The sequence below is a fragment of the Eptesicus fuscus genome, chromosome 22 (assembly GCF_027574615.1).
Source record: "Eptesicus fuscus isolate TK198812 chromosome 22, DD_ASM_mEF_20220401, whole genome shotgun sequence".
NCBI classification, from domain to species: domain Eukaryota; kingdom Metazoa; phylum Chordata; class Mammalia; order Chiroptera; family Vespertilionidae; genus Eptesicus; species Eptesicus fuscus.
Window position 1 is genome coordinate 15,293,801 of NC_072494.1, and position 216,663 is coordinate 15,510,463.

General features: G+C 54.5%; 1 protein-coding gene and 1 long non-coding RNA gene across 3 annotated transcripts; one reads left to right on the top strand and one right to left on the bottom strand.

Annotated features, from left to right (window-relative positions):
- Positions 1–43,477: 43,477 nt before the first annotated feature.
- KCNN3 (potassium calcium-activated channel subfamily N member 3) lies at positions 43,478–181,553 on the bottom strand. 2 transcript variants are annotated; one of them, XM_054712075.1, is made up of 10 exons: positions 180,618–181,553; positions 139,765–139,860; positions 96,304–96,722; position 96,002; positions 69,733–69,776; positions 65,460–65,601; positions 58,204–58,314; positions 49,084–49,211; positions 47,803–47,872; positions 43,478–43,801 (listed from the first exon to the last, which is right to left on the bottom strand). In XM_054712075.1, the coding sequence occupies exons 1-10, from the start codon at positions 181,551–181,553 to the stop codon at positions 43,505–43,507; spliced, it is 2,244 nt and encodes a 747-aa protein (XP_054568050.1). In that variant the 3' UTR covers positions 43,478–43,504. The 2 variants fall into 2 exon arrangements, with proteins under 2 accessions (XP_054568050.1, XP_008153965.2); XM_008155743.3 differs by lacking the exons at positions 69,733–69,776; position 96,002.
- On the top strand, positions 54,056–55,853 carry LOC114227818 (uncharacterized). The gene is made up of 2 exons (XR_003613915.2): positions 54,056–54,201; positions 55,355–55,853. It is a non-coding gene; the product is annotated as an uncharacterized LOC114227818 (long non-coding RNA).
- Positions 181,554–216,663: the final 35,110 nt, after the last annotated feature.

Here is a 216,663-nt window from a genome sequence, read left to right on the forward strand (position 1 = left end):
CATGATCATGCTTATGCACCTGCTCTCTTTTGTTCCAGGTTCTATAGCTCAATTCTAGTGCTCAGCAAACCCTCACCTGTGAAACATTTCTTTTTCTGTTTAATTTTATCCCCACTACTTTTGAGATTTACAAGGCAGTCCCTTTACAGCATTATCACCAGCAAATGCCCTTCTCCACTGTCCTCTTTTTAAGAAATATATAAATTTTTATTGATTTCAGAGAGGAAGGGAGAGGAAGAGAAAGAAACATCAAGGATGAGAGAGAATCATTGATCGGCTGTCTCCTCCATGCTCCCTCCTAGGGATCGAGCCCACACCGGGATCGAACTGTGACGCCTGGTTCATAAGTTGAGGCTCCCTCCTGAGTCACGCCGGCCAGGCTATATATTTGCCTTTGGAGCTATGTAGTCTTTTCTGGGCAGGGAATGTGTGTTACATCCCCATATCCCTGGCATGTGACTTTCTAAATAAACTTCTTCTTATAATTTGAGTTTCTTGGTTCTGAATTCTTTCTTTGCTGAACTCAAGTACCGAGGTCTGGTACCATTCTGGTGTCATTTCACCACTAACAGCAACTGAAATGTCTATCAACAAAATGCATAAATGGTGGCAAATGTCTATGATGGAATCCTACATAATAAAAGGCTAATATGCAAATAGACCAAACAGCGGAAAAACTGAACTGATCTCTATGACTTGTGCTGACCACCAAGGGGCATGTGCGGAACATGGCGGGCAGTGGCCGCAGTGGGATGGTGGAGCAGGTGAGCGGGGGCACCAGACCAAGGCGGGGCGCTGATGGCTGTCATCGGGTGGGCCTCTGGTGGTTACTGCAAATTCTTTGCTCTCACACGCTGTGTTCTCACCCAGCACAGGAGCTGCCACTCACACCCGCTGCCGATGCCCAGTGCTGGCCCTGATTGCTCGGTGCCACAGCGGGTGCAAGCGGCGGCTGCTGGCCCCAATCATCCCTCAGCGTTTCTCCACCTCCCCCTGCTCCTGAGGGGCAATCAGGGCTGGCAGCTGCCGCTCGCACCCACAGCCAGTGCCAGACCACCAGTTGCACCTGCTGCCAGGTGCCAGCCCTGATTGCCCCTGAGGGCTTCTCTACCCCCCCCCCCCCCCCCCCCCGCTCCTGAGGGGTGATTGGGGCAGCAGCTGCTGCTTGCACCCGCTGATGGGAGCGATTGGGGTCGGCACCAGCAGTGGGTGTGACTGGGGCTGGCGCCATCAGTGCGTGGGAGTGGCAGTGGCGGGAGAGGGCGGGAGGGGCTGAGTGGGGGTGTGGAGGATGGGCCGAGACCCACCCCTGTGTCCACTGCAGCCTCGTGGCCCACAGTTCCTGTCAAGGTGCACGAATTTGTGCACTGGGCCCCTAGTATTATATAGCAACAAAAATGGAAGAACTAGAACCACATGCAACACAATGAGTAATCATCTAAACATGATATGGAGAGAAACCATAGACATATTATATGGTTCCATTTACATAAAAGTCCCAAACCAGGCAAAATTAAACTACAGTCTGCACTGCATAAAAGACAGGATGGTGGTTACCTGGAGGGAGGAAGGGGCGGGGGTGTGACTGGGAAGGAATGTGCTGGGTGCTGGTGATGTTTTAGCTCTTGAATTGGGTGGTGATTACATCCATGGTTGCTTTCCAGTAGTTCATTAAGATATACACTTATGCTCTAAGCTGTACGTCACAATTTTAAAAGGCGAAAAACAAGAACAAACCCTCACCACAACCATTCCAGCCTCTGTTCCCACATTCTATTTTCCATTTAAGTCAAATGAGTTATGTCTTACCTCTCCTTCCTTGCCTCCGGACTAAACAATTCCACAGCCCTTAATCCTCCTACAAGAATGTTCCAGAAAAGTCTTAATCACTGCTGTTGTGCAGGGGAAAGTGCACTGCTGCTGCCTCCATCCCTTTTCAGCAGATGGAAAATTGTTTCCTAAGCAGAGGGTCAGATTGTTCCTTGAAAGAACAACTACTCTTGTCATTTAATCTTAGCAGCTCAAGTAACTGTGGACAGTCTTATTCATACACATTTCATCCACCCCACCCCCCAGTAATTGTTCCAGCTCCCACAGGGTGGGGAGGTAGTGACATAAACCTTTGTGCTATTCTACTGTAGGGACTTGATGCATCGGGTGAAGCTCTTTACACCACAAGTAACAGGATGATTAGAGAAAATTTCAGAAAATACAGACAAGCAGTCAAAATGATCCCTACTCCTTCCCTGTTGCTCATCAGGCCCTTCCCTTCCTGTGTTCCCCGTGCATAGCGGCACCAGGTGCACGCCGGTCTCCTCTCCTGATGCGGGGGCTCACCTCCCAGGGGGTGAGTGCCTGCCGCCCCGCTGCGAAGGAACCGAGGGCTATTTATTAACCACCACCCAAATGGCTGAGCATTCCCATCTAAAGTGAGGTGTGCATAAAAAGCCCCTCACTGGCGAGCAAGGCTTTCCCATAGCACTGCGCTCCGGCTCCGTATGAGCGAGCCTTCCGGGCCCTGGACTCCCCCGTTACGGAGAAGGACGGTTTCATCTGGCTACTGAGCTGGTTTTAGTTTCCAATTCCTGCTATTCTTGCTTCTTCGCTATAAATAACTGCTGGTCTGGCTGGTGGTGGCTCTTCTGTTTAATCGCACTGTGCGCAGGGATGAGGATCTACAAGTCTTTTCAGGCTACAGTTTCCTATAACCAGACTCCTGCACATATGGGCTACATCCAACTGGATCCTCTCTCTCCCTATGGTACCGCAGATGTCTGCAAACTCCTTCCACATTTGCTCGTACAGTGATCCTGCAACAGAAATGTATTGCCTGCGAATGCGTGCTACTAAACTTGCAACATATTATCAAAACAAGTAATAAATAACTGTTATTTTTAATTACTGGGCCATTGTTTTAGAAAGGGTATGCACATAAATGAACTCATGTTCTTATCTTGAGTCCTAGGAAATACATAATAAGCAATTGGTAGAGTTGCGAGGACAAATTTAATGGCTTCCTTTTTTTGTTGTTTCTTTTCGCTTCTTTATCATTGGGTTTTTATTCCACTGCAACAGTTACTGCTACATCAACATAATTTCAAAATCTCAGGGCCTCCCACAGTAACCCCATCTGCTTTGATAGACTGTGAGGCTTTCTGCAGACAGACTAGTGAGTTGCCTAATTGGCTGAGTAAGGCTCCACAGCTGTATTTATGCTGATATATATACTCTATTGATGGTAATGATTAGACCGGCGGTTTTTTTTTTTAGACTGGCTTTTGAAGTTACAAGAAACAAGAGATGCCTCAGGTATCCCCAGAAGAAACATGTCTCCCAAAGTGGATAAGTGCCTGTACCCCAAGTTATCTGGTAAATGAAAAAAGGAAAGTGGTATTTTATAATTACCTATAAGCACCAGGCCTTGTGATAGTAGGTATCTATAATAATAAAAGCGTAATATGCTAATTAGACTGGACGACCTTCTGGACAAAGCCGGGGCTGCGAGGGAAGCCTGGGTCCTGGGTGCCTGCCGGCAGCAGGGAGAAGGAAGGCCTACTCTTCACGAATTTCGTGCATTGGGCCTCTAGTTATCATATATTAAGGCTATCATGTTAGTAATAGTGTCAAAACAATACTACTAACAATGGCTAACAGGCCTCTGCTGAATATTTTACATGTAAGTTTAAACAGTTAATGTTCACTTAGCCTCATGATAACCCCACAAGATGACCCTGCAACTTGTGGTTTTATGCCTTAAGCCCTGACACCTTTCACCGCCCTCCTATGCTAGGTTGGTCTGGCATATACCACCTGACTGCCCTCTAGTTTGGCTCTGACCAGCACAGAGGTTCTGCTACGGGCCCACATTTGAATGCTGCTGAGTCAGGGTCCAAAGGGGGGCCTCCCACTCACATCTGCCTTCTCCCCCTCTTCGCTCTGACCCAGCCTGTGGGCGGCTGGGCCGAGTCCCACCTCCGGCCAGGGCAATGCTCCCGTCCGTGCCCGCAGGAAGCAGCAGGGCCGCGTGCAGTCCTGTTGCCGGCAGGCCTGCAGGCAGCCGCGGCCCGGGTTCTGCAGTGCTTTCTAGGGAAACGGGCTGCTTTTACCAACAGCTAACTGCAGAAAGCCAATTTGCCAAATGGCCAATTCTCTAAATAACCAATTTACTAAGCAACCAACATGCTGAATTAACTTTTTCTCACAGCTCTCGTCTTTGTCTTCCTTAAGAAAAAAAAAAAAAAGGCATTTTAGGATTTAAAAAATTTTCCCCTTTATTGATTTTTAGAGAGAGAGGAAGGAAGAGGATAGATAGAAACATCATTGAGAGAGAAACATCATCGATTGGCTACCTCCTGCACGGCCCCCAATGTGGATCGAGCCTAAAACCCAGGCATGAGCCCTGATCAGGAATCGGGGAATGGAACCAGGGACCTTCTGGTTCAACCGCTGAGCCACACCAGCCAGGCTCACCTTCCTTTTTTCAATTCTGCCATCATAATAGTATTAGAGGAAATGTACGCTGCCCGTCTCCCTATTGCTGTAGAGCTGGACACTGAAGTGGAGACTAGGGGACAGAAGAAGGGGGGAGGTTGAGGGGCTCTTGTAGAACTGATTCTCTGGGAACTGACCGAGAGCCATTTCCAGGGGTCTACAGTCTTCTTTCCAAAGGGAATGAACAAGGCTTTGCTATTCCTAACATCAATCTTTTTTTTTTGTTAATCCTCACCCAAGGACATTTTTTTCCATTGATACTTTTAGAGAGTGGGAGGTAGGGCGGGGGCGCGGGGAGGGAGGGAGGGAGGAACAGAGAGAGAGAGAGAGAGAGAGAGAGAGAGAGAGAGAGAGAGAGAGAGAGAAACATTGATGTGCGAGAGACACATCCATTGGTTGCCTCCTGCATGTGCCCCAACGGGGGCCGGGGATGAAACCGGCAACCCTTTGGTGCTCGGGTCAGCGCTCTAACCACTCAGGAACACTGGCCAGGGCGGAACACTGGCCAGGGCCGAACACATATCTTTAAAAGCATTGCCTTCAGCATTGACAAGTTCACAAAAACTTGCATCTACACACATAGAGGAGAAGGCGTGTGAAGACAGTGCAGAGAGAGATCTGAAGATACTTCCCTTGAAGACTGGAGTGATGTGGCCACAAGCCAAGTAATGCAGGCAGCAGCAGAAGCTGGAAGAGGCAAGGAATGGATCTTCCCTAGACAGAGCCTCTGGAAGGAACGCAATCCTGTGACACCTCAATTTTGGCCCAGTGATACTGACTTCTGGCCTCCAGAATGTGACGGAATAAATTTCTGTTGTTTTAAGCCACCAAATTTGTCACTGCCGCTGTATGAAACTAATACACCATCCTTGACAGGCAGTGTGACCAGGGAGCTCTGAAGGCAGGGCTAGGCTAGCATAGGCCGTGCTCTGCAGCCAGGCAGTCCTGTATTTGAGGGTTTCAAAGGGAAAGGGCTGAAACAAACCAGTTGTCCTAGATCAGTGGTCGGCAAACCGTGGCTCGTGAGCCACATGCGGCTCTCTGGCCCCTTGAGTGTGGCTCTTCCACAAAATACCACGTGCGGGCATGCACGTACAGTGAGATTAAAACTTCATGGCCCATGCGCAGAAGTCGGTTTTTGGCCTGGGCGAGTCTATTTTGAAGAAGTGGCGTTAGAACACTCAAGGGGCAAAGAGCCGCATGTGGCTCGCGAGCTGCGGTTTGCCGACCACTGATCTAGATGACATAAGCGCAGCTACAATTTCCACTTTTCAGTTAAGTCAAATAGTACGGCCTTCTCACTATGGCCAGCAAAATTAGAGTTTTTATTTGAAAAAATAAAAAGGGATATTCTTAAATACAACAGACTATCATAAACCAATAGCCAATGCCAAATTTAAAAGGGAATAGTTAGGCATTCACACTAAAGTAACTCACCATTACCACTATTCTATTATTTCCTTAATTCTGAGATGTCCTCCAAACATTTATGATACTGGGGTGTGAAATCATACATTTCATATATTAGTCCCCAAAAGCTATTACTAAATCCATAGCATGTTCTCACGCTCAATGGTCTTAGAATCAAAGAAATATGGCATTTAACATTGTTTTGGAAAGTCTTGCATATTCTGTAACACAAAACAAATAAAAGATAAACTATTAAAGGGAAAAAAAATCCAGATTATTTGCAGATCATAACCGTAATTAATACAAGATTATCTAAAAAACTCTTAAAACCAACATTAATCAAGGAATATGGCTGGATATAAGAGAAATATACAAAACAAAACAACTTCCTTATATGAAAAATACCATATTCTTAATAGCAAATAAAACATTTTAAGAAAGAGAGAAACATCTATGTAAATCTTAAGAACTGTGAAGAGCCTATAGGAAAAGCATGAAACTGCTGAGAAATAATGTCTTAAATAGGATAGACCAGCCCCAAATGTGATAGCCAAATAGTTTATAAAGCCAATTAGTGCCAAATTAAATAACAGTTTACTGCAAACTCTAGTAAGGGTAAAGGAAGTAAGGAGCGGACACCTAACAAAAATGATTAATCTAAAGTTCAAGTGCAAAAACAAACTGGCAAGAATGGCCAAAATATTCTGTTAAAAAGAGGACAGCTATGCTGATTAAGTCAAGGCAGGACTGACATAACACAGGAATGGAGGTACAGACTAACAGAGCAGCAACACATTCCCCAAAATAGACCCTAGTGTGTGTACGGATCTAACGCCTGGTACGTAGGAACCAACCGCAGTAGGGAGGGAAAGAAAGGTCAGTCAATACAGAGAGCTAACTGGTTGGCTTTTTGGGATAAAATCTATTTAGAGCCTTGCCTTATATTAATAAACCAATATAAATTATAAATGGATTAAAGGATTATTTGTAAAGTGTTTTAAATAAAAACACTAATAAACAAAGCCAGCGTGCAAGACTTGATCTGTTTCACAGCAATGGAAGACATCACAAAAGAGAAAACTGACATTGTTCGTTGCAGTTAATGGCCAGATAGCTCAGTTGGTTAGGGCATCATCCCAATACACCAAAGGTAGTAGGTTCGATTCCCGGTCAGGGCACATACAAGAAGCAACCAATGAATGCATAGGTAAGTGGAACAACAAAAATGATGTTTCTTTCTCTCTCTCAAATGAATAAATTTAAAAAAAATTTAATTGTGTACTTCAAAAAAGTGATGTAGAGTTTGGCCATGGCACTGAGCCCCCCACTAAAAGTGCAGTCAGCAAAAGGCAATCCACAAAAAAGGAAGCACAGATGCCCATCAACATGTGGTGAGATGTCCAATCACACTAATAATTAAGGACATGAAAATGTGATACTATTACATTTTCATTCATAAAATCAGCAATTAAAGAAATGCAATTTCTCAGCGCTGGCTGGGGGTTCCATGGCTGCTTTCACAATCGAATCTTGAACTCTAGGAACCCACCTGGCCCCCTCCAAAATGTTCTCACATACGATCAGGTTACCTCCCATCTACTTTCTTTAAAGTGGCTACCCACTGCTCTTTGGATAAAGGCCCAAGTCCATAGCAAGGTCTGCAGTGTGCCCCCACTCCATGGCCACGCCTACCCTAATCACACTTCACAAAAGGCATCGTCCACCCTGTTTGCCCACTCCTGCAGCCTTGTAGGAAGCTTTCTTCATAATCCTTAGCACTAGTTGTAGTTACACATTTGTATGATCATTTAAGTTGTAATGTCTTTCTTTCCTGAGCAGAACAAGTCTTGTAACCCCATGACCCAGCGCAGTGCTTTGGCTGTCAGCCCAGCCGGCGTGGCTCAATGGTTGAGCGTGGACCTATGGACCAGGTCACTATTCGATTCCCAGGCAGGGCACATGCCTGGGTTTTGGGCTTGATCCCCAGTAGGGGGCATGCAGGAGGCAGCCAATCAATGATTCTGTCTCATCACTGATATTTCTATCTCCCTCTCCCTCTCTTAAATAAAAAAATATATATTTTTAAAAATATAAATACATATTGCATAAAACTTGCCCTTCAGAAGCTCAGTATGGTAATAGAAACAGTCATGTAAACAAATTAAAATACGATGTGATAAAACCACAAGATACCACTTCACAACTATCAGAACGGCTAAAATAAAAACTCGAGATAGCTAATATTGGTCAGAATATGGAGCAACTAGAACTCTTGCACACTGTCGGTGGGAAAGTAAAATGGTACAAGCAACTGGAAAACCGCTGGGCAGTTTCTTCTAAGGTTAAATACATAACTACCCTACGACCCAGCACCTGATACAGAAAAATGAAAAGAAATGGCATAAAAAGACATACAAGAATTGCCATAGAACCAGGGCTAGGAGAAAGGGAATGGGGAGTTGCTGTTTAATAGGTACAGAGTTTCAGATTTGCAAGATGAAAAAGTTCTGGAGATGTGTCACAATGTGAATAAATGTAACACTACTGAATTGTACCTTAAACATGGTTATGATGGTAACAATAATAATGCTCATAGACCTTTATTCTTAACTAGTGACCCGGCGTGCGAAACCGCACGAGACCTGGGACCCTGGGGCTCCTTGATGGAGTGCCCCAAAGAGGTAGGCCAGAGCTGGGGGCCCCACCTCTGCGGTGCTCGCAGCCGGGGGACCCCCAGGCCCCGCCCACCCGCTGCGCACGCAGCCTCCTGTGACCGCGTGACAACCACCTAGGCCAGTGATGGGCAACCTTTTGAGCTTGGTGTGTCAAACTTCGCCAAAAAACTGAGCATCACTCGGGTAGTGTGTCACTTTGAGGAAAAAACTAACTCCAAGGCTCTAGTCGCAAATGTTTCATCCTCAGGAGCAGCAAATGTTTCATCCTCAGCATGAGGCCACGTGTCATCAGAAATGGCTACGCGTGTCAGTGCTGACACGCGTGTCATAGGTTCGCCATCACTGACCTAGGCTATTATTGGTATAGATCAGTGGTTCTCAACCTTTCTAATTAAAGGGCCGCGGCCCTTTAATACAGTTCCTCACGTTGTGGTGACCCCCAACCATAAAATTATTTTCGCTGCTACTTCATAACTGTAATTTTGCTACTGTTAATGAACCGTAATGTAAATATCTGTGTTTTCCGATGGTCTTAGGCGACCCTGCTAGTGATTCTCATGTTGTCATGACCCACAGGTTGAGAACCGCTGCTGTAGAGCCTAAGACCATTGGAAAACACAGATATTTACATTACGATTCAGTAACAGTAGCAAAATTACAGTTATGAAGTAGCAACGAAAATAATTTTATGGTTCGGGGTCACCACAACATGAGGAACCGTATTAAAGGGCCGCGGCATTAGGAAGGTTGAGAACCACTGGTATAGAGAGATAGCCTCAAACTGGAAACAAACCAAATGTCCATCAACTAACTGGAGAATGAACAAACTATTGAGGTATAGTCATACAGAAGATATTGACACATGCAACATGGTTTAACCTCGCTGGAAGAAGCCACGCACAAAAGTACAATTCCATTTACTTTAAATTTTAGAACAGGCAAAACTAAAATACAACGATTGACATTAGAACAGTAGTGGCCCCAGGGGATGGTGGGGACTAGAAAGGAACGTGAGGGAACTTTCTGGGGTGATGGAGATGTTTTATTCTCTTGATCTGAATAGTGATTAAATGGATAGACTATATATTTGTCAAAACTCACTGAATGGCACACATAAATGATGTGCTACTTATTGCAAAAAGAGTTAGGGAAACAATGGGGTAAGGGCACCGGAAGAGGCTAAATTCACCATCTTGGCTACCACTCATCATCTGGGCCACACACACGTTCAGCAGAACAAGAATACTTCCTTAGCCCTGACCGGTTTGGCTCAGTGGATAGAGCGTTGGCCTGCGGACTGAAGGGTCCCAGGTTCGATTCCAGTCAAGGGCATGTACCTTGGTTGCGGGCATATCCCCAGTGGGGGGTGTGCGGGAGGCAGCTGATTGATGTTTCTCTCTCATCCATGTTTCTAACTCTCTATTCCTCTCCCTTCCTCTCTGTAAAAAAAAAAAAAAAAGAATACTTCCTTAAACCAGATCAACAGACACAGATAAACACTTTCATGCAGCAATTTATGGAAATGCTAAGAACATTAAGATCATCATGAGAAGTATACATGTATCTGAATCTCAGTTTTGTGGAGCAAGCTTTGATATTTTGATCAATTATTTTTTAAAATATATTTTTATTGATTTCAGAGAGGAAGGGAGAGTGAGAGAGAAACATCAACAATGAGAGAGAATCATTGATTGGCTGCCTCCTGCATGCCCTCTCCTGGGGATCGAGCCCACAACCCGGGCATGTGCCCTTGACTGGAATCAAACCTTCAGTTCTCTGCTCTATCCACTGAGCCAAAATGGCTAGGGCCTGATCAATTATTTTAAAAATGAAAAATATGTCATGTAGCACTAATGCAAGGATCTTTAAAAGGAAACACAGACCTTTATCTAATTCAAACTGATTTTATGTAAACATTACATAATATTTTCATCAAATATCTTGTCATAATCTGAAACAAAACTGAAAATTAGCTTTTTAAAGTAATAGGTCAAAAAGCAAACTATAAAAGACTAGAATACAGAATGAGGAAAAAACATTTTAAAGCTTACAAGCAAAGGAAGAAAAATTTAAAAACACACAAAATATGTCTACATAAAAATGAAAAATATGCCGAAACCGGTTTGGCTCAGTGGATAGAGTGTCGGCCTGCGGACTCAAGGGTCCCAGGTTCGATTCCCGTCAAGGGCATGTACCTTGGTTGCCGGCACATCCCCAGTAGGGGGTGTGCAAGAGGCAGCTGATCGATGTTTCTCTCTCATCGATGTTTCTAACTCTCTATCCCTCTCTCTTCCTCTCTGTAAAAAGTCAATAAAATATATATTTAAAAAAAATGAAAAATATGTATGTTTGATGATAAAGCCAAAATTATATGGCAAACACCAAACTGGAAAAATATTCACAGCAAATAAAGTTTTTTATAATGAGCATATACTCATGTGTTTTAGAAAATTTGTGTAATTTATAAAAATAACACAAGGGACCAGACAAAAATTTTAAACACAAAAATTAAAAAAAAAAGATAAAATGGTTAATAGGCATATGCAAAGAGTTCAAACTTAAACATATAACAAAAATGCAAATTAAAATGAGATGCCATTTTTCAATTGATGAACATCAAAAAGATGTTCCTTTTTTAGTTAAAATACCCAGTCCTGGAGAGGGCAGGGGGGGAGAGGGCCAGGGGAATGGGTGGGCATTGCGGTGTATACGGGCATTCACTTTAGGGAAGCCAACCAGGACTAAGCACTACGAGAGGGTGGGGGTAAATGGCAGCGTGCCACCTCAAGTCTACAGTATTTCCATGAGAACTTTTCTTCTGTGTTAAAAGAAACAAATGGGAATTCCCCACCTCCTTTTGTTGTTGTTGTTGGTGGTGAGCATGACACGAATGGCATTCAGCAAGGCACCACAATAACCAGGGAGATGGAGGTGAGTGGGAGATAAGGTTTTGGACCTCCCTGGGAGAGCGTGAAGGGCAGCTGAAGGACAGAGTTCACTCTGGGCCACTGCCCCTCTCCCATACAGCTCTGCACCCCCAAGCAGGGCGGCTTTGCCCCGGGGAGCAGTGGTGGGAGCAGCGGAAGCACCCCGAGGCAGCTTTGGAAAAGGCAAAGTGCAGATCAGCATGCAGAACGTGGCTGCATTTGGAAACGAAGCAACAACCAAATTACATAGATAATATTTTACTTTATCAGTAGCTATAACTGTACAATCCCAAGGAAAGGTCAGGAATAGCCACACATCGACCTATTACCAGGAGCTCTACCTCTGGAGGACGAGGTGAGCTGGATGGAGAGAGGTCTCCTTCCTTTTATACTTTTCTAACCTGAAATTATTATTACTATTATTATTTTATTTAGCCTTTCTTGAGTGTTCTGGTACTTAAAAAGAACAATGTTTGGAAGTGCACAAGCTTTGATCCCAAAACTCTGGTCAAAGAATGAGTTGTTACTTATAAAGGGTTTAGAACAGTGTCTGGCATACTGTAAGTGCTCAAGAAAATGTTTTAAAAACATAAATAAGGAAAAAGACCCAAACTATAGAAAAAGCCTTCATATACAACCCATCGTAGTTTGGAAAGGTTTGAGGGAGTCCAACATCTGAAAGGGAGGAATTTCCTGGTGGCCTCTCCTGGGGCCTGACCCTCGGCCTCTGCAGGTATGCACCTGGGGGAGAGGTTCTGGCCTCCCAGGATGGGCCGCGTGGTACCCGAGTTCACGGACATTTACAGGATGGACCGCGTGGTACCCGGGTTCACGGACATTTACAGGATTGGCCGTGTGGTACCCGAGTTCACGGACATTTACAGGATGGACCGCGTGGTACCCGGGTTCACGGACATTTACAGGATTGGCCGCGTGGTACCCGGGTTCACGGACATTTACAGGACGGACCGCGTGGTACCCGAGTTCACGGACATTTACAGGATGGACCATGTGGTACCCGAGTTCACGGACATTTACAGGACGGACCGCGTGGTACCCGAGTTCACGGACATTTACAGGATGGACCCCGTGGTACCCGAGTTCACGGACATTTACAGGACGGACCCCGTGGTACCCGGGTTCACGGACATTTACAGGATGGACCGCGTGGTACCCGGGTTCACGGACATTTACAGGACGGACCCCGTGGTACCCGGGTTCACGGACATTTACAGGATGGACCCCGTGGTACCCGGGTTCACGGACATTTACAGGATGGACCCCGTGGTACCCGAGTTCACGGACATTTACAGGATGGACCGCGTGGTACCCGAGTTCACGGACATTTATAGGATGGACCGCGTGGTACCCGAGTTCACGGACATTTACAGGACGGACCCCGTGGTACCCGAGCTCACAGACTTTTACAGGGAGAGCGGTATCAGGTAGATCGGCATCCTCATCACCACCACGCCAGCATTTTCTCGCTGTGGGCAGATTTTCATTCGTTTAGTAACATTCATTAAGCACATACTATGTGCCTGGCACTGTCCTAGGCCTTAGAGATACAGCAGTAAACAAAATGAAAAGTCTTCTCCTATTATTTTCATGAAGCTGATGTTCTTGTGAGAAGACAGGCAATAAGCAAATAAATATGTCCTGTCAACTGGGTGCCGTGCTCTGAAGAAAAAGCATGCCGGCTAAGCCTGGGGGGGGGGGGGGACACAAAGCAAAGAGCACCCCTGTCCTTGAGGGCTCTCAGGCTAGAGAACTGACCAGTTCAGACAATGAACAAACAAATCAAACGGCTGACTTGTGTTGAGGTGTTTACGGGAGCACAGAGAAGTGAGGGGCGCCTAACTCACTGCTGGAGGCCAAGGGAGGCTTCTGGAAGGAGAGGCCTCACCTGAAACCAAAAGGAAGACAGCCATTGGCATCTGGGGGGAGGGCAGCCTGAAGGGCAGATGCAAAGGCCTGGAAGGGATAGAGAACACAGTCGATGCCACAACAGGACAAGTGTGTGATGGACAAACAGCAGCAGGTGGATTCCTTTCAGCTGGAAGGCTCTGGAAGGGCCTCAAAGAAGTGGAAGCACATACAAACACACGTATGCCTGTAGACACACATGCTCAGTGTAGTCATCTGCTGTTTTCGCCTGCTGAGGACTTCTGTACTTCCCCATGCCATGTGGTTATAGAGGCAGTTTATTCCTTCGTCCCAGGAGTGGGCCTGTGACACAGACCTGTCCCATCAGTCACAGATCTTTCCCAAGTATTTAATTTTGCAACAAACTAGTATCTACTTGTCCACAGTGATTAGTTCACAATGCTAGCAGACAGCGCTGAGGTCACAGGCTGGGGGCTGCCAGGAGTCAGACTTTGCAGTACGTGTAGCGAAAACAGCAGGAGAGACTGAGGCTAGTAAACCAAGAGGAGGAGAGAAAGGCAGGGCCAAGAGAGTCCTCATGATTTCATTTCAGCCTCATGACCCAGCCAGGCCTGAAGCTCATCTTCGGATTTCCTAGTTAAATGCTCCGAGGGGGGAAAATAGCCCGGCCGGCCTGGCTCAGTGGTTGAGCGTCAACCTATGAACCAGGAGGTCATGGTTTGATTCCCAGCCAGGGCACATGCCCAGGTTTCGGACTCAATCCCCAGTGGGGGGCGTGCAGGAGGCAGCCAAGCAGTGATTCTCTCCATCATAGATGTTTCTATTTCTCTTTCCCTTTCTCTTCCTCTCTGAAATCAATAATACATACACACACACACACACATATTTATATGAGGGGAAAACCCATTTTTGCTTGTTAGTTTACAATGGTTTTCTGCCATTTGCAACTAGATTAATATACCCCCTTTTGGGGAAAGTACTTCACTGTGCATGTGGTAGTGGGGTACAGAAAAAAGGGAGAAGGGAGGATGGGTTATGTCAGAGGATTTCTCCCATCAAGCTTGATGAAGATGGCGAAACAGGTAGCTTCCAGGCATCTGAGAGGACCTAGAAGCAGCAACAAAAGCTCTTTGGTGTGTAAGTCGCAGTTCATGTGGATGGGTTCTGTAAACCTTGTGAGTTCCTAATAATTCACCGTACAGCCACTTTGCCATTCCCACATTAATGTACCATCAGTCACAGATCTTGCCCAAATATTTAATTTTGCAACCAACTAGTATTTTGAACTCTTTACCCCTGATACCAAACATTCATCCAGTGTTCTCCAGCTTAACTCGAGCAGCTGTAGCCACCATGGTCCAAGTCTAACAGATGTTACAGCGAAATAAACGACTGTATCTCAAGAGATCACCACAGAAGCCCAAAAGCTTAGGTCCTGTTGTTCACACATCTTAAAACTCTAATCAGTTGGTCACAGATAACAAGATCAATCTTGGTCTCAAACACAGCTTCAAATCTTTAAACCCAGGAATCAGAAAGATGCTCATATTACATATAGCTGGGCTTAAGGCAGCCTTTGTGTATTAAGGAATGGGTCTCCTTCTGGCAGAAAGAACACCTTAAGATTTTCTTCTTCTTTCCACGGGCATTTACCAACTACCTGTTGTGTGCCCGTGATCCCAGCACTGTGTGCCCACAGGCCTTTCCTTTTTTTTCTGGGTGAAAAGGCCAAATCTGGTTTCACATCTGGACAACGCTGGGCAAAATAAAAGATAATTTATCACTGGACAATTTGAGATGTTATTCTTGCGGCAAATACGGGCCCTCTACTCTGCTTATGCCTCCCTTCCCCCGCTACACAGGTCCACATTTCCAGGGCTCTGGCCACTGAAAAATAACAAGACCCAAACTACAAGCCTGAGGGCCTGGGTGCAAGTTCCAGTTCTGCCATTAGCTAGTATTAAGAGTCTTGGCCAAGACTCACCTTTTCCATCTGTAAAATGGGGATAAAAATTATTGCTCTGGATTGCTGTTGGGATTAAATTAATCAGCACCTGGAACGTGCCTGGTACAGTGTAAGGCACCTAACAAGTGCTCAATGAAAAGAAGCTATAATTAATAAGAATAAAGTGAGGCCTCTTTCCACTTCTAAAATGTTGCGGTCTATAGTAGAGAGATTATGTGTTTTGAGATTCACCCTTCCACCTACCCGCACCTGTCCCCCCCCCAGCCTGCCGAGTCTGCTTTATCATATCTAGCGGAATAGCAAACATCCAAAATAGCAAAAAGTCCCCCCGTTTCTCAAGCAGCTGTAACAATGGGAAACCTTCGGAGGGAGGGAGCAAGTTCAAGTGCCTGGGGGCTGTGCCCTTACTAATAATAGCTAGACACTTCAACTTCTGACAACAACCCTGCAAGGTAGATATAATTATCCTCCTTTTGTAGATAAGACCACGTAGGAGAAGAGTGGCTCACTCAATGTCACTCAGCTGGTAAAGGGCGGGCCCACTCCAAAGTTCAGGCCCCTTTCCGCGGTGTCCGGGCACCCCCTCCCCCAGCAAGCCCTCAACTTTGTCAAATAATGAAAAAGTGAAAAGGATATTCCAGGACCTTTGAAACGATGGGAACAAGCCTTCTTTGGTAAAGAAAGAAGTTGGCATCATCACTCACATTTGCTCGACAATTTAATGCTCCTGTGTTCTCTGCTTCCAAGGACCTATCCCAGCAAAACCGGCCTCCCTCGCCGGCCACGGCCACGGCCACGGCCACGGCCACGGCGCAGGCCTGTATCCTCCTTTAGCTGCCCAGACGCTGCTCCCTCAGCTAACCACCCACCGTGTTTAAAATCCAACGACAGGTGTCTCCTTTTGAAAGGCAAGTTCCCGCAACTCTGACACCAACTCGCAACACCTGAGGCAGGCTTCCCTTCTCATGGGCGCCAGAATCCAGCCCAGCAGATGAAGGAAGGGGAGGTGACGCAACGAGGCCTCCTGCATCAGGGCCAGACCCAAGCGGAGCGCGGCGGCCGTGACCCCGCAGTGGGCTCCCGCGGCGGCCGCCTACGCCATCCCTGCGTCAGGCCGGGCAAGGGCGGCCGAGGCGATCCCAGGGGCGCGCGGCGCGGGCCTCTGCAGCGAGGGCGCCTCGGCACAGGAAGGCGCGCACCGGGACCGGTCCCGGGCGCCTCGCAATCCAGTCGCTCCTCGCCTCGGGGAAGCCAGGGCCTGTGGTACCCAACTGTTGGGCACAACCTGGCACGCGCGCCCGAGCATCCGTGCGCAGCCTCTGCTGCCCACAGCCGCGCACACACGGGCGCGCACACGGCACACGCCACCCGGGCCCAGGCGCCCGCCTCCCCGCCAAGGCTGCAAGCCCAGCCGTCGCCCCCAGGCCCCGCATCCCGACCCGGCCCCGCGACCACCCTCGGAGCCCACGCGGGAGTCCACGCGGGAGCCTCCGCGCCACCCCTCCCATCAGAGTCCGAGCCCGGACAGGCGGCGCGAGCCGGGCGCCCGGCCCGGGGAGGTGATGGCGAAGGAGGGAAACAAGCCTCTTACCGGGTCTGGTCAGTCTCCGGACGCAGCCCACGGCGGAGGCTGCCACGGCCGCCCGGCGCTCCCCCCGCCCGCCCCCACCACGTCGCTCTCCGCCGTCCGACGGGAATCAAAGGCCCGGGCGCGGCTTGGTGACATCACCGGCGCGCCGCGCGTGGGAGGCGCACCACGTGATTCCTCCCTCTTTTGTTTGCGTCCTACTTAAGCTGGGATGGTGTCGCTCTGTCTTCCTTGGGTTTTTACCGATCCGTTAATGGCATTGTGGGCACGACGGGGAGCAGGTGGTACCTGGGTGCATTTTTGCTCAGGGCCTTGATTCAGCTCCTCAGTCATTTATAACGTAGTTGGGCCAGAAGGCCTGGGGGGTCTGTGGGTACCATACACGTTATATAGGTTCTATAGAGGGCCCTCAAGTACACGGAATCAGTTAATAATGCACTATAACCAGCAGTCCTTGGAAGCCCGTTTATATTAATTTATTTTTAAAATGATGTGGTGAACACACCCCCTTAACTCTCCCCTTCATCACCCCAACCCAAGAACTAAAATATTAACCGGTAACTTTCATCTACTTATAAGTTTGTCCCATCCTTTATCACTGCCTCCCCCTCAGAAGTAATCTCCATGATTTGCGTTTACACAAAACTTAGTCAACTCAACATTAATTTCGTTTCACATTTATGTGCATTATTATTTTTATTATTGTTAATCCTCACCCGAAAATATTTTTTTCCCATTGATTTTTAGAGAAATGGGAGGGAGGGAGGGGGCCAAAGAGAGAAACATCGTTTGGGATCCAACTTGCAACCCGGGTATATGCTCTTGATTAGGCATCAAACCCGTGACTCTTCAGTGCTCCGGCCGAGGCTCTAACCACTGAGAACACCGTCCAGGGCTGATTTTCTTCCTTGAGCTCAAAGCACTTATCCATGCTGTTGTTATTTAGATAAACTTTAGAAGTGTGGAACTGGACGTCTGCTTTGGTTTGTCCCATGTGGTTTCTGTCCCTCTCGTTGTAGCAGAACCCCCTCTTCCTTGTGAGGAATCTATGTGATTGGTCAGTTCAGGTGACCCTCCCCTCTTCAAGGTGGTCTTATGACCTAGATCTAGCCAATCAGAATCCTCCTCCACTCTTCTGCCACACAGATTAGTTGATGGCTGGGCATGCAACTGAACATGCAGGGAACCAATTAGAGTCCTAGTTTTGCAGGTGGAGCCAATGAGGAAGAGGGCTTTTTCTTCCAGGGCAGTGGTGGGCAAACTGCGGCTCTCGAGCCACCGTGCGGCTCTTTGGCCCCTTGAGTGTGGCTATTCCACAAAATACCATGTGCGGGCGCGCACGTACAGTGTGATTGAAACTTCATGGCCCATGCACAGAAGTTGGTTTTCGGCTCTCAAAAGAAATTTCAATCGTTTTACTGTTCATATTTGGCTCTGTTGATTAATGAGTTTGCAGACCACTGTTCCGGGGTAACCTAGGATGGTATGGGAGGAGGCCTTCCTGAGGCCATCTCACCACCCTGTGGGGAGTTACTGCCTGGAGAATGAAGCCAAGGAGGGATAAATAAGACTGACAGATGAAGTGAGCAGAATCCTAGGACATCTCTGATCCACACCCAGCTCCATTAGAACCCAGAGGCATCCTTGGCCTTCTCTCAATTTTGGGAGTCAGCAGTTTCCCTTTTACTGCTTAAGTTTCTGTCATATATATTCAAAAGAATCTTGTCTAATACAAGTATTATATTGACCTTTATCTGAATTTAAAACAAACAAGGCACAATAGAAGTGAAATGAAAGTGGAAGAAATGCTGAATTTGAGATAAAGCTTTTTTGGGGAAAACAACAGAAAATTTCTAAAAGCTCTTTTTTAAGTTAAACAAAACATGAATACATTTCAAGGTTGAGGTAATTGTGTTTTATAGTTTAACTTGAGGTTTCTTAATAAACACAAGTTTAAGTTTCTAGAACAACTTAGTAAATTGTCTCAAGAAGGAAAAGCCACCTCTGATGTCTAACCCAGTGGTTGGCAAACCGCGGCTCGCGAGCCACATGCAGCTCTTTGGCCCCTTGAGTGTGGCTCTTCCACAAAATACCACAGCCTGGGCGAGTCTGTTTTGAAGAAGTGGCGTTAGAAGAAGTTTAAGTTTAAAAAATTTGGCTCTCAAAAGAAATTTCAATCATTGTACTGATGATATTTGGCTCGGTTGACTAATGAGTTTGCCGACCACTGAGCTAGACTGAGGTCTCACACTTCCAGATCAGCTGTGTGACCTGAGGTGTGTCACAGGACTTCTCTGAGCCTGTTTCCACATCTCCATCACGGGACTATTGACCATGACCCTGCTCACTCATGGGATTAGCAGTAGAATCCAACATCACAGATAATAAGAGGGAGTGTGCTTTACCAACCACTCTAAAAACAATTCCTTCATTTGTTAGAACTTATACACCGAAGTACCAAAATACGTACACAAGGCTGTCACTTCTATGCAGATTCAACAGAGCAGCTAGTTTTCCTAAAGAAACCATCACCACAACAAACCTCGTTAGTGGAAGGTAAAAAGGCACAGTTTTAGCCATCCACAGGTAACGTGTTCCCCTTATGCCTTTGGGACGAGGTGTAAGCCAGAGGCCTTCCTCAGTGCCTGATGCTAATGAGCTACCTGGTAGCAAAGAGCCCTCCTTTCTGGAGAGAAGTCTCACAGAGAGCTGCTCTTTTCCTCGTGTTGGCAGTTCTTCTCACCCACCTTGGAGGTTGTGATGAGAGCTCCCCCTGCAGTTGACTACAGCTCTGGCACCTGCTGCGGGCTGCTGCGGTGCCCGGCTGTCTCTGAGGACGTATTTGGCCACTAGATTGCCTCTCTGGATCATGGGGGTCTTTTTCTTTAAATGCTGGCCTCCCAAAGTGGCTGAGCATTTGGCCCAACTGTAAAACAGGTCATTTTGCTAATAGCTGCCTTCCCCCGCTTCAGCTTGGGAAGAAGAATTGAGGCTTTAAGATACCATTTAAAATACCAAGACTTGTGTTAATATATAGGAATAAACAAAAGAAATGCAAGCCCTCTATGAAGAAAGTGGTAAAATATTACTGAATGACAATAAAAATAAAACAAATAAAACATTCATGGATAGGATGACGCACTATCATGTCAGTTGCAGTTGGAATACATTTCCCCGCTCCCTCTCTTTGGATACTCAAAGCACTGATCCCGTGAGTGCTGCTTCCTTCTCTTCCATCTGCCCACCTCTCTCTCTCACCAATTCCAATTTATTCCAAGCCCCTCTTATTTCTCTCCTGGATTTATGAAACCACCTCTTAACCGCTGCTCCTTTCCAAAACGTCTTTCCGCAGCTGCAGCGAAGTTTAGCTTGTCTAACGTTGAAAAAAGCGATAGAGGAAGACACAAACAAGTGGAGGAAGCATATGCCGTGTTCCTGGATCGGAAGAATGAACATCCTTAAAATGTTCGCACTGCCCAAAGCCACCTATGGATGCCATGTAATCCCTATTAAAATACTAACAGCACTTAGAAGAAATATTCCAAAAATCTATATGGAACCCAAAAAGTCCCCGAATGGCCTCAGCAATCTTGAGGAAGAAGAACAAAGTTGGAGGGAATCACAACACTGGATATCAAACCATACGGCAAAGCATTGTGTTCAACCACGAAAAGGAGTGAAATCTTGGCATTTACCACAACATGGATGGCCCCTGAGGGCACTATGCTAAGTAAAATAAGTTTTACAGGAAGAAGAATACCATATCATTGTCCTTAATTAGAATAAAAAAGAACAAACACTCCAAACTCACAGATACCGAGAACAGGTTGGTGATTGCCAGAGGCAGGGTGTGAGTGTGGGTGGGGACGAAATGGGTTAAGGGAATCAAAAGGTACAAACCTGTAGTTATAAAATCAATCAATCATGAAGATATAATGTACAGTGTTTCATCTATTGTTAATAACATCGTGTTGCGTATTTGATTGCTGCTAACAAAGTCTTTAAAGTTCTCATCACAAGAAAAAAAAATCCTATAATTATGTATGGTGACAGATGTTAACTAGACTTATGGGTAATGATCATTTTGCAGTATATAAATTATTGAATCATAATGTTGTACACCCGAAACCAATATAATGTGGTATGTTGATTATACCTCAATAAAAATAAGTTATTTAAAAAATATCCTATTTTTTAATATATTTTTTTTATTGATTTCAGAGAGGAAGGGAGAGGGAGAGAGAGATAGAAACATCAATGATGAGAGAGAATCATTGATTGGCTGCTTCCTGCCCACCCCCTACTGGGGATCCAGCCTGCTACCCGGGCATGTGCCCTTGATCAGAATCGAACCTAGGACCCTTCAGTCCACAGGCCGATGCTCTATCCACTGAGCCAAACTGGCCAGGGCAAAAATATCCTATTCTTCATCAACCTTTCTATTTATTTAATTTATTTAGATCAGTCTAGACTCAGGTTTCCTATTTTATTCAATGAGTTGTTATCATTATTTTGATGTCTTAATTGTTGTTAGATTTGCCCACTGGGAGTGCCTGCAAGCTGCCTTTCAAACCTTTTAACATGCTCCACCATTCTTTTAGCCAATTTCTCGTTCTGGTAGACAGATGAGTCTTTTTTATTTTTCTGAAAGACTGAATTAGGTATATACAGAATTCAAGTTAGTTATATTCGCTCTAAGGACGGCATTGTGAGTTAAAATGAAACATCCTCCCAGAATTTTAAATCATGCGGCGTGAACAGATACAAATGAGAGTGCCAGTTGATCCATGAGAGCGTCTGTTATATCAGGAGAAATGAACCCGTTTCCCATGTTCTCCATCAGGAGACTATCATTAGAAGGAGCCTTTGAATTATATATTTTTTAGTGACTCAATTTTCAGGTTCTCATTAAAAAAGAAAATCTGTGTATTTATTGTTCGGTGAAAAGTTATGAATAGTTCTGCAAATACTCTGCTGCCCTCAGCGGACAGATTGTGTGTGTAAAGCGTCTACTCAGGCACTTGAGAACGAGCACCTCCCTCCACGGGGCACAGACCTGTCTCTTTAAGAGCTGCCCAGGCCAGGCGCTGCCATGGCGACACCCTGTACCTGCCCGATCCCAGACTGGAGCCTGGTATGCGATAGGCGCTCAGCATCCCCGGTTGGATGACCAGGTGGTCACGCACTGTGTCTTGCTTCTGCCCACAGGATGGCAGCATTTAGTCGAGGCTTCCGCCCCACCAGTGGCCCAGCTGTCTGGGAATTGGAAAGTACCCGGTTTCCTCCTGAAGTGAAGAAACCTCCTCCTAGGAGGGAAATACAGGCAATCATGCCCCCTGTTACCTGCCCACCCCTTTCTTCAATGTGCTTCCTGGAAGATGACTTCCTGGAAGTGAATTTCGTGAAGTTTTGGGACCCAGGGCATCCATCCTGGAAGGACTGTCTATATTGAGTTTGTGTTAGCTGAAAGCGATCAAGGAGGCTGGAATCACCAGCTCATTTCACCTACGAGTCCTTAGGTGCCAAGGATTGTGGTTGCTGTTTAAAGAGAAAGGGGGAAAGCGAAACTATTGAGCACGTGCAGCATGTCACGTTCTTTGAACCAGCCACTCTCCGATGGGGGTGGGCATAGGAATCCCCCGGGGGGCTGGTTAAAACAGGCAGCGGCCCCGCCCACAGGGCTTCTGATTCAGTAGGTCTGGGGTGGGGGCCTGAGGTTTTGCATTTCACAAGTTCCCAGGTGTTGCTGATGCTGTCCAGGGAACCAGTGCTTTAAAACAACCACATTGCCGGGCCAGTGTGGCTCAGTGGTTGAGCGTAGACCCGTGAACCAAGAGGGCACCGGTTTGATTCCCGGCCAGGGCACATGCCCTGGTTGCTGGGCTCGATCCCCAGTAAGGGGGCATGCAGGAGGCAGCTGATCGGTGATGTTTCTCTCTCTCTATCCTTTTCCCTTCCTCTCTCTAAAAATCAATTAAAAAGCATATCTAAAAACTGTTTAAAAAAACAATCACTTTGAACCCTCAGCAGCCCTTTCACGTATTATTGTCTTCATTTGCAGGTGAGAAAACTGAGCTTCAGAAGCTTGAATAACTCGCCTAATGATACACCTAGTACAGTGGTCGGCAAACTGCGGCTCTTTGGCCCCTGAGTGTGGCTCTTCCACAAAATACCACGTGCGGGCACGCACGTCCAGTGCGATTGAAACTTTGTGGCCCATGCGCAGAAGTCGGTTTTCGGCTCTCAAAAGAAATTTCAATCGTCGTACTGTTGATATTTGGCTCTGTTGACTAATGAGTTTGCCGACCTCTGGCCTAGTAGATGGAAGACTGGAATGTGAACCCCCGTCAGTCTGACTCCAAACCCGGGCTCTTCCGCTGCATGGTTCTGTAAGGAAAAGGGAATGAACCTGAACTATTGCGGGGAGGGGGGGGGGGCGGTTTTCTGTAAATCGTGTGACTCCAAAAATATGCAACAATGTCCAATGGCAGTGTGATGCTTTAACTGTTTAGAGTATAGCAACAACGATTCGTCCGTGCAATCCTCTGGGATGAAAGCAATGAAGGAACCTGCCCAACTGGGATGAACAGGTGCACTGAGTCTGAAGGGACACAGCACTTTGCACTGTTCATTTAAAATCAAAATGTCCTCGGAAACGCAATATTGATGTGATAGGTATTTTAAGCACCAAACCCCAGCTTTGAAACTAGGATAGGATGTGAAAATGAGGCAGAAGTAAGTGGTTATAGAACCCATCAGCTCGCCCGTGGGGAGGACGGACACCGTTTGTCTGTGGAAATAAACGAGGAAGTCAAAGCTGGTGGGCCTGCTCTGGGAGCGCATCAGCAGATGAGTGAGCTGTCCCTGATGTGTCCGCCTAGGATGTGCTGAGGATCTGTTCTGCATTTATTACTCGGGCACCAATTGCCTCCAACGCTCTTCCCCCAATTTTATATAAAACATTAAACCTGATATCTCGGGTTTTATTCTAAATATTTGTGGAGAAGGAGTGGGACGTGGAGGAAAAGGATATAAAGAGAGAGAGAGAGAGAGATGACTTCGGCTAAAGCTGAGGCTGCCAGTCTGGCTGAATCAAGTGGTCCCCTCCCTTTGGTGGCTCCTATTTCTCCTCTGCAGTCAGGTCTCACCTGTCTGGTCCAAACAAAACAGGTATGCTCATGCTGGGCTTTCTAAAAAATATATATATATTTGTATTGATTTCAGAGAGGAAGGGAGAGGGAGAGAGACAGAGAGAGAAACATCAATGAATCATTAATCGGCCGCCTCCTGCACGCCCCCTACTGGGGATCGAGTCTGCAACCTGGGCATGTGCCTTGATCGGGAATGGAACCGTGACCTCCTGGTTCACAGGTTGATGCTCAACCACTGAGCCACGCTGGCCAGGCATGCTGGGCTTTTAAATGCAGCCAAAGAAGACTTAGTAGTGGCCCGTGGAGGGGCAGAGGTGGGCAAGCTGGGGGCCTTTACACTTAGAGAGGATTCGGCCATGCTGCCCACCCCCAGCTGCCTCCAGGTGAGTCTGGCCTGCTCCCTGAAGCAGTGGTCTCTCAGGGAAAACTCATTTGTATCATCTGTTGGATCTGAACTCCCAGAGCCTGCCCCACACCTGAGGGCTCCGGAATGTTTCCTCCTCCTTCCTTCCCCAAAGGGTTACAAGCAAACACCCCCAGGAGAGAAGTGCCTCTGTTTGGGGGCAGGCAGGGGCAGGGTGGTTCTCTGAGAAGTGGGGTCACCCGCAGGGTGCTGGGAACAGGGAGTGAGGAGAGAGCCCGTGTGCCCCGGGGAGCATCACCGACCCTCCCAGCCTGCCCCACGGCCCCCGAGGGTCCCAGGTCAAGGGCTGGGGTTCAGTCCCTTCACCCTCACACCAGGCACTTCCCAGGGAATCTGAGCTCCCCAGGAAACCTAGAGGCTTCTGGGGAGCAGAATGCTGTCAAAGAGAGACGATGAACTGGAAAGCTTACACCAGACAAAGCAAAAGTAGTACGTGAATATATCACTTGACACCAGAAGGTTGTGGGTTCGATTCCCAGTCAGGGCACCTACCTAGTCTGAAGGAAAGGAACATAAGCAGGAAAAGGAAGGTGGAAATGTATAACCCCTTGAGCCAGAAGCATCCTAGCGCTTTTGGTGAGAGAAGAGGGGAGACTGTTGAAGACGGAGTGCACTGTGAAGCGGCTGTGTCACGGACTGACCTCGTTTGGGGAGAAAGAGGAGGGAGAAGGAGTCTTTTCACAGCACAGGGCATGGAGGCACCACTGGGAGGAAACCCATCTCCGTGCCTGGCCCGCCCCTGCCGAAGCGGGCAAAGCGCCCTCACGAAGGGGGCGGCCCACGAGCCGGACCTCAGCGGGGAGCTCCGAGCTGCGGCCTGAGGACCAGCGGGTGTGGTGGCTGCAGGGGGCGGGGTGCCAGGGCACCAGACGCAGCAGGAAGGAGGGGCTGCTGCTTCCCCGGGACCCCCTGGTTTTCCCGAATGTTCTGTGCCTCCCTTTGAATGCTCTTAAGAGATGCAGGCCTCTGTGAAATTAGATTGGGAGGAGGTATTTGTCCATGCGCATGGCTTGTTGATTGGGAGGATTGTCACGAATGTGCTTTTGAGGCTGTAAAGCCTCTTTTTAATCACATGGCGTGATGTGCTTTAGACCCGGGAGTGAGATGAGCCACGTGAGCTGCATTCTTGATTTGCAGCCCCCGGGACAGGGTGTGGGATTTCCAGCGCTCGTTATGTGATGCCGATAGACTCCGCTGCAGCCAGGCATGGCAGCGACTGGAAAGACCTGCATCCCATGGAAAGAAGCGACGGCTGGGCGAGCCCGCTCCCGCGGTAAAGCACAGAGCTTGGAAAGAAGCCACCGCACCCGCAGCTGAGCCCACCCCCCGGGTTCTGTGGGAGGTGACCCCGGGTGCAACTGCATGTTGTCTTCACAGCAACCCTCCGGCAGGAGAGCTGTTGGTGTTCCCATCTTGCAGATGAGGAAACCGAGGCTCAGAGTTCTTTCTCAGAGAAGGTAACTAGCTAGCAGGAACCTAGGTCAGCGTAAGAACCGGGTCTGGCTGACTACACCCAGGCGTTGGTACTTAGGTGGTTCTTGATGCAATAGGACATCCTTGTCCTCTGTGAAACCCTGCAAGGATTGCTCTCTGCTCTCCCGTCTCAGCTGTCAGGAGGGTCTGCCATGTGCTCAAGGTTACAGTTCTCTGGAGCTGAAAGCTCTGCTCCTAACTGAAGATGTGCATGTGGGCTCTGGCTGGGTGGCTCGGTTGGTCAGAGTGTCGTGGTGATAGGCCACGGTGCCAGGTTCAATTCCTGGTCAGGGCACATGCAAGAAGCAACCGATGAACGCATAAATAAGTGAAGCAACAAAGCTTTGTTTCTCTCTCCCTCTCTTTTACCCTCTCTCTAAAATCTACACTAATAAAAGAGAAATATGAAAATTGACTGTACCTCAGTGACACCCATAGCCATCAATCAGGAGTGAGCATGCAAATTAACCCAACAAAGATGGCGGGTTAATTTGCATACACAGGCACGGAGCAAAGACTGAAGGCTCTGGCCCGAGCGAAGACTGAAGACTGAAGACTGAAGAGGCTTGGCTTCTCCGCTGCGGCTGGAGCGAAGGCCTGGGTCCCGGGTGCCGGAGGAAAACCGGTGCTGGCAGCCAGGGGAAGGAAGGCCTATTGCACGAATCTTTGTGCAATGGGCCTCTAGTCAATAAATAAAATATAAAGACATGGACATCGTTTGTGGGCGTCTCTGTGGTTTTTTAAAGTCCAAATCAGCATGGGCCTTCCAGTGTTTGTGCTTCAGCTTTGTTCTGCTTTCCAGGATGTTGGGTCTGACCTGAGGGCTCCTGAATGTTCCCCTACTTACCTTGGATGCTATGCTGCTCTTCCTGCCAACCAGTTGGACCAGAGGGAAAACCGTGCATATTTTGGGTACTGCTTTATTAACAACTTTTTTTTTAAAAAACAACACTATGAAGTATAGCAGATATACAGAAGAATGTATGCATACATCTTTCTACGGGTTAAAGAATAATAAGAAAATGAATGTCTGTGTCTTATCCATGCAGATGGAAATCTAGAGGATGTTCAGGAGCTTAGAAGTCCCCCAATATCCCTTCCTAATCTATCCCCTTCCCTTCCCCATGACACACCAATGTCTGTATCGTTCAGCAGGATATTGTTCAGTTCTGCCTGGTTCTGAACATCATATCACAGGCACATACAACGTGCATTCTTCCTTGGCTTGCTTCTTTCCTCAGTGTTATGTGACTGGGAGTCATTCTGCTGAGGTACCTGGCTGAACTTCATGGCTTCATCTTCACGGCTGCATCATCTCCTACTCCGTGACTATCCATAATGTACCTACTCATTCTATTCTTGATTTGTGTTGATTCAACTGCCATTTTGTTTATTTCTTTGTTTCACAAATAATACTGGGTCACTGGATATGCACATGCTCAGCTTTTCTAAATAATGCCTAATTGTTGCCCAGCTGGTGTGGCTCAGGGATTGAGCATTGACCTATGAGCCAGGAGGTCACGGTTCCATTCCTGGTCAGGGCACATGCCCCTGTTGCAGGCTGGATTCCCAGTGTAGGGCGTGCAGGAGGCAGCAGATCAATGATTCTCTTTCATCATTGATGTTTCTCTCTCTCTCCCCTTCTCTCTTCTTCTCTGAAATAAAAATATATTTTAAAAATGCCAAGTTGTTTTCCAAAGTGGTTGCGCCAATTTATACTTCCACTAGCAGTGGGTGAGCGTTCCAGTAGCTCCACATACTCACAGCACTTGGCATTATCTGATTTTCAGATTCTTTTCTGTCACTCTAGTGGGTGCGAAATAGTAACTTGTGATTTGCTTGCATTTCCTTGATTACTTATGAAGTTGACCACCTTTTCATGTTCGTGGACATTTGTGGCTCCTTTTCTGTGAACTTCCTGTTCCTGTCTTTTGCCTGTTTCTGCCTCCCCCTTCCCCACTTGGCTTGCTTGACTTTGTAAGTATAGGAGTTGTAACTCACGTTCCACTTGCAAAAAAAAAAAAAAAAATGGAATAAAAGGTCTTCATTTTAATAGACTCAAATTTGTCAATCACGGTTTGAGCTTTTGGAGTCTTGTTTAAGAATAATTTTCTATTGTCTTCTGGAAATGTCGCACTTTTTCTTTACATTTATGTTTTGAATCCAATCAGGATTAATTTTGTGTATCATTGTTTTAGTGCTATTCATTGAATGGTCCATTTTTTTTTCCAACTTGATTTGCAAGGCCAGCTCTATAATAAATCAAGTTTCTGTAAATGTATGAGCCTGTCAGCTCTCTGTTGTGTTCCATTGTTCAATTGTCTACCTCTCCCTGCACAAGAGTGCATTGTCTTAGTTACTAGTTTTCTGACAAACATTTTTTATTTATGGTAAATAAAATATTCCACCTTTTTCTGCTTCAGAAGTGTCAAGGCCTCTTTTTGTTTCTTTTTAAAAATCAGTTTTACAGTCAGTGTGTCAATTTCCACACAAAAAACCTATTTGGATTTTGATTGGCATTGATTAAATTTGTAGATTAGCTCGAGGGAGAAGAAACATATTTACAATCCTGAACATGAATGTTTCCCCATTTTATTTATTGTCCTTTAACAATATTTTATCATTTTCTCTGTAAAGCTTTAATATGCCTTTTGTGAGTTTATTGCTAGATTTTAATATTTTTTTGCATGCTATAATAAATGGTTTTACTTTTTAGCTTCTTATTGATAGAGTATAGAAATGTAATTAATTTTTAATCTATTGAATTTGTATCCAGTAACTATAGTCTCATTAATTCTAATAATTTATCTTCAGATGCTTTTGGGTAAACAAGCAGACAATCATATCAGTTGCAAATAATGACAAAATTTTCTTCCTTTTTGGTCCTTTGCCTCCTGTTTTCCTACCCATATTGCACTGTGAGGGCCTCCACTGCAGAGGTGGTAATAGCAGGCATCTGGATTTCCCCATTAAGGATGTTTTAGGAAGATAATATTTTGTAGATGCCACTTATTGGGTTCAGGAAGTTCCCTTTTGCATTAATTTTCTATTACTGCATCACAATTACCACAAATTTAACGGCGAAAAACAACACACATCTATTATCTTGATTTCCATGGGTCAGAAATGTGGGCACAGCTCAGCAGGGTCATTGGCTCAGTCTCACAAGGGTGCGTGGAGGCTCCATTAGAGAAGGGTCTTTTTCCCCAAGGCCATTCATTGTTGACAGAATTCATTTCCTTGCAGCTGTGCGACTCAGGGCCCTGACTTCTTACTGGCTTCCCTCAGCCCCTAGAGGCTGCCCGAAATTCCCTGTGCCACGACCCTCTCCAAAGGCAATTCACAACGTGTCTGTTCGCCTTTTTTTTTTTTTTTTGGTTAACACTCACCCTTTTCCACTGATTTGTAGAGGGAGTGGGAGGGGGGTGGGTGGGGGGAGACAGAGAGAGAGAGAGAAACATTGGTTGCTCCCATACTTTCCCCGCCTGGAATTGAGCCTGCAACCAAGGTATCTGAGTTACATGCCCTTGATGGGAATGAATCTGGGACCCTTCAGTCCATGGGCTGATGTTCTATCCACTGAGCAAAACTGGCTAGGGCTCCGTTTGCTTCTTCAAAGTCGGCAAGAGACTCCGGTCCACTAAGAGAATCTTCTATAACAAAACCGAACTATGACAATGGTGTCTCCTCACCTTTGCCTTACCCTATTGGCTAGAAGCAAGTTGCAGGTTCTGCCCCCACTCAAGGGAGAGCAGTATACAAAGTCCGAATTTTTGGGTGATTCCATCCCACCTTCTATGCCTAGTTTGCTCAGCTTTCTTAAAAAAAAAAAAAATTAGCCAATGTTGAATTAATTAATCTTTTAAAAATCTATTATTAAATGAATTTTCTCCTTTGAGAAAATGTTAATTCATCCTTTGTTTTCTAACTTCCCAAGGAATTTTTGTTACAATTTTTTTGTTTTACTGATTTTTAGGATACTAATATATTGCGTTGTAGTCAGAGAATGTTGTTTGTACGGCACCAGTCCTTTAAAATTTGCTGAACTGGCTTCGTGGCCCATTAAGTGGTCAATTTTTATTAATGTTCTGTGTACTGGGGGAAAAAAAAGAACGTGTGCTATACATTTTGTGATGATGAATTATGTTATTCCAATTTTTGTCCTTTTGTGTTTTTTTGGCCTGCTTTATCTTAATCAGAAAGGTGGGTTCACATTGCCCACTACGCTCGTGGGTTTGTCTGTGCTTCCTTGTGGTTCCATGGATGCTGTTGTGTTTTGAACTTTTAAAGGTCAGAACTACCGAGTGGGGCTTAATGTTCACGCCGGCTGCGCCTCTAGGACAGCACCCGTGGGCACGGAAGCTTGCTCCCTCTCCTTCGGGACTCTTTATGTGGCAGGTGGCGGAAAGCCCACCTCCAAATGGCTGAACTAGAAAGCGAAGTGACTGGCTCAGGTCATTAGATGCAGCGGCTCCAAGGATGTCACCAAGATCCCCATTTCTTTCTTCCTCCCCCCTCTGTGTCCTGTGGTCTTGGCTTCAACCTCATGTGCTGCATGGTGGCCCCCAGTCCACTCCACCCTCTCCCCTCATGAAACAAAACGGTCCCACCAGGTCCTGACAAAATCCTTACACCATAGCTTCCTGGGGAAGACCGTCCTTTCTGGTAGCTGCTGCCCAAGCTCTGGGCTCTGGGATCCATTTGGTCCTGTTGGCCCGATGGGGGCCCCGTGTCCACGGTTGAGGGTGACAGGGCTCTCTCCGTGGCTTAAGCCTGCCGTGAACCACCCTAGGCCTGCACGTAGGATCAGTCCTACCCAAATGCAGAGTGGAGGCGGGGGATCGGGAACTCACCAAATTAAAACCCGCGCACTGTTGCCTGGGAATTGGAGGAGTGGGTGCTGTGCAGGTCATAACGAAATGTCCTCCGTAGCTTTCTCTCACTAGAGTCTCAAAGCGAGCACTGAGGGTGTCAGACGTCCAGACAAAGCTGGGTGGTCATTTTCTCATTCAGACCCAAACTAAGCAGGCTCCCAGGCTCCCAGATGTGTGAGTCAAGTAAACATGGCGTTGTCATTCTTAGAAAAAAATCCTCCAGGAAATCCTACGTGTAAATCAGCACCCCTGCCTTCCACCGTTCTGACTGAGCCCTGGATCTACCTTCCCGTTCCAAGAGGTGGGAGGTGGAGAGGGTGTTGGAAGAAAGGGCAACTGAATCACGGGCACAGGAGCGCACAGAAGGCCTGACATCTCCCCTGATGAGTGAGTGGGGTGTGGGTGCCCCGTGGCTGAACGTGTTCTTTCTTGAGAAATACTTGATTGCTCTCAGCGATACCCCACTGCTGGATGTGGGAGGCAGAGCTGGTTTGGAAAGCAGCTTTTACCTAAGGGGAGAGGAAATGGCCTGTAGGCAGCGCTAACATTTGTGTTTTCCACCTTTGCTTCTCCAGGAGACAGGATTGCATCTTAAGAAATGCTATTGAGTGTGACTTGTCCCCAGAAAAAATAAAGGGAACTTTTCAAATTCATGCTACAGAAAAAAAAAAAAAAAAAGATTAAGCTAATTTGGGCGAATCTTTATGTACTATTTTCAGTAGTGACTGAAATAAAGATTAATAACCTTGACCACCATTAGCATAATCCACTGTAATGCTGGCTATAAAATTGCATTATTTTAATAATGTGATTTAATGTTTCCTAACCAGTGTTTTTTTTGTGTGTGTGTGTGTTTTTTTTTTTTTTTTGGTAGATTTGCAAGCTCTAAATTCTTGAAACTAAAGGCAGGTAAATTTGAAAATGATCAATGCCTCTGGAATATAAAATACATGACACATTAATTTAGCCTTTTACAAATATGCATATCTTTGTTTTCAGTGAGAGACTGATGAGGTGTGTGTGTGTGTGTGTGTGTGTGTGTGTGTACCTGTGTGTATGTGCAGGGCGGGGGGAAGCAGGGGCCTTTATTTTTATCTAACATTTGCAAAAATCTATGAATCTAGGAAGAACATGGCGAGGCTCTGGGCAGGCCTCAGCTTCCGCACCAGCCCAGAAGGATTCTCAACACGGCGTGGCAACACTCCGTCCACTTTCTGCTCCAATTCTCTCCTTGGTTTTGGGGAAATCCCTTCCCTTGGCCTTCCATGGCCTGTGTGTAAAAGTAAGGGACATGACCTACAAAAGGGCGTTTCCCCAGGGGCTGGAGAAGGTTCATGCCCCCGGAGTGGCTGGATTTCTGTCTGAACTGCAGGGGGTGGTCTCACTCAGGGGGCCCTGCACTTAGCAGAATGGTTCCGTTCGGAGGACCGGGCCCGCCTTGGAGTTCTAAGGTCCCGCTTTGCCAGCGAGCCCCGCCATGCGTAATGCAACAATGGGCCCAGTGTTCCTGAAGACTGAAGGCGACGTTTCATTTCACCGTTAAATACAGTTAGGAAAAGATCAGCGCGAGGAGCCTGGCCGGCCACCCTAACTACTTCTGTGTTAGGTTCAGGGAGACACCTGCCAGCAAGGACGTGTCTGATCGTCACGTGGGCTGCCTGATGGGAAAGGTCGGGCTGGCCCACCCCGTCCTTGCCCAGAGCGGAGGCCACGGAAGGACACGGAGCCCAGACGGAGCGCCTGCCAGGCGAAGGCAGGAGGCAGCGAGCAGAGAGACGCCGAATGAATAATGACCGGGCAGCGTTGTTTGCCAATAAGCGTGGAGCCTGAATGCAAATCAGCACAGGTTCCTGGGGCCAGAAGGGAAGAGGAACGAGGGCAAGATGAAAAGGAACGGAGCTTCAGGCAAATCGCCATCTTTAGAAAAACCTTGCTTCCCGCCCCTCAACTCTCCCTTCTCTCACCACCAACTCAGGGGAGGGTAAACCTTTTGGGGAGCACTGGCCAGGCTGGGAGCTGGGGGTGGGGGGTCTCAGCTCAGCAAGCTCTGGATCAGTGCTCAGCTCTGGGTGCCCGGAGAACTCCCTGGGGGGCTTCAGGACCATGCCCAGGAGCCACCTCGCCTCTCCTGCCGAGTCTGCGGGGGTCGAGGGCACTGGCTTGGGTGTTTTCAAGAGCTTCTGAGCTGATTCTAGGGTGAAGCAAAGGCTGAGCGCCTCCGCCCAGATGAATGAGACGACTGTGGGGTTCAACCGCCTGATCCTCGATGCGAACATGGCTGCGAGTCTGCCTGCGCACACATCGGCGTGTCTGTACATCCTTGCTGAGGAGCAGCTGCTCATCTTAGGAACCGTTCTCACTTTCTCTCTCGGTTGTCAAAACTGAGCTCGGGATTAAACCCGATCATGTGTCTGTGTGTGGACAGGGCCAGTCTCCCGCGCCGGCTGCCTCGGCTCCAGGGCGTTCTGGCCTGGTAAGGAGGTCACTGTCCCCAGGGGCCTCTGCCTCCAGCCTCAGTGGAGATTTCCTCCTTTAAAGTTCCTGTTTGCACAGCTGTAGACACAGAGAGGGAAGGCGATCGGAGCCGCTTGCATCTTTGGTGTTGGGTTTGAGTCCGTTCCCTTCTTGGATGCCAACCTATCGCATCAGCATCGGCTAGAACCGTGGTCGGCAGACTGCGGCTCGCGAGCCACCGGCGGCTCTTTGAGTGTGGCTCTTCCACAAAATACTACAGCCTGGGCGAGTCTATTTTGAAGGAGTGGCGTTAGAAGAAGTTTGAGTTTAAAAAATCTGGCTCTCGAAAGAAATTTCCATCGTTGTCCTGTTGATATTGGGCTCTGTGGACTAATGAGTTTGCCGACCACGGGGCTAGAACATGTTTTCAACGCCCTTTCTCTCTAGCTGCAGTTCAAGAAGGAGGGGCGAAGGCCCGAGACTCAGCCCATCCTCGATGGCACCTCCCACACTTTTCACAGAGAAGATGCCGTCTCCCACCCAGACCTCAGAGCCAGCCAGCCAGCCAGCCAGCCCACCACCCACATTCCCAACACCCCAAGCCTGGGTCCCGACCACACGTGGTCAACACAGTCTCGGCCGTACTCACCCAAAGGTGACCGACCAGCAATAGAAGTTGAGCCACCAAGTTTCTGTTCACCCTTGAGATGTGCTGAGAACATAGGTTGAATTTTCTCCAGCTCAGTTCTCCCATCTGAATAATGGGAATAACACTGCCACTCAGCTCATAGGGTGACAACTAACGTATTGACCGTGGAGGTCCTTGGATGAAAGGTATAGTTTGTAAGTACTAAGTATTATTATTTGGCAATCACTGAGTTGGTAAATATATCCGTTCATAAGAGATCTTTTGGAAGAGAGCTTAAAGGAATGAGCAGCAGCAGACATATAGCTAGATATATTTTCGAAAATATTTTTGGGCCTACTAACTTAGAAAATGTCCCAAATATTAGGTATTGTTTATGAAAGCACCTAAATAGCATTCTTCTTCAAATTATTATTATTATTATTATTTTATTATTATTATTATTTCTAGAGCTACAGAAAAATTCTTCAGGAAAAGGGAGGGTATGGGGATTTTAATTCTAATCAGGGGACTTGATTTCCCTCCCCTTGGCCAGGAATGTGGCCGCAGCCACGGGGACAGCTGGAGAGACCTGCTGACCTTCTGGTCCCCTCTGACATCTTGCAGTGTCTTTTCTGATTGACACTGTGAACGGCCATTGCCCCTTGGGCAGGGAGCTAGAGAGAAGACTGAGTTGGTTCAAAGCATGCCTCTTGGAGCTCCTGAGCAGAGCCATGGGAGCCTGGTAATGCCCCCTGGAGTCCTGAGGGCTTCTAACCAGAGGGGTTGGTCCCTTACAGGCTGTCACCACAGAAAGAGAAGACCTTTGGCTAACAGAGAGCGGATTGATACAGGTGATTGTATTGCTGCGGAAAGGCAGCTTGCAAGAGCCTAGCAAGCTCACCGGGGCCCCCTGCTGGTCTGGTAAGACAGGTTCCCACCTGGTCCAGGGAAGGAACGCCCCACTTGTCCTCCTGGGTGCGCTACTGGGAAGAAGCGATGCTTACAGCTGATGGAAACCCCATTCCCTTGAATCGAGTCTGCCTCATGCTGACAAAACCATGCACAGCATGGAAGGGGAAGGCCCTTCTGATGCTGAGGTGTGACAGCAATCAGCCACGAGACTGAACAAAATTGCTGCTGTGGCGTTACGGGGACCGCAAAAATGAATTATAATGAAATTACCAAGCCACTCTGACCACTTTTGTTTACCCGCCAAGGGGAATCAAAGTTGCCGAAACAGAAAAAAAGTGTCCCAAAGGAAAAACCAGTTTCCTCTTTGTTGACCTGAGAAAGTGTACCACAACTCCATTCAAAACCTTCAGGCACTTGACTTTTTTTTTTTTTTTTTAATATCCTTTACCTTTTTAATAAAAAGTAAAAAACAAACAAAAGAGTACATCGATGTCCTGAATAGAACCCCTCTATGTAAAGGTCTCACTAGACAAATAAACATAGAACCAGACAAAAGAAATGGAGCTGCAAATAGCAATAGACTATATTATGAAGCGCTTATATATGTATGTATATGTCATATATGAATGTGCGGGTATATGTGTGTGCACCTAGGTATGTACACATATGTAAATATTTGCCTACATACGTCACACACACATATTTATACTGACCTCTTTAGATTGAAGTCCAAGGCACTTTTTACAATGAACAGGTTAAAGCCATTAACTTAGAACATAACTGTTTCTGGGTACATATCGACTTATGGCGCCAATATCACAGTTCCCAGTATCTCCTCGCTCACCTCGGAGGGTCTCCGGTCGGTGTCAAGGGTACGAGCATTGGCTTAAGAAGAGATTAGGAATGTTTCTAGATGCTTAGACTAACTCCTCTTGCTAGTTTCCTCTAGGGAGGCGGGTTCCCGCTCCTGGGATGCTGGTCCCCAGGGAAGGAGCACTATGTCTGTGCTGTGAGGGGCAGACCTTCTCGGACCTGCGCTGAGGGGCCAGCGATATTCTGATGGCCCGGCCAGCACTGGCTAAAACCCTGAAAGAGGACTGTGAGGGGGCTCAAGGCTATGAAGTGAGCACTTAAAAAACTAAACTGGAGGAAGACCTGCTCTCTGTGTCCACCACCTGACCTATACGACCGCAAGTGGAATTTTAAGGTGCATTTGTTTTTTATCCTTATGATCACACGGGACCTTAACATCATCAAATCATTCTGCAAAAGGAAGGAACCGTTTGATTTTCTGACGGTTAGCGATGTTGGTTGCCATTGCTGTGTGTAAGGCCAGTGCTTCTCAATATTTAAAGTGTATATGGATCACCGGGGGATCCTGTTCAAAGGCCGAATTGGATTAAGTGGGGCTGGCGTGGGGCCTGAGATTCTGCATTTCTCACAAGTTCCCGGATGAGGCTACTACTGCTGGCCTGTGGACCACACTTTGAGGAGCAATGGTTAGCATACAGCCATATACCTGAATTCTCGTCGGGGGTGTGTGTGGGGGTCTGCTTTCCCCAAATCAGGAATTGGTGTTGGTTTCCTTGGTCTAGATGGAATAATAACGTTGAGGGGGAAAGATCAGAATATAGTCACTTACTATGCATGCAAAAGTCTTGGTCTGAGGAGCGCTAGAAGAGAAAGCAAAAAAAAAAAAAAAAAAAAAAAAGACATTTCAGTTCTATTTAGTAGCAGAAAAATAGAAAGAGACAAGTCAATTACCCCCAGTACATTCATCAGTCAATTATGAAACAGAATAAACTAATCCCCATTACCCAGTGAGCGAGTAACCGGCTAAAAACAGGTGCCCTGGAGTTCTGATGGCTTTGATGGAGCTCAGCCTGACGTGTGACCGAGAAGCAGCGCAGAGGCTGCGGGACTGTGGTCCAACCGGAACAAAACGCGTGTTAAGTGAGGTCTCAGCTGCACACGCAGGTGGACGCTGGGCAGTTAGAGATGTGCCCGTCAGGTGACACGGAGAACTGACATCAGGGAGGCCCCAGCCTTAGCTACACTTAAGCTCAAACACGGGGAGCTCTGAGAGGACCCCAGGAGAAAGCCTGCTGCCTGGCACGATCCGTACATCCGTGTGGGTTTGCGGAACTTGGGAAAGGAAGAGATAAGCACCGCCAGGTAAGTCTGCCCTGGCGCTCCTTGGTTTGCAAGGGTATCCCAAAGGGGTGCTAACACATAGGGGTCCCCCGTGGAGGGAGGCCCATTGCTTCGGGAAACCTTCGTTCTGTCGCCCACACGCCGTACTTCCACCGAGTCCCCCCGTCATTCAAAGGCGGGACGCGAGAAATTCTCTGTGAGTCTCAACGGCCATGTCAGAGGAGGAGGGCAATGGACTTCGTAGTTGCTGAAGTCGAGACTTCCCCCCAATTTTCCCCATAAAGGAAAACATCTGGATGGAACTCTCTTTCCTCCCAGCTGGGGTCCCACGAGTCTCGGAAAGGAAGCCTGGCTCCTGGCTGATCTTGCTGAGCAGGTCCTACCCCCTCCCTCGTTCCCCGAGGAGCTGCGCTCCACATTGTGGATAAACAGTGGGGACCTCACTCCCTCCAAAGGTGCCCCTAAGTCAGGAAAGCACATCGGCACATGGGGCTCCGAGGGAGCCCCGTGGAGGCGGGACTCCCATCCAGCTTTCACTCGGACATAGAGAAACCCATGGTGCCTAGGATTGTGAGTCTCTTGTGTCACAGGAGAACACGACTCTTCCCGATGCCCGGTTCTGACACAGCCAAAGGAAACACGGAGTGTGAGGCATAGCCTCCAGGTCATGGGGCCTTTGCATTGACACAGAAAGAGCCTGCCCTTGTCTGAAACGGGCTTTGCACAGCTACGAAAGGAGTAATGGCTTTTAAAAAATCTCTTCTGGAATGGCTTGGTAGAATTTAGGGTAGGATTATTCTGTCTAAGCCTGCAATAATGTTCTCTGGTTTCTAACAGTCAGGTCTCAGAGGATTAGACCATGGCAGCTCTGTAGGCGGAGGGCCTTGCTCTGGGGTTCGGGCAATCGCTCGCAGTGATGTATACTCAGAAACAGTCATGGGGAGCGCAGGCTGACACTGGACCTGCCAAAGACTAGTTTGATACAAAAGGTTAATGGAAAGTTACAATATATTTTGTAATATAGCAATATATTTCATATTTAAAATAAACGGATATGCTTTCTCCTATCATTAAAAAATAGCAAGCAGTACAGAGAGGCAAAGATGCAAATTCATATCGAAGCTCATCTGATTCTGAATATAAACACTTCAGTTTCTGAGTTTGCCATGAAAATGTTTCCTCCCCGAACATCCTGTCATTCTCTTCTGGTCAGTGCAGGAGGAGAGTCTGGGACCAAAACCGAGTTGCCGTGCCATCAAACGCGGTGTCCGATGAAGGTGAATCGGTCCTGGTTGAGATTCAAACACTGAAATAACGGGACACGGTTAGAGAATGTCACTCCCTGTCCTTCTGTGAATCTGGATGTGGGCTGCTCCAATCAGATTCATATTTGATTTGTCATTGATTTTCTCTTTTTTGGCTATAAATCCAGCATCTCTTTGGGATCCTCACTTCAGGTTGATATTAAATTTTGTGCTTTTCCTCCATCCTCTTGGTTGGTCCCAAACGTCTCTTTTGTTTGTTTCGACACACGGGCCGGGTCCGAGATGACAGCTTCCAGAATGCGACTCTCAGGTGTGTCCATCCGTGTCTCAGGGCACGTGGCACCTAGATTGGAGGTCATACGTTGAAGATTGGATAATGGTTTTTGTTCAGAGGGAACTCCAGTTCGTGTTTGGGCGCTTCCAGTAACGGTGTAAGAAAAGAAAGATCACAGTTATTTCCCCCGAGTCTCTATGAGAATACACCATCGCACCGAACACTTTTTAATACGCTTCGGTCTATGCCAGTAAATATCTACATCCTACTTGTCTGACAGGAGTTGAGTGCTAATTTCTACTCGCGCAACCTGGCACAAGCCTTCGGGACGAAGAGGGCTCACCTATGTTCTATGCCAGAGGCCGACAGTGACTATTGCTATCCTGGAATACTCCTTTCTTAGGGGGACCAACAGCCGCGTTCCCATGATTCCTTTGGTGGCAGTAGAGAAGGAAGGGAGATTGTCCAGAGCGTCCTCAAGCTGTCTGACTGCAGGGGGAGGGAAGGGGCTGTTTTGTGCCTACCCGGGGACCACCAGGTAGCTGTCTAAGGTACTGAAACCATAGGGACTGCAAAAAACAAAACAAAACAAAACAAAACAAAAAAACGACCACTCACGATCCTTCATCTGCTTCCCAGCAACTTCCAGGGAAGTAGACAGACTGGATGGAACTGGGGACGTAGTTTAGGATTTAAAAGCAGTAACTTACAAAGAGTAGTAACCTACTGGTAGTGCAAGGCTTTCATCGTGTCCCAGTGGTGGTGCTGTGATGGTGGTGCAACACTGACTCTTAATTGGGGCGCCCTGCTTGTTGGGGGGTGCACTCTGAAGAGCAGAGAGGTCCTGGAGCTGTGTGCTCCCCCTCTGTTTCTCCCTGCCTCGTGGATAGATAATAATTACTTTTTGGTAACTACTGGTTGCCTTCAGATGTAACATCAAAGTGTGGACCAGAGAGATTTGGTCTGGCTTGCTGTTGATGGCCATAGTGATTCCATTTAAAAAAAAAAATCGATTGAATACCTGGTACTTATTAACTAGTATCTTCATTTTAAGTACATATAAGCTGAGGTATGATATGGTTATATTAATTGGCCAAAGATGGGGATCCAGTGTTGGAATTTTATTCTGATTCGGAATCTCTAGTTTTCTTCCTTTCCAGGATCACTCATTTACAAGGAAATGACTGAAATCTAAGGGGGGGGGGGGGAGAATCCTCAAATATATGGAAGTCTTCATTTTTCCATGCGGTTCCTTCTTATCCTTAAATAACCAATAGCTTGCAGTTGCTCAGCACTTTGGGATTTACTTGCACATACATTTCCTCCACCTCCTAAGTTATGCGATAGTTGTGACACCACTGGTCCTTGCTGAGGTCACTAGTGAGTGGTGACTCAGGGCCGTACGCCTCTTGCTCACGTGGATTATATTAAGCATTTCTGGAGGTATGAACTCATGAAGTTACATATTATGAGGCTTGCAAGAGCAGTTCATAGATACCTTATGACAATTTATTCATGATGATTCATGTGGCCTCTGAGCCACAGGTGATTTTTATTTGGACTTCAATCTAAGGAGGCGCGAGCCCCTCGTCTGGTATGATTTACCAACTGATGCTATATCCTGAAGTTCCACTGAGATTCGTGGTCTTAGAGTATCACAGTACATCCCTGACTTTACAGTACGTGAGGCTATAATATGGCTTAAGCGATGGGGAGGGGGGTGGCCCTGTGTTTTTTTTTGTTTTTCAAGTGTCTAGATATTTTAGGGAACATTAGGGTACTTTGACCTGTCACTAAGTTATTACGAAGGTTATCGTAGGGACTCTGCACTGGGTCAGCCTTCCGGGAGTGGGCAGAACTCAACCAGTCCAGCATTGGAGGTTATCGGAATGCAGTTTTTACGTAGAGCCAATTCTTAAGCAGATATTAAATCTCCTCCACCATCAAACTTGAAAATAAGGAACATGAGGGTGTGGCATGAGAGTCCGCCTGCCCTCTTTCCCCCCTCTGACGGCGATGCTGAAGCACAGTGGGATCAGCCAAAGGGTTGGCTGTAAGAGGAACCCCTGGGTACCCTACCCTGGGTCATCCACACCTAAGTCATCGGGGGTTGATTGTACTTGCAGGAGAATGGGTAACTTCCCACATAAAGCTGAATTATAGCACAGGAAGCAGCCTTCCGTTTACCACTGCAGGATCAACATGCAGATTTGATCACTTTTTTTTTGGGGGGGGGGGGAGAGGATATTAAGTATTCTTTTGCCAACAATAAAATCCATACATAGCGATTGCACTACCAATAGGTCCAGGCATGCTCCAAAGGCCCCTGTGTTTCTAGAATGCCAGTGGCTACTGCTACTGGAAATAACTCCAACCACACCCTCTGGTTGCTAGCTTGGTCTTCAGCACTTCACTAAGTGTACAACATTCATGATGGATTCTAGAAGATTCATCCACAGACTGGGATGGGTCAATGATAGTCTGTGCATACTTTTGGGCGGGGGGAATGGCAGTGGAATCTTGCACATCATTTATTTGAAATGAAGAATAAATTGCTATTTGTGTGCACGTGCGTGCGTGCACACACACACACACACACACACATCACAGCACTGAGCAGAGTGGGAAGGGCGAATAGGAGTGAAGAGTTGAGGGCTGTAGGTTCAATGACCAGAGTTGGCACCCTCAGCTTGACCTGTCAGTGGTCTTCACTTCGTGAAATGGAACTGATGCTTTAGAGGGACTGCATGGGCATCTCATCTGTTTACACGCTGGGTTATCTGTTCAGCGGAACCATCACTGGACGCAGGAGCACCATTCTTGGGGCACAAAAACGGAGAGAGATCTTTCAGAGAGTCAAGAGTTAAAACACAAAAAGCCAACAGCAAGGGCGGCATCTGTGCTGTGCAAAACCACCAATGAAAATGTTCAAATGGATCACCAGAATAAACACGAGACCGTTAAAGGAACAGCAACACCAATTAAAATAGGTAAAAAAAAAAAAAAAAAAAAAAGTTTAGCAAGGGTGGCCTTAGTTTGCCCTGGCCGGGTGGCTCAGTGAATTGGAGTGTCATCCCGTACATCAAAAAGGTTGTGGGCTCACTCCCTGGTCCGGGCTCATATGGGAGGCAATTGATCAATGCCTCTCTCTCACATCGATGTTCTTCTCTCTCTCTCTCTCATTCTCTCTCTCTCTCTCATTCTCTCTCTAAAAATCAATAAAAACATCCTCAGGTGAGGATTAAAAAAAAAAATAGAGTGGCCTTAGTTCTAGAGTCATCTACCTTTTACTGGTTCCTTTGTCCTTAGGAGACCGGGCCAGCATGGCCACCACCATACTCCAGGACACCCTTTTGCTTTACCCTAAACAGATGAAATACTCCATGCAGCACCACCTAGCTCCCCACAAGCAGAAGTCAAAGACCTCAGAATGAGAACGTGATGAGTGACACAACGGCTTCCACATGACACATGTGATGTGTGGTCAGGTCACGGAGCACTGGGAAGACTTGGCTTCCCGCAGGCCCCCTCCTCACAATGCCTGTCCCTGCCCTGGATGGTAATGTCTCTGAAGTCTCTTGGAGCTGGCGCGATATGAGACTAGTTTTTGCACCAAGGTTAACATGGCACAGCCGGAACAGGCTCCTGACAAATCCACGTCACCCCACCTGACCCACGAGGTTCCCTAAGGGCTCCCTTTATTCTCCTAATTTCATGTGGAGGTGATTTCGGGTCAGGTGGAAGGGACCCCATGGGGCGCTGGACCCCTCTGTACGTCTAACATCTGGACCTGGAGACCCGTCGCAGGATAAACCTCACTGAGCGAATCCCCAGACCATACGTCTGTTTACTCAGGTGTCACTGGGTGGCACCTGCCTGTGCCTGTGTAGACCCCAGCCCCCAGCCCCCACATGCACACCCCTGGTCACGTGCTCCATAGGAACAGGACTCGTGTGCATCTAAGAAGGAAACTCTGCAAAGCTTGGCATCACCTCAAACCCAGCAACCTGCTGCACTTCCAGGATGAAGCAACCTGTGTCGTGGCTGAAGGGACCTGCCTCTTCTGTGAAGCTCAGCACGTGGCCAACGCCAGCAAGCTCCCTGAACGGAACGCACCCACACTGGGACCCGGACCAACTCCACACACATGTAGAGAGTGCCTACTGTGTGCAGGGGAAGGTACCAGGCCCCCTTTTCATTTGGGTCAAGTTCAAACAAGAAAATACCTGGGTTGAATGGTGTGTGTGTGTGCGTGTGTGTGTGTGTGCGTGTGTGTGTGTGTGTGTGTGTACGCTCTTGCAGACACACAGGTTTATATGGGTATTGATACTGGATGGAAAATCTGGCTTTTTCTTTTCCTGGGTGTTTTTTTTTTTTTCTTTCTTTTTCCATCTCAATTGGGCTTTCTGGTTGTATAAGCTATGGGCGGGAAGAATGACTGTTTTGGCAAGTCGTGGGCAGCTCTCTCTTCCTTTTGCCATCCAGCGGCTTCCTCAGACAAAAGGAAAAGAGAGAGGTGTGCTCGAGGACCCCAGTGGTGAGGAGCCCACTCCCCAAGCCTCGCACGCCCCCTCCCCCAGCGGGACCCTCTTCTGGGCGGTCCGCGGTTGGCCGCCTCAGCGCATGGGACTCCCACTCCCGCTGTGAACACCTGAGATTGAGCGTGGATTTCTGTTCTCCACCAGCTCTGCGGCAAGGGCCCTGCCAGAGGTGTCGCTTCCTGTCATCTCAGCTTCCTGCTTCCAAGTAGAGGCACCTAAACAGAGATTAGATTTCTGGTTTCAAGGCATATCGAACCAAGCACGCCGAACGAGCATGAGTTAGTTAAGTAGCTCGGACTCTCTTCTTGACATTCCCCGGTCTCCGTGCTCCTGGACGGCCAAGGGACCAGGGGAGAGTTGATTTGCATCTTAAGACCTATGGGTAATGCTTCTGGAGTGGGGAGGTTTATTTAGCAACTGCTTGAACTCGTGTACGGGGTCGGGAAGGAGGTGGAGCTGACCCCGATCGGGCTGTCGGAGAGTGGGGTGTGGGTGGTGCCCACGGCCACGCTGACGCCCCGGGCCTCCATGATGGCCGAGAGCAGCTGCTGCTGCTGCTGGCGCAGCGTGTCCGCGATGAGCACGGGCAGGGAGTTGAAGCTGGCGGCGAGGTGCTCCAGCTTGGACTCCAGGCTCCCGATCTGCTTCTCCAGGTCCTCGCTCCGATCGTTGAGCTCTGTGATTAGGTCATACATGACGTTCTGCATCTGGGGGAGAGGCAGAGGGACGAGAGACAGGAGACGACAGGTCATCACAGAGCAATCTGCAGTGGCAAACGTGGAGAACTCCTCCAGATTCCAACAGGAGTAACTTCCACCCCGGCCACGCCCGCCGTGGCCAAGGCAGCGGCAGCTTACTTTCCTGGAGACACAGAGACTCGAGGGGAATGCTGGGTTCCCCTCCCCCCATTACAAAAGGAATGCATATCCAAATAATTAAAGGGTAATATGCAAATTGACCCTAACGGTGGAACGGCCAGAATGACCGCTCGACCAGTCACTATGGGACACACTGACCCCTTCTTGGTCTCTTTCCCCAGCCGGCAGGCTCCCATCGCCCAATGGCGAATGGGGAACTGGGGGTGAGTGGCGGGAGATGTGGGTGGTGCCAGGCCAAGGCCCCTGCCCCACCAGTTGCCCCCACACACAGAGGGTGACCTGCGGCGGGGGCGGGGCCGGCGAGCAGGTGGGAACGGCCGACTTCTTGGTTCTTCCCCCTGGCCGGCAGGCTCCGATCGTCTGATGGTGAACGGGGAACCGGGGGTGGGTGGTGGCAGGGGGCGGGGCCGGCTGCTGGCAGCCAGGGAAGATGGCCCTGATCACAGGCCAGGCCCAGGGACCGTATCTGTGCATGAATTTCGTGCACTGGGCCTCTAGTTCATTATAAAAAGACTAGAGGCCCGATGCACGAAATTCGTGCAAGAGTAGGCCTTCCTTCCCTGAGCTGCCGGCACCGGCTTCCCTCTCGCACCCGGAACCCAGGCTTCCCTCGCAGCCCCAGCTTCGTCACATTACGCTTTTATTATTATAGATATTAGGGAATATGTATAAGGGGAAAGAAGCAGCACTTCTTTCTTAAATGGAGAGTTCTCATGTTATCACACCCAACCTTTTAGTTCCTATGGTGCTGGCCCCTGGTGATGAAAGCGATGCCACTGGTGGGGAGCGGACAGTGCAAGCCTTGGGAGCAAGGTTCCTGGGTGTCTCCACACTCCCAGGTGCTCCTGAGGGGGCAAGGGCCGAGGGCCAGCTTGCCGGTCGCTCTGTGTCCCTCCCGCCAGGAACCGCAGCTCTCGGGGCTCCTGGTCATCAGCCAGTGACACCCTGATCCTATTTCATCAGAAATTTCAAATTTCTCTGAAAGACGCAGAAGCACTGGTGCCCTCAGGGGCCCAGGGAGGAGGAGATAAGGTGAGAGAGAGAGAAAAGGAGGAGAGGAAGGTGGCAACTATGAGAAACCAGAGAGAAGATGGGGGAAAGGGAGACTGAAAGCATAACACCTTCCCAGCCGGCGACATGCCCACAGGAACCGACTGGCGCCCAGAGGGAGCCATGGGGGGGGGGAGGGGGGAGGAAGGCAGGGCTGCCCTCGCAAGCAGGACCCTGTCCGGGACGCCCTCGGAGGAGAGGGCGGCAAAGCACCTCCTCAGGTGCCCGCCTTCCCGGAAGGTGCAAAACCACAGACACGTGTGACCGCGGGGCCCCCCCGAGGAGCTGGGCTGCGTCCGGCCCTGGGTCTCCGCCCCGGCGCTGCCCGGCGCCGACTGCCTGACCTTGGGAGCGTCGGTCGCTTTGTTCCTTTGGATCTTGGGTTCCTCATTCACGCTCCCCATCAGAACTACCGTCCGCAAACCCTTTCCTAGGAGCGTTTACAAGGCATTTTCACGTACGCCTCCGAGGTCAGGACTCGTGTTTCCATCCCAGCTGAGGGAATGGAAGGTAGCGGAAGAGCCCCAGGCCTCCCAGCCCTGCCTCCCTGCATTCAACAACACAGCCACCTGACGCTTCCTCCGCTGGAGGGGACCACAGGGCAGGGCTGGGCGCTGGGGAGCTGGGAGGGAGGAGAAGCACAGAAAGGAGAGAGAGAACACAGCACCGTCCTCTCCCCTGTGCATCGCCTGGTGACTGGAGGCCAGGGAGGGTGGACAAATGGGGAACATGCTGAGCTGCTGCCAGGACCTGGGGGGTGTGTGTGGGGGAGGGGGAGTCCCCCGGGGAAAAGACACAGCCTGGATGGCCGCCAGCATTCTCCTCTCCAGGTCCCACAGGGCGCCTGCCCTGCAGCCGTTCCCCTCGACCCTCTCCTCCACACCCCTTCCTTCCAGGTAACTCACTTCCAGATTAGTCACGGTTACTTCCCCACCCCATGCACAGGAGCCTCTTTCCGGATCACCGAGGGCTTGCTTCACCCCCGTCTGTTCCGCGTTGGCCCCACCTCCGTGAGAGGCTGCGGGTGGCGCTGAGGAAAGCAGGCTGGAAAGCCCCATTTGCCTGATGGTCCCGGGAGAACTCCTCTACCATCGCTGCTTCTAGAAGAAATATCCTGGGGCCCGAGGTTGGGCCATCCCTGCACCTCACAGGGTGGGCCCCACGCCCTGTTAAGCCCTACAAGACCCTCTTCCTGGCCACAGCGGATTGGTCCCAGGGTGGACACACGGCCCAAACCAGCCAGCCATCTCAGCTCCGGGAGAGTTTAGCAGGAAGACCCACAGGCAGCCGACTGCCTTTGCCTGTGGCTAGAACCGGAAGACTGACTCTCTGGTCAGGGGCCGGCCACGGTCCGCTGGGGAGACGGGGGGCAGAGAAAGCGGTCAGGGGCGAGGGGCGGGCGAGAAAAAGAGAGAGAACGGAAGCGGGCACGTGGACAGGAGAGAGCAGAAAGGGCAGGAGGGCTTTCCAGGGCGGCTCCAGTTGGCTCCTTCCTCCAGTCTGACCACGTGCCTGCCTTGAGGTTGTGCCTGGAACGAGCCTTCCTTGCGTCTTTATAACAAATGCCTCCATTTGAAAACTGAGTCCTCGTGGGGTTCTGGTACGGGACACACCCAAGGCCCCAGGGAGCTCCCTCCATCCCTCCACATGCCCCCTCCTCCAGGCTCTCGGGAGCCCTGCACGCCACCTCTGCACCCTCCAGAGGCACACAGGCCTGCGGCTTCTCCCTGCACAAGCCACGCATTCCCTGGTCGGAGCCCCCCACGCCCCTGGGGCTTGGGCGGCCCTTTCTCCGGCCGGATCCCTTCTTTGAACGAGGCGCCTGCACGGGGCGCAGCAGCCTGCCGTTTCTCTGATTGCACCCTCTTTTCAAAGGGTGTTTAATCTGCCGGAGGGAGTTTCTCTTGCCTACCCGGGGAACATGTGCCATTATGGTAATTGACATCTGCTGGAATATCCTGCTAGTCTGGCCCTGGGCTGTACACTTAATGTATAATTTCTGTCAGGAGTCAGTGAGAGGGCCTGCAAGGGGCGGGGGTGGGGGGGCGGGAGAGGGGGGATTAGAGAGGGGGGCGCGAGGGGGCGGACGGAGGTGGGGAGGCCCTCTGTTCAGTGGCCCTGTACCCAGCTGCACCAGTGATTTGCAAGAGGAGCGAGTTTCTCTACAGAATTTACAGCAGTTCAGGGCCAGAAACGCATCTAGCCCTGGGGTTCTCAAGGGCGGATCTCGTTTTTAGCATCATAGCATTCATCCTAGGCTATTTGCCTCTTGGGAAGTAAAATGCACTCCACCCCCAACTTGGGGCGAGCACAGCTGGGCTAGAAGGACCGAAGGATGCAAGAACCTGCCTGTCCAACGATACCAGCACACCGGAAGGATTTTCCCAGGGGGCCTCGGCAGCATCGTGGCCATCACCACCCGTCGGTTCTCATGGGTGTGCTGGGCCCTGTGCACACTCGAGCTCATCTTAGGAGCCCTCAGCGTACAGCTGATAAAGCAACGCACTGCAGAGATGGAGAGGTCGGCTAATCGATTCCAAGCCAAGACAAACCTGAGAGACGGCACTTAAGAAACAAATGCCAGGGTTTAAAAGGCATCAAGACGCGCGACTGGACTGCAGACGTGAAGGGCTTGAACCCAGACGGTTTCTCACCGGAGGAGGCGCTGCCCTTTGCCCCCCTTGCCCTGCACTCTGCAGTGCGGACGTCGGCCACGCCGGAGAAGTCCAAACGCCAGCGTCCGAGGACGCTTTAGGACGGCTCCAGGTTTTGCCACTCACCTTGGAAAGGTCCACCAGGGTGTTGGCTTGGTCGCTCAGCTTCCTCTGCTCCATCTTGACACTCCGCAGTCTGCGGAAAAGAGTTGGAACGGCCGCGGTCTTCAAGTGCACGTGCAGGTTGAGCCCCCCACGCAGGTCCCCCTTCCCCACCGGCTCATCTGGCTTTGGAACCCAGCATGGGAACCTCGCACGTGGGTGACAACTGGCCAGAATCAAGGGCTTGTCAGGTCCCCAGAAAGCAGATTCTTGTCTCCATGCATGCTTGCCTTTCGTCACGTTGGCTTCTCACTACGCCCAGATCATTTTCTGGCATCTGTGCCTTTGTCTACCCAGCGGTGGAGAACCGTTATTTCTGCCAAGGGCCATTTGGATATTTATAACATCGTTCTTGGGCCATACAAAATGATCCACTTAAAATTAGCCTGCTCTGTTTGGTTAAACATTTAACCAACTCACCCCTCGTGCCTTGGCAGGGCCAGACCAAGTGATTTCGCTGCCTTATGCGGCCCGAGGGCCGGATGTCCCCCACCCCTGGTCTAGGCTATGCCTTCCACCTTGAACGCCCTACTCTCGGCCTTTCAGGGTTTCCCCAGAGCTTCTAGGTCAGAATAACTGTTTTCACCCTCTATTTTATCACCATGCTTTAAAAACACATGTATCTTGCCGAAACCGGTTTGGCTCAGTGGATAGAGCGCCGGCCTGCGGACTCAGGGGTCCCAGGTTTGATTCCGGTCAAGGGCATGTGCCTTGGTTGCGGGCACATCCCCAGTGGGGGGTGTGCAGGAGGCAGCTGATCGATGTTTCTCTCTCATCGATGTTTCTAGCTCTCTATCCCTCTCCCTTCCTCTCTGTAAAACATCAATAAAAATATATTAAAAAAAAATAAAAATAAAAACACATGTCTCTTATAGGAAGCACTGACCACCATTTGTTCTGCTTCGAGTTGCAATGTATGTGTGTATGTGTGTGTATGTGTGTATGTGTGTGTATGTGTGTGTGTGTGTGTGTGTGTGTGTGTGAACCGTGAGAACCCTTCGAGCCTCTAACTCTAATTTCCACCTTCCATGGCAGCCTGCCCAATGTCTGGCAGTGGCAGGTGCACCAAAGGAATAAACAGACTGGCCTGGGTCCCCTTGATCGCCCCCAGGGCTCACGGAGTGGGACAGAGTGGATCTCTCCTATCCTCTGAGCGTACAAGGAGGGACTGACCGAGCTGGGGGGGGCCCCACCCCTCCTAATTTGGCCGTCCCGCCCGATGGCCCAGCCTCCCCGCACACTCACTGGTGGATAGCCTGGAGGAACTTCCTCTGGTGCTTCCGGACTTTGGCGTGGTCAATCTTCTTTAGCAGCTTCGTGTGTTTGTAGATGAGCCACGTTTCCCGGAGGACATTGGCCGCCGCATTCTTGATCTAAGGGAAAGGAAACAAAGCAGGCTGCTCATTTTCCTAATTTCGCACAACGTTTTCCTGTGTGCTGACGTAGTCTATCCTATAAGGAAACGACTCCGCCATGATCTAATTCCTTAATCAAATCATGACCTCTTAGGGTGGGTGATGAACATTCATCTCTTACTAATCCTGTGCTGGATGCAGTACACGGGAGCCTGGAGTTGGGCGGTGTTTCTTGCTCTTTCTTAATTATTTCGGGGCTGCCTCCGACTGTTGGTGCTGGTGCTATATTCAGACAAGCTGTGTTAACAAGACCCGGGGGCCCGGGGCACCTTTTGAGCAGATAAACATATACCGTTGCTGCTCTCGCACGCGGAGTTCCAGTACATGAGACTCCCATGGTGCATTGCTCGCATTCGGAGCGTAAACAGAGTTCCTATCAGCTGGAGATTTTTAAGGGCCTTTGAGGAAAAGTCTCCCCCACCAAATGGAGCCATAGGTGTCAGCAAACCCATTGCCTCCTCTCCCCAGACGGCCAGAAACATTTACACCGCAATTTTACATGGGCCCGTAATTGGCACGAAACGGAACGAGTTGAAAGCCGCATCTGAACATTGGTGAGGACATTCAGGCGTGAAAACAGAGCTGCCTCTTTCCCTACCCTGGCTCCTTCCCTGGGCACTGCGATCACACGTTTCAACATACGACGCTGTCATCGACTGACGTGGAAACCGCTGATGTCACCCGGCCCGAGACTGGGCTGAGACATATCGATGGCACCCAGATGGCTGGGGACGAAGTTTTAGTGCAAACACAGACACCCTCAGCCATCAGTAACAAGAGCAAGAGGAAACATCTCTTAGGAAGCACCAGCTCGACAGATTTCTGGTTCACCATTCCCATTTCTGACAGCCCCGCACACTGGCACAGGCCCGGGGCCCGGGGCCCGGGACGAGCCGGCCAGCCCAGGAGCAATCAGGTTACTAGCCAGAAAGGGTTTTAATGAAACTGGCGAGTCCAGGCTCGCTTCTGCAGACTGACATCAACAGATGGGACGTTGTTAAAATGCTGGGCCATGGGGGAAGGCCCAGGGAACATTGTTTTGCAGGCTGAAAAGTTTTGTGTGTATGTGTTTTAAAAATTTATTACTAAGGCTGGATTACATTTTTCATTGGCGCAGAAGTGATGTTCTTAAAAGAACAGCTACGTCTTCTCAGAAATGTCTCAGTGACATAAACATGGCTTTCTTTCGTTCAGTAAAAATCCACTATGACAACAGTTTTAATGACTTAATTGCCCAACTTTGGTAAGTTCTTGCTCGGAAGGAAGCAGGTCGTGGTGAGTATAAGCTGGAAAGTGAGTGTCCAGGTGAGGGGCGGGGGGGCGTGGAAGAGGGGTGGTCTCTGTCCAGGCCGCAGAGAAGGGAACCCCTTCTCTCTGCATAGAGCAGTCTTCTGTAGGAAGAGGCCATTGACACGTGATCGCCTCAGTTCCCCTGGGTGCTGAGCCTCCCAGGAAAACCCTGCCGTGGCATTGAGGAAACCAGCAGAGTCTTAGCACCAAGTCTCCTCCTCCCATGGAGTTAAGGAAGAAAGGTGCCATGGGCCTCTAACAATGGTCTCCGTGTCCATGTGGAACGATCAGGTACATTTGAAAAGCCTGCAGGTGGACTCTGGTTCCAGCAGTTAGTCAGCAGGTGAGGAGTAAATGCTTAAATACCTGTAAGAGGGGAAAAAGAAGTCCTTTCTTTAAGGTTGATAGGAGGCCGGGAGGAGGCCACGATGGTGGTGCTGATGGCCGGAGGCTATACGGCACCAGGCACAGGTCTGAGTACCTCATGTGCGTGAACCCAGTTAATCCTCACAACCACCCCATCAGGCAGGTACTAATGTTATCCCCATTTTACAGATGAGGAAACGGAGACACAGACCGAGACCATGAAGCTCTAAACGGCAAACTGAGTCAAAATGGATTTGTGTTACATACACAAACTGATATCAGTTCTTGTCATCTAGCCCAAACCCCTATTTAAAAGGAAACCGCTTCGGCCCAGTGGGTGTGGCTCAGCGGTTGAGTGTTGTTGACTCAGGAACCAAGAGGTCACCAGTTCGATGCCTGGTCAGGGCACACGCCTGGGTTAAGGGTTCGAGCCCCAGTACGGGGTGTGCAGGAGGCAGCTGATCAATGATTCTCTCTCAGCGTTAATGTGTCTATCCCCCTCTCCCTTCCCCTCTCTCTCTCTAAAAAAACTCAATAAAACATATTTCAAAAAAAAAAAAAAAAATGAAAGGAAACGGCTTCAGAGATAGGCTTTGAGGGCCAGAATCCCACAGCTAGCAAATGGCAAAGTCAAAACAAGAGCCAGGCCCAAGAGGAGCAGAAGGTTTTCATGTGGTCTGAAGAAAGACCTGACTAGCTTTTATCTCTACACAAACAAGATTATTTCCTGTTTTCCAGGACCAAGGAATTGGAAAGGACATTAGAAGATTTTTTAATCATCTTGGCCTCCACTTCGCAAGATGACAGAACAGGGAGTCCGTGTCCTACACTTAACTTCAGCCCAAATGTGAGGGACTGGAGTCACAGCGCAGCCCCGGGCGGCGGAGAGAAGCAAGTGCACCATCTTTATGGGTCTGAACAGGAGGCCCCTGTGTACTCGGGAAACTGATGCTAACGCAAGCTTTGGTGCTGGCTCTGAAATGAATTGCCAGCAACCAGCCTGGCACAGAGCTAAGTAGATCAATATCTGCAAGAGAAAAAGAAATAGGCTTTTAACTGCTCTGTGCGTCCCCAGGTTGACAGTAACTGCTGCTGTGACCAGGGTCTCCCTTCAATTCACCTGGCAGGTGAGTATCGTTAGGATGGGGAGCAGCTGAGGGCGTGTGCCTTTCTTGAGGTTCGCTGAGCCCCTGGTGGGGCTTTGGGGTGCCTTCTGAGCTCTCTGAGCTCTCCTGGTAGATGGGGGCACCAGGGCCAGAAGGTGCTCCTGGGGGTGGGATGGGTCAGGGCACTGGGAGAACCTGAGCAAGGTCGGCCACGGTCAGATGGGGTCAGGAATGGTTGGAAGAGGGCCTTTGTGTGGGGGCTGTTCTGTTCCCCCAATCCATAAGCCTACGAGCTGATGGTTTTCTCTCCATAGGTTCTCCACCCAAAAAAAATGTATGCTTTCATTCCGATGAATGCCAGATGGGCTCAGGGACCTACACGCTTTAGGAAGAGCTTTAAGACTAATGGGATTGAGCAGGGAAATCATCCAAAGGAGATCTTGCAAGGAACAGTGACAGCAACACTTCCCGAGCGCGTCCTGTGTGCCGGGCTCCGTGCGGAACACTTCGTGTCTGCGGTGTTTCATTCGCTCTCAGGAAAGCCTCACAAGTGGGTGCAATCATGATCTCCTCCTTGGACCTGTTACTGAGTCTCTCTGAGACTCCGTTTTCTCATTCCTTCCTTCAAAAACCCTTTGCCAAGACACTGTCCTAGGAAGTGAGACTACCAAGACGCACAGCCCCGTAACATGCAAAAGCCCTCGTGGAGTGTGTCATCTGGTGGAGACAGCATGCAGTTTGTAATGGAATAGCAGAGAACAATACAGCAGGGAGCTGTCTAGAGAGGATGCAAGTGCGACAGATCTGCAAAATGGGGTTGTCGTGTTGATTAGATGAGAGGACACTCCAAACGCGTAGCACAGAGCCTGGCCAGAGCGCTCTCCAATGTAGCTTCCTGAGTACCCCCTTCCCTGCAAGGAAAGGTCAGCTGCTTTCCCTCCACTCCCTCCTAACAAGAGAGAACATTAAACAGAACACAGAACTCTGCCCTCGAGCCCTTGGCCATATCGTCCAAGTCCATGGCTGGCTCTGGCCACCCCTCTGCCAGGGTCACCTGCCACTCGGTGTTACAGGCGGACTGTAGGTTGCAGAAGGAACACGAGACAGGGATGAGGGAGGCACCTTGTTGGACTCCCCACGCCTCCAGCAGCCACAGGCAGACCTGGGCGCTCCCCTGGGGGACATCTTTAGCATGCCCGCTATGCTGCCAGGAATCCTGTAGGGGGGGGTGGGGGGGGGGGAGGGAGGGGGGAGTTGGTGTTCACGGGGATGCCAGAGAAGAGGAAGGGAGGTGGGAAGGTCAGGCTTAACTTTAAGAAGTACTCAAGTCACATTTCGATGAACTGAGGGCTGATGAACCTCACAATCTGAGAACCTAAAAAAGCCAGCTCCATTGGACACATGGCTGGGGAGCAAGGCCCGCCCCTCTTCCCCCTCTGCGAACCCCTCCCCCTTCCCCCTCAGCCACACTGACTTCCTGCAGCTGCCATCTCTTTCATCTCCCTCCTCTTCCCTCTCTCCGTCCTTCCCCATCCCTTCTCAGGCCTCCCTGTCCATCTCACCTGGAAGCGGGCCTGAACTGGGGCTCCCCCCCCCCATGGCGGGCAGGAAATTGGGGCAGGAGCGAGAAGAGATGTATTTCTGTGGTTCAAAGCTGGAGTCTGAAGCTCCCACAGCCGCATGGTAACGAGTGGCGGCTGTTTCTCTAATGCTATTCATGCGACGCTCAGTGAGTTTGGAGGTAAACCGGCTTTTCTCGCCAGCAGGCCCGGAACCCTGACCACCGTGCTGAGTCCCAAGGAGCTGACTGTTCTGGAAAATCCACCGGGTGATGGCTGGAGAGCTGCCCACAGGCCTGAGGACAAACTGCAGCCCCGGCTGGGACCCGGCTAGCTGTGACGGCCGGGCCACCCTTGCCCTCACTGGGCCGGGGAGGCAGGTTCCTAAGGACGCTCCCAGCTCAGAAGCTGTTTCTATGACTACTGTCCCACCCTTGTCGGGGGCAGACCCCTTGTGGGTAAGAGAACGTACAGCCCCCTTCTGAGGAGAATCAGCATTCCTGACAACTGCTCCATCGGTTCTCGGATAGATTTTAAAGAGATTAAGACCTGTTATGGGAATCCACTCTTGGGAACAACCAGTTGTCAGCCACGAATCTAGTCCCTGAACCAGACTCTCTGCACCCGGTACGACAATGACGACTTGTCTTTTCCTACAAAAGACCTGACCATGAGTAAACCTTTGAATCAGGAAAAAAGAAATAAATTCTGCTTTTCCCAGCAGGCTTGTGATAACACTTTGACCTATGCTCATAATTAAAAGTTTTCTTTCGCCCTGTTCGGTAGGTCTGCAGGGATTACTAGAGGTGTCTGAGCAGAGCTAAGCCGTAGAGTCTGAGGAGATCCACGGGGAGGCAACGTAGAGGGTGACTGGGTTAGAGCGGTGATGGTGCCGGACCGAGGCGATGGTGGCGTTAGGTGTGGCGGGGCAGAGGGCCCGGAGAGGCCGGCGGGCATGAACAGCCGTGGCCATGGCAAGGTCAAATCAGGCTCGGAAACGGCTGGCAGCCCTGTGGGTCCAGATGGTACTAGGTTTTCAGGCATGGGGAACAGTGACGTCATTAGCTGACCCCGGAAGTCAGCAGAAGGAACTAAATAGGGAAGAGGTGGGTATGGTTTCACGGGGGAAAGGTACTTGGATGGAGTATTGGGAGCAAGAACCCCTTGTGGCAAGGATAAAGGGACACAATCCTCAGCCAGGGGCACACGCCGGAGCCGTGAAGAGAAGGTGTGGCAAACAGAACGGCTCCTGTCCATGGTGCCTCGTGAGCCAAGTGTGTGTCCCTGGGCAGCGTACCTTGCCGTTAGCAAGGAGAGGTGCTCTGTGAGGGCGGGCAGTAAGGATGAGGGCAGGGACCGTCCCCCCCAGAACCCGAAGTGTGGCGGCCAGCAGGTGACCTGTGATGGAGGTGTTTAGTTACATAACAGAGAGATGGGGGCTGTGTGTCATTGACACGCATGGTATCTAATGGCCTAGCGGTTGGCAATACTGTCTAATTACAGAATAGCCATGGCAGTAACCTGCCAAGTCCGTGTGAGAAGACCTGAGGGCATAAAGACAGACAGGATGCTGCATCAGGGCGACAGGTTATACAAGTGGAAGAAGAAGAGCCGTGGGATTCGGGAGAACCAGAAACGGAGTTCTTCCTCCCCACCAACAAACACAAAAATCGTGGGACGCTAATGGCAAAGACAGGATGATCAAACCCTGGGACAAGCTGAGTATTTTTATGATTAATAGGTTACAGTCCTTTTTTTTTTTTTGTTTTGTTTTGTTTAGGTGTTTGAGGAATGAAGGTTGCATGCACTTGTAAGAGGTGGCTTTTAACTGTGAAACTGAACTGTCCACTCCTCAGAGTCACAGCTGGTTCCTCCCACAACCGGATGCTTCTCTGAGATCTTATGAACAGACGGAGCCTAGCATCGCTTTGACCCATGAGCCACTCCGGCTGGACACGCTGGGCCATTTGGAGGGGACAGAGGACAGACGAGGTGACCCCCCAGGGAGAGGAAGGTGGGCTTCTCGGAGCAGGCCAGGCGTGCAGCCAGTCTCCTCACTCAAGGTCGTCACAGAGCCTTTGGGAGTCCCAGTCCCTCCAGCTTTGCAAATAGCTCTCTGTCAGACCATTGCTTTTGTGTGGCTTGGTTCCCTGGGGAAGAAGATACTGGACATGAAAGGGACATCTCAACAGATTAAGCGTTTTCAGAGAAGCGAGACGTTATTCGATTAAAACGGTGCCTTGCGCTCATGAACGAGCAATAAATATTTGTTGGTTTGATTCTCAGGCCTACCTTTCAAGGGGAAAGGGGGCTGACTCTGAGGAGGATGGCAGAGAATTGTTTCTGAAAGGTTGAAATTAGCCACCCTAATCTCATCTCCTTTGCAATTGGGCTGCAGAAGAATTGTTTATTTTCCCGTCATGGGAGGGAGCTGGCTTTCCTCGGCTTTATTTTCCTCTAGAGTCTGATATACGGAGTGAAAAACGGAGGCCAGAGGGATAACATGAAGTACAGAGTCTACCCTTGGCTTCCAAAAGCAAACCAGAGCGGAGAGCCTGCCTCAGCTTCTGAGGAGGTTTTAGAGGCAAAGCTCCTTGGCAGTGGCTCCTGCACTAAATTGTTTCGGGGAAATAGATGCAATATATTTGAGTAGAGGTGTCCCGATCTCCTTTGTGATTTGCTCAGTGCCAGGCATGGCTTCTGCTTGTGTTACTGTCACGGGGCTGAACGAGAGCAGCCGGGTCCCAGGGCTGCGGGGGAGACCCGGATGGCCTCCCCTTGGGTACCATCCTGCCATCTCGATGTCATGAGTTACGTTTCCTTTTGTACAGTGGACCGCTCAGGCCCACCATGTGCCACATACAGGAAACCCTCACTTAACATTGTCGACAGGTTCTTAGAAATGCGACAACATGACGTGTAACAAAATCCATGTGCTTGGCCGGCGTGGCTCAGCGGTTGAGCATCGACCTAGGAACCAGGAGGTCACGGTTTGATTCCTGGTCAGGGGCACATGCCTGGGTTGTGGGCTCCATCCCCAGCAGGGGGCGTGCAGGAGGTAGCCAATCAATGATTCTCTCTCATCATTGATGCTTCTCTCTCTTTCTCCCCCTCCCTTCCTCTCTGAAACCAATAAAATATATTAAAAAAACAACAACACCAAAATCAATGTTACCTTAGCACAAACAAGAATTAAGTCCCTATGACATTACAGCAACCTTATAACAAAGCATCATTATCCAAGGACCTGCTGTACAGCCCTCTGTATGTCACCAACATAAGACTATTTGCCTGTACCCGTTCCTTTTAACATCTGTGGAGGCTCTTAGAGAATCCGATACATGTAATCAAAGACCAAACCATCATGCACCATAAATAATTCTGCCGAGAAACTGGAGAGGCCTTGGCAACAGCCCACCCTCCCCTGCCTTCCCCGGGAGCTTGCTCATCCTCGGCCATCCTCCTCTCTCTCTGTTCTCCCCTCCCGCCTTTGTCTCTATTTCTAACACGTCTTCACTGTGCCGCGACATTGGTCACTGACGTTTTTCTCTAGCTTTCAAAAACCCAAATCAGCCTGGCCGGCAGTGGCTCAGTGGTTGAGGGTCAACCTACGAACCAGGAGGTCACAGTTCGATTCCCGGTCAGGGCCCATGCCCGGGTTGCAGGCTTGATCCCCAGCGTGAGGCGTGCGGGAGGCAGCCGAGCAAAGCTTCTCTCTCATCATTGATGTTTCTACCTCCCTCTCCCTCTTCCTTCCTTTCTGAAACTAATAAAATTTATTTAAAAAAAAAAATCAAAATTCGGTTGGGCCTTCTAACCCACTTCGGTCCCAAATGAGAAGCACTTGCTATGGCGGCCACGGCCGCACAAAGGGTCTGGCTTCTCGCTCGTCTCAGGAAGAGGAGCTGGTGCGGGGACTCCTCGTTCTGCCGGCAGCGCTACGGAATGCTCCGTCAGCGCTGTCACGACACGAACGGCTCCCGCCTGCCTGCTTCTGTCTCTTCTAAACGGGCCTTTTCTTTCCTGACGAGGCAGCGGGGCGTCAGCCTCGGTGCGCTCCCGCTTCCCGCACGTTCCCAGCGTTCATCCTTCTAAGCCGCCCGCACAGGGCACAGGTGAGAAACGTCAGCCGGACAACCCTCAAGGGGAGAGCCGGACACTGACGGTGTTCGGGAATGGGAGCGCCACAGCCGTGATCATCTTTAGTGACATTTTAAAAAAGGACTGGATGTAGATACAGTTCCAATTCCGTGTTTAAGACTCTCGGCTGCCCTTCCTAATGAGGCTCCTGAAAATATTTGAGCATAAACAAAACCGTTGCCTCACGCTGGGTGATTTATTCAATTACCACGAGGCAAGGGAGCGGGTGGCACCACTGCGTGCTTTGCATGTAACTCCCGGGAAGCGGTTTGGTTGCCTGAACCACGCGCAGCCGTGGAACAGACGCCGGGACCCGGAGTGCTGAGCGTTGGCCCGTTTGGTGGAGGCTGTTCGCAGGGGCCTGGGGCTCCCTCCGGCCTCCACTGCAAGGAGTCACCCCCGTCTACGCCACGTGACGACTGCCTTCCCGGATCGGCTTCCGCGTGGGCCCCGCGTCCCCCCAGGGAGGCGCGAACAGCGCTGCTTTACCCGTTTGGTGAGCTGAGTGTCCATCATGAAGTTGTGCACGTGCTTCTCTGCTTTGGTGAGCTCCAGCTTCCGGGCCACCACGGCCACCACCAGGGCGGTGCAGCCCGCACCCTGTGGGGGGACAGCAAGAGGGCCGGGGAGAGAGCACATCGTTACGAGGCAAGGCTCAGGCGGGAGACGCAGCGTGCCCCCGACACCGCTGTGGGGTCCGGGAGCGGAGCGGGGACCTGAGCTCTGTGGCCGGCCAAAGCCGCCCAGCCTGCCCGCCCCGCTTCCTGCACCGCGAGCAGCTCCGAGACGGAGTCCTCAGAAAACTGCCAGTTCCTAACGGAGCGGGACTCCCTCTGGGGCTGAAGCTCTTGGGGAACCTAACGTCCGATCACCCGGCCACCGCCGGGCTGTGCCGGGAACGCGGCGGGGCTGGCGCACGCAGGCCCCTCTCCCTCCTGCGTGTCCCAATCCGGCTGCCACTTCCAGACCAGGGGGCCCCGGGGAGAGGCCACACCCACGCTGGAGCATGGCTGCTGCTGGCAAAGCGTGCTTTCCTGAAAATAATCTAAGGGAGAGGGAACACATCCCCCCTAGATCGCCTCCCAGGGGAACACCGGTTGGCCGCAGTCTGTTCCCTCCATGCTGCTTGCTCCTCAGGTGGGGCTTTTTACCTGAAGGTCTAGGCCAGTGGTCGGCAAACTCATTCGTCCACAGAGCCAAATATCAACAGGACAACGATTGACATTTCTTTTGAGAGCCAGATTTTTTAAACTTAAACTTCCTTCTAACGCCGCTTCTTCAAAATAGACTCGCCCAGGCCGTGGTGTTTTGTGGAAGAGCCACACTCAAGGGGCCAAAGAGCCGCAGTTTGCCGACCACGGGTCTAGGCTCTTACTCAGCACAAGTAAGTGATTCTTTCTTGCTTTCCCCAGGCGGCTCGTGAATCCACCGTCACGAGGAGGTTTTTAAAGATGCCTCTTGCCTCCAGCCAGGCTTTTAAGGGAACTCACGGGGGGGGGGGGGGGGGGGGGCTCAGTATTTCCCAGAGCAGCTTTCCTATTCTGCCCAGGTAGGTCCATGGCAGGGGTAGAGGGAAGGGAGAGTAAAAGAAGCAGGTTCCCCAGGACTCATGCTCGCTCCTAACCCTCTGGGCACATGCTTGCCTGTCTGAGCTCACTCCTCCCTTGCAGCCACCACCCTCTTCCTGCACACCGGCCCGGCCCGGCCTGACCTCCACGCATGGAAGGAGATGGATGACACGCTCAGCAAAGCCAACAGTCTAATCCTCGGCTGCAGCAATAGAGTTGCCACAGAGCCCAGCTTAGCAGCTGAGGTTCAAGGATTGAAGGACTCAATCAATGACAGTTCTGGCTCATTGGTCTAACTACAGACTGTGTGAGAAATGGTGAAGAATGTTCTCCAAGGCACATGGTCTGTGCCCGAGTCGGGAGGAATGGGTACGGGTAGATCCGTGCCTACTGTCTCCATTGCCGTCTCTCTTCCCTTTTCTACAGGTTGGCAAAGGCCAGGGTAAGTTTTTGGCATGGCTGAGGTTGGCAAGGCCTCCCCGTAGCTTTGCACCAGGTTCCCATGAAAACAATCTCTTGTTTCTCGGTACATCTGGTCATTTGGTCAGCCACCCAGTGGCCACCCATTTATAGCACAACACACGGAGCCTTTCTTCTCTGACCTCAATTTCCTCTCTTGTTCAGGGACGGCCGTGTTTCCTTGGCATCTGTAACTTAGGAGAGACTCGGTGCCCATTTTTCAAAGGATACGTATGGGCAGTTGGACAGTCTGGTCTGTAGCTGTAATCAAGTTAGCCAGGCCTCCAAACGCAAAAAAGAAAAAAAGAAAAAAAAAAAAAGCTTAAAAGCAGCTGTCCTAGAGGGCATAGATGTGCTCCGTTCCGCTCAACCAGATCAAGTATAACCACTCTCCTTTAGATGGAGTTCCAAAGGTACTTTGGGCTGAAGGCCCCAAACGAGGGGTATACTAGCATCATGGTGGTAAAGATGGAACATCAGATGGAGAGGGCTCTCCCAGGCTCCATCCTCCCTCCTCTCCCTGGGTCCAGGCAAAACTCGACTTAAGTCACCCCTGAGAGCTGGGGGCAGAACCAGCCTGAAGGCGTTGCCCTGCTCACCGTGCCACTTAGGGAATTTCATCAAAGCCATCTCTCCTCCCGCTTCCCGAATCCCCAGGGTCAGGGTGGAGTGCTCCGTGGTCTTGACACAGCTCACAGTACAGCAGCTTGAATGCCGGGGGCTTCGAATGAGAAGCACGAGTGTTTTCACCCAGGAAACGGCCGCTGTATATGATTGAGATGAATTCCTGCGTGGAGGCGGGAGGGTGGACTAGATGATGCTTCCCAGTTTCTTTCTGTTTAAAAATGTCAAGACTCCCTTATAGATGTCTCTCTGGAGGATGCCGGGCTCTTAACCCCTAATTCTAACTTGAATAGAGAGCAGTGGCGATTCCCAGCTTTATTTTTCTTTCAGAAAATCCATCATCTGGATGTAATTAAGGAAGTAGCCAATAAGGAAGCCTGATTTGGTCATTTCCATTAAGAAGCAGCCTTGTAAAGATGGGGCCAGACATCTGCAGCCTTCCGAAGGTGGTGGGCAGTGAGCTGAAATCCACATTGTAGTCTGAGACAGAGAGAGACAGAGAGAGAGAGAGAGAGAGAGAGAGAGAGAGATGAGGGGGAAGGGAAGGGGAAGTGAAGGAAAGAGAGGGGATGAAGAGAGAGAGAGAGAGAGAGAGAGAGAGAGAGAGAGAGAGAGAGAGAGAGCTGGAGTAGAGACCGAGATGGGAAGAAGTTGTGCTCCATCCTAACCAGCATGGGACAGAAGAGGGAAGGAGGAAAGGAAGAAGTAGAGGCATCCTGGGCCCCTGGGTCTGAGAAAGGCTGGAAGAACAAGGAGCTTAAGGCTTGAGTACAGTTAATGGCCAACTTCGGCTCTTCCGAGGAAATAAAGGAATCGTTAGGGGACCCCCTCCCTGCTGTTGCGCTCACCTCTAAGTGGTATAATGATCACCTGTGTTCCTCTGGGGATCATGAGCCTTTTTACTGACAGCTTTTTCCGTTACAGCTTAGCAGTCCGATGTCCGCACAGCGGCGGCCTGGGAACCCTTGTGGGATGCGGCAGCGAGGTGGGTTGGTATTAAGAGACAAATTGCCAAGGACTTGGCTGATTCTGGGGTGTGACAGTGCACGCTGTCCCAGCGTGGAATCTCAGAAATGGCGGGCGGACAGCGGGGGCGTGTGAGGAGAGGATGGACGGGGGCAGACAGAAAAGGGCCAGCAGCTGCTGGTATGACTTCCATGGGGTCAGACTGTGGAGATAATCCATGACTCAGCCCGTTGCCTTCAGATGCGCCAAGCCCCGGATCCCAGTTGACACCAGCTGGATCCCCTGGGCCGTCTCTGACTCCTATTTCCACGGGAGGGTGGGAGGAGGAGGTAGGGTCCACCTCTAATGAGATCACACTGTCCCAGGGTACATGATGAGAGGAGCACAGGAGTGAGCGAGCAGAGAGAGAGAGAGAGTGGCTGGCAGGGGGTGAACAGGCCTAACTCATCCACGGAGTTGGACCCAAATCAGAGACCCGGGCTCCTCTACACGGCTCCTCCCTCTTCTTGTTTCCAAGACACATTTTCCAGCTGGAAAACCTTAGGCTCTGGAAAAACAAGTATCCCCAGGGGGAAAGGATGAGGTGTTCCTCACTGAAGGAGCAGAAAAGAAAAGAAAACATAAATGAAAGTGACAAATGGGGGAGGGAAGCCTGGAGGATGTGCAGTTGGAGTCTATTTCTGCCACAGATTCCATGTAACAACTAAAATAACATCAATTGGTTTGAAACCAAGGTGTTTCAGGGAGAGGCTCGTCTAAAACTGACATTAAGCAGATGTCTCGCTGAGCCCTCTCTTCCCTCCTCCCGCAATGACTCAATTTGTTCTACCTTGTGCTTCATCACCGCTTTCCTCGGCAGTTCAAAGAAGCGTCCCTCACGCAGCCTGGGGGCGGGCGGGGGGGAAGCTCAGGGTCCCCGGGGGAAGCTCAGGGTCCCCCGCGGACGCCCCGGGAGCTTCCGTCTATTTGTCCAGAACGTGTGGAAGGCCCACAGAGCGAGTCCGGTGTTAGAAAACGGCTCCATTGAAACAGGGCTCCTACCAAGCAGTCTTGGGGGGCCCCAAAGGTTTCCCCGATGCCTGCAGAGCCGCCCGGCCTCCGAGGGCCTCGCTGTAAGGCGTGCTGTGATTTCCAGGTCTGGAGGCTAAAGCACGGGGAGCTTTCGGTCTGCGTGGGACCGGTCACCGTACCATTCTTGGTGGACTCCGATAAACCTGCGTTTGCAGTTGAAGTCTTTCAAGCACACGAGGGCTGTGCCAACAACGTCAAGTTGCTCAGACAATTATACACCCTGCTTAATGGTTGATAATTACCCCGTTACTGGGATTGCCAAGAGAAAACAATGATTAGGACTATTTACAGCCCGCACACACAAATCTTTCCTTTCCCTTCCCAAGCAGGCCTTGCCTTGGCCTGCATGGTGTCCATGGTAACCAAACAGGAAGCCGTACCTTTCGTTAAGGCACTTGCAATAATAATCCCGAGATGCACACAATGCTGGGAGGTGGGGAGCGGGGAGGGGGCGAGAGGACTTTCAGCAACCAGAAGCCCTGGAAAGGAGTGACTCCGCCAGAAAGGTCACATTTGTTAGAAAAGTGACCCTGGGGCTCCACACAGTGGCTGACCCCCCGAGTGAGGCCACGGACTTTAATTTGGGTAAAAACCCTGAGATGAATGGAGGACGCCTCCCCGCTCCTGTGTAGAGAGAGGTGTAGGATTGTGCATCAGGGTCCATGCAGAAGGAGAAGGTGGAAGTTGTGTTGTGTTTTTAATGTGGGAGGTGCTATCAGTTCCTTCTCGTCGGTTTGTTCTTCCCACTTTGATCACAACTCTCTCCGCAAGGAGCACACGCTCCCTTCCAGGGGCTGCTGCGGAGCGAACTGGAGCAAACCGGGTGCTGAAGGCCACCCTCGAAGGAGAAGGCCGCGAGGGGCCAGGGCCCGCCTGCCACTCCGCTTTGTCAGAGTGGAAGCCCGAGGTGCCTGCCAGAGGAGAGGAAGCAGGGATATGGCGGCGAGGGGGCTGCTTCTTGGATGGGGCGCAGCTCCTCGCCGAGAGGGAGAATGGCTGGCATTTAAAAATAACAGAGGCTCCCAGCAGGTCCCTCCACCTCCGGCCACCCACCCCTCCGCCTGCCTGCCTGCTCCGTGCGCCCTGGCTCAGCGCCGGTGCCGAGGCACAGAGCCCACAGCCCAGGAGGGGCTCTGAGACAGGGGAGCGCTGGCCTCCAGTCCTTTATGGAAGAACGGATCGCTCCCTGGTTTCCTGGTGACAGCTGGCGCCGCGCCAGGCAGACTCCTACTACCAACGGCAGGGACTCGTTCCAAGGCCTCGCGCTCAGCCAGGACTTACCCGGCCCCGGGCTAGACCTCTGCCGCTCACTGCCTGCTGGTGCGCACCTGGCCTGGATTTCGGTGGCAAAGGGAGAGGGCTGTGCCCAGTGGTGACATGGTGGCCCTGTGCCCTCCCGCTCACAGGGCCACTGCCAGGCCTCTCTCTGCGCTCCACTGCCCTGACACGTGATCAGTCCCAGGAGGCCCCCAGGCCGCGGTGGGTGGGAGTGGGCAGCCCCCGCCTCTGGCGAGGAGTTAATCCCTTCCCACTGCAGAAAGAAAGCCCTTTTCATTTCCGAAGGTGGGCCGTTTTTCCTCCTGGGAGAATGAATGGAACCTGAGGGGCTCTGAAAGGAAGGCTCTCCCCAGGGGGGATAATGGGGCTGCAGAGAAGGCTCCCCAGGGGAGGGCTGGGCAGCCACCCACGGAGGCCTAGGACAGCTACGGGCATCCTGTCCTCCCTCACCCCCCACCGCAACCCCCACGGTGCCCAGGCTGACCCGAGCTTTCTTCTCTGGAGCCTGTGTCTGCGATTCTAGGAAGGTGGCCCAGGAACAGTGGCTGCCTGGCCTGGACCTAAAGCTCAGCAAGGCCAAGGAGCCGCATCCCCGGGCCAGGGAAGGCCGGGTGGACCCCGATGGCGTGTGCAGCTCCTCATGCTGACAAAGCACGTTCACCTAGAGCCGTGGTCGGCAACCTGTTGCAGCTCGCGAGCCACATGCGGCTCTTTAGCCCCTTGAGTGTGGCTCTTCCACAAAATACCACGGCCTGGGCGAGTCTATTTTGAAGAAGTGGCGTTAGAAGAAGTTTACGTTTAAAAAATTGGGCTCTCAAAAGAAATTTCAATCGTTGTCCTGTTGATGTTTGGCTCTGTTGACGAATGAGTTTGCCGACCACTGGCCTAGAGCATCGCCATCCCTGGGGCGGGCAGGGTGGGGCCGGCCTTCCATCCTCGCTCTGCACTCGGGAATGCTGAGGCCCAGCAGGCTGAGTGCCCTGCCCAGAGCCCACGGTGAGGACCAAAGTGGGAATTCAGACTCTGAGTCTGACTCCCCCTCCAGGTCCTCCCACACGCGGTGCTTCGAGGGCCCTGTGATGGGCAAGGGTGTGTGTTGGGTGGAGGTGGCAGGGCGATGGATGCAGCCCGGCTGCTGGGCACCTGCAGGGGGATGGGGATGGAGTCACAGTCTCGCTGATGCCAGAGCTGGGAGAGACCTGGCACTGGGAGCCCAGCGCCCCAACAGGCAGAGGTGGACACCAACGTCTGGAGAAGTCGAGGGCTTCTCCCCACCCGTGGCACCCAGTCCCATGCAGGCCCCGTGTGGCCTCTCAGCACTCGCCCCATCCCTGCCTCCCTGAGCTCAGCTACGTTTAGCAGATGCCAGGCCAGGTCTGGGGGCAGGAAGGACAATGAGCTGCATGTCTTGATGCTCACTGGCGGGGGGGTGGGGGAGGGAGCACCCTGGGCTGTCCGGTGGTGGAATGTAAGAAGGGGGGTCAGACCCATGGTCAGCTTCACCCAGCCCGTTTTTGGGGGAGGGGGGTGGACGGAAGGGGGGACAGTGAAGAGACCATCAATTGTCAGGAACCAGGACCTGTCCCTGCCTTGGAAAAGGAAACACGCGCGTGAGAAACCATTGCGGAGTCACATCTGCCTCTGTGTGCACAGACATGCACGCTGGTCTGTGAGCGAGCAGCCGCCCCGCACCCCGACCGGAAAGGCCCCTCTGTGCTCGCAAAGAAGGGCCCTCGCTCGGAGGGCGGGGAGGGGGGACGGGCGGAGGCAGGTACTCACCATGATGCCGGTGAGGAGGCACACGCCTTTCCCACAGTATGTGTGGGGTACCATGTCCCCATAACCAATGGAAAGGAATGTGATGGAGATGAGCCACATGGCACCCAGGAAGTTACTAGTTACGTCCTGCTGGTCATGGTACCTGCCAAGGGGAAGACAGGAGTTAGTTGAAGGAACTGCCATGGCCGAGAGCACGGGCTGTGGGCAAGTCCTCGCGGGGAAGGAGGCGAGGCTGTGGGCTGGGGCGGAAGCGGCGGCGATGGCGACACGGAGATCTCTTTAGGCGACTGCAGGTGCCAGGACGCTCCCCGCCCAGGTCCTGCCTGCGGCTCCCGCTCCCCCAGCCCCCATGGGCTTGTCCCAGAGGTAGATGCTGGGTCACGGTTTGTACCGGATGGGAGACGTCCCTTTGGTGCTGGTAACTTAGCTTTGGGTGAAATCATGAGGCAATAAAATTTAGATTTTTCCCCTTTCAACCGACAGTCTAAATGCATGTGGATGTGATTAATTTGAAAGCACAAGCTCCTGAACAGGGAAAATGTAAAATAAATAAATAAATAAAAATCACCAAACATAGTTAGCAATTTCCTGAAGGTTGATGGATCCCCAAGACTGGCACCTCCCGGCATCTGAAGGGGGGCCCTGGTGGGTTCTCAAGAGCTGTTTTCCGGGGTGCTGGGCTCTCTGCTGAGGGCTGGCTATCCCTCCAGGGCCTCCAACTGGAAACATATCACACCATTCCCTCCGCCCGGTGCCCAGTCCACCATCCTTTCCCTCCCTCCCTCCACCCCAAACACCAAGGCGCTCTGTAGTCAGGCTCTGTGCCAAGCGCTGAAATACAGGGACCAACAGGACGCGGCCTCTGCCTCGGGGCCCTCAGCCCAGGGGAGGGTCTGTGGGGATGCAGACGTTTGCAGGAAGGTCAGTGAGTGACTAGAGGAGGTGCCTGGAGACAGGAGGGAAAGGCCAACGACCTTGGTCCCAAACACAGGAGGGTTAGCCTAAGGCTTCTGCCCCCCGGGCAGGCCGGGGAGGGTTCCAGGCGGACGGAAGGCCTTCGGAAAGCCCAGGGGCTGGCTTGAGTGCGGGGCTGGCTTTCTCAAAATGCTCTCCAACCGGATCCGCCTGAGCGACACACCAGGGGCCCTGCATTTCATCCGGCAGGGACATCGCTCCTCGGTGAAACCTCCCCACCAGGCTCGGGGGCCGGGGGGGGGGGGGGGGGCACCGGATGGGAAAGTTGAGGTGGGTCGGGGAGTCCACACCAACCCGGCTGGAGAGAGCGGAAAGCCACTTAGGAACTCTGACCCGCAGGCTGAGTCACCAAGGCGCGTACACGGGTCAATGCACGTGGCGTGCTGGGGACGGGGTCCGGCGGAGGGAGGCCTCCAGAGAGGGTTAGCTACGGGGGCCCGTGCTCTCCCCGCCCCCTGCAGGGCCTGGGGCCAGGTGGGTCGTTGGCCAATGTTGCTCTTCCTCCCTCTCCCCTCGGTCGGGTGTGCAGGGAAGGCTGCGGGCACAGGTGCACCTGGAGATGGCCTGGAGGAGGCAGAGCTCTGCTGGTCGGAAGGAAGATGGTGGGCACGAGAGTCGGGAACCCAAAGGGACAGAGTGACCGACGCCATTTCTCAGCTCCTACTGTCCTAGTGGGAGTCAGACAGCACAGCCTACCGTGTGACTGGCACTGTGTATATAAACACTCTCATTCTCACAACATCCGGTAAAATATTTAAAAAAAAAAAAAAAAAAGGTTTTTCTTGCCCTGACCGGTTTGGCTCAGTGGATAGAGCGTCGGCCTGCGGACTCAAGGGTCCCAGGTTCGATTCAGGTCAAGGGCATGTACCTTGGTTGCAGGCACATTCCCAGTAGGCGGTGTGCAGGAGGCAGCTGATCGATGTTTCTCTCTCATCGATGTTCTAACTGTCCCTCTCCCTTCCTCTCTATAAAAAAAAATCAATAAAATATATTTTTAAAAAATCGGTTTTTCTTGATTTCAGAGAGAGGAAGGGAGAGGGAGAGAGAGAAACATCAGTGATGAGAGAGAACCATCGACCAGCTGCCTCCTGCACGCCCCCTACTGGGGATTGAGCCTGCAACCCGGGCATGTGACCTGACCGGGACTCCAACCGTGACCTCCTGGCTCACAGGTCGATGCTCATCCACCGAGCCACACCGGCAGGGCCTGTGTATTTTCCCGGGTAAGTAACCGGGAGCACAGAAACTCTGGGTGACTTGTCGGAGGACACACAGGAAATAAGCAAAGCGAAGCGCAGGCTCTTTGCCCCGCTCCACCCCGCATGAGAGCGGCGGGAGCAGCTGCTGAGCGCCTTGGGGAAGGGCGAGGCGGTTTTAGCAAGAAGAGGACGCGGGGTGCCAGGAGCAGGCGATGAGGGGGCTTTGGAGACCAGGGGTCCGCGTTTGGAAGGCCTCGAATTCCAGGAGGAGAGGTTGGGATTGTGTCTTAGAGATTTGGCTCCCGAGCAGATGAATGACAAAACGGCACAGCCTGCTGGGGAGAGCGGTCTGCAGGTGGTGAGCGGGATGTTTGAAAAGGTGGGACACAGAGGGGGGGTAGCCAGGGCGAAGCAGGAGCGCGGCGCCAGGAGGGAGGTGCAGGTGCAGCCTTCCTCGCCCTCCGGAGCCTGGCCCCGGCAGCTCCCCGTGAGCGCATGGGGTGGAGGGGGGCTGTTCAGCCCTAACTTGAGTCACCACCAGCCCCAGAGAGCGGGGCATTAGCCTTTCCAGAGCTGCCCTCACAGGACAGGCAAGCCTGGAACCCCAGGGACCTCTGGAGAGCAGACATCCCCCCCCCCCGCCCCCAAAGCTCACTGGTGAGACCCCTTCCCTGCCCTCTCCTACCTGCTTCACTCGCTGCCCAGCGAGGTTCTGTGGCTACCCTGAGGGCACCCTGCTCCTGCCAGTTGCCTCATTTCCCTGGGATGGGGCCTTCCCCTACTCATCTGGTCACACTGGAGCAATGTAGACAGGTGATACCAGACTTTTAAATATATATAATATTTTTTATTGATTTCAGAGAAGAAGGGAGAGGGAGAGAGAGATAGAAGCATCGATGATGAGAGAGAATCAATGATCAGCTGCCTCCTGCAGGCCCCACACTGGGGATCGAGCCCACTACCCGAGCATGTGCCCTGACCAGGCCTCGAACTGTGACCTCCTGGTTCATAGGTCCGATGCTCAACCACTGAGCCACGCTGGCTGGGCGGTACCTGACTTTGATCCCCAAGATGGAGTGCGCCCTTCCCCTGACGTAAGGTGCCAGCCCTATCCCGCTCTGACGTGGTTTTGGAGGGGCAGCTGCCCTGCTCATCCCCTTCCCTACAGCTCAGGGCTCTGCCAGGCCCTCAGGCCACCACAGTCCCCGCCACTCCCAGCATGCTCTGGGCTGGGAGGGATGGTAGCCGACCCTGGCTTGCAGGGCCTGTGCTGAGGTGTGATGGGACATCCTTCCCTGGAGGGGTGGACTTCGGAGCCTGTGAGACCACCAGACGCGGTGACAGCTGAGTGTGGGGGCCCAGAAGGGGGGAGACTTAAAGGTAGCTCCGTGCCACAAGCCAGCAGCACATGAACACATGTTGCAGAGTCAGAGGCGGGCATCAGTGCATCAGACGCATTTCTTGGAAGAAGTCTTGGGTCAGGATGGCGAGGTGGGGATGGTGGGTAGGGAGGAGGTGAGCAGCTGGTCTAGGGCTCGGCTCGCCTGCCTTCAAGCCCCAGCTCCGCCTTAAGTAATTCCATGGCTGTGAGCAAAGGGACGTAACCTTTCTGTGCCCGGTTTCCTTATCTGCCGATGGGAGGATTAAGGAACATAATCCACAGTGCTCAGCCCAGAGGAGGGGCACTAAATGTCAGCAGAGCCCAGAGTGGAATTAAGCATACGGCAGCAAGTCACCTGTCTCTTTCTAAGGCTGATGTTTGATTTACTGCTTCATTTTTCTCTAAATTCCCTTTCAGTCCTTCTGGGTTTCCTTTTCGTTCACCATATAAAATCCGACTGGTGCTAACTCTGTGTGCTGAGGAGAGAAGAAGTAGATCTTGAGGATGTCACTCATTCATTGTAACACTTCACCAATCTCTGTCCTCGGGAGGGGGCTCTAGAACAGCGGTCACCAACCCGTGGTCCGCAGACCACTGGGGGTCCGTGAGGTCCGGAAGGTTGGCGACCGCTGCTCTAGAAGATGCCGAGTCAGACAGACACCCTACACTCCCGTGACCTGGGGCATCGTCATAGATGTAAGACTCACATGTGACTCGCCAAGCAGGAAGTGATGAGTGAGAGAGCAGGCCTGGTGATTCATACTGTGGGAGTGGGGAGGAGGTAGAAATTATATCCAAACCTATTCACAATTTTAGAGTGGTTTACACTTGTCACAAATTCACATACAAATTTCATGCTATTTTTTTTTTTTTACAATCGAGAATTTTTGGGGAAAAATAGTTCCTTGTTTTTCATTAGGGGCTAAGAAGGAAAAGGCGTCGTTTTTTTTTTTTGGGGGGGGGTCGGTTATTATGCTTATTCACTTATCATTAGGGTGTAGACTATGGTTTTTCACTTTTTAATATTATAAAAAAATGTATGATGGTATAAAGGTGACAGATTAAACACACATGCTGCTTTTGCCCCTTCTCAAATCCCTTGTTAGTTTCCTGCTTTTAAAAATCAGCAGAGACCCTGGAATCCCCGGACAGCTGAGTAACGTCTCTAGCATTCAAGACACACGCCAAATCAGCAATTAAACAAAGAAACAGAACTCTGGATCAGATACAGATCATTCGCAGAGAAATCCTATAATTAACATTGTAAGAGAGATAAAACAAGATATTGGACCCGTGAGACAAGCATGGCATGCTATACCAAAAATTCTTCCTGAAGGGCTGGAAGATAAATTGAGGAAGGCTCCCAAAAGATAGAGACAGAAATGAAAAGAGGAGAGAAAATAGAAAATTAGTCTACCAACTCAAATATTAATAGCGTCAGAAAGAGAGAACCGGACAAAAAGGAGAAGGAAAAGGAGACAGAGAATGAAGGAGAAGAAAAGAAGTAAATACATAATTTTAAAAAAATTTTCCATAAGCGAAAGACACAAGTTTCTAGATCAAGAGCCCACCATCCCTAGCAAAGTGGATGAAAATAGAGTCACACCAAGACACATTATTGTGAAATTTCAGAACACCAGGGAGAGGAGGTGATTCTATGGAGCTTCTACGGAGAGGGAAAGGGAGAGGGAGAGGGAGAGGGAGAGGGAGAGAGAAAGGGAGAGGGAGAGGGAGAGGGAGAGAGAGAGGGAAAAGTCAAATACAAAGAATCAGAAATCTGAGTGACTTTGGACTTTTTTACAGCAACACTGGAAGCTAGAGGGCCATGGAACAGCCTTCAAAATTCTGAAGAAAAATGATCTCCAAACACGAATTCTACACCATGGAGGCCAGAATCCCAAACCAGCCAAAGGGATCAGTTAAGTCTGAGAGTGGAATGAAGACACGTTCAGACGTGCAAGGCTCTCCAAGATTTGCCTCCTCTGTCCCCTTCCTCAGAAGCCACAGGCGGGAGGGCGTCACCCAAACAAAGGAGTGAGCCCCAGAGAAGGAAGCCCCGGGGTGGAGGGCACAGGAGACAGGCGGTGGGAAGAGGCCCAGGGTGAAGGCCATGCACCAGGCACAGAGGGCCACCAGTCCAGACGGGAGCAAGTCCGCAGCTCGGGAGACATTTCTCCGAGAAGATGAATGGCTAGAAAGCCTGATGCGCCTAAACATCTGGAGAAGAGAGTTAGACAACCGCCAGCGTTTGGAGTTAAACGAGGGATCAGTACACAGAAAAGTGAGCAAATGAACAAACATGGTGATTAACCAGAATAAAATGAAACTTCTGCAGGAAAAAGAGAAGTTACCGTCCTTGACGACGAAGGCTCAGCTATGAATAGAGTCAAATTCGTGTTGAACGAGTAATGCAAACAGTGATTACTGATTTAACCAAAATTATAATATAATGATGAAAAGGAGAATGGGGGACAGGACGAGTTCAAGGGGCGGAAGGGAAGCCACCTCCTCATCTTCCCGGGAGGGGTGGGAATAGGTAATGCCAAAACTCACGCATCAAAAGGTAGCAATACAAGCCCGTTATCCAGAGATAGGGAGGTAAACAATTAGCAAAAGGAGGTAAAAAGATTAGTTATCTATGGCTGTACAACAAGTTGCCCCAGGACTTAGCAGCTTAAATATCATTTGCCATTTCACCGTGGCGTTGGGTCAGGAACGCAGGGGCAGCCTGCATGGGTACCTCCGGCTCAAGGTCTCTCAGGAGATTGTAGTCAAGCTCCGGAGAAGGGTAAGTGGGAAGGACAACTGACTCTAAAGCGCACGCATGTCTGTAACTTCCGTAACACAAACATAAAACCAAGCCTGAGAGAAAGAAACCAAAAACACACGTCATGTGACGCGAAGCGAGGAAGCACGAGAATAAAAGAAGCACGCACTACCCAACCCTGCCCTGTTGAATCTCCTCATGTGTTCTCTCCACCCAAAGCCCTCCCCTCCCCCCCCAGAGATCACCCATATCCTTAATTTTACGCTTTTCATGACCTTGTTTTTCTTCAGATAGCAGTGTTTCCACACGGGTGTGTACCCCTCAGCCACAACCACGTGAGTGAGCTTGGACACAGGAACCCTTTACGTTGAGCCCTGAGGTGAGGCCACACCCCTGTGTGACAGCTTAACGACCGTCCCCTGGAGACCTTGAGCTAGAGATCCCCGTGCACGATGCCCCTGAGCTCTTGACCCTTAGCAACAGTGAGATAGCAAAGGTTTTTTGGCTGTTTGTTTTATCGATCTTAGAGAGAGGAAGGGAGGGAGCGAGAAAGAGAGAGAGAGAGAAACTCCGGATGTGAGAGAGAAACATCGATTGGTTGCCTCCTGCACACACCCTGACTGGGGACCGAACCACAACCTGGGTACGTGCCCCCCTGACTAGGAATCAAACCTGCCACCTTTTGCTGTACCCAATGATGCTCCAACCCACGGAGCCACCCAGCCAGGGCTATTAGAGTCCTCTTTGCAACCTGTTCTAAGTACCAGCTCAGAGCTTAGCACATAATGGCTGCTCAGTAAATACTCTCTGGAATGACTATGGCCTGATGCTGCTTTCCCTGCCTCCCCGGGAGAGGGATGCGAGCTTCAGGAACTCAGTGAAGCCTGTTAAGATCTCTTCGCAGATAAACTTCTGTCCAAGTGGCTGCCAGCTCTCACGGGCTGGGAGTCAGTTCTCGCTATTCAGAGGAACTCGGCTTCTTGACAGTAGCTGCGACCTAACGCTTTTCCCATGAATCTCCGCGATGGGAGGTCTCTGGCCACTTGTTCTCGGGCTGGGTTGTTTGTTGGAAGTTTTCCGGAATCCAGCCAGGCCTTCTGCAGGACTCTAGCCAAGTGGACAGCTTGGTCTTCACCCTCCAGTCACCCCCCAGCGCCACACAGTCACACCCGTGCCCCTGCGAAGGCGGGGTATTGCCCCGGAGTCCTGGGCGTTACGCCGACTCCCACCAACTCCTAATGATCAAGTGCCCACCGTGCACCAGGGCAGGTGAGGCCGGCTCCGGGGAGAAATGGACATTCCTTAAGGGCATAATAAAGGTTAGTTTAGGATTTCAGACATTTTTGAAGCGTGTGAAGGAGTACCACTGGCATTCAAAGTTAGCTGAGGAGTAAATGGCTATGGTGACTTCAGAGCTACGACTGCGTGTTTCGGCTAATCAAGACAAATAAAAAAGTCCTTTCTTTTATTAAAAACAATTTCCTGTATAAACGACTTAGAATGTGAGAAACATGGCTCTGAGGACTCAGGACTGACCGCATGTGGACTCAGGCGTGGCCCGCATGCCCACGGTGGACTCAGGCGTGGCCCGCCTGCCCACGGTGAGACAGGCGTAGAGACAGCCACTCCTCGCCACTTCGTTCCGATGGCTGCGTCCTCTATTTGGTGTTGGCTTTGGATTTAGGAACATAAGGACGTCTCCTTCTACTAGGCCAGTGGTCGGCAAACTCATTAGCCAACAGAGCCAAATATCAACAGTACAACGATTGAAATTTCTTTTGAGAGCCAAATTTTTTAAACTTAAACTTATTCTAACGCCACTTCTTCAAAATAGACTCGCCCAGGCCGTGGTATGTTGTGGAAGAGCCACACTCAAGGGGGCCAAAGAGCCGCCTGTGGCTCTTGAGCCGCAGTTTGCCGACCACTGTACTAGGCAGTTCAAGGCAATAGCCCTGGGTCTTGCTTCCCAAGGCCAATCTAAGTCCAGTCTTTTCTATCCGGCCCCAGAGCTAACAGCCTGGGTGCGAGGCCTCAGCAACTTTTAAAAGGGCGGGGGGTGGTGGCGGGGTGGTGGTGGTGGGGGAACCGCCATCACCAAAACACGACTGTTCTGAAAGACAGGCTGCACCTCGCCCCAGGCAGACATGGGGTTCGCTTCCCGCGAGCACGGCTGGCGTCGGCTTCTCGCACGGAGGCGGTGGCACGCGTGCCTGGTCAGAGGTGGGAGAGTCGGGACATCTGGCGGCTGTCACACATCTGGACGCCATGTCTCACAGCCGTTGGTGCGAAGTCTAAACAAGACACCAGCTCAGCCTTTTTTTCTGTTTTTTTAAGTGTGTGTCTCCCTTCTCTCGTTTAGCGAAGATGTTTTGTCCTAAGCCTCCACTTCACAAACGGACACGCCACGAGAGGGGAGCCAGCTGCCGCTGCTCCCACAGCCGTGCTCTTCAGCGAGGGGCGCGCTGCCAGCCCCTTCGAGGGGTTATTCAGTTAAAAGCCAGATGGCTCATCTGGCAAACCCTCCGGAGTCCGTCTCTCCCTCCGCAATGTTTCCTTTCTACTTATTAAAAATATTTCCATGTTTCCCGATTTGGAAACGATTAATAAAAACGCATGAGCATGGAGAACAACAATATGTTTGGAAGAAACACTGCTCCCCTGGGAAGCGTGTCTCCCACGGGACTGGGAGGTGGCGTGGCGGAGGGAGGGGCGGGTTCAGACCCCCGTCCCGCCGCTGCCCCGCGTGGCCTCCGTCGGGGGCTTACCGCTCCACGCCCTGGGCTTTCCGTCTGTGAAACCTCTCCTGGGATCGCGCTGATGGTTAAATGAGGTGACACACACAAGACCGGGCATAGCACCTAGCGCATATTTGGGGTTTAATAAGTGAGATTATTCAGTTAACAACTACACATGAGGCCCTACTATGCGTGAGACTTCATGGGCCTTACAGTACAGTGAAGGAGGCCTACACTAAGCAACACGAAAGAATAAGAATAAGAATAAAAGAATAAGAATAAGAAGAAGAAGAAGAAGAAGAAGAAAAAAGGAAGAAAGAAAAGGAAAGAAGGCTGAGATGAGTGCCCAGGAGGGGCGGGGGTGCACTCAGCAGGGACCTCCTCTGGGGTGCGCCACTTACACCACCCAGGACTAAAGGGGTGGGCTGGGGCGGAGGACTCCGGGTGGAGGGACTAGCTTGGGAGAAGGAGGCCAGGGGGAGTGGAACGCCCGTGGAGGCAGAGGGACCACGGAGGGTGAGGGGGGAGGGTAAGGAGGTGCTTCTCAAAGCCCCAGCACTGGGCTTCCATGAGGGGAGCGGAGTGAGCACCCCGGCTGTTGGCCTGCACTGTCGCCTGCACCCCTGGGCCCTCGCTTTCCCTCCCCCCCTCCTCTATGTTTCTTCCCTTCCCCTCTCTGTCTGTCTTCTCCGCGGCCTTCTTTGGACGCTGCCCTCGCCTCTCCTCTCTCCTCTCCAACTTCCCTCTCCCCGGCTCAGCCTCTGCTCCTTCCCTCCCGTGAGGCCCACAGTGGGAGCCCCACCGGCGGGGCTGACAGTCCCGGTGGGGACCCCCGTCTTTGCTTCAGGGTGGTTTTGCTTAGCCAGCACGCTTGTACATGGCACCTACCAGGGGCCAGCCGTCAGCGGCACGAGATGGAGCCCCGCGGGAAGGCAGCACCTACGATGTGCAGTGGGAGGGCTGCGCGGAGTAGGAACACACATCCTCGTCCTCCCGGGGCCACAGACCACAGCACCCTGCTCTTCTGGTGACCACGTGCCCCTCGGGGTTTCACTGTCACCACCAGACTCTGAAATAGGCCCGACCTCCCCTCTGAGCTCCAGGCCCGCGCAGCTGTCCGCCCGCGTGGAACATCGCCGGGGGGGATAGCAGGCCAGTGACGCTCAACTTATCCTACAGCTGAACCCTGCTCCTTAACTGCCCCTTCCCAGGCCCCCTCCACACCCGCCCCTCTTCTTCCTGCATCTCCTTTGTGGGGACCAGACCACCCTCTAGCCAGGTCAGGACACTGGGCATTTTCCTCCAACTCCCTCCACCCATCACCCCCCATCCCATGAGGCAGGCCTGTCAATCTGGGCTCCTCCAGCTCTTTCTACCCTGTCCCCAGCGGAAGCGGCATTCGGTCCCCTGCACATCACTACAGCAGTGTTCCCTTGTCACATGGTCCTCACAGTGTCCCCCTCAAACCCCACCCCCCACATTGCAGCCAGGGGAATCTTTCCAAAACACAAGACCCTCCCCTGCTCAAAGCCCACCCGTGGCTCCCACTAGCCTGGGGTGGGGCGGGCGGGGTGCCCCCAGCCTCAGTGGGGAGACAGTGCGGTACACAAACCCTCTCTGCAGGACGGACGGCAGTGGAAATGAACATTTGTGAACGATCACTGTTCGTGTCAGGGAGTTTCCGGGCTGCCCCGTGATGACATGGCTCTCACCCTCCTGCGAGCTGATTTGCTTTCTGGGTGGCAAGGAGGGGTGGCACGCCAGCTGGCCCGGTGGAAACGATTTATAACCTGGGCACACCCGCTGCGCAAGCCAGGCGTCTGAGTGCCACCTCGCCTGCATCGCCGGATGAAAAGAAACACGTCAACAAATAAGGCCGGGGACGGTTGGCTCGATGGACGGATACGTCAAAACTCTTTCAGCTGGTGCAAGAGGCCTGGCCCCTGCCTGCCCTTCTGACCCGAGTGTAGCTGACCCCGTGGCAAACAACTGCCGATCCTCTCTCCCACCCCGTTCTTCTCCCACCGCTGAACTCTGCTCATGCCGGCCCCTCGGCCTCCAGTCTCCTCTGGCCCCCCAATCACCTCCTCCAGAAAGTCTTCTAGATCACGCATGTCAAACTCAAAGGCCAACACGGGCCAAATAAACGAGGCATGTGGCCTGTGGGCCGCGAGTTTGACATGCTTGTTCTAGGTCAAGTGCTCTTTGCAGAGTTCCCTGAGCCCCCGTTCCTCCCTGTCCCCTCCCACCATGAGGACTGATCCTGCGCGTATTCCCGGGGCTCGCACTTCTGCACGACAGGAGCCAGCCCAGGTGGCCGGGCGCTCGGAGGAGGCTCTGCAGATGTGCTGGAGGAGGCAGGGTGGGGAGGGTTTAAGCCTGGTCCTTTCTCACGCTCCTCTTAGGGCCTCTGCTCTCCCTCACGGCGGCTGTCTCTGATGTTCATTCCGCTCCACCCGACAGCGGCCTCCGTCTGCCGCTGGTGAGCCTTTCCCTCCCGACCGAGGCTTTTCCAACATCCGTCAGCAGCCACGGAGTGTGACTCAGAAGCAACGGGGCATCCCAGTTCCCAGTTTTTCAGATCCAGAGACAAGAATAACTGGTTGGAACTCTTGCAAAATATTTCCTCAGAGGCCTGAGAGGTGATCTCTTTCTCGTCTCACTTTACTTCTGGGGCGGCTTCCGGGAGGCAGGTAGGACTAGAGCCATGTAGGCCTGTTTGACGAGACAGCGACCATCATCCTTTGTCAAGCATCAGCCAAGCGCCACGTGGACCACGGCTGCTGCGCACGATCTCATCTCATCCTCACAATAACGAGAACAGGGCTGTCCTTTCCCATTTTCTTGAGGGGGAAGCACAGGCTCGGCCAGATTAGGGAACTTGCACAGAATGAAACATCCACCCAGGGAGAGAGCCCGTGTGCATGTGAGCTGGGGCCTGGCTGACTGCACATCCCCGTCCCCGACCATAGGACACCCTTGAGGAGGTGCCGGCTCAGCAAGGCCGAGTGGAGAGAGGGCTGGGGCACTGCCCTTCCTCGTGTATCTGATCCCGGATCGGTATGCGATCCCGGATCTGTATGTGATCCTGGATCTGTATGTGATCCTGGATCTGTATGCGATCCCGGATCTGTATGTGATCCTGGATCTGTATCTGATCCCGGATCTGTATGTGATCCTGGATCTGTATGTGATCCTGGATCTGCACTGCAGCGAGCCAGCCTCACAGGGAGTCAGCCAGAGCGAGGGCTGCCCTGAGCAGCACATTCATTGTGCGCAGTGCAACTCCAGGAGTGCCCTTCACCGCAACTTCCGTGTGAATGGCGCCCCCTGGAGGGCAGTGCTGCACAGCGGTGGTCCTGGCTGTGCTTGGAGGGGAGGGAGGGTGTTGTCCTCCTCTGGGCCATGCTTTCTAAAGGGAATTAAAGGCAGGCAGCTCCCCGGGGGAGCCAATGTTGAAGGGGGCACAGAGCTCCGGTCCCACCCAGGGCAGCGTTAGTGTGGGAGGTGGGTGGGGGCCGTCCTGTGACCAAGAACAAAGAGAAAGAGGCTGGAAGAAGTAGTGGGCGCTCTGGTGGGATGGCTTCCCCTGCCCCTGAGAAGAGCGGGAGCCCAGGAGGAGTCCGGCCGGACTCAGGGTGAGGGGGAAGAATTCCGACTCAGCCGAGGCAGCCACCGGATCTGGGGACGTGGCTGCAGGGCTCCGGGGGGCACTGCTGGGTGCTCCCTGGCCCCGAGCCGCCTGCACGTGGCGTGCACTTGCCTCTAACCTCTAACCTTCCCACAGGCCTGGGCGTCCAGGCGGCACACTTCCCTGGACTTGCGGAGTGGCCTTTGGCCGTGTGGAGGGTGACAAAGTCTGGGGCAGGCAGGGTCTCAGGGGCCGGTCCAGGCCCACCGCTCACACAGCCAAACCACCCAGACCTTGGTGTCTCTGATTAACTGGGAAGTCCTGGTACACATCCCAAATCATGCTAATTCTGAAGCTCGGTACCGGACGGGGAAAAGAACGGAGCCAGCCAGCACACACCCAGCTTTCCGCCCCAGGGGGCTTCGCGCCCAAGGACCTTCGGAGCCTCCAGAGCTGGCATGCCCCGAGGTCTCGGAGCAGCAGCTGGAAGGAAAGGCCGCGTATGGGGGCTCAGGCTGGGGGGCCTCCGCACCCCTCCCTGCTCATCTCCACAGCCCAGAGCGGAAGGAAGGGGTGCAGCTGGGGCCAGACCGCCCCCAGCATCAACATCACTTTTTTTCCGCCTCTTGAACGGAGAGATTCTTACGGGAGGGAAAGAAGGAGCAAGACAAAGAAGAGATGACCCATCTGGAGAGCTCTGCTTGTCTGCAGGGCCTGCAGAGAGGGCAGGAAGTCCCTAGTGTCAGCCGCCCCCTCAGAGCTCTGGGCCACAGGAGCTTCGGGCCCTGCCCGCGCTGAGGGCCGTGACTCTCCAGCACTTGTCCTTCCCCGTTGCCCACCCAGGACGGAGAGCAGGCAGGTGGGGAGCGGCAGCCCCACCCTGAGGCTCTCAGGGGCCTCAATGGAAGGCCATGATGTCCCGGAGGCTTGGCCCGTGAGAAGGGGGTTCTTCCAGGGAGCATCAGCCCAGAGGCCGGGACTCCCCGCCACCTCTGGGCCTTTCTGGGGAGGGAGAGGCCAGCACGGACACAGGTCCAAGGCCTGGGCGGGAGGCGCTCTGCCTGTTGGGCCAGCTTTGTCCCTGGGAGTCCCTGAGTCCTGGGCTGCCTCTACCTGACAAACCTCCTTCTTTCAGGTAAGGGAACGGAGGCCGGGAGGGGCACCCCGGGCCCAAGGTCACGGTGCGTCTCACCCTGTGCTGCCTCTGTATACCCCGAGAGGCACCAGCCACGTCGGCCCGGCCGGGACGGTGGCCCCAGGAGAAAGACCCTCCCCTGGGAGCTCAGACTCTCCCACTTGCTATGTGACTCTGGACAAGTTGCTTCCCTTCTCTGGGCCTTGGTTTCCTCATCTGTAAAACGTGAGGATTTGGTGACATGAGCTCTAGCGCCCCTTCCAGTTCTAAGGTCAGTGTTTCTCTGCTCACGCTCTGCTACCCCCTCCACCTCCCCGCTCCTCCCAGGCGGCTTCGCAGACTGCAGGCCTTTGGCACCCCACTGGGAAGAAGATGAGGTGATACTTAGGCTCAGGTGGGAACCCCCTAGCAGCTGTCACTCAGGGCCAGCCACACCTTGGGGAGCCACAGCAGGTGACCACCAAGCTACACAGAACCTCCTCCGGCGGACTCTAACCAAGACTTCCGACCACAGAACACCTGTAATTCCTGAATCAGCACAGGCGAGGGTGAGCTGGTGCCTCCGCCATCACACAGCAATCGGCATGGCTATTCCGTCACCATGCAAGCCAGTGCGTCTGCCGGTCTGTCTCTCCCCTCCCCCGCTGCCCCCGAGAAGCCTCTGGAGGCTCCTGCATCCCAGGGTCCCAGCCCTGGCTCTGTTTTACAGGAAGCAGCCATCACGGAAGACACTTGTTACACGTTGCCAGGCAACAAAATGCTGCCTGCACACGGCAACCCACCTCTGACACTTCATGGGACTGAAACCAGCAGAGGAGAGGAGGCTGCCAGAACAAAGGAGACGCGTCGGGAGGGAGAACGCCGGAACGCAAAATGAAAGAGCCCAGACAGCTGCAGAAAGCGCCAAAAAGCAAACAGATGGGGAGAAAACCTGACGCACTGGCAGGAGGGAGACAGAGAAGGAGCCATGGAGGCAAGTCCTCGGGTGTCAAGTCCCCAAAAGGCCTCTAATTTGTTTTTTTCGGTCAAATCTGTCACCATTAGAGTGGAGCTGTTGATAAGGAAGGTGATGGATATGATAACCACGATGTCGGTTCCCCTCGCTAAACACTTGTCTCTGGGCTTCTACTTTTATCTGATGGATGGTTTTATTAAAAACACCCTCAAGCAATGGCACCATTCTCCACAGACTTTCCAAGAAACATAATCATTCTCTGAAACAAAGATCGCCGCTGCCATCCTCACCATTCGCTCGCCCAAACGCACGCAGGCCATTCATCCGCTTGTTAGCTTAAGCGACCGGGGGCTCTGGAATCTGCGAGCACCCAGTGGGTCCACGAGAACCAGAGCCAGCCTCGGAGATGCTCAGGCTGGGTGACACCCCGGCCGGCCGCCACGGGGACCTCAGAGGGAGGTGTGGGGACAGCAGGGGGCGCGGCGCTGGCGGAGGACTCTCCCTCTCCGGGCAGGAGCCCTGGGCCAGCACTGAGGTTCTGCCTCCCTCACCTCCATTCCCTACTTTCTAAAATCGGAAAATGACTCCTGCCCTGCCCACGTCACAGAGAGCTGGGCCCCGGAGGAGAAGCTGCGTCGATGGTAAAGCTGTGAACTAGAAGGTAGTTTTTCCTTATTTATTTAAAAAGTCATCACTAACCTCCTACAAGTGCTGGGCACTCTAGAAGGTGGCCTGTGACAGGCCTACCATCTGCCGGGGCCTACAAGCAGACAGCAACCTCCCACACGGGTGAGCGAGTTCCCCCGCTGCCCTCGGCGTCGATTTTTCCATCCGCGAAATGGCGATAAGATGGCAAAGGCGCGTGGAAGGGTTAAGTGGGGTGATGGACGCAAGAAGCACTGAAATGCGCTGAATACGCGGTGGCTCCTCCTCGGGTGGAGGCCATCCTGCCCCAGGCTTTCAGGGCCCTGGCTCAGCGTCTCCCCGGCCCGCAGGCGTTGCCTAATTTGGCCGCAGTGACCGTCTGGCAACCTCCAGGAGAGAACAGCCTAATTTCTGAAATAATGAAAAGCCTCAAGATGCATGTATTCCCTAAGCAAAAGGCAAAGTTTCAATTATAAATAAGAACAAAACAAATGAAGAACGCTGGTAACTAAGTGGGAGCAATTTCATATGTTAAACTTGACAAAGTAATTACAAAGCTATTGCCCAATTAACTGTGTCCGCATTTACTTGACTCTGTAAGTAGGAAAATATAGTTGTTTACTTTATTAATGTTGACATAGACTTTCTCAGGAAAGGCCTAGCCGGTCTCTCACGCTGCCCCTCCCCATAAAACGGACGTGGCATTCCAGGAAACGGGCTGTTTCTACCTGCTTCCACTAATGGGAAGTGGCTCCCAAGGTAAAATTAGTGGTTTTCGCCCTGGCCAGTGTGGCTCAGTTGGTTGGGCGCCGTCCATGCACTAGCGCAGGGGTCGGCAAACCCATTAGTCAACAGAGCCAACTATCAACAGGACAACGATGGAAATTTCTTTTGAGAGCCAGATTTTTTAAACGTAAACTTCTCCTAACGCCACTTCTTCAAAATAGACTCGCCCAGGCCGTGGTATTTTGTGGAAGAGCCACACTCAAGGGGCCAAAGAGCGGCATGTGGCTCGCGAGCCGCAGTTTGCTGACCACGGCCCTAGAGCAAGCATGTCAAATTCAAAGGCTAACACAGGCCAAATAAACAAGGCATGTGGCCCCCGGGCCGAGAGTTTGACACGCTTGCGCTAGAGGGTTGCAGGTTCGATTCCTGGTCAGGGCACATACCTGAGTTGTGGGTTTAATCCCTGGTCAGGGCACGTGTGAGAGGCAACTGATTGATGTTTCTCTCTCACATCGATGTTCCTCTCTCTCTCTCCCCCTTTCTTTCTCTCTAAAAACAAATCCATTTTAAAAATTACTGGTTTTCTATACCACCAAACACAATTTCTGTCTAGGTACCAGGTAGCACACCCTCAAACAAATGATAAATGATGTCACAGCCCAAAATAAAAGAAAAACTTTTTTTTTTTTTTGCGCATTATGCTTTCTCCTTTAACCCCTACACAGTTACATAAGACAACTCCCCAACTTAACAAATACCCCAAGAGTCCTACGGCAGGCAGTTAGGGTCCTGGGGTCCCAGGCCTGCACTGCCCAGCAAGTCAGGGGATGGGGCCAGCCCCTGAGCCTTGCTGAGTCGCCACGTCCTAACTCACAGAATGTGGCATCTGGGCTCCGTTCTGCCCGGTCACTCCCAGGGCCGTGGGGAGACACAGAGGAGCGAAGTGTTGTACTGAATGGTTTCCCCGGCTTCTCACGCCTTCTCTTGTCCGAATTTCATAGCCCGCCTAGGAAAGCGCTTAAGACAAGCTTTCCCGCCAACTTGCAGGTCAAAAGAACGAGGCCCAGGGAAGGAAAAGATCCAGTGTTTGTCAAGGACCAGCTACAGTCACAGCCATTTGTCTTAGTTAGTGGAGCGGAAGTGCCTTGCCCAAGGTCACGTGGCTGGTCCACAGAGCTAGAAGGTTTTTAAGGTGCTGGAACGTATGTAGTGGTAGCATACACGGAGTGGCCAGATTATTATAATCTCTGAACGCATAATAATCTGGCCACTCAATATATATATATATATTAGAGGCCCGGTGCATGAATTCGTGCATGGGTGGGGTCCGGCCAGCCTGGCCAGGGGGAGGGGACATGGGCGGTTGGTCGGCCTGCCTGCTGGTCAAACTCCTGGTTGAGGGGACAATTTGCATATTAACCTTTTATTATATAGGATATACACTGAGTGGCCAGGTTATTATGCGTTCAGAGATCATAATAATCTGGCCACTCAGTGTAAATTGAAGCCAGAGAAGTGACTTCTGTAGCCTGGTGTAAGATGACAGGAATCTATATTAATGAGAGAGCAGGAAGAGATGACTTTAGAGATATTATAGAATAAGAACCACGGGACTTGATGCCTGAATAGAAGGCTGAATGGAGTTGGGTATGGGTACAAGAACGGTGAGTGGTTTTGAGCCTAAGAGACAGGTAGGGCCCAATAGTCCTTGCTCCCTTCTTCGTTGATACAAGAACCCAGGCGTGAGCAATGGTTACCAACAATGCAGATGACATTTTCCCCAAGCATGTCAATGCCCAAGGAATGTACGTGGAAACAACATGTGCTGCTTTCAGGAAATGTCTTTAAGGAAAAAGAGCACACCTTATTGTGTCCCTCCCTCCTTCCTTCCGGCGGGCAGGTAGATGGAAAGGCTGGAGCTCCAGCGGCCTCGCTGAACGAGGAAGGAGAAGCCATGTTCCCAGGCCGGCAGGGCAGCGCGGGAGAACGGACCTGGGCCACCCCGAGGCCGCGGAGCTCATACCTGCTTTGGACAGATGGACCCTTTTCCAGCCTTTGTTTGCACAACAAAGAAACTTCTGTTTGGTTTAAGCCACTGCTATTTTGGGTTTCCTGTCGCTTGCAGCCAAAAAACAAATGCTAACTGATAAAATTCCTGAGAAAAAGAAGGCAAAAACAGAGAAGCGGAGGGAGATTAGGGGCAGCATCATGAGGATGAGCACAGACTTGGTGCACGGGGCATTCCGTGCATGAGAGCGTGCACACACAGCTCAGCCTGGCGCATGGGCTGCATCGGAGAATCTACACGCCACCGCCAGTCTTCTGAGTCACCCCTGTCTCCTGCCCGGCCGGCAGCCATGGCCTCCCAGCTCAGCCTCCTCGTAGTGCTCTGACTCACTTCCAACTGCCTCTCCATAGAGACACCAGGCGATCCCCTCTGTCCCCAGGTCCTGCACATGCCCGTCCATTGTACTCCCCTCTCGTGGCTCTACACATCCTGCTCTCCATCAGCTCGGCGTCTCTGGACCCGCTGTTCCCTCTTCCTGGAAAGCCTTCCCTCTCTGCCTGTAAAAGGCTCAGCTCATCTTATCCTTCGCGTCTCAGCTGAAACTCTAGAGAGACCTTCCGAGCAGGTCCCAGGTGCGTAGGATCCCTCTCCAACCCCATACTTTAAAAAAAAAATCATTTGCAACCATGTTTTTTTTTTTAACTCCCTTCACAGATTGGAAATTACACACGCATTTGTTTCTTGACTGAACGGCCTTCCCAGGTAGACGATAAGCCCCACGAGGAAAAAAACAAACCCGTAGTTTATTCTCGGAAGCGTATTTAATTCCTAACAATATCGGCTGGCAAATAGTAGGGCTTAATAACTATTAATAACACTATTACTATTTCGCAAGCTATTCATAATTGAGCACGGCACCCCAGGGAAGAGGCCTGGCTCAACACGTTGGCTGTGGTGTGGTGGAGTCTCCGTGAGAGTGGCTGCCCTCTCTGGGGCAGGCGTGACGAAGGGAAATGGCAGAGCAGGGCCAGCTAAAGGAAGCAGATGCTGGTGGCACAGAAGGTGATGGGGAGGGACCAGCCGGAGACGGGTCCTGAGGAGCAGGGGGGGGCCATCTCAATACCCGGTGCTCAGGCCGGCCCTGCTGAAGATCTGCAAGGGCTGATAACCACTGCTTTCAGCAGCAGGAAAACTAAGGCAGAGAAATGACTTCCCCCCACCACCACCACCAGGCCAGAACCCCTGCCCCTTGCTAAAGCTGGGAGCAGGACACGAGTCTCTCTCTCTCTCTCTCTCTCTCTCTCTCTCTCTCTCTCTCTCTCTCTTAATATATTTATTGATTTCAGAGAGGAAGGGAGAAGGAGAGACAGAAACATCAGTGATGAGAGAGAATCATTGATCGGCTGCCTCCTGCATGACCCCCCACCGGGGTTTGAGCCCGCAACCCAGGCAGGTGCCCTTGGCCAGAATTGAACCTGGGACGCTTCAGTCCACAGGCTGACGCTCTATCCACTGAGACAAGCCGGCTAGGGCAGGACACGAGTCTCTTGGCACTTAGCGATAGAGTTCTCTCTGTTCCCCACATGGCTTAGAACCCTTCTGTCCTTAATTCAGCCGTGGCTCCTGAGGGTGGTGGGCCCTGTGGAGTGGGGGTGCCAGTCACCCCCCACGGGGCTCTGGCTAAGCAGGTTCTTTGCGGTTGTACTGAGGAAATTTTAACAATAGAGCATGCGGCCCTGGCATGAGGGCTGGCAAAGGGCCTCACCTAACCAGACCTGGGCCCTGGGCCTTAGTCCCCAACTCCCAGGCCGTGATGCCTGTTCTGGGAGAACCGGTACCCTTCCTGTGGGCCCCTGAGCCCTCCCGGGGCCCCCTACCCTTCCTGTGGGCCACGCGCCTTCCTGCATTAAAAGGAGAACAATGCTGAGAAAACGGGAAGTTGCCTAACACTTGGGCACCATGTCCACTTTGTGCGACGCTGGTGAGCAGGGAGGCGGGTGGGCAGGGCGATGGCGTCTGACAGGGTCCTGTGAGGACCTGTGGGAGGATTGGAGACCATTTGTTTGGAGACGAGAAAACCTGTCCTCAAACGTTAAGGGACCTTCCGGGGAAGAGGGGATCCCAGCCTGCTTCCCTGGGCGCTCACCGCACGCCAAAGGCTTCCCCACCCCCGTGCTAAGGGCTTTCTGTGAATGATGATCCGTTTCCCGGTGTCCGGAGACCAGCTTGCCCAGGGGCACCTGCTAGGAAGAGCATGCTGAGACCCCACGTCCATACCTGCCTAGATGGCAATGGCTAACCCGCCAGCCCCTGTGGCGGCCCCTCTGATGGGGGGGGTGGCAGCGCCTATCGGACCTGTCTCCCTGGGTCTGGACCAGCCTGCGGGGGCTTTGTTAGCAGGCTGCTCCCATGAGCCTCTTGGGAGAATGCAATGACCAGGCATGCTAGGGTTGGGAGGTTCCCAGGGCCACCAATCTCAAACCACCAGGAAACGATGGCTGTGCCTAAACTCCTGGGCAGTGCACAGAGAGGGTCGTAGGCATCTAGGCAGAGGGGAGCGTGTGTGTGGTGGGGGGAGGGGTCCTCAATGAGGTGCCATTGGAGTGTGGCATCCTCTCGCCCATGCTCCCTCCCCGCCAAGTCTCCAGATGAAGGAGCCGGGACTTAATGGAAGGAGAAGGGCTTGTGAACAAATCCTGCAGTGGCTGGGCTGTGAGAGGTGGGAGTGCGGGCTCCACCCCAGCCAGGGCGGTGGAGGGAGTCCACGCGAGACAGCCTAGGTCCGTGGTCGGCAAACTGCGGCTCAAGAGCCACATGCGGCTCTTTGGCCCCTTGAGAGTGGCTCTTCCACAAAAATACCATGGCCTGGGCGAGTCTATTTTGAAGAAGTGGCGTTAGAAGAAGTTCAAGTTTAAAAAGTTTGGCTCTCAAAAGAAATTTCAACCGTTGTCCTGTTGATACTTGGCTCTGTTGACTGATGAGTTTGCCGACCACTGGCCTAGGCCACCGAACACGTGAGGAGGCCTGCGGGGGAAGGTCGAGTCCCTTGCTGGCAGCTGCCCGCCCTGGAGATGCAGGGCGCAACGGCATCACCTGGTGCAAACAAAACATCCCAAAGCTGACATCAATGGATTTCCTGCCCTGACCAATGTCCACCATAAATAGATGTGGCTGGTGTGGCGACAGGAACCGCTCCCTTTTCCTTATCTTAGCGCTCTCCCCGGACCCCACCCTCGCAGGGCTGTGGCCCTGCCCCTCCCAGTGGTGCAGCCCTTTCCACTGGCCCCACGGGGTGAGAAGTCAGCCCAGAGGCCCTTAGGCATCCGTGGGAAGAGACAAGCGGCTTCTCTGCGATCCACCCAGCATGGCACTTAGTGCGTACCACCCTTGGCAGATGGGAAGACGGCCGTTCCAGCCACGTGTGGAGGGCTTGGTTCTCCCTGGGACCCCTGGGGGGGAAGGTGGGATGACCCTCCCAGCTGGAGGAAGAACCCGGCACTCGGCACCCGGCACTTGGCTGCGTCTACCGAAGGCTGAGCCCCTGGGAGCAGAAAGCACGGCTGGTCACTTCCCAGCAGAGAGAGTGGGGAGAAACCCGAGGTTTCCTGTCATACAGGCGGGAGTGATTTGGGGACTGACCTGACTGGGAAGATGGACCGGTTTCGCAGTGCAATACGGAGTTCCTTTTGCACGACACTGTCCCAAACTTAGCGCTTCAGAGTGATAATTTTACGGAAATGTTCCCCATGTTCCCAATTCTTGACTCTCCTAAGAGGTGTCATTCATACATTAAAATATAGCCCTGGCCGGTGTTGCTCAGTGGTTAGAGCGTCGGCCCACACACGGCAGGGTATGGGGTTTGAGTCCCTGTCAAGGGCATCTATCTGGGTTGGGGGAGCAACCAATCCCCCCCCCCTCTCCCTCTCTCTCCCCCCTCTCCCTGTCCCTGTCCCTGTCCTTCTCCCTCTCTCTCTCCCCCTCTCTGTCTCTGTCTCCCTCTCTCCCTCCCTTCCACTATTTTTTAAAAAGCAAAGGAAAAAATATCCTCAGGTGAGGAATAATAATAATAATAATAATGTAATAATAATAATAAAAGTAATGTTATTCATTAATATAAAACAAAGAAACTTGTCACAAACGAATAGTTTCCATGCTTAAGTGTCACTAAGCACAAAGTTACTGCAAACGAGAAAGAGGAAAGAATTGTTGAATCAGAAACAACAGAGGGAGAGAAAGCCGGCTGTGAGGGCGTAGGGGTGGGCAAGTGTGACACCTGCGAGGGAGAGAGACTGGCAGGCTACTGGGCCCTGGAGCAGAGCCTCTCGCAGGATTGGACCTGAACTCCCTGCCGCTGGCCCCGCCCCAGGACCACCCACCCCCTGACGGAGGGAGCCTCCCCCAGCCTCGAACCAGCCGCCTTGGCTGTGAGGAAACCCCGTGGGACATACAGCCAGGCCGGCCCAGATCGGTGCCGAAGAGCTGCCGCCAGCACCCTTCACCTGCAGACTTCCGCCTGCCAGCACGCTGGTCCCCCACAAACGTCTGCGGCCACCAGGGCTCTAAGTGATACACGGCGGGGGGGCGCCCCCTCCCTGTGCTGGCCCTCCTGTCCTCTAAGGCCACACTGGCTGCTGGGACCTTACACTGCGCTTTTCGGAGAGAATTATTTGTAAAAACTATGCCATGGATCACTACTTTCCAAGCCCTGTTGATACAGAACATGAGTTCCTGTGGAAGATGAAAAGTGGGGCTTTGTGTGTGTGTGTGTGGTGGTGGTGGTGGGGGGGAATAACCCTTTCCATTCAAAAACAAACAAAACAAATACATATACCTGGTCATGCATTTTTCACTGTAGAAAACACAGTACAATGTAACCAAAAAAATCACATGTAGCCTCCCACAGAGAAAACAACGTAATATTTACAGTTCTTTTCCAAGCACTTTCTATGCATATTAGAACATCTACATATTTTAAATGGATAACATCCTACATAATACTATTTCGTACGCTCCTTTTTCAAATATCACTATCTTCCTACCTTATTATAGTCTTCAAAGGGCTGCTTTTTAAAAAACCTGTTGCCTAACTACCCATCGTACGGATATGCTATAATTCCTTTCACCACTTAAATCCCGGAGAGTTACTAGGTTTCTGATTCTCCCCGGCTGGAGACAGCATCATGCTGAAGACTCTGGACAGAAATCGATTATGGCATTAGAACAGCTCCCTAGAAGAATGACTGGGTTCAAGTCACAGACTTGGACGGGTTGGCATGGCCAACGGGTGAAGTTTCCCAGACAGGTGGTGCTGGTTTCCTTCCTGCCGACTACGGGAGAAACGCCCCCCCCCTCCCCCCACACCACCATCATACAACCTTTTAAGCACTGAGTTACATTTACTGGCATTTTTTGTCAGTTCCAGAGGAGAAAAGGTCACCCTCCTTGCAGTTTTAACTTGTGCTTCTTTGATTAGTGAGGCTAAGTATATGTTTCCTTTTCTTTTTTGTTGTTGTTGTTGTGGCTAAGCTTCACCTGAAGATAGTTTTTCCACTGATTTTTAGAGAGAGTAGAAGGGAGTGGGGGAGAGAAACCATCAATCTGAGAGATTGGTTGCTTCCTGCACGGAGCCCATACCAGGCCGGGGATGAACCTGCAGCTGAGGTACCTGCCCTTGACCAGGAATCGAACCAGAGACCCTTCAGTGCACAGGCTGATGCTCTAACCACTGGGCACACTGGCCAGGGCTTCATTTTATGGCCTTTTTGTATTTCTTCCATTGTGGTTGTCTATTTTTAGCCTTTTTTTTTTCTTTTTTCTGAAAAGCTGAGTTTTTCTGATTGGTGTCTAAGACAGCTTTGTATAACAGGGATATTTACCTCTTGTCATGTTTACAGCAAATAGTTTTCCTAGTGTAACATCTACTTTTTAAATGAGTTTATATTTCTGGACAGAAACCTAAAATTGTATAGATGATGTTATCAAATACACCAGGCTTTTCCTCCGTGTGTTTTTCTCTTCTGACATTTTATGCTTACCAATTCTTACCCATCTCAGAATTGATTAAATATTCACTTGATTTTCTAGAGCTTGTTCATAGTTCTTCTTTTATATCTGACTCCAACCGGAATTTATTTTGGTGGCTGGTGAGAGATGGGTTTCTAATTTGATTTTTTAACCCAAATATCCTACCTCCCCACCTTTATTGAATAATCTATTGCTTCCTCATTGGTTTTCTTCCTCCTATGTTGGGTTCTTACATACTAGGGTTTATTTCAGAGTTTTCCATTAGGTTTCATTGATCTGCCATTACTGATTTTTCAGTAGTGCCACAGGGACTTCATTACTTGAGTTTTGTAACACATTTTAACGTCAAGTAGAGAAAGTTCCCCTTGGTGTTTTCTCTTTAAAAAAAAAAAAAAAAAGTGAAGTGACCCGGCTGGCGTGGCTCAGTTGGGTGAGCATTGTCCTATGCACTGAGAGGTCACCGGCTTGATTCCCAGTCAGAGCACATGCCTGGGTTTCGGACTCTATTCCCAGGAGGGGACATGCAGGAGGCAGCCGATCAGAGTTTCCATCTCTCCCTTCCTCTTTGTCTAAAATCAATAAAAACTTATTTTCAGGAAAAAAAGTGCTCTTCCCCCTTAAAATTTCTAATATTGTTCATGTTTCCTTTTTTTCTTGATTAGATTTATTAGACAACGGTATGGTTTATATTTATAAATTCTGTTCTTCTGGTTTTAAATCCATTAATTCCTGTCTTTGTGCTATAAACTTAATCTGCTCTCCTAAAGTTTATTTAGTTCTTTTAATGAATTTAATTTATTGTTATGCTTCTTTTTTTTTTTTAACTGAAAAACTTTAAGGTATTTTTCATCTGAATGCAACTTTGGTCATACCCTAAGTTCTGACATACAGAGTTGTCATTGTAATCATTTTTTTTTCTTTCTAAATACATTTTTATTGATTTCAGAGAGAAAGGGAGAGAGACTGAGAGAAGCATCAATGATGAGAGGATCACTGATTAGCTGCCTCCTGCACGCCCCCTACTGGGGATCAAGAGGCCAAGACTCGGGCACATACGCTGACTGGGAAGCAAACCAATGGAACCTCGACCTTGTGGTTCCATTGAGCCACACCAGTTGGGCTCATTGTAATCTTTTAAATAGTAGTTTGAATAATTCTCTTTTGACCAAGTTGTAATTGAGGAGATTGCTTTAAAAATTCCCCCCCAAATTTTTTTCTTTTTTAGTTGGAGAGTTATGGTCTTGTAGTTAGAGAATATATCTGAACTTCTTTTCTGATGTTTTGAAAGGTGAGGCTAAGCAGTTAACTGACTTGTGTCATTCTTCCATGGGTGCTTAAAAAGGAGATGTATGGTTTGTTTATAGGCCACAAAGTTCAATATTTATCAGTTAATTAAAACGTTTTATAATTCAGATTCTCAACCTCCTTATTTAATCTTACATAAAAGTTTGAAGTTTTACTGTTTAGTCTTTTTATTTCTACTAAAATGGTTCCTTTGGATCATTTCATGGTTTTTTGCTTTGAATTCAACTTGATTTAAAATGGTGATTTCTACTCAGTTGCCCTTACCTAATAAATCTTTGTTATTCATTTCTTTTTCTTGGTTCTTCCATTTAGGCTACCTCTTTGGTAAACAGCACGAAATTAAATTTTGCTTTTAAGTCCTATTTAAGTAAGAGGCATTGTCTTCTAACGGGAGGAAAACTCAATTTTGATGATGGTTATAAATGTTAAGTTTGGTTTTCTCCCGTTGTTCCATGCATTCTGTTTTTAAATTCTTCCTTCCTACTTCCTTTTTTTTTCTGTCTGATGTTAGTGTCTCTCATCCAGCGATGTGGAAAGTACACATTCTCGGGGTAGATAAAAGCGAGGCTTTCAAGGCAGGGTGCTGGGGCCTCAGGTCTGCCGCACCCTGGCTCTGTGTCCCAAAGCACATTGCTTAACCTCTCTGTGCCTCAGTTTACCCACATGTGGAATGGAGATAATAATAACCCCTGTACCTCACAGAGCTGTGGTATGGATTAAGTGAACTAATACCCAGCTGGCGCTATTGTTATCAATATTGTTATACTTTAAAAATTCTATCTGTGGTCACCTTTAGGTATAAAAGTGATTTAAATTACATTGCTGTCATTATTAAAATCTAGTGATAAGGCTATTTAAATTCTCTTCTGCCTAAGATGAGGACTTTAGCATGCTTTTACGAATCCTTTCTAACCTTCTCTCTCCAACTTTTTAATGAGAGGGTTTGCAACCCTCTAATTACTATGGAATTATTGTTTTTCTTTCATGCTGTTCCTCTTTCCAGAATCTACTTTCTCTAGAATTTGGTTTTGCAGCCATGCTTAAATGCTGTCTGGGTTTTGTTACCTGACTTCAATGCTGTCCACCTGTCTTCCTTGCACCCTGTTCCATTCTGGAGACCTTAACTGGGATTCATTCCTCGGTCAACTGGGAGGCAAGCTCCCCAACAGTGTAGGTTGTTTACCTTCTGAGTCCACAAAACTCCAAGAATGACAGTTGGCTTTTTTTCTTGTTTCCTCATGTGAATGGCAGTAAAACGCTAATGTCTCCTGGGACTTAGGGTTCCTGAGGAAGAGTCTGCATTGTGTTGCCTTCATGCTTCTAGGTTGCTTAACTTTATGATTCAGTAAATTTTCCAGCCCCCGCCCCCCCATTCTAACTGGAAAACGGAAAGCCTTTCTGATCTGCCTGATCTTCACCTCCCCACTGCCCCTCAGCTGGCCGGCTCTGGAAACGTTGTCCTCATGCATGTCCTTGATTATGCTTTTATCCAAATCCTCCTGGTTTCCTCCTCCAAAAATAACTCCAATTCTTGGAGTTGGTCTTAATTCGATGGCCTTCAGTTCGGTCCCATTCACCCCCTTCCCTCCTGTCTCTGTTCTTGTCTTCTACCTCCAGAGAGAGCTTTGGAGTTGGTCCTCCGCATCCCACGTTCTTGAAAGCTCAGTGTCCCCGACGTGGGTCTTCTTTTTGCTGGAACAATGTTCGTTTCCTGGAGGCCCGTGCTTGTGTGAAACAGACACGCGTCCTTTGCACATCTCCCCGCCCTTCTCCATCGCAGAGACCACCTCTGTGGCGCCCTGTGAGGCAGGCCCAAGCATCTTCGGAGGGTGCTTGCTGTTCCTCATAATTAAACATTCTTCTGCACCTCCAGGGTGATCTTCCTCTTTCTTAATGCTGCACGTCGGTTTCCAAGGCCTCGTGAGGATCCCCGCCCCTCATGTCCTCTCTCCCTTCCTCACCTTCCTCCCACCCCGTGCCGGGAAATTCATCTTTGAATTACAATGATCTGTCCCGGGCTGGCATGGGCAGGAGGATTGCCTCAGGCAGCTCCTCTGCCCTACAGGGTGCTGACTTCCTTCTCTAACTAGAGGGCAGGGTTTCCATGTGGCAGGATGCAATCCTTATGACCTAGCCCCCTGACCCTCCAAACCAGGAGTTTGCGACCTTTAAAATCATAGGTCCCTACTCGTCACATGTTTGGAGCATGCACTCTCCCCTTGCCACATGTATGTTCATCATCAATTCCACCCACGGACTACTGTCTACCTGCACATTAAAATATTAGCAGTGCTAATTTTTTAGGTAAAAATAACTATAACTAGAAGTTCCGATCATTTCTTCCCCTTCTGCGTCCCCCGCCTGTGGTCCACATTGGAGGTCGTGCCTCCCATACAAGAGGCCATGAGAAACCGCAGTCCTCAGCCCCTGGCTCTCGGGACTCTTCTCACAAGCCCTACTTGGGGGCTCACATCCCCCCCCATGCCGTGTGCTGCACCCCGTAGATGGTCTCCCTACTGCTTCCTGGGCGTTGAAGGCCCTGCTGGAGGCGGGAGGAGTTTGTGGGAGGAGGGAGGCTCTTGCTCCCGGCCTTCTGGTAGGAGCAGAGCTGAGTGTGTGAGATGGAGGCCGAGGAGAGGGGAAGGAAACCTCTTTTCTTCTCCCTTACGACGGGGGCGGCTCTGTTTTCACGAGAGAAAGAATGGGCCCCTGATTGTTTTTCTCCAGTTCCAGGGGCCAGGTCTCCAGAATCAAACTTCTCCTTCTAAAGCAGATATTCAGGAAAAGATGAAAATTCATAACCTCATCACCAGAGACCTGGTGACAGGCGAGAGAGCCGGAGACAGCCCACGTGTACAACTTCAAGCCTCAGCGGGGGACAGTCCACGGGGACCCATTCAAGAGGCTGTGAGGCCATTTACAAAACTGGGCTCAGCCCACTTCACCCGTGTCCGGGGAGGCCCTGCGGCTCCTCCTGGAGAGAGAAACACGCACCCGGGAGCCGGCCCGCCTCTCCTCGGGGCGTGCCAGGAAGGTCGCATCCCCCCCCTCCCCGCCCCCACCTGCCGCCTTGGGACCGGGGCTGTGGAAGGTCCCTCCACCAGCAAGGCTGCTTGGCGTGTGACAGTGTTTAACGAGGAGGTTCCTCAGATGGGCTCAGGGCGGCCTGTGGGAGGCGGGCAGGCGGCCAGGAGAATCCCAGAGTGGCACGGCTGTCAGGCCTCGGAAGCCATGATGTAATGCCTCGCTGGGGTCCAAGCAAAACAAGCCTCTGTTGTCAGCGCCTTCCCAGCAACCAGCTGCTGCCCTCCCAACAGCGGGCTGTTCTGGGTAATTACTAAATCCCCTCCCTTCCTGGAAGGAGGAACTGTGAAAAACCTTTATCGTCGCATCAAAGCCGGCCCAAGACACGAGAAATGTCTTTCGAAATGCGACTCGCTGACGCGGGATCTCCATAGCAACCTCAGAAGAGTGTGTATACAACCAGGCTGCAGGCTGAGGGAAGCCGCCGGGAATGTGCCCCGGCCCTGCTCCGGGTGCAGGCGGGAGTTGTCCTGGAACCTGTCGTGCTGCGATGTGAACTTGGGCAAGTCATTTACCGTCTCCGAAGTCGAAGGTGACAGGATCTTGATCAGATCAGGCTGAGAGAGATCGAGGTCATGTTGCCCACATCACCCTCCCACCCCAGTCCGATGCGCTGGTCCCCCAAAGCAACCCCTCTTCCCGTCTCTGCCCAGTCTCGGGTTGATAAGTTCCTGTCTCGAGGTTCCTGCCCATCCTGCTTATTATTTGACATTGGGAAAGGACAATGGTCATGGAAGCTTGACCCTAAAAGAACTTGCTTGGTCTTTTTAAGAGAAGCAGTACAACTGTATGTGTTGACGAATTAAGGGTGACTACCAGGATCCATGCAAATCACACAGGAGGTTTGAGCAAGCCAATATAGCAAAAATAACCTCTCAAGTGAGCATATCTCCCTTTTATCTCAAGATCCTCATACTATATAATAAAGCAGAATATGCAAATTGACAGTCACTCCACAACAAAGATGGCGGCACCCACAGCCAATAAGGAGGAAATATGCAAATTGATGCGACAAAGATGGCAGCAGCCAGGCCAGGACATTCCGCCCCGCCCCAGCCACTCTGGGCCTCTGGACAGCGTGCACGTGCAGATGCGGAGTGGCTGGGGTGGGGCAGAAAGCCTGCTATGGGGGGTGGGGGGTGGAGGGAGCTACAGGAGGGGGCAGGGCTGGAGAGAAGGCGGAAGGCAGCAGCCAGAGTGAAGGCCGGGGTCCCGGGTGCCAGAGAGAAGCCGGTGCCAGCAGCCAGGGGAAGGAAGGCCTACTCTTGCACGAATCTTCGTACATCGGGCCTCTAGTTTTAAAATAAGAACATTAAAGCCAGAGATGCTACATGACATTCCAAAGGTCTTACAACTACTTAGAAACAGGTTTCTAACCCAGGTGTTCACACACAACATGAGAAATCAGGTGAAAATGAATACCCAGGGTTGGCCTGAAATGCGGAGGAGTCACCAGGAGGCAGTCCTCCCCTTGAGCTTGGTGGCGGCAGCTCCGAAGGGCTGTTAGAGCCCGGATCTATTAGGCCATATGCCCCTTCTCTCCCGCCAGCTGCTTCCCTGAGTCACTGCCCAACCACCAGCCTCCTTAAAACAGTGTTTCCCAAAGTATGTTCCACCAGGACAGGGCTTCTCACATTGTAAGGTGCACACAGATCACCCGGTGAACTGGTTAAAATGCAAATTCCATTCAGCAGTTCTGAGGTGAGGCCTGAGATTCTGCATCCTGACAAGTTCCCAGGGGCCGCCCCAGCCACTGGTCTGTGGCCCAAACTTTTGCGTAGGGAAGCATCAACAGCGTCACACGTGGAAAAGGGTTCCTGGGCAAACACTTTTGAGAAAATCCGGGCTAAACCACATCGTACCAGTTTCATTGCGGCAGGACTTCTCAGAGCCTTCCAACTGTGAGCATCGCTCCTCTCCAACCGGAAGAGATCATTCAAAAGTTGCCGTGTTACACCCGAGCAAGGCTAACGCTGTCACCCGAGTGTGCCGATACATTTTGGTTTGCAAAGAGGCAACAGCGCATGAGTCATAGCGTACATGCGTTTCCCCCAGCTTACCTCGGCTGCAGTATTTCCACGTTGCAGTCCGTAGTCCGCCTGGCCGGGCCCTCCCCTTCCCTATTTTCTCCTACGAGGTGTGTGGGCACATGCCCCGGGCCTCCCTCGGGCATACACATCCTGGCCCCCAGCTCCTCCTCCCTCCCCTACCCGCTGAGGGCTCCGTGCTCTCGGGAGACGGGGGCTGAGGGGAGAGCGCGACGCCCCGGAATACCTTTCACAGACGCGCACGGTCCAGGCGGCGATGATCCACAGCGAGATGCTGAACACCAACAGCACGGTGCCGGGGCAGATGGTCATGAGCGTCTTCATGACGAAGCGCGTGTTGAAGTTGATCTTGTTGAGCGCCCCGATGCTGCGCGACGAGGCGTCGGTGAAGAGCTTGCTGTGCAGCAGCATGACGCGCGCGATCAGGTAGAGGCGCAGGAACATGGGGATGGACAGGATGATGTCCACGTCGGCCTCCGCCCGCGACGGCGTGTAGGAGAAGGCCAGGCGAGCCGTCCAGAAGAACTTGTACTCGCCGGGGATGGGGTGGATGGCGCACACCAGCATCTCCAGGCTGATGTAGAGGATGCGCTCGTAGGTCATGGCTATCCGCCAGTCATCCGCACCGTTGTCGATCACGAAGAGCTGCGGGAGCAGAGAGCCCGTGAGTGCGGCCAAGACAGAGCCCCCGGGGAGCCGCGAGGGAGGACAGGGCAGCTGGCCCGCCGCCGCAGGGCCCCTCTCCGGAGCCCTCGCTTGTGGGGTGAGCGCCCTGGACGGGGCGTGGGGAGACCTGGCTGAGAAATGCCTCCCTTTCTGTAAATTGCTTCCCAAGGTCCCGTCCTGCTAGAAGGTGCCCCCAAGCTGGCTATTTCACGAGGAGAAGGAAGAAGAGTTCGTTTGCATGAAAACCGGGTCCCTGCCCAGCGGTGTGGCTCAGTGGCTGAGGATGAATCCATGCAGCACCCAGCCAGGGGTCAGGGCACATGCGAGGGTTGAGGGCTCCCTCCCCAGTAGGGGGCGTGCAGGAGGCAGCCCATCCATGTTTCTCTCTCACACCCATGTTTTTATCTCTCTCTCCTTCTCCCTTCCTCTCTCTCTCTCTAAAATCAATTTTTAAATTATTTTTAAAATAAATAAATGAATAAAACCAGGTCCCTACGCTCCTGCCAAGCCCTGAGCTAAGCCCTGGAGGGGAACCTGGAGATGAGAAGTTGTGTCTCTGCTGTGAGTGAGCTGGCGCAGGCTGGCACGGACTCCTCTGCCCAGTCGGAGAGGGACCCCCCCTTCCCCCCGTGTTTGGGGGCAGGGCATTGCCCTGGCGCAGAGCAGCAGGCGCTAATGGCATGGGCCTGGGAGAGGAACTGCCTGGGTCTGGATCCTGATCGTCACACTCACCAGCTCTGCCATCTTGGGTGCCTGTCTGAAGCGCTCGGCGCCTTGGGGTGCTGTGTGGGGACAGTGATAATGCCTGTGGCTGCACGGTGGTCGCCATGAGCCTGCAATGGGTTCCTATATACAGCGTGCGTGGAATCCTGCCTGGCACCGGTACCCGCTCTGTAAGTCGGAGCTATTATCACTTTTAGCTTTACTAATGGGTGAGGTCTCCGCCTTCCTACAAAAGAAGGGCTGGGCTCGGGGGTGTCTAAGCTTCCTTCCTCCCAGCCCTAACCTTCATGAAGCTGAAACAAGCATTTACGGAGCACCTGCTGCGTGCCCAGCCCGGGCGGGCGCTGGGCTCACGTACAGGGAAGGGCCCAGACTTGGCTCTCCAGCAGGTCCCCTTGCTGGGACTCAGGACTGAACAACACAGTTCTGAGCGAGAGAATCATGGAGGGGAACTATGGGAGCAACTGGCTGAGGGGCTCCCCGTAGCCCAGGTGGCTCTAATTAGGAAGGTGTGATCTAGAAACAGGAGCGGGTACCCCACCCAGCACGGGGCCTAGATTCCCCACTCTCCTGCCCCGGTGCAGCTAAGCCCGGGTGTTCCCAGACACAGGTGTCCACCACCTGCGGGAAGAGAAAGGACCTACTGGCTGCTCCAAGGGCTCCCTCTGCTCCTCACTGCCGCCAACAGGCCAAGCCATGGCGACGTAACTGCTGGACAAACTCTTCAAACACAAAATGCAAACCACCAACCCTATCGATTATAAAGAATTGCATCAGGTTACTATAGCAACTGGGTTCACTCTGGGCAGGAACGGAAGCAAGGAGTCGCCGATTCCTCCGAGTCCCTGATGGGGAATGAGATCGTAAGCCATCCAAGTTAAAGGGAGGATGCGTCATCACTGCCCGACCTGACAGGAAGGTTCTGGATCAGGGTGGTGTCGACACTGCCCCTAAGGCACCCTGCTTCTGTTTCCGTTTCCCGGTGCAAAGTGGGCGGGGCAACGTGCAGAGTGGGGCTAGAGGCTGGTGAGCTAGACTGAGGTCTCACACTTCCAGATCAGCTGTGGGACCTGAGTCACACAGGACTTCTCTGAGCCCGTTTCCACATCGCCATCACGGGACGATTGACCTTGACCCTGCTCACTCATGGGACTAGCAGTAGGGTCCAACATCACAGATAATAAGAGGGAGTGTGCTTTACCAACTACTCTGAAAATGTGAGGGACTATTAAGCTGCCGCCCTGGGGACAAATCATCAACAGTGTGTGGAGGGGTGTTTGGGGTGGGGTTGAGGGTTGTATGCATGGCAGATAGCCAGTTTGTGTTGCACATTAAGAGCCTCTGCTCGGTGGGGCTCCCGTGCAGGGACTTGTGGGTCTGCAGGGTGGGCAGTATGTGCCAGAAGGTTCTATTGCTGTCCCATAGGAGACCATGCTGTGTCTGCTCCCATCTGACCCTCGGAAGCCCAGCTCTCTAAGCCTATCAGATGACAGACACCCCACCCTGTGTGTCCTCACTCAGCAGCCCGTTCCTTTCTTCTAAATCACCAGTCTCAGCTGTGAATGTATTCCTGTTTACTCGGTTTTGGGCTGTCTCTCCCCGTAGAGCAGTGGCTCTCGACCTGGCTGCATCCTGGAATCACTTGGAGAACGTGTTTAAAATACCCATGGCGGGGCCACCCAGACCAAGCAAATCTGGGTCTCTGGGCATATGGCCCTGGGACTGGGGATTTTCTTTACGCTCCCCAGCTGATGCTCAAGTGTGACCTGGATTGGGACTCACCAGTCACAGCGGAACTTGCAAAAGGACAGGGACTGTGTCTTCCTTGTTCCCCAGGGTATCTCCGTGCCCAGCCCAGATCTTAGTACACAGGAGGCGTTCAATAAACGCTTGTCTAGTGAATGGAACACCGCCACTGACGGTGCGTCTCTAGATGTCCACGCTCCCTCTCCTGGGCTCCGTCTCCTCCTCTAAGGAATGAGGGGTGGATCTGAGGAGGTGTCTGCTGCTCTAAGGTGCCCTTTTTTTTAATCCTCACCTGAGGATATGCTTATTGAATTTTAGAAAGAGGGAAGGGAGGAGGGAGAGGGGGGAAAGACAGAGAGAAAGAGAGAGAGAGAGAGAGAGAGAGAGAGAGAGAGAGAGAGAGAGAGAGAGAGAGAGAGAGAGAGAGAGAGAGAGAGAGAGAGAAACATCGATGTGAGGTACACACCCGATTGGAGATCGAACCCAAAACCTAGGTCTGTGTCCTGACCGGGAATCAAACCGGCAGCATTTTGTATACAGGATGACACTCCAACCAACAGAGCCACACTGGCCAGGGCCATGATTCTGTAGTCTTATGCAGCCCGTCTGGCTTGGTGCCTCCCACATGTATGTTCTCGGGGTACGTGCACTCTACGGAGACAGGACCCGCGCCTGGCTCGTCTCACCTCTCTCTAATGCCTGAGACTGTGCCTGGCCCACAGGGGGCAGTCAGTAGAATTCTAGTGAATAAAGTAGGGAATCTGACTGTGTCATATAAAGAAAACTCATTCCTAAGCCTATGACCAGTAAAGTCCCTGATGACTCAGCTTATGCCATGGGAAGGACATCTTCCTATTCCCAAAGAGGGGTCCCATCTGGAATAAGTTGCCCCATCTCAGCCTTAGGAAGTTCTGGAGTTCATCTAGAACCAGGATCTCGAGTAGCGCTGCACCGGAGGAGTGAGGGGGGCCGTGCAAGCAGCTCCAGGAAAGGGCTGTCCCCTACATTTGGTCTCAGCCACCCTCCCAGGCCTGGTTCTACAGCAGCCCGACTCTTTGCCCTGATGAATTTTGGAAGAGAACCAAGGTGACGCGGACAGGATCTGGCATGTTCTGGGCTATCATGGAGCAGAAGCCCCAGAGGCCTGGGCCTGGCAAACAAGGTCCCTCCAGACCTGGCCTGGGTTTGCCCCTTGTGTGCTGGCTTCCCTGGGTGGGGAAGGAAAGCCACATTCTCCAGGTTTCTGAGTCTTCCTGCCTCCTGAGCCTAAAGCAGTGATTTCACGCGGGGGGGGGGGGGGGGTAGGTCAGCCTGAAGATGTTTCGGTGCCGGGGCTCATGGTCTCCCGCAAGTCCCACACTTTCCCAGACAGTGCCCTGAACAGAGCTGGCGCCAGACTTCATCCTCCTGCCCCTTACCTGAGAGCCGGTAGGATTTCAGTCCAAGAGTGGGAAGGAGATTTTATGTGATAGAGCAATTCCAAACTTTGCTCCAAGGAGCTTATAATTAGAAAGGAGAACCAACTCAATTCAACTCAACGCAACTCAATAAAAACAATTAGTAAGAACCAACTAGCCCTTGAAATTTGCTAAGAGAGTACATCTTGTGTTCTCACACACAGACAAGGTAATGATGTGGAGTGATGGATGTGTTCATTAACTTGATTGTGGTGATCAAGTACTTCACAATGTATATGTACGTGAAATTATCACATTGCACACTTTAAATATATACAGTTTTATTTGTCAACTAGAGGCTCGATGCACAAAGATTCATGCAAGAATGGGCCTTCCTTCTCCTGGCTGCCAGCACCGCCTTCACTCTGGCCAGAGCCGCCTTTCCACCTTCCCACACTGCCCAGAGGCCCCCAGCAGCTGGGGTGGTGCAGAACGCCTGCGTCATCACCATGGTGACAACACAAGCATCCCACCCTGTCCCGGCTGCTAGGCGCCTGTGTATGCAAATTAACCTGCCATCTTTGTTGTTTTAATTTGCATACTCATTCCTGATTGGCTGTTGGGCGTTGCGAATGTATGGTCAATTAGCATGTTTCCTTTTTATCAGTGTAGATTAGACCTCAATAAGAAAGAACTAACTAGGTGAGGACCCAGTGGTGGTATCAATATGAATCAGACTCATCTCCCACAAATCAGCTCATAATTTCAAGTAGCTCCCCTTAGGCCCATCTTGGAAAACTTTTCAGGCAGCTTGGAGTTTCAGGAGCCTGGAAGGCTTGGATCAGACACACCTGGTTTGGTGGCTCATCCAAGTGGCCACAGCGTCCTCCCATCAGTGTGTTTGCTTCTTCACATGTGACTGCCTCTCCTGGCAAGAGGTTCAGTGTATTGAATCTGAACTTGGTCACATGCCTTGCTTTGGCCAATGAGGCATTAGAACATGTGATGCGGCAGAGGTTCGAAAAATGCCACTGCAGTGGAGCTCACTGTAGACACGTGGCCCAGTTTCCCGCCAGGCATGCGAGTAAGGCCATCGTCGACTAGCTGCATGGCAGAAGCGCACCTCATGTGAGAACAACAGAACTACGGAGCTGAGCCCAGCCCAGGTGGCTGACCCACATCATGAGCTCAATGGCTATTGTTTTAAGCCACTGATTCTCAGGGTACTTTGTTATGTAACAAAATGAGTGCATAACAGCACCAAAAAGTTGCTGGTTCAATTCCTGGTCAGTGTACACATCTGGGTTTCAGATTTGATTCCCAGTCTGGGAGTCTCTCTCTCTCTCTCTCTCTCTCTCTCGCTCTCGCTCTCTCTCTCTCTCTGCATGTTCTCAAGTGAGGATTAAAAAAACAGCAACGGCCCTGACCAGTTTGGCTCGGTGGATAGAGCGTCAGCCTGCAGACTGAAGGGTCCCAGGTTCGATTCCAGGTCAAGGGCATGTACCTTGGTTGTGGGCACATCCCCAGTGCAGGGTGTGCAGGAGGCAGCTGATCGATGTTTCTCTCTCATCGATGTCTCTAACTCTCTATCTCTCTCCCATCCTCTCTGTAAAAAAATCAATAAAATATATTTTAAAAATAAAAATACAGCAACAAACAAAACACTAATGCATACCAAAACTAGCTCATGCACTTACTCAGCACGTGTATTAGAAGAGTTGGGTGACTGGACCAACATTTCCCTTTTAGCTTCTCATGCCTTAGTCTCTAGAAGGAACTTCCGCCTTCACCCTCACACTGTTGATTAGTCAGGGCTGGTCAGTCTTTCTCAAGTCACTGGGTAACTAGATGGGGAGGAGGTCATGATCAACAGGCATGCCAGCTGCCCCACCCAGTGGCCACAGCACTTGGTATATTAAAGGACTGAAAAGGTTACTTTACAGGCCATTGAGTGATTTTGCATGCAAAGTGTTTCTCACATGTGAGGAAGTCGGTTGGTAGATTGAACAAAGGCACAACAGAACTTACTGAGTGCAGGGGAGAGAGAAACTGCAGGGAGTCAAGGAACAGTGAATCTTGCTGAGAAATTTTGGGAGAAATTGATTAGCTGGCAGCTAGCAAAGAGGTCAGTTGTGGGCATTCCATCCTTGAATAGCTGACTAGAGGCATCAAAGAAAACAACTTCAGTTATTTAAGGATCCTCCAGACACCCGGGAATTATAGCTGTGGCACATGGGTGTGTAACAGGTTCTCGCTCTCTCTTTCTCTCTCTCTCTCTCTCCCTCCCGTTCTCTCCCTCCCTCCCTCTCATCTGCTGGGCCCTTCTATCTGCACCTCCACCTCAGCCAGACCAGGTCTGAATGCTTCCCTTTCAGAGTTTCTCACAGCGCCCTGTGGGGGCCAACTCTGAAGGGCCACCTGTCTGGTCACCTCAAGACAGGTCAGTTCAAGTGGGATTTCGGGAGCCCACCATGCGTTGGCTTCAGGGCCTGGGACGGGCCACCTTGACAGGGAGACAGCTCTCCCGGAGCCTCCAGTGTCACCCCGATGGCGGCTGAGCCCCAGACCCACGCTGCCTGGCGTTTCCCGCGGAGGCACACAGGAAACCTGCCTCGCTCTCCTCCTTTCCTGGTAAATCGGTTTGGACTTGATTCATTGGATTCACTCGTTTGCCCCATTCCATTTTGAAAGTCCATGGCCTTTCGGGTTCTTTATTTAAGCAATTTCTTTAATTAAAATGTTCTTGGCTATTAGGGGAGATCCTGCTTAGACAATGCGGCCAATCTGAAAAACTTTCATTCTTGTGCAGCCACGGATTTTTTTAAATTACAGGAGAGAAAATGGAAAAGGCCTTTTGTGTTCTCTATTGTTCTCTCTCTGTGAGAGGAAAACTCCAGGGAACATTTCCATCATTAATATACATGTATATGTGTGTATGTATGTATGCAGAAAAAAATCAAAAGGAAAAAAAAATTAAAGATTTTCTAGAAATCCAGTAACAATATATTTATTTTTTTCAAACTCCCTGGAGCATATATTCTGCATGTACACGATTACTACAGCGGTTTCCATGGAAACGACATCAAAAGTCCTGTAATACCTAATTAGGTTTCCCTGAGGACAAGAGCTGATTGCCAGTGATGCAATGAACTCCTGGGTTTGCAGCAATGGTTCACATGAAATTTCCAGTCAGCAAACGCGCCTGGAACCAGCTGAGCAGAAGGGGGAGGCGGGGGAGGAGCAAAGGTAGAAAAAGGTCCCCCTAAAGGAGGCCAGCAAGTAAGCGGGCTGCCACAAAAAAGATGGTGATTCTACCACTAAGACTCAGAGGCCTGGGGTCCAGGCTGGCCAGCTCTGTGACTTTCTAAACATGCTTTTATTTTTCATATATTTTTTTATTGATTTCAGAGAGGAAGGGAGAGGGAGAGAGAGATAGAAACACCAGTGATGCGAGAGAATCATTGATGGGTTGCCTCCTGCCCGCCGCACACTAGGTATCGAGCCCGCAACCCGGGAATCGAACCGTGACCTCCTGGTTTATAGGTTGACACTCAACCACTGAGCCACGCCAGCAGGGCAGCTCTGTGACTTTCTAAGAAGAAAGCCTCGCCATCTGAAGCCGCTGGGATTTACTGAGCCCAATGGCGCTTGGCCATGGGTAATGCCCCACGGGTGGCTCTTCATGCCCCTGGCAGAGTTCACCTGTGGCCTCCTGTGGTGTGCAGGAGACTCCGCGGGGACTCTCGAATCCGAAGTTCGTTTGGGACAGCCAGAGACCGGTGGTGACCCCAAACCCTTCCCTGTCCCCAGTTCTTAGGGAATGAAAGCCAAGTGATGGCATTTGAGGAAGCCAGAGTTTTTCTCTCACGTAACGAGCATTTCTTGCTCCCTGACCATGGCACCACTTGGGGACACAGCACTCTGCCTCTGACCCTCTCTGTGTGGGCAAGTCTGGTTTCCGTGTTCTCCACCGGCAGAGATCTCTCTTTCTCTCTCTCTCTCTCTTCTTAGAAGGCCACAGTCCTATCAGATGAGGCCACTCTTGTGACGTCCTTGAATCTTAATGACCTCCTGAATATCCCTTCTCCAAATGTGGCACATTGGGGTTAGGGTTTCAACATATGAACTTGGGGACACACGATTCAATCCAGGCGGGAAGCTGCCCATTGTCTTCACCAGCAGAGAGGTGTGGACAAGGAACCCGGAAGGCTGGTGACCCTTAAGCTTTGGCAAAGGTCAGAGCTATGCGCCCACTGTTTAGTCCAGACAATGGTAGCTGAAGCAACTTCCCCACCAGACAGTCATGTAAATCCTTGCTGATAAGATAGTCTGCCTGTTACTGGAAATTGCCTGCCTAAGGGCTATAGGTGTATCCCAAACTGAATAAAAGGATGGCGAGGCCGGAGCCCAGGTGGAGTCCTTCCTCTTGAGCTGGGCTCCCGCCTGGTCCCCCAATATTTCCAAATTATTTTTTGTCTCGTCTCTTTCATTTGCGTGCGGCCCCTCTTCCAGAGCCCGAACCCTGAACCACGCGGGACGTGGGTTCATTCACAAACCCATAGTAGAGTCCTCACGTGTCAAAATTACCCCAAAGCCCAACTACAGGCCAAGCCAGGTGGTTTTGCACACACTGTCTCACTGAAACCTTAAAACCTTCCACAAGGAAGTGATATCATGCCCATTTTTCACGTGAAGAAACGAACATGCAGGGAGGTTACATCCACTTGCCAGGGCCCTGCAGCATCCCCTGTGCTCCCAGGCCCCAGGTCCTCTCACTGCCAAGCAGAACCATCTCCTGGGGACCAGCCAGTTTGGACTTTACTTGGTTTTATTCTTTTAAAAAAAAACATCAAGCTCACCCTTCAAAATGCTCCTGTTTCAGAAGAGTCTTCACTGACCACAGAACCAATATACAAGTAAGTAGGCTGGGTCTGCACTGCCTAGGGGTTAGCAATCCAGATCGGACTGTGTGTGGAACTAAGGCAGCTGCTTTCATGTCCACAGACAAATTATCCAGGTACCATCTCTCCCAGCCCCCTCGCCCCACGGCCTCGGGGGAGACCCGGTGGTGGAGTTCCCACTGGGGAAGGAACCGTCTTTGCCGAGGAGCCACCTACATGCCGAGGGCCACCTACATGCCGAAGCGTATTTGCTAAGGAAGACATTCCTTTTGGGTGAAGTTGGGGTGGGGCCAGAGGAGACCAGCACGGGGCCTCACTGATCTGCCCCAGAAACGAGCAGGAACACTGGGGGTTGGGCACTGCGAATGGGGAAATGGCTGAGGAGCACCTGGGGCCCGTCCCGAGACAGGAGGGAGGATGGAGTCCACTCAGAAGCAGCAGAATAGTCATTCGACTTTCAACAACAAGAGCATGAGAAGTTCAATGCCGCGCTGTTTATCGTGCCGTCAGCAACATCACCGCTTCCCCTTGCTCTCAACCCACAGAGAGTCCCCTAACCCAAAGGCCTTGATCATGGGCCCTATGGGGCTGAAGGGACCAGGAGGTGCCCGGTGCCCACAGAGGTGTCACTGTGTGCAGAATGGAACTGGAGAATTCAGCAGGAGCAAGAGTTTGCCAACTCATCAGAGGCGCTGCCAAGAGAGAAATGGACGTTCCCAAGGGCTCCCTGTGGAGAGACACGGGTCCCCTCCCTGTGGGGCGAGAGGTCATGCCAATGCTATGTGAAGCAGTAGTGCCAATGGTGACACTACCCAGCACTTGGGTTACAGTGGCCACACCCCGGTATCGTAACATGCCCCTACCCCATCCACCTTCCACTCTGCTGCTAAAGTGCGAAGCAAACCGTGTTACTTCCCTCCTTAGAGCCGTTCCGTGGCTCCCCAGAGCATTCAGATCAGGTCCAACCTCCTAATGGTGCTTGGCGGAAGGGCCCTTTCCTGAACAGCCCCATCCACCACCTCAACCGCAACCCGGCATCTCATGACCGCCAAACCCAGTTACGCCTGACCCCTGACCTTCTGCCCATCGGAGTTTGTACAAGCTGTTCTCCCTCCTCAACTCCTTCGCCAGGGAGCTCCTCATTCCTGAAGATCCAGATCAAGCATCTTCTTTTCACACATCTTAGCTGGCCTCGTCCCAACCCCAGGCAGGGTTGGGTGTCTCTGTGGGGATTCCCTGTCCCTCTGCCATCACAGCGCCAATCCTCCTCAGAGAGCAGCTGGATGGCCAGGAGGTCTGGAGTGCTAGCCCCCATTTCAGGGGAGGTGGGGAGGGAGCAGGTGGCCTCTCCATCAGACAGGAGGGAGTGCAGCCTTCCCGGGTACCAGGCCCTGCGCTGTATGCTTTGCAGGCATCGTCTCATTTAGTCTTCATCAGGGCTCTACGGGGCATACTATTATTCCCACTATACAGATAGAGAGACTGAGCCTCAAAGAGATTAAGTAATTTGCTAAAGGCCATACAATGAATAAGGGGCAGCTCTAAAGCCAGGGAAGATTATGTGTCAAAGTCCACAGTCTTGACCACTGTGTGCTGGTCCCAGGCTGTGCGAGGGGGTTTGCCCACCTCAGGCTGGGCCAGGGGCTGTTTCCGGGTGTCGACGGGCCGTGGCAGGTCGGGCAGGTCTGGGCATCTGCTAAGTCTTGGGGGGAGAAGAAGCGTTTTCTCAACAGGAAGTGTCTGGTAAGTTTTTATTTCGTTTTGACATGATGGGTCCTGCTGAATGTTTGTGGGGTAACAGTGTGATCACTGGGGCGGCCAGACCCCTGACCCACTGAACCTCCAGCCTGTTTGCCACTGCGGAGGGGTTCTCGAACTCTGGCTCAGAGGGCGTTTGGGCAACCACAGTTAAGGAGGTTTCTGGATCTTGCAACAACCTGAGGTGCTGAAGAACCAGGTCCACACCAGGTGTTAGTGGTGGGTGGGGACTATCGGCTGTTCTCCTGCTGACTAAAGTGCCCTGCAGTTCATGCTCAAGGACCAGCTGACACCCTCAGAGGAGCTCCCGGCCCGCAGCGGAGGGGGCCCCCCCGCAAACAGCAACGTCAGCCCCCTGGCTGTTCCCACCTGCAGCGTGGCCCAAAGCGCCCTTCTTTACACGAACCCTCCTACGGTGGTTTCCCCGGCTTCCTAGATGAACCCACGTCCCCAACATCGCACAGCAAGTGAGTGGTGGTGACAGGATTTGACCCCAGAGTCCTCCCCACGCTCAGCTCTTACGCCTCTTGCACTCCCGGCTGAAGCAGGCCTGCCCACCTGCTGGTCGGGGCCCCCTGCCGGGCGCCCACACTACCACAGGGCTCTTTGAAGAAACAGGCCGCCCCAACGCATGCGTACATGGTGGCAAATAGTCCGAAAAACGTGACAAGTTAAGGGGACAAAACTACATCGGCGTGACCGTCTAGAGAAACATTTCAACTGCTCGCCATTTCTATGGTTCTCCCAAGGCAGAGCCGTCTTTTGCGGCAGAGGCACAAGACAGAGAAAGAAACCAAAGAACATCCAGGAGGAACTGCTAATAAAACTGCTAAGAATCAAAGAAAACAAAGCATACCAACCTGGAAACAACCTGAATACACGCCAACGGACAACGGTTGGCTAAATAATGGTACTCATACGGTGGGACATTATTGGCTGGGTTTTAAAAATGAAGTGAATCGCCGAAACCGGTTTGGCTCAGTGGATAGAGTGTCGGCCTGCGGCCTGAAAGGTCCCAGGTTCGATTCCGGTCAAGGGCGTGTACCTTGGTTGCGGGCACATCCCCAGTGGGGGGTGTGCAGGAGGCAGCCGATTGATGTTTCTCTCTCATCTAGCTCTCTATCCCTCTCTCTTCCTCTCTGTAAAAAATCAATAAAATATATTTTTTAAAAAAATGAAGTGAATCTATTTGTATTGACTTACAAAATGTTCATGATATACACTGAGTGGCCAGATTATTATAATCTCTGGCCACTCAGTATACACACACACACACACACACACACACACACACACACACATACATATATGTTAGAATATATATATATATATATATATATATATATATATATATATATATATATATATATATTAGAGGCCTGGTGCATGAATTCGTGCATGGGTGGGATCTGTTCAGCCTGGCCAGGGGGCCTGCTAGTCGAGGGGATACTTTGCATATTAGCCTTTTATTACATAGGATATACACTGAATGGCCAGATTATTTTGCGTTCAGAGATCATAATAATCTGGCCACTCAGTGTATATTAAGAAAAAAGAGAAAATTGCAGGATAATTGGTATAGTGTGGTTTCTCTTTTAAAACAAAACAAGCACCAACATGTTAAGAGAATCCCTATATAGGCACATATAGGTTCACATGTTTTTGGGTGGACACGCACACATACAATAGGTGGTGAAGCCTTCTGGCTAATCACTAACTGGTTAGTGCCAGAACCTCTGGGGACGTGGGGGTGGGAATCAGGAAAACTATTGATTAACTCTCTTTTGAAAAATTAGAACACATTTCTGTGTTACAACAAGTCCATATTGCTTTTGTAATTTTGAAAAACCCAATAAAGTATTTTCAAAAGAAGTGTCCTGGGGAAAGCCTCGATGGAACTTAATTGGGGGTGTTTTAAGCTCAGCCATTCTTGGAGGAACAATGATCTCCTGAGTCCTCTGCCCACCCGGTAATTCTCTATGCGGAGCTCCCAAGCCCGCAGGAGGCGTCACCCCGGGATTCTGTGAGCAGAGCCCGGCTGGGAGACGTTAATTGCCGGGCTCATCTCACAAGGCTACCCCCCCACCACCCCCGCACCCCCGAGGCCCATTTCATTACCTGTTCCCTAGCCCTTCTGAAATACAGTTTGAATGTACAAAAATTGAACAAAAACGCTAATTTCAAGGCCCACCTCTCGTGCACATTCACATTGCGGGCGCAGGACGTCACGTTCATCAGCAGAAGGCTCGCTGGGACTTGGCCACAGCATGCCCTGGGCCGTGCCAGACGCCCTGGGTTACCACGGAGATAAGGAGGCACGTTTCTGCCCAAGTGGGAGTCAGGAGTCCAGAGAAGGAAACAGAGATAAGGCCGTGCACGTGACCAGCTTGGCAGTGCGGGGCAGAGAAAGGACGATGGCCACTTGTAATCCAGGGTCCTGTGACACCGCATGGTCGGCGCCCGCCCCTGGGACTGCTCTGGACCCAGACACGGCTCCTGCACTGCCCCCTCCCCACCTGAGGGCCGTGCTCCATCCCTCCTCTGGCCACACCTGTCCCCATGGAGCCAGGAGCCCTGCCCGCGCCCCACCTTGTAATCCATCCTTCCAATATCCAGGACCCCAACTGCCTGATTCCCAAGGCTCCAGCACCTCTTCCCCGACCGATCGTCCGGCAATAGGCAGACCACGGCTGCCTGGAGGGGTAGCCTTAAGCCTGAAGGTGGCCAAGGAGCAGCTGGGGGAGGGGTTGGCTAGACCTTGGGCTGCGGGCTGAGGAGTCCACAAGAGTCTCGGGGATACAGGATGGGCCAGGGCAGGAAAGGAGGGGCCTGCTCGGGGCTGAGAGATGGGGCTCAGGTGCCTCCATCTGAGGCTGGCCCAGGCCTGAAGATATGTGGGGGAGTGGGGGGACGGGCCTCTGTCCCCAATCCTTTGACTGTCTGGCACATATGTACACAGCAGCAGCAGCAGCTATATTTTCTAGACGGTTCCAAGGTCAGACAAAGAAAACCCTGATATTCCTGCTCAGACAGCCTGTCTACCTTCCTCCCCTTCTATGCAGACCGGGGCCCCAGGCTTGCTCTGAGGGGACTTCCATAGAACACTGATCTCGCAGGAAGCGCCATAGAAAGGGGGCCAGGTCAATGTTTGGGGCACGTCTCGGGGAGATTGCAGCCGCCTCCGTCACATGTTAGAGGTTCTGAGAACTCCTAAAGGGAAGAAAACCAGTCAGCTCTGAAGTGTAATTTCTCCAGCTGATCTGACCAGGACTCTTGTGTTGGAACAGCAGCTGCTAATGTTCCGAGGGAAACTGGGGAGCAGAGTGTGGGGCGTTCACGGTAACTGAAGACCCTGGAGCTCGGCCTTCGGCATCTGTGCTTTACTAGAACCAAGCAGGCATTCTGAAAGGCACCAGCTCCTCGATGGGCTCTGCTGAGCAGCCCGGAGCCACCGCACCATCACGTCAGCCAGCGCGGTCCCAGCGCCTCCTGCGGGCCAGGCGCATCCACATGCCTCGTGGGTATCTCATTGAACAAGTAGACAACACTTACTAGCGTCATTCTCAGTGCTTTACGAATACCAACGCCTTTAATCCCCGGAACAGCGCTGTGTGGTGGGCCTTATTATTTTCCCCATCCTATATAATAAAGACGTAATATGCAAATGGTCCTTACGCTGTGAAGTGTAATGACCAACCGTGTAACGACCAGATCATGGATCAGCAGGAGGGTGGGGCAGCGAGCTACAAGCGGGCGGTGGAGAGCTACAGCAGGGGGCAGGGCAGCAAGCTACGAGGCAGGGGTGGGGGGGTGGGGGGAGCTAAAGAAAGGTGGGGCAGCAGGCGGAGAGCTACTGGGGGGTGGCAGTGAGCTACTGGCGAGCTACTGGCGCATGTTTTCATGCACAAGGCTACTAGTTTAAAGATAAAGACATTGAGGCATGATGAGGGTAAGTGACTTGCCCAAGGCCACCCAAGCTGGTAAGTGGTAAAGCCAGGCAGTCTGGCTCCAGAGTCCATGTGTATTAGTTTCCTGTTGCTGCTGTAACAAATTAGCACAAAATTAGTAACTTTAAAAAAATACAAATTTATTCTCTTCCAGTTCTGGAGGCCAGAAGTCTGAAGTCAGTCTGACTATATCAAGGTTTTCAGGAGGGCTGATTTTGGGAGTCCTGGGTGGGGGTGGAGGGGTGGAGGGGAATTAGTTTCTTTCTTGTTTCCAGCCTCTAGAGGTGCCTGCATTCCTAGCCTCCCAGCCTTTCCTCCCATCACTCCAACCTCTGGCTTCATTTGCCACATGTCCTATTTCCTCTTCTGTGGTCAAATCTCCCTTTGCCTCACTTTTATAAGGACACCTGTGACTGCATTGAGGACCCGCTCAGAAAATCCAGGAACTTGGACCACGTCTGCAAAGGTCCTTTAGCCATAGAAGGTAACAGCCACAGATTCCGGGGGGTGGGGCCGGGATATTTTGGAGGCCATTATCACCCAATCACACCATGCTTTTTTTAGCATTGTGCGACGTTAGTTTAACTTGCCCTACAAGGACCCTGTTGTTAATTTTGCAAATAACTTGAGGCCCCTCTACCTTCAGCTTGACTCCGTGCCCCTCCCGTGGCTTGAAGTGACCGTGTGGCCTTCCTTTGCTAAATGAGGGGGGCGATGAGATTTCCTTACACTTCTCTGCTGTTTGCATGAAGTCAGGAGGGAGAGCCAAACCTCTTCCAAGAGCTGACTTGCATGCCTTCGGGCACCAGGCCAGCCCCTCAGCCATCACCTCCTGTGCCAACCTGCCTGTAATATCCTGTCTATGAGAGCAGCCTTCCACTGAGCCCGGGGGGGGGAGGGGGGTTGGCAAAGGAAACAAGGTAATTGCAAGAACACCCTAGCCAGGGTGGCAGGCGGCCCCTGTGCCATAATCAATGGAGAGTGACACCTCTGAGGGTTCAGACTTGGGAGTGGGTGGAGGCAGCCGGCCAGAGGATAAAATCCTGTCACCGTTGTGGCAAAACGGGTGACGCTCACTGTGGGGATCTTGAAAGGGAACCAAGGGCTCTGATGTTGCTAATGGGCGCCCCTTTGCAGAGGGTCAGGCGACTCATGCAGCGCCGCGGCCGTGGCCTGGCCGGGCTAGTCCCTCCCTGTCCCTCTCTCTGCCTCGCTCCTCGGCCCGTGCCCGTTCTCCTCCTTCAGCGGGGACTGCATTAAATGGCCTTTCAACCAGCAACAGAAGGAGGCGGGCTCTCCGCGGGGCCCGGTCTATAAATACAGGGCAACAAAGGGAACCAGCCTGCCCTGCAGGAAACCGCTGGGACCCGCCCTCCCCAGGCAGAGTCTGGAAGATGTTCACAGGGATCTCCGCATCTGTTCTCCCCCGTTACCATCCCCGACGGGTGATAGCGAACTGATGAGCTTATTCCTGTAATATCCACGAGCCACGGCGCTCTTTAGAAGGAAAGGGAATTCGCATGTTCTGTGATCGCCATCCTTCATTCCAGTTTAACTGGTCCCTCCGAGGCTTTAGCTATAGCGAGAGGGATTTTGGTTAGAGACTGTGAAACCTTGGGGGAGAGGAGGGCGATGCACACTGAGAGAGAGAGAGAGAGAGAGAGAGAGAGAGAGAGAGAGAGAGAGAGAGAGAGCAGGAGAGAGAGATGTTGGAGACATTGCCCCCCGGACGTGTTTTCCCTACCCCCTGGGGGAATCTGTATGGTCCCGGAGCCCTGCCTAGGCTGTTTGGACGAACTAGCTTCCCTTGCCTGAGATCCAGGTAGGCGGTTCACGCTTTTCTACCCCTGAAAGGACGGCAGAACTAAAAGGAGGTTTCCTGCGCACACGCCCTCCTTCAGCCAGGTCTGCGGCGGCGACTCCCGGTGTGTTCCTGCCCATCGCGTCCATTCCCAGCCAGCCCCGGGGGAGTCCCCTGCGCGTTGGTCTGGGGCCCTGCACGGGGAGCAGGAGGCCTCGGCCCCAAAACCATGGCACTCAGGAACGTGCCCACCACAAACACCCGGAAGCCACCCTTCTCCTGCCCAGCGGATGCGGACGGTCAATCCAGAAAGAAGGGCTGTTTAAAAGCTGCAATGCATCCTGTGCCAAGCGAGGTGTCAGACACGCAAACCAGTGGGTGAAAAGTCGTAGAGCCGCGGATAAGGCGGTGTGAGGGGGAGCGCACCACTGTGAGGCCCTTTCTGCCCGCGGCAAAGGCCCGAGGCGGGTGCAGCACGGCCTCTGGGGGGCGGGGGGGGGGGGCACCCAGATGTCTGCTCCTTGGCAAGAGGCTGGCGTTGGAAAGCCCACGCCTAGATGTCCATGCCGGCACCTTCCAGCAAAGGAGGGGGGGGGGGGTGGTCACGGGGAGAAAAAAGCAACCAGTGAGGGTGGCAGACCCCAGAGCAGCCTGCAGACAAAACCTCCAGGCGTGGGGCCGACAGGCCCCATTGGAAAGTGACAACCCGCAGAAGGACTGCCTTTAATGAGAGCCGTCAATGTCAAGCTGAGTTCTCAACAAATCATGACCAATACTTTTCATAAACAGAGAAAACAACAAGTCCGTTTTAAGTCTTATAACTTAATTCAAGATGCTGGAGACTGTTATCCAACTGTTGTGGCGGGGGGAGGGTGGAGAAGCAGAAATGGAGCATAAAATGCCTCTAGTGAAATGCCTATGAGACTGGCCGGAGCGGTAACTTAGCTGACTTCGTCAGGGAAGGCCCGAGACTGGAAGTGAGGATCTGGCCTGCACCAGATCCCCAGGTTCGCACGGGGGGAAGCAGGCGGGGGCTGGGAGGTGGGGGTGGCATCGCTTCCAGGGTTTGCCAATACTCCCGAGAGCATCCATCGCTCCACTGTGCTCAGTCCTTCCCTCTGTGTACCCCCTCTTTCCTCACCGAGGTGATGCCTCCACACCTCAGGCACGTGGGGGCCCGTCCCACCCCCTGCTGGAGACACAGACAGCGGTGCTGCCCCGTGACCTCCTGAGAGAGCGGGAGGAAGACCAGTCACCTTCTCAGGGCCTGCAGGGTCCCCCGGGATCGGCCCCTCCCTCCCCCAGGGCCTCCTTTGGCAGGTCACAGCCCCTCTCGCTCTCCCTCAGCCACACTCCTCTTCTCCCTCCTGACACACGCCTCTGTGCACGCTGTCCCTTCCGCTCAGGATGCTCTTCCCTTCTCTCTGTGCCACGTTGGTGCCGATGCAGCCTCCTGTTGACGGGTCGACCCTCGGCTCTCTGTGGTACTTCCTAGAGCTGCCACTTTACAGTTCCTTGTGCAGTCCTCTGGCTCAGGTCTGGCCTGTCATGAGACTTACGCTGCTCGAGGGCAGAGGCCGTGTCTGTCTCTCTCCCCACGGGCTCTCCTGAGCCTGCCCGTGCCGCTAGGTCCTGAAGAAATGCTTGATGAAGGAAGAAATGAAACCTCCCCTAAAGGAGCTCACGCCTGGTGGAGAGACCCTTTGGTCCTCCGTGTAAATGCACCCATCAGGCCTTTGGGCAGTATCAGTGTTCAGAGTGAGGAACGGGGTCCTCTGGTGGGGTCAGGGACCTACTGAGAAAGGGCTGTGGAGGGCAGACTGTTGTCCTGCCCAGCACACCTCCCCATCGCCCTTCTGGTCTCCCTCGGAGTGATCAGTTATGCAGCGGCACGGAGGCCCGGCCCGGCGCCCTGCCTGTGGCTGAGGGGAGTGGCAGGCAGCCGTGTGCGGGAGCGGCATGGGCACGGGGTGGGGAGAGGGGGGGCAGCAGGGAGAGATCACAGGCTCTCTCTCGTGTCAGCTCCACGTAATGGGGGCGGGCCCAGAGTCCTCTGTGAGGATTCTGGGAAGACATCTGAGCTCATCTAGAAGGAATGCTGGGATTGACTGGTCATGTCTGCTCTGGGCCTCCTGGGACCCTGCGGCGCGCCTGTCATGTGTCAGCCAGCCCTGCTCTGCAGAGGTTGTTCCTTGACCTTTGAGAGAGCTCGTGCCTGGCCAAGCTCCGAGGGCCGCCTCTGTGTGACAAGGGAGGCCTTTTCTTCACAGTCGGTGGTCAGGGCAGGGCTCCCCCAGCCCGAGGGCTCCTTAGGTAGCCTCCTCTGAGGTGACGGAGGCAGGCGTCACCTTCGGCCGATCATATATCTCATAGAACATTCTAGGAGCTGCTGCCAATGAAACCTGGTCAGAGAATGGCATCCTGGTGTGCCCAGGGGCGCAGGGGGCCACAGCGCCCGAGTTCTGGTCTCCGTGGTCTCAGGACCCTCGTGCTGCTATTGGTTACACAAAAACGGAAGTTCCGGCGTGAGGTCCCCTCTGTGTAACCTGGGGAGCCACGTCCCCACTCCGGCTGGCTTCCGAGGAAAGAACGGGCCGCCTTGGTCGGCTGACCGCCTGCACGAGAGCACTTTGTAAACGTAAGAGGGGACATAAGGGCATTCAAGGGAGCCACCGTGTCAGCGACAGTGGCTAATCCCTGCCTACTGACTGCAACATGAAGAGGCGGCTGCCTCCTGGACCCTCCCAAGTTAACCTCTGAAAGAACAGAAGTGCGTAATTCAGTTGCCCAGCATTCCGTGAGAGGCTTCTCTGAGCTGCTATACAAGGCCGGGGGGATTCAGAGAGGCGGGGGCCTGGAATGCCCCAAGAGCTCACTAAAGAGAAACAGTCCTGACGGCAGAGGACGGTTTTACACACGAGAGGCATAGACGGGGCTGCCTGCATGCGACGGAGTGAGGCTCCGGAAGGAGGAGTCCGCTCCCAGCATGGGACAGCTCAGGCTGCAGAGACAAGCAGGCATCCACCAACTAAGCAAGTTGGAGAAGGGTACTCAGGGGAGGCCTGGCACGGGCAAAGGCCCAGAGATGCAGAACAGGGGGGCACAGAACTCCAGGGGGACCGGCACAGTGTTCAAGGAGGAAATGGCACAGGTGTGGCTCCGAGCAGGGCAGGGCCAGCTTCCAGGGGGCCCTGGAAGCCACGCTGGGGAGTCCGGACTGTACGCCAAGGACAGGGAGGCGCTGCTGGAGGTTTTCAGACAAGGACAAGGTCCGACGTGTGTGTCCGCTGGATTTCTCGGCAGCAATGTAGGTGGGATGGGGGGATGGGGGGAGGGCGAGGAGGCAAGGGTACTGGTTAGAGACTGCCCTGACTGTCCACATGAGCCCTGGTGTGGGAAGATGAGTGGAGACAGCAGCCGCTGCAGTTAAAGGGTGTTCTCTCTTGGAAGATATACACTCAGCGATGACGGAGAAAGAACTCATAAATTCTTGGAGATCCCAGACTCCCAGGACGCTTTTCCTGGTCTCCATGTCTGAATTCCTGCCTGTTCTCCTGGTCGCCATAACTCCTTGAATTACATTTCAGAGTATCTTCTCCCACCCCGTCTGAGATCAGGTTAAGGGCAATGTTGACAATCCATACATTTCTGTGTTCCCCATCAGCCCAGCACAGTGCCTGACACCTAACCATACACACACACACACACACACACACACACACACACACACACACTAGAGGCCCAGTGCACGGATTTGTGTACAGATGGGGTCGGGCCAGCCTACCCCAATCAGGGTGGGGCCAGCCGGCGGGAGGGGCCACAGGCAGTTGGCTGGCTGGGTCCGCCCCCTGGTCGAACTCCTGGTCGAGGGGACCATTTGCATATTAGCCTTTTATTATAGAGGATCATTTCATGCATACATAATGCTTAGATCTAATTTTTAATTGGATGAATTTAGGTGCATGGACTTCTCGGGCTCCAATTCATCTGGCTGCAAAGGCCCACAGTGAACTGGTTGTAAATCTGTGGTCTGGGAGACAGCCATGATTCAAGAACTGATCGTGCCCATAAAGCAGCAGGTTCCGAAGTGTCTGAGGCCAGAACTCGGGGGGGAGCGGGGCGGGGGGGGGGGGGGGGAACCCTCCAGCCAGACTCAACCCACACACAGCCCAGCATGATGGCCCCACAGGTTGGTGTGCACAACAGACCCCTGCCCAGGTGTGCAAGGGGCTCGTGGGAAGTGTCCATCGTGGGGCAGGAAATAAGGCAGCGCCCGGAAGACGGGACACGGCTCTTTTGATGGTGTGGTTTGCTTTGGTGATAAATGAAAGGGCTTTTCCAATGGAGCTGGTGGAATGGAAACGATCACTAAACCAGAAAATGAAAAGGCGTTTGGGAGCTGGGACTCGAGCCTGCCAGCCTCCGGGTGCCTGTGGGAACAGGGAGTTCCCGGCTTCCTCGGGAGCCGGGGACAGATGATTACCTACCAAAGCCAGCCCTCAGGCAGTGCCATCTCACCCCGCACGAGGACGCCCCTGGAGAGGAGGGAGAAAGGCCCCCTGGGTAATCCACCTCTTCCCTTCCCTGAGGACAGAAGGCAGAGAGAGCCTGCAATGGGGTCCCTTAAAGCTCATGTTCATGGTCGCCATAGCACCGTGAACATGAGGATAAGGACATCCTACTTCCTGGAGACAGTCCAAGAGGGTGGGAAGAACCTGAACTTTGGAGTCAGGCAGAATAGGGGTCACGTGATCTCTCCTCCCCTGTCCAGCTTTCTGATCTTGGGCAATTTAATGAGCCCCTCTGAGCCTCGCTTTCTTGAGAAGATGCATTGAAGCACACAGAGGAAGGCGCTAATGTTAATAGAAATAAATCTCAAAGCATCAGAATCATCACCTCAAAGAGGTCTTTCTTGGAACCCCAGCCCTAATTAACTTCCTTCCATCATTCTCCATCACTGCCCGTTTGTTCACTGTCCTCGTCTGCATGTACACTGACCTGTATGATTCTTTTTTTTGTTTTTAATATATTTTATTGATTTTTTACAGAGAGGAAGGGAGAGGGATAGAGAGCTAGAAACATCGATGAGAGAGAAACATCGATCAGCTGCCTCCTGCACAACCCCTACTGGGTATGTGCCCGCAACCAAGGTACATGCCCCTGACCGGAATAGAACCTGGGACCCTTGAACCCGCAGGCCGACGCTCTATCCACTGAGCCAAACCGGTTAGGGTCTGTCTGATTCTTGACCTGTGATTCTCCCCGCTCCTCCCCCCTAATCTGGAAGCTCTCTGAGGGCAGGGATCCTACCTGTCTTGTTCCTTCTTGCATCCCCAGGACTGGAACAGTGTAAACACCCTTTAAATTGGGGGCAAACTGAACAGGGAACACAGTGCCCGGCATATGGTAGATGCTACAGGGATGGTGGTCAGTGTGACCAGACACCTGGACGGCCTAGCGGCATGGAGCCCAGCCCTGGCCTGGAGCAAGTCTTTGTAACTTGCTGCGTGGACACGGGGGAGTCTCTTCCCCCTGTGGCCTCAGTTCCCTCATCTGTCCCATGAGGAAGATGATCGCCTAGGCCCTCTCCAGCCCTCCCTGGCTCTAGTGGCCTCTGATTCTCACGTGGGCTCTGAACTGAACAGGACCAAGGAAAGGCCAGCTCATCACCGAAGCTCCATGGCCACCTACAAAATGAGTACAATTCTGGGGAAGAGGTGGGAGAGACAAGACCGCCAAGTCCCATCCCTCACTCCCCGCGCCCCACCCCCCGCCCGCCTCTGCTGCCTGGCGGATACACCAAGACTCACCTCTTAGCCTTAGACCTGGTTTGAAAACATAGGAAGGAAGGAGGGACCGAGGATGGAAGGGAGGAAGGAAGGAAGGGGGACTGGTGGGCACGGACATGTGCCAGGCCCCATCCAGGTCCTCTGGCAGGTACTGGCCGATCTGGTCCTCACACAGCCTGGGTGACATCATCATCCTCATTCCCCGGCCAGGAGGATGTGGTAGGAATACCCACGGAAGCAGCGAGAGACAAAGCAGGGAACAGCAGAGCCTTTGACTCGAAGACTCCCACTCTGAAGAAGTTGGTGGAGTTCAGACCCCAGGACTCTCGTCTAAGGCTGTTACTCAGGATACACCCCCAGTGTGATTTATGGCAAGAAGACACTAATTCGGGGGCAGCCTCTACGGGTAGCACTGTTTCCCTGGTGGGAGAATAAACGCAGTGAAAGGCGCGAGCATTTCCGGCCTTTCCTGACGGTGACATAGGCGCAGCCTGAGCCCCTCCGAGCATGCTCCTGTTTTATCCTCACACAGCGAAGCAGCGCTGACACCCTCCCCGCTTTGCAGCTGGGGAGCCTGGCGCTTAGAGAGGCAAAGCAACCGAAGTGCCTGAGGTCACGCAGCGAGGCAGGGACAGAGACAAAATTCAAACCCCGGCCTCTAGTTCCAGGCGGTGGGTCCCACCACCTCTCCACACCCTGGGCCGACTGGTGAGATAAACTTAGTTATATGACGTTACCATTTACTGTATTTGTGTTACATTAATACAACATTTTCCATATACACATATGCAAAGTATCTATATACTAGCGTTCCCATTGCAGGAAGTTTCCTGCAATAGGGCTTCCTGCTGCACTCTACCCCGCCCCGCCTGCTTTCCTCCCTTCTCCGCCAGCCTGCTCTCCTTCCCTCTCCGCCAGCCCGCCTGCTCTCCTCCCTTCTCCTCTGCCCCACCTGCACTCCTCCCTTCTCCTCCCCCTGGCTTGCTTGCTTCTCTGCAGCTTTGCTCCCTTCTGCAGCTCTTGGCTTCTTTCTACGCTGTCTTGATATGCAAATTAACCGCCATCTTGGTTGGGTAATTTGCATACTCACCCTGATTGGTTGGTGGGTGTGGCTTGGTTGGTGGGCGTGGCTTGGGCATAGCAAAGGTGTGGTCAATTTGCATATTTGTCTATTATTAGGTAGGATATAAAAGGCTACTATGCAAAGTGTCCCCTTGGGAGTTCTGCTGAGAGATGAGGGGGTGGGTGGATCGATCACTCGCTATGATGTGCACTGACCACCAGGGGGCGGCGCGGAACGAAGGAAGGCCCCGGTCGCTGGCCAGGCCTAGGGACCTTACCCTTGCAGGAATTCCGTGCGCCGGGCCTCTACTGCTATATATAATGATTTATACCAATACAGTACTTACACGATGATCACACCCAGATGAAAAGAGGTGAGCGCTCTCCAATTCAGCCAGCACTGACACCAAATGGATGAGGACACTCTCTGGGGTTAGTCAAAGGCTCAAGTTCACTGTCCCTGGTGACTGCACAGAGGTGCTGGGCATTGGCCACGTGGTAGCCAGGGAGCCTGCATAGACTGTCGATGCAAACCATCCAGACGGCATCGCCAGAGTCTCCAGGGAACGTGAACAGGTTGACCTGCTTTTGGAGCCCAGACACTCCAAGCCCATAAAGGGAAGGTGCCAGGGGTGGTGTCGCCTCCCTGCAGAGGGTCATGTAGGAATTCAGCTGTAAATGCCCTAAGGGGCGGCCAGCGAAAGGGCTTCACTCCTAAAGACAAAGAGATCCTCCCCGATCTCTCAGGGACACCGGGAGACATGGCTGATAGCAAGCGGGTCATGGCCTGGAGCTGCCTGGTCAGCATGGTGGCCTCACCCCTCTAGGGATCAGGCCACAAAGCATAGGACCTTGGGAGGTCTGAGATGCCTTCTATAGTTGACCCTGAAACCACTTTGCATGCTTGCGTGTTCAGGGCTCTGCACCTCAGATCGGAGTCAGCCACCCTGCCTTGTTTCTGGATAATTCTGGGCACGCCCCTTGACCTGTCGGCCCGTTGGCTGCCTCATCGGTGAACAGTCTAGTCATGTGACTCCCTGTGGGAGGCAGCGTGGCAGAGTCCTGAACAGACGTAAAGGACGTTGGCTTACTATTTTGGCCCCCAGATCATCACTGGCATTGGGCTGTTCGGATGGCTTTATTGGCTGTGTTCTGACAGAAGGGGCTGTATAAGAAACTCACGCCAAAAAAAAAAAAAAGAAACTCACGCCAACAAAAAGAGGGCCTCTTCCCTCCCTGTCCCTGACCCAGCCCAGAGCAGGTCACTGCTATGCCTGGAATCATGAGTAATCGCCCACCCCTTCTGGAGAAGACACTGTGAGTTCCTTCAGTCGAGGGTGGGTCTTTACTGAATCCCCACTGGGCATCGAATGAGGGCCCTGTGCTACTGGCGGTATCTGACACCCCCCTCCCCCGCCCCCACCCCAGTCCTCAAAGAGCGGTGTCCTCTACCACAGGACACACACACAGGAGCCAGAGTTGGCTCGGGGGGTAGGGGAGGGTGAGGACTGACTCGCCTTCACCCAGGAGACGCGTGCTCAGGGCCAAGGTTTGTCCTGGGACCCAGTGCCGAGCTCCAGAGCTGGGCTGTTATGCTGGCCGGGATGCAGGACCCAGCAGGAAAGCAGACCTCCCCCAGCCCCGTGCAGAGCGACGTCCCGCCCAGTGTGATGACAGCCAGTCTCAGAATTCCGTCCCCAGACTCCGGGCGTCACCAGGAGGTGCCCGTCAGAGAGAAACAGATCACGACTCCACCCACAACGCCGTCCTGGGCCCAAGCTGGTCAGCGGAATCCAGCCTCCGGCTCCTCTCCTTGAGATTCTAGGGGAGCCCAGGAGCAGGCGACGGGGGAGACCCCACCCCACAGCGGAGAGGCCCTTCTGTTTTCCAGGGAGGGCCCTGCTTCTTTGCGAGCTCCCCCCGCCCCGACCAAAGAGAACCATCTGTCTCGGCAAAGTAGGAGAAGGCCCCCCACACTGAGAGAAGTGTCAGCATGCAGGACAGCGAAGGCCCCGAGACGCCCCCAGAGCCACTTTTTATTCTTTTCTGCCACATCGTTAGGAGACAGCGCTGCAGCATCTGTACAATCTATTCACTGGAAGGAAACAGATCAGTGAGAACGCCCGGCCCAGGGAGGCCGAGCCGATGACTTGAGCCCGCGCCCGCGTTCCTGCCCGGAGCCCGCGCCCGCGTTCCTGCCCGGAGCCCGCGCCCAGAGGACAAAGGACGCTCGCTCCCACCCCTGGAAGAGGAGCTGCCGGAATGCGGTTTCCCCGCAGGTCTCTCCCTGAGCTCTTGTGCAGTCAGGACAAAATCTCTCCCCGAGGGTGACGTGCCTTACACTTCACACCAGCGCAGCGTTCCCACTTGTTTTTAAGTGCACTTGCCTGCGAGGGTGACAGCAGAACGCCCAGGAAGGAACGGCAAGGTGGTGGAGGCAGGGCTTTCCCACAGCCGGCAGCGCCGGCCAACCGCGGCGGCAGGACCGGGAAAGGTTCCCGGGGGAGCTTGAAGGTCTGGCACCCCGAGGATGCGGGATCCAGGTGCGAAGCTCTCCCCCTCCGGCGCTCCCATTGCTAGGCTCAGGGCTGCGCGGTGGGAGGGCCCAGAAGAAGAAGGGGCCACATCTGTGAGGGGGCGAATGAGAGCCCCGCTCCGCTGTTCATGCGCTTGGTGACCGCCGCCGCCGTGATCAGCAGCCACTGGGTGCCCGGCACTGGCAGGGAGGGTGGGATGGAATGAACACAGCAGCACAACCAAGAGCCGTTACCGCCTGCAGCTCCTGCCCGGGGCTGTCGCTCTGCCCAGTGCTTTCTGTCTCATCGAATGGCCACAGCAGCCCCTCCGGGGAAGTACTAGTAGGATTCTGCTTTACAGATGAGGAAACTGAGGCAGGGAAGCTTCAGCAACTAGCACCAGGTTTTGTAGCGAAGAAGAGGCAGAGCTGGGGTCCGTCCCAGATCCTCTGGACTCCCGCGAGAGAGGGACCCGCGGCCCGTGTGTACTTCCTGAGCTTGCTGAGCGAGCAGACCCTGCCCTGCGCCCGGAGCCCGCTCCCCCGCCACCGGGAAGGAGCGTTCACATCTGCTCAGGGAGGGGCCTGGGCGAGATCTAGTCCATCCTCAGTGACCACAGGGAGCTGGCCCGGGCCAGCCCCGCACAGCACGGAGCCCAGCCACACGGTGGGGCCTTGAAGTCCGGGCTCGGGGACTCAGCTTTCTCTAGAAGCCACTGGAGGGGGAGAGTAGGTGAGGAGGGGATGACCTACTCCAAGTCAAGTTGCAGGAAGACTGCCAGCTGCAGATGAATATTTATAACCGAAGAATACGAGGCAAAACACAGTCCCTAGAGCAGTGGTCGGCAAACTCATTAGTCGACAGAGCCAAATATCAACAGTACCAACGATTGAAATTTCTTTTGAGAGCCAAATTTTTTAAACTTAAACTTCTTCTAACGCCACTTCTTCAAAATAGACTCGCCCAGGCCATGGTATTTTGTGGAAGAGCCACACTCAAGGGGCCAAAGAGCTGCATGTGGCTCGCGAGCCGCGGTTTGCCGACCACGGCCCTAGACTATTACAGGGAAAAGATAGGGTCCATTTACTGAAACCCTCCAGCCGGACTCAACCCCAGGAAACCGGAATTTGCCCGCTGCCCTCCCTGCCGACAGGCGTGCACCGACCCAGGTGATGAGGAGTTCAGGGGTCCTCGTCTCCCCGGCAGGTTCCCTGTGGCTGCCACCCCGATGCTCCCCCCGGCCTCAACCTCGAGACTTTTCACGCAGCCATGCCACCCTGTTGGGAGGCCTGCCTGTGTCATGCGGACCCTTGTGTACATGACGAGTCACCGCCCTGTCCTCTCTCAGGCCCACCAAGGCCAGAGAGTGCCTCTTGCTGGGGACGGAGCTCTCAGGGCGCAGGGGCTCCGCTCCGGCTGTGTGCGCGGGGCTCCGGTCTGAGGCCGGGCCTGTGACATGGCTCAGACATTCCCTGGGACCCGCCCCGCCCGTGAGCCCGAGGGCCCTCCTTCCCTGCGCAGACCCCTAGAGACTCCGGTGGTTCGGGGACCAGAAGGGACATTTGTGACCACCAGCAAGGCGCACGGATGGGTTACGGGGCATCCAGCAGGCCCCAGGCAGCGGCAATCCCATCAGGCCTGCAGAAAGGCCGGTCTGAACGACGCCTCTGACAGCAAAACCCGCTGGGCTGCAGGTCACAATCGACGCCCGTCGCGTCGGAAGCCAGGGCATCGTGACTGGCTCGCAGTGTGAGCCTTACCAACACTCCTCAGCACCTGTCTGCCTGGCACAGGTGGATTGCTTCAAAACAGGAAAACCCACAGCCCGCCAGGCTCCCCACAGGCCTCCGCGGCGGGCGGGCGGGCGTGAGCTTTTGTCTTTTGAACGCGTATTTTACAGTTCGAACCCCAGGCGTGTCGAGTCCTGCTTTTCAGTATGTTCAACCAAGTGGGGCCCGGGCAATGTGCCAGGGGGTAACGAGGCCCCGTGGCGCTGCACAGCTGTCCCCACAGCTGGCAGAGATGCCGCAGCTACCGGCAACGTGGGCCAGCGTGGAGCGAGGGAGCGGGTGAGCCAAGGGAGGGGGCGCGGGGAGACACCAGCCACTTGGCTAGAGGGGATGGGGGGTCACATCCTGCCAGGGCTCACACCAAGGCGATGAATACAATTCATTTCTGCAGACAGACACGCAGACGGGCATGACAGACACGGGAAGGGAACAAGCCCCGGTCCCAAAGGGGGACTCCTCTGTGCACCTTCGATGCTGCTCTGCACGCAGCCGGGACCCGAGGGAACGAAGGAACAGCCAGGAAGAAAGAGCGAGACAGGCCGTGGGGCAGGCCCAAGTGGCGGGGGGTGGGGGGGGAGGGGAGGGGGGTGTCCTGGGCTCTGTCCAAGGAGACACTGTGCCCATCATGGCGGGCCGGGAGCATGGCTGGGCTGTGAATTAGCTCAGAGCAGTGACTCGCACCCGGTACCGGACTTTAGAACCAATCCCCTGGGGAGCTTGGAAAACCCCTGGACCCAGTGCCGCCCCAGAGCGATTGCACCCCAGGCTCCGGGCTGGGGCTCGGACACCGGCATCCCTGGGGATTCCAGGGCACAGCCCCGGGCGAGAGCCACTGGCTCAGTCTCTGCACCGTCCTTCACCGGAGAAGCCTGCCCTGTCAGTGCCGCCGACTAAGATGGTGCGCGGGGATCCAGCCTGCGTGAGCTCCTTCCGCCTCCCCTCCCCCCACGGTGGTCGGCTGTCCGGGGCCATCCTGGGGGGGATGTGTTTTGCCTGGTTTTCTAGGGAGCCCAGCGGAGTGGCGGTGGGTTTCAGACCAGGGAGCTGCAGTTCGAATGCCAGCCTTGCCACCTGCCAGCTGCATGGCGGCCTAAGAGTCAGGCCTCGCTTTCCCCATCTGCACACAGGGAGCCTGGCAGGCAGCATAATGGCCCCTCAAAACGTCCACATCTAATGCCCAGAACCTGTGAAGAGGTGACGTCATGTGACCACGAGGAATGGAGGATGCAGATGGAACTGCAGTGTCGAATCAGCCGGCTTTCCCAGGGAACTGATCCTGGGTTATCGGGAGGCACAGAGCAATCTCGTGGGTTCCTCCATGTGGAAGAGGAGGCAAGAGGAGTCCGTGTGCGAGGGAAGCGAAGTGAGAAAGGCTTGGCTGGCTGGCTGGCTGCTGCCGGCTTTGCAGCTGGAAGGGCAGACAGCTTCTAAAAGTGAGAAGGCAAGGATCTCGATTCTCCCCTAGAGCCTCCCGGAAGGAATGCAGCTCTGTTGACACCTTGGTTTTGGCTTAGTAAGACTCATTTTAGCCCGGCTGGCATGGCTCAGGGGTTGAGCGTCAACCTATGAGCCAGGCAGTCACGGTTCGATTCCCCATCAGGGCACATGCCCAGGTTGCGGGCTCGAACCCCAGTGGGGGGTGTGCCAGGAGGCAGCCAATCAATGGTTCTCTCTCATCATGGATGTTTCTATCTCTCTCTTCCTCTCCCTTCCTCTCTGAAATCAATCAAAATATATTTTTTAAATAAACACACTAATTTTGGACTTCCGGCCTCCAGAACTGAAAGGTAATAAATTTGTGTTGTTTGAAGCCACTAAGTTGGTGGTAAATGGTTACAACAGCAACAGGAAATGAATACAGGACGGGTGGGAATAAATCGGGGAGAGCGTGAAGATTGCATGAGATGAATTTTGTGAACCACGTAGCACAGTTCCCAGCGCTTTGCTGCTATGATTATTTTCAGCATCACCCTCCTGTCAGGGAGCCGCCCGCTGTGGTCCGTGCACCTGCCCACTCTCTGCCCGCCATCCCAGGTCCACTCCCCGGCTCCTGAGGCGGCGGAGTGGCCCCAGGCCCCGTGCGCCGGCAATAAGCCTGGTTCCGTGACCTGCGCCCGAGCTGGTAGGAGCCAGCCAGTCCTTCCTGAGCAGGGCAGAGGCTCCCTAGAGCCCTGCAATGCCCATTAACACGGCACGCACCGCATTGCTGCTTCCTGACTCTGTTCATGAGAAACAACAGGAAATGGGGCGGTGGGCAGGGGGCGGGGGGCAGGGTGGGAAGGGAGGCCCCCAGGGAGTATTCCTGACCACCAGCTAAGAAAGGACCGTGGGAATGGCCAGCAAGGGCCTCAGAAACGTCCTCTAACAGGGCTACAGGTGTCTGACAGCTGCCCCAGCAGGTAAGAGCTGGAGCACTGTGCCATGAGCACAGGGCTTGGGTTGGCAATGTGATCAGCTTGGCAAGGAAGGTCCTAAATTAAATATTACCCAGCCCCTGTGGTGCCAGGCTCTCGTGGGCCCCTTCACCAGCTCCCACCGCTGATGCTCTCAGCGCTCCTGTGTGGCCATTGGGATCCCATGACACAGGGAGACGGCTCAGGGACGTTCCGCGGTTTGCCTGAGCCACCTGTTAGCAGCAGAACTGGATTCAAACGCTTGACTCTGCACCTCAAATGCTCCCCTCTGGCCCAGCTGGTGTGGCTCAGTGGTTGAGCGTCGACCTAGGAACCAGGAGGTCCCAGTTGGATCCCAGGCAGGGCACATGCCCAGTTTGTGGGCTCGATCCCTAGGGGGGGGGGGGGGGGCGGCGTGTAGAAGGCAGCCGATCAGTAATTCTCTCGCGTCGTTGTTGTGTCTATCTCTCTCTCCCTCTCCCTTCCTCTGTGAAATCAATAAAAATATTTTTTTAAAAAAATAATAATAAAGTGCTCCACTCTGTACCATATTTCACTTCCTTCTCAGAAACTCCCAATTAATATTTCAGTTCCCACTGACTTAATCCTAAGAACACGAGAACACAGCTAGCACAGCCTATTCGTCTGGATCCCCACCTTGAAATGTGCCAGCCATAAAAATGTAGAAGCTTCAAGAACGACCAACAGCTAGAAAGGGACTTGAAGGAAATTGGATGCCAGATGAATAAATCTTGTGTCCGCCCAGGGCTGCGGAGACGGCACTTCTGCATCATGGTCGTAAACCTTGGGTTTCCTGCGGCCCTGAAGTGGACAGGCAGGGGCGGGAAGACATGTCCACTCCCCACCACGGGTGTCCGAGGACTCCCACCAAATTAGAATATTGCACCAGCCCTGGGGGCTAAATTTATCCCGCAGACTCATCCAGATCAGAATGTTCTCGGCTACAAGAGGTCCTGTCCCTCATTGTCCTCCTCTTTCTCTGTTTCCAGAGCCAGGCAGCATCGGCGATAAAACCCAATTCGGCTTGAAAGCCGCACGCGCGGAGCCAGCCCACAGCAACAGACACCACGGGTCCAGATATGAAAGAGGGGAAAGACTGAACCGGAAAGGAGAGGCAGGTGGAAACAAGCAGGGCCAGAGGATGCTGAAAAGAGGGCTGAAAGGAAGCCCAGAGGAGCGAGAACTGCCTCGGGGCAGCTGCCGGGAAGCTGTCCTGCTGGAGCCAGCAGCAGCAGGAGCCACCGGCGGATGCTTCCTGGGCGACGTCAGCTGCTTCTGTACACGCCGCGGGCAGCTCATCTACCTCCCCTGCGCTTGCACCTGTCAAGCCCACTCCACGCTGAGAAGCCCCCTCCCGCCTTGGGTGACATCACTGCTCCCTCAGGCAGCAGCCAAGCCTTGGGGACAGGAGCCCATGCTGCCAGCCCCCTCCCCAAACCTGCAGGTGGCAGGCTGCAGGCCCAGGAAGAACCACACGCCCTACTTGAGGGGGGCTCGGCCTCCCCGACCACTTGGGAACGGAGTATTTTTAGGTGGGGGCTGGGTTTGGGAACAAAAAGAAAAGATCAAAATTGTAAAATCGTGAGGTTCTCGTGAAGTCTCAGGGCAGATCCCTGCTAAACATCTAAAAGGATCCGATGGGGGAAGAGAAGCTCGGCTCCTTGCAGGCCGCGGTCCCGGGGGCTCCTGTTCCGTCCATGAACTTAGTCACAGAGCTCAGCTGCTGGGGCCAGGAGGGAGCCTTCTCATTCCTCTCACTCTCTGCTGTTGTGGTTAATCCTCACCTGAGGATCTTTTCCCCATCGGTGTTTTCAGAGAGAGCCGAAGGAGGGGCAGAGACCGAGAGAAACCTTGATGGGTTGCCGCCCCCATGTGCCCCGACCAGGGATCAAGCCTGCCACGGAGGTACGTGCCCTTGACCGGAATCAAACCCAGGACCCTTCATTCCAAAGGCTGACGCTCTAGCCACTGAGCCAAACCGGCTCGGGCTCCGTCCTCTCACTCTGGAACAAGGGTGCACCAGGGGGCTGTCATTCCTACCACTAAAGACCCCCCGAGGAGGGAGGTTTTCTCAACAGTTCCTCCAGCCCAACCAACCCTGGGCTTGAAAGTCAACCCGGCGCCCAAATTGGGGAGGGCGTGGGCCTCCGCCATCATCTCCGCCAGTCTCCCCGCCTTGGTCTTACTGTTGACTAGTGATGTCTCCTCAATCCTACATAAAATGTTTTACCAACACGACTTGGGGTTCAGCCCCCGGACGTCCCTGTCCCCCATCAGGTTGCCAACCCTGAGCCCCTCCGGACCGTGATGCAGCTACTGCTAGAGACATGGACCCCTGATCCCTTCTGCTCCAACGGGCCAGGACCGGACTCGGGCCTCCGTTTTCATTCCCGCTTCTCAGCACCGAGGGAAGCTCCTCCCTGTGCCCACCGCACCCCTGCTCCACAGCTCAGCTCAGCCCTTGGCAGCCGCGGCGGGAGCCTGAGTGCTTATCTCCCGGTTAGATCACAAGCCCGTTTGGGGCAGGGACCTTGCCAAGCCCGAGGTGCCTGGCTCCGAGCGGCCCTTCAATAGCTCTGTGTCCAATGAATGAATCACCTTTTGTCCGGTCCTCAGGGGAGGTGGACAACAGTGGTTATTTCTAACAGCAGCAGGAAGACAAATATCGCCCTGCCCACCTCACCCTCACCCCCATTCCACCCACACACACACACACACACACACACACACACACACGCACACACACACACCCAATGGTGGTCATTGCTCTTTGCTCTCAAATCAATAAGGTTTCCAGCACATTCTAGCAAGAGGCACCAGAGAGAGCCCCGAGGAGCCTTGGGGAGCCCTCAGCTCCCGGCCCAGGTTGCACAAATGAGGGAAGTGAGGTGAGCGAGGGGCAGGGCCTGGGGTCACTAACACAGAAGACGCGTCAGGGGCCTGCCTCGTGGCACTGAGCTCAGAGGTCCGGTTGCTCTGCACCTGGCGGACAGCTCCATGGTGACTGACCTCTGGCTTGTGGGCGTGGTCCGTGGCGCCACAGGTCAGCAGTCACAGCCACGGCCAGCAGCGGCTGAGAGTGGCTCTGGGAACGCTGAAGCCACGGGGCCACGCGGCCACACAGCAACACTCTCCTAAGACACCGTCTGTCGGAGCAATGCTGCGACAACCCAGCTCTGCCGGGTGGGCAAGCGCCCACTTCACCCTTCCTTTCCACAGACGGGGTGCAGCGCAAAGATGGGGTCACTCTGCTCTGAACTGCGCCAGAGCGCGGGAGGGAGGGAGGGAGGGAGCGTGTAACCACAGCCCCAGGGGAGGCCACAACGTGTTTAGAATGAGAAAGACTTGCAAATCCTTGAATTTCCTTCCTGCATCCCTCCTGTCTCTCATCCAGCAAAAGGAAGTTGACTTCCCAGATTCCCTTTCTGGTTCCGCATCTGGAGCGAGGCTTGGATGGAGCTGTCATCGTCAGACCCACCCAGTGTGGGAGGACAGGAAGCCGGAGGCCCAGACACGTGTTGCTGAGTGAGAGGCTAAAAAACCCGACAGACGGAACGAAGGGCTGAAATGGCTGCGGGGAAACCAACAGAGACGGAGGGAAGGGGCAGCTCTTGCCCCCAAACGCCAACTTACAAGCAAGGGTGGGAGGTGGGCGGGGCCCGTGGCTCAGCAGCTCCGGGAAGAACGCGGAGGGTTTAGTAAACATCTGATCCATGTCAACTAACGGGCTGCTGTGCCAGCCGGGGGCACCTGCTGGCTCTGGCTGCAGGGAGGGAATGAAACAGCAGGGAGGTGGCCCTCCGTCCGGACCGCCTCACCTCCCTGGTAGAGCAGTGGGGCCAGGGCCGAGACAGGGCTCCTAACGATGCCAGGGAACTTGGGGTGTTTCATCTGGGGAGACTTGAGTGTGAGGTTGCTGGCCCCTCACCACAGTCAGAAAAAGGTGGGGAGACACAGGGGGCCACCTGCAGCCCAAAGCTCAGTGTGTGAGGGGAGCGGGTCAGACAGACAGCCTTGGTGGCAGGTGGAGTCAGATGTGGTCCTGAGGGCCAGGTTACTGGCAGGGACGTGTGGCTCCAGGTGAGCAGTGAGTGAGCCGGCCCCACCGAGAGCAGGGGGGGAAAGACCAAGACGGCGTGGGGCCGGCCAGGTAGCCAGGGCTCATAGGAGACCAGCCCAGCACGGATCAGGGGCGAAGGCAGGGGAACCAGAACATTGTCAGTGCTGATGGCTTGGACTGCTACCCTGAGACGGCACCCCAGCTCCCTGCAGTGCTGGGTCCCCTGCTTGGGGCAGGCCTGGGGCCCAACGGGGGACAGCAGGGAACCCAGGGTAAGAAGGGGCTTTCTGATGGGCAGACGAGCCTCCAGCGGGCAGAGCAGAGGCCGGGGTCCCGTCGGGAGGTGTGGCTGGGAGGAAGGCACAGGTGCTGGGGTTGGACGGACAGGGTCCCAGTGGCTCTTCAGCCCTCGCTCCGTCATGTTCACCCTTCCCGCCCTGCTTTGGAGGGAGTCCCCGGGGCTCAGCCCAACTTCCAGGGATGCTCAGGGACCGCAGGAATGGGGGTAGGAGAGACGGTTTGGGGACGGAACTCTCTCCCCAAAGCCGCGAAGCCTCATGGGCTTGGAAACCGTGGGCCTTGCCTGAGTCCAGCTCTGCCTCTCGCCGGCCACGTGACCTCGGCCACGTCACGGACTCCACCTCACAGGACGGCTGCGAGGACTCAGGGAGGCCATAAAGTAAAGACATCGACAAATGGCTCATAAAGCCGTTCTCCAAATCCACAGTTGGAATCAGAACCCAGGCCTGATGGGAGAGTACCAGGAGCGGGTACGGGTGAGTTCCGGGGCTGAGCAGCGGGTCCGCTGATAGGAGATTAGTATGAAGAAAGCCCACCATGGGCCTCCGTGGGGCCCCCACACCCGGGAGCCATCCCATGACAGGTCACCAAAGAAATGACCAAGTCCATTCTGGGACGGACGGTGGTGATGACTCCACCGCAGACAGGGTGTACTTGCTCCCACTGAACCGTATACTTAAGAAATGGTTAACATGGTAAATGTCATCTTACGTCTATTTTACCGCAATTAAAAAAAACACACACAAAAACCGTTTAATGACAAAGTCACAACTTGGCCCCAAGTCTACTGATCACAACCCCAGCGCCCCTCCCGCCACCAGACAGGTCCGTGTTAGGGACGTGCTCAGAGGGAATGGAACTCTGAATTGTAGTGAGTTCTTTACTTCAAAGATAAACCGAGCACCATTCGCATCTTTTCCAATGATTGGGCCTGGGAGATGGTGAGCAGTGGTGATTTTGCTACCTTCTCTCTTACACACAGGAAAATGGCTTTTTACCGGATTCCTGTCGAACAGACTAGAACTATCAAAACGTTCTTGGTGGCACCGTGCAATAATAATGGTGAGGAATCCTCCAACACGAACCGTCTTAGCAGTGCCTTCCGACTCCCCAGAACCGCAGGGAGCCACTCATCTGGAGCCCAGATTTGGAATCACGGAGCTCCTACGACGTGTGTACAAGCCCCTTCATTGGCTCAGCAGGGGCGGCCGTGAAGATGGCTAAGAGGGGCCCTCCCTGGGCTTATCAGGGAGCCCGGGAACCCCCGCGGGGCGTTCAAAGCACACCTCCCCCGCCGTGGGCTCGCTAGCCCGAGGCCCATGCACAGGCGATCTGCTGCCCATCGGATCTGCGGGCCCGGGGACAAGAGCACCGTTTACAAAGAGTAACCACGACAATGCAGAATAGGATGAACGGACAGGAAAAGGCACGCCCTCTACACCGGCCCCTCAGGGAGACGGAATATTCTGCTAAGGTGACGCTTGTCCCCCGCGACTTCAGGAGTCTGTATTCAGGGAAGGAGGCTGGAGCTCAGCGCTGAGGACGGGCACTCGTCACGGACTTTAATTATCCTAAAAGCTTTAAGACGCCGGACCAGCTTATATTGACAAGAGTCTTTAAAGAGGAGTCACCTCTTTAAACTTTACAGAACTCTCTTTTTGATTACTTACTGCTTCAAGTTCAAGGTTATATCAAGGGGACAGCCCGCTCCCTTACTGGGCAGAGAGGCCAGGTAGTTAGGAGAAGGGACACGGTTGCTTGGACAGCCCCCGCCCCCAAGGGCTTCCTGAATACAAACCGCACTGGTCATTGTTAGCACAGAATATTCACAGCGACTCTCCCTCCATTTTTCCCTCCTTATCATTGAGCATCCTTCAGACGAGGGGCCCTGGACACAGTCAGAGGCCCCTGAGAGAATCTGGTCCAAACTGCCCACTTTACAGATGACAAAACTGAGGTGGAGAGAAGAAGTTCGTCCAAGCTCACACGGTGACTGGTATCCCGGACGGACCAGCCACAGGCCCCTCGCACCAGGGGGGGTGGCAGAGGCTTTGGGGCGGGAGACCTACAGGCAGGACAGGCAGTAGGCGGGACCGGCAGCAGGCTGGTTTCCTCAGAGCCTGTTCATTCACTCGGCTGCCCGTGCCGGGAGGGGGATTTCTCGAGTCCCCGAATTAGAGCAGAAGCTTCTTGAGAGGTGTGCCACCCCCTCACTTCACGGGGCCCAGGGCGAGGGCAGTGTGTGGTTTCCAAGGCAACATTGGGCGGGGGGTGGGGGGGGGGGGGATGGATTCCACCGCCCAGGGCCACTCTGAGCCTCAGGGGAGGAGTGGGAAGTGAGGGGACACCTCCTTCCCATTCACAAACACTGACTCCTCCCAGGGCCGGAGGACGCCTCTCACACCCCGGACTCCTGGGGCCAAGGAAGCTTCCAGGGGACCTGGCCACGCACCCCTCTGCCTGGAAGCCAGTAAAGCCGCAGCAGGCTGACCCCTGAGGGCCAGGCCTGTCCCTCCCGAGTCTGACCCACGGGGCGGCGGTGTCCACACCTGTTAACAGACGCTGCACCGGCCTGTGGAGGAGCATGGCACAGGATGCCCTTTCCAAGCGACAGAACAGAAAGCCGCTGCGGGCCGCGGAGAGGCCCGGCGTCGCCACCACCTGCACGCAGGCCCACCGCGGCCCGGTGACAGCACAGGAGCTGTCACACCTACAAGGAAGGGCACGGGGGGGGGGGGGGGGGGGGAGGGAGGGAAGGAAGCCCTCTTTAGAGGCAGAAAGAGTTAAACCCACATGTTTAAATATTTAGCAAATAAGACCAAAATGTCACCCAGAGACTGGCAGGCTGGCGTGGTAACCACGGCCAGCAGCAGGTCCACGAGTGAAGAGGTGCTGGGCTGAGGCTGGCCGACGAGAGGGGACGAGACGGTGGCGGGGAGGGCCACGCGGGCATGGCCAGCTCGCAGGGACAGCCCACCGAGACCCGAGCGCCCTTAAGAGGCAAGAGCACAGGCCAGAAGCCAGGGCCTCCAGACCGGTCGGCCACAGCTCAGTTGCCTCCCCGGTGACGAGGGGCGGGTAAACGCGCCCGCCTGCCCCAGGTTTGTCATCCATTCATTTGTTCCCACCTACTGAGTCCTGCTGTGTGCGAGGCGTTCTCTCCCGCGGCCCCCGCCACGGACACAGCCCAGGGGCGGCGAGGCAGTCCCACACAGGACACGCAGGGGCAGGGGCGGCACCAAGGGCGCTTTGCTCAGGGAGTGGGGCATCCGGAACAGCTCCACGAGGAGGAAATACCTCTGCCGAAACCTGAAGGTCTGGGAGGCGACATCAGGCAGCCCAAAGGTCTGATAACATACGTGAAAACCCTCCGGAACATACGAAGCCCCGGACAAGGTAAGGAGGCGGCCTCACCACTGAGCAGTGGCGGGCGTGCCTCCTCTCGGAAAACCTGCGAAGGGTCGTCTGACAAGGACTCCGGGGTCCGGGCTCCAGGCGGGGGCTGCAGCCAAGGCTGAGTGGCTCCTCGCCCCCTCTCCTGCCTCCTTTCTTTCCAGCCTCGCCAGCCGGGTGCAGGCGGGCTGGTGGGAGGGTGAGAGGTGCCCTCCGCCGCCTACGCACAGTGGTCCCCCGGGCACCGCCCCCCGGAGCACACTCCCCGTTTCCAGCCTCCTGCGTCTGCGGAAATCTGTCCGGGGAGGGTCCGTTAAGAGTGGATGGAGCAGGAGATGGACGGGAGCTTGGCAGCGGCGGCCGCCATCTGGAATTTTCCTGTCCATCTCTACATCCCTAGGTGCCTGCAGCTCCCTCCTCACCTCCGGGCAGCGTGCCTGGGTGGAGGGGCTGGTGTCCTCAGACCAAGCAGGCTGGCAGGGCCGTCTGCCTGGAGGTCTCCAGATCTCAGGGGCCCCCATCTGTTCCGCCCACAAAGAAGGCCTTGGCCATTGGCCCATCTCGGACCCAGTGAAGGCGATTCAGACTCACCAGCCAACCAGCCAGAGATAAGCTTAGGACACGGCTACCGGCGGCCGACCAGGGTGGAGACCCCAGCCTCCGATGTTTCGGCGGCGGCCACCTGCCCTGAGGACAAACACACCTCCCCTCTGTTCTCTCTCCACTCCTCGGTCTCCCAAACACAGACACCCCCCATCGTGGCACTGATCAGCCTGGGAATCGAGGTCTTTCAAAGGCAGGGTAGGGTGTGAACGACTTCTGAAGTCTCCGCCCCCCCTGCTCAGGACCTGGTCCCAGAGGTGCCCCCAAAGCCTGCCACGGCTCCCGCCTCAGGGCTGTTGCTGATCTCAAGACTTCTGCCGGGAGACCCCTCCCGCCCTGCCTGCCAGGCAGACACGGCCTCCTCTAAGCGAAGGTGTTTTGCGAATATTATCTCCTCTGATCTGCACAACAACCCTTTGTGATGGGTACTATTCTTAGTCCCATTTTGCAGGAAGGAAATAGACGGAGAGGGATTCAGAAACTTGCTAAAGGTCACGCCATAACACACTACAATGTGTCAACGAGCGGATTTGAACCCAAGCCAGACCCTTCTGAAGTCCATGCTCCCCGCCACCTGCTATCCTGCCCTCCGGGGCGGCACCAGGGGCCTCGTCAGAGCCAGAGAGACACCGAAGGTTGACAACCCCCTGGAGCAGCAAAGTGCTGTCGGGGTTTCTAGCACCGAGCACCGGCTCCTGCCCCAGCTCCGCGCGGAGGAGACCCTCACAGGCAGACATGGAGTGAGTGAGCCAGAAGGGTGCTCCGAGGAGGGGGAGGGAGGGTACTGGGGAGCAAAACAGGTTCCGTGTTTTACGCGGTGAGCCAGGGATGTGCCGATGGCATCGAAAACGTGAGCCTGCCGCCTGGGAGGCTGCCACCGCCCATCTGGGAGCTGGTGATCGCCAAACCACAGGGATACATGGGCTCTCCGAGAGAGAGTAAGGTTTTCAACGTTTTGGTAAATTTTTAAAAAAATGTCTTGTTGCCTGACTGGCGTGGCTCAGTGGCTGCGCATCAACCTGTGAACCAGGAGGTCACGGCTCAATTCCTGATCAGGGCACATGCCCGGGTTGCGGGCTTGATCCCCCGTGTGGGGCGCGCAGGAGACCGCCAATCAGTGATTCTCTCTCATCATTGATGTTTCTGTCTCTCTCTCCCTCTCCCTTCCTCTCTGAAATCAATTTAAAAATTAAAAATGCATTTTTGTGTATGTGTGTGTGTGTGTGTGTGTTTTCATTTCTTTCCAGGACACACTGGCAGGAGAATAACAGATGCCTGAGCCTTTGAAAGCTCCATGCTGCGTGCTCCATGCGCCCCCGACCCCAGCGAGACAAGAGGAGACTGAGCAGAGCCCGGTGGTCGTCTTTGCCGCCCCTTTCCCTGTTCCAGAGCCGGCTGGACGCTCCAGGGAGCCCGTTTCCTCTGAGTGGGAGGGCAGATCTTCTAAACCCTCGTGCTACCCACCGAGGGACAGCCTCCCCCCAGAGACAGTGACTCCCTGTCGTGGGAAGGCCCACAGAGGCAGAAGGGTTCATGATGCATGGGGAGGGGTACCCTTCCCCCGCCCCCCCCCCCCCCCGCCCCCGTTCCCTCTGAGAGCCTGCCACGCCGCGGCTCTCCGACTTAAAGCCAGAGTTTGGTTGGGAGTCACCCAGTACTGTTTCCGAATTTTTCTTCCTCAAAAAAACACTAGTTGTCCAAACTAACAAAGAGGAATACTGTTCTAGACGGTACCCCAGCATCTGTGTGCAGGGCCAGGGCCTGGGGCTGGAGGGGAGCATCTGGGGCAGAGTTGGGGGAGGTGGAGAGACGGTCATCCGGTCCCTGCTGAAATGTAGCCAAGTGACCAGCAACTGGTAAGGATGAGTGAAGTGCCGAGCAGATCCTTAGCACCCCCCCGCCGGCACCTGGCAGTGAGCACACCCCGCCTCACACCAGGGGAGCAGCAGCGGGCCGTTCCCCACGGAAGGGGCCTTCCAGGGGCTCCGCTCTGGATAAGAGCCGGCCGTCAGTCCGCCCTCCCTCCGGAAGCCGGTCCCCCGCTGGCCGCACACCACACCTCAATCAGAGAATTGCAGAATTGGGGGGCTTAGGAGCCCCAGTGAACAGACGAGGAAACTGAGGCCCAGGACCACAGCGCTAAATAATGGTCTACATTGCTTTTAAAACCAGGTACCTTGAACCCAGGACCCTTTCATTCAACACATGCGCTGCACACACCAGCTCTTTGTCAGACACCGTGAGCCCCGAGAAATGAAAAGATTGATGGCATCCTAGTCCCTGAGGCGGGGGAGAAAAGGACGGGGGGAAAACGTACAGGATAGCCGGGCGAGGTGCAGACAGTGGGTGTGGGTGCAGGAGCAAGCCCTCCCTGCCCCCACCACCGCCCCCAGGACAACCTGGGCCCAAACCTCTCCCATTCCCCTCCAGAGAGAACGTGACTGGAAGGTCAGAGGCCCAGAGGGAGCCACAGACCGGAGACTTCCCATGCGACCGTGGGGCACGTCGGATGCGGGGCTGGGCGACGGAGCTGAGTGCAGGCAGGCTGGGCCCAGCGTGGAGAGCAAGCCCAGCCCCCTGCCAGCACCAGGCAGACGTGACGGTGACCATCTGCTGGGCCCGGCTTGCACATGAGCAGGCCCAGCTGGGAGCAGTGGGGCAGGGAAGGGACTGAAGTTTTCACTTCGCGAGAGCCCTCTCCGTGCTCTCGGCTGTGACCAAGGCTCTTCGGAGATCGGCCAAGCGGGCGATAGGGCTCCCCCGCTTCAGAGGGGTCACTGCGGCCCGGAGCAGTTGTTATGGACTCCGGTCATTCAGGCTGAAGCGTCTGAGCCAGGAGCCCCAGCCACCGATCTCACTTAGCTTCTCCCAGCTGTGAGTGCCAGGCCAAGGGGAGCGCCTGAAATCGCATCTCCTACTGCCCAACGTTAGGACGAAGCAAAGACTGGCCGTGAGCGGAGGGCGGGACAAAGGGTGCCCAGCGAGGTGCTGGCCTGCCACCACGTGGCCCTGCCACAGGCCACGGCGGAGGTCACAGCGGCCGTTGGGCCAGCTCGGGGCTGAGAGCTAAGCTGCAGACCCTGAGCTGGGAACAAGGACCCCGAGAGAGTCAGGGGCGGGACACCGGCTCTTCCAATCCCAAGGCCTGGAGTGGAGAGGAAGCAGTCAGGCTCGGGGACCATAGGGTGGGGCTGTGGCTGGGAGCCGCTCTCCCTCCCCTGCCCTCAAGCTGCAGGGTGAGCTGGTCTTTGCGATTCTGCCATTTTCTTTGGCCTGTGTGACACCTTCCGCACAGGTCAGGGTGGCCTATGGTCAGACAGACGCCCTGCAGATGAGGGCGTGGGGGCTGAGAGGGGCTGAGGGGCTCCCAGCTCCGTGGCTGGTTTGGGGAAGCCCAGCCGGACTCCCCGGTCCTCCTTGGTTCCTGCCTCTGTCCCTCCTGCCTACACTCCCGGCTCCTTCCTGGGGCCGAGTGGACAACGGTCTGGGTTAAAGGCCACACACTTGGTCCTCTTCCGGCTCCAGGAGGGAAGCTGCTTGGTGGCATCTGGGACCATCAGCCCGCAGAGCACAGCATCTCTCTGAGCACCTGTGACCCCCAGAGACTAAACAGTCCCAACCTCTGATCAGAGTCATCTGGTCAGCGACAGCCTGGAGCCCTGCCCAGGGGGGCTGGCGCCGGGGTCTCTGCACCCAGGCCAGCCACAGCACCCCCGACATCCAGCGTGAAAGCAGCTCCGCTCCCTGGGGGGAGGCGCTCACACCCACATCTGCCTGTGCAGCCCATCGGCCCGACCACGGTGAGCAACAAAAGGTCACTCGGGTTGCTGAGCATTCTCACACACGCTCCTCACGCCATCCGCACCGCAACCTGTAAAAGGCAGAATCGAACCCTCGTGTTCCAGGCGAAGAAAGATTCACGTGTTCCAACCCAGAAAGGTCACGGGGCTGGCCACACACACTGTGAGAAGAGGCCATGGCGGAGCCCTGACCCCAGATGTTCTGACTCCGAGTTCTGGTCTTTGTCGGTCTCTTGCTGCTGCCCAGAGGTGGATCTATCTGAGCTCCTCCAGCCGAAGGACCGGGGTTATACCCAGATTCACGTGTGGGACAAAGAACACCTGGATGCCCAGCTCCCGCAGAGCAGGCCACCCTGAAGGGCCGTGAGGGGGGAGACCCATAGTCACAGAAGATGCCACAGATCTGCTCACTCCTGCCTGCCCTCTCCAGCCCAGGGCGAGCAATGTTCCCACCTGGAAGTGCACCCCAGGGGCCCGGCCAATATTTCTCTGGGTGCCAAGTCACTCCTGAGCACCCCCTGGACAGGGTCAAGTCTACAGCACATGGAAATGCAGGTTCCTGGTGGTATCCGGTGCAGTGTGTGTGTGTGCGTGCATGTAGGAGGACACGAGACAGGTCTGTCTCACTGGGGGGATTCTGTGACTCAAGTTCAGAAAGGATCCAGCGAGAGTGAGAAGTCAAAGCAACGCATAGGGTTCTCAGAGGAGGAGAGGCTCACATGTTCCAACAGTGCCGTGACACTAAATGCGTATTCCGAGCAGACGGCCCCCTAAATCACAGAGCCACGTTGGCCTCTGGGATCCCCCAGTGAAGACGATGTCGCCGTGTTCTAAAGCCACAGGGCAGCCTCCCAGTCCCCTCTGCCATGAGCGTCCAAACCAACGGAAGAGCCACGATCTTGGACACCGCCATATGAGATCCCCCGAGGAGCTGCTTAGGGGGTGGACTTGGGGTGAGGACAGGCTCAGCCTGCCGAAAGAAATGGCCACCGCCTGACGGGTAAGGGCCCAGGGCACCTACCTGGACTTCACGTGTGTGATAGGCGATGATCAAACCCAAGAGGATGATGGTGGACAGACTGATAAGGCATTTCAGGGCCAACGAAAACATGGAATCCTGCGGGAGAAACGGAGAGAGAATTACCGAGGGCCAGGAATGGGGCGGCCCATTTTACTCGGAGGCCATGTAAAGGGGGAGCCCTGGGGACAGAGGGGGGACTGTCACCAGAAACTGCCTTAGGCTGGGCCCTGAGCCGCGCCATCTCAGCTGCGGCTCCCAGCCCGGCCTCTGTCCTCAGGGCTAAATCATTGCGGCCTCCCTGGGATGAACGCTGCTTGGGGGTGATGGATCACCTTTGTTATATGTGACTAGAGTCAGTGTGATGTGTTGTTTAGAATTTTTGCCTCCGTGCTCATAAGTCATTTGAACATAATTTTTTTTTTTTTTTTTGGTGCTGCTACGATATGGTTTGGGCATCAACACTGTGCCAGCTGAGGCCTCTCTTTTCTCTTAACAAACCTGAGCCAGAGGATTCCGGCGGTCCCTCTCTCTCTGACCGTGCAGAATTTTTTCAGGAATGAATTAGAATGTCGTGGCAGCTGCTCTCATCTCCTGTTTTAGGTCAAGGGCAGGGAGGGAGGCAAGGGTGGCAGAAGAGCGACTGAAGGGAGAAGGGGGCTGAGCACATGAGCCACTAACTAGGGGTCCTGGGCAGGAGAAGGGCCCTGAGGGGGCCCCCTGTGGGGGGTGGGGGAGGCAGGTTGGCTGCATGGCCTTCACTGCAGCCTCCCAGCCCCAGGGGAGCTTACAGGACCCCCGTGGTTGGGAGCACAAGCTCTAGGGGGCCGCCTGTGGGTCCAAACCCTGACACAGCCACTAGCTAAGTGACCTCAGGCTGCCCGGCTGCCTCGTGAGCCTCGTGGGGACAACCTCCCTCGTGCGGCTGCCGTGAGAAAGAACGGACGTGTGTGCATGCGAAGGGCTGGACCGGTGCCTGGCTGTGTCAAGGCCAGCTCCCACTGCCATTTACTCTGCTTCCTCTACAAATGCAGGGCGACCCCGTGCCTTCCTGGGCGTTGGAAAGCCCGAAGGAAGACAGGAGCGCAGCCTGAGCGAAGGTAGCAGGTGAGAGGCCGGAGCCCGGGCGTCCCGAGAGATGGATGTCACACAAGAAACAGCCCCTGTACTCCCAGGGATGGGGTCCAAGCAGCGCCTGGTTTCATGAAGCACGTTACAGTGGACAAGGTGCTTTCACACACCCGTTCTCATCCATCCTCACCACGGCCCTGGCCTCTACCCCAACTCGACAGACACGACGGCAAATGCTCAGAGAGGCTTGTGCCAAGTTCACAGCCGAGGCCTCTGACTCCCGGGGGGGCACTCCCACAAGCCCTCGGGACCTCTCTCCCTGGGAAACAGCAGGAACGCCCTCTGAGAAGTGTCCCCCATAACCGCTTACGACCATAATGGAAGGTATTTCAAAAGTAGGATATGATTAACTGCCTGGTGAAACGTACAGTAAACCCGGGGTGGGAGGGGGGAATCAAGAGAGGGAGACATCCCTGTTCAGAAAGCTTCCAGAGAGCCTGGAGGGCATGGCTCAGGGGTTGAGCGTCGACCTATGAACCAGGAGATCAAGGTTCAATTCCTGGTCAGTGCACATGCCCAGGTTGCAGGCTCAATCCCCAGTGTGGGGCATGCAGGAGGCAGCCAGCCAATCAGTGATTCCCTCTCATCATTGATGTTTCTATTTCTCTTTCTCTCTCCCTTTCCCTTCTTCTCTGAAATCAATAATTTAAAAAAAAATTTTTTTAAGAAAACTTTCAGAGACAGAGTGACAGGGGGCTGGGGGCTGCAGGGTTGGGTAGTGTTGTCCAATAGGGCAACCACTAGAGTCCTGCCCAAACCCACGCTCCCACCGCCCTCTGCAGGCCGAGACGGAATGAAAACAACCCTCCCCTATGTCTTTCCATCTACTAGTCATTTATCTGATACAGTTCCTGGGGCCCACGTTATGCCAGGCAAGAACCAGCACTTGGGGAACCCAAGGGAGAACTAAGGAGGTCGCTCATTCATTCATTGTTTCTTTCGTTCATGACCATTTCAACCACTTCTCATTTCTTGAGCAACTACTACAGGCCCAACAGTGTCCTAGATGCTCTAAGACATTTACAGAGAGGCCCTGCCCACCAGACGCTACCCATGTGGCTTATGCACGAACGCTAACTTCCTACACCGTGTGGGGTTGTCCAGCTGTGGGGAAGGGTCTCCATTGTGCGCTGCCCAGACAGTGATCTAAACAGAAGCCGCTGCCTTGACCCACAAGTTCATGAAGAGCAGCCTGCAGCCATCACGCAGCACACGTGTACGGGGGCTGGTGGTGTGCTGCTCCCATTACGGGCACGAAGCCAAACAGACCTCAGTTCCAGTCCCGGAGAAGGTTCTGGTCTTCGAAAGCACCCCTTGATGCCCGAAACATGACCCAAGCCACGGGCCGGGATGGGACTGGAAGATCAGGCAGTGAGGTCAGGGACACGTGGGCTGTTGTAGGGTGAGACTGAACTCCCTGCAGGAAGCAACTGGGAATAGCTCACCACGTTTCTGAGCCAGGAGTGACCATAACTTTCTTCTCAAAGGAGCCTGAAGGCGTCTGGGGAGCATCAAGCCTCCCCGGGGAGGGGTGTGGGATCAGCCGCACATTTCAACCTCTAATTTATTTCCTTTGGCAGAAATTAACTGAAATCGTTATCCAAGTCTATTTCTATCATCTTTAGAGGAAGAGGTGAAGGGGGCCAGATGGTGTCTCCTCTCCTCTCAGCCTCTTCCTTTTGTTCTACAACTTGAAGCCTTTACGTAAGAGGCAACTCCTACCTGCTCCATGGTTTTGAATGGTGCAACCTCCTTGGCCAGCTCCAGCCCCGTAGGGAGATGAGCTGTGCAGTGGGTCAGCCGCAACACTCGCTACTTTACAGATTTCCTTGCATTCTCTATCACATGTCAATAAAAATAGACCATCAACCATTCTTAATAGCTGGGAAACATGTCAAATAATTCTGGCTGGACTAGAAATGTTTTCTTTTTGGATAAATATTTCATGACCATCTTTTCTTTGCTGCCTGAACTCCAATGAAGCTTGAAATGGATATGGTCCTTGGGTGATGACAGCGACTCGGGGCTGGCTAATTAGTTGCCATACACTAGGCCCTGGGGGCACCTGGCGCACCTGCTCTGCCCCCCTCCCTCCCTCCAAGGGCCAAAAGAGAGGGACAGGGCTGGGAGTCCTACGGCCAACTGGTCAACCCCTGTCCCCTGCAGCTCAGGACTTTTCAACAACAGAATAATCACCCTTAATACACATGAATGCTTAGGAATTCTATCTCAACAGATAAGAGTCATTTTTAAGTCATTTACTCCTCAATGCTCAAAATAGTAGGGTGGGTAGGTAAATTCAAGAATAGCCAGTGACAGAACACTATGCAGACACCTAAAAGCATTTCTATAGAGAATATTTGAAGACGTGAGGGAAGGTTCAGGATGTAATATCAAGTGAAAAACCCAGGCCCCGAAACTGAATATATGGTATATTCCCAATTAGTTTTCAATTTTTCACTTTTAATGTAAGAAAAAAAAAAAAGATGGTGAAAATACAGTATCATGCTCTAAAGTGGTAGGCAGGGTGCTCAACTCTCAGCACACGTCTGTTCGCTCCTACCAGGGAGAGATGGAGAGTCTAGGAAACACATTGGTACCATATCACCACTGATGCTTGAATACAGAAGGTGTTTAATAAGTGCTTCCTGTGTCCTAGCTGGTTTGGCTTAATGGATAGAGCATTGGCCTGTGGACTGAAGGGTCCGGGTTTGATTCCAGTCAAGGGTCAAACCCAGTAGGGGGTGTGCAGGAGACAATCAATCAATGGTTCCCTCTCATTGTTGATGTTTCTATCTCCCTCTCCCTTCCTCTCTGAAATCAATAAAAATATTTTTTAAAAAATAAAGAAGTACTTCCTGAAATTACTTAGTAATAGTACTTTTATTTTTGCCTAACATTTATTGAGTCCTGACTGTGTACCAAGCCCCAGACGATGCCTACTACACAATTTAACTTCCGTCCACACCCTACAGACGAGGTCACAGTCTCCATTTTACTAATAGAGAAATAAATAAAATGACTTTTCCAAGGTCACACAACTAGCCCAGATTTTAGCTCTATGCCAGATTTTCTCTTATATACCACGCTTCTCCCCTTCCTTCAAACAAACTAGGCTTCCGTGTGACATAGTGAATTCCCGTCATTCTAGTGGAGGCTGGCGATAAGCCATCAGGGGTGCCACCGAGTGGGAGGGTGAACCCTAAGACACCCCCATTCATGTGGTCCCTGTTCTGCTCCAGGCCATCAGCCAGCCCTTCACAGATCTGTGATTTCTCATCGATGACAACATCCGTGATAAAGAACTAACTACTGGTGGGCTTTCCGTGCAAGGTGGGCATCGCCAACCCACTTTTACAGAGGAGGACACCGAGGCTCCGAGACATTAATCTGTCCAAGAATGTGCCAACAAATGGCAAAGGCAGGACTGATGAAGCTGGGATGACTCCAGATCTGCCTGCCTCCCGGTTCCACGCTGCGCACACCAACACCCGCACCAACACCCCATGATGCCCCCCGGCCCCCCGTGTCTGCAGTGAGGCCCTCAGACTGCCCCGGGCCGTCCTCCCCCGAAGCGGTGCAGAATGACGGAGTGTGCTCCCGGCTCCTGAGCCAGCCGTATAAATTGCTCTCCTGCCTGCCCGTGGCTTCCAAAGACTGGCCAGAACGGTAATGATGACGGTAGATCTTCCCAGAGACACTGAAGTCTTAAGTGTGTTTTATTGCTTGGAACATTTGAAAAGAACAGAAAACTATGCTTGCAGGCAGAGTCCTGAGAGGCACGGAACAGAAGTGAAATAGCATCTTAACCGGGGGAAGCGTGTGCAGGGGCCTTCCCCAACCATGCTGAGGACCCCAACATGTGTGTGTGTGAGCACGTATGTGGCCCATTCATGATTTTGTCACTGGCTGGAACCCCAAAAGAGAAAAAGGTGATACCATTAAAGTCAGTATTTACTGAATTAAGAGCTACGTTTTGTGCATTCAATCGGGAAATGATTGATTTAGAAATCTTTTCTGTTTAGTGAGGTCAGCTTTTCCTTCAATTTCATGGAGAGGCTCCAAAATGGATGGATACTCAGCATCCGCTTAATACTGTGACTTGGTAATGCTTGTCCTAATTAGTCACTCTTGCTAATTAATGTTATGCAAATTAAAACCAGCCCCTTGGCCCCTGGCAGCTCAGACCGCCATCCTGGTTGCTGTTCCCTGTGGAGAGGGGGCTCCGCCCTCCACCTGGGCTTCCACAGCAGCGCCAAGCCCCTGCCTTCTTCCCCGCTCTCACGCTGCCCTCTCTCATGATCGCTCCTCCTCAGCCACTCTCTGCACACCTCGCCCTCCTGCTCATCTCAGCCTCAGCCTCAGCCTCTCAGCATCAGCGGCCTGGGGTAAGGACAGCCATGGCACCTCCTGGCATCCTCAGAGTGACTGGCCAGCCCGGCTCTTCCCAGAAGTCAGTCACCAGAATCCTATCTTGGTCACTCGTGGCCCAGAGCGGAATCACTCAGACCCTCTGCATCCGTGGACTGCGCAACCTGAGAGCCGGGGACACAGGGGAAGCTGTCACCGTGGGAGGGGAGACCGGGCCTGGGGCCTCAGAAGGATCTCCGAGAGGCCTGAGAAGGAACAAGTTCCAAGAACCCAGGGTGCTTTGTAACCAAGAGGGCTCTGGAGTGTGGCCCTGGCCCTCCAGGGAAAATGCCTGGCTTTGGATAAGCCGTTTCACCCTTCTGGGCCTTGGTCCCTCCAGGAAAAATAGTCCCTGAAGCTCAGCTAAGCCGATGGCGCTGGCACACACGGGCCGCGGCATGCACACGGGTCACAGGGACACGCACACGTCCTCCCCTGTCCTGCTCTTTTCCTTCCCACGCGCTTCTGCGCACGATGACCTTGTGAGTGCGGAACGGTCAGCAGCAAAACTCACTCCTCAAACAGAACACGGTGGCTCCCTCGATTGCCGTGGCCCCTTTCTAAATGACGTGGGGTTTAAGGTCAGAACACCGACAGCCCAGTCAGAACGCCACCTCTGCGCTGCTCACTGACCGCGTGACTCTGGCCCGGTCACTTGCCCTCCCGGGGCCTGCTTCCCTCTCTGCAGCCAGGTCTAACAGGGCAGCCTCGCCTTCCTCGCGGGTGTTGGAGGGTGAAATAGGATAATGCACCTGAAAAAAAAACTTACTCTTTTCCACACAAGGAAAACCCCACCTTCCTGTGTCGCCGATCACCCTCTCTCCTGCTGCACAGATGTCAGTGCCGGTGAGGAGTCGGGGATGAATGCACCTCTGAGGTCAGCACGTTAGGGTTGCGACAATTTACAAAGGGGCTCCCAGCCTCTCAGGAGGACACCTGTGGCCGCCTTCCGTGGGCCGAGCATCCATTCCCACGTACATATTGACTGGCATCTACTCTGCCCAGGCCCGGTGCTGGGTGCTTGCAAAATGCCAGGGATTCCTCAGCCCCCATCCCCGCCTGCTGAGCCTGAATCCCACCAGGCAGGCGAAGGGGCAGGGAGCAGGGCCTGGAGGAGGACTGGGCTGGGCCAGTCAGAAATGGACAGGAAGCCCAGGCTGAGAGAGAAGACCTGTAAGTGGCTCCTGAATGACCAGCATGTGACCAGAGGAGGTGACCCTAGAGAAGTAGCTGAAGCTGAACTTGACTCTACACTTTTTTTTAGAGATGAAGAAAGAGAAAGTGAGAGGGGAGCCGGGGGGAGAGAGAGAGAGAGAGAAGGAGAAACATCAGTGATGAGAGAGATCATTGATCAGCTGCCTCCTGCACGCCCCATACTGGGGATCGAGCCCACAACCCGGGCATGTGCCCTGACCGGGAATCGAACCATGACCTCCTGGTTCATAGGTTGACACTCAACCACTGAGCCCTGCTGGCCAGGCCTGACCCTACATCTTGGGTCAGGCACTAACCCAAGATGCTACTCACGGAGGCCACAGGCTCTCCGCACGAGCTGCACAGAGGAGGGGTCTAAGGCGCTCTCCTGCTCAGTACCCACTCGAGTGAGCGCCAAGCCTGGCTACTCGCCGCCGTGTGAGTGAGGGCAGGTCTTCACCAGGTCCCAGGGGCTGGAGAGGGGGCTGAGCATCCCTGCTGCCTTTCCTACATCTGAGTCACCTCACAGGGAGCTTCTGCGCCGGCTCCCGCCCCGCCCACGGCTGGGGAAGGCATGAGGCATGTTCCCAGTGCGGGAAGCCACGGAGAAACCGCCCACGCTATCCGCTGTGTCCCAGGCGCCGCCCGGGACATTCGGAGCCAGCTGACAGTGACCAGGGGGGTGCTGACCTTTGCCCTTGGGAGGCTGCATCTCGGAGCCCCATCCTCAGTCCCCTCATCTCAGCTGGGAGCTCTGTTCCTTGCCGAGATGCTACACAGGGTGACCTCAGCACCAAGCACCCCACTCTTCTGGCCTAGGCCACACCCCCAACCCTCCCCCTCGGCCCCCCAACAGACCGCGCCTGGTGTCACCGGGTCAGCCACTCTCCCCGCTGGGGTGGCCACAACACTATCACCATCTAAGCCCCAGTTACCCACTGATGTTCGCTGTCACTCACCCACCAAGATGGAAGCCCCCAAGGGCAGGATTCTTCCGTTTCATTTGTCCACCTCTACATCCCCGCACCCAGGATAGCCCAGTGCAGAGCAGGTCAAGAAATGTTATTGAAGATTGAATGTGTGAGTGAAGGGAGTGAAATTTTGAGATGTGTCAGGCAGCTAGGCACTTCCATCCTGAAATTCCAAATGTGTGAACACTAACGGGCCCTGGTGGAAATAACAGCTTCATGTGTGTTCACCGTGGGCCAGGCGCTGCGGCCATTGTTTCATCCTCAGAACAGCCCCATCAGAGGCCCAGGGAGCTGCAGTCACTCGCCCACTGTCCCGAGCAAGGAAGAGGCGGAGGCCAGATTCGAACCCCGGCAACTTCGAACCCCAGGTCGTGTTCTCTCCACCCAGCAAGCCTCACGACACACGGATGTCAGTCATCAGAACTACGGCTCTGCAGGCCCAGCCTTCCGGGCCCAACGAATGCCCATCTCACCTGCTCCCCGACGAGGCCCCAGCGGCGTCTCCGTTAACCCTGAGGTCAGGGCTGGGGTCTGCATCACAACTGTAAGTGTGGCCTGGCCAGGCCTGGGGTGGAGACAGGCAGGAAATGTTGGGGAGTGAAGGAAGCCGATGGTCTCAAAACAAAACTCACAGTCAGGTTGGCCGGGGCCCTGCTCTGCGGCCCTCTGCTCTGTCACTCCCGGAGGAGATGGAACCTGGTGGGTGAGGGCCATCGCGCAGCTCATAACAAGGGCATTCGGGCCTGCTGACGTTTAGTGACGCCAGCACGGTGACCAGGACGCCAATCAAGAGGACGTGATCCTCCGTGGGCCCTGGCTCTCCCGTGGCGTGATGCCTCAAGGAAGGAGAAAAGGTCATCGGGAGACCAGGCTACCAAAATATCAAGCCAGACGGGTCCCCACCCCTCTGGCCACACACATAACTCCAATTCAAACGATGGCTTCCTTCACAAGGTCTGAGCCGAGAGGAGCTGGTCTCCCCTGCATTCTCTGTGGCGTGCTTGCTGATCATTTGTGTTCCTGCCCTGCTTACAGCATCGGCAAAGGTCCCATGGGATTTCGTGCCATGCTTTATCACGTGCTTGCCGTGTGCCAGGCACTGTGCTACGTGTGGGACAGAGAAGCAGACAAGATGAGGTCCTTCTGAAGGCCGCTGGACATGCCCTCCCGAGACGCTTCCAGACACAGAGTAAGCACTTAACCGAGGTCCACGGGGTGAGTGATGTGGGGGGATAAATATAGCCTCAGACTTCCGAGCTCTATTCCAAGACAGAATGAAACCAGAAGGGGCTGTCTCCCCCCACACACACCGGGGAGGATGAGGGTGGGATGGAAGCTGCCAGGCACCCACAGCCCAGGCCACTCTAGAACGGAGGGGCCGTGGCCTCATCCCAGAGCAGTGACGTCAGAACCTCTGCAGGTGAGGCCTGGGCACTGACCTTTCACAATACTTCCGTGATTCTCATGCGCAGGCCAGGGGTGAGCATCGCTGCTCTGGGGGCAGGAGGAAGAAGCCCAGAAGGCTGGGGCGGCCCTCCGCCATCACAGCCTTGCGAGACGCTGGTGAACAGGCAGTCAAGCATAAGCAGCGGAGCCCCGGAATCTTGGAGCGAAAAGGCGACTTAAAGGCTACCTAATCGTGGCCGGTCAGCAATCACACCACTCCGCAGCCTCCTCCAGCTTCGATGGATGAACGCCTGTCACTGTGCATCTCATTCTGAAGGTCCCAACCCACGCCTGCATCTCCGGAGAGGCGCATACCGAAGGTCTCTCATCCGGGCCCCAGCATCCATCCTGGCAGCGAGGGGTCCTGAGTGACAAGGAACCACCTCACCTTAGCTCAGCCCCACGCTGGTGTGGCAGAGCCCTGCCAGCGGGCTGCTCCGTTTGCCATCCCCACGAGGGGCTCCCCTTGCACGGATCCGCTGCTTCCCTCGCCAAGACCACGGCCCCGATTCCCTCAGCTTGCAGAAGCCTCCATCCTCTTAAATAGTCTAGAACGTTTGAAACAAACAATTGTGCTTCCGGATGGCTTACTTGGAAGTCATTTTGTTTTCTCTTATTAAAACCCACCTGACCCCCAAACCAATAAAACCACAGGAAAGCGTGTTTGCACTGCAGGAAGCTGTGCGTGCTCCCTGGGCCTCTGGCTAGAACTGAACCTGCCCAGGCCTGGACTCCTCTCTCCCCATCCTGCCCCAGGACACACACACACACACACACACACACACACACACACACACACACCAGCCTCCCAGCTTCTCTGCAGGAGCTGTGGTCACCCAACGGCAGCAGACTGGGTGAATGCCCCTGCGGATGGGGCAACTTGAAGTAAGGGTGCCGATTTGATCACCGATAGCCACCGGGAAACCTGTGCTGGTTTTAAGGACACAAGGTGAGGCCTACAGACCACCCCACCCTCCGTCTTAGCCTCATCACCTCCTCCAATTGGTCCCCCCTCTTCCTCCCCGCAGCCCCTGCCTCTGACCTCACCTGTACCTCCCAACCTCCTCAGAGAATTCCGGGGGGGGGACCTCTCTTTCCGCTCCCCGCCTGCTGCCCGGAGGCACACCCATCTTCATCCACACACGGGGCAAAACCATCCCGAGCCTGGCAGTGTTTGGGGCAAGTGAAAATTTTACGTTGCACAGAAATCCCATATGGTGAGAAAAACAGTCGCCTGGGCGCCCCCACAGACACCCCTGAAGGCGGCCTGGGAGCCCCCCGATAAAGAACAGCCCTGTCTGTGTTTCCCCTGCCACGTTCCCCGGCTTCCCAGGGTGGCGTTCTGCGGACAGCATCCCCTTCCCGAGGCTTCCACACCCACACGCCTGCCAATAGACGTGAGGCGGCAAGCGCTCCGCCCAACATCTGGGCTTCGCTGAAGGGGCCTCCTAGGCTGTCTGGTCCAACTCCCCCCGTTCCGTAGGCGAGGACGCCGAGGGCCAGAGAGGGCTCTGTCCTACCCAAGGCCACGGGCAGTGACGGCAAGGGCTAACGCTGCCCTGCCGCGTCAGAGGGCGGGGCCGGTGTTGTTCCCTTGTCCCCATTCTGCCTGTTCCTGCGCTGGACGGTCCCGAAAGGGGCGGGGACCCTTGCCTGATTGCTTCCCAACCCCTTTGCAAACACTCAGTCCAGGTTCGGGGAACGGACATTTCTGATACGGCTCCGTCAAGGGCAAATCAGAAATAATAGTTACCTGCTCCAGATTCTCTATCTTCTTTTTGCTTAGACATATAAAAGCCTCAACACAAATAAAGGGAAATGGTCTGGAAAAATAACCAGTTGGCATGGAACAACTGGCGTTTCAGAGCTGCCTGAGAAGTGGAAATACCGTGTTTTCTTTGTGTGTGTGTTTTTTTGTGTGTGTTTTTTTCAGAAACTCGGCACAGCCCGAGTTGTTAACTCCTAGACATTTGGCACCGGCTGTTCGATTGTTTGGACGTGATGGACGATGTTGACAGAAGTGGCGGAGCCCAAACACGGGCTATTAATAGGACAAACCTGGCACTCCCGTGTCTCTCTCCCCTGCACTGGCTCTCTGGCAACACACTGTTGCCAACCTGCCCACCTTTGGCTCTGAGGTGCCGTCAGTTCCAGCAACGAGGCACCGGGCAAGCCATGCCTCCTGCCCACGTCCAAGCAAGCTCATCCCTGCGCCTAGAAGAAGGCCCAGGCCCCAGGCGCCTGCCACAGTGCAGAAGCCGGTTACCCACAGCCTAGGGGAGTCGGGAATCTCTCCTTCTCCATCTATTTGTTTTATCCACGTCCTTCCTCCAAGGACCTGGAGCAGTCCCCATCTCAAGGCAGGAGCTCATCCACCCAACAGCTCAAGTTAGAGCTATTTATTTATTTTTATTTTTATTGGTTTCAGAGGAAGGGAGAGGAGGAGGGAGGGAGAGATAGAAACATCAATGATGAGAGAGAATCATTGATCAGCTGCCTCCTGCACGCCCCCACTGGGGATTAAGCCTCCAACCTGGGCACGCGCCCTGACTGGGAATTGAACCATGACCTCCTGGTTCATCGGTCGGCAGTCAACCACAGAGCCGTGCCGACCCGGCAAGTTAGAGCTATTTCAAGGCAGGAGGACCCCCGTCGTCCCCTAAGGGAGGATGCTTCTGGGAATTCTCTCCAGATTCAAACTCGCCACGGATTTACTGAGGTCCTCGGGCATGTCAGACCCTGCGCCTCCCCATTTTCATATAGGATCTCACTCAAGCCTCACAGCCAGGGGTTACTGTCCCCTCTGGCAAACCAGGATAAACTGAGGCACGGAGTGATGGTGCAATCTGCTGAGGTCCCATAGCCAGTACGTGCAGGAGTCGCCCGATTCCGAGCCCAGGGTCGGAAGAGACCGGGCAAAGTCCTGCTGGACCTGAGCCCCGTGCTCCCCGCGGATGGGGTCCCGGTGCTGCCGCTCCCCTGAAGCCGGAGCTGCAGGTCCTCGCCCCCTGAGCTGCATTTGTCTCCCCAGACACAGCGCCTCCTGGGCCTGGCCAGCTGTCCTCTGCCTGCACTGGGTCAGCCACCGGGGAAGCCAGGCCAAAGACCACAGCGGGACCGGCGTGGCTTCCTCTCCCGCTTTCACATCCATTGGATGAGAGTCAACACCCTTCCTTCCTTCCAGAGTTCTTGGGAGGAAGACCAGGTAATGAATGCGGACATGCTCTCCCCGCAAGGGTGCCCAGGAGCTGAAAACGGTCTCTGCGTGGGGTGACCGTGCACCCCGCTTTGCTGGGGGAGTCCAGCGATGCCTGTTGTCTGGTGCAATTATGAATCTGAGCAGTAATTATTCATGTCACACTCTCAAAAGTATCCCAGTTCAGGCAATGAACCACACGATCACCCCAAAGACATAGCATCTGCTACCGTAGGGCCAGGGAACGGAGGCCTCTCCCTGCCCTTCTGGCCCCAAGTCTCCCAGCGTCCACACCCCCTGTACAGAGGGGGGGCGGGGCTCCACGCTGCCATCGGCAGACCCTGGGCCAGGGCCCCTGCTCCTAGGCTCAGGGACAGGTCTCTTTTTGCTGGATCCCAGCGATTATGAGTAGACGCTATTTTTAGCAGGGCAGTGCCGCAGTGCCTGGATTAATTGCAATTAGACTTCACTCCTGTAAGGGTTATTCCATCAATTACAGACCATCCCATGTGCCTCGCCCGCCTTAATCCTCTGTGGCTTGAATTTCTCAGCACAAAGCAGCTACCCCCATGGAGAAGATCAGATCCCACAATATAACTGATACTGAATCCTTGTGTCCCGGATGTCGGTTCTGAGTTTTTCCGGTTTAGGGAGCATTTCCTTGTGCCGTTTCCTCTTTGATCACTTGGAAGTCGCGAGAGCCGCTCCCATTCGGCGAATGGAGAAACTGAGGCTCGGTGTACTGACGCAGCTACCCAAGGTCACACAGCTAGGAACCCCAACTCTCCTAATACTGTGTTGACAAAACATTGTCTTCTTTATAGATCGACAAGCATGACGGGCATGGGAGCCTTCGGCATGTGACCCCGGACTCCATTGGTCGGACACAGCCCACGGCCAGGCAGAGGGGACGGTATCTGCGGGGACTGGAGGCGGGCCCGCCAATGCAATGCATCCGTGATGCATGTCTGCGGGCAGACAGTCCTATGGTTTGCACATTTCAGGTGACCTACCGACAGAAGGAAAAAGAAAGAAACCCCAAGAGAGCATGTCCACACCTGAACGTACGTCCATACCAAGAAGACCCGAACCTTCCTTCTCCCGTACTCAGCGGGGAGAGCAGCGGAAGGCACCTCTTGCTAGTGAGGCGATGGCTGGACTCCCACGGGCCCCCTCTGGGTGCCTCCGTGTTGAGATGGGAGCAGCCAGAGGGACCGTGGCTGCTGCTTGGAGGGCCTTGACGTGGGCTCCTGCCCCGTATCTGCTGGGCCCTGCCCTGATCACAGAATGTGGTGAGTAGCACTTAGACTGAAGGGGGGAATCTGAGCCACCTTTCATTTCCTCTTTCCACGGACTAAGCAGATACTTCCTTGTTTAGAACAGCGGTCGCCAGCCTTTCGGATCTCGCGGACCACCAGTGGCCCACAGACCACCGGTTGGCGGCCGCTGGTTCAGAACCCGCTGTTTGAGCATTTCGATAGAACAGCTGTTTTCCTAGGAAACAGAAGCCCCAGGCCACTCCTCCTCGGGAGCCCTCAGCCGGCAGCGGCTCTGGGACCGAGCACCGGTGCTGAACAGGTAGCAGAGCAAGCCTGCTCCCGCCCACAGCGTCGCCGAGGCCTCCTGCAGCAGTGGCTCCTGGGCGTCCCAGGCAACCACGGCAGCTGACGACACCTGAGCTTTGAAAACCCGGGTCTGAGCTAAGGAAAACCACTGCCTGACCCAGAGGCACTGACCTCTCCGCACAGATGGCCCTGGCTGCCGGGCAGTCACTCCACACTAGCTGCCCCTTTTCACCTGGGGCCGGGTAGATGGGGGGCTGGGCGCAGGGGAATGAATTGTTTCCCTGAAGATGCCCCACTAGGCCAGGGCTGTGAGCCAGGGGGGACCCGGGGGGGCTGCGGCCAGGGGAACCGTGTTCCTGCAGGAGCTACAGGGGGTCAGGAGTGCACGTTCCTCCTGGAGGACTCATCCTCGGCCTCCAGCTGCCACCAGCTGCGGAGTGTGGCGGGACAGGCCGGAGGCATGTGTCCGCGGCCGGAGGCGGATGGACGAGTACAGAACAAAGGGCGCGGGGGCCAAAAAGAGAGGCGGCCGTGGGGATGAAGATCGTCAGGGCTGAGACAGGCCTTAAGAGTCTTCTCTTGGCCAAGGTCCCGCAGCTGCTCGGTCCTGATCTAGAACCGAGAGCTAGACTCCAGCTCCCAGGCCCCTGCTCCGGCTCTACGCCATGGGGATGGCACACTGGCTGCTGTGAGGCTCCGACTGTGCCGCCCCTCTGCCTAAAGCCTTCTGACGGCTTCTGCGGCCTCTAGGATCAAGGTGGACCCCTAAGCGAGGCACCTGCATGATCTGACCCCCGCCCACTTCCTTTTTTTTTTTTTTAATCCACACACGAGGATACTTTTTCCACTGGTTTTTAGAGAGAGTGGAAGGGAGAGGGAGAGACAGAGAGAAACACCGATGTGAGAGAGACGCAGCGATTGGTTGCCTCCCGCATGGCCCCGACCAGGACCGGGAGCCTGCAACGGAGGTACGTGCCCTTGACCGGAATTGAACCTGGGACCCTTCCGTCCGCAGGCCGACGCTCTAACCACTGACCAAACCGGCTAGGGCCCCCTGCCCACTTCCCCAGCCCCCCTCAAACCACAGAGTCCAGCCACAACGGGTTACATTCACACACCCTCCGACAGGCACTGCGCTCTGACGTCGCTGGGCCTTTGCACATGCTCGGTGGGAAGCAGTGGCCTTCTGCTCTCGGTCTGTCCCCTTCCCCCGCCAACCTTCACGACCCAAATGCGCTCGCACTGCTCTCACTGCCACCTCCTCTGAGCTTCCTCCCCGGGCGCGTCGGGCGTCCCTGGAGGACAGTGTGGCAGCGCTAAGTATGTTTCCCGGTCTCTGTACATGGAGCTGTTTGAGGGTGGGAACCAGATCCTTTTCACCTTTGGGGTTTCCCCACCCCCAGCGCCTAGCATAGTGCAAAAACCCCATTAATGTTTGCGGAATTAATTAGCAAATTAAGAAGTGAGCGAACCCCCGGGCAGCACTGACAGTGCCTGTTTAAGGAGCTACTTAACCCGCGGAAGGGCCGCAGCACCCAGAATACTCCTGACCCTCCCTTTTCTTTCTCATCCCCCTCCTTCCGCGGGGGGCGGGGGGGGGGGTCCACCACCAAGAGTCACGTGAGGTGGTGTCTCTCCTAGGAGAACAGCAGCCGAGACCCAGGGGCCCCGAGTAACGCCTCCAGCTGACCCGGACACAGGTCACCGCATGGGGATGGCGGAGCGGCCAGGCCGGTAACTGAGTTCACTTATCCATGAACTGAGCCTGTCCACATGGGGCCACTGCGCCTAGTGAAGTGCAGGGCACAGCCTCTCCCAAGCAGGGCATGGTCGTGCCCACCCCCCTCACCGCTCCCTGGAAGGGGAGCAGCCAGCCTCCACAAGACAGACCCCGTGTGACGCTACAGACCACTCGCCTTCTGCATGCCGTTTTCCCTACACGAGGTCTGAACAGGCTGCTTCACCCGATGACAGCCGCTGGGCATCGCCCACTAGCAGGGAGGGTAACGGTGCCTCAGGCGGCGAGGCCACAGCAGGGACACGGCCTGGTGGAGGCCAGAGGGGTGGCCACGGGCCGGCCCGACCACGGAGACTACTCCCCAGGGAGGGTCCCCAGGCTCGGACCCCAGTGTGGCCCAGCACTCCCCGCCGCGTGCCTGAGGCAGAGCTGGCCGGCAGAGCATTGCGCCTTTCGGAAGCAGCCCCCAGCCACCCCCAGAGCATTTCGGGGGGGGGGGGGGGCTGGCCACCCGGGGGAGTGTTTTGAACGATGAAGTGCAGAGACAAACACAGACGGGACAAGGTGCCGGGAGCCACATACCAGAGCTGCCTCTCTGAGCTGGGCGCGGCTCTGCGGGCACCGGTGGCTCCCGCAGGAGCAGGGCCCGGGGGAGGCCTTCGGCGGGGGGGCAGGGGGGGGGGGGGTCCCAGGCCAGGAGGGGCGCACGGGGAGACAGGGATTTCAGAGCCCTGGCCTGAGAACCCGGCAGGGAAGGGGCTGGGAATTATACTTCTCCGTTTGGTTTGTCTGTGTGTCTCTTGCAATTTATCTAGTATTTCCCGAAAGGTCACCGGGTGGTGATTTCAATATTGTAAAATTTGTCGAGATGCTCTAAAAGAAATGTACAAATTTCACAGATTTATGGCGGCTTAGAGAGAATACCTTTCATTAAAGGCATCTATTCTGAGTGCACTTTGGATAGGATTTGGCAACCGATTGGTTAGAGATCCAAAAAGGCCTTGTGCTATTAAAAGACTCATTGTGTGTTTTTGGGTGGCAAGAGAAATAGAAATCAAAGGCGTTCTCGAAGAGGTGGCTGGCGGATGGAGGAGAAAGTGGCGTGTGAAGTCACCACGTGCTCGGCCGCCTTCCCTTTGCCCCCAGCCGGGAGCCGGTGAGAAAGATGCCGGCTGGGAGCAGGAGGCTTCCACCCCCCGGACACCCCACAGGACCCTCCTCACGCCCGCTCACGGCTCCTCATTCGCCAAACTCAGCCGTGGTCCTTCCCAGGACAAGGAGCAGGGAGCCACGCCTGAGGGGAGAGTCCTGCGAGCCAGCGCCTCCCCCGCCCCCCCCTCCCCCCCCCAGCCCAGCCAGGATGCTCCGTCGCTGCACATGGCAGAGTCATTTCCGTCCTGTCAGCCCGTGATGCACAGCTTCCTGCCAGGACAGCGCAGGACCGGGGAAACGTGTCTCCCCCCACAGCCTCGGCCTCAGACGGAGCCAAAGTGGAAGCCCCTCCCTCACTCTGTCCCCACCAGCACCCTCCCCTGAGCCCCCCAAAACCGGGCCACCCAACCCAGACTGAGGGTACCACATGCCGGCATCTTGGGCCTCTGCCTCCCGGTGGCCTTTGTAGACACAGACCCTCCCAACCCCAAAGCCACCCAGAGGAGCCTCGTGGGAGCTGGCCATGGGGTTCCCCTCCCAGAAACCCCCTCTAATCCCGAGCTGGCTCCCTGGGGGCCCCCACTAGGGCTGGGGGGTGAGGAAGGGGCTCTTCCGGTAAAAAGACGGGCCACTGGCGACCACTTCGGGGTCAGCACCCAGCAAACCTACCAGGGAGCAGAAATGAAAAGGCTCCCACTCCCTCCAGGCCCCAGAATCAATGGAGTGAGAGGTAGGGAAACAAACAAAATAATCCTCTCCATTCGCTGCGTCCTCCCAGGTGTCTGCATTATCCCCTTCCCTCCCCTGCAAGCCCTGCCACCGTGGTTCCCAACGCTGCTGCTCATTAGCGTCACCGGGGGAGGTGGGGTTTTTTTGAGAATTTTATGAGTTTGAGTTTAAATGAACCGAGCGAACGACATGCTGGGAAGCGAGATCTCCGCTGCTCCTGCGCCTGGAGCGTCTAACACTTCCGATCGTGAGAGCGGAAGGCCAGAAGCTGGGAGCCAAACGCCAGCGTTTTTTTAAGATCCCAGGTGTTTCCAAAGGGCAGCCAAGCTTGGGGACCCCTGAGGGAGGCGTTATTATTACCCCGTTTTACTAACGAGGAAAGTGGCACTCAGAGAGGTCAAGTCACTTGCCTACAGTCACACAGCTTAGGAGCAGTGGAGTCAGCATTTCCGTTCCCACCTCTGTGGCTCCACCATGCAGCCCCCTCGCCCCGAGCTTCCTGCAGAAAGTCAGCCCCCCCATGTACTGCTCTCCCCCTCCCTCTTTCCCCCCCCTCCCCCGTCAGAGCGGCCTAGGGCTGCTGTGCTTGCGGGCAGGGCTGGAGGGAGTGGGCTGAGCACGTGAGAACCGCCTGTAGGATCTGCTCCTTCCTCTTCTGACAATTCCACCTCCATTCTCCCCAGGAAGAAGCTCTGGCCTAAGAGGATCCTGAGAGGCTGGCCAGGTGTGGAGGCAACACAGCAGGCGTGTCCCTGAGTGGGTGGGTGAGCACGCACCCTGGGTGCTGAGCGAGGTGGGGAGAGCAGGGGGGGGAGGGTGATGATCTGCTTCTCACTGGCTGTGTGACTGGGGCCAAGTCACTTCCCCTCTCTGAACCTCGGATCCTTCCTCTTCCAGCCCTGTCCTCCACCCAGCAAAGAATTCCCAGGACTGCTCTGGGGCGGCCCCTTTCTTGGGTCTGGAAGGGTGCGAGTGTGGGAACAGCTGTGGTCTTACCCCAGGCCTCAGAGTGCACACACGGTTCAGGCACCCACAGACGCCTGCCCTCAGGGCGGCCTGGCCGGGCCAGGGAGGCCAATGCACCTGCTGAACATATGGGCCGAGGAGAGTTGCCCCCGGGGCAGCACCCCACAGCTGCCCTGCCTGCCCGTCCTGGCCAAGACCCCCCTGAGCAGGCCTGGAGCTCCACCTCACCCAGCCCTCCTCCATCTGCTTCCACCTCTGCTACCGTAAGACCCTCAAGGGAAGGGGCGGGGCTGGAGTCAACAGAGGCAGTGAAGCATCATGGGAAAATGGACTTTGGAGCCAGAAGACCTGGCTAATGCCCTGTTTTGCCACTTACTGGCCATGTGACCAACTCTCGACGTATTCCTCTATAAAAGAGAGAAACCGTGACTGCATAAAGCTGTAGTCAACACTGAGGGGCTCAGCACAGGGCCTGGCGTTTAAGGGGGGACCTCAGGAAAGGAGGGCTCTGAGGCTTTGTATGTCCACGGTCCCTGCACCTCGTGAGCCGTGGCCCACAGAGTTAAGCGCTCCCTACGTGCACTGAATGGAGCTGAACCCCCAGCCTGCGTGCAGCCTCGACAGTCTGCTCAGCTTCCCCAGAAGCTAAAGTTCCCTGTGCACCCGCCACCACCAGGGCCGGTCCCTGCATCCGCCACACGGAACGTCCCCTTCCCCAGAACGGGAGCTGCCCCACCCAGAGCCTCCTGGAGCAGCCAGGGGCCTCCCCCCACCCCCAGACCAGCCCACCTCCCCAGCTGCCTCCTGAGCCAACCTGCCCAGGCCTCCAGGGTCAGGCCTCAAGTGCCCTCATCAAATCCAGTCCTACGATTAGCCAGGGCCCAGGAAGGCGGGGAGGGAAAGACAGAGGTGGAGCCCGCTTCCCAGCCAGAGGCTAAAACCCTTCAAAGCAACCATGAGAGCTGCCCAGAGAGACACCCAGGCCCGGTGAGGAGTCCTCCCCGCCCGCCATCCCTCTCCACCCTCACTGCCCATTAGCCAGAGGCAACGGCACTTGGCCATCGTTACAACTCCAGGCGGCACTTAACGAAGTCCGCCATCGCGGGGAGACGGGCACTGAGAAATAATGACCCCGGAGACTCCTCAGGAAAAGCTGCCTGCACCCGAGGGGCGGCTGGGAGATTTAATGAAGCCAGTTCCACACGAGAGGCGGGCACGGGGCGCCTGGGTGACGCAGGGCCAGCAGGAAAAGGCTGAGGGTGACCCCCCCGCCCCCCCCGCCCCAAGGACCAGGAGAGGGTGGGGAAGGAGGAGGGAATGGGTGTTCCCATTACACAGATCTGGGCAGGCATCCTCATCGCCTGGCCTTCCCTTCCCAACCCTCCCCCAGCCCCTTCATTATGCAAATGAAGGGACTACACACATTTGCATAATTCATGCGTTATTAGTATGTGCTCTTGGCAGGCTTTTGGACTTCACAAAGCAATTTTGCTATCTTTAACAGAGACTAGGAGTCAATGGGAGAGATTTTCTGTTCTTTTCTCATTAAACACACACAAAAAACATCTAAATCTCAAGTTGAGGAGCGGTCATTAAAGAAACAAAGGGGCTCTAGCTGGTATGGCTCAGTGGACAGAGCGACAGCCTATGGACTGAGGGGTCCAGGGTTGGATTCCGATCAAAGGCACACGCCCGGGTTGTGGGCTCCATCCCTAGTAGGGGGCGTGCAGGAGGCAGCCACTCAATGATTCTCTCTCATCATTGATGTTTCTCTCTCTTCCTCTCCTTCCCTCTCTGAAATCAATTTTTTAAAAAGCGGGTGGGGGGGGGAGGGCTTCCAATCAGACACTTTGGCTAAGAGAATATAAAGGGCCCGGGTGCCGGACACTGTGTGGTCATACGTCTTACCAGCTGTGCCTTTTGCACGCTCAGACCATGGGGTGGGCTTGTCCTCAGTGAGACAAAGAACGGGGAGACAGCGGACATTAGGTTTAGGGCACTGGGGGTTCCCGAGTGAGTCGGTAACAGCAAAATCCCCCGCTCTGTGCTCATGTCACTTGTCTGCATTTGACAAAGTGCTTTCACTCCACTCTCTTACCCCGCCCCCACCACAAGCCTATCAGGTGGGGAAGCAACAGTTTTACCCCCATTTTAGAGAGCGGGAAGCCGGGTCCCAGAGGGTAAAAGCTCCTCGCCCGAGATCAAACATGGGCTCTCATTCTTTCCACTGCCCCGGGGATGGCCAATGCCCGCCACTCCTCCACCTTCCGTGCCCGGGACAGACATCACAAGTCGATCACAGAACTCCTCCCTCCCAGCTCTGACTGCACTCAGAACCCTTCTCCACGCAGCCCTGCCAACAGCCCCCACCCACTGTTCAGAACGGACACCCCGATAACAGTGATAACAGCGGTCTGCTGCGCCTGCACTACATCCTGCCACCGCCTCGCCACCCAGCCCGCACTGCACCGGGCCATGAGCTTCTGGGATGTGCCTATGGGCTGAGCATGGCCGGGCTGCTCAGCCAGGAGCCCCCGAGGGCCACACGTCAGCCCCCTCGCTGGCCCCAAATGGGCTCCAAATAGAACCAGACACACCTGCTTCTGGGAGCAGGTCCAGAAGAGCCCCCCACTGCCCTCGGTCCCCAAAGCCTCTGCTCTCCGCACTGCAGGGCCCACCACCAAGGCCCGCCTTCCCCAGACCAAGTCCGCGTCCGAGAGCAGGGGCTCCGGGTGTCTGCGGCAGACCCAGGCTTGCTGCTACCTGGCAAGGAGCCTGCCAAGGGCTTCAGGAAGAAAAGGGGCCAGACACCCCCAGCCTCCCACCCCACACTGCCCCGGGCCCAGGGCCCCCCCCCCCCCCCGCCAGCCCCAGGCCGCTCTCCTCCCTCTGCATCTACTCAGCCGCTCCAGTCTGGAGAGAGATGCTCCCACAACCTTTCCACCTGGACCCACCCTGCACCCCTCGCCAGGAAACCTTGTCAATCACGGTAGCAAAGCCCTAAGATGCTCACGGGGACCCTCGTGCACCTCCTTGGTACGCAAGGTGGACAAGTGTGAACGCCCCCAGATCGCCGCCTTCCCCAAGCCCCTCCCAGCTCCCAAGCCCCAGGGCAGCGCTGACTCCTTTCCCCCATTGAGGGGGAGCAGGGTGGCACGGCGCCCACACCAGCTGGCACCAGCGCCCTGGCTGGGGGGCTTTCCTTCTGGAACTCACAGGGCTCAGTGCTGGCCTCCCGCAGAGCCTAAGGGAGATGGACTGCACCCCTCTTCCTGCCACGTCCGAAGGGCCTGGACCGTGCTCCCAGCCACCACCTCCACTGCCTGCAGCTGCTCCCCACCACTCTATGCACCCCACTTCCCAGGTGGTCTCCTGGGCCCCTGTCACGCTCCACTGCAGTCTCAAAGGCTCCGCTCCGGGTCACCTCTGCTTCCCCTCAGGGCCCAGTGAGCTGCCCTCCTGGCTCTTTTCTGGATGACATTGGGCAGGGCCACGCCAGGGCAGGGCCACGCCAGGGCAGGGCCACACCAGGGCAGGGCCACACCAGGGCAGGGTCACGCCAGGACCAGGGCCACGCCAGGACCAGGGCCACACCAGGGCAGGGCCACACCAAGGGCAGGGCCACACCAGGGCAGGGCCACGCCAGGGCAGGGCCACGCCAGGGCAGGGCCACACCAAGGGCAGGGGGGTGCATCTATCCCAAGCGGAGGAGGGTTTACCGCTGACCTTATTTAGAAGAGCCAGTGAACCGGGATAATGAAACGCAGACCAGTGTGTGGTTGGTTTTACTTGTTTTTCACCCTCTCCAGACAGTGTCTCCCCCAGTATCCCCTCAGGGGCAGACCACTCCCGCCGCGGCCTGGGAGCCGCTGCCCTTAGCCGCTGCAGCCAGTTCCCACGGCTGTGGCTGGGTCACGCTCGGGAGGGGAGGGCGCAAAGGGCTACAGGACATGCAGCCAGGGCAGGGCGCGGGCGGCGCCGAAGCACCCCTTCTCTGCCCGACCACGGCTGGGGAAATGCAGGCCTCGGGGCTGCCCTGGAGGGCGCTTCTGCCCTCACTGCCCACTGCACCTCCTAAAGGGGGACGCGTGTAAACTAAGTACTCGCCGCCATTTACCCATCCAGACCCGTCACCCCGTTGTGCGAGCCCACACATCTGGTGGGGAAGGCGCGGAGCCAGGGGGGCAGCAGGTGCCAGATCCCACGTCCAGGGCTCTGTCCCCTCTGGAGCCTGCGCTGGGCCAGGTCCCGGCCAGAGCCCGGGGCAGAGATGGGCCAGGCTCCAGGAGGGAGGCCCCGCGCGAGGACCGGGGCTGGGCCGGCCATGCGACCAAGGCCTGCGCACCACCCTGGCGCTGCCCGCGGTGAGGCTGTGTTCTGAGAAGTTCACTCCCCATTAGCGAGTGCGGATTGCTCGTGGGCTCCACATGAACAGAAGACCCCCAACATCGCCCGGGGCCTCGGAGAGCCTCCTGGGACTCCCCGAACCCCTCAAACCTAGGACGAGCTCACCTCCTCAACCGTTTCCCAGGTCTCCACTCCTTTCAAGTCAACACCCGCCCCGGCATGGCCAGTCTGCCCCCATATCTTGTCAATTAAAAGTAGGGGCCAGCCCTAACCGGTTTGGCTCAGTGGATAGAGCGTCAGCCTGTGGACTCAAGGGTCCCGGGTTTGATTCCGGTCAAGGGCATGTACCGTGGTTGCGGGCACATCCCCAGTAGGGAGTGTGCAGGAGGCAGCTGATCGATGTTTCTCTCTCATCGATGTTTCTAACTCTCTCTCCCTTCCTCTCTGTAAAAAATCAATAAAAAATATATATATTTTTTAAAGTAGGGGCCAGCCCTGGCCGGGGGCTCAGTCGGCTGGAAGGTCACCCGCATACAAAAGACTGCGGGTTCGGTTCTCGGGCAGGCACGTTCCTAGGTTGCGGGGTTGGTCCCCGATTGGGGTGCGTGCAGGCAGCCACCTCTCCACCCTTCTCTCTCTCCCTTCCTCCCTCTCTAAACATCAATTTTAAAAACTGAGAGAAGACAGTGGCCATTTGTTGAGCTAAGAACATGACACTGTGTTCTTACTTAATCCTCTCTCACAACGGCTCGGCGAGCTCAGCATCACTGCCCCCATCTCCCACACGCAGGCACCGGGGTCCGGGAGAGCAGGCAGCGTGCCCGGCCGCACCGCCTGTCACCGCAGAGCTACGCCGCGAGCCCAAGCGTTGCTGGCTCCAACCCGCGGCTGCGCTCCCTCCCCGATCTTTGGAAACCGAGCAGGAAGAGGGTGTATCCCATCTCCCGCAGGCCTGGCAGGAGGCCAGCGCGGAGCCCCGTGGGTTCCAGAAGGAAAGCCCCCAGCCAGGGCGGCTGGTGCAGGCGCCGTGCCACCCGCTGTCGGGGACGGGCAGGCTGCGCAGGGGGGCTCCCGGCCCCCCGTCCTCCCAGCAAGGGCAACTGTTCCGGGGTTTTCTTTCCAGCTGAGCAGTAAGGGGATCGGGCCACAGCACTCGCGTTGACCTTCACACACAACCTAGCTGTCCAGGGCAGAGATGTGTGAAACCCAGCACAGCACCTGCTTCCGAAAGCCCCGGGGGGCCCCCACCGCTCCCCTCCCCGTTGCCTCCAGCCCGGTCGAGCCTTCGCTTCTCTAGAGCCACTGCAGGAGCCTCCCACCCCGCCGCCCTGCCCGGAGCGCCTCCTGTTAGGACCCATCCCCTGCAGTGAGCTGGCCACCCGCTGCTCAGACCCAGAAACACAACCCCCTCGGCTGGCCGGGGTGCAAAGCGGTGAGCAGCGCGCCGTCCGATGCAGTTCTCTTCCCAGCACTTCCAGGAAACCCGCGCTCCTGTCCCTTCCGGGGAACGCCTGGCACGCTCCCGCCTTGGGCCTCTGCCCAGACCGTCCCTTCAGCTTGGAGTCCTTCCCTTTTGCCTCATGAAACCCCACTTCCTACGAGGCCCAGCTCAAGCCCAGCTCCTCTCTCTCCGAAGGCTCTGTTCTGCACAGGAAGGTCACAGAGGGGCCCTTCGCGGGAGGCTGCCCCTCGTCAGTCAGCGTGCGGGTGGCCGTCCGCCTCGCCTCGCCGCGAGTGGTGGCAGCCCGGCCACCCCCTCTGCCCTGCACGGTCCATCTGTGCCCCCCATCCTTTCCGAGGCCAGCGCCTGGCACGGAACGGGTGTCGGTGAAGGTTTGCCTGTAGAATGCCCTTGGCACTTCAGCACGTGGGTGCAGACCCTTCCCCGGCGGCTAGTCTTGAGCTCAGAACAACAATTGACTCCCTGAGGTGGTCACGGGGAAACCTGGCCCGCTCACCCCAAAAGGATCCCAGCGAGGCCAGGCTGACCGCTCCGCCGTCTCTCCCCGGCCCCTCACCAGCTGCCTCCCACTCGCACGGCACGGAAATAATAGCCCTCGTTTTCCGGCAAACTCCATCTTCCCAGACGGAGACGTTAGCTCCACGGGACCCAGGGACACACAAAACAAGAAGAGGATGGAGAGCCCCGGGAACAGGCACATGGCCTCACAGGGGCCCCCCTCCCCCACGGTCACCTTGCAGAGCCCGGCAGAACGAGCACCCCCGGCCGCCTCCTCCCCACGCGGGCTCCTCCCGCTGGGGCTGTACCGCCCCTGGGTCCGGACTGGAACTCAGGTCTCCTGACTCGGGGCCCAGAGCCCTGGATGCACACAGGGCGGCCTCTGAGCGGAGGGTGGGGAAGGAAGGGATCAGGACGCACCCTGAAGCCGATAACCAGCCTCGCTGTGCTCTTGTTTGTCCTCAGACCAGGCCGGTGAGAATGAGTCACCGAAAGCAGGGTTTCCCGAGTTCTGGGCTAACGACATTCGGGGCCGGGTAATTCTTTGCTGTGGGGACTGTCCTGTGAGGCGCGGCGTGCTCAGCAGCACCCTGGAAACCACCCTTACCCGCTACCTGGTAATGAACTTCCAAAACCCCAGCCTCACTGCCGGCGACCTGGGTGCGGTGCCCAGCAGCCCGGTCAGCAGGGCCGGCCCAGGCTTGGTCCTCGGTGCTCCCTCCCAGGGGCTGGGCCGACCCAGCAACACCCTTCCCCGAGCTGTGGCAGCCAAAAGCGTCTGCAGGCATTGCTAAACGTCTCCCTGGGATCAAGAGCACCCCAACTGCGGCCCCCGATCAAAAGCAGAGTTAGATTCCAGGTCTCATGAGAAGTGGGGGAGCCCTCCTACTGATGCTGCTCACAGGCACCCTCGCCCCAGTGCAGCTCAGACGCTGCCTCTGCACCGGCTCCTCCACCGGGGGCAGAACCGCAGGCATCCCCTGCCTTCACCGCGGGAGTGAGGGGGCGAGGGGGGAGCGGTATTTGTGCGAAGGTTAACATTAACATCACTTCACCAAAGTCCTGCAAGGCAGGCACCATCACCCCCGCTCAGCAGATGGGCACATGGACTCCAAGATGAGGTCACAGAGGCCCGCAGCCCATCAGGCACAGGGTCCTTGTCAGAAGGCCCAGGCTGCCAGAGCAGGTGACCCTGACCCTCACCCTCCAGGCCCAGGTCCAAGCACCGCACGCTGGGAGGGAGAAGACCTTCAGGGCCATACCTGCACCCTTGCCCCACGCTCCTCCGGCCACAGAGGAAACAGGTGCCGTGGCTCCCTGGGTGGTCCCCGACAAGCCCTGGACTGGTGAGCCCGAGGCTGGGGGTTCCCGGGGGGGCTGGCCCTCTCCTGCTCCCCTCTGTGAAGCTTGGAGAAGGCCTTTGCATGCTCTCCACGCTGCAGCTGCAGCAGCCACCCCTCCCCCGCACCCCCGCAGAGCTGGCGTGCTGGAGGATTCGCGACGCGTGTCTTCTAGTTCGGTCTTGTTTCAGGACCTTCCCATCCAATCAGGGGCCGGCCTTGCCAGGGGAGCTTCTGACCCTGTGCAACTCTTTGTAGCAACCAAACTGCTCCGAGGTGGACCCCGAGCAGGGAGGTGGACCCCGAGCAGGGAGGTGGACCCCGAGCAGGGAGGTAGGACCTTAAAATGTGAACCGACCCAGAAAGACCCTAGCGATTGCCAGCGACCTTTGAAGAGGGAGCACCTTTGGTGCTGGAAACACGGAGAACTTATTAGAATTTTTTCTTTTAAACGTGGCCGGCTATGCCACGGACTCTGGACAGGGAGGGGAGCCACCCGGGGCCCAGGCAGAAACTGTCCATGCCCCGGCCTTTGACCTCCCATGATCTCTGGGGCATGAGCTACCCACATTACATTGACACTGCCACCCCTCACGCCTGACGAGTCCGACCTTAAACTCCCGTCCTCTCCCCAGAGCGGCTTCTCCCGCCGTCTTCTCCATCCCAATGAGCTCCATCCTTACATTTGCTTGGGCCAAGGCCTCATCCTTGACTTCCCCGTTCTCTCCCCACTCCCACCACCACCACCTGCCACGTCCAGTTCGTCAGGAATGCCCTCCTTCGGGATATCCCCAGGACCCAGCCACATCTCAGCCTCTCGCCGCTCCCACCCGTCAGCTTTATGAATTCCAAATACAGATCCGGTATTTCCAATGGAGATTTACTCCCCAACGGTCCTGTCAGGTACACACCGGACTACAGAGGCACAGCATGGAAAACAAGGTAAGCGATCTCAATAATGTGTCACGTTGATTGGATGTTGGAATGGTGATATTTGTACTAGTTTGGATTAAATAAAACAACATTAGCATGAATCTCACATTCCTCTTTTCACCTTCTTTCATTACTGCTGGACAATTTAACTCTCCAGGGCAGCCCTGGCCGGTGTAGCTCAGTTGGGTGGGCATCGTCCTGTGCACCTAAAGGCTGCTGGTTCGATTCCCAGTCGGGGTGCAACCCCAGGTGGTGGGCTTGATCCCCAGTAGGAGGCTTGCAGGAGGCAGCCAATTGATGTTTAGCTCTCACACCGATGTTTCTCTCTCTCTCTCTCTCCCCCTCTCTCTTCCTGTCTCTCTAAAAAAATCAATTAAAAATCTTCAATAAAAATAAAATTCCAGCCGAAACTGGTTTGGCTCAGTGGATAGAGCGTCGGCCTGTGGACTGAAGGGTCCCAGGTTCGATTCCGGTCAGGGGCATGTACCTTGGTTGCGGGCATATCCCCAGTAGGGGGTGTGCAGGAGGCAGCTGATTGATGTTTCTCTATCATCGATGTTTCTAACTCTCTATCCCTCTCTCTTCCTCTCTGTAAAAAATCAATAAAATATATTTTAAAAAATAATAATAATAAATAAATAAAATAAAATAAAATTCCAGAGGCAGCTCACATTCCATTTCTATTGCACAGAGCTGACCAGACCTTACCAGGCACAGTCCGGACTCAGAGCCTTCACGTCGCTATTTCCTCTTTCCCCCTTCCCCTCCCCCCCCCCCCGTGCCCACTCCAACCCCCCGCCCCCACAAAGATCTTTCCTCAAATATCACCTGCTCAGTGAGGCCTTCCCTGGACACATTTAAAATCACTGCCCTCCTACCCAAGTTTTATTTTTCATCATAGCACTGATCACCATCGAACATAACATATAATTAACGTACGCCGTTCATTGTCAGCTCTACCTACTGCAATGTAAGTTCCCAGAGGCCACGGATTTCGGGCTTTTGTGGGCTTTCGTTCCGCTGTGTGTGGGTGCCCAGAACAGCCCTCACACATAATGGGCGCCCGATAACTACTTGTTGGATGGACAAAGTCATCTATCCATTTCCTGCCTGGGCTCCCTGCGTGGCTGGAAATTTCTCAAGAGCAGCGCCAGGCACACAGGAGGTGCTTGGTAGGTGGCTGTTGAGTGGCAGGCTGACCTGGGGAAGCTTAGCTGCGTCATCCCCGGGAAGGCCAAGGCGAGCACCAGGGTCCTTGGGTTGTCACGGTGTCCCCTCCCCCGCCACCCGGGCTCCTCTCTCCTCAGCCCCAGGAAAGCTACCCCCACGGCGCGGGCACTTCGGGGGAAGGTACATTTCCTTTCCTTCCCATCAATTTTTATTCTCCCAGTGAGAAGGCAAACCTGCTTCCCATCCGCCAGAAGGCCCTGAGCCACGCTTCTTACATTATAGCAATTAACTCCCCGCGGATACGAGGGTTCAGGAGCGGACAGGCCTCATGCCAAGGGCTGGCCTGCAGGGAGGAGGCAGCAAAGCAGGCAGGGATGCTGGCCAGAGGGGCCATGTCATTCTCTCTCTCTCTCTCTCTCTCTCTCTCTCTCTCTCTCTCTCTCTCTCTCGCCTATCTCCTGGTAGTGAGAAATCCCCTTAGCCACAACGCCTCTTTTCCGGTTTCGCTCCCCTCCCCCAGCCCACCGCTCTGAAATGCACCCAGTGAACAGCAGAGTGCTGTCAGCTTGGGCGTCACAGCTTTCTCCCCGTCGCTCCTGAATCCCAGCCGATCCCCACGGCCCCCCTGCGAGATGGCCAGAGGAGGAATTACCCTCATCCTCAACCTCACTTGTTCCCATTTTCCAGATGACAAAACAGAGAGGCCCAGACACCGAGGTTCCCCACTCCTAGCCCACGGCCGTTCTCTTCACCACCATCTTTCCTGGTGCTCAGCATGAGCCCCAAACTATGTCCGTGCTTTACATGCAGTGGTGTCTCCTTTGGCCCTCACAACGGCCCCCAAGAGGGAGTTAGGATTTGCCCCCCAAGAAAACAGAATCGAAGCGTTGAAGCAACTTGTCCAAAGCCACATGGGCAGCAAGCCTAGATCTGTCGTTAAATCCTGTTCTCCTAACACCCGGCTCTGCTGCGCGCGTGTAAGAGGCAGAGGGGCTGGGAGACAGATACGAGGGGAGAGGAAAGAAGTGGAGGCGAGATGGACCTGCCGGGACCAAGGGCAGGGGGACAGGAGAGGAACGGGGGACTGTCTCCGGTTTGTGGGCTGAACCAGGCCCCATGCCTGTGTCTCCTATAAACCTCATCAGGCCTGTCATTCTTGTTCAACACCTGCCTCCCCATCCGCCTGTGAGCGCCATGTCCTGCTCAGTGATGAACCCCAGAGCCCACCAGAACACCTGTTGGGAAACAGAGGTGGATTGGGGGGGACAGGGGTGGATGGGGTCCTGGGATAGACGTGGAAAGGGGGACACTAAAGCACTAGAGTTTGCATGAAACGAGACTGGGGGGCAGGAACACGGGCCATATGGGCCCCGGAGACACCTGCTGGCCAGACCAGCAAACAGATGGTCAGGGAGCTCAGTCTAGCCTTCTGGGCGTGGAGTTCAGAGTCAGACAATGAGAAAATTAACCACAATGCAGCCCGCATTAACCAAGCCCTTTACCAGGAGTGCAGTGCTGGGTCTCGCCTCCTTTGCTCTTCACAACACACGTCCCCATGAGGGTGAAACCATCATCCCAGTCACAGATTTGGAGACTGAGGCTCACAGAGCTCAGCGTCCTCATCTCCTAACTCTCCCTGCACCGCCAGGACGCCGCAGACCTGGGACAAGAACATTAAAGCACACGCCGCTGGCTGCTCGGCGGACCCTGCAGAGCCCACGGGAGACCAGCCTCGGCCCCAGGGCCCAGTCCTCCCTGTCAACCTACCCAGGACTCCTCTGTGTCTAAACTGACGGTCTCCCCCCTCCCCCCAGGGCTCCAGTCATCTACGGAGGCTGGGTGAGGCTGGCAGGCAGCGAGGGTGGCACAGTAAGGGGCGGGGGGAGGGGGGCAAGGTGGAGAGAGCAAGAACAGCCTTTTGGCTCAGAAGAGCCCAGGTCAGGAGGTGATCTGCAAAAGCGTGTCTGTCGCACAGGGCGTGGGGCTTTGAGGACGCTCCTGGGTTCGAATCCCAACTCTGCCGTTTCCTGGCTGTGAGACCCAGGGGCAAGTGAAAGGGAGATTGTTGTGAGAATTAAGTGGGATGAGATGTGTGAAAGCGCACAGTAGGCCCTTATTAAATGTCCGTGTTCTTCCCTTCCCCCATCTATCCCTCTTTTCAGTCCTGAATAAGGCTCGGTGTTGCCTTGGAGTCATTTTTACGGGACGGGAAAGAAGTTTCCATGTTATGAGCGCGGCACGGTCTCCCGAGCGAGCGGGTGGCAGAGTTATATACGATCCCATCTACCCACGAGGAAACCCTCATGACTCAACCTCCATCCTGGGCTCGCTCTTGGCTCAACTCCACTTCATGTCACTCCCGGGAAACCTAATCTTCCCTTTGCTGGCACACAGGGTGGGCCCAGTCTGGCATCTGATGCCAAAATGCCCTCCCCCCTGGCCCAGCACCGTTAACTCCCCCAAGAGCAGGGCAATGCCAGGTCCAGCCTGGAGCAGGGGGCAGGGGAGCACGGGTCCAGCTATGGGGGACTCCGTATGATCCCATGGCCACTGAGCTCTCGGAAACAGCCACCAAGGCAACACCTGCCAGGGGCCAGCATGGGCCAGAGAGCCCTGGGGCGGTTGGCGCCACAGTGAATCCTGCACTTCCCCCATCAGCAAACGGAGTTAGAAACCCCCTTTTCCAATAAAAAGGCCACTGCTCGGGGCCACACAGCTACGTAGTGCACAGCTAGGACTTGAACCCAGGTCTGTGTTGAAAGCCGGAGCTCTTTTAGGAAGAGCGGGTGGAGAGCCAACATGTGGTTGAGGACAGGCCCCTGTGGCTGGCTTGATCCTCAAGGGCTCAGACCCTGGCATTCCTGGGATGCAGGATGGGGCCTGCCACAGAGCGGGTGTTCCGTGGGAATTCCTGGATGCCAGCTGCACCCTCGCCACGTACAATGCTGAGTGGCTGTGGACAAGTCACATAACTCCTCTGGGCCGTGGGGTCCTATAAGCGGAGGATGGCTCCTACCCTGCCTTCCTCAGAGCTGGGAGGCGTAGCCAGGGGCCCTGCCCACCCAGCTGGCACACCTGGTGGGCCTGCCATGTTTGGCCACTCAGGAAGGTATAGGGCCACACTGGGCCAGCTATGCCCCCAGCTGCCCCCAGGGGAGGCCTCCTCTGGGTCACCCCACCAGCGCCATCCAGCTCTGAGCCCCTCCACCGGCAGTATAAGAACCCAGGGCGGCACGCTCACTCCCAGCCCTCGCCTCGGAGGCAGGTACCGTCACCTGTCGGCGGCGCTGGGCACTCCCACACGTGGGAGCTATTCGGGGACGCGCGGAGCAAGCCAACATCCTATCCGGTGTGGGAGCCAGGAAAGAGAGACCATGGCTAAGCCCCGATCTGTGAAAGCAGAGATCTTCTTAAAAAGAAGAAAAGGCTCTGCAAAAACCCTTGCCGGAGGGACCCCGTCCGGGTGCAGGCAGGTGCCGAGGCTGCAAAGGCGCAGGGAAGAACCGCCCTTTGTCGGCGGTCTGGAACCTGCCAGCCGCTGGGCTGGCCCCCTGCCCGACCATTCTCCGCCTCATTCTCACCAGACGGGTGAATGCCGCCGTCTCCGTTTACAAACGGGGAGACTGAGGCTCGGAGAGTTTGAGACAGTGACCTTGCGGTCACCCAGCACCAAGAGGCGGGGCCAGGACTAGCCCCAGGGCAGTCTCTGCCCCCAGCAGATCACTTGCCTCAAGCTCAACACCAAACAAGAGCTCCGGGCAGGCGCGGCCCAGCCAGTCCCTGGGGGAGTGTCCTTTGAGGCAGCCTCCCCTGTTCCTCTGACACGGAGCACCATCCTGTCCTTTAAGAAAAATGCCCAACAAGCCGACTCAAGAAATAACAGATGCCAATTTGCATATTATTTCACACTTCATTTGCATGTTGTTCGTGTCGTGTCTGTCACCCGCGCTCTCCTCAGAACACCACGCCGGTTACCTTGCGGCCAGGCCTTGGGCAAAAGAAAAGACACGGCCTCCGCGCCAGGCCGGCCCTGACCCCCTGGCACGTCCCTCTCCCACCCACGGCTCTCTGTGCCCCTGAGTGTCCGTGGGAGGGTTACCACCTGCGAAGGGAGGGCAGAAAGGACCTGGATGCTCAAGCCCCCACAGCCTCTGGGATTCGAGAAGGTGCCCTCTGGCCAGCCCTGAAGGGAAGTGTGCTCTCCTGAAGACGCAGGAGAGCCCTGGCATTGCTCGTCCTCCCCGGCCTGTCCCGGGACCGCGTCCTGGTGGCCCTGCCCCAGTGTCCCGGGCTCCCAGCCGCTCTGCCTGGCCGTCATGTGTCCCCTGACCGTCCTCAAGGCCTCGCGGCCTCTGGCCTGGCTTCATGGGCTTATTTCTGTTCTCCCTCCACCTGTCCCATTCCCGCGTCCACACCCCAGGAGCTGTGCCCAGGCCGCAGACCGCTGACTCTGAGTGTAGAATGACTGGGTCCCATGAGGTAAGGAGGCTCCAGAAGCCCAGGCCAGACCGCCCTGCCCTCCAAAGCACAGCCTGTCTCCGTCTCAATGTGCTGACTCACCCGCGGGCCCCACCCGGAAGCAGGGCCGGCGCCGTGCCCACTTGATGTTATGAGAAAGGGGGCACGTAACACGTGTGCTCGCCTCTTCCAGAGCCCCTCGAGCCACCTGGGAGGAGGGCTGACCTGTGGATGCGTGCCCTCTAGGGTGCTGGGGGCGACTGTGGGGAGCATCTTCTACGCACCGTTCTCTTAAAAGCAACAGCTGGCAGGCCTCAAGGGTCCCTGCGGCCCCAGCTCTGGGCTGGGTGCGATGCCACAGGCAGGGGCTCGGCTTCTCTCTGAACATCTGGGAAATGGGCTGCAACTTCAGTGAACTCCCTGACGACCCACCACTGGTCTGCAACCGAGGCCGCATTTGAACCCAGAGCCCAAGTCCTCAACCACCAAGGCAGGCCGGCTGCGCCAACTAAGATCGCCCATTAGAGAGGAACAGAAGCAGGTCTCCAGGGGCTGAGGGTGCAGAACTCTGAGCCCCCAACAAGTACAGATATCAACCAACCGTGAAATCACCCCGTGCCCACGCCCTTGGCTTGCTCCCTGCTCAGAACCTCCTGGGATGACACCCCCCCTCCCTCCCATAACTTTCCCAGGCTCCTCTTCCCTCCCATCCTGCCCCTGTGCCCATGACAGGAACAGCCCAGCTCCATTCCCTCCCCACTCTGCCCCCTGCCCAGGCTCCCAACGTGCTCATACTCGGTAAGGCCCCCGACAGTGACCCTCCCATCTTGGTCTGTCTAATCTCCGGGGACCACCCACCCTCCTTCAGGGAGCCTCCCCAGTGTTCCAAATTGTGGGCTCCTTCCCCAGTGCTTCCAACACCAGCCCCAGGAACCGCAGCCCACCTGGGAGGGTGGTCCCCGGGCGCAGGCCTGACGCGCCTCACGAACACGAGTTTGGGGACAGCGGCTACCGTCTCTGCGATGGAGCAGGACACATGCACGCTCCGCGGAGTCAGGAGGCTTTGGAGCGGCAGGGAGCCCCGCGTCGGAGCCTGGCCTCGTTTCTAAGCTGGAGAAACCGAGGCCCGGAGAGGAACACGGGCTTGACAAAGGCCCCACGGCACGTCAGAAGCCAGAGGTGGGGGCACCCCCGCAGAGCTCCTTCAGAGCAGGGACGGGCTCTTCCTGAGCACTCACCGCCCGTGGCCGAGCTCATCAAAGCCTCACGCCCGGACAGCGGGGAACTGAGACCCAAGCATGAAGAAGAAAATTCGAGAACCAGGGATGCCCACGCCCTTGGAGGTTCCCTCACGCAGATCCCAGCAGAGGTCCATGGTGGGGGTTGGAACAGGGAGGCAAGCCCTGCCCTGGAGACTTGAGCTCTGGTTCTGGAAGCGTCTCTCCTGAGATGGGCAGCCGGGGTAAGCGGCTCAACCCCACTGCGGCTCAGATACCACTGTGAGATACCGCTGGTCGCCTGGACTCCCGGGGCCGTGGCGGGGTCCTGAGGGACAGCGGCAGCATGAAGACACCTTGCGGATGGAAATGCCGAGCCCGTGGGGTCACCCCCATACGCAGTCCTGCAGCCAGTGCTGGGGGAGAGGCCCAGAGCCGGGCGCAGGGGTGTCCCGCTCCGCGTGGGGCCTGCTGGCTCACAGGGGCGGGGCTGTGGGCTGTGGGGAAGCCCGCAGCAGCCCAGGCCTTCGAGGGACGGACTCCTGCTCCCTCCCGGCTTTGCGCAGCGCTGCCCCGGGGCAGGCGGTGTCACCAGACCTCCGGGTGGGGAGGCACCCTGAGCACAGGCCGTGGGCCTGTCCTTAATCTCCCCTGGACCCAGGTTGCCCCCAGAGCGCCTTTGGCCCTGGCCACCCCCCCCAGGACATTGTCTTTGCTGGGTTCCTGCCCTGGTCTCCCCCACCCTCCATCAAGCTCTGTCTCGGGAAAGTGCCTTCTGGCCCAACATTTCACATCGCCGGTCTCTGGCCCATAAGCTCTGGAGGGTGAAGCTGGGGTAGAATGTCTCAGATGGTCCCTGCCTTCCCCCTCCTGTCACCCAGCAGGCTTCCTGGGCCCAGGGCAGAGCAGAGCAGACCCTGCCCCAGCCCTGCCCCACTCCTTCCTCGGCTGAGCTCCGGGGGTGGGATGCCAGGGTGGGAGAGGGGCACCTCAACCCATGGGCCTCCCCGAGCTTTCCTCACCAGAAAAAAGGCAGGAGAATTCTCCTCCCCACAGGGCCTGAGAACAGCACGGTCCTAGAATTCCCCACCCTCGTTATTTAAAGAGAAATAGGTGCTTTCTCCTCTCTCTCTCTCTCTCCCTCTGGGGTTTTGAAAGAAAGAAGAAAAACAGCCACGAATGAACAGCCCCGTCTGCCTGCCACCGAGCGGCGTAAGCCGGGCTTCACCGTACACAGCCGCCCCCTCGCCCCCCCTCCGCTCCCTCTCGCTCACACTCGGCCTCTCCTCCTCCGAATGTGCGTTACAAACAGCGGCAACAAAACCAGAGCTTTCTGTTCTGATCTTACATTTCCATCCGGGCCCCAGCCTCCCCACAGAGGTGACTCAAATCGGTCCCATTGTGTTCTCTTTGCCCTGTGTTATGTAGAGCAGGTGCTTGGACCAGGCCTCACGGGGAGGCTCCCTGAGGGGCCAAGGCCACCCCAGCTCGCTCACCAGCCGGAGCAGCAGATCCAGGCCCCCGCGGGGATGCCGGCGCCCTGGCAGGCCACGCCGCCGGTGGGGAAGGGACGTCCAGGCGCGCGATGAAGTCTTTTCCCCGGGACCCGTGGTCGGCAAACGGCGGCTCGCGAGCCACCTGCGGCTCTTTGGCCCCTTGAGTGTGGCTCTTCCACAAAGTACCACGGCCTGGGCGAGCCTATTTTGAAGAGGTGGCGTTAGAAGAAGTTTTAAGTTTAAAAAAATGTGGCTCTCAAAAGAAATTTCCATCGTTGTCCTGTTGATATTTGGCTCTGTGGACGAACGAGTTTGCCGACCACTGCCCGGGACAGTTATAAATAGTGTGATGACAGGCAAAGGAGAAACATATATAAAAGGTAGCTGTCCCCTCTGTGGGTTACCAATGGTTGATCCATGGCACACTGTCCACAGGGTTAGAAATAAAGCGGCCACCACCCTGGCCGGGCCTTGCTCTCGCCTTCCCAGAGCTACACTTGCCTCCTTAGGCCAAGACACTCATTGTGACCCATGAAGACCCAATGTTTTCCGGGGGGTTGCGGGGGGGGGGGGGTGCCTGGCTCTCCGCTCCTGCCTGTAGCCAATGGCTTATAGAACCTCCTGCCTTCTGTAACCCTGTCCTGCAGGTCATCCCACGTGGAGGGTCTATGAAGAGGGGTCTGGCCTAGTCTTACTTTCCCAGCATGCCTGACACCACAGACACTGGGACATGCCCCACAGCCACGAACCTGCCCCACGCGGCGCCTGGGTCTGGCAGGTGAGGCCACGCACCCCGCCAAGCCCCGCTGCTGCTCTGCCTGTCTGTCCACAAGGCCTCCATGGCCCTCAGGGCAGGGGGCAGGGGAGCTGAAGTCAGGGGTTCTACTCCACCTTCAGGCTACAGGCTGGGATGGATCAGACCCCTGTGAGCTGGCCCTGAGGGGCCCCAGCCCTCCGTGAAGAGTGAATGGCCGGGAGCCACGCTCCCCTGGGCATGCAGAGAAGCCAGTCCTTTTCAGGGGGGCTTCCCGCTAGGCCCGTGGTCGGCAAACTGCGGCTCGCGAGCCACAGGCGGCTCTTTGGCCCCTTGAGCGTGGCTCTTCCACAACATACCACGGCCTGGGCGAGTCTATTTTGAAGAAGTGGCGTTAGAAGAAGTTTAAGTTTAAAAAATTGGGCTCTCAAAAGAAATTTCAATCGTTGTACTGTTGATATTTGGCTCTGTGAACTAATGAGTTTGCCGACCCCTGCCCTAGGTGGCCTGAGGATGGAGGTGTAACTGGAGGTGAGAAAGACAGCCAGGCCTGGGAGAGACAGGACAGCCAGGTAGGACTGCCTCACCAGCTCCTGCGCCACGGCCTGGGTGACCCCGGCAACAGGGCCAGGCAGGGGGAGCGGGCAGAGCAGAGGGGCAGGAAGTTGGTGGAGCGGGCAGGGGGTGGGCACAGGGTGGGGCCGAGAACCAGCTCTGCCTAGGAAGTGAAACTCAGATAAATTGTGAGGCCGGGGGTGGAGAGCGGTTTGAGGTTGTGAAAACTGGAAACCGAGAGCCACCTGCTGCACCAGCGTTTCCCCGCCCCGCCCCGCCCCCCGAGATGACTCATGAGGCCCCTGAGAAACAAGGCCCGCCTGGGACTGGCCAGCTGGACAGACTGGACGGGGGTACCAGCCCAGCCACCAGCAGGATGGCAGGGGGAGGTCCAGGAGGCCGGAGCCTGGGGAGGAGGGGCGGGCAGGCCGAGGCTGGCCCAGCCCCAACTCTCTCCCGATCCCATAGAGAAAACACAGCCGGCAGAGTGAGGCAACGGAGTGGGTGTGCCTCCAACCAGCTCCGGGAGAAAATACAGAATCCCAGGAAGGACTCCCCGAACCCTCACTGCCCTCCTCCTAGCGGACACTAACACGCTAGAGACTGTCACCACGATTTCGCAACAGGCTCTCTAGACCTGGCCATGTCATGGTGTGTAAGCCCTCAGGTGACCTCACCTATTACCAACCAACAAGCAGACAAGCCTGGCCGCCTCGTTCAGCTCAGGGGTCCAGAACCACTAGGCGCCCGGTCGGGCCATCCTGTGAGTGTGGCCTCACAGGAATGAACCGCTCTCCTGCTACCTGAGCCCCACCTCAGCCCATCTTCCTTCCCCGACTTCACGGGGGGCTGGGGAAGGGGGAACCAGGACGGCTCTGTCCCTGTGTCTCACCTCCTCTCACTGGCTCCCTTTTGCATTAACTTTGGATGCGCTCAGGGACGTGCCATGTTCTATCTCAGGAGAGCCAGGCCTCGTGGCGGATTTCTCCACCAGGAATAGACATCGGTCAAACACAGACACACAGGAAGGCCACGGCTCCACGGATAAAAGCAGAGAACTTCCGAAGGCAGCTCAGGCCCAAGGTTGGTAGTCTTCAGTCACATGGGGATGGGGGGTAGCGGGTGCCCCTCTCCCCAGGGGCCTTTGAGTGAGAACTGCCACCATCGGTGCAGAATTACCCAACCTGACGGCCGCCCGAGGCCCCCATCCTCCTGCTTCCAGACGCACGAAGCCAACCAGACGCGCAAGTTCTCCAGCAAAAGAAACCATCCCCCTGTCCCACCCCCAGGCCCGCTGACAACTCTGAGTTCCCCCGGGTGGTGGCTCTTCACGCTCACCCAAGCCCCCTTGTCACAATAGAGCCAGTGTCCCCCCAAGAGGCCAGGGAACAGACGCCCGCGTCCCCTGCAACAGACGCACGTGCAGAGATGGTTCCAGTGAGAAGACCTAGCCCCTTCCCAGAACGTCTCCCTCCGAGATACCACGTGTCGACTCCATCGACAAGCCTTCCTTCCCCAGCGGTGAAGGCCCCAACTAATTCTGGAGCCAGAACGAGGCAACAGGAAGGAGACCTTCCTTTTCCTCTCATCAGTGCCATCGTTACGAGTAACAACAACAGGCCCCGGGCATCGAGCAGGCACTGTACGGAGCGCCCCACACCCCGTCTAACCCGCTTCTCCCCGCGTGACGGCCGGGGAGACAGGCTTGCCGAAGCTACGTGGCTTGTCCAAGATCACACAACCGGGAGTGGCAGAGCTGGGGCTCAAACTTCAGGCTGAGCCTTTCAAACAATCCTCCGTGCCCTCAGGAGGAGAGAGGGGTAGCTACCTCCCCCGCTCCTGGTGACACCCAGAGCGTCCCCGTTTCATAATGACTCCACGTCTGGGCGGGCAGACAGAGGGGCTGATGAGTGAGCCCGGCTGCTCATAGCCAGCACCCACCCCAGGTGCACGGGAAGCGGCCGCCTCACCGGCGGAGGTGAGCAAGGCCCTCCCAGTTGCCGCCCGCTCTGTGCTGCCATCAACCAGGGGGTCCGCGTCTTCGAAGGGGGGCGGCCTGGCCCCTGGGGTCACGTCACCCAGAGCCTGCTCTCTCCGACTCTGGGGAAGCCCCTCTCCCGGAATACTCCGTGGGCATGGCACCTGCTCCCAGCCCTTTGCTGCGCGGCAGCCCCCCCTCTCCCCCATCGCGTCAGAAAACAAATGTGCACCCACGGATCCCGCTGGGAGCTGTAGCTAGGAAGAGCTGGCCACGGGGGTCACTGAAGAGGAGGTGCTGTCTCCCCCTCACCCCCAGCACTTGGGCCTTCCTCCGTTTCCCAGCAGGGGTTCCGGGTCCCCAGGGGGTGACTGGAAGGAGCCAGGGCTGTGCTCAGGGTGGCTGCCGAGCCTGCGGGGGGTGGCGGCCCCCTCTCCCTGCGGCCCCAGAAGGGAAGGCGGCAGTGAGCAGAAGGACCTGCAGACTCCGAGGCTCATTACAGGGAATGACTAAGTGACTGCGATTCCAGGGGAAACCCCACTTGCTTCTGCGCGCTGAGGGTTTCAAATCCTTGAGCTTTTAGATGGAGGCAGCTCCTGGGAGCTGCTCAGCGGGGAGCCCCTGCGAGCAGCCAGGCTCCTGGGGGGAACCCTCCACCTGGGAGTCTTGGCACTGGCTCTGCCCCAGCCCTTTCCAGAATGGCCCCGCCGGCCCGGCCCCTGAGAGAGCTCCAGGCTGGGAATGGGGAAATCCGATCAGCACCTCCTAGGTTTTAGCGGCTGGATTTCAACAAGGAATGTGACAGTCTCGCAGCAGCTGTGCTCAGCCTGAAACAAGCTCTATTTGAAACCTCCAACAGCTGAGCCCCTCCCAGCTCCAGGCAGCCTGCCCAGCCACCCCCTGCCCAAAATGACAAATAAGTGAGAAATGCAGCAACAAGGAGGCGCATGCACACACACACACACACACACACACACACACACCAACAAATTGAGGGTGAGGGATAAATGGGGGAAATCCACTTGCCCCACGACTCCCCGGGTCTCCAAGCCTCTGAGCCCACAGCAGGCAGAGCATGAACAAACCCACCTTCCTCAATGCCCACCGCCTTGGAGGACGCGATCTTCAAGCCCCCCTGTGAGGGAACCCCATCCTCCATCTCCAGCTGGACCGAGGCCGGAGCAGCGGGGCCAGCTCCCCCACTCCAGTGGGCGCTGCCGGCTCCATCAGCGTGCACTCACTCACACACACACTCAACCTCATTTACCCGAGAGAAGCTGGGGCGGGAGGGGAGGACCGGGGCTGCGCGGGGAGCGGGGAGCGGGGATGCCTGGGGAGCCTTGTCATCCCATCCGAAGGAGAGGCACTACCCACCCACCCCCCCAGCCTGGTGCCAAGGCGGTGCCCATCTGCTCTGCCCGGGGAACACCTGTAGCCATTTTATCAGGGGCTGTTTATAAGCAGCAGCAGGTTTATTCCGAGTCCTCTTTCCTGGGGGAAGAACCGCTCGTTGCCTCCACCTGTATTTTTATCCCAGGCCCCAGGAGACGCGGTCACGGGTGCTTCTGGGTTTTGCCCTAAGTCTCTCAGGGATGAGGAGGGAAACAGAAACTTGGGGAGAGAGAGGGGGAGCAGACAGCGAGAGAAGGGACAGGCAGGGCATCCCTACCCCCCACCCAGACATTTATTTCTTTTTTATCCTCGGGAAAATGGAGTGGAGCGAGGAGAGGAGGAGAGGAGGGAAGTCGCAGGAACTGGCAGGCACGTCAAGGCAGAGTGTAATTAATTGGTGCGTTAAGCTGCTGGGGTATGCGTTAGTGCCGGTGAGCCGGGCGGGGCAGCGGGGGGGGGGGGGCTCGGGGGGGGGGTTGATTTCTCAGAAGGGATTCTTTAATCCTCCCCAACACCGAGTCTGCAAATGAGACACAGTGCAATGGGGATGTCCTCCCACCGAGAAAACCAGCCATGAATTCTCCCAGGATTAAGGAGGAAAACCACGGGAAGTTCAAGTGTTCAATATAATTGAGCAACCGCCTCTCCCCCCACCACCACCACCTCTCTCCCCAGTCAATCTCTCAATCATTCTCTCTCTCTCTCTCTACCTATAGATTCCTTTTGTGCAAGGTATAAAGAGAAACCGCAGCCCCTACCTTTGAGTACAAACCCCAAGAGAGCTCGGTCTCTATCACCATAACAACAATTCCAAACATCCCAAAAATCAGAGCATAGTCACTCAGCCGCTTTCTCTTTTCAAACAGGGCCCTCCTGTGTCCCAGCTTATAGCCAATGTTTTGGTTTTTCCGCTTGTTGGCTTTGGGGAAGGTGGTGCCGCTGGGGGTGGTGCCGGCGTGCTGGTGGTTATGGGTGGCATTGGGGTGATGGAGCAGGGTCTGGTGGGCATGGTTGTCCTCCCGGGAGGAGATGATGATCTCCGGGGGGTTGCTAGGGCTGAAGAGCTGGAGGGGCTGGCCCTCGGGCTCAGCCTCGATGAGGTTCCTCCGGGAGGCGCTGAGGCGGCTGAGGGGCTTCATGACCCCACCACTGTACTTGCAGGAGCTCATGGCGATCTCCGTGAAGGGGTTGCTGTCCCGCCGGTGCACCAGGGGGCTGGCCTGCCGGTGCCGGCTGCCTCCACCGGGCCCACTTGTGGCTGTGGAACTTGGAGAGTGGCCAAGCAAGTGGTCACTGAGATTGAGCTGGCTGCCTTGCCTGGAGGAAGGGTGGAGGATGGCGGTGGAGTTGGACAAAGGGGGGGCCCTGAAGGCGGTGGGAGAGGAGTGGAGCAGGCCGGGGTGCACGGGCTGGCTCTGGAGTTGGGCGAGCTGAGACAAGGGATGCGGTGGCTGCTGCTGCTGCTGCTGCTGCTGCTGCTGCTGCTGCTGCTGCTGCAGAGGCTGAGGCTGAGGCTGAGGCTGCAACAGGGGTCCCGGGGGCTGCTGGGGGGCTGCTGGTGGTGCCGGCGCTGGTGGCGGCTGCTGCTGCTGCTGCTGCTGCTGCTGCTCATCCCCGGAGGATGGACAGGGGCACTTGGGGTCTTCATCCAAGTCCCCCACCCCCGAGTCATGGAAGTGCCCAGAAGTGTCCATCTTGAGGCCTGGCTGGATTCCCTGCAGCACCACCCCCCACCCCAAAGCCACCGTTGCTCCAGAGATGTCCTCAAAGAGTGCCAGGCATCCACACTCCCACCAGAGTGTCTTGGCTCCAGTCCTCTCGGTGGCTTGCTCCGGCTCTCTGGGGCTGCTAGGAGTCCAGGCGCTGCCAGTCAAGAATGCATTGTACTGGGCAGGAAGGGAGGGCAGCGGGGCGCTTGGAGAGAGCAGGAGAGGGGGGAAGAACTCTGTCTCAGGAGGTGGTCCTCTAGAAGCATGCGAGGCCAGGCTCAGCTTCACTCCTCGCTGGCTCAATAGCTTTGCTCTCCTCCTCCTGCCACTGTTATAGGGTAAGCCCCGCCCACTTATTAGCAGCTGGTCTCATTGGCTTGGCTTAACTCTCCCACCACCTCCTAACCCCGCCCCCCTCGCACGCTCCTCCCAGGGGGCGGGGCCTGCCGCCCTCCGCTCCCAGCCCCGCAGCCGCACTGGGCTGGCTGGGAACTGTAGTTTGCGCTCCCCGCCGGGTCGCGGAGCCGCCGTCCCCTTTCCTCCCACAGGTAGAAACCCGGAGCCCCGGACGGACGGTGTACGCGCACGCGGGCAGGGGGGAGGAGGAGCAGAGAGCCTCCTACGGGTGGGGGTGTGGGGGCGGGGGTGCCGTGCACCCTGTTTCGCGGGCAGGAAGCAGGGAAGACGAACAGTTATTCGTGGCCAGGACCCACGATAGGTTGTCTCACACATATTGTCCATTGACATCCTCCAAACACCCTCGGAGGTGAGCATTAGGCTCCTACTTTGCACACGGATGCTCAGAGACGCTGAGTGACAACTACGAGGTCAAAGAAGCAGAGGGGCCCTAACCGGTTTGGCTCAGTGGGTGGAGCGTCAGCCTAAGACTCAAGGGTCCCAGGTTCGATTCCCGTCAGGGGCATGTACCTTGGTTGCCGGCACATCCCCAGTAGGGGGCGTCCAGGAGGCAGCTGATGTTTCTCTCTCATCCATGTTTCTAACTCGCTCTCCCTCTCCCTTCCTCTCTGTAAAAAAAAATCAAAAAAATATATTTTAAAAAAAGAAAAAAAAGCAGAGGGGACCCACGCCCTCCTGACTCCAGGTGGATAAGCTCACCTACTGAACCCCTGCAGTAGGTGTGCACATGCCTCTGCTATTTCTGACCCTCACATCAACGCTATGAAAATACCATTCTCTTTTTTGCAGACAAAAACTGTGAAAACAAAACAGAAAATGGCTCAGATGTCACCAGCTGGTAATTAAGGGTGCTATGACTTGAACCCTGGTCAGCCTGACCCTGCACCTCCTATACCATCTCCCTTCCCACGATGGTGCTCAGCACAGTGGTTGCTCCGTAAATGTTGTCCAAATGATGGATGGAAAAGAGCCAGAGGACAGCGGTGGGGGAGGAACCGGACTCCCCAAGGCAGGATGTGTGAAGTGGACCCCGGCTCCAGCTGGGCGTGGAGTCACCAGAGGGTCTGGCAGGAAGACTGAAGACCCCCATGGTCACTCCCCAGCGGATCTGCCCCATGGGGCTCTGAGTCAGAGTTGGGAACAGCTGCTGGCTTCCCAGGTGCAGAGCCATCATCAAGTATTTATTAAGCTCCCACTGTGTGCAAGGGAGCTTGAAAGAGATGGGGCCAGAGCTGAATTCGTTTCCATTTCTATCGGCAGCAGTCCTGCTTCTCCATCACCCCTAAGCCTCTGGCCAGCTGCTCCCTGGGTAGGAAAGGGGAAGAGTAGGAGCCATGCATACACACATGCGCATACACACACACAGATACATGCATGCAGGAACATGCATGTACATAGGTGTGCATACACTGGCCCTCAAATATACACGGGCCCACGTACATGGACATGCACACACTCAGTGAGCTTCTAAAACAGCTCCCCTGAATGGTGAGCAGCAAATGGCCAGATCAGGAAGGGGTAGAGCTCCCCTCAACTCAGCCCGTAGTACCCTCTGCATACCAGTTCTCACCTCTTCAACCCCCATCAGCCCTGCTGACCGAGAGGTAAATATTACAGACGCACCACCCCAGAAACCGGAATAATTGCAATAACTCACACATAATAATCTTGATTACTGTTATTATTATCAATGACATGATCATTCCTTCTCCCACTACAAGTCACAGCGCTGGGGCTTAGACACAAGCCTGGGGTCCCATGTATTTTCCAATGACCGAATTACCCCTCCCCATACACACACACACACACACACACACACACACACACCCTCCAGCATGCCCTGCCTTTCCTCCCCTTCCCTTCCGTCTTCTTGGTTTCCCTCCCTCCATTCCGAAACAGAGTCAACTGTTTGGTTTCAATGCTCCTTATCACATACTTACTAGTAGGCTTCATGATTGCTTAATACATTCTTGTTACTATATTGTGAATAGCAGACATGTGCTGTTAGTATTGGTTCTGAGTGCCAGGGCAGCATCTGGGCTGTGACAGACTCCAGGCCTGGGCGTTTCTTTCTTTTTTTTTTTTAATATATTTTATTGATTTTTTACAGAGAGGAAGAGAGAGGGATAGAGAGTCAGAAACATCGATGAGAGAGAAACATCCATCAGCTGCCTCTTGCACACCCCCTACTGGGGATGTACACCCCCTAGTGGGGATGTGCCCGCAACCAAGGTACATGCCCTTGACTGGAATCGAACCTGGGACCCCTGAGTCCGCAGGCCGACGCTCTATCCACTGAGCCAAACCGGTTTCGGCAGGCCTGGGCGTTTCTGTGCCCACTCCACCACCATAACCTGCCTCAGCCTCCACTGGCCTTGCCAGGCCAGCCTCTGCCTCCAGGTCTCGTGGCTGTGCCAGCTGATCCCAACGGGGAATGTTAGAGCAAGTCCCGTGGATGGGGATGAGGAACAGCTGGGGGTGGAGGGAGCGGGAGCAACCTATGCCTGAGCCAGAGATCGACTGGAGGCTCACCTGGGAACGGGCTGGAGCTTGGCGGCTAGCGCCACTGAAGCAGCTCATGCCCCTGGACACAGCCGCCCCGTTGGAGTGGGAAGAGAACAATGTCATGGTCAGAACTTGGGCTCTGGAGTCAGACTGCCCACGCTGGAGCCCCTCTCGGCTACGCAATAGCTGTGTGGCCACAGGCAGGATCCTCAGCTTCCCACTCTGTGAAATGGGAGCATGAGGGTCCCTACCTCAAGGGGTCCGGGAGGATTAGAAGCCAGTGTGCGTGGACTCTCCCTCGGGCCCATACATGATGACCTTGAAGCCCTCGGTGGTGTGCTGGAGCTGGCTGGTACTGGCTCACAAAAGCCAACTGCACACGTCTCTTCCAAGCCCCAGATCCATTGACTGTCACAAGGATAGCTGGAAATCAGTGATGGTGGGGGTATTTACACCACAGGCATTGGCAAACACTTCACAGCAGGGTTGGCCTTTCCTGGTGAGCCAGTTGTTAAACACCTAATGGCTGTTAAACATTTACCACACACTTCTGCCTCTTATCCCATATTATCATATGTGCACTCCGTCCTCCTCTAACCACTGGCCAAGCACTTCCTCTCCTCCCTCCCTCTCACCAGCACAACAAGCTTTGCCATTTGTTTGCTCTGTGACCTTGGGCCAATTGCTTAATCTCTCAGGATTTTAACTTCCTCAGCTCCAACGAATTAGCACAAACCAAGTACTTTGTCACTGTAAAGTGCTTCATGGGTTAGTAGAGTGGTCGGCAAACTGCCGCTCGCGAGCCACATCCGGCTCTTGGGCCCCTTGAGTTTTTAGCAAAGGCCAGCTTAGGAGTACCCTAATTAAGTTAATAGCAATGTACCTACCTATACAGTTTACGTTTAAAAAATTTGGCTCTTGCCGGGCGCGGTGGCGCGCGCCTGTCAAGTCCCAGCTACTCGGGAGGCTGAGGCTGGAGGATCGCTTGAGCCCAGGAGTTCTGGGCTGTAGTGCGCTATGCCGATCGGGTGTCCGCACTAAGTTCGGCATCAATATGGGGACCTCCCGGGAACAGGGGGGCCACCAGGTTGCCTAAGGAGGGGTGAACCGGCCCAGGTCGGAGACGGAGCAGGTCAAAGCTCCCGTGCTGATCAGCAGTGGGATCGCGCCTGTGAATAGCCACTGCACTCCAGCCTGGGCAACATAGCGAGACCCCGTCTCTAAAAAAAAAAAAAAAAATTGGCTCTCAAAAGAAATTTCAGTCGTTGTGCTGTTGATATTTGGCTCTGTTGACTAATGAGTTTGCCGACCACTGGGTTAGTAAATCAACTGGGAGCCACTCAGCCGCAGGGCCTGATCCTGTCAGGTCTTCCATCCCGCCCGTACAGACCCCCTGCTCTCACGTCTCTGCCCACTTCTGCTGCAGGTCCAATCCTCACCCCTGGGAAGCCCCAGGCCTCTCCCTTGCCCCTCGCTAAAACCATGGCTTCAAAACACCAATGAATTGGAGTCATCACCCATTTTGTAGATGAGGAAACTGAGACATTAGACAGATTAAAAACTTCCCCACGGGTACTAACTAGTAACTAGTGGCATAGAGAGAATCAAATCCAGATCTGTCTGACCCCCCCTCGCCCAGGCACTTTTCTGAAATGCAGATCAATAGGATTCAGACTTATTGGTACTTAGTAACATCGCCATGTGACTCACACAGCCAGCCCTCGGGAGCTTACGATCTCACTGTAGAGACAGCTGTACTCGCACGGGGTGATAAAGAACCGCAGCGGAGATACCCAAAGTGCGGTATAGACAATAGAGTTCATTGAATGCAGAGGGTAGGTAATGAAGGCTTTACGGAGGTGGTGGGATTGGAGCCACAGCTTGAAGGATGGGCTCTTCCTTCCCAGGAATCAGGCCTCTTCCGTCTATAAAGATGAAGGCTTAGGGGGGGTGTGGTGGAGTTTCTCGGCTCTGAGAGTACAGGGAAGGTGAACAAGGGCCCGCTCACCAAACCCAGTAAAGCGGAGGTGGCCTTTGGCCATACCAGCCCCATGTCAGCCCACTTGGCCCCTGCCCTCCTTTCCACACTCATCCCTCACCACATCCTTCTTGAAGCTCCAAAATCACCAGCTTCTTACAGTTCCTCCGATAAGCCGTGCTCTCTCATACCTCCGTGCTTTTGCTCGTGCTGTTCCTCTGCCTGGCACACCCTTCCCCTGCATCTTCACCTGAACATTTCTTTTTTGCCTTCAAGATACAGCTCGTGGGTTTTCTTTCTGGAAAGCCTCGCTCAAGTTCCTCAAGTCCCGATTAGGGGCGCTTCTTCTATATTTTCAGTACTTGGTGCTCACCTCTATCCCTATCTGTATTCCCTTATGATGTCTGCTCCATCTCTGTATCTCCAGTTCTTGCAGAGAGCCTAGCATCTAAGAGATGCTTAATAAAGACTAACTGAACTGAACTGAAGTTGAAACCTGGGAGTGGTTATTTAGGGGCAAATAAGAGGAAGTAGTAGTACTTTCCACAACAAATAATAACCACAATTTCCCCATCAGTAAAATGGATGATATAGAAAAGATGATTCCTAGAATCACTCAGCTTTAAAATCCCATAATCTGCCCTCACCAGTTTGGTTCAGTGGATAGAGCCTCGGCCTTCGGACCAAAGGGTCCCAGGTTCAATTCCGGTCAAGGGCACATACCTTGGTTGCAGGCTCTTCCCTGGCCTGGGCCCTGATCGAGGCTTGTGCAGGAGGCAACCAATCAATGTGTTCTCTCACATCAATGTTTCTCTCTATCTTGCTCTCTCTCTTCCTCTCTCCCTAGAAATCAATGGAAAAATATCCTCGAGTGAGGATTAACAAAAAAATAATAATAATAAACAAAAGAAATGGGCCTAAGAAAAACCAAGGCCTTTTTAAAAGTAAAATCCCATAATCTGTGATCTGTGGAACTTGTTGCCCCCAAAGATAGAACTGGCTGAAAAGTAATGGTTTAAGAAAAGTAATGGTCTGTGGTTTATATGGCTCTTTTTCCCACTAGACTATGAACTCTGTATCCCCAGAACTGATCAGGGTGCCTGGTCATGGAAACACCCATTAAAGGCTTATTGGGTGGATGGATGGATGCGTGGATGGGTAGATGAGTGGATGGATGAATGGATCAGTGGATGAGTATGTGGGTATATGGATGGGTGGGTGGGTAAGTGGATGGATGGATGGATGGATGGATGGATGGATGGATGGATGGATGAGTGGATAGATAGATGAGTAGGTAAATGGACAGATCAGGGATACATGTGTGGGTGTATAAGTGAGTAGATGGGTAAGTGGGTGGGTGGATGGATGGATAAGTAAGTAGATGGATGGGTGGATGAGTGAATGGGTAGATCAGTAGATGGGTAAATGGGTGGATAGGTAGATGAGTGGGTGGATGAATGGATCAGTGGATGAGTGTGTGGGTATATGGGTGGGTGGGTAAGTGGATGGATGGATGGATGGATGGATGGATGAGTGGATGAGTGCATGGGTGAGTGGGTAGATAAATGGGTGGGTGAATTAACTTGTAAGCAATACTTTAATAATAAAAGCAACCCCTGTGTTTGCATAGCACTCTATAGTTTTCCAACTGCTTCCACATAAAATGCTCCATTTGCCCCTCCTGGCAGCCTGGAAGGAAGGCCAGAAAGGTTCTATTGCTCCAGCCATTACACTCTCACCCCCAATAAACGAAAGTTTAAAAAGGTTTAAGTAACTCACTCAATGTCCCCAACTAGTTTGTAAATTTAAACCCGGATCTGTCTGACCTCTACACTTTCGCTCTTTCCCACTGGTGCTGCCTGGAGCGGCTCTCCACCCCTCGCTCCGTCCGTGCCCAAGCCCAAGCCCACTGGAGTTAGTGCTGCCCCCACCCCGAGCCTTCAGCCACCCCTCCTCTGCTCTTTCTCCCCGATTTGGCATTGTCTCTCTCTTCGGAATCCCCTCCGCACTGGTTCTCTCTGGGGACGTTTTTCGCCTCTTGCCTTGTACTGGAGTTGTCTGCGCATTTGTCTTTCTCTCCCGCTTTTAATTTACACCGTAAGCTCCTTGATGACAGGAGCTTATGGTGTAAATTGTAAGACACATCCACGCAGCGCTGCACCTCACCCTGCACCCGAACGGGGCATTGAATCCGTGAGGGAGTGAATGAGTGAGAGTTCAGGGCACTTTGGCCTGGGCACATGGATCGACCCTCACCTACACCACGGGCCACAAGGAGCGCCAATGGGCAAGTGTAGGTCTCCGGTCCATGCTTCTTTTGTCTGACTCCCTGAACGTCCAGACCCTGGTTTGAGGCCTTTCGTAACTTCTAGTAAATCTCACCCACCCTTCCCCAAACCACAACAGAACGAGTGAGGCAGGCCTACGGCACACCCCATCTGCCTGCAGGCCACACACCATCAACGCTGGGCCACCTCCAGGTGCCGAGGCTTCCTGAGCTTCACCCTATCACCGCCAGCACCCTGCTTTGCTGGAGAAAAAAAAAACAAAATTCTTGTGTCTTATCGGGGCCTTTCTATAAAGGGGGCATTCAGCCCAACATCCTACACCTGGCACTTCCACCGAGGGACTGCTCTGTGCATGTGTGGTTCCAACAAGCCAGTGTGCTAAGGTCAGAAGCCCATTCTACAGATGAGGAAACTGAGTTCAGCTCCAGAGAAGATAACTGGCTTGTTCTCAGAGGAGGTAAGAGGCCACCCTAAACAGGTCTGTCCACTCACGCACGGGTCACCCTCTCCACTTAGCCACCGCCACTGGGTAAAAGAACACCTCCTGCCCTCCATTCCGGTTCAGGTTCTCCATAAAACCCCCTCGGGCAAAAGGAATGGGTGAGATTTCACAAGAACAGCTCTCTGGAGAACTGTCTGGAAGAAGGGTGACGATTCTGCTCCTGAGACTCTGTGGTAGGCCAGGCAGGTTCTGGGCATGGAGAGACGACGCAGTGGAGCAGCCAGGGGAGGCGGGGTGGGGGCCGGGAGTGCCTTGGGCTAGGAATCTGGCCCGTCTGGTTTAGAGTGGCCATTTTCCTGCCAGCGACCACTCTGAGCCTATCCAACTGGACCCACTGGTGCTGTTTGTAAAAATCCAGATACATTTTTAAATGCTCCTCCTGACCCCTTCTCCATGGCTCTGGTGAGAGAACTTGCTTTTCTAGCCAGATGAGTCCGTCTAGATGGGAATGTTTATGTATTGGAGGGGTCAAGGGTGAAATGAAAGGTGCTGAAACCGTGGCTGAAAAGAAGGCTTGGGACATGGGCTCAAGATGCTAACATCCTGTCACCACGGTGTTCTCCAGGTTCAACAGGAGCTGGAAGAGGTGCACACACTGCAAGCTGTCCGGTGCTGCCCGTATCGATGGGCAGGTGCCAGAGCCTTAGTGGACCTTGGTGGCTGAGGGAGGGCCCCGTAGACACCTGCTTGGCCAGAGCTCAGCATCTGAGCCCGACCTCACCACGTCTGCTCAGGCCTGAGTCGGTGGAGAGAGCCCATCACCTGCTTGTCCTGGGTCAGGGGCGTGTCCACTCCCAGCCCCGCCCGGTAGTGTAGACAATGGCGCCCTTCCCCCCACCAGGGAGTCAGCCTCATGAGGATGGGATTTTGTCTCTTTTGTTCACTTCTGAATTCCTGGTGCCTAAAAGAGTGCCTGGCACAGCGCGTGCTCTCAATTCAGAGCTGCTGAATCAGTCAGCTTCCTGGCCCCCGTCAGAGGAAGAAAAAATGGCCTCTAACAATTCTGAGCTTCCCAAGGAAGGGCTCCGAACCTGGGCAGCCAGGAGAGAAGCCGAGATCACCCTGTGGCCCTGGGTGACCCACCCCCCTACAGTGAGGGTAGCAGGTGGCCGACGGTCCCAGGGCCTGGCTGGTGGCGTGGGCCCAAGCCCCCGGGCCAGCCCTGCGCTGCCAGCCCTTCCCCAACTGCGGAAGGTCCTGGTGGCTCCCGCCCAGCTGGCTGGGGCTCGCCCACCGCCCACCAGACGCAGCAACCTGTGGTGGGTTAGTGAGGAGTGTGGCGACCTCTGCTGGTCGTCTATGCACATAGCTCTGCACTCCAGGCACCTTGGGGGCCACGGCGGGAGATCACAGAGTCTGCGCCGGCCTTAACTTTCTGCCTCCTTCTCCGGAGGCCCAGGGACTACATCTGGGGTCAGGACTCACCTTCGTTCACATTTTGCAAAGTTGCTCCTGTTTGGCAGCTTCCTTGAGTTTTCCACCACTGGGTAAGCAGAGACTACCCCCGTCAGCCGCCCTAGGTGAGGCAGCCTCGTCTTTGAATGAGAGGGCTCAAAGGGACCACAGAGATGCCTAGGGACCCATTCTTTTTTTTTTAAATATATGTTTATTGATTTCAGAGAGGGAGAGAGAGAGAGACATCAATGATGAGAGCATCATGAATCAGCTGCCTCCTGCCTGCCTCCAACGGGATTGAGCCTGCAACCTGGGCATGTGCCCTTGACCGGAATCGAACCTGGGGCCCTTCAGTCCGCAGTCCGACGCTCTATCCACTGAGCCAAACCAGCTAGGGCGGGACCCATTCTTATTAGCAAGAGAAGAAGAACTCTCAGAGATGGCAGGTGACCTGCCTAAACTCACATGTGAGTTAAGGACAAAGCTGGTACCCAAACCAGGGTCCCCTCTCAAGGGGCCTAGCATCTCTCAGTTGCTGTTGTACACCCAACAGCACAGCTCACCACACCCCCTCCTCCTGCTATCTCCCCACCTCCTCCAATCCAAGCCCCCTGCTACATCCATGTCAGTTGCTGCATGAGAAAAAGTTCCCTCTCTTTGCCTCATCCACAGGCACACTCAGCACCCAAGGCCCTGGTGCCCCGCACTTGGAGGTGAGCAATGCAAAAGGGCTCACCTCCCTTCCCGTCTTTGTCTTCCTTCTCTCCCGGTAGAGGGGAAAGTGGAGGGTTGCTATGGACACGGCACTGGGGCGTTCCCTCCTCAGTAATAAGCCACGCTGCCCTCCCTGCTGGAGGCCCAGTCTCTAATTGCCAAGCCTTGGAGGCAGCAGGATGCCTCGCAGGAGGTACCAGGCAGCCGGAAAAACCAGGGATTCGATGGGCCGAGGGGAAGGAGAGAGTGACAAGATGGAAATCACCCAGAATTGGAAGCAACAAGCTCGACCGGTGAAGGTAGGTTGACAAAACCAATGTCGATTTAGCCAGAATTGGAAAAGCAATAGTGTCTTATCAGACACTTCATCACTGTGGCCAGCGTGCCGCTGGCAGGATGCTGAAGGGAGGGGAGGGGAGAGGCCCACCGCTGCGGATATGAGCAGTGCCCACAGGAAAGACCTTGGCGGACCTTCTGCTGTTATATAAGCACAACCATGCGCCCGGGGACTTTTCTGAGCTGGACTCCTGGCCACCCTGCTGCCCTGTGGGCAGAAGCGCCCCAACTCCCCACCGTGACACAGCCCCCCATTTATCCTCACAGGGGATTAGATCATGATCACCACTACTAGTATCCCCAACATGAAAACAGACCACAGTCCGCCCTCCCCCGTTAGGCTACCACCATACGACCATAGAGCTATCACCTCGATGAACGCCCCCTCGGAGAGGCCAGGCGGGACACTGTCACTGCCACGCTCACTCCCACCGTGAGACCGGAGCTTTTTCCCACCACTGGGCTCTCCACCATGAAGTCAGAACATTGTCGCCTCTATACGTGCCCCACCGCTGCCCACCTGCACAGCAGAGCAGGTCACCACGACCAAGACCGCAAGACTCCACACAGCCCCGGACTCAGGGCCCAGTGGACAGCAAGGTCCAATGTGAACCACACTTTCTCTGTTTTCTCTGGGAAGGACTCTCCAGAGCCCCCAGTGGCCACCATGAACCTTTAAAGAGACAGCCTACAGCAAAGTGTGCTGGGCCCTGCTAGTCACTGGACGCACATGTGGTGGAGGGGTAACTTCTGGAGGCTTTGCCTGTCTCAGCACGACCATGAGGAGGGCAGTTAGCTTTTCTCTGCCCTGACCCTTCCCACAGGCAGTAATCCTGGAGGAGGTGAGACTAGACTAGGGAAGCCCATCTCTATCCCAAAAGATTCCTGAGAGAGAGAGAGAGAGAGAGAGAGAGAGAGAGAGAGAGAGAGAGAGAGGTAGGTGTTGATATAGACATACACACACACATACGCATGCTACGGGAATATACACTGAGTGGCCAGATTATTATGATCTCTGAGGCCCCCGTGCATGAATTCGTGCATGGGTGGGGTCCGGCCAGCCTGGCCAGGGAGAGGGGACATGGGCGGTTGGCCGGCCTGCCTGCTGGTCGAACTCCTGGCCGAGGGGACAATTTGTATATTAGCCTTTTATTACATAGGATATACACTGAGTGGCCAGATTATTATGCATTCAGAGATCATAATAATCTGGCCCACTCAGTGTATGTGTGTATACGTGTATAAATGTATAAAGAGATTGAGAAAGAAAGGTGGAGAGAGGTGGTCAAATCCCCACATGTACCGATATGTTTCTTATTTTTAATTTCTACCATTAACTATAATGAAGCAGAACAGAAAATTGTTCCTCCCCAAGACCCTGCCATGGAAACGCCAAGGCTTAGCCTGGAAAGAGGGCCACAAAGTCACCCCAGGAAGTGGGTACAGGGCAGTCAGCTGAGCTCACTCTACCACCTACTTTATAACAGGTGGAACCCCAGCCCACACCTCAGCGACACCACCCATCGCTACTCCTCCTGGACCCTGGGGCACTCAAAGGAAGTCCTTATCACTGATATGGGGGGCCAGAATGCTGAGGGTCTGCTGGACTAGGCGGGAGGATTCCAGGCCTTTGCTGGCCTAACATTTATTGCAGCGAGGAAATCCCCTGTGGGGAGAGCCACAGCCCAGCCTGGGACTCCACCTGCCACTCCAGAGCCTCTAGCAGTTTTGCCAATAAAAGAGCGCCTCTGAAGAAGTGGGGAGCGCTCCATTTTCAAACAATGCCGTGAGCAGGAGCTTGGAGGGCGTGGGGCCTCCACAGGACCAGGTGGGGCTGCCGGCCCTGGTCCTTCCTGACTTAGCCTCTTCCCTCTAATGTGGGAACGTCTCCTCCTGCTCAGGAGTCCAGGCGGTCTCTGGAGGGTCAGGAGAAGAGAGAACGTGTCATTCTGTGTTTCCAGGCTGCATGTCATTGGCTGGGGTGAAGAACACTCCCTCCATTGCCCCAGAACCAGGCCTAGACTATAGCTCAGAGCCCCTACCAAGCTCCCAGCACCGGGCGCCTGCTTTCCATTAACCTTACGGCCCGCTGGGAGGCGGCTATGTTGTCTCCATGTTACAAAGAGAAACCAGGACCCAGAGAGGCCGAGATGAAATAACTGGGTTTCGGACTCAAAGCCCCGCACCGTCGTCGTGGCTATTTCCCATCTGCCATTTGGAAGCCGCGCATCAGGATGAGCATGGGACGAGGCTGTGCACCTCAGGTAGAAGGCCAAAAATAAGCCATTCTTCTAACCGGGGAGTTTTCCCCACAATTTAGGAAACCTTGCCTCTGATTGTTTCTGAAATTGTGTGCCCAGAGTTGATTTTATGACAAATCGTGGCTCCAGCAATCCCTGTGGCCCCTGGTGGGAACTCCTGGGAGGCCTGGTGGGCGCTAACCCTCCTTTCTGAACACTGTACAGTTTTCCTCCTGCAAACCCAGTGACAAAGCCTCCGGATGGCTCCAGGAACTGGCTAATGTGAGCCCCAGGGGGTAGGCCAGGCCGTGGCTTCCTATTTCTTCCTATCACTTTCATCAGGGAAGCTTCTGAACCAGCTGGGCGGGCAGAGAAAAGGGGGGGAAAGGGCTGAGAGCCTGCCCTGGCAACCCTCAGATCTTATTATTATTATTATTATTATTATTATTATTATTGATTGTAAAGAAAGGAAAGGAGAGAGAGAGGAAGAGAAACATCAATGAGAGAAACATTGTCCTAACCGGTTTGGCTCAGTGGATAGAGCGTTGGCCTGCAGACTCAAGGGTCCCAGGTTCGATTCCGGTCAAGGGCAAGTACCTTGGTTGCGGGCACATCCCCAGTAGGGGGTGTGCAGGAGGCAGCTGATCGAAGTTTCTCTCTCATCGATGTTCTAACTCTCTATCCCTCTCCCTTCCTCTCTGTAAAAAATCAATGAAATTTTTTTTTTTTTTTAAATGAGAAAAACATTGGCTGGTTGCCTCCCATACCCACCCCAACTGCCGGTCTGGGAATTGACCCCGCAACCTGGTATGTGCCCTGACGGAGAATCGAACCTGCCACCTTTTGTTTCAACCAACTGAGCGCACGGGCCAGGTGCAGCTGCTTCTGGCACTGTGGTCCTTGACTGTGGGGCACTTCTGCATCTCCCAGCAAAGCCATCAGCTCCCACTTGCCCAACAAAGCGCCACATTGCCCAGTGCTCTCGGGCCCACGGAGCTTGGCTGAGGAACGTCTAGTACAGACAGAAAGGACAAGTCAGCAAGAGATCCTGAGAGACCTGGGTCCTGGGTCTAGGGTGGCAGGAAATTGACTTATGCTAGTGGTATCAAGGCAGGAGTTTTCCAGAAGAATAGATCACCGGAAACAAGCAAGCAGCCAGTATCTCCTACTTCAGGCTAGACAGGTTCTAACTAGAAAGATCTAGTCTCTCCCCCCCCCCCCCCCCGCCGCCTCCCATGAAATAATAGATGTGAAGTGCTCAGCACAGTGCTGGCATGCAGTAGGTACTCAATAAATGTTCATTGCCTTCTCTCTTCACTTTTCCTCCCTCTTGTATGACGGCGTTTCACTACCTGAACGGGGGCTTTGGCAAATAAGGGGGATCTGTTACCTGGATCAAGAACCCAAAAGCTCTCCGTTCAGGGACTACAGCTAATTTCCGTTCGCGCTGTTGTTCGGGAGAGAGAAGAGGGTAGACAGCGTGGGTTGATTTTTGTGCCCCATGGGAAGGAGCCGTGAGCACAGAGGTCAGCTGTGCCCTGGGGGCCTCTGGGCAGGGTCCACCTGAGGGAAGGAGCTGGTGCTCCCTTTTGCCCGAAGGACCCCTGTCCCTTCTCGTCTTTGACCTCCGCACGAGCTTGGAGACAATGTCCAACCCCAAGGCCAAGCTCAGTCACGCAGCCTCCGGGCTGCTCCTGGCGGTGGTGTCAGCCCCCTTGCTTCTCCGCCAGCGCCCCGGCCACGGCTGTTTCTTGAGGCAGCTTTGCCAGGCGATGCCCTAGAAGAGAGACGTGCCTCCGTGTGGCAGTGTGTCAGCTGCACCAAAAAAGCGATGGTGGGGGAGGCAGTGGAAGGTAGTGACTCAAAGCAGGTTCGGGGATTATCTGCTGTTTTCAATTATCCACACCCCTCATCACCATGGAGAATTGAGAATTGGGTGTCTTTGCCTCCCCCTCCATGCTGTTGCTGGCATGGGAAATGTGATCTGTACTTGGAGCAACTGTGGGAAAAGGACTCAGAATGGTCTCTCTATAAAATTCTCCCCGGCACTGAAATGTCATTAAATAACTCCGCACCTGGCTCCTCTTGGTCCCTTTAAAAATAGCTGGGCCTTGGCCGTTGTAGCTCAGCCGGTTGGAGCATCATCCCATACTCCAAAAGGTGTGGGTTCGATTCCCAGTCAGGGCACATACCCAAGTTGCAGGTTCGATCCCTGGTTGGGGTGCATGCAGGAAGCAACCAATCAATGTTTCTCTCTCGTGCTCTCGCTCTTGCTCTCTTTCTTTCTCCCTTCCCCTTTCTCTAAACATTCAATGAACATGTCCTCGGGTAAGGATTAAAAAAAGAACAATAGCTGGGAGAGAAGCATATCTGGGGAGAAGAGAACAGATGAGCATGTGTGGTACTCAATGTTCATTTTTGGCCAAAGGAACTTCAGCTCAGAGGGGTTAAGTGACTTGCCCATGACTTGTTACAACGCAGAACAACAGAGCTGGTGCTCCAGCGCAGAGCCATCTGACCCCCCCTCGGCCCTCTCTCCGTGAACTCAGGCTTCCCTTACAAACGTGGTGGGCCCAGCTTGGACCTCCCTGTCTATATCTGCTGAGACGCTTTCAGTGGCCAGTAGAGAAAACCCAACTCTAGCATTTCACAGACAAGGGCATTTATTAGCCCACACGCTAAGAACTCGAGAGGGAGGACAGTTCCAGGGGCCATTGATTTGGTGGCACGTAAGTTCTTTCTGACCTTCTACTCTGCCCTGTTCAGCATGTTGGCCACTCCCTCGTCATCACAAGATGGCTGCAGCACCTCCAGGTATCCCATCCTCACCCTTCACAGTCCAGAGACCATCGGGAAGCACTCCTGTCTTAGATCTCTTATTAATAATGAGAAAACTGTCCCAAAAGTCCCTAGGCTTTCCTCCACATGTGACGGGTCAGAAAGAGTGACATGCTCAGACCTAAGCCAGTCACTGGCAAAGGGTGGGTGGGATTACCATGATGGCTAGATCGAGGCGGGTCTTCCTACGAAGCAGACGTTGACCAGAGGAGTGGGGACTCAAGGAAGCAGTGAGGCAAGTGCTGCATCTGCCACGCCAGCCAGAGGCCCAGGTGCACCTCATCATAAGGATTCTTGCCCCCATGGCAGCTCTGCATGCGGACCCTGAGGATAGGTGTCCATGCGGCGTCCTTGGGACTCAGATAAGAAGGAGCAAAGCACCAGCTCGCACCAAAATGAGAACCACCAGCCTTATTGTGAGCTTGCTTATCTGGAAGACACGCATGACCGACTTCGTTGGCGAGATCTAGGAGAGGAATCTCATTAAAGATGTACTCTACCACCTACCAGGGAAGTAAAGCCTTTCACAGAACTTAACAGGCCGCGCAGGTGAGGGAGCAGCTATCCAGCACCGCGGTCTTTAATTTCCTGGAGGAAGCCTGATGATTATCTGTCTGGAAACGTTTCTGCGTGAGTAGGGAGCTGTGAGAGCCAGAATGAAAGAGCTCTTTCTACTTTCACGCTATAAACTCAGACTCCTTAAACACAGATGCTTGTCGCGGGAGGCCAGCCAAGTTCATGGTGTCCCACTACCTCTGCCCTCTTCCAAATACCCTCAAAGGCAAGCCGGGGCTCCCTTAAATGAAGAAAACCTGAAGACGGGCAAGAGAGATGAGAAAGAGAAAGATAGAGGAAGGTGTGAAAAGCAAGAGAGACAGGGACCCCGTCAGAGGAACAGAAGGAGGCAGAGTGTGGTCAGGAGACGAGAGAGAGAGGAAGAAGGAAGAGAAAAGAAGGAAGATTGATGTGGCAAAGAAGGAGGAATGGGAGGTAGAGGAACACGGAGACAAGGAAGGAAAAAGAACTAGACGGACAAGAGGCGTCCAACAGTCACTTTTTCGAGGCTTCTTGTCAACACTAGTATTTACCACCGGGATTTCCTGGGTAATCTTCTTGCAGCTGTCGCTTGCTTTCTTGCATGAGGACAGAAATCCAGGGGCCACACACTGTTTTTCCAGCCCAGCAGGATCCAGATGTTTCCAGTTCCTGGACCAAGCAGGACTGATGGGTCAAGGGTTCGTTATTCCAAGAGGCCTTGAAGAGGCATGACATTTAGTTCAAGGTGAGGGAAGAAACAACCAGGACTCAAAGAAGTCATTCTAACTTTGTGAGTTTAGACCTTTGAACTCACATGTGACTCACTTCTGAACTCACTTCCTTGACTTCCATGGCTGAGATGAAGACATCCGTCCATAAACAATCCACTCTTCTATCTACCTCCTGGCATACGCAGGCATCTCCAAAAATAACGCTCAACGCGGCATACGCTCCATTTCCCTGTCCGTGCTGCCTGGAGAACTCGTTCATCCTTCGAGGCCCTGTTCTGATGAACCACTTCTATGAGGCCTTCCCGGACGCCCACAGTCCCACACAGGGTCAGCCGCTTTCTCTGATGTTTGATCTCCAAAGTGTTCCTACACTGTGTAGGAACGTCCATTGAGGCACTTCTTACATGGTTATTATAATTATGCGTGTATGTCCCCCGGCATCTGGGACAATGCCAGGAGCAGGGCAGGAACTCCATAAATATTTGTGGAATGAATGAATGAGTAAATTTTAAAAATCTGCTTCCCTGGCTACATGGTGAGCTTCTCGACTTGTATGGAACTAAGCTGAATCACAGAACTATGGAGCCACAGGGCAATTCGCACCCACCTAGTCCAGCTCTCAGGCATCAGTGTGATTAGAATCCAGTGCTCACCAATCTCTTCTCACATCCCTGGAGACACCTTCCTCACCTATGCCCACCTGTAAGCATACTGGGAGGAGGCGTTCAGTGTCTCAATTCATTTACTTGCCTGAATTTTCATAGTAAATACTTGCTCATTATAAAAAGACTAGGGGCCCGGTGCACGATATTCATGCACTGGGGTTGGGGGGTCCCTCAGCCCAACCTGCCCCCTCTCACATACTGGGTGCCCTCAGGGGATGTCCTACTGATGGCTTAGGCCCGCTCCCCACTCTCCTTTGTGGGAGGCAACCGGGCTGATCAGGGGAAGGCACCAGCCCCATCACCCCACTGCTGCAGCCACTACCAGTCACCGCAGCCACGAAGGTGTTTTCATCAACACGGACTCCAGTCCCTTCACCAAGAAACAATGACAACTTTCTTTAGGGAGGGAGAGACAGAGAGAAACATCAATGTGAGAGGGACACTTTGATTGGTTGCCTCCTGTATGAGCCCTGACCATGGGCGCCAGGCTGGGGGGCATGCAGGAACCCCTGGGCTGCACGCAGTGGTGGCCCCCAAGGGTCTCCACACACCCCAGAGGCCAGCAGCCAGCCCCCCATCATGTGCGCCAGGCTGGGGGCGTGGAACCAAACTGCCACTTGGTGCTGGAGCATTCCCAAGCGGCTGGGGGCACTATGGTGACGGGGGATGTTTCCACCCCGCCCCGCCCCCAGCCCCTTGGCTCCTGCACCTATAGGCTCAAAGTGGCCAGGGGGCGTTCTGGGAACCCTGCCACTCAGGACCTAAGCAAGGGGCCTACAGGCTCGGACTGGCCTGGGTCCTGAGGATGTTTGCGGGACCCAGCCCCTTGGCGCCTGCACCCTTAGGCTCCAAGTGGCCAGGGGGCATTCTGGGACCCTGCCCCTCAGGACCTAAGTGCAGGCCTACAGGCTCTGATCGGCCTGGGTCCCGAGGATGTTTATGGGACCCAGGCTGCTCAGGACCTAAGCGCAGGCCTACAGGATCTGAAAGGCTTGGGTCTGAAGGATGTTTCCCAGACCCCAGACTGCTGCAAGTGTTTGGGGGCGGGAACATAGCGACACGGGAATGTTCCCGCTCCGCCAAGGCTCCCAGTGGCCAGGGGGCCGTTCTGGGGCCCCTGCCACTCAGGACCTAAGCGCCAGCCTACAGGCTCTGAGCAGCTTTAGGTCCCAGACCCCAGACTGCTGCAAGTGTTTGGGGGCGGGAATGTTCCCGCCCACTAAGGCTCCCAGTGGCCAGGAGGCGTTCTGGGGCCCCTGCCGCTCAGGACCTAAGCGATCCGCCTGAGTCCGAAGGATGTTTATGGGACCCAGGCTGCTCAGGACCTAACCCTAACCCTACACAATCTGAGAGGCTTGGGTCTGAAGGATGTTTCCCAGACCCCAGACTGCTGCACGTGTTTGGGGGCGGGGACATTCCCGTGTCGCTATGGCGACACGGGAATGTTCCCGCCCAGCCAAGGCTCCCAGTGGCCAGGGGGCTTCTGGGGCCCCTGCCACTCAGGACCTAAGCGCGGGCCTACAGGCTCTGAGTGACTTAGGTCCCAGACCCCAGACTGCTGCAAGTGTTTGGGGGCAGGAACATTCCCGCGTCGCCGGAATGTTCCCGCCCACCAAGGCTCCCAGTGGCCAGGGGGCGTTCTGGGGTCCCCGTGGCTCAGGACCTAAGCGATCCCGCCTGGGTCCAGAGGATGTTTATGGGACCCAGGCTGCTCAGGACCTAAGCGCAGGCCTACAGGCTCTGAGCAGCCTGGGTCCAGAGGATGTTTACAGGACTCAGGCTGCTCAGCACCCGCATATGCAAATTAACCGCCATCTTGTTCGCTCTGATTGGCTGTGGGCGTAGCGAAGGTGCGGTCAATTTGCATGTTTGGGTATTATTAGGTTAGATAGGAAAGAGCGCTAGCTGGTGTGGCTCAGTAGTTAGAGTGTTGCCCCATGCACCAAGGGGTCACGGGTTCGTTTCCTGATCAAGGGCACATACCTGAGGTGTAGGTTCGATCCCGCACCCCAACAGGTGTGGGAGACAATGCGTCTCTCTCACATCGGTGTTTCTCTTTCTCTCTCTACCCCCGCCCCCTTCCACTCTGTCTAAAAATCAATAGAAAAAAAAAAAAGATTTTTTAAAAAAAGTTAGGAAAGGCTAAAAACCAATAAACATTGTTAATATTTGTCATATTTCAATCTTTTGCTATGCGTTGTTTTCCCTACTATTGAGATTATAGTGCGTATGCATGGATTTTACAGTAGCTGTCATTAGTGTGTACCTGGTGTTTTATATTCTGCTTATTTCATTAAAGGAAATCTCACAGGTACATTAAATCCCTTCTTATCGATACAGCAACATGATCCCACCTACTTGACATTTTAATTAGACAACATCAGGCTGCCCCATCACATGTCTCTAGTTCGCTCAGCCCATTCACTATACTTGTCAGTTTCTGGCCGTGGTCAGCATCACGGCCCCGAACCTCCAGCAAGTAGGTAAGTGTGGTGGGTGCTAAAGCTTCCAGGATCAGCATCATCCATGGCTCTGGGAGTGCTGTGTCTCAGCCAGCCGGGCGGCAGTGAGGATAATGGGTGCTGGCAGGCTCTATAGGCGGCTGTGGTGGCAGTGGCACCCCGGTGTCTGGATGCATGTGAAGTGTATGAGCTCGAGGGGGCCAAGGCCAGGCCTGTCTTATTGCCATGATGCACCTGGAGCCCAGCAGAGGGCCTGACACAGGACAGGTGAGTGAATGAATGAACAAATGAATGAATGAATGAATGGTGCATGGCTGGGTGAAGGATGAACTGTGCTCAGATGCCTGCCTGGGCAGTGTCTCTGGCCTCCCCGACTGTAAAATGGAGCCCCAAGCCTCTGGGGAAATCTGGGAGTAGCATTGCTAGTGGCAGAAAAGTGTTCCAAGTCCTTGGACTAAACAGGCTGCCCTGCAGCCAGACCATGCCCCCCGCTGAGCAGTAAATGGCGGTGAATGGTGATGAGATGCTGAGTACAACATTCCCCCAACTATCGGTGTTTCTCTCTCACACTCCTACCCATGGGTGCCTCTGCTCTCATCTGGGGCAACTGCCAGAGGAGTCTGCTTGGGCAGATAACCTGCTGAGTGAGAAAGGACGTAACAGGAGCAGCGCCGTGTGCTGGCCGTCCGACCGACAAAGCAGGTCAGCAAGCCTGCGGGCCTGTCCAGTTGTTCACAAACAGTTCCTGGGCCCTTGCTGGGCCCAACACCCAAGAATTACAAGTGAATAATAGGTGTGTCCATCTTCAAGGAGTTCACCCTTATGTCCCAAAGACCTCTGGATTTGCTTCCAAAACCATCCCCTTGGCCGGTGTCCCCCACCTCAGCCAGAGCCCCGTCACCCCCAGATGAGAAGAGCCATCCCAGCATCCGCTTCTCCCCGATCCGGTTGACCCAGCCCCATCAACAGCTCGCGGCATCGTCCTCCTTTTCTCTCCACTTCTCTAGTCCAAGTCATGACACTAACACCGCCTCACTGGTCCCCTCCATCCCTCCAGTCCTCACACCCATCCCCCACGTGGCAGCAGAAAGGTCTTTGGAAAACGCCAATCTGCTCGTATCGCTCCTCTGCTCCAAACTCCATGCCGGCTTCCCGGAGCTCTCGGGATAAAAGCCGAAGTCCTCCTCAGTGGAGCTCCACGGCGCTGCCAAGCCAACCTCACCCTCCTCCCCTGTGTCATATGCACCACTCCCTACCCACTTTTGCACACCCGCCACACCAGCTCCTCAAAGAACCGGGTGACCTCACCGCTCAGGGCCCTCCCACGGTGGTAGTCCTCCGCCTGGACTGCCACCAGCACCCCCTCTCCCCATCTTCTTTATCCGACCTCCACCTCCTCCTCATCCCTACGGTTCCCACGTAGCCATCACTCACTTCCTCAGGAAAGCCACCCCTCACTCCGTCTAGGTCAGGCCCTCTGGTCCTCACTCCACTCGTGCCCTGGGCCTTTCTCCCCTGGCACCGTCTCAGGTGTAGCCAATGCCTGAGGAGCTGAGACGGTATCAAGCCTGGAAAGCAGGTGGGGGGTGGGGATGTTTCCCAAGGTCAACTTGAGCTGAGTCGTGAAGGATGATTCGTGAGCAAACGGGGGGCAGAAATGAGGAGATCTGCACCCGAGGCAGAGAGAGAGCGCTTTGGAGAGTTGCTTTGAAGAAACTGGAAATAATCCCACCCGGCTTGAGTTCCCGTAAGAGCCCTTTAAGAGATATGGCTGAAGGAGAAAGTAGGAGGCAGGCGGGAAGGGTCTGACAACCAACAAAGGTCCTGGATAAAGGAATGGAGCGCATTAAAGGATTTAAGCCGGAGAGTGACCTTAAAAAGCGCCCTCTGGCTACAGTGCGGAGAACGGACAGCTGCGGTGTGTCTACAGGTTGGAGATAAGGAAATCCATTTGGAGGCTGCTGCAGGAGGCCAGGGAGCTAATAAGAGCCTGAACGAAGGCAGTAAGGAGAGAGAGGAGGGCGAGACGGAGATCAGAGAGGCAGTTAAAGGTAGGATTGGCAGGGCTTGGTGACAAGCTATATATGGGGTTAAGAGAAAGGGTCATCCCCAAATTCCTGTCTTTAGCCCCTCAATAAAGGAACATTTGCTGAGATGAGGAATGCAGAAGGAAGACGAGATCAGGGCCCGATGGTGATACACCACTTACTGGACACGCTGAGATTGCAGTGTCTGCGGGGCAAGGCAAACGCACGTGCCAAACAGGCCCGGAGCTCAGGAGAGAAGCCAGAAGGGGCTGTGGTTCGGTTCCAAGAAAGATTCGTCGCGCCCTTGAAATGAAAGGTCGGTGCTCAGAGGTGTCCACATCACAGAGGCCTCAGAGAGGAATGTGCCGGTGCCGCGTGGACCACAGAGAGGTTCTTGGGCCAACTGCAAGTGCCCGGAAGCTTCCCGGGCAGTGATGCCTGGTCTGCACACGCACGGAGGGGCCATGGCGTGCTTTTGAAGGAAGGTGGGGTGAGCGGGGGTAAGCCTGGCTGCAGCGGGAGGTAATGGTCAGGTTGTGGAAGCCTAGAACGCCATGCGAGGAGCTTGGAGTTCAGTCAGACGTTACTGTGTAGCTACTGAAAGGCTTAATCAAAGCACTAACGTGGTCAGGTGTGCAGCTACGCGTATACCCTTGACCAAAGACCGGTCCTTCCTAGATGAGTGGAACAGGATGGAGACTCTAGAAATAGGCCCATACATACGCAGACTGCTGATTTCCAACAAGTGTGCGCAGGCGAGTTAGTAGAGAAAGGGTAGCCTTTTCAACAAATGATGCTAGGACGGTTGGCTATATATCTGCATCAAATATTAAATTTGATCCACATACAAAAATTGACTTAAAATAGATCACACGCTTAAATGTAAAACTTAAATCTATATAACTTCTAGAAGAGAATATAGGAGAAAATATTCGTGACCATGGGTTAGACTGGGTTTTTTGGGGGGGTTGCATTGGATCTATGTTGAAAGCGCAATCCATAAGAGAAAAAATGATAAATCAGACTTCATCAAAATTAGGAGGAATTGGCCCGGCCGGCATGGCTCAGCGGTTGAGCATGGACCTATGAACCAGGAGATCACAGTTCGATTCCCAATCGGGGCACATGCCTGGGTTGTGGGCTTGATCCCCAGTAGGGGGCGTGCAGGAGGCAGCCGATCAATGATTCTCTCTCATCCTTGATGTTTCTATCTCTCTCTCCCTCTCCCTTCCTCTCTGAAATTAATAAAAAAATACATTTTTTAAAAAAAAATTAAGAGGAATTGGAGAACCTAACGTAAGTGCACATGACGTTTGGACGGCAGAAGAGTTCCATGGAGTGGAGTGGCTGTTCGGTGGTGGCATACCCATGCTCTTTCCTAAAAGCGTTCCCTTTGGGGACCACCCCACTCAGACCTTGTAGCAGACACACCTTTGGGTGGGATTGCCCCCACCCCTGTTCCACGGTGGCCCCTGCCTGGCATAATGTCATCTCTTGTACCACACAATGACTTTCAGGAAGAGAAGGTCACGCCAACCTAAGTCAATCAATGCTTGAATTCTCTGGTCCAGTTGAGGTTAGTCCAACCACAGTGAGGCTTAGGGCTTTTGCTCTATGGCTGGGGGAGAAGACAGTCTCTCTTTCTGCCGAAAGAGAGGGCTCCGGGCCACCAAGTCGGTAGAAGCCATCTCGCCTCCGTAGGCGAAGTCGATCTGAGAGCAAAGCCAACAAGTCAGAGGAGAGCGGAGCCTAGAGGACTCACGGTAGACAGCGCCCGAGTCCTGACCACACCGTACCTGAAGCGAAAGTGCTTCTGAAACTCTCAGTCATCGCAGATAATAGATTCTATTGCTTGAGTCCATTTGAACTGATTTTCCTCCGTCACGTGCAACCAAAAGCACCCTTACTGACACAGGTGCATGGAAGAGGGCCATCAAGTGTGTCTGGCTACAAGGAGGGAAGTCTTCCCAGAGGGGAGGTCACCTGAGCTTTGGTTTCTAGGCTGAGTAGGAGTTGACCAGGAAACAAGCGAGGTAAGAAAACGGAGGTCGAATCTGTCAGGCGGCTGGGTCGGTGCCTACGTGACCTCCAGGTGACCTTGCGGGCAGCCTGGCTTCTCTCTAGCCCTGCTGCTGAAATCCGTTCGCTCGGCTCTCCCTCCCCACGAATTTGTACATGCTCATCTCCATTCACCAGGCAGCAGCTTATCGCCAGTGAGAGGGGATATTAGAGCCGACTCCTTCCGCCCGGGAAATGGAAAGAACCCAGAAGAACTCGCTGGAGAAAACCTATTAAGCAACAAAGAACATACCCAGCTGTCGAGTCATCTTAAGAATTTTAAATCATGCAGCTTGCCTTCTGAGTAGCTTTCCCTGCTTGCAAGGGCTCTCCATTTCAAGGGGGCCTTGGAGACCTGCGGGTCGGAAATGCTCCCAGCCCGAGCACACCTCATCCATCTCCCCTGCGTGCCTTTCTCTCGCCAGCCACAAGACTTGAACAACAAAATCCATATAGTCATAACCCACCCCGCCCCCGCCCCCCGCAATGAGCACAATGAATCTCCTTTCCTTTCGAAAAGCAATCCTTTCCCTCTTGGGCCGAGATTAAAATCCAGCCTGTGAGTGGCCTATGAGCTTTGCATAGATAAGTCTTTGCTGTGCAGGGCTGTCTGGCACATTATCTCCCGGGAGCTCCATGGCAACCCGAGAACCAGGTGAGGACTCCTGGCCCCTGGCAGCAGAGGAGGACCCAGAGGCTCCAAGAGGCGGAATGTCGTGTTCAAGGTCACGAGGCTAACCTCTGGACCCCTGTACTGCCTCTCGTCTGGCATGAGAATTCTCAGAAAATCACCTTCACGGCGCCTCCCCAGCCTGCCAGGCAGACAGCAGCGAGCCTCACAGAACAACAAAGCGTTCTGTCCTTCCAGAACCCCGGGAATCCCCTGGTGGACCGTGACAGGGCTCAGATGCCAACGGGAGGCCTCGGGCAATCATGCGCTGTGTCTGAGCCTCAAATCCCTCCATGTGCCATGGGGATCAGCTGCCTCCCTGGCAGCAGGGAAATCAACCGGGGTCACTGTGTTCCTCTGACAGGCTGGCCTTCATCGTGGGCCAGCCGGCAAGGAGGCAGCCCCTGACACACACACACACACACACACACACACACACACACACACACACACACACACACTGGCCGGGGCAGGGCCGGAGCAGGCGTGGGAGCTGAGGGGTCGAGCTGACCTAACAGCATGCTCAGCAAAAAAACGGTGAAAAAGCCACTTTTCGGAAAGGGGTCAGGGGGAGGGCAACTTCCTACCTGCCCCGTGGGAACCGGAGCAGAACCTCCCCAGGGCCGAAACCTGCACACCACGCTCAAAGTTTCCATCCTTCTCACTTGGCGACCACGCTTCCTTTCCCACACTGGTATCGACGCCTGAAACCGCCTCCTCTCAACGCCCGGCCTCACCCCGAACAATAGAACCAGGAGGCCTCCTAAAATTAGCCAGCTCTGCCTCCAGCCCAGCCCGGCCCCGTGGGCCCAGCCAGGTCTCCTGCCACTGCGCAGGGTCACGGTGGGACTTCCTGAACTGGGGGCGGCGGGGGGGGGGGGGGGGAGCCAGCGTGGTTTCATTCCACTGTGCATGCCCACCCTCCTTGCCAACCTCCTCCTGGTTCAGATGCCACGGAGGAAGCGCAGGAACAAAGCTATGGGCGTGGGAACGCTGGACCTGGAAAACAGATAGGAGGCTTCCCTCTGAGGAAGCGGCTGGAGACAGTGACGAGTCCATCTGGAACGGGTGTCTGCGTGCCCAGTGCGCCCAGCACACTCTCTGGGAACGGGCATTTCCCGTCTCCAAGGTGACAAGCTCATCCCTCCCCACCGCACTCCTTCGACCTCCTGCGTTCTCACCACCACAGCGACCTTGCTTCAGACTTCCTGGGAGAAACCTGGTGCATTCTGACCTCCTGAACCCCCTCATCTGTCTGCCCCCAAACCACCAGCTTACCCATACCAACACCACCCTCTGCTTCCCTCCTGTGAGGAGGGAGAGGGTCCCCGCTCCATTCATGTGTCCCAGTTCCATCCTCCCACAGGACAAGGCCCCTGCACGTATCCTCTCCCCCGCATCCATCACTTCTTTTCTACCGAATCCGTGGCAGGCAGTTAGACCCGAGCTGAGCAAGGGCGATGGGCCAAGGACAGGAGGTCACCAGGGTGGACAGGCCTGGGTGCCTGGCAAAGGGCAGGTGTAGGGTGGGACCTCGCCCCCGGGGTGACCTTTCCTCCCCTAGCATATCGCTGGTCACGCAGTCTGGATCCCCTAGAGAGAACATCTAAGCTCAGTTGTAGTTCAGCTCCAGGCCCAGAAAAGCAGCAAAACCAGACCAGCGATCCCATGGCTGACGTGAGGACCAGCGGCATCGGATACTGACCCCTGCCCGGCACCGCCCCATCGGTGGAAACCTAGATCCTGAAAGGATGCCACGGGAAGCTGCTGAGTATTCTATTGGGATCCTCCCCTGGGGCCGCCCCTGAAATCCCCACCCTTAAAACCCACACCTCCTCCCTCCCTCTTTCACCTCCCCCTTCCTCCCTCACCTCCCCCTTCCTCCCTCACCGCCCCCTTCCTCCCTCACCTCCCCCTTCCTCCCTCACCTCCCCCTTCCTCCCGGCTCCAGGCACTTTACCATTAGCTCCCTCACTCCCAAGCTCCAAGGGCCTAACACCCGCCTACAACAAATCCACTCATCGCTAGTAAAGATGCTCTAGCCTCCCCTATCTTTAAAAATCCTCCCGCCATCTCACATTCCCTTCCAGGTACTCCCCATGGCACCCCCTCCCCCTCCCCACCACCCACCCCCCCACCCCACCCCCGGCGGCTGCAGGCCCGGACTTCACCCACTCAGCCCTCTTTCTCTCTGCAACAGTCCCACGGAGACTGCTCGGGTCAGGAGACTCCTGGCTCCCGTGTTGCCAAACCCCGTGGTCACCTCCATCGGTATTTTACACGGTTGACCATTTCCTCCTCGTGTCACACGATTCTCTTCATTTCTACTCCACGTTTTCCCGATTTGGCTTCCGTCCCGTCTCCAAGGCTACTCCTTCTCAGCCTCCCCCTCGGGAGGTTCGTCCTCCTTTCTTGGCCTTTGAATGCGTGAGGACCTCTGGGCTTGGTCCCAGGACCCCTTCTCCTGTCGATACAGTCTTCCTAGGTGACTACTTCCCATCCTGAGGTTTTAAATCTCATCTATATGTTTATGGCTCCCAAACCCACATTTATAGCAGCGAACCCTGGGTCTCCCCGGAATTCTAGGCTCACAGATGCACTGCCGACAAGACATCTCCATGTGAAAATTTAATAAGCATCTCACACTTGGCCTTGGGCAGACTAGAACTCTGATGTGCTACTCCTGAATCCATTCCTCCCGCAGTCCTCCCCATCTCACTAAATAATGCCACCACCGACCTATTCACTCCTCTCCATTTGCACTCCCTTCACTGGAAACATGGAAATATATCCTCAGGTGAGGATTTAAAAAAAAAAAAAAAAATGAGTGAATTGTATGGCATGTGAACACTGTCATAATAATGCTGTTCTGGTAAAACACACACACAGCCCTAACCAGTTTGGCTCAGTGGATACAGCGCCAGCCTGCGGATTGAAGGGTCCCAGGTTCGATTCCGGTCAGGGGCATGGGCCTTGGTTGCGGCCACATCCCCAGTGGGAGGTGTTCAGGAGGCAGCTGATCGATGTTTCTCTCTCGTCGATGTTTCTGACTCTCTCTCCCTCTCCCTTCCTCTCTGTAAAAAATCAATAAAATATATATATTTTTTAAATTAAAAAAATAAAACACACACACAGAGGCACCTTCCTCCCTCGGGAGCGCAGCTCGGTGCTGGCGCAGGGAGACACACCCCCCCCCCCGCCCCAAGCATCCTTCTGTGTGACTGACACCTCCCTTCCCCTGTGGCCTCCAGACAAAGGCAACTAAGCCACATGCCAAGACATTGTGTCGACTGTGGCACAATGAACCTGCTTTGTTTAGAGGGCCGGGAAGATTTCAGTGGAGGAGTGCTTAGGAAAAAGGAGAGACAAATTAATTCATTTGTCAAATCCTTCCTTCCAGACACAACAGCAGACTATCCCTCGCCAGCAGGCTGGTGGTTCATTTTCTAGCTTCCCTTCCTTCCTCAATCAGGGAACGTGGAATCCTGTGGAAGTATTCATGTGTTAACAGAGTATTTGTAACTGTTGCACATGACTGTTGAGAAATATCTTCAGTATTAAATCATTCACATAACCCTTAAGTGTGTAAATGTGTAGGTCTAGATGTTAAATGCATAAAGCTTGATACTTATTCTTTTCATTGGCCATCAGATGGCTGCTGAATACTATAATTAAAAATAGCCCGAGCTGGTTTGGCTCAGCCAACGGAAGGGTCCCTGGTTCGATTTGATTCTCTCTCATCATTGATGTTTCTATCTCTCTCTACCTCTCCCTTCCTCTCTGAAATGAATAAAAAATATATGTATTTTTAAAAAACAGTTGTGTTTTTTGCCCTGGCTGGTGTGCTCAGGGGTTAGAGCGTCAGGCCACGCACAGAGGGTTGCGAGTTCGATTCTCAGTCAAAGGCACGTACCTGGGTTGTGCAGGTTCCATCCCCACCTGGTGCATGCAGGAGGCAACCCATCGATGTGTTTCTCTTACATCAATGTTTCTCTCTCTCTCTCTCTCTCTCTCTCACTCTCTCTCTCTCTCTAAAAATCAATGCAAAAAATATCCTCAGGTGAGGATTAACAACAAAAAGAAATAGTTGTGTGTTTTTTTTAAATCCTCACCCGAGGATACGTTTTACTGATTTGAGAGAGAGAGGGAGGGAGAGACATGGATGGATGAGAGAAACAGTGATCGGTTACACCCCCACTGGGGACCAAACCCGAAACCTAGCTGTGTGCCTGACCGGGAATTGAATTGGCAACGTCTGGCGCATGAGACTACGCTCCAACCAACTGAGCCACAGCAGCCAGGGCTAGTTTTATTTTTATAAAAACATGTGATAAGATTTAATTAAATTTTCATAAAATAAACCCTATTGAAAATCAATTTTAACTTTTTAATGTTTTATGTACAGTTACTTCAATTTACATTTTAATGAAAAACATTCGAATTCTGTGTTTTCTGCAGTGTTCTTTGTACTTTTATCTTTTAGGTCATTGGTATCCACAGTGCACAAACTGAGTAAAATCTTAACCAAACCAATATAAAGTCATGATTTTACTAAAATAAAAACAAAAAAAATTTGTGGAAAATTATATAATAATTAAAGAATGATATTTGTCTTTATTACATATCCAATCATCTTGCCCCGTTAACAGAACACCCAGACACTCACAATAATAATTAAACCCAATCAATATGGATATTTTGCTAACGCTGAGCTATACCATTTTCCACTTTTGTCAGTGTGAAGGTATATGTGTCAAAGCAGGAGGTCAGTTTGCTGGTTTCACTTTTATCGTTGAAATATCTAGACATGGAGTATGTAGGCCTCTCGCCCAGCCCCACGACCCTGTGGGCCGGCCCACGGCTGCGCTCCTGACTCTCACTGAGGGAGACAGAGGAAAGCAGAACAGAGATAAACGACCAGCTGGGAGGGGGGCCTCTCCTGGGCCCACAGGCCCCTGCAGGCCGCACTCCCAGCCCCCCTGCCGGGGAAGGAAGGGGGCCCCGCCCCCCGTGTCCCAGCCCACCTGCCGGGGAAGGAGGGGGCCCCGTGTCCCAGCCCACCTGCCGGGGAAGGAGGGGGCCCCGTGTCCCAGCCCCCCTGCCGGGGAAGGAAGGGGGGCCGTGTCCCAGCCCACCTGCCGGGGAAGGAAGGGGGGCCGTGTCCCAGCCCACCTGCCAGGGAAGGAAGGGGGGCCCGTGTCCCAGCCCACCTGCCGGGGAAGGAAGGGGGACCCGTGTCCCAGCCCCCCTGCCGGGGAAGGAAGGGGGGCCGTGTCCCAGCCCACCTGCCGGGGAAGGAAGGGGGCCCGTGTCCCAGCCCACCTGCCGGGGAAGGAAGGGGGGCCGTGTCCCAGCCCACCTGCCGGGGAAGGAAGGGGGGCCGTGTCCCAGCCCACCTGCCGGGGAAGGAAGGGGGCCCCGTGTCCCAGCCCACCTGCCAGGGAAGGAAGGGGGGCCCGTGTCCCAGCCCACCTGCCGGGGAAGAAAGGGGGCCGTAACCCCGTGAAACCCCGCCTCCTGGACCTAGGATCATCCTCCCCCAGAATGATGAGCCCTGCCAAGAGAGGGCGCTCTTGCTCTACGACCTCAGGCACAGCCCACGGACAGTTACCGTCTGCTAATCGGAGGGACCCTGACAGGTGCAGGCCTCTGACCTCACGCTGCCTTGTCTAGTGGGGGAGGCGACAGTATGACCACACAGATCAGCCACCCGTCGCCCACCTGGCCCTGGTGGATAAGCCCGGCTATACTGCTCCGGCCTCGGTCTCTCCTCCCCGGGAGGTGTGAGCGCCTCCGTGGGTCCTGGCCGCGCTCCCCTCCACCCAGCTTCAGGGGAGATGGGAACAGAAGTCCAGTTTGGAAGTGATAAGTGAAGGAGAGGGGAGGGAGAGGGAGGGGAGGGGAGGAGCGGGGAGGAGGGAAGGCATTGAGGGCGTAAATAAAATAAAACATAATAAAGAAGTAAAGAGGTAGCCGCCCTCCACTGCCCAGTTCATGGGGACCCACACCTGTGTGGGACACTGCCGTCAGCCTCACCCCAGTTTCTGACGGAGAAAAGGGAAAAGCCACCAAGGATGGGTGCAGTCCCCTCCCCCCACCCCCACCCCCCCACCCCCACTCCCCGGGGCCTGAGCCGGAGACTGCTTGAGGCAGGGGCCAGCCGCTGTTTGCAAGCGTGTCCAGTGAGCAACACTTCTGAAGGTTTCAAGACAACAACTCCCGAGGGGCTCTGCCCCCATCTCTTGCCTGTGTCTCTGTCCAGGATCGCCATTAACGAGGACACCAACGTCCGCAATGCCTGTTTGTTCGCCATCGACCAAGAAGATCAGACACTGGGAAGCATGGTTAAGGCACAGCTGGGAGGGGCCCACGGGTGCTGTGTGCTGGCCACCAAGTTCCCCGCCCCTTGGAGCCCAAGAGCATCATGGTGTGCAGACCACACCAGGCCACAGCCCCTCACAGACCTCCGCAGCGAACGCCCCCTGCTGGAAGAGCGAGTCCAGGCGGCCATCGAAGACAAGCCAGCGGGAGCTGAAGAGGGGGCTGGGGGAGGGGGGGTCTTGCTTGGCCAGTTCCTCCCCGGCACGTGCCCTTCTCCACCGAGCGGGAGAGAGCGGCTTCTCCCAGCCGTGGCCTCCTTGGAACTGTCCCAGAGACCCCTCACCCCTGACACCGGTGTGGCCTGTACACAGATTCTGTTTCCTCTTCCGGAAAAAGGGGGGTAGGAAAAGAAAAATATACATATAATAACTCATGATCGCCGTCGGTAAACAGGGCAGTCGCCTCCTCCCACATCCTCGTCAGCATTACAACTGAACTACGGAATGAGCTGAATGCAGGTCCTACAACCACAGAATTAAAGAAGAAGCCACATCCAGACTCGTCGGAGGGGAACAGTCTGGCCCCACATCCACGTGTGACGGATAAATCGGGAGGGGTAGCTCGGTTTCAGAGGTTCCCCCGGGGGGGCCAGTGTTCCCAGTCCCACACCAGGCCCCCCGCCCAGGGTTCCAGTGCCAGAAAGTCCCCACAACTAAGCAATAAAAAGTCCCCATATCGCGAAGGCCCGCGGCGGGTGTGGACGCGATGTGACTTCTGCCTAGTGCTCTGAATGTCAAGGTGAAGAAATTCAATGCAGCGCGGGTCAACGGCGGGAGTAACTGTGACTCTCTTAAGGCAGCCAAATGCCTCGTCATCCAATTAGTGACGCGCACGAATGGATGAACGAGATCCCCGCTGTCCCTTCCTCCTATCCAGCGAAACCACAGCCAAGGGAACGGGCTTGGCGGGATCAGCGGGGAAAGAAGACCCTGTTGAGCTTGACTCTGGTCTGGCACGGTGAAGAGACATGAGAGGTGTAGGATACGTGGGAGGCAAAAAAGAAGAAAAGGCCCCACACGTAAACCACGTCAGCATGGCCACGCCTCCACCGTGCGCCTGGTATCTGAGCTAAGGCGCGTGTGCGCCCCAGAGCCCAATCGCGTTGGCAGTCACAGTCATGGGTCCACTCTCTCACTCGCTCACCCGACAGTGATCACTGCCAACCTGCCACGCGACAGGTACTGCGCTAAGTGCCGGGACTTACCTGAGCGGCACCAGACCCGCCTCCCAGAGCTGCAGGGCAGCAGGGAGCACTATTTAGCCACCCTCGAAGCGGGTGGTCAGGCTAGAGAGAGGGCGCTGTGGGCACTTCATCCTGGGGAGAGGCCACGGGGGAGTGAAACCAGGGAAGGAGCCGGCACATGAGCAGAGAACCAGCGCCAGAGGAGAAGCAGGAGAACAGACGGGGCAGAGGCGTTCCGGGCAGAGGGTGCAGAGGTGAACAGGAGCCGGGTGATTTCAAGGGCTGGCATCCAGCGTCAGGACGGCTGGAGGGCAGAGCGTAGGGCGGATGGGGCTGAAGTAATAGGAACGGGGCCTCCCAGGGGAGGACACAAAATATGGCAATTACCGAATCATGAGTACAGGCCTCCATAGGTCACTGTATCCTGGAACCAAAACAGCTGTGCGCGGTGTGTGCTGAATAAAACCCATCACCCTTGGCAGGGGGACTGCCGCAGTGGCTCAGTGACAGCAGAAGCACAGGAGGGAGGGAGGGAGGGAGGGAGGGAGGGAGGGAAGAAGGAGGGAGGAAGGAAGGGAGGAAGGAAGGAAGAGAAGGAAGGAAGGAAGGAAGGGAGGGAGGGAGGGAGGGAGGGAGGGAGGGAGGGAGGGAGGGAGGGAGGGAGGGAAGGAGGGAGGAAGAGAGGGAGGGAGGGAAGGAGGGAGGGAGAGAGGGAGGAAGAACCCATACAGGACTGGCTTAATACATAATTGACCCTTCACAGCTGTGAAGGGCCCACAGGTGCTATGTGCTGACCACCAAGTTCTTAATACATAAAGAACCCATACTGGACTGGCTTAATACATAATATATATATATATTTTTTTTTTTTTTGAGCTGGTCAAATCCCCTCCCACCAGATGCCATGAAAGGGAGGCCCTATGAAGAATGATTGACAGAAGGAAACCGGGTATGAACAAAGCCCCGAATTGTACCTGACTCATGCTTGCAGGCCCAGGACCATCCCGAGTGTGGGCCTCCCAGACGCACCACCGTGATCGACTTGAAAGCCTGCACGCCCTGGAGGGAGGGGTCCCATCTTGAGCTGTGCTGAGAAGCTGCTCTGCGCCGCCCAAGGGCGCAGCTGAGCCCACTCCAGGGCTGGTTCCCGCTGGCCACGCCCTCCCAGTTCCCGGTGGGCTGACCAGCCACCAGTGAGCCCATCTTTAAAGCCACTCAGCAGGCGGGAAGAGCTCCCAGGAGGGCCCGCGCTCCCCAGAGGACCTGCAGGGGCCTGTGCAAGTCTAGACCAGCCAGACCTGCGGGGAGGGGTGGAGAAGCAGGGGGAGGTGAGGGCGAGCCCCACGAAAGGCAGCCAGAGACTCAGCGTCTCGCAGACTGGGCGTCAGCACTCTGCCCTTGGCTCACGTGTTCATTTCGATCGTTCTGTGTCCCCCTTTATTTTTATTTTTTGAAAATATATTTGCCCTGACCGGTTTGGCTCAGTGGATAGAGCGTCGGCCTATGGACTGGAAGGTCCCAGGTTCGATTCCGGTCAAGGGCATGTACCTTGGTTGCGGGCACATCCCCGGTAGGAGGTGTGCAGGAGGCAGCTGATCGATGTTTCTCTCTCATCGATGTTTCTAACTCTCTATCCCTCTCCCTTCCTCTATGTAAAAAAGCAATAAAAAATATATTTTAAAAAATATATATGTATTTTTATTGATTTCAGAGAGGAAGGGAGAGGGGTAGAGAAATGGAAACATCAATGATGAGAGAGAATCATTTCTTAATAAGAACTCCTTTTCCAAAAATGCTAAGTTTATCTCAAACACACCAAAGGGTGAGGGGAAGGGGGGGGGGGGAGGACGACGACACTAGAAAGGGACTCGAAGCTCAGTTCCAGGCCCAGCTGCTGTTTCCGGGGAAGGAGAAGTGAGCAGCCGAGCTCCCGGAGGGCTAGCTCCACGCTGCCAAACAGCCCTGGCCGGTGAGCAGCAAGGTCCCCACTTTACAGGCAGGAATCAAGGCTCAGAGAGCGAATCACATGCTCAGGTCCCGCAGGTAATGACGGGGGGGGGGGGGGGGGGCTCACACCTGACTACGGAGTGCGCTGGGCAAAGCCACTTCAGCCCCCGTTTCTTCAGATTAAAATAATATGTGGCTACGCCCGCCCAGGGTTCCAGTGCCAGAAAGTCCCCATAACTAAACAATAAAACGTCCCCATAAATAAATACCGTCAGCGTGGCCACCCCACCACTGTGTGTCTGGGACCTGAGCTAAGGCACACGATATGGCGACTGTGAGCGTAAAATGGAAGCGCGTGGTAGACGGTAAGGCGTGCTCATGTCTTCCCCGCGGCCCTTCCTCCTGGCCCAGGCCAAGGGCAGCCCGCCCTCCCTGGTGCTGGCTCCGGAGGGCAGGTGAGGAGGATGACTGCCAAGCAGATCCGCGGCCTCGCCTCCCTGCCCTCCCAGCTCGCTTGGCCAGTGCTCCATAGGACTGACCGCATGGTTCCTGGAACATCCCGAGCTGCTAGAACAAGGCCACCCAGGCCAGCTGTCCCGAGGCCTCCGACCATCCTGCAGGACGGCCAGCTGCTGCAGCAGGAGGCCCGGGGTGCCCAACCCCCCTCGCCCAGGTCTGGGCGTGCCTGGAAATTCACCAGAGCTGTCATGACAGAGGGACATTGCTGGGAATGGCTCCACTCAGCAGACACGGTCAGTGCCCAGATGGAAACGGCCGGGGTGCAGGCAGGGGGGCCCTTCGCCTGCAGAGCCCCAGCAGGTCTACGTCCACACCCGTCACCTCCTCGTCGCCCTGCACACCAGGATGGTTCCCTCTGGAAGTGGCCGCTGTGGCCTCCTCATCCTGGTACAGCTCGAGTCACCTACACAGGACATGCCAGGTGGCCTAGACCGGTGCCCTGGCCTCCTTAGGGAAGTATGGAAAAAACCAGGAAGCAGGGAACCAGGCCGAGGTCCCGAGGGCTCAAGCGGGGCCTTCTCTGCCACCCTCCAATAAAGGGTACCAGGCCGCTGCTCTCTCGGAGGTGCAGAGGGCAGGGGGTGAGCCGGGGGCGGGGCGTCGGGAGCCCTGGGGCCCCGTCCTGGCATTGCCACCCCCCATTGCTGTATGGCCTGGAGCAATCCACTTCCGCTGCCTGGGCCTCGGTCTCCTCGTCTATAA

Excerpts from the sequence above, each read along its gene's own strand:
- KCNN3 (XM_054712075.1), bottom strand. The coding sequence starts at position 181,553 with ATGGACACTTCTGGGCACTTCCATGACTCGGGGGTGGGGGACTTGGAT. Across the intron at positions 139,861-180,617 it reads CTTGGGGTTTGTACTCAAAG|GATTCCATGTTTTCGTTGGC; the intron begins GTAGGGGCTGCG and ends TTTCTCCCGCAG. Across the intron at positions 65,602-69,732 it reads CACTCATCACTTCCTGCTTG|GTACCATGACCAGCAGGACG; the intron begins GCGAGTCACATG and ends TCCCCTTGGCAG.